The sequence below is a fragment of the Drosophila subpulchrella genome, unplaced genomic scaffold, assembly GCF_014743375.2.
Source record: "Drosophila subpulchrella strain 33 F10 #4 breed RU33 unplaced genomic scaffold, RU_Dsub_v1.1 Primary Assembly Seq384, whole genome shotgun sequence".
In the NCBI taxonomy this organism is placed as follows: Eukaryota; Metazoa; Arthropoda; class Insecta; order Diptera; family Drosophilidae; genus Drosophila; species Drosophila subpulchrella.
Genome location: NW_023665605.1, coordinates 121,357 through 409,714, shown reverse-complemented (window position 1 = coordinate 409,714; position 288,358 = coordinate 121,357). Strand labels below are relative to the sequence as shown.

Below are 288,358 nucleotides of genomic sequence, written 5' to 3'. Positions count from 1 at the left end.
TTTTTCTGGTAAATTTTCGATTTTCATATTTATACCCGTTACTCGTAGAGTAAAAGGGTATACTAGACTCGTCGGAAAGTATGTAAGAGGCAGAAGGAATCGTTTCCGACCCCATAAAGAATATATATTTTTGATCAGGATCACTAGCCGAGTGGATCTAGCCACGTCCCGAACCCGGGCTTTTTTTTTATGTTCCGCTAAACTAGCGGGATTTTCCAAAAGTCGTAGAAGAAACGTTTTCAATTTCAAGCTACTTTATACATCCATAGGGTTTCCAAAACCCTAAAACTAAGATGGGATGCATACAAACCCACAAACAAAGGGACAAACATTTTCATTTTGGGAAGAAGAAGAAAATCTTGTTTTTTGAATTACTTTTGAACGGGACATCGGATTTCAACAAATGAGGTGTCATTCGACGCGTATTCTCAGTAAAAATAAAACTAGCTTAACAGCCGGGGGTTTTTAGCCTCACCGTATCCAGCAGCTTCAGTTTTCTAAAATTTTACTTTTACACTTTCACCGTCTTTTCTCCCAAACAAATCTATAATTCGAAATTCTTGGTATGCAATCTTCTTGGTTTTTGCGATACCTTTCGATTGGTGTATAGCTCGTTACGATCGAACCATAATGACAGATTTCAATTCTGCGGCTATATATAGTAGTTGTCTTCGCACGCTCTCTTACGCGCTTCGCCACTATGTGTACTGCCGTCCGCAGTGATGATAAGACTAGGTGTTTTTAAAGACTTTTTCTTGGATTATAATTATTTCATATTTTTAATATACGTATTTAACTTATAAAATCGTATTAGGGTTATAAGATTCGTCTTTTAAATACTTACACTTATAGTTCTATTAACTTAGCTATTTAGTTAACTAATCCCTTTTTTATAGCTTAAAGCTATATTTTCCATTAGGTTTACTTTAATATTTTTATAAAAATGCCTCGACTAAATAGACCTAATTCATCTCAACGGGGTAGGAATCAATTAGTAAGAAATAGGGCAAATAGGGAATACATTGAGTATGCAGAGATAGGTTAGGTAAGGTAGGAGTGGTTGGAGATTAAATATTAGTCCCCTCACTTAGGCCACACTGGGCCCCTTGTGATACCACATGATCTCTGAAAGATCCGTTTCCCTAGCTCATGGGTTATCTGCTTTCGCGAAGTATTCTGTTTTTCTCAAGAAACATAGTAGTTTTTGAATGCTTACGTCCTGAATGGCCGCAAGGTTCGGAAGTGTGTAGCTACCTAGGGTTTGAAAGCGCTTTAGGTTATGCGCTGGGCAGAAGCATAGGAGGTGTTCGATGCTCTCCTCTTCGTCTATCTGTTTGCAGCTGCGGCTGAAGTCGTGGTTACTTAGACCCAGCCTTATCGCATGAGTCCCTATAAGACAGTGGCTCGTGAGGGCTTTTAGGAGAGTGGAGATGTTCTCCCTGCTACATTGTAGGAGAGTTTTTGTTCTTTTCGTGTTGTAGTTTGGCCATGTGAGTCTAGAATTGTGGCATGTTGAGATTGAGTTCCAACGGTTGTTGGAAAGAGTATACAATCTCTGCCTGAGATGGAGCTTGCAGGTAGCCATGGGCATCCCTACCGTGTCCTTATCGCGAAGGATATCGGCGGTTGTCCCCTGTCTTGCTAGCTCGTCTGCTATGCAGTTGCCCTAAATGTTGCGGTGTCCAGGCACCCAGATGAGGTTGATAATCAGATGAGTGGCCATCTCGTTAAGAGATTTGCGGCATTCAGAGATTGTTTTTGAGCTCGTTGTGTAGGAGTCGAGGGCCCTGAGGGCAGCTTGACTATCCGAGAAGATGAAGATATCTATGTCTTGATGTACAGACGTGTTCAGGTGGGTAGTGGCTTCCTGAATTGCTATCACTTCCGCTTGAAAAACACTACAGTGGTCTGGTAGGCGGAATGAGACTTTTATGTCTGATTCGGGGGAGAAGACTCCCCCACCTGTTTGGGAGTTAAGCTTGGAGCCGTCCGTGTATATGTTTACGGCGTTTACGAATTGATGTGGGAGGTTGTCCCAGTCTGAACGGGTGGGTATATAAATTTTGTATCTTCTTTCGAAGTCGACTATGGGTGGGACGTAGTCTGTATAACGTGGTAGGGGTGAATGCTTTGATAGGATATTGGAGTGACCCGTGGAGCCTGTTGTCCATGCCGCTGCTTCACGGAGCCTCAGCGCTGTTGCAGATGCCCAGCTTTTGGCAAGTAGGTCCAGGGGTTGGAGATCGAGAATTGTATTTAGTTCCTCAGTGGCGATAGTGCGCAGCGCCCCACTGATGCAGAGCTCTGCGCTTCTTTGGATATTGTGAAGGATCCGGAGGTTACAGTTTTTATCTAGAGAAGGCCACCAAACGATGTTTCCGTAGACTAGAATGGGCCTGACTATTGCAGTATATAGCCAGTGAACTTTCATGGGGGAGAAACCCCACTTCCTCCCTATGGCTTTTTTACAAGCGAAGAGGGCTATGGCCGCTTTGCGTGTGCGATCTAGGATGTTATCAGTCCAGAGGAGCTTTTTGTCAAGAATGACACCTAGGTACTTTGCTTGGTTGCTAAAGGTTAGGCGCGTTTGGTGTAGTTTTGGGGGAACTAGAATTGGTACCTTGTACTTCCTTGTAAAGAGAACTAGTTCGGTTTTTTCCGGGTTAACTCCCAGTCCACAGCCCGCTGTCCACCGGGAGAGGGTGGATAGGGCTGTCTCCATTAGATTGCAAAGGGTTTGCGGGAATTTACCCGGCAGTAGGATAACCACGTCATCCGCGTAGGCTACCACTTTTGTGCCCGCCTCTTCTAGGAGTGAAAGCAGTTTGTTGACCACTAAAACCCATAGAAGAGGTGAGAGTACGCCCCCTTGTGGGGTTCCTCTACTGACGTTCCTGGTCGAGTGGGCCGGTCCCATAGTGGAGTGCACTACCCTGCTGGTTAGCATGATGAGTCCCACTATGGGCCGCTCAATGCCCAGTTCAGTCAGATCACAAGTAATCGCCGTTGGGGTGACGTTGTTAAAGGCGCCTTCTATGTCTAGAAACGCTGCAAGAGAGTATTCCTTATTGCGGAAGCCTCGTTCTATACTGTACACTAGAGAGTGGAGGGCGGTGTCGGTTGACCTACCCTTACGGTACGCATGCTGTGCGTCAGAGAGTAGGCTATGGTCGATGGTTAGTCTGATATGGGTGTCGATTAGCCTTTCCATGGTCTTCAACAAGAAGGAAGACAGACTGATCGGGCGGAAGTCCTTTGCGTTGGTGTGGGAGGGCTTGCCGGCTTTCGGTATAAAAATTACCTTAACGTCCAGCCACCTTGTTGGAATATGGTTTAGAGCAAAGCAGCCGTGGAAGATGGCTGTCAGCCAGGGAAGGGACATATCTAGTGTCCGTTGTAACTGGGCCGGGAAGAACCCATCTGGGCCAGGTGATTTGAAGGGCTTGAAAGAGTTGATAGCCCACTGAATGCGGCCAGGGTTTGAAATGTTGTCAATACTCTGGTCGTCTAAATTCTCCTCTATGTGGTGGTCCTCCACTACATGGGTGTTCTTAATGAAGTGTGTGTCTAACAGTAGTTCAAGGGTTTCCTGACTGTTTTCCGTCCAGCTGTCAGCATTGGTTTTAAGATAGCCAATGGTTGCTGGAGCTTTAGCTAGAATTTTTCTGAGTCTGGATGCCTCCGCAGTAGATTCTATACTACTGCAGAAGTTAGCCCAGGCTCTTCGTTTTGATATTCTAATTTTCTTTTTGTATAGGCTTAGTTTTGTATGATATAAATTCCAGGTGGATTCGCTATTGTTGTATTTAGCTTTATTGAAGTAAGTTCTACACTCTCTTTTAAGGTTCGCTAGGGTTGGGTTCCACCATGGGGGTTTGTGCTTTGTCTTGACTGTTCTGCTTGGGCAAGCCCTTTTTAAGGCCTCACCGCAGATATCAGTAAAAGTGTTAACTAGGCTATCTAATTCTTGACGTAGGTTCCTGTTGAGGAGATTTTTATAGTATCCCCAGTTGGTTAATCTTAGATAAGTTATGTTCTCGGCGGGAGGATAGTCTAGACTTATTGTAAATTCTATGTATCGGTGGTCCGAGAATGAGTGTTCGATCCCCACCTTCCACGCGTCTAGCTGGTTAAGTAAGGGATCAGATATTAGAGTAATGTCTAGAACTTCCCTCCTATTTCTAGTGATGAAAGTTGGGTCATTACCTTTGTTGCAGATGAATAGATTTGATTGAAGGAGATAGTCGTAGAGTAACTCACCCCTTTCGTTGGTGTTTGTACTTCCCCATTGTGTGTGGTGTCCCCACCCAGGATGAGTTCCTAAGAGGAGTGCGTATGTATGAGTTCTTGTGTAGTGGTGTTTGGTACTGGCGCTTCGTAGTCGTGAGCCAGATAGAATGATGCTATGGTGTGATGGGTGTGTTCGTTTAGCTCCAGTCTGACCGTGGTAAGGTCGCCTTCGCTAAACTGTGGAATAAGAAATGTATTAAAGTGTGACTTTGTAAGAATGCAGGTTCTGGTTTTACCCTTGTCCTTGGTGTAAAAAAGCTTGTATAGGGGGGTTGATAAGCCACAGATGTTGTTACCAACAATCCATGGCTCTTGAATGAGGACTACGTCTATGTTGCCTGTTGCCAGGTGGGTGAAGAGGGCAGCGGATGCTGCCTTGCTGTGGTGCAGATTAATTTGCAGAAACTGCACCATCTTTGGGACTGGGAGACTGCAGAGATGGAAAGGGTGGAAAATTCCGAAGCTCATCGTAGGCGAAGGGAAAATGCATTAGTCAGGGATGCAGAGCAGGGCCTAAATACTGCGTCTCATAGGTCAAGGCGCTTGAGTCCGCCAGCTCGTGCAGTTAAGCAAGAAGCCGATACTCGGCTTCGATCTACAAGGCGACAAAATAGCCAAGTCCGAGCAATAGAGCAGGCTCTAAATACTGCAAAACACCCGGAATGGCGCTTAGATCCTGCTTTCCGTGCGGATGAGCAATCAGCCGATACTCGGCGTCGTTCAATTAGGCGGCGAAATAGCGAATTCCGAGCTACAGAGCAGGTTCAAAATACTGCTAACCACTCGAAAAGGCGCTTAGATGCTGCTTTCAGTGCGGATGAGTAAGCAGACAATACTCGGCGTCGTTCAATTAGGCGGTGAAATAGCCAAGTCCGAGCTACAGAGCAGGCGGTAAGGCGCCTAGATCCCGATTTCCATGCGGATGAGCAAGCAGCCGATACTCGGCGTCCTTTAATTAGGCGGCGAAATAGCCAAGTCCGAGCTACAGAGCAGGTTCAAAATACTGCTGACCACTCGGAAAAGCGCCTAGATCCCGGTTGCCGTGCGGATGAGCAAGCAGTCGATACTCGGCGTCGTTCAATTAGGCGGCGAAATAGCCAAGTCTGAGCTACAGAGCAGGCTGAAAATACTGCTGACCACTCGGTAAGGCGCCTAGATACTGCTTTCCGTGCGGATAGCCAGCAGCCGATACTCGGCGTCGTTCAATTAGGCGCTTGGATCCTACATATCGTGCGGGTGAGCAAATACCCTGCAACGAGCACAGGTTAGATCAACACAGGATCGCCTGTTGGAAAGAGCGCAGGATAGGGCTAGGAGAGCTACAGCTAGAAGTTTTAGGGATCGCAGGGTCGTCGAGCAGGCGAGAAATACACTGGCTCGACGAAGTGCACGTATAGCTGCTCTACAAGCAACCATCGATTTAATTCAAAATAGAAGTCCGAGCTACAGAGCAGGTTCAAAAACTGCTGACCACTCGGAAAGGCGCCTAGATCCCGATTTCCATGCGGCTGAGCAAGCAGCCGATACTCGGCGTCCTTCAATTAGGCGGCGAAATAGCCAAGTCCGAGCTACAGAGTAGGTTCAAAATACTGCTGACCACTCGGAAAAGCGCCTAGATCCCGATTGCCGTGCGGATGAGCAAGCAGCCGATACTCGGCGTCCTTCAATTAGGCGGCGAAATAGCCAAGTCCGAGCTACAGAGCATGCTGAAAACACTGCTGACCACTCGGTAAGGCGCTTAGATACTGTTTTCCGTGCGGATAGCAAGCAGCCGATACACGGCGTCGTTCAATTAGGCGCTTGGATCCTACATATCGTGCGGGTGAGCAAAAAGCAGGATAGGGCTACGAGAGCTACAGCTAGAAGTTTTAGGGATCGCAGGGTCGTCGAGCAGGCGAGAAATACACTGGCTCGACGAAGTGCACGTATAGCTGCTCTACAAGCAACCATCGATTTAATTCAAAATATAAGTCCGAGCTACAGAGCAGGTTCAAAAACTGCTGACCACTCGGAAAGGCGCCTAGATCCCGATTTCCATGCGGATGAGCAAGCAGCCGATACTCGGCGTCCTTCAATTAGGCGGCGAAATAGCCAAGTCCGAGCTACAGAGTAGGTTCAAAATACTGCTGACCACTCGGAAAAGCGCCTAGATCCCGATTGCCGTGCGGATGAGCAAGCAGCCGATACTCGGCGTCCTACAATTAGGCGGCGAAATAGCCAAGTCCGAGCTACAGAGCAGGCTGAAAATACTGCTGACCACTCGGTAAGGCGCTTAGATACTGTTTTCCGTGCGGATAGCAAGCAGCCGATACACGGCGTCGTTCAATTAGGCGCTTGGATCCTACATATCGTGCGGGTGAGCAAAAAGCAAATACCCTGCAACGAGCACAGGTTAGATCAACACAGGATCGCCTGTTGGAAAGAGCGCAGGATAGGGCTAGGAGAGCTACGTCAGGAGATACGGCTTATTATATCTTAGGAGCATAGGCCCAGTAGAAGACCTACTGAAATGGAAGTTCTTATAGCCACTTTTAATAGAAAAGTAAAGCTTTGTCCCGATCAGATTTGCCTTTGTTGTAAAGGATTGTGGTTCCCAAAGCAAATAAATAAGCTTTCTAGAGCCTTTTTAGAAGAACATTGCGAGTTCAAGGAAGAGATTTACCAAAATGCAAGCCAGCTTGCTTTCACTGTTGAATCTTTTAAGTTCTGTGCAACTTGTCACAGCAATATAAAAGCCGGCAGAAAACCCAACGGTGCCATTTCCAACGGCCTAGATTTCCCCGAAATTCCTCATTGCTTAAGGGGGCTTACTCCCTTGGGGGAACGACTGATTTCACTTCGCCTTCCATTTATGATTATTAAGTTGATAGGTCATGAGCGATAGAGTGCTATAAAAGGAGCTGTTGTAAATGTTCCAATTCCAGTAAGCAATATTTTGGCGTCCTTCCCACGAGCTTTCAATGAAGCTGAGGTTATACAGCTCCACCTAAAGCGATGAATGGAATACGGACATGATTTCATGGCAGAGACCATTAGGCCTTCTAAAATTGCTGACGCTATTAGATAATTAGTAAATACCGAGCTTTACAGAAAGTTGATTTGATTTTACATCCGAAACTGTTCCCTTCATAGCATGTCAATCAGACTTATCATTAGTAGATGAGCGATGGATGGCTACCAGCAGGAGGATGTAAATTCGAAGGCAACTAATTTCGATGAGAATAAGGAAGCCGAAGATCTAAATCCTGGAGGACAAGAAACGATGCTTGAGAATAACCAGTCACACAATGTAGGACTTCCGAGAACTACAATGGCTCCAGGTGAGGGCCAAAGACCTCTCGACGTGATTCTCGATGTTGACTCTGAAGAGTCAGCATATATGCTGGCGTCAAAAGATCATCTTCAGAGACTTATGCAACCGTAGTTAGGTCTGAACTTAGGAACGTAGATAGAAGAAGTTGTAGAACTGACAAATCATTCTTCAATTATAAGAAGTTGGAATTGATTAAAATTCGAAACAATATTTCAACTTGCTTACGTAAGCGCAGCGCCTCCAGCGCTATAACATCTGCTTACGTACCAAGTGAAGATTTTATGGGCAACTTAATTAGCCACGATGATGGATATCGAATTTTTAAGGATATTCGCACGTCTCCTGCTCACTGGGAAGATGAAAAGAAGGAAGTCATGGCTATGATTCGCCAGTTTGGTTTGCCAACTTTCTTTATAACTCTGTCGGCCGCTGAAACTAGGTGGCCAGAGCTGATAGTACTGCTTAAGCGCAATGTAGATAGGGTTGAAATAAATGAAGAAGAAGCTTTAAATTTACACCTTAGGGAAAAGGCGCGCCTGATTAGGACAGACCGTGTGACGTGTGCTAGATATTTTGATTATAGATATAGGGAAGTTCTTAAATTAATGAAGAAACCTGGGGGTATCCATTTTTTTTTTTCGTAGCGTTCTGAATACATAAATTTAATATAGTTTATTTATTTTATCGAATGTAACATCATTTTTCGTCACAATTGTTGATATAAATCATTTTTGTTAAAGGCGCGTTCGCCACTACTTTTTACCTCGTTAAGAGGTCTTTTTGTTTGATATCAGAAGTTTTTTTTGCTCAATAGTTTAAGTACCCCAATACCATGACTAGGAGTCGTCCCCAGATGGCTTGGCTATTAAAAAACCAAACACACAGATTCGACCCCTAATCTTAGCTGAACGCCACCTTAAATTAGGCACAACAAGTTTTATCGCTTCAATTACCTATTTAAATAGCACAAGTTTGGAATCTCAATGGCTATATAGTTTCAGATCCCAAGAGAATTCTGTCGTTTCTTACATTCCCCGCCGAACTAGCGGGTTTTTCCAAAGTGGTAGAACAAATAGATCAAGTTTTCTATTTCGATTAGCTTCATGCAAGTAAAGGACCCCAAAACCATAACAGATTTTCCGTTTGAAAAAATCTAATAAGAATATTTTCCATCAAATTGGTTTTTTTCTTGTTTACTCCAATAAGTATGAAATATTTCGTATACGGAGCTGAAACGAGTTGCACTTTTTATCGCTATATATCTTCCAAACTGTAGTTTTTAGGGCAAAAAGTGTTATACACCAAAAGTTGAGGAATATCAAGGGCTATATGACTTGAAATTTAAAAAGAAATCGTTTGACTCGATTTGGAGAAAATAGTCAAATGGTGGTTTTAAAAAATAAATTTTTGTCATAACTCTAAATCTATTATATTCAGACAATTTTACTATAAAAAGAGTACTTAGCAAATTAAATTATATTTTCAGAGATGTATAGCACGTTTCTGTAGCATTAGTTGTTTAGATACTATAAGCATTTCAAATCTGGCTTTTTTTGATGTTCCGCTAAACTAGCGGGATTTTCCAAAAGTCGTAGAAGAAACGTTTTCTATTTCAAGCTACTTTATACATCCATAGGGTTTCCAAAACCCTAAAACTAAGATGGGATGCATACAAACCCACAAACAAAGGGACAAACATTTTCATTTTGGGAAGAAGAAGAAAATCTTGTTTTTTGAATTACTTTTGAACGGGACATCGGATTTCAACAAATGAGGTGTCATTCGACGCGTATTCTCAGTAAAAATAAAACTAGCTTAACAGCCGGGGGTTTTTAGCCTCACCGTATCCAGCAGCTCCAATTTTCTGAAATTTTACTTTTACACTTTCACCGTCTTTTTTCCCAAACAAATCAATAATTCGAAATTCTTGGTATGCAATCTTCTTTTTGCGATACCTTTCGATTGGTGTATCACTCGTTACGATCGAACCATAATGGCAGATTTCAATTCTGCGGCTATATATAGTAGTTGTCTTCGCACGCTCTCTTGCGTGATAAGACTAGGTGTTTTTAAAGACTTTTTCTTGGATTATTATTATTTAATATTTTTAATATACGTATTGAACTTACAAAATCGTATTAGGGTTATAAGTTTCGTCTTTTAAATACTTACACTTATAGTTCTATTAATTTAGCTATTTAGTTAACTAATCCCTTTTTTATAGCTTAAAGCTATATTTTCCATTAGGTATACTTTAATATTTTTATAAAACTGCCTCGACTAAATAGACCTAATGCATCTCAACGGGGTAGGAATCAATTAGTAAGAAATAGGGCAAATAGGGAATACATTGAGTATGCAGAGATGGAAAGGGTGGAAAATTCCGAAGCTCATCGTAGGCGAAGGGAAAATGCATTAGTCAGGGATGCAGAGCAGGGCCTAAATACTGCGTCTCATAGGTCAAGGCGCTTGAGTCCGCCAGCTCGTGCAGTTAAGCAAGCAGCCGATACTCGGCTTCGATCTACAAGGCGACAAAATAGCCAAGTCCGAGCAATAGAGCAGGCTCTAATACTGCAGAACACTCGGAATGGCGCTTAGATCCTGCTTTCCGTGCGGATGAGCAATCAGGCGATACTCGGCGTCGTTCAATTAGGCGGCTAAATAGCGAATTCCGAGCTACAGAGCAGGTTCAAAATACTGCTAACCACTCGAAAAGGCGCTTAGATCCCGATTTACATACGGATGAGCAAGCAGCCGATACTCGGCGTCGTTCAATTAGGCGGCAAAATAGCCAACTCCGAGCTACAGAGCAGGTTCAAAAACTGCTGACCACTCGGAAAGGCGCCTAAATCCCGATTTACATGCGGATGAGCAAGCAGCCGATACTCGGCGTCCTTCAATTAGGCGGCGAAATAGCCAAGTCCGAGCTACAGAGCAGGTTCAAAATACTGCAGACCACTCGGAAAAGCGCCTAGATCCCGATTGCCGTGCGGATGAGCAAGCAGCCGATACTCGGCGTCGTTCAATTAGGCGGCGAAATAGCCAAGTCCGAGCTACAGAGCAGGCTGAAAATACTGCTGACCACTCGGTAAGGCGCCTAGATCCCGATTTCCATGCGGATGAGCAAGCAGCCGATACTCGGCGTCCTTCAATTAGGCGGCGAAATAGCCAAGTCCGAGCTACAGAGCAGGTTCAAAATACTGCTGACCACTCGGAAAAGCGTCTAGATCCCGATTGCCGTGCGGATGAGCAAGCAGCCGATACTCGGCGTCGTTCAATTAGGCGGCGAAATAGCCAAGTCCGAGCTACAGAGCAGGCTGAAAATACTGCTGACCACTCGGAAAAGCGCCTAGATCCCGATTTCCATGCGGATGAGCAAGCAGCCGATACTCGGCGTCGTTCAATTAGGCGCTTGGATCCTACATATCGTGCGGGTGAGCAAGATGCAAATACCCTGCAACGAGCACAGGTTAGATCAACACAGGATCGCCTGTTGGAAAGAGCGCAGGATAGGGCTAGGAGAGCTACAGCTAGAAGTTTTAGGTATCGCAGGGTCGTCGAGAAGGCGAGAAATACACTGGCTCGACGAAGTGCACGTATAGCTGCTCGACAAGCAACCATCGATGCATCTCAAAATATAAGTCAAAGAGTTAGTCAGTATAGAAGGACCCCAAAACCATAACAGATTTTCCGTTTGAAAAAATCTAATAAGAATATTTTCCATCAAATTGGTTTTTTTCTTGTTTACTCCAATAAGTATGAAATATTTCGTATACGGAGCTGAAACGAGTTGCACTTTTTATCGCTATATATCTTCCAAACTGTAGTTTTTAGGGCAAAAAGTGTTATACACCAAAAGTTGAGGAATATCAAGGGCTATATGACTTGAAATTTAAAAAGAAATCGTTCGACTCGATTTGGAGAAAATAGTCAAATGGTGGTTTTAAAAAATAAATTTTTGTCATAACTCTAAATCTATTATATTCAGACAATTTTACTATAAAAAGAGTACTTAGCAAATTAAATTATATTTTCAGAGATGTATAGCACGTTTCTGTAGCATTAGTTGTTTAGATACTATAAGCATTTCAAATCTGGCTTTTTTTTGATGTTCCGCTAAACTAGCGGGATTTTCCAAAAGTCGTAGAAGAAACGTTTTCTATTTCAAGCTACTTTATACATCCATAGGGTTTCCAAAACCCTAAAACTAAGATGGGATGCACAAACCCACAAACAAAGGGACAAACATTTTCATTTTGGGAAGAAGAAGAAAATCTTGTTTTTTGAATTACTTTTGAACGGGACATCGGATTTCAACAAATGAGGTGTCATTCGACGCGTATTCTCAGTAAAAATAAAACTAGCTTAACAGCCGGGGGTTTTTAGCCTCACCGTATCCAGCAGCTCCAATTTTCTAAAATTTTACTTTTACACTTTCACCGTCTTTCCTCCCAAACAAATCAATAATTCGAAATTCTTGGTATGCAATCTTCTTTTTGCGATACCTTTCGATTGGTGTATCACTCGTTACGATCGAACCATAATGGCAGATTTCAATTCTGCGGCTATATATAGTAGTTGTCTTCGCACGCTCTCTTGCGTGATAAGACTAGGTGTTTTTAAAGACTTTTTCTTGGATTATTATTATTTAATATTTTTAATATACGTATTGAACTTACAAAATCGTATTAGGGTTATAAGTTTCGTCTTTTAAATACTTACACTTATAGTTCTATTAATTTAGCTATTTAGTTAACTAATCCCTTTTTTATAGCTTAAAGCTATATTTTCCATTAGGTATACTTTAATATTTTTATAAAACTGCCTCGACTAAATAGACCTAATGCATCTCAACGGGGTAGGAATCAATTAGTAATAAATAGGGCAAATAGGGAATACATTGAGTATGCAGAGATGGAAAGGGTGGAAAATTCCGAAGCTCATCGTAGGCGAAGGGAAAATTCATTAGTCAGGGATGCAGAGCAGGGCCTAAATACTGCGTCTCATAGGTCAAGGCGCTTGAGTCCGCCAGCTCGTGCAGTTAAGCAAGCAGCCGATACTCGGCTTCGATCTACAAGGCGACAAAATAGCCAAGTCCGAGCAATAGAGCAGGCTCTAATACTGCAGAACACTCGGAATGGCGCTTAGATCCTGCTTTCCGTGCGGATGAGCAATCAGGCGATACTCGGCGTCGTTCAATTAGGCGGCTAAATAGCGAATTCCGAGCTACAGAGCAGGTTCAAAATACTGCTAACCACTCGAAAAGGCGCTTAGATCCCGATTTACATACGGATGAGCAAGCAGCCGATACTCGGCGTCGTTCAATTAGGCGGCAAAATAGCCAACTCCGAGCTACAGAGCAGGTTCAAAAACTGCTGACCACTCGGAAAGGCGCCTAAATCCCGATTTACATGCGGATGAGCAAGCAGCCGATACTCGGCGTCCTTCAATTAGGCGGCGAAATAGCCAAGTCCGAGCTACAGAGCAGGTTCAAAATACTGCTGACCACTCGGAAAAGCGCCTAGATCCCGATTGCCGTGCGGATGAGCAAGCAGCCGATACTCGGCGTCGTTCAATTAGGCGGCGAAATAGCCAAGTCCGAGCTACAGAGCAGGCTGAAAATACTGCTGACCACTCGGTAAGGCGCCTAGATCCCGATTTCCATGCGGATGAGCAAGCAGCCGATACTCGGCGTCCTTCAATTAGGCGGCGAAATAGCCAAGTCCGAGCTACAGAGCAGGCTGAAAATACTGCTGACCACTCGGAAAAGCGCCTAGATCCCGATTTCCATGCGGATGAGCAAGCAGCCGATACTCGGCGTCGTTCAATTAGGCGCTTGGATCCTACATATCGTGCGGGTGAGCAAGATGCAAATACCCTGCAACGAGCACAGGTTAGATCAACACAGGATCGCCTGTTGGAAAGAGCGCAGGATAGGGCTTGGAGAGCTACAGCTAGAAGTTTTAGGTATCGCAGGGTCGTCGAGAAGGCGAGAAATACACTGGCTCGACGAAGTGCACGTATAGCTGCTCGACAAGCAACCATCGATGCATCTCAAAATATAAGTCAAAGAGTTAGTCAGTATAGAAGGACCCCAAAACCATAACAGATTTTCCGTTTGAAAAAATCTAATAAGAATATTTTCCATCAAATTGGTTTTTTTCTTGTTTACTCCAATAAGTATGAAATATTTCGTATACGGAGCTGAAACGAGTTGCACTTTTTATCGCTATATATCTTCCAAACTGTAGTTTTTAGGGCAAAAAGTGTTATACACCAAAAGTTGAGGAATATCAAGGGCTATATGACTTGAAATTTAAAAAGAAATCGTTCGACTCGATTTGGAGAAAATAGTCAAATGGTGGTTTTAAAAAATAAATTTTTGTCATAACTCTAAATCTATTATATTCAGACAATTTTACTATAAAAAGAGTACTTAGCAAATTAAATTATATTTTCAGAGATGTATAGCACGTTTCTGTAGCATTAGTTGTTTAGATACTATAAGCATTTCAAATCTGGCTTTTTTTTGATGTTCCGCTAAACTAGCGGGATTTTCCAAAAGTCGTAGAATAAACGTTTTCTATTTCAAGCTACTTTATACATCCATAGGGTTTCCAAAACCCTAAAACTAAGATGGGATGCATACAAACCCACAAACAAAGGGACAAACATTTTCATTTTGGGAAGAAGAAGAAAATCTTGTTTTTTGAATTACTTTTGAACGGGACATCGGATTTCAACAAATGAGGTGTCATTCGACGCGTATTCTCAGTAAAAATAAAACTAGCTTAACAGCCGGGGGTTTTTAGCCTCACCGTATCCAGCAGCTCCAATTTTCTAAAATTTTACTTTTACACTTTCACCGTCTTTTCTCCCAAACAAATCAATAATTCGAAATTCTTGGTATGCAATCTTCTTTTTGCGATACCTTTCGATTGGTGTATCACTCGTTACGATCGAACCATAATGGCAGATTTCAATTCTGCGGCTATATATAGTAGTTGTCTTCGCACGCTCTCTTGCGTGATAAGACTAGGTGTTTTTAAAGACTTTTTCTTGGATTATTATTATTTAATATTTTTAATATACGTATTGAACTTACAAGATCGTATTAGGGTTATAAGTTTCGTCTTTTAAATACTTACACTTATAGTTCTATTAATTTAGCTATTTAGTTAACTAATCCCTTTTTTATAGCTTAAAGCTATATTTTCCATTAGGTATACTTTAATATTTTTATAAAACTGCCTCGACTAAATAGACCTAATGCATCTCAACGGGGTAGGAATCAATTAGTAATAAATAGGGCAAATAGGGAATACATTGAGTATGCAGAGATGGAAAGGGTGGAAAATTCCGAAGCTCATCGTAGGCGAAGGGAAAATTCATTAGTCAGGGATGCAGAGCAGGGCCTAAATACTGCGTCTCATAGGTCAAGGCGCTTGAGTCCGCCAGCTCGTGCAGTTAAGCAAGCAGCCGATACTCGGCTTCGATCTACAAGGCGACAAAATAGCCAAGTCCGAGCAATAGAGCAGGCTCTAATACTGCAGAACACTCGGAATGGCGCTTAGATCCTGCTTTCCGTGCGGATGAGCAATCAGGCGATACTCGGCGTCGTTCAATTAGGCGGCTAAATAGCGAATTCCGAGCTACAGAGCAGGTTCAAAATACTGCTAACCACTCGAAAAGGCGCTTAGATCCTGCTTTCAGTGCGGATGAGCAAGCAGCCGATACTCGGCGTCGTTCAATTAGGCGGAAAAATAGCCAACTCCGAGCTACAGAGCAGGTTCAGAAACTGCTGACCACTCGGAAAGGCGCCTAAATCCCGATTTACATGCGGATGAGCAAGCAGCCGATACTCGGCGTCCTTCAATTAGGCGGCGAAATAGCCAAGTCCGAGCTACAGAGCAGGTTCAAAATACTGCTTACCACTCGGAAAAGCGCCTAGATCCCGATTGCCGTGCGGATGAGCAAGCAGCCGATACTCGGCGTCGTTCAATTAGGCGGCGAAATAGCCAAGTCCGAGCTACAGAGCAGGCTGAAAATACTGCTGACCACTCGGTAAGGCGCCTAGATCCCGATTTCCATGCGGATGAGCAAGCAGCCGATACTCGGCGTCCTTCAATTAGGCGGCGAAATAGCCAAGTCCGAGCTACAGAGCAGGTTCAAAATACTGCTGACCACTCGGAAAAGCGCCTAGATCCCGATTGCCGTGCGGATGAGCAAGCAGCCGATACTCGGCGTCGTTCAATTAGGCGGCGAAATAGCCAAGTCCGAGCTACAGAGCAGGCTGAAAATACTGCTGACCACTCGGAAAAGCGCCTAGATCCCGATTTCCATGCGGATGAGCAAGCAGCCGATACTCGGCGTCGTTCAATTAGGCGCTTGGATCCTACATATCGTGCGGGTGAGCAAGATGCAAATACCCTGCAACGAGCACAGGTTAGATCAACACAGGATCGCCTGTTGGAAAGAGCGCAGGATAGGGCTAGGAGAGCTACAGCTAGAAGTTTTAGGTATCGCAGGGTCGTCGAGAAGGCGAGAAATACACTGGCTCGACGAAGTGCACGTATAGCTGCTCGACAAGCAACCATCGATGCATCTCAAAATATAAGTCAAAGAGTTAGTCAGTATAGAAGCCTTAGTGGAAACAGGGAAGCAGAAAACCTTCGGAACTCATTTCGAAGTCAGGAGATACGGCTTATTATATCTTAGGAGCATAGGACCAGTAGAAGACCTACTGAAATGGAAGTTCTTATAGCCACTTTTAATAGAAAAGTAAAGCTTGGTCCCGATCAGATTCGCCTTTGTTGTAAAGGATTGTGGTTCCCAAAGCAAATAAAAGGGCTTTCTAGAGCCTGTTTAGAAGAACATTGCGAGTTCAAGGAAGAGATTTACCAAAATTCAAGCCAGCTTGCTTTCACTGGTGAATCTTTTAAGTTCTGTGCAACTTGTCACAGCAATATAAAAGCCGGCAGATAACCCAAAGGTGCCATTTCCAACGGCCTAGGTTTCCCAGAAATTCCTCATTGCTTAAGGAAACTTACTCCCTTAGGGAACGACTGATTTCACCTCGCCTTCCATTTATGATTATTAAGTCGATAGGTCATGAGCGATAGAGTGCTATAAAAGGAGCTGTTGTAAATGTTCCAATTCCAATAAGCAATATTTTGACGTCCCTCCCACGAGCTTTCAATGAAGCTGAGGCTATACAGCTCCACCTCAAGCGATGAATGGAATACGGACATGATTTCATGGCAGAGACCATTAGGCCTTCTAAAATTGCTGACGCTATTAGATAATTAGTAAATACCGAGCTTTACAGAAAGTTGATTTGATTTTACATCCGAAACTGTTCCCTTCATAGCATGTCAATCAGACTTATCATTAGTAGATGAGAGATGGTTGGCTACCAGCAGGAGGATGTAAATTCGAAGGCAACTAATTTCGATGAGAATACGGAACCCGAAGATCTAAATCCTGGAGGACAAGAAACGATGCTTGAGAATAACCAGGCACACAATGTAGGACTTCCGAGAACTACAATGGCTCCAGGTGAGGGCCAAAGACCTCTCGACGTGATTTTCGATGCTGACTCTGAAGAACTAGCGTTCCGAAGCATATATGCTGGCGTCAAAAGACTATCTCCAGAGAGTTATGCAACCGTAGTTAGGTCTGAGCTTAGGAACGTAAATAGAAGAAGTTGTAGAACTGACAAATCATTCTTCAATTATAAGAAGTTGGAATTGATTAAAATTCGAAACAATATTTCAACTTGCTTACCAAAGCGCAGCGCCTCCAGCGCTATAACAGCTGCTAACGTACTTAATGAAGATTTTATGGGCAACTTAATTAGCCACGATGATGGATATCGAATTTTTAAGGATATTCGCACGTCTCCTGCTCACTGGGAAGATGAAAAGAAGAAAGTCATGGCTATGATTCGCCAGTTTGGTTTGCCAACTTTCTTTATAACTCTGTCGGCCGCTGAAACTAGGTGGCCAGAACTGATAGTACTGCTTAAGCGCAATGTAGATAGGGTTGAAATAAATTTTTTTTTTTTTTTTAATGCTTTGCTATTTATTTATTGAGTCTTCTCCCTTTGGATACTAACAATAAGTTTATCAAATCTTAGACTACTTAATCTATCTCTCAGTCATATGACTGCTGTTGTGCTAAAGGGGCCCGAAAGTTATCGCTGGCTTGGCAGGTCGTTGCGTTGTAGACGGGATCGGCTGGAAACCCAAGTCAAGCCTCTTGCGAGGCGATTGGGGTGCACAGAGAGTTTTTCGTTATAGGACGCTTTTTGTTTGTCTATTTTATCTTTTACGGTAGGAATGCTTAGGTCCCTGTGGATGTTTTGGTTGCGAATATACCATGGTGCCCCAGTGATAGTTCGCAGGATTTTCGATTAAACGCGCTGTATAATGTCTATGTTGCTTCTGCTGGCGTTCCCCCATAGCTGGGCGCCATATGTCCAGATGGGCTTGAGTGTGGAGTTGTAGAGCAAAACCTTGTAGTGCAGACGCAGGGGCGAACGAGCGTTAAGAATCCAGTGGAAGCTGCTGGCCTTTAGTTTTAGATGTAATTTCTTGCGTTCGATGAGTCTTCTCCAGGTTAGTCGTCTGTCAAGGTGGACGCCGAGATACGTTACATCGTTGACTTGGGGAATCTGCGTATTATTCAATAATAGTGGAGGGCATGTTTGCCTGTTGAGAGTGAACGTTATGTGTTTACATTTTTGTTCAATTATTTTAATCCGCCAATCAGATAGCCACCTCTCTACTACGAGGAGGTGGTTTGCTAGCTGTGTTGTGGCTCGGCCTGGGCACCTCGAGCGACTTAAAATTGCGGTGTCGTCAGCGAACTTAGATGTTGTTAGCTGCTCGTTCGTAGGAATATCCGCTGTGTATAGGAGGAACAGAATAGGCCCTAGCGCGCTTCCTTGCGGGACTCCGGCTTTGATAATGTAGTCGTCGGATGTTGTTGTATTGCACCTTACTGCGAAGGTCCTGTTGTATAGATACGACTCAAGAAGCTTGTGAGTGTAATCAGGCAAGTGTGTTTTGATTTTGTGCATGAGGCCATCTAGCCATACTCGATCGAAGGCTTGAGATACATTGAGGAATATTGCGCTGCAGTATTCCCGATGCTCAAATGCTGTGCGTATTTCTGATGTTATTCTGTTAACTTGTTCGATTGTTCCATGGTTTTGACGAAATCCAAATTGATGAGCATGGATAACATTGTGTGCTCCTAGATATGGTGTTATGCGAGTTAGAAGGCATTTTTCGAACAGCTTAGACAGACACGATAATAAACTAATTGGTCTGTAGGATGACGGAATTGTGTGGTCTTTTCCGGGCTTCGGTATCATAATGATGATAGATTTTTTCCATTTTTTCGGATAGTAGCCGAGAGTTATAATCCTATTGAAGAGCTTACAAATAACCTCAATGGCAGAGTTTGTAAGTTCTATTAACATTTTTGGGGTTATTTGGTCACCTCCAGGGGCCTTTTTCGGATTCAGTTCACCAATGACTTTCGCGATCTCCTTTGGCTGAAACAGTGGTGGTAGGGAAATAGATTCAGGTTCGATTTGTGGTAGGAAAAATGAACCAGTGGCAGGGTTCGGCTGGAAGACGTTTCTGAGATGTAAAGCAAAAGTTTCGGCTCTATCTTCGTCGCTGCGGACCCAGGTGCCAGATGAGTTTCTTATCGGAGTGACTGTTTCGATTGGAGAGCTCAGATTTGGGTGAGCCCTCCACAGAGGATGTTTTGTACTGGTTGGCGAAAGTTTTTTAATGTACTGCAGCTGTGCATTTTCTGTTTCTTGCTTTAGAGCTCGATTTAGTGTGCGAGTGGCTTTCTTGAGACGTTGTTTTGATGACGGCGATCTGTTGGTTTGCCAGGCACGTCGCAGGCGCCTCTTTTCTAGGACTAACCGTTCAATTTGCAGATTAGTTTTGAAGTGGTTGGTTTGCATGTCCCTGCCTTGTGGTGTTGAGATAGTGGCTGCCTCCACGAATACTTCTTCAAGACCATCGGTAGAGCAGTCGATGTCCGCTTCGATGTTGAAGTGAGGGGTTAATTTGATGTGTGAGCTTACATACTTTTTATATTTTAACCAGTTGGTTCTGTGCGACGTCAGCCTGAGGGGGTGGTCTGTGGTTTTTGTGCTTTGAAGAAGAGTTATTAGCACTGGCGAATGGTCTGACGACAGGTCCGAAAGCGCTTTGGCGCTTATTATATTGCGGGGAATGTTTTTTGTCACCGCAAAGTCTATTAGGTCTGGAACTTTCCTGGGGTCTGTTGGCCAGTATGTGGGGCTGCCAGGGGAAACATAGTCTAATTTGTTATTCGGTTTTATGATTGCATTGTATAATTGCCTTCCTTTGGGAGTCACAAGGCGTGATCCCCAGTGCGTGTGTTTGGCATTATAGTCCCCTGCAGCTATAAAGCGATCTCCAAGCAAGTTGTAGAAGTCCATGAATTGTCCTTCAGAAATTGTAAAGCGAGGCGGGCAGTAGACAGCGGCTATGGTTATGTTTCCGTTGCCTGACTGCACTTTGATGGACGTGGCTTGCAAGTAATTAGTTGAAAACCTTTGATGAAAGTGGTGCTTGATGCGTTCCCTGATTAGGATGCCGGTTCCGCCGTGGGCTTTACCATCTGGATGGTCTGTGCGGTAGAGAGTGTAGCCTCTTATTTGGAAGTTGTATTTGCTTGTGAGGTGCGTCTCTACCAGTAGCATTCAGGAACTGTGTTACTTCAAGGTTGTGCCGTGAAACCCCATTGGCGTTCCACATGGTTATTCGTAGATTTGCCATCTGATTATTTGGACTGCTTAGCTACAAGTAGCTGTATCACCATGTTCTGGTTTTGAACCAGTGTTTGCATGGTCGTTTTCATGAATGACATGAGTTCCATCATACTTTGTTGCATGGTGACCATCATAGTTTCCAGAGTGCTTTGCGACTGTACTTGGATCTGCTGAGCGTTTCCTAGATTAGACTGAAGTGGGTTTTCCGTCCCCGATCGAAGGGCATCGGCGTATGAGAATCCCTTCTGGGTATTTAGTTGACCAAATGATGATCTTGCAGCCGTGCCGAAAAATACTTCCGGCGTCGTACGCGAGTAAGTGTACGCATTTTGGGTATTCTGATGGCGCGTTGCTATCACTTTTCGCATGCGGTCCTTCATCTCCTTGTAGATCGGACAGCCCCTGTAGTTTGCCGTGTGGTTACCTTGGCAATTAACGCATTTTTTCTTTTTGGGGTCTTCTTTGTTGGCAGGGCATTTAGCCGAATTGTGAAAGTCTCCACAAGCTACACAGACTGTTCGAAGCGAACAGTATGATCTGATGTGTCCATACTCCTGATAATTTGTGCATTGCACTGGGCCGTTCCTTTTATGTGGCTCTTCCACGTTAATTCTTCGGTGCAATAAGTATTGCAGGTTATAAATGGGGTGCACTTCATTTTTCTTCAAGACTCTGCTGTCTGGCTCCAGCTCGACCCTGAAGAGTGGTTGCGGCTCCTTTTTCCTGTTTATAATGTTACTGACGTTCTTTGCAGAAAACCCTTTTTCCTTGAGAGCATCGATAACTTCCTTGGCGGTTACGTCGGGCTCGATTCCTTTTAGTACCACTTGCAGGCCCTTGCTGCTTTTTAGTTGGTACGTGTAGTAGCTTTTCCTAGCTTCCTCCAGGTATTTGGATACTGCTCGGAAATGTTCTTCAGATTTGGTCTGAAGCTTGGTTTCATGGATATCCCCTTTTGTGACCGGAACAACATGAAAGTTTCCGTACCCGGTCAGCGCAACAATTTTGTTGTCCAGGGCGTTCGAGATTTTCTCCCTAATGTAAATTGGTGGGGGCTTAGGTTTCGGTTGGGTCTCCTGAGCCCGTTCTGGTTCATTTTCCGCTAGAAGCGCAAATCTATTGCTGTTGGATCTCCCGGGTAATTTATCTTCTATTTGGACACGGTTTATTTTTGCCTTGTTACCTACCGCGGTGTTCTGCGGGCTAAGCTTACGCTTGATATGGATGTACCGATCTAGTCCGGTCTGTATGGCCGGACCCGCTTGCGGAATTTTGTTTTGGTTTTGATTTGTTGTCGTGGTTTTTGTTGCCGTTGTATTTAGAGCTGCGGTTGCAGTCGATTCCGAAATAATAGTCGTAGCTGTGGTTGTTGTTGGTTTTTTTTGCCGTAGCTGTAGTTGTTGCTGACAAATTTAGAGCGGATGCAGAAGTTTTACCGTTGCACGTTGTTGGTGTGCCAGGGGTCGAAACTGATGGTGGGGGGGTTTTGCATTGTTGACTCCACGCCGTCGGAGTAGGGGTAGCCGTAAGTAAGCATGGTGAGCAAGATCGTGCTCTTTGGCTATCGACCGACAGTAGGGTCGTTTTTTCCACTTCGCTATCACGCGTTGAGACAAACGAAAAGTAACCGTCTCTTCGGCTCGCGGAGCTGAGTCGCTCTTTATTCTGTTCGTAGCTCATTGAGCTTTTATTAGCGTGGCACTTATTTAATATTATAAGATGAGACAATGTATGTGCTAGTCAAAGTCATTACACCGATTTTGTGTGTTGAAACCTTAATTTCTTTGGGTTTTAGCGTCTTTTGGCTTATTCGAAATTAACCAGTTTAGTTTTTTGTGTTTTGTTTGCATTTAATTTATCAACTTTCTTGCACTTTTCGCGGAGCTCACACAAGACACGTCCGCTCTCTTCAGCGGTCGCGAATTGAAAAAAAGGGTTGAAATAAATGAAGAAGAAGCTTTAAATTTACACCTTAGGGAAAAGGCGCGCCTGATTAGGACAGACCCAGTGACGTGTGCTAGATATTTTGATTATAGATATAGAGAAGTTCTTAAATTAATAAAGAAACCTGGGGTTATCCTTGGAAGTAATTTTGTTATTACCTATTATTGGCGAGTTGATTTTCAACAGAGAGGTTCACCTCCGTATGTTAAATACCAAAAGCATAAGCACGGGCATTCGTGTCTTAATAAGGTGCGTGGACAATCTGTTTGTCGATTCGGAATTCCATATCCTCCAATGCCCCAAACGGAAATATTGAAGCCACTTCCTTAAGAAACTCATAGCTTTTCTCTTCACAACGAAAACTTTAAAAACATGAAAGGAAGTTAACTTCGGCAAGCCGAAGTTTGTATACCCTTGCAGTTGTAATTATTAAATGTAATTCGAAATTCTTAAAAAAACAAATAATGATATTCCCAAAAGTATAAGACAATATGTCAAAAAGCACCGAAGCTATAATTTGTTTCATATTATTTTACCACCAATTTTACGATCGTTCCTATGGCAGCTATATGATATAGTCGTCCGATTTTAATAACATTAAATTCGAAATTCAGAACTAATTATAAAATGTTATCTCCAAGCTTAGGAGGATATATGTTAAGAAACACCAGAGCTATAATTTGTTTCATATTATTTGCCCACCAATTATCCTATCGTTCCTATTGCAGCTATATGATATAGTCGTCCGATTTTAATAATATATAATTCGAAATTCAAAACTAATTCAAAGATGTAATTTCCAAGCTTAGAAGGTTATACGTTAAAAAACATTTTTATACCATTGCAGAGGGTATATTGATTTCAGTCAGGATTTTCCCTTGTTAGTGATTTTTTTGTTTGAAAAAACAAAAATAACAGTTATTTTCGAACCCTGCTATAAAGTACATAAATTCTTGATCAGCATGACTAGACAAGTCGATCTAGCCATGTCCGTCTGCCCGTCTGTCCGTCCGTTTCTACGCAAACTAGTCTCTCAGTTTTAAAGCTAACGGGCTGAAACTTTTCCAAAAGTCTTATATCTTTTGCAGGTAGTATATAAGTCGGAACCAGCCGGATCGGGCAACTATATCTTATAGCTCCCATAGGAGCTATCTCTTATGGTGGGATCGCGATACTCGGTGTTATTTATTGCCAGGAGTGACGACAGACTGTCAGTGCAGACAACAAACTCTCCGTTTTTACTGGTGGCAAAGCGGCAGGCTAGTAATATAGCCGTAGCTTCTGCCACGAATATTGAATTGTAGACGGGGAGCGTCCCTCCCGCTATGATGGTGTTGTTAGCGTCGATGACTGCGAAAGTGGTTGATTCCAAAGTTTTGGATCCGTCGGTAAACAGCCAATGTTTTTCACCGAGGAGTTCTTTTTCGTTTTGAAAGCGGCTGCGATGAACTGAGCTGGGAGTATGACTTTTTGTGGAGATACGCAGTTTGGTGTTGATGTTAGGTTGGTTTCGAGACCAGGGTGGAGATGGCCCGGACGATCTAAATCTGTTTGGTCCAATTTCTTGCTAAAGTTGGCGCATATCCGGAGAGTAGAAGGATATTTGTATCTCCTTCTTCCTTTAAATATGTTTTTGAAGTCGTCAGCTAATAACCGATTTGGAGTGGTATATAATTTAGGTATAAGTCGGGTTGTAGTTTCTTTTATCCTGTTGGTGATGCTGGGTAGTCCGGACTCCGCTAGAGTGCACTTGGTCGGAGAGGTCGGAAAGGCGTAGATAGATCTGCGTACAGCTGCGTGGTATGGTGGTTGAATACTCTTGATATTGGAGGCTGCAATCCAGCTGAATATCGGGAGCCCGTAATCTATTTTTGAGAGTATTAATGCCCTTGTTATGTTAATTAAAGTATTTATATGTACATGAGAGTATTTTGAGCTTAAAAATATAATTATATTGAGACGAGATTCTAACTGCTTTCTAAGTCTTAGGCAGTGTTCTTTAATGTAGGCCTAGAGTCGAAGGTGATTCCTAAGATTTTTAAATGATTAGTTTGTTGAATGACTTTGTTTTTAAATACAATCTCGGGAAAGTTGCAATTTTGTTTTCGGCAAATATGTAGGACCTGACATTTTCCAATGGAAAGAGATGCCCCAGATGAAGCGCCCCATTGCTCCAGTTCGTCCAGAACGTTTGAGAAGGTTTCTTTAACGGAATTGAGATCTTTCTTGTTGGAGTAAATAAATGCGTCATCAGCATACAATGAAATGGAAATGTCTTTGTGTCTGTTAAAAATTAAAGATATTTGCTCAAAAGCAATCATAAAGAGTACCACCGAAAGAGGGGAACCCTGAGGAATGCCATTGTGGAGCTTATGTAGATTTGATGTTGAGTTATTGACACGGACCCTAAAAGTTCTGTTGGTCATGAAGGCTTTTATAAGGTTATAAAGTTTTGGACCAACGCCCCAGAGTTCGAGTTGGTATAACACTGAGTGTAACCCCACGCGATCGAAAGCCTTTTCAAAATCCGTAGCCAGAATGGATACGTGATTTTTTGTAGAAAGGGCCTTCGACGCGAAGTGTTGGAATCTCAAGAGAGCATCCATAGTACTGTGACTCTTTTTGAATGCAACCTGGCAGTGAGAGATACGGTTATTTTGGGTGGTAAACCACATGAGCCTGCGTGCAATCATTTTCTCGACTGTTTTTCCTAGGCAAGAGAGAAGTGAAATGGGACGGAAGCTATTGATTTCTGGGTTAGTTTTGTTTGGTTTGGGTGGCTGACTTCCAGGTATGTGGATAGGATCCTGTTTGGAGCATTGCGTTAAAGACCTCTTAAAGTTTATCTTTAACAGCTGGTGGTAGGTTTTTAAGCATGGGATACGAAATTCTGTCAAAGCCGGGACTTTTTCCCTTTGCCGTTTGAATTGCGATTTCTAATTCCAGTTTTGTAAAATTTAAGTCAAGTTGCCTCGCGGAAAGAGATGTGGAAATGGGTTGGTAGGTGTGGTTTAAATAGGTTAGCTTAGATTGACAGTACTGCTGAGAGAAGTTGTGGTCGGCCGAGTACTCTGACCAACAATCTCCAAATTGCTCTGCAATTTTCTTCGGACAGGTAAGAAGACCAGTTTCCGTTTTTAAATATTTTATGGGGGTGGGGGTACCCCAGCTAGGGTCTTGACATCGGACCATATCTTTTTGGGGGTAGTGAAATGTGAGATTCGGGAAGTGAAGTTTTGAAAGCAGGTGCGTTTGGCAGCTAGTACAGCTTTTCTGAAACAAGCGTTGGCTCTTTTGTAGAGTAAAAGATTCGGAATTGTAAGGTCCGATTTGTACTTGTGAAAAAGATCCATTTGAGATTCAGAGTCAGAAAGGTTTTTTGCTTGGCTAAACTCGGAGTCTGTGGACATATTTTCATTTGTAGAATTACTGTGGTCCGAATCTAAAGTTATTAGAAACCGTTGCGCTTCGTTAATGATAGCGCGAGATTTTCTTAGTCGGTCTTTGATCATGGGGGTTTTATCTTGCGTTCGTGGTGACGGTGGTGATTTGTGGTAGTGGGGGGAAAGGGGGAAATGGGGGGAGCCCGGCAAGGGCGTTGGAGGAGAGGTGGGGGAGGGGATTACATTTGCTTTTTGTGTTACATTGGTTGTGCTTTGCTTGCTGGTTGATGGTTTGTTGTTGTCTTCTGCTTGCAGAGAGTCTTGCTTCGGTTTCGAAGCCGTTACCGAAGTCGGTTGAGAGGAAGCAACCTTCGCGAAGGAAGCCGAGTGATTGACTGTCGATGATGATTGTTGTAGTTGTTGTTTTTGAATAATTCTAGCTTCACGCATGCTGCATTTTTTTGTTGTTTTAATTTTTAGCAGGTCTCTTTGCTGTTGATACGCTGGGCAAGCAGGTGAGGAGGCGGGGTGTTGGCCTGAGCAGTTCGCGCACACGGTGCGTGAGCAGGGCGCGGGTGGGTGAGGGGCAAGATTGCAGGTGGAGCACATGGTTGGATCATCACAGTGTCTAACTGTATGTCCGATCTTCTGGCAGTTTTTGCACCGCATTGGGTTTGGTATGTATTCCCTTACTTTGACACTGTACCAAGAGATGTCCAGCTTACTGGGAAGATTGTAGAGATCAAAAGTGACCAGAATCACTCCCGAGGGTTTGGTGGCGTTGTCGATGGTTTTAGTAAACTTAAATACCGAATGCACGTTTTGGGCTCGTAGCTCTTTCACAATTTCTTCTTCTGGGATGTTGTTTAGGCATGGTGCGTATATTGTTCCCTTCACAAAGTTAAGAGATTCGTGGTAATTGAATTCGGTAAGTGGGTGGTACGGAGGAATTTGTCGGCCACTGGTTTGGTGGTAACTAGCATCAATAGATTTCCGTCTCTTAGCGTAGAAATGGAAATTATTTCCTTGCTGATGGTTTGTAGTGCCTTGTGTACAGCGAAGCAAGAGTAGTGTGAGATTGGTTTTTGGGAGTCTTTTGTTTTTACTATTATAAACTTTGGATTTTTTTGAACTGGAGTTGGAAGTTCAGGGAACTCTTCCGTAAGTTTTTGGTAAGGTCTTTTCTTTTTTGATTTGGGGCTCTCGCCTAGCACAGCAAAGCGATTACCCTACAGATTGGGGGGCTCGGGGCCCATGATCGCGAGTGTTTTTCGTCTCTTTTGGCAGACGTAGGTGCACTCGGAGGGGGGGGGGGGGAAGGTATACTGAGCATAGGTTCCGAAGATCAACGATGAGAAAGAATAAAGACGTCCGCACTCGATGACTGGTAGTCGATGACTTGAGTACATATATGCTATTAGGTCTAGTGTGAAAAATCCACAGATTTTTCTGAAGAGAACTTTTGAAGAAATTCAAGTTGATGCTTATAATAAACACGTTCTTTCTATGCATTGGGCAAATATGGATATCCAGTTAGCTTCGGACCCTTTTGCTTGCTGTAGCTACTTTATTAATTATATTAACAAATCCCAAAGGGGTATTTCGAAGCTAGTGCGAGAAGCAGCTAATGACAAAAAGAAAGACCAGATTCTCATGAAGGCCTGTGCTTAGCCAATTTTGCTGCAAACTATGAGTTTTCAAAAAGCCGAGGAAGAACTCGTCAAGGGACAAATAGTGACAATGAAGCTAAAGAAGAAGAAAATGATATTTTAGGAGAAGTTTTTTTTCGCGCTTCGCGACGGTAGTGGTTTTATTAGAGAAAGGAATAGGCCGAGTATTATTAGGTTTATCCTCTTCAATGTTAATATAGATAGACAGAATTATTTAAGAGCATTAGTTATGCTCTATTCTTCGTGGAGAGACGAACAGGCAGATTTAATGCAGAGAAATTGTGAGGAATTGTACCAAGGGAACGAAGAGGCAATTAAAGCCCAAATTTATAGATTTAATTCCATAGAAAGTTTGGAAGACGCGCTTAGGAGGGCTATGTAAGTAGAGGACAATAATTAGGAGAATATAGATGAGGAGGCCGCAGTTAATGAGGAGCTTAGGGCCTGTGCATTTCCGGAAATATCTTCTCAAATAAATGTTTTAGTCTTAAACAATCATGTTCAAGAAATTTATCCGGATAGCAATATCTGGATAATATTTACCCTAAAAACTTAGCAACTTTAGTTAGATCCCTCAACTTGAAGCAAAAAACCTTTTTAACGCATGTTTTGCATAATGCAAGAAGAAATGCTAGTTTCGGAATCGGAGGCTCCACTCTTCATTCCATGTTCTCTCTCCCTGTTAATCAGGCTGGGTCTGCACTTAGGAGCTTAAGCCCTGATTTGTTAAATACCCTGCGTTCTAGATTTATTGATCTTAAAGTACTTATAATAGACGAAATTTCTATGGTCAGCGCAACAATGTTTTCCCATTTGTACTCTCGCCTTAAGTTCCTTTCGGAGGTATTTCGGTCATCGTGTTAGACAATTGCGGTTAGTATGTGATCGTTGGATTTTTCAGCCGCCGTCGCATGATCCATACAATGCTATATTTGGATCTTACCTGTGGAGCCCTTTTAAGTTTTTCGAACTCACAGAGATAATGCGACAGCGAGATGACCAGCCGTTTGCAATTGTACTAAATAATATCGCGTCCTGATAATATAAGATTACTTAGAACGCGTATTTCCGATGAAAGTCAAGTACCAAATGACGCTACTCACCTTTTCTCAAGCAATCAGGACACAGATCTGTACAATAGGGAGAAGTTCAACTCGATTCCCACTGGTCAGCTTAACTCGGAAGCTATAGACTCAGTTAAGTCTACACAACTTAGCTAAGAGCAGAGGAACATATGTATGGAATAAGCAAGGGCATTAAAAAACTCTGAAACACAAGGTTTGTGTACCTCCCTGATTTTAAAAACCACTGCTAAATATATGATGACTGTCGATGTAGCTACACCAGATGGTCTCGTTAATGGAGCCACAGGTGTTCTTAGGGAGATATCATACAGTACGTCCAACACTCCCAACATTCTTTGGATACAATTTATAGATGAAGGTATTGGAGTTTGTGCACGATCATAGTGCAGTCACCGTCAAGAGCCTTCATGGACCCCAGTTGTTAAAATTATCAAGAGCTTTCAGATTAATTCTAGCCAGGCCTCTACCATTGACCGAAAGCAGTTTCCAGTGGTACCTGTAGAATCCATTACTATTCACAAGAGTCACGGAGCTACGTACAGCAAAGTAGTCGTTCACACTAGTCCAAGGATGGAGAGAGCTGCACTGCATGTAGCCTGTAGCAGAGCAACAAGTGCAGCAGGTCGTTATATCATTGGACCTTTCGTCCCTCCAAGATCCGCTCAGGACTCACCTTTAGAAGAAGAGCTCCGAGAATTCTGTTCGGACAAGTTATTGAATACCCATTTCGACTGCTTACTCAATAGTCCGAACCTTCATGTCTTTTTCCATAATACGGTAAGCTTGCACTGCCACATAAGGGATGTATGTTCCGATCAGCTAATGCTTAAGTCTTTACTTTTGTGCTTCGTTGAGGCTTCCACATACTTAAATTAAGCATTTGATATTCCTGGCTTTACCCCAACAGTGCGACTAGATTGCCAGTCAGTAGCTAGCGGAGCTCGGCCAAAAAGAGGCATTCTCGTATTCATTCGAAGCGAACTTTTTGAGAATGTTAGTGTTCAAGTGGTCGCTTTTTTGCTAATTCTACAAATTTAGCCTCCCAAGTGTTCGAGCTTGCCATCTTTAAGAACCGTTCCGTAGGGATTATTGTTATAAATAAAAGTCCGACTTATCCGTTGATAAAGTTTGAAACAGACTATAAGGATTTATTTCAGCGGCACACGATTTTAAATAGTTAATGTTTATTGTTAGGAAATTTTAATTTGTGCCTTCACTCCATCTCTGGCTGCTGTAGGAGAATTTTAGATTTTTTAGCAGATGCAAATGGCTTTAGTTCGTTGCTAGATGTGGATTCGTCTACAACCAATTGCAATACGCAATACGTTACTCGTAGAGTAAAAAGGTATACTAAATTCGTCCAAAAGTATGTAACAGGTAGAAGGAAGCGTTTCCGACCCCATAAAGTATATATATTCTTGATCAGGACCACTAGCCGATCTAGCCATGTCCGTCTGTCCGTCCGTCCGGATGAACGCTGATATCTCGGAAACTATAAGAGCTAGGCTATTGGGATTGGGCAGGCAGATTCCTGAGCTTCTTACGCAGCGCAAGTTTGTTTCGGCAGAGTGCCACGCCCACTTTAACGCCCACAAACCGTCCAAAACAGTGGTTCCTACAGTTTTGATGCTAGAATAAAAATTTTAACTGAAATGGTTTTCATCAGTACCTATCGATTGACCCAAAAAAAAGTTTGCCACGCCCACTTTGACGCGCACAAACCGCCCACAAACTTCAAAAAATCGTAACTATGGACGTAACGTGGATATCTCGGAAACTATCAAAGATAGAGTATTCGGATCTCAGATTTAGATTCCGTAGCCTTGTACGCAGCGCAAGTTTGTTACGCGAATATGCCACGCCCACTCTAACGCTCTGGCGCCAGCATTTTTCATGCTAGATACAAAATTTTAACTGAAATGTATTGGTCTCGTCAATACCTATCGATTCATCCAAAAATTTGCCACGCCCACTCTAACGCCCATAACGCTTAAATCTGTCTACCGCCGGTAGGTGGCGCATTTCAATCTCGCATATCTCCATTTCCTTTTGGTCCCTTTAGCTGAGTAACGAATATCTGATAGTCGAGATACTCGACTATAGCGTTCTTCCTTGTTGATAATAGGGCCACTGCGCGCACATTTGAGACCACATTTAGCATAAGGGAGGTACAGTAGGGAGTGTACACATGTATATACAAAAATATAATTTAAATAATATATATTTAAAAAAAAACAAACAATAAAAACAACAAAAATTTAGTAATAAAAATTTATTTAATTATTTATTAACAATATAATTACAAAAATAAACAAAAAAAAAATCAAATTATTAGTAATTTTAAGGTAACATTATTATTTACTAACAAAAAAAAACAAATATTAACTTATCTTAAGGTAAAATAAATATTTCTAAAAAAAACATAAGAAATAAAGTAGTTAGCTTACTGCTAACTATTTAATTGTTTGTGGTTTATACTTTTCTTATTAAAATAAAGCATAAGCCCATAAAATAATTTATTACACTTAAATTTATTTTATATAAAACAAAATAGGTAGTAATGTAGCAAATTATTGAAAAAAAGAAACAAAAACAAAAAAAAAGTATAAGTAGGCTGTAGTAACGTAAAATAAGTAATATATATTTAGTAATATATATTTAATTGGTACTGTTAATAAATATGCCTTCCAGCATTTTTGGGATACATGGAGTTTTCAAACTTGTACAAGTTAGACAACTCAAGTCGACTCGAAGGTCCCCAAAATTGAATTTGAAAGACCCCATTGCAAAGCAACGGCCTTCTCGTGGTGTTCCCAGGGTATCGATTTTAACATAATAATCGGGAGCTAATTCGAGCGGCGAAAAACATACATGAAGGCATATTTATTTTAAAGTTTCTTATCTGATTAACGAGTATCTGATAGTCGAGGTACTCGACTATAGCGTTCTCCCTTATTAATTTTTCAATTTATCATTTTAAATATTTAAATGATATATATAGTGACATATCCATAGCACCACATACTCCTATGTACATGTCCACACACTTACACATACATGCGCACATTATGCAGTCACCCTCGAGACACCCTCTAAGAAATAAGAACCCAAATTTAATTGTCAAAAAGCCAATGAAAAATTACTGAACTTTAAGACAAAGGAAATTTCCATGAAACAAAAAACCACAGTTTATAGACTAAACTATCGGCACGATCCCACAAATCAGGATGCCCACATTTCGGGACCCAAGTCTGGAGTCCAAAGTCCAAATCCAGAGAGTCCCACAATAGCAATAAGTCCCACTCACAAAAAGCTCTAAACCTTAAAACTGAGGTATGATCGTAAATGAAGTAGGAGTTAGAGAATGAGTTTAGTTTGAGATTTGTCAACAGCAAGTCGGTGTTCTTCCAAAATATTGTAACCAGTGTAAAATTAAATTAAATAAAGTTTTTTTTTTATAATACACTTATGGTACAGACATTTAATTGGCGCAGTCGGTAGGATCTCAAAAGTCCTTTTAAAAAGTCACCGGTACTGATCAACTAGAAGGATAATACTAAACGACTAGTTTATACCGATCAGCGAAAACATCCGTGAACAAACAAAAAACAATCATCGAGATCCGCATAAGAATCTATGTGTAAATTTCACACGAAGAACTTAAATCAATAAAATCCAATTCGGTCAATGTGCGCTTAAAAAACATAAAATAAAAAGTGCAAATATTGAGAAACAAAAAGTCTATGTGTAATTTCTATAACCAAAAGACTAAATTAAAATCCAAATCGGTCAATTCGCGCTAAAGAAAATTGAAAGTGCAAATATTGAAAAGAACAATAAACAAGAAAGGAAGTTAACTTCGGCATGCCGAAGATTGTATACCCTTGCAGCTATAATTATTAAATTTAAAAACACAAAAAATGATATTCCCAATAGTATAAGATAATATGTCAAAAAACACAGCTATAATTTGTTTCCTGCACTGCGCCCCCTGCTAAGCGCGCAAAGGTGGAGCACAAGTCGGAGCTTGTGGAGATAGCTCGAGAAAGGCTGGAGGAGCAGCGAGCGCAGACAGAAATATTGTCGAGAATGGCAGACAGCCAAGCTTAATTCCAATCGGATTTGTTGGAGCTGTTGAGAAAAACAACGAATTCCAAAAAATTTAGAATAAATAGACCAAAATAATAATTAATAAAAAACAAACAGATTTATAATTAATGAACTTTATTTGTTACCATTTAGACAATATTGGGAAATAGCTGCCCTTATTTTTTCTGCAGGTTGGCTAAAATTTGCAGACATATTAGTCCGATTTGGTTGTTCGCGTAGGTCACTTGCAGCCTGTTGCCAAGTTTCATTTATAGCGCTGTTGTGCTCATTTAAAATGTTGTGCGAAATGCAACAGGCTAAAATGACTGCATTATTATTCTTGTTGTGACTGTCAAGACCATTCCCAACAAACCGCTAATGATCCCAAGGCTATAGCGATCCGTTTTTCCAGAGGAATGGCATTTCGCCAGTTCTTCCTCAAAACCCCTAGTCGGTCCACCAAAAACGAAAAGGTCCGCTTCTTCATACGAAAGCTCTCTTTGAAGAACTCGTCGTTGTTTTCCGGTATATCCTTTACCAAAATGTCCCGTATCGCATCTGTTTAATATAAATCGCATTCTTTAATAGTATTTTTAATACTATTTTAGAGCACGTACCAGCATCCACACACTTCGTGGCATTTGCTCTTTTGCAAAAAAAATGCTTTCGTACAGATCCAATTCGTCGTCATTCCACTCCTCTGAATTGGCTGCCAATAAAAGCTGATTCAACTTAAGATTTTGCTGTGTACAACAGCCAAAATAGTTGGTAAATGTTTCATTTTGGTCTGGCAAAATCCACTTTCACAATTTTTGCTTGTGTTTCTATTAGCCACAGCTGACCGTTTCGAACGGATGGACTCTATGGGAAGGGGGTATTAGCAATTGTATGGGCCACCAAATATTTCCGGTCATATTTATTCGGCAGATCTTTGGAAATATTAAGCGATCACAAACCTTTAGTTTGGTTAAACAACATTATAGAACCGAATATGAAATTACAAAGATGGAAGATAAAACTAAACGAATACGATTATCAAATTAAATATTTGCCAGGAAAAGAGAATTATGTAGCCGACGCATTATCTAGAACTAAAATAGAAGAAACCATGTATACAGATAATTCTGAAGAAAACATACCAGAAGAATCTGCTAGTAACGCAGATGCAACAGCGCACAGTGCCCAAGAAGACAACCAAAACTACATTTCTATAGGTTAGGTTAGGTAGGAGTGGTTGGAGATAAGATACTAATCCCCTCACTTGGGCCACATTGGGCCCCTTGTGATACCACATGATCTCTGAACAGATCCGTTTCCCTAGCTCATGGGTTATCTGCTTTCGCGAAGTATTCTGTTCTTCTTAAGAAACATAAGAGTTTTTGGATGCTTACGCCCTGAATGGCCGCAAGGTTCGGAAGTGTGTAGCTACCTAGGGTTTGAAAGCGCTTTAGGTTATGCGCTGGGCAGAAGCATAGGAGGTGTTCGATGCTCTCCCCTTCGTCTATCTGTTTGCAGCTGCGGCAGAAGTCGTGGTTACTGAGTCCCAGCCTGAGCGCATGAGTCCCTATAAGACAGTGGCCCGTGAGGGCATTTAGGAGAGTGGAGATGTCCTCCCTGCTTCATTGTAGGAGAGTTTTTGTTCTTTTCAAGTTGTAGTTTGGCCATGTGAGTCTAGAATTGTGGCATGTTGAGATTAAGTTCCAACGGTTGTTGGAAAGTGTGTACAGTCTCTGCCTGAGATGGAGCTTGCAGGTAGCCATGGGCATACCCACCGTGTCCTTATCACGAAGGATGTCGGCGGTTGTCCCCTGTCTTGCTAGCTCGTCTGCTATGCAGTTGCCCTCAATATTGCGGTATCCAGGCACCCAGATGAGGTTGATTCTCAGAAGAGTGGCCATCTCGTTAAGAGATTTGCGGCATTCAGAGATTGTTTTTGAGTTCGTTGTGTAGGAGTCGAGTGCCCTGAGGGCTGCGTGACTATCCGAGAAGATGAAGATATCTATGTCATGATGTACTGACGTGTCCAGGTGGGTCATGGCTTCCTGAATTGCCATGACTTCCGCTTGGAAAACACTACAGTGGTCTGGTAGGCGGAATGAGACTTTTATGTCTAGTTCGGGGGAAAAGACTCCTCCACCTGTTTGGGAGTTAAGCTTGGAGCCGTCTGCGTATATGTTGACGGCGTTTTCGAATTGGTGTGGGAGGTTGTCCCAGTCTGTACGGGTGGGTATAAAGATCTTGTATCTTCTTTCGAAGTTGACTATGGGTGGAACGTAGTCTGTACTACGTGGTAAGGATGTATGTTTTGAAAGGATATTGGAGTGACCCGTCGAGCCTGTTGTCCATGCCGCTGCTTCGCGGAGCCTCAGCGCTGTTGCAGATGCCCAGCTTTTGGCAAGTAGGTCCAGGGGTTGGAGGTCGAGAATTCTGTTTAGTGCTTCAGTGGCGGTAGTGCGAAGCGCCCCACTGATGCAGAGCTCTGCGCTTCTTTGGATCTTGTGAAGGATCCGGAGGTTGCAATTCTTTCTTTCGCTCAATGCCCAGTTCAGACAGAGCACCAGTAATCGCCGTTGGGGTGACGTTGTTAAAGGCGCCTTCCATGTCTAGAAACGCTGCAACAGAGTATTCCTTATTGCGGAAAACTCTCTCTATACTGTACACTAGAGAGTGGAGGGCGGTATCTGTTGATCTACCCTTACGGTACGCATGCTATGCGTCAGAGAGTAGGCTTTGGTCGATGGTTAGCCTGATATGGGTGTCAATTAGCCTTTCCAGGGTCTTCAACAAGAAGGAAGAGAGACTAATCGGGCGGAAGTCCTTTGGATTGGTGTGGGAGGGTTTGCCGGCTTTCGGTATAAAAATTACCTTAACGTCCAGCCACCTTGTTGGAATATGGATTAGAGCAAGGCAGCCGTGGAAGATGGTTGTCAGCCAGGGTAGGGAAATATCTAGTATCCGTTGTAGCTGGGCCGGAAAGAACCCATCTGGGCCGGAAAGAACCCATCTGGGCCGGGTGATTTGAAGGGCTTAAAAGAGTTGACAGCCCACTGAATGCGGCCAGGGTTCGAGATGTTGTCAATACTCTGGTCGTCTAAGTTCTCCTCTTTGTAGAGGTCCTCCACTACATGGGTGTTCTTAGGGAAGTGGGTGTCTAACAGTAGTTCAAGGGTATCCTGACTGCTTTCCGTCCAGCTATCAACATTGGTTTTTAGATAGCCAATGGTTGCTGGAGATTTTGCTAAAATTCTTCTGAGTCTGGATGCTTCCGCAGTAGATTCTATGCTACTGCAGAAATTAGCCCAAGCTCTTCGTTTTGTTATTCTAATTTCCTTTTTGTATAGGCTTAGTTTTGTATGGTATAAATTCCAGGAAGATTCGCTATTGTTGTATTTAGCTCTATTAAAGTAAGTTCTACACTCTCTTTTAAGGTTCGCCAGGGTTGCGTTTCACCAAGGGGGTTTGTGCTTTGCTTTGACTGTTCTGCTTGGGCAAGCCCTTTTTAAGGCCTCACCGCAGATATCAGTAAAAGTGCTAACTAGGTTATCTAATTCTTGACCGTTGCGTATGTTCGTCGGTGGAGCGTGTAGGTTCCTGTTGAGGAGATTTTTGTAATATCCCCAGTTGGTTAATCTTAGATTAGTAATGTTCTCGGCGGGAGGACAGTCTAGAGTTATTGTAAATTCTATGTATCGGTGGTCTGAGAATGAGTGCTCGATCCCTACCTTCCACGCTTCTAGCTGGTTAAGTAGGGGATCAGATATTAGTGTAATGTCTAGTACTTCCCTCCTGTTTCTAGTGATGAAAGTTGGGTCATTGCCTTTGTTGCAGATGAATAGATTTGATTAAAGGAGATAGTCGTAGAGTAACTCACCCCTTTCGTTTGTATTTGTACTTCCCCATTGTGTGTGGTGTGAGTTAGCGTCCCCACCCAGGATGAGTTCCTTAGATGAGTGTGTATGTATGTGTTGTTGTGTAGTGGCTGGCGTCCTCCCAACCCTTATGCTCAGATCTCTTCGTTCATTTTCGAATCTCGGACAGACAAAAAACACGTGTTCTGCGTCTTCATTATCCGACTCGCAGAGTGGGCAGTGCGGATAACGTTCATGCTTAAACCTATTCAGATAGTATTTAAAGCATCCATGTCCCGTCAACAGTTGCGTTAAGTAGTAGTCCACATGTCCATGCTTCCCTCCCAGCCATCTCTGCAGTTCTGGGATAAGCTTATACGTCCATCGTCCTTTGCTACTATTTACCCACCTCTCTTGCCACTTAGCAATGGTGAGTTCTCTGCACCTTTTCCGTACGGATTCTGCAGTTGCGACCCCTGTGCTGCCCGCGCGGATGTTAGCTGATTCCACTGCCAGCAGATCAATCGGTATGCCTCCCGATATTACCAGCGCCGCGTCATGGGATACCGTGCGGAACGCACAGCATATCCGTAGTGCACACAATCTCTGCACGGAGTCGCCGTCTTGCATATAACTTCCATTTTTTGTGGCTCGAGCCCATATGGGAGCAGCGTACATCAGCGTCGATGTGACAGTGTGTCTTTGTAAGAATGCAGGTTCTGGTTTTACCCTTATCCTTGGTGTAAAATAGCTTGTATAGGGGGGTTGAGAGGCCACAGATGTTGTTACCAACAATCCATAGCTCTTGAATGAGGACTACGTCTATGTTGCCTGCTGCCTGGCGTGGGAGGAGGGCAGCGGATGCTGCCTTGCTGTGGTGCAGGGTATCTGCAGAAACTGCACCATCTTTGGGACCGAGGTCGGGCTGGGTACCCTCCTGGAGAACAGTGCGCCCTGGTCGGGTTATGTCCTGAGTGCACAGCTGCTTCAGGCCCTCTGTCAGCTCCGAGTCGGTTGACACGTAGCCGGTGAGGGTGGCCTCCTCATGTTCCAATTCGTCGTCGCTCGGGGGTTCGTACGACGCACAGGCAGCCAGGATGTCTGCCGCTAACTTATCTGTGTCATAGATGCGTAGCTGCACCACCTTGAGCACCTTCCAACCATCTGTTGGAAGCTTCGGGTTGAACCTGGTCAGCAGGCTGAGTATAGCCTCTGGTTTCGATGGACACACCCTCACTCTCGGTCGAGACGGGATGTCTACGGCCTCGAAACTGCCAGCTTGGCCCCGGGGTAGACCTCGCCGACCTTGTTAATGGCAGCCTTGTAAAGTCCTGCCGATCTCTCGTCTTCGCAGGCGATCAACTAATCATTGCCCTGGTACCACCCTGCATCTGTGCAATCGGGTGGCGGTCCTGGGTTTTCGTCCAGCACTTTCAAGGCCCATCTAACCAGACCCCATTGGTTCCTTGGGATCCTACCGCCTTCATCGCTCTGGTCGATGACTCCAATGATCTTCCGATCCTTTACCACTTCAGCAAAGGATCTCGAACATGTGCCGCGGTTGGTTACTCTGGCCTTCTTGCTCGCTGGTTGAGCTGTCTCCATCAACCTCTCTCGCTTGTTGCTGTTGCTGGTAGTCATAGCGATGTCGAACTAGAGGACAGTCTAGAGTTATTGTAAATTCTATGTATCGGTGGTCTGAGAATGAGTGCTCGACCCCTACCTTCCACGCTTCTAGCTGGTTAAGTAGGGGATCAGATATTAGTGTAATGTCTAGTACTTCCCTCCTGTTTCTAGTGATGAAAGTTGGGTCATTACCTTTGTTGCAGATGAATAGATTTGATTAAAGGAGATAGTCGTAGAGTAACTCACCCCTTTCGTTTGTATTTGTACTTCCCCATTGTGTGTGGTGTGAGTTAGCGTCCCCACCCAGGATGAGTTCCTTAGATGAGTGTGTATGTATGAGTTGTTGTGTAGTGGTGTTTGGTGGTGGCCCTTCGTAGTCGTGAGCCAGATAGAATGATGCTATTTTTTTTTTTTTTTTATATTCATTTATTTCATACAACTATATACAGTAGAAGTGAGTTCAAGAACAGGAGTAGGGGGCCGAGGTTGCGCGGTATCACCGCAAGGTATTGCTTCGCGCAATGGTAGCCACCTAGGCTGTTACTTCTCTCCTCTCGTTGTCGGTGCGACGCAGCGTTCGCAGTACGCTCGCTGCGTAGGCTGCCGTCGCTTCCCAATTCGCTTCCTTCAGCAGCATGAGGGGCACAAAAGTTTCTGGCCGAACTCTTGCCCCGGTGGTCTCCATGAGTATCTGGCGGTCATAGCCAAAGCGGCGACATTCAAACAGGACATGCTGAGCGTCCTCGACAATGCCGCTGCCGCACTCTGGGCAACCGTCCTCCGTGTCGTGCCCGAAGCGCTTAAGGAAGCTTCGGAAGCAGCCGTGTCCACTCAGCGCCTGCGTGAGGTAAAAATCCACCTGGCCGTGCTTCCTACTTAGCCATGGCTCTATGCTGGGGATGAGCTTGTGCGTCCAGCGACCCTTGCTGGAGATGTCCCAGGCTGCCTGCCAGTTGACGACGCTCTGCATCCTGGCTCTTCTCTTCACCTCGGTCTTGGTACTGCGGTCCGCCTGTTCGCCTGCTAGAGCCGCGCGAATCTCCTTGGCCTCCCGCACCAGTTCACACAGGGGAACTTGGCCTGCGATGACAAGGGCTGCGTCGTCCGAGATCGTCCTGAAGGCACTCGAAATTCTAACGGCGCACAGGCGGTACGTCGAGTTAACACCTCGCATGTAGCTGCTCACAGCAGTGGCATCAGCCCACACTGGAGCAGCGTACAGCAACTGCGACTTGACAACAGTCGCGAGGAGCCTGCGTCTGTCCTGCTTCGGTCCCCTGGTATTCAGCAGAATCCTGCAGAGCGATCCTGTGGTTTCGCTTGCCTTCTTATTTACGAACTCCAGGTGTTCGCGGTAGGAAAGGCGGGTGTCCAGCATGACTCCCAGGTACCTTATGGCACGCTGAGAAGTTATCGTTGACCCTCCGATCTGAATATGCGCGGACTCCACTGCTTTCCTGCTTGAAATCAGCACCGCCTCAGTTTTGTGAGAGGCCAGCTCTAGGCCCGCCACTGCGAGCCACTCCTCCACTGCTCGAATTGCGCAGTTTGCAGCTGCCTCCACGGCCGCAACTTCCTTGGCCACCACAACCAGCGCGACATCATCCGCAAAGCCCACAATGTCGGTGCTGCTCGGCAGTGGGAGCTTCAAAACACCGTCATACATCGTGTTCCAAAGCAGAGGGCCCAGTACCGAGCCTTGAGGAACACCGGCTGTCACCTCGTAAGTCCTGGGGCCCACAGAGGTATCTAGGACCAACTCCCTTTTGCTGAGGTAGCTGTGAACTACATTCAGCAGGTAATCCGGGATGTTGAAGGACCGTAGTGCCTCCAGTGTCCTCCCCCAATCGGCTGTGTTGAACGCGTTCCGTATGTCCAGCGTGACCACTAGACAATACTTTTTCGTCCCACCTTTCCATCTGGTACCCGCGATGGCTTTAGCAGCAATATTGGTGACCCTCTCTATCGCGTCCAGTGTAGATTTCCCTTTACGGAATCCGTACTGGTTTGAAGACAGTCCACCGGCATCCTCCATAGCAGCGTTGAGCCTTGTTGCAATGACCCTTTCGAAGACCTTGCCTATAGTGTCCAGCAGGCAGATGGGTCTATAGGAAGAAGCTTCGCCCGCAGGTTTCCCTGGCTTCGGCAGGAGCAGAAGTTTTTGGCGCTTCCACCTGTCGGGGAAGGTCCCTTCCAGCATGCACGTGTTGTAGAGCGATGCTACCACGCCCGGATGGAGGGATAGCAGGGTCTTCACTGCCCTGTTCGGGACCAAATCCGGCCCGGGTGCCTTCCTGCTCTTCAGGTTCCTTGCCGCAGACAATAGTTCCGTCTCCGTGACCGGACATATCTGGCTCCCAATTTGTCGCGTCCATCGGGGGATGCAGTGGCGGCGACCCTCTGGAAACAGCACTTGGACAATGCCTTCCAGGACCGCTGGGTCAGTAGGCGACCTGTTGCCGGCACTCACACGCTTGACCACCGTCTTGTAGGCTCTTCCCCATGGGTCGTTTTCCAGCTCGTCACAGAGCTTGAGGTAGCTCTCCCTCTTACTGTCCCGAATCGCCAGTTTGAGTGCCTTCTTTGCACTCTTAAAGCTAGTGTTGCAGGCAGAAAGGTTTGCGGTGCCTCTCGCCCTTTGAACTAACCTCCTGGCTCGAAGGCAGGTCCTGCGCAAGCTAGCGATTTCCTCGCTCCACCAGTACACTGGCGCGTGGTGCTTCCGAAAGGTCTTACGCTGCTGCATGCTTTGGTCACAGGCTTCCTCCAGTCTGGCTGCCAGTTTGTTCGCTGCTACATCTGCCGAGTCCAGCTCAGATACAGCCAATCCCTCTAGTGCGCTGACGAAGGTCTGTGTCCTAAAGGTGTCCTGGCGGTAGGCTTTTCTTGGCCCGGACATCGGCTGGCTTTGGCACGGTGGACCGCCAACTGTCAGCAGGATGGCCTCATGGTCGCTGGCCGTGAACACCTCGCCTATCCTCCAGCGTGTGCTACGGGATAGCGAGCTGCTCGCGAACGATAGGTCGATGATTGAACCGGCCCCAGCTCTGTTGAAGGTGTGCTGGGAGCCCTCGTTCAACAGGACGATGTCCAGAGACGCAATTGCTTCAAGGATGGTGCGCCCCCTGGCGTTGGTATAGAGGGAGCCCCATTCCTCGGCCCAGGCGTTAAAGTCGCCTCCGATCACCACGTTGCTCCTTCCTCTCAGGTCGCTGATCAGCTCGTCCATGATCCTGCTAAAGGACGTCAGTGATAGACTGGGGGCCAGGTAGCAGCTGTAGATCCATGTGCCGCCTACGTTCGCTCGGACAAATCCCTCTACTGCCCTCGTGTCCCGCAACGGTGGAACACTCACGCCGCAGAGCCACAGTGCCGCTTTGCCTGTGCGATCCGTGACCCAATCGCTGCTGTTTTCCACTCTGTAGGGCTCGCTGAGTATCGCCACCTCAGAGCCCAGCTCGCGCACCGTCTGCTTCAGGAGGTCTTGCGCGGCCCTGCAATGGTTCAGATTTAGCTGAATCAATTGCATAACGGCCGAGGTCTCCCTGTCCCGCTGGTTGTGGCTGGGCAGAGTCTGCTTCCTGCCTGGTGCCTGGTCTCCTTTCTTCCTGCCGCAGAGCAGAACAAGCATGAAGGCTCCTTGCTGCACTTGGCTGCCTTGTGCCCTTTTTCACCACATCTCATGCAGCAATCACTCCTGTCCACTAGGCTCTTGCAGTTAACTGCAATATGCCCGGATTCCAAGCATCTGAAACATCTTGGGGGGCCTGTTCTTTCCCGGATCCTGCAGATGGTCCATCCAATCCGTACCTCGCCTCGATGGAGGACGGCTTTCCCCAGGGAGTAGGGCAAGCTGATCACAGCTAACTGCGACTCCGCGTAGCCTCGACGCAGACTCCGAACTCTGATGCGCTCCGCGTCGATACCATACTGGCTCGCAATCGCAGCGCAGATTTCCTGCTCCGTCGCGATGGAGTCGATGTCTCTTATCTCCAGAACGAGCAGTTTGGTCTCGTCCGACATGGCTCGCACTGACGCTGCGTCGCCTAACACCCTCGCAATGCTCTCCTTCATGGCTTCTGCACTTTCTGCGCTGCCTTTGGCCACCTCGAGCAGTAGGTTGCCGTTAATGGTGCGGCGTACCTTGGATACACAGCTTCCCAAGTCCGATAGCTGTTTATCTCCCCTTCGAGTCACCATGGCTAACACCTCGCTGTACGATTTCCCGCTCGCCTGGACAACGACGGCGTCGGGTCTGGCGCGACGCGTGGCCCTCGGCTTTTTCTTGACCACCTCCCACTCAGCGACCGGAATTGCGGGGGTCACAGTCTTACTGGCGCCAGCGTGCGTCGCATCTCTCTCCTGTGGTAGAATGATGCTATGGTGTGATGAGTGTGTTCGTATAGCTCCAGTCTGACCGTGGTGAGGTCGCCTTCGCTGAACTGTGGAAGAAGAAATGTGTTAAGGTGTTTTTTTTTTTTTTTTTTTTTATGTGTTAGTGGTGGCTTAAAAGCATCGAAAGCCGACTCGGAGCTGAACTAGCTTGCCGAAGTCTGGGACTCTAACCCAGTAAAAATTCCACCCCCTCCCCGCTTCCCCGGCGGTACTGCCGTTAGGTATTACTTCGCCGGGGGGGGAATGCCCTTAGGGCTCTCTAGGATTCTATCCTATTGGAATTTCGCAGTCTTTCTGCGATGCGCAGTTTTTTGAGTACTATTGTGGCCATGTTGCATACCGCAGACCAATTTACTTCTGATTCAAGCATAATGTCCACCAGGTTACAAGCGGCTGGCGTCCTCCCAACCCTTATGCTCAGATCTCTTCGTTCATTTTCGAATCTCGGACAGACAAAAAACACGTGTTCTGCGTCTTCATTATCCGACTCGCAGAGTGGGCAGTGCGGATAACGTTCATGCTTAAACCTATTCAGATAGTATTTAAAGCATCCATGTCCCGTCAACAGTTGCGTTAAGTAGTAGTCCACATGTCCATGCTTCCGTCCCAGCCATCTCTGCAGTTCTGGGATAAGCTTATACGTCCATCGTCCTTTGCTACTATTTACCCACCTCTCTTGCCACTTAGCAATGGTGAGTTCTCTGCACCTTTTCCGTACGGATTCTGCAGTTGCGACCCCTGTGCTGCCCGCGCGGATGTTAGCTGATTCCACTGCCAGCAGATCAATCGGTATGCCTCCCGATATTACCAGCGCCGCGTCATGGGATACCGTGCGGAACGCACAGCATATCCGTAGTGCACACAATCTCTGCACGGAGTAGCCGTCTTGCATATAACTTCCATTTTTTGTGGCTCGAGCCAATATGGGAGCAGCGTACATCAGCGTCGATGTGACAGTGTGTCTTTGTAAGAATGCAGGTTCTGGTTTTACCCTTATCCTTGGTGTAAAATAGCTTGTATAGGGGGGTTGATAAGCCACAGATGTTGTTACCAACAATCCATAGCTCTTGAATGAGGACTATGTTGCCTGCTGCCTGGCGTGGGAGGAGGGCAGCGGATGCTGCCTTGCTGTGGTGCAGGGTATCTGCAGAAACTGCACCATCTTTGGGACCGAGGTCGGGCTGGGTACCCTCCTGGAGAACAGTGCGCCCTGGTCGGGTTATGTCCTGAGTGCACAGCTGCTTCAGGCCCTCTGTCAGCTCCGAGTCGGTTGACACGTAGCCGGTGAGGGTGGCCTCCTCATGTTCCAATTCGTCGTCGCTCGGGGGTTCGTACGACGCACAGGCAGCCAGGATGTCTGCCGCTAGCTTATCTGTGTCATAGATGCGTAGCTGCACCACCTTGAGCACCTTCCAACCATCTGTTGGAAGCTTCGGGTTGAACCTGGTCAGCAGGCTGAGTATAGCCTCTGGTTTCGATGGACACACCCTCGCTCTCGGTCGAGACGGGATGTCTGCGGCCTCGAAACTGCCAGCTTGGCCCCGGGGTAGACCTCGCCGACCTTGTTAATGGCAGCCTTGTAAAGTCCTGCCGATCTCTCGTCTTCGCAGGCGATCAACTAATCATTGCCCTGGTACCACCCTGCATCTGTGCAATCGGGTGGCGGACCTGGGGTTTCGTCCAGCACTTTCAAGGCCCATCTAACCAGACCCCATTGGTTCCTTGGGATCCTACCGCCTTCATCGCTCTGGTCGATGACTCCAATGATCTTCCGATCCTTTACCACTTCAGCAAAGGATCTCGAACATGTGCCGCGGTTGGTTACTCTGGCCTTCTTGCTCGCTGGTTGAGCTGTCTCCATCAACCTCTCTCGCTTGTTGCTGTTGCTGGTAGTCATAGCGATGTCGACCTCTGGGATTACCGCTTTTGCCCAGGCTATGTCCTCTTGGAGTTTTAGGTAATCCAATTTTGACGTCTGATCCTCACGTATCGGGGAGGATCGTATTTGAGGATCCGAAAAGCTTTCTTTCGTTCAAGAAGTCCTGCCTGGTTAGGTGGTGTCCTCTTGAACTCCTTTGCCCTGGTTCTCACCACGAGACCGGCGTTGGCGATCCCCTCAGGTTGGAGTAGCTGGTTAGCCACACCTACGCTGGTGGGAGGCTTGGGCTTGTCGTTGTGGTGAGCTGGGCTTAGCCGGCTGCGTTGTTCGCTGGCCTTGGCAGGGGTGGACGACACAGGGTAATCGGAGCCGTGATCTTGCTCTTCTTGTCGTCGTTGGTTACGACTTCCGACTTTTTAAGAGTGTCCCTTTTTTGTTGCTATTATTTGTTAATTTCTCCATATTTATTCCCACGAGCTGCGGAGAAGGGACAGGTACACCCGGGCAGAGATCCGCTGTACCCGGGTAAGGCTGACTTAGAACAGGCGGTCGCCACTTGCCTGAGCTCACCCAGCCAGATTGACTCTCGGCACGGTACGAGTGACACCTTAGTCCAGCCCGGGGTGAGAAGAGTTGTGTGGGTAGGGAAGAGGTAGGTTCAAAGAGTGTGGGAAGGGGGTATGTGTGAGCTATTTGTCGGAGGCGGCAGTACAAGCGCGACGTCGGTACTGCTACGGCGCAGATACCCGCTGACTGTCCGGGGCTACTTATTTACGCTTCGTGTTGGGGGCTTGGCGGTAGCCGAGCCGTGTCCAACTTCCACGCCTTTTCGTAGCTACGCTGGAGAGCCAGGGCGCTCGCTATCCGCAACCTGCGACCCGTTCGGTAGCCTTCAGCTCGGCGCCCTCCGAGCCATCCCACTAGCTCTTTGGCCGAAACCTACGTTTCTATAACTGAGAGACCATTTAACTACTTTTCCCGACAAATCGAATTAATTAAAGGAAACGAAGATACATCTGAAATAACACACTACTTTCACAAATTAAAAATTAAAATTATTTATAAAGAAATGACAGAAACTTCAGCAAAAGAAATAATTAAAGAATATTTATGCACTAAAAAGAGCACAATTTACTTCCATAATGACTTCCATAATTTCCTCACATTCCAAAAAGCCTATGTAGAAATTATAAATGCAAACCATTTAACAAAACTAGTAAGATGTACAGCCAGACTCGAAGACATATTGACATATACAGACTTTAAAGAAACAATTTTGAAAAGACATAAGGAACTTTTACATCCAGGAATTGAAAAAAGTATTAAATGGTTTAGAGAAAAATATTATTTCCCTGATTATCAAAAGTTAATTCAAAGCATAATAAATGAAGCTAAAAGAGCTATTATGAAAGTATTCAATGAAATGGGAAAACCACAAGAAATCAAAGCAGATAAAGACTCAGCATTTATGTGTGTAGCCTTACACAATTGGTTAAATTCAGAAGGAGTACAAATTCAAGTAACAACAAGTAAAAACGGTATTTCGAACATAGAAAGATTCCACAAAACAGTAAATGAAAAATTAAGAATTATAGGATTATAGTCAGGATAACGAAATAGATCCTAAATACAAACAAGCCCCTCTAGTGAAATCCAAGACTACAAATCCATTTAAAAAGACAGGAACCTTGAAGAAAGTAAATGAAAAACATGTTGAAGAAACGAATAGAGGAAGAAAGATTGTTCATTATAAATCAAAATTCAAAAAGAAGAAGAAAATTTATAAAAGTAAATATGATAATTCCAGGCAAACAGAAGGAAATGAACGGACTCAGGAACAACTCGGTGAAAACAATAATTTTCTTTATTATATTAGCAACTGTAATTCAACTGACAATTGGACAAAGTATTGAAATAAATCACATAAAGGCACAAAACGGATATCTTGTATTTAAAACAGGATCAATCGAAATCCCAACTAATTATGAATACCATTACTTAAGCGTAAATATAACAAAAACCGAACAAACATTTAAAGATCTTTTAAAAGAATGATGTTAAGTTAATGATGTTGTCCAAATCAGATATTTAGTAGAAAAACTTAAAAGAGAAATCAATGGAATTACAATATCAAAACGTAGTAAGAGAGGTCTATTCAATATCGTAGGAACATTTTACAAATATCTATTCGGAACTTTAGATCAAGATGATAACGATGAGATGGAACAGAAAATTAATAATTTGGTAGATACTAGCGTTCAAAACACGGACTTAAATATGAATATCGATGTCATAAATAAAGGAATCGAAATAATTAACAAATTTAAAGAAAAAGGAGAAAGAGATCAGCAAGTCTGCGTTTTATTATTTAACCTACAACTTTTTACAGAATATGTAGAAGATATCGAATTAGGAATGCAAATAACAAGATTGGGATCCAAAATCCAAAATAACTAAAACACGATTATTTGAAAAATATGAACCCTGAGAAATTGTTGAGAATTAAAACATCCACTTGGCTTAAGACAGACACAAATGAAATTTTGTTTACTTCCCATGTTCCTTCAGAGATAGTCAAATCTCCCGTTTTTGAAATTATTCCTTACCCCGATGAAAATAACAATATTTTAACAGAAAATATACTTGATAAATATTTCATATATGAAGATAAAGTATTTAATAAAGAAACAGGAAAAATTGTAATTGATGATTGTATAAATGGAATAATTAGACAGGAAAATACTGAATGCAAATATACTAAAACTTATTAAAATTTCCAAATTAATTTTGATGAACCCAATATTTTATTGACATGGAATATCCCTAAAACATTGCTTAATCAAAATTGCATTAATAAAGAAATTTCTATAGTCGGAAGTAACCTCATTAAAATCCTTAATTGTTCGATACAATTAGATGAATTCACTCTTTCAAATTCAATGTTAGATTACACACAGAGTGTTTACATAAAGAATAATTTAACAAAATTAGAACCATTGTCTTATATTCAAACAAAAGAGATAATAGAATCACATACAAAATATTATAATGTATTTCAAACAATTACTTTAAAAACCTTTGTAATTATTATTATAAGCATTTTATTGTATTTATGGTATACATTTAAGAGCATAACAAGAAAACTTATTGGAAAATATATAAAACCAAAGGAAGAAACACCAAAAAGTACAGAAACTGTAAACGATCTACCCAATCAAATTAACATAGAAGAAAATGTAATGTTATACCCAAGATTATCGACCTGAGGACAGGCCAAATTCAACGGATGGGGGAGTGACATATCCATAGCACCACATACTCCTATGTACATGTCCACACACCCACACATACATGCACACATTATGCAGTTACCCTCGAGACACCCTCTAAGAAATAAGAACCCAAATTTAATTGTCAACAAGCCAATGGAAAATTACCGAACTATAAGACAAAGAAAATTTCCATGAAACAAGAAACCACAGTTTATAGACTAAACAATTAGAACGAGCCGCTGTTCAGACTATCGGCACGTTCCCACAAATCAGGATGCTCAGATTTCGAGACCCAAATCTGGAGTCCAAAGTCCAAATCCAGAGAGTCACTCAATAGCAATAAGTCCCACTCACAAAAAGCTCTAAAGCTTAAAACCGAGGTATGATCGTAAATGAAGTAGGAGTTAGAGAATGAGTTCAGTTTGAGATTTGTCAACAGCAAGTCGGTGTTCTTCCAAAATATTGTAACCAGTGTAAAATTAAATTAAATAAAGTTATTTTTATAACACACTTATGGTACAGACATTTAATTATATATATAAAAAAAAAAATAATTTGATATTAATTTTTATCAATTTATAATAATTATTTCTTTTTTTAAAACTAATTTATTTTGTTAAACAATTTTTTGGTTTAGATATTTGTATACTGTGAGGAGTTGAATAACTCCCCACAAATCCCAGCAGCAGCAACAACAGATGGCCGGCCGCTTACCACATACGCGGCGAATTCGCGTAGTAACGGATCGGCGAGGAGAGGTTGGAGAGGAAGAGAGTTTGGAGACCAAGGTTGGAGAAGAAGAGAGCTTGGAGACCAATGATGGAGAATGAGAGAGCTTGGAGACCATGGTGCCGAGAATGAGAGAGTGAAGACTTGGCGGGCAGAGCGAGAGTGCCGTGTGCAAAAGGGAATAAGGGAACTCCACCGGACTTTGGAATCTGCCGTGAACTTTGGACCGGGAGAGGAAGTGCCACATCTCGGCAGCGGGACGGCAGCATTAGGCAGAACTTCGGTTGGAAGCGGTGCGTAAGGGACAAGTGAGTCAAACAGGAGCCACTGACTTTGGACCCGGAGTGGAAAGGTTCAGCGGGCCGTGCGCAAAAGGGAAATAAGGGTTCCCGGAGGCCCTATATAAGGCTGAAGGGCGCTCGATCACGAGGAGTCAAACCATCAAGATCAGTCAGAATACCAAAGTGAACTGTCAGTCAAACAAATAAACTACCAGGGAGCCACAACTAGTCGAGTCCTCGATAAGCAGCGCCGTGGGAGCCTACAAGAAGCAAGATCGCTTCGTCGAGTCGTTCGGGATTGGGATACCAGGAATCTCCGAATTGAGGTCCAGGGGGCATCACACGGCTAGGTAAAGGCGATCTGTTTATCAATGTCAACTAAAGGCCGGCGTTACGCCTGGAGAGTCGGTCAGAGTTTGAGCAGAGGTCCTGGCGCGATCAGCCAGAAAGGGAGAGCGGTTGATTCTGTACGGTCTCAAGCGAAGTAGTTCAGGAGAGCCCTACGGTTTTGATTCGTGAAGTCCCGGAATGGCGAAGGGCCAGGAGGGGGATAAGTCGATCGGTACAGCCTCGAGTGGAGTTGTCCAGGAGAGCCCTACGGTTTCGACTCGTGAAGTCCCGAATCGGATATGCCCGAAATCTCGAGTACCAGAAGCCACGCTACGTCCCGCCGCGCAGCCAGCACAGCCAGGAGCAATGCGCAGGACATTGTCAGCAGCAAGCCAGCCACCACATCACGAAAGCCATGCAAGACAGATCGAGCCACGCGGAAACGTCCCAGACAATAAGCAAAAGGGTGAGGCTAGGGTGGAACGTTCGTTTACACTAGTCGTAGAAGCGAAGTGAAGCGCTAGGCAGCTTCCTGGCATTTAGCCTTGCCTGTCCGCGCGATCTGAGCGGAAACCTCAGTGGGACCATTCGTTATAGGGCCAGGGACAGGCGGCGGTGTGTCGAAAGGAGTTATCCTAGAGAGCGCAGCATCTGTTCACCCTAGTCTGAGAACGGTGACTCTTCCCTAAGCCCGCACGGCTGACCCACCTCGCGAGTGCGAGTCGCTATAAGCAGTCGCCGAGTCAACGCGTCAGGGACCAGCATCGAGCGAGCATCTTCAGGGAGCATCAAGGATCCTCAGGGAAATACAGGACTGGAGCACCGAGTCAACGAGGCGAGAGGTCATCGAGACATCCAGGACCGTCGGAGATACCGAAGGCCACAAGTGGCGATATCAAGGCCATAGCTCGGATTCCAAGTCATTTGTAATAGTATACCCGCAATAAACCCGTGAATTCTGTGCTTTCTCACTGAGCTACTGGGCGGTCACGTTTGTATAAATTTGGTGGGCCGAACACACAATCTTCTGAGCTAGCCTCACGAATCTTGTAGCGTAGCGGCCTTCCGCCGGTCTGCTGGGTGTACGGGAGAGTAGGCGTCAGCCGTCGAATGCACAGGGGCAACCACAAGCTTTATAAGCAAAGAACTGCGGACAACCTGGCTGCCCTCGGGAAGATTATGAGGATACGAAGGCAAGTTATGTTGACAAACGGAAGATGCGGTGGAATCGATGAACAGCTGGAGGTGGAAGTCGCATTCGGAAACAAGCAACTGAACATGAGCCTGTTGGTACTACCAGGGGTAGTGGATTCATTGGTGTTGGGATGGAACTTTCTAAAACAAGTTGGAACCGAGATAAAGTGTGCTGGACACGAAATAATAATACCGGTTCGAGGAGAAGCTATCGGTGACAGTCGTGCATCAGGCAAGCGAAGATGACGAGACGACGAAATTCCTGGAGGCAGAGCTATCGAGCTTCAACACCAAGACGGGACCATCAAACATGGCAGAGCATCAGATCACGGTGATGGACGACAAACCAATAAAGCAACGATACTACCCTAAGAATCCGAAAGTTCAAGGGGAGATCAATGCGAAGGTGGACGAGCTTCTCCAAATGAGATATATGGAACCCTCAACAAGCCCAAACAGCTCTCCCATAGTGATGGTTAAAAATAATACGGGCAAGTGGAGACTGAGCGTTCGGCAAATCAACGCCAAGTTTATAGAGGATGCCTACCCGATGCCCCGAATAAATTATATTCTCGAACAACTGAGGAAAGCACGGTACATCAGCAGCTTGGACCTAAAGGATGGTTAATGGCAAATCCCACTGAAAGAAATCAGCATGCTGTACACGGCCTTTCCAGTGCCGGGGAAAGGCTTATTCCAGTGGAGAGTAATGCCATTCGGACTTCATTCAGCGTCTGCGACCTTTCAACGGGTGCTGGACCGTGTGATCGGTCCCGAACTGGATGACATCATAGTGATCGACCGCGAGCTAGAAGAACACAAAGCAAAGCAAAACTGAGGTTAAGCTCGGGAAAATGCCAATTTTTCAAGAAAGAGCTGTTGTATCTTGGTCATCGAGTGACTAGCGAAGGAATAGGCACCGATCCGGAAAAGGTAGAAGCATCGCCGAACTAGAACCACCTTCAACAGTAAGAGGGCTCCGACAGTTCCTGGGCGTAGCATCATGGCACCGCTGGTTTGTACCTCACTTCCTAAAAATAGTCAAACTTCTCAACGATGAGGGTGTGGACACAGGAACATCAGACGGCACTCGAAGAGGTAAAGGCAAGACTCGTTGCAGACTCCGTACTGGCGTGCCCGGATTTCGACAAACCTTATATCTTGCAAACGGACGCGAGCGACTACGGCATCGGCGCAATCTTGACCCAGGAAATTAAACGACTCGAAAAGGTAATCTCGTACTCAAGCCGAACGCTCAACGGCGCTGAGAAGAATTACTCAACGACCGAGACGGAGTGCTTGGCAATCGGCTGGGCGATCCAAAATCTCAAGCCGTATCTGGAAGGTTACCACTTTTTACCACTTTAAAGTAGAAACCTACCACATGGCGCTGAAGTGGCTCAACAGCATAGAAAGCCCTTCAGGGAGGACCGCCAAATGGGCCCTGGAGTTGCAGCAGTACGACTTCGAAACAGCGTACAGGAAACGACAACTCAACGTGGTGACAAACGCTTTGTCAAGGCAGTCACTACCAGAAACACGGCGGAAGCTTCTGCAGCATGCAGCTGGATTCAGAAAATGCGCGGAAAGATAAGGTCCCAACCGCAAAAGTACCCGGACTACGTAATGGATGGTAGCACCCTACACAATAATAAACCTCAGGGCGGGCAGCGAGGATGTCGCAACGTGAAAGATGTGCGTCCCGAAAGCTCTAAGAGAAACGGTGCTGAAGGAGAACCATGACTCACCGGCGGCTGGTCACGTAGGAGGTCGAAGGACAATAGCACGTCTGGTACGGAGACGACCGAGCCCATGTGCGAGGATGCGAAACATGCATGCAGGCTCCTCTTTTAAAAAAAGATAACGCTGACTTTAAACAGTATAATGATATGTTTTTCTCACATCCGACTTGTAAACTAAGGTTTTACAAAATATACGTGTGCTAAAGAACTGTACTTTGAGCGATTCTGGCAGCCAGTCAGTATGGCGATTCGTTGCCACTTTTCACTCACGTTGCAACTGGGTATCGAGTAAAACTTAGGAATATCGAGTATTACTTAGGAATATCGATTACAGAAAGGAAAAGATATTAGATCAGAAGGTGAGACTGCTTCTAGTGGTCCTTGTCTCTCCACTACCCCATCCCACAATCGGCCCTTAGGATTCGCAGGACTCGTCCCGAATGCCTTCATGTACTCTGCGACGGTTGATGTCTTATACGGCCCATCACCTTCTCCTACCCTTTCAACTTCGTATCTTCCATGATTTCCTACTTAACTACTTTATACGGTCACAGGTACTTTCCTTTCAATTTCAAACCAGTACCATACTGGGTGCGTTTAATGGCTGCCAAATCGTTTAACTGGAACTTCTTTTCTACCTATCTTTTTGCACCAAAAGCTTTATTATTTTCCGCTTGGATACTCTGAATGTTCTCCCTTGCTTCCTTCCTCAGTTTGTCGCGTTCATCATCTAACTCCGAAAATAAACAATCCTGTATCAATGACTTCAGCTCCACGATCTGACACTACGTACTTGGAAAAGGCATCTACAATCACGAAAATGTGATTATATCGTGTTTTGGTTAACTCCATCGGACCAACATGATCTACATGGTATGTGACGCGCGGCTTGTCTCCTTTGTCTATCGGTGTAAGGAACCATTCTTGCCTACCAGCCTTCGCATGCACAAGGATGCACTCTACGCAGCTATCAACCACTCGCGCTTCTATCTCTTTTAGCTTCGGAATGTAATACGACTTCTCAATCAAATCATGAGATTTCTTGGATGAGAAGTGTCCTTGCTTGTGACTGTTTTGGATAATCTCGGTTTCCATGAGTGAAGGAACTAGTATCAACTCTTTATTAGGATCTTTGAACAGAACTTCGTTCACTATGTAGAAGTCTTCATAGCCTTTGGTCTCAACGACACTTTTGAGCACCTTTGTCCAGTCATCTAATAGCCGTGCTTCCTGCAAACGATAAAACAAACTGTCATTCAACGTATAACATGACACCCTACTCAACGTTTCGACATGTCTCATCTTCGAACCTGACCTCTGTTCTATTTCGTGTCGAAATGTTGTACGTACATCGCCTATCTATTCACTCTGAGCGGAATCTCTTTCTTCTTCATGGTCATGGTAAAAGCGATACAGTCCGTAATAATTTTAAACTTCTTTCCTAGATCGTACGCCCGCCACTTTACTAAGGATCCAATAACTGCAAGTACTTCCAGTCATCATCATCACCATTCCTTATACTTTTTTTCACATGGCTTGGTTTTACGGCTCATGTAGAAAACTGAATGCCACAAGTTATCACAGGGATCTCGTTGAAGCAAAACGGCTCCAAATCCGAACTTGGATGCGTCGGCGAATGATTATGTGTCAAGCGAATGATTATAGAGATTCAGAACTGGTCCAGTGATCAACGCTTTTTTTACCTTTTAAATGCTGCTAATTGCTGGTCTTGAAACTCGAACCTCACCTCCTTGGGCAACATGTCAGACAACGGTTTGGTAATTACGGCGTATCTACTGCCTTAAAAAGGAGGACTTCGCCAATGTCGCACAGGGGCTTAATGTCGCCCTGGACGGCAGATTAGAAGACATGAGAAAGGCATTATCGGAGTATTATTCAGAAACGGAGAATGACCAACATCTCGTCGACATCTGGGCTGAGCTGGAAGCTACATTCCACGATAGAGCCGGCTCAAGCATCACGCTAACGAACTAACAACTTACAAAAAGAGGCCCACAGGAGAGAGTCAATCCAAGACAGGAAAACAACAGCGCTGATCTCGAGACCCAGTCAGACAGACTATGCAAGGGTCGCTAAACAGGTCCGCGAATGGTTGTTCAGGTTCGACCAGGCGGAAAAACCGTTCGAGTTCCTGGAGCAGGTGGAATTGCTTAAGGGGAGGGCTTTGAAGTGGCTAATCGCCAACAACAAACAATGGAAAACCTGAGCGGAGTTCATAGATAGCATCCACACATACTTTCTGCCGAGAGACTTCTTCACCAGGCTGGCGGATCAAGTCAGGCAACGGAAGCAAGGCTGCAACAAGTCGTTTAAAGACTACATGATCGACATGCAGACGATGGTGAGGCCACCAATTCTTCAAAAGCGACATTAAGGATCATCAAGGAAAACTGCACCATAAGTCTAAGGATCTTCCTAAGGGCGTATAAAGTGTCGGACCTGGATACGCTATTGATATTAGCCGATGAGTACGAAGAACTCGAAAAGGAACGGGAAGCTTTCGCGCAGGAAAACAAATTCTTGAAGACCAAGTCGGCATCACCAACGCAGGTCACATGCAGAATATGCGAAGACAAAGGCACCCAGGACACACCGGGAAATGACCAATGGTCGCCACCTTACCGAGTACCACGGCAGCAGGCAACAGGCGCACCACGCGGAGGCCAATGGACACCAGCACAACAGCAACAGATGCAGCCAAAAAACACTGTAAGGAGGCAACCAAGTACATCACAAAGTCCTCGTGAAACGACACATATCACAGACCTCCAGGAGGCCTGCCGAAAGCGCGCCGGTCACGGACACTGGGCGCTGGGATGTTGACACCAACGCCTGTTGTTCTGCTGGGTGTGCGGGAGAGTAGGCGTCATTGACGCACAGGGGCAACAGCAAGCTATATAAGCAAATAACCTGGCTGCCCTCGGGAAGAATTTTAGGATACGACGGCCAGCTATGTTGGCAAACGGAAGATGCGGCGGATTCGATGAACAGCTGGAGGTGGAAATCGCTTTCCCCGGCACTGTAAACGCCGTGCACTGCATTCTGCTTTCTTTCAGGATTTCCCCGTACCCATCCTTTAGGTCCAAGCTGCTGATGTACCGTGCTTCCCTCAGTTGGTCGAGAATATAATTTATTCGGGGCATCGGTTAGGCATCCTTTATAGACTTGGCGTTGATTTGCCTGAAGTCGACGCACAGTCTCCACTTGCCCGTCTTCTTTTTAACCATCACGATAGGAGAAGATCGTCAACCTTCGCATTGATCTCTCCTTGAACTTTCGGATTCTTAGGGTAGTATCGTTGCTTTATTGGTTTGTCGTCCCTCACCGTGATCTGATGCTCTGCCATGTTTGATGTTCCCGTCATGGTGTTGAAGCTGGATAGCTCTGCCTCCAGGAATTTCGTCGTCCCGTCATCTTCGCTTGCCTGTTGCACGACTGTCACCGATAGCTTCTCCTCGAGCCATCCATTGTGTCGATTCCTGGCCAGTATTATTATTTCGTGTCCAGCATACTTTATCTCGGTTCCGACTTGTGTTAGAAAGTTTCATCCCAACACCAATGAATCCACTACCCCTGGTAGTATCAGCAGGCTTATGTTCGGGACGAATCCTGCGTCAGGAGGGCCGATTGTGGGATGCGGTAGTGGAGAGACAAGGACCACTAGAAGCAGTCTCACCTACTGATCTAATATCTTTCCCTTTCTGTACTCGATATTCCTAAGTAATACTCGATATTCCTAAGTTTTACTCGATACCCAGTTGCAACGTGAGTGAAAAGTGGCAACGAATCGCCATACTGACTGGCTGCCAGAATCTCTCAAAGTACAGTTCTTTAGCACACGTATATTTTGTAAAACCTTAGTTAACAAGTCGGATGTGAGTAAAGCATATCATTATACTGTTTAAAGTCAGCGTTATCTTTTCTTAAAAGTTTCGCATCCTCGCACATGGGCTCGGTCGTCTCCGTACTAGACGTGCTATTGTCATTCGACCTTTTACGTGACCAGCCGCCGGTGAGGCATGGTTCTCCTTCAGCACCGTTTCTCTTAGAGCTTTCGGGACGCACATCTTTCATGTTGCGACATCCTCGCTGCCCGCTCTGGGGTATATTATTGTGTAGGGTGTCACCATCCATCACGTAGTCCGGGTCCTTTTGCGGTTGGGTCCTTATCTTTCCGCGCATTTCCTGAATCCAGCTGCATGCTGCAAAAGCTTCCGCCGCGTTTCTGGTAGTGACTGCCTTGACAAAGCGTCTGCCACCACGTTGAATTGTCCTTTCCTGTACGCTGTTTCGAAGTCGTACTGCTGCAACTCCAGGGCCCATTTGGCGGAAAGGCTTATTTCAGTGAAGAGTAATACCAATCGGACTTCATTCGGCGTCTGCAACCTTTCAACGGGTGCTGGACCGTGTGATCGGTCCCGAAATGTTGCCGCACACATTTGCTTACCAGGATGACATCATAGTGATCGGGCGTGAGCTAGAAGAACACAAGGCGAAGCAATCTGAGGTTAAGCCCGGGAAAATTCAAATTTTTCAAGAAAGAGCTGTTGTATCTTGGTCATCGAGTGACTAGAGAAAGAATAGGCACCGATCCGGAAAAGGTAGAAGCATCGCCGAACTAGAACCACCTTCAACAGTAAGAGGCCTCCGACAGTAACTGGGCGTAGCATCATAGTACCGCCGGTTTGTACCTAACTTCTCAAAAATAGTCAAACCTCTCAACGATCTGCTACGCAAGGGCAACAAAAGGGTGTGGACACAGGAACATCAGGCGGCACTCGAAGAGGTAAAGGTAAGACTCGTTGCAGACTCTGTACTGGCGTGCCCGGATTTCGACAAACCTTATATCCCTTATCTTAACCCAGGAAACTGAACGACGCGAAAAGGTAATCTCGTACTCAAGCCGAACGCTCAACGGCGCTGAGAAGAATTACTCAACGACCGAGACGGTGTGCTTGGCAATCGGCTGGGCGATTCAAAAACTCAAGCAGTATATGGAAGGTTACCACTTTAAAGTAGTAACCGACCACATGACGCTGAAGTGGCTCAACAGCATAGAAAGCTCTTCAGGGAGGACTGCCAAATGGGCCCTGGAGTTGCAGCAGTACGACTTCGAAACAGCGTACAGAAAAGGACAATTCAACGTGGTGGCAGACGCTTTGTCAAGGCAGTCACTACCAGAAACGCGGCGGAAGCTTTTGCAGCATGCAGCTGGATTCAGGAAATGCGCGGAAAGATAAGGACCCAACCGCAAAAGGACCCGGACTACGTGATGGATGGTGACACCCTACACAATAATATACCCCAGAGCGGGCAGCGAGGATGTCGCAACATGAAAGATGTGCGTCCCGAAAGCTCTAAGAGAAACGGTGCTGAAGGAGAACCATGACTCACCGGCGGCTGGTCACGTAAAAGGTCGAATGACAATAGCACGTCTGGTACGGAGACGACCGAGCCCATGTGCGAGGATGCGAAACATGCATGCAGGCTCCTCTTTTAAAAAAAGATAACGCTGGCTTTAAACAGTATAATGATATGCTTTTCTCACATCCGACTTGTAAACTAAGGTTTTACAAAATATACGTGTGCTAAAGAACTGTACTTTGAGCGATTCTGGCAGCCAGTCAGTATGGCGATTCGTTGCCACTTTTCACTCACGTTGCAACTGGGTATCGAGTACAACTTAGGAATATCGAGTATTACTTAGGAATATCGGGTACAGAAAGGGAAAGATATTAGATCAGTAGGTGAGACTGCTTCTAGTGGTCCTTGTCTCTCCACTACCGCATCCCACAATCGGCCCTCCTGACGCAGGATTCGTCCCGAATGTCTTCATGTACTCTGCGACGCTTGATGTCTTATATGGCCCATCACCTTCTCCTACCCTTTCAACTTCGTATCTTCCATGGTTTCCTACTTAACTACTTCATACGGTCACAGGAACTTTCCATTCAATTTCAAACCCGTACCATACCAGTGCGTACCAGTGCGTTTAATGGATACCCAATCGTTTAACTGGAACTTCTTTTCTACCTTTCTTTTTGCAACAAAAGCTTTCTTATTTTCCGCTTAGATACTCTGAATGTTCTCCCTTGCTTCCTTCCTCAGTCTGTCGCTTTCATCATCTAACTCCGAAAATAAACAATCCTGTATCAATGACTTCAGCTCCACGATCTGACACTATCCTATACAGATTTCCTATACAAAGAGCCTGTGCTTCGTGAAGGATACAACCATACGTACTTGGAAAAGGCATCCACAATCACGAAAATGTGATTATATCGTGTTTTAGTTAACTCCATCGGACCAACATTATCTACATTGTATGTGACGAGTGGTTTGTCTACCAGCCTTCGCATTCACAAGGATGCTCTCTACGCAGCTATCAACCACTCGCGCTTCCTTCTCTTTTAGCTTCGGAATGCAATACGACTTCTCAATCAAATCCTGAGATTTCTTGGATGAGAAGTCTCCTTGCTTGTGACTGTTTTGGATAATCTCGGTTTCCATGAGTGAAGGAACTACTAGCCACTCTTTATTAGGATCTTTGAACAGAACTTCGTTCACTATGTATAAGTATTCATAGCCTTTGGTCTTAACGACACTTTTGAGCACCTTTGTCCAGTCATCTAATAGCCGTGCTTCCCGCAAACGATGAAACAAACTGTCATTCAACGTATAACATGACACCCTACTCAACGCATCGACATGTCTCATCTTCGAACCTGACCTGTGTTCTATTTCGTGTCGAAATGTTGTACGTACATCGCCTATCTATTCACTCTGAGCGGAATCTCTTTCTTCTTCATGGTCATGGTAAAAGCGATACAGTCCGTAATAACTTTAAACTTCTTTCCTAGAACGTACGCCCGCCACTTTACCAAGGATCCAGTAACTGCAAGTACTTCCAGTCATCATCATCATCATCATCATTCCTAATACTTTTTTTCACATGGCTTGGTCTTACGGCTCATGTAGAAAACTGGATGCCACAAGTTATCACAGGGATCTCGTTGAAGCAAAACGGCTCCAAATCCGAGCTTGGATGCGTCGGCGAATGATTATGTGTCAAGCGAATGAATATAGAGCTTCAGAACTGGTCCACTGATCAACGCTTTTTTTACCTTTTAAATGCTGCTAATTGCTGGTCTTGAAACTCGAACCTCACCTCCTTGGGCAACATGTCGGACAACGGTTTGGCAATTACGTCGTATCTACTGCCTTAAAAAGGAGGACTTCGCCAATGTCGTACAGAGGCTTAATGTCGCCCTGGACGGCAGATTAGAAGACATGAGAAAGGCATTATCATAGTATTACTCAGAAACGGAGAATGACCCATAACTCGTCGACATCTGGGCCGAGCTGGAAGCTATATACCACGATAGAGCCGGCTCAAGCATCACACTAACGAACTAACAACTTACAAAAAGAGGCCCACAGGAGAAAGTCAATCCAAGACAGGAAAACAACAGCGCTGATCTCGAGACCCAGTCAGACAGACTATGCAAGGGTCGCTAAACAGGTCCGCGAATGGTTGTTCAGGTTCGACCAGGCGGAAAAACCGTTCGAGTTCCTGGAGCAGGTGGAATTGCTTAAGGGGAGGGCTTTGAAGTGGCTAATCGCCAACAACAAACAATGGAAAACCTGAGCGGAGTTCATAGATAGCATCCACACATACTTTCTGCCGAGAGACTTCTTCACCAGGCTGGCGGATCAAGTCAGGCAACGGAAGCAAGGCTGCAACAAGTCGTTTAAAGACTACATGATCGACATGCAGACGATGGTGAGGCCACCAATTCTTCAAAAGCGACATTAAGGATCATCAAGGAAAACTGCACCATAAGTCTAAGGATCTTCCTAAGGGCGTATAAAGTGTCGGACCTGGATACGCTATTGATATTAGCCGATGAGTACGAAGAACTCGAAAAGGAACGGGAAGCTTTCGCGCAGGAAAACAAATTCTTGAAGACCAAGTCGGCATCACCAACGCAGGTCACATGCAGAATATGCGAAGACAAAGGCACCCAGGACACACCGGGAAATGACCAATGGTCGCCACCTTACCGAGTACCACGGCAGCAGGCAACAGGCGCACCACGCGGAGGCCAATGGACACCAGCACAACAGCAACAGATGCAGCCAAAAAACACTGTAAGGAGGCAACCAAGTACATCACAAAGTCCTCGTGAAACGACACATATCACAGACCTCCAGGAGGCCTGCCGAAAGCGCGCCGGTCACGGACACTGGGCGCGGGGATATTGACACCAACGCCTGTTGTTCTGCGGGGTGTGCGGGAGGGTAGGCGTCATTGACGCACAGGGGCAACAGCAAGCTATATAAGCAAATAACCTGGCTGCTTTCGGGAAGATTGTTACAATACGACGGCAAGCTATGTTGGCAAACGGAAGATGCGGCGGATTCGATGAACAGCTGGAGGTGGAAATCGCTTTTGGGAACAAGCGACTGAACATAAGCCTGCTGATACTACCAGGGGTAGTGGATTCATTGGTGTTGGAATGGAACTTTCTAACACAAGTCGGAACCGAGATAAAGTGTGCTGGACACGAAATAATAATACTGGTCAGGAATCGACACAATGGATGGCTCGAGGAGAAGCTATCGGTGACAGTCGTGCAACAGGCAAGCAAAGATGACGGGACGACGAAATTCCTGGAGGCAGAGCTATCGAGCTTCAACACCATGACGGGAACATCAAACATGGCAGAGCATCAGATCACGGTGAAGGACGACAAACCAATAAAGCAACGATACTACCCTAAGAATCCGAAAGTTCAAGGGGAGATCAATGCGAAGGTGGACGATCTTCTCCCATCGTGATGGTTAAAAAGAAGACGGGCAAGTGGAGACTGTGCGTCGACTTCAGGCAAATCAACGCCAAGTCTATAAAGGATGCCTACCCGATGCCCCGAATAAATTATATTCTCGACCAACTGAGGGAAGCAGCTTGGACCTAAAGGATGGGTACTGCGAAATCATGAAAGAAAGCAGAATGCAGAGCACGGCGTTTACAGTGCCGGGAAAAGGCTTATTCCTGTGAAGAGTAATACCATTCGGACTTCATTCGGCGTCTGCAACCTTTCAACGGATGCTGGACCGTGTGATCGGTCCCGAAATGTGGCCGCACACATTTGCTTACCAGGATGACATCATAGTGATCGGGCGTGAGCTAGAAGAACACAAGGCGAAGCAAATCTGAGGTTAAGCCCGGTAAAATGCCAATTTTTCAAGAAAGAGCTGTTGTATCTTGGCCATCGAGTGACTAGCGAAGGAATAGGCACCGATCCGGAAAAGGTAGAAGCATCGCCGAACTAGAACTACCTTCAACCGGCCTCCGACAGTACCTGGTTGTGGTACCGCCGGTGTGTACCTGACTTCTCAAAAATTGTCAAACCTCTCAACGATTTGCTACGCAAGGGCAACAAGAGGGTGTGGACACAGGAACATCAGACGGCACTCGAAGAGGTAAGGGCAAGACTCTATGCAGACCCCGTACTGGCGTGCCCGGATTTCGACAACCCTTATATCTTGCAAACGGACGCGAGCGACTACGGCATCGGGGCAATCTTGACCGAGGAAACTGAACGACGCGAAAAAGTAATCTCTTACTCAAGCCGAACGCTCTACGGCGCTGAGAAGAATTACTCAACGACCGAGAAGGAGTGCTTGGCAATCGGCTGGGCGATCCGAAAACTCAAGCCGTATCTGGAAGGTTACCACTTTAAAGTAGTAACCGACCACATGGCGCTGAAGTGGCTCAACAGCATAGAAAGCCCTTCAGGGAGGACCGCCGAATGGGCCCTGGAAATGCAGCAGTACGACTTCGAAACAGCGTACAAGAAAGGACAACTCAACGTGGTCGCAGACGCTTTGTCAAGACAGTCACTACCAGAAACGCGGTGGAAGCTTCTGCAGCTGGATTCAGGTAATGCGCGGAAAGATAAGGAACCAACCGCAAAAGTACCCGGACTACGTGATGGATGGTGACACCCTACACAAGAATTTACCTCAGAGCGGGCAGCGAGGATGTCGCAACATGAAAGATGTGCGTCCCGAAAGCTCTAAGAAAAACGGTGCTGAAGGAGAACCATGATTCACCGGCAGCTGGTCACGTAGGAGGTCGAAGGATAAAAGCACGTCTGGTACGGAGTCGACCGAGCCCATGTGCGAGGATGCAAAACATGCATACAGGGTCCTCTTTTTAGAAAAGATAACGCTGACTTTAAAAAGTATGATGATATGCTTTACTCACATTCGGTTTTACAAAATATACGTGTGCTATAGAACTGTACTTTGAGAGATTCTGGCAGCCGATGGCGATGCGGTGCCACTTTTCACTCACCTTGCAACTGGGTATCGAGTACAACTTAGGAATATCGAGTATTACTTAGGAATATCGAGTACAGAAAGGGAAAGATATTAGATCAGTAGGTGAGACTGCTCTAGTGGTCCTTGTCTCTCCACTACCGCATCCCACAATCGGCCCTCCTGACGCAGGATTCGTCCCGAATGTCTTCATGTACTCTGCGACGGTTGATATCTTATACGGCCCATCACCTTCTCCTACCCTTTCAACTTCGTATCTTCCATGGTTTCCTTCTTTACTACTTTATACGGCCAAAAGGTAATTTCCTTTCAATTTCAAGCTAGAACCATACTGATTGCGTTAAATGCCTACCAAATCGTTTAACTGGAACTTCTTTTCTACCTTTCTCTTTGCATCAAAAGCTTTCTTGTTTTCCGCTTGGATACTCTGAATCTTCTCCCTTGCTTCCTTCCTCAGTTTGTCGCTTTCATCACCTAACTCCGAAATAAAACAATCCTGTAGCAATGACTTGAGCTGGACATCTCCTGAGATACGCATATCTAATCCTGTTAGCAGTTTAGATGGTGAAACTGGGGTACTCCTTGGATCAGTGTTGCTTATGATCTGCCGTACCTTACCTATATACTTATAGCAGCACCCTGGGCTTTCAGGGCTTAGTTTGGAGAGCATCGGAACAACTATTTTAGGCATGCGTTCTACTTGTCCGTTACCCCTTGGTACGCCTGTTGCAATCAGCAAATGTTGGATCTTCTCCCTATCGCAGTACTACAGTAGCACCACGATCTGACACTATCTTATACGGATTTCCAAAACAAAGAACCTGGCGCTCCAAAAAAGACACAACTTAGTCAACTTCTGTGCTCCGTGTAGGATACAACCATACGTACTTGGAAAAGGCATCTACAATCCCGAAAATGTGATTATATCGTGTTTTGGTTAACTCCATCGGACCAACATGGTCTACATGGTATGTGACGAGCGGCTTGTCTCCTCTGTCTATCGGTGTAAGGAACCATTCTTGCCTACCAGCCTTCGCATTCACAAGGATGCACTCTACGCAGCTATCAACCACTCGCGCTTCTTTCTCTTTTAGCTTCGGAATGCAATACGACTTCTCAATCAAATCCTGAGATTTCTTGGATGAGAAGTGTCCTTGCTTGTGACTGTTTCGGAAAATCTCGGTTTCCATGAGTGAAGGAACTAGTAGCAACTCTTTATTAGGATCTTTGAACAGAACTTCGTTCACTATGTAGAAGTCTTTATAGCCCTTGGTCTCAACGACACTTTTGAGCACCTTTGTCCAGTCATCTAATAGCCGTGCTTCCCGCAAGAGATAAAACAAACTGTCATTCAACGTATAACATGACACCCTACTCAACGCATTGACATGTCTCATTTTCGAACCTGTCCTCTGTTCTATTTCGTAGTCGACACTCTGAGCGGAATCTCTTTCTTCTTCATGGTCATGGTAAAAGCGTTACAGTCCGTAATAATTTTAAACTTCTTCCCTAGAACGTACACCCGCAACATTACCAAGGCTCTGCAAGTACTTCCAGTTCATAGGAATGATACTTTTCTTCACATGGCTTGGTTTTACGGCTCATGTAGAAAACTGGATGCCACAAGTTATCACAGGGATCTCGTTGAAGCAAAACGGCTCCAAATCCGAACTTGGATGCGTCGGCGAATGCTTATATGTCAAGCGAATGATTATAGAGCTTCAGAACTGGTCCGTGATCAACGCTTCTTTTAGCTTTTTAAATGCTGCTTATTGCTGGTCTTGAAACTCGGACCTCACCTCCTTGCGCAATATGTCCGACAACGGTTTGGCAATTACGGCGTATCCTTACAAAAACCTACGGAAGTATGTGTAAATCATAAGAATCTTTGGACTCCTTTCTCTTCGCGCGGAATCGGAAAATCAGCAACTGCTTGAGGTTTATCATTACCTGGCTTGTTGGTACCGTTTTCAACGACATAGCCTTAGAAGTTAACTCTGCGCTCCAACACCTGACATTTACTCCAATTTATGCGCTTCAACTTCTGCACGCCCTCTTCGATACTCTTGCTCGAAATGATAACATCGTCCATGCATACAACCGCATCCTCGTTCTTAATCGAATCACGCATAGCTGCCATGATAAACTTGCTAAACACTGCTACCGAAAGGTACAAACAGGAACTCAGGAACACTCTGAGTTACGATCGAAGTATACTTTTGGGATTCTGATGAAACAGGGATGTGAAAGAAACCATTAGTCAAATCTGGAGTTGTTAAACCTAGTCCACCTTGTAGCTTTTCGACCACACAGTTCATTTTAGCTGTTGGGAAGTTATATCGGAAAATCTTTTCATTTAACTTTCTATAATCGCAACACAAGCGCTTATTTCTGTTCTTCTTATCTACAAGCACCACTGGCGAAGCAAACTCGGATGTACTAGGCTTGATTATCCCTTCCTCTAGCCATTCTTGAACCTGGTCATCGACAATTTTCTGATCGCAATAAGATAATCGTCTCGGTTGTTGGTAAACAGGCAACTCGTCTGTCAACAAGATCTTTATCTCAACTGGGGAAGTGAGATTTATTTTTCGCTTGTAACTTTCGATTAATGACTGCACTTAAGAAGCTACCTCCTGACTCTAGTGCTCCAACTCTACTTCCGAAACTGTTTTAGAGTCTTTCGTGCTGATCATGCATAGATTTTCGAATTCGCTAATTAGCTGCATACAAGTACTTTGCCCTGCCTGGTTATCGTCTGATACTGTCGTTGGTCTTTGTTGAGCACTTCGATCTCCTGGCAAAAATATAGTGCCAGACTTGGTTATCATCATTTTTAAGATTGTTGTGTCTAAGATTCCGTCAAACTTCATATCATCATCAGGTATGACATGAAGCTCGTCCGACATGCCGATTCCATCGATTGCAACCTTTGTAACGAAGCTTCCGAATGTTAGGACCTGAAATTCACCGATACCTGTCTAAGTTCTCTGACGACCCACCAGACTGCCTACTCCAACGCGTAGCTTCAAGAACACACGCCTACGCATCAAACACAGTTCAGCACCACAATTCTGAATTCCTACAAGTCACAGACCTCAATTCCAAGCTCGAAGAAAAGGACTCACGCGATGGTTGTGAAACGACTTTATCGTCCTGAACGACATTAGTTGCTCTCTCTATTTTGACATGTACTTCTGCTTTACACTGCGCTGCTCGGTGTCCTGGTTGATCATATTTGAAACATTTCTCCTTCACAGGAGAGTCTTTCTTCATGTGCGACGAATCCCCGCACCGAAAACATTTCCAAACTGATCCAGCTACCGCATCTTGTTTTGTGTCGTGCACAGCCTTACTACCCTGTAAGCCATACTTGTTTACTGGCTTGGATGATCCACGTGATTTTTGATACGCGTCGATTTGAAGCTTTAGATCCTTGAGGTTTCTGGCCTGGTATAGCATTGCTTTATTTGATCTGGGATACCCTAAACGAAATACACGATCAAACTTTCTTCCCTCAAACAACTGGGCTTTGCAATTTCCATAGGTGCATAAAGGAACTCGTGCAAAGATTCACCCTTATGCTTCTGTCGTTTTCCCAACCTGCGATGAACTTCTGCTGAGGATAACTTGATTCCAAACTGCTCCAACGAAGCCGATATCAAACTTTCCCAGTATTCCTCTGGCTACGCACAAACATCTTTGCTGCTCCACTAAGCAGTTGTTTTGCATATACAATACAACTGTAAAGCTGCACCACTCAACTGTAGCTGCACAATCTTCCAACTCTCCTATCCATTGGTTTATATCTGGGGAACTCGACCCAGAAAACTGCGAAACACTGCCCTCGACATCTTTCAACGTGAACCATGATCTACGCTGTTTTTCATGTCCTAGTCCTTGATCCCAACCTGCTGCGTTTGGCCGATTTATAGTGGTTTATCCTCCGTTTCCGACTCACCCTCCTTATTAAGAACATAGTAGGTCAACAACCTCTCTTGCAGTTCCGCTTTCTATCTAGTCGTACCCAATTGCAACTCCGACAACTTCCGAGTTATTATTCAACTCGCATTGCCAAGATCTCGCATCTCTCCATTTTACAACTTTGTCCTGCAGATTATTAATATTAAACAATGTTTTCTCAAATGTAGTATCAAAAGCAAATTGTAAATAGATTAACCACCCTGTCTCTGGAACTGCTTGATTTCAATGTTACCCAACTACTTAACAAACGACTTGAAATAAACTTTCTGGCAACACTCCACCAAAAGTTCAGCCACTCGCTCAATGATGTCACACACACAATGAAGACGTCCAAACTCAACTGGAACATTTTGGATGCCTTCGTCTGCTGACAAAATCTGTGCACCAGCCTTTCACTTGCACAATCCTGCACGCTTGCTCCGATAACCACACCAGATCCAATGTCTTGCTCGCTGTATATCCACTGCTTCCAGCCCGTGTCTGCTGCTTCTCCTAGATCTCCAGCCACGATCCGCTGCCTCTTAATCCATTCAGCAATACGTCCTCTAGTTCTCCAAGTTCTTGCCTTTGCAAAAGCCACCAACTGTGTCTGCTTTCAACGCCAGCCTTCTTTGTCACACTCTAGCCAAATTGCTTATAACGATTGGAAGATATCTAGCCGATTTGCTCAATTTCGCCAGCTCTCTGCTTATGCACTCCACGTGTTTTTGCCAAATTGAAAGTTCTGTCGAATGATAGGCTATATCCCGGTTGAGCCCCCAAAAATACAGGGTCCTCTTTTTAGAAAAGATAACGTTGACTTTAAACAGTATGATATGCTTTATTCACATTCGACTGGTTAACTTAAGTTTTAAAAAATATACGTGTGCTAAAGGATTGTACTTTGCGAGATTCTGGCAGCGAGTCAGTATGGCAGTGCGTTGCCACTTTTCACTCACGTTGCGACTGGGTATCGAGTACAACTTAGGAATATCAAGTATTACTTAGGAATATTGAGTACAGAAAGGGAAATATTTTAGATCAGTAGGTGAGACCGCTTCCAGTCGTCCTTGTCTCTCCGAATCCCACATGCGTGAGATTCAAGCCGAATCAGATGCAGGCGGCTGGGAAAATGCTGACGCAGATGCCAGAGGAACCATAGGCCACGGTATGTGCGGACTTCGTCGGACCCCTGCCGCGTTCAAAGCACGGCAACCAAATTCTGCTGGTACTGATAGACAGGTTCCCCAAGTGGACTGAGTTGGTGCCACTGGAAAGCGCGACGGCCAAATTCCTAAAGAAAGCTTTCAGGGGACGCATAATCGCGAGATATGGGGTCCCGAAAGTAGTCATAACGGACAACGGAGTACAGTTTGCCAGCCGAATCTTTAAGAGTTTCCTGGCCGAAATGGGAACCAAGCAACAGTTCACAGCTCCATACACCCTGCATGAGAACCCGACTGAGAGAGCAAACAGGACGGTGAAGACAATGATAACGCAGTTCGCAGGGCAGGACCAAAGACACTGGGACGAAAAATGGCTTGAAATCATGCTGGCAGTAAACACGAGCGTTTCAGAATCCACAGGTTACACACCGTCGTTCATTACCCAAGGCAGAGAACCAAGACTACCGAGCATCCTATACGACAGAGAGACCTTAGAGACCGGACGACCGACTGATACCCCGGAGGAGAAAGCCAACAAAGTCAGGGAAATCTTCGAGATTGTGAGGCGGAATCTAGAGAGGGCCTCCCAGGATCAGGCTAGGCATTATAACCTAAGGAGGAGGCAATGGACGCCAGCAGTGGGTGACGTCGTCCCAAGATACGACGGACCTTACTAAGTCATGGATTTTGCGTCACCAGTAAACTACAAAATAAGACACGTAAACACAAAGAAAGAGCGGACCATCCACATAAGCGAAACAGCAACAAACGCAAAACACAAGCGAGCAGCTACAACAAGCAGACACAACAGACGCAAAACAGTATTGAAGCTCCCAGGATTCTGAAAGAATACTACGAAAAGAGTCCAAGGATAACTCCAAGGATTCTCAAGGGATACTACGAAAAGAATCCTAGGATAACTCCAAGGATTCTCAAAGGATACTACAAAAAGAGTCCAAGGATAACTCAAAGGATTCTCACGGGATACTACGAAGAGACTCCAAGGATAACTTCAAGGGTTCTCAAAGGACACAACGAAAAGAGTCCAAGGATATCTCCAAGAATTCTTAAAAGATACTACAAAAAGGATCCAAGGATAGCTCCAAGGATTCTCAAAGGATACTACGAACACACTATTAGGATAACTCCAAGGACTCGCAAGGGATACTACGAAGTGACTCCAAGGATAACTCCAGGGACTCTCCAAGGATACTACGAAATAACTACAAGGACACAATAAGATAAATCCAAGGAATCTCCAAAAATACTACATGCCAACTACAAAATACGTAAAGGACAACAGGATACCGACAATAACACAAAATGGAGCAGACCAGACCGTCCAATGACTCGATTGGGACTGATCGGAGAACACAAAAGAAAGAAGGAGAGGGTAGGAAGAAGAAGAGGCCGAAGGAAATTGCGGGACCTAGCAAGAAGGAGAGGCCGAAGGAAATAGCGGGACCGAGCAAAGAGGAAGGCTCGGAACCGAGGTGTCGTGAAGGGAGCCAGGCGTCAGACGAGCATCCTACGAAAACTATCAGGCAACATGAGATCTCGAGATGGCTGCCCACCAGCCGTCCGAAGAATCCAGCCCGGGGTAAGTATGGCCCGGCCTACCCGAACCTCGCGGTGGATCTCAGGGTCTCAGGGATCGACAACGCCGACGGCCGCATCCTGACTGGCGCGGCACAGGTCGAGTGGGCCAGTGAGAGAGGTAGCAGACTCCCCGTTGCCATGGCGAGGATGTGGCGGCAGCCACGCTGGATTACCGCCAGAAGTGCGAGGCGCGACAGCGGAGTGAGGAGCGGCGCCTTAAGGAGATTGAGGATACGCCGGAGTGGCAGGCCCAGTTGCGGAGGGCCGAGAAAGAGGAGCAACAGCTGTGGGAAACTCCGGGGTACCCAACCACGCAGAGGTACGCGCCCCAACCCTGGGTCCCGCCCCAAGAAGTGGCAGAAGAGCGGGCGGGCTCGCCCTCGCTCTGGCTGCTGGAGATACGCTGCGGTACGAGGGGTCCCCGCGATGGACGTCACCACGACCACCCACACCAGGATGCCAGCGCGGACGCCCACGCCAGAGGTTCGAGCGGCCACCGACGGAGCCAACGCGCAAGCAGCCGAGCCAGCAACAACTGGACACCAGGAACCGCGGCAGACCGGAGCAATGGGACCCGCCGACACCGAGAACCGGACCGACGACGCCAAGCACCGGGCCGGCGATGCCAGCGCCAGCAGAGACAGAGAGCGGGACGGCAGCCTCGGAACCAGACGAGCCGCTGGAACGGGGGCCCTGGGTGTGTCCCGAACCCGTGGAAGGCGAGCTACCTTCGCGGCAGCACTCTGCGACCGAAGTGTCCGACGTGGTGACACGTCCGATGTTGTCGCGGACGGTGTCGGAGCCGGAGGGCCAGCGAGGGGATCGCGGAGGTACCGGCGGTCAGAGAGGCCCGCTTCCTGGGCGGCAGGCGCAGCGTGCGCATAAGGAGAGATGGGCACGCGTTCAGGGTTAGGTTGGGGCTCATGGCAGCACCAGTTTAATGAAGGACCTGCTGTCCCAGTAGCGAAGCAAATGCGAAGTCCTCTCCGCACCCGCTCTCGAGTGTTGCCAGCGAGGAGCTAGGTTCAGCCGGCTGAGGACGACTGAAGGGCGAGAGAGAATGAAAGGAGAGAGAAAGGATGAGATAAAAAGGAGTGAAGAAATTCCGAAACTTACCCATGAAAGTTGCAAAATCACCATGAGCCAGGGAAGGGGGCACCTCGATAGGCGGTCGTTTAACACTGGACGATAGAGCGATCGATGAACACACGCAAAATGGAAACATCGTTCATGGTGAATATCGCAGCGAGCAAGTGGCAACGCCGCCCCAGCGATATCGGTAGTATCGATATCATGGGGAGCCCCGCTGGGTTATCGATAGCTGATGGGTATCGGTGCCCAGTTGGAACAGATGGAGGATCGGCGCGGAAGATATGAAGAAGCTACAAGGCGGACGACCGACGCTGTAGAAAATCAATGGAGTTAAGACCGTCGAGGTAGCATCGAGGGAGCGCCGGGGGAACGGCAGGATCATCGCAAGGGCTCGAAGGCTAAGATATGCAAGGAAACGCCAGAGAGTAGGAACGAGCTTTTAAATATTTCCCGAAGTAAGGGGGAATGTAAGGAGTTGAATAATTCCCCACAAATGCCAGCAGCAGCAACAACAGATGGCCGGCCGCTTACCAGATACGCGGCGAATTTGGCGCGGCAAAGAGCTGTTAGGGAGGAAGAGAGTTTGGAGACCAAGGTTGGAGAAAAAGAGAGTTTGGAGAAAAATGTGGGAGAATAGGAGAGTTTGGAGACCAAGGATGGAGAATGAGAGAGCTTGGACCGGGAGAAGAAGTGCCACATCTCGGCAGCGGAGCGGCACACACGCGTGCATCACGGGAACCAGCGGGACGGCTGCATTAGGCAGAACTTCAGTTGGAAGCGGTGCGTAAAGGACAAGTGAGTCAAACAGGAGCCACGGACTTTGGACTCGGAGTGGAGAGATCAGCGGACCGTGCGCAAAAGGGAAATAACGGTTCCCGGAGGCCCTATATAAGGCCGCAGGGCGCTGGCAGCAAGAAGATCAGTCGATAACGAGGTATCAAACCATCAAAATCAGTCAAGATAACAAAGTGAACTGTCAGTCAACCAAGTAAACTACAAGGGAGCCACAACAAGACAGTGGAAGCCTACAAGGAGCAAGATCGCAACGTCGAGTCGTTCGGTATTGCGATACCAGGAATCTCCAAATTGAGGCACAGGTAGCTGAGGTCAAGAGGGCATCACACGGCTAGGTAAAGGCGATCTGTTTATCCCTGTCAACTAAATCCCGGCGTTACGCCTGGAGAGTCGGTCAGAGTTTGAGCAGAGGTCCTGGCGCGATCAGCCAGAAAGGGAGAGCGGTCGATTCTGTACGGTCTCGAGTGGAGTTGTCCAGGAGAGCCCTACGGTTTCGACTCATGATGTCCCGGATCGGATATGCCCGAAACCTTGAGTACCAGAAGCCACGCTACGTCCAGCCGCGCAGCCAGCACAGCCAGGAGCAGTGCGCAGGACATTGTCAGCAGTAAGCCAGCCACCACATCACGACAGCCACGCAATACAGATCGAGCCACGCGGAAACGTCCCGGACAATAAGCAAAAGGGTGAGGCTAGGGTGGAACGTTCGTTTACACTAGGCGTTGAAGTGAAATGAAGCGCGAGGCAGCTTCCTGGCGTTTAGCCTTGACTGTCCTCGCGATCTGAGCGGAAACCCCAGTGGGACCATCCGGGACAGAGCAAGGGACAGGCGGCGGTGTGGCGAAAGGAGTGATCCTGGAGAGCGCAGCATTTGTTCACCCTAAGCCCGCACGGCTGACCCCCCTCGCGAGTCCGAGTCGCTATAAGCAGTCGCCGATTTAACGCATCAGGGACGAGCAGCGAGCGAGCATCTTCAGGGAGCTTCAAGGATCTTCAGGAGCTACAGGACTGGAGCATCGAGTCAACGAGACGAGGGGTCATCGAGACAACCAGGACCGTCGGAGATACCGAAGGCCACAAGTGGTGATATCAAGGCCATTCGAGCTACCAAGTCGTTTGTAATAATATATCCGCAATAAACCCACTACGAACCCGTGAATTCTGTGCTTTCTCACTGAGCTACTGGGCGGCCATGTTTATATAAATTTGGTGGGACGAACACACAATCTACTAAGCTAGCCGCACGAATCTCGTAGGGAGCAGACCCCAAAAATCAGTTTCTTACAATACTTTAAGTAAATTAAACCGCAATGGATGAAAAGCTTGGCAAAAAATATTAAAATAAAATATAAAATCCTTGGACTTACTACCTTTTTTTGTCAGTGTAGAAATTGCAAACTTTTGTTTTCGGTCACATGATTTATTTTATTTTGTTGTAAAAAATTATTAAGAAAATATACCACACTTTATTTGTTAAATTTTTTTTTTTTGTGGAACTTTGATGCACTAAGAGCAGTGGCCCAAACGACACCAAGCGCGTGCTTGTTACGCGCGGGCCCATTTTTATTTCGGGAAATTACGGTTCGTGAGGAAGGTACATAGAACAAAGACAGGACAAAAAAATAGCTCAACAAGACTAAATGAGCTAAGATTTTAGTTTTTAACACAGGGATAGAAGTTGAGGAAAGAATTAAATGATAAAGATTGTTATAATTATTAGAAAGAACGCGAAAGGGCTCGTGCTGACTAAAATTAGATGGACATCGTGGCAAGTTGATAGGAGAGTAGTTTCGCATTAGTCTAACAGGAACATTGAAAGTTATGCGGCTTACCAAATCTACAGAATCAATATCGCCTCCGATAAGATTATTCATAAAAATAGTACCAAGCATAGTTCAACGGTTTACTAGACTAGGCAAGTTAATTAACAGCAATCTACTCGAGTAAGAAGGCAACCTGACATTTTGATCCCAGTTCAAACCACGTAAGGCAAAAAGAAGAAATTGTTTCTGTACGGACTCTATACGGTCAATGTGCACTTGATACTGAGGACTCCAAACGGAAGAACAGAATTCAAAACAAGGGAGAACGCTATAGTCGAGTACCTCGACTATCAGATACCCGTTACTCAGCTTAACGGACCAAAGGGAAATGGATATATGCAAGCAGCAAAGGGAGATTTAAATGCGCCACCTACAGGTGGTAGACAGATTTAAGCGTTATGAGCGTTAGAGTGGGCGTGGCAAAATTTTTTTGCATCAATCGATAGGTATTGACGAGACCAATACATTTCAGTTAAAATATTTTATCTAGCATACTAATTGTGAGCGCCACAGGCTTGGGCGGTTTGTGGGCGTTATAGTGGGCGTGGCATATTCGCGTAACAAAATTGCGGTGCGTATAAAGCTACGGAATCTAAATTTGAGATCCCGATTCTCTATTTTTGATAGTTTCCGAGATATCCACGTTCATACTTACGATTTTTTGAAGTTTGTGGGCGGTTTGTGGGCGTTAAAGTGGGCGTGGCAAACTTTTTTTTTGGTCAATCGATAGGTATTGATGAGAACAATACATTTCAGTTAAAATTTGTATTCTAGCATCAAAACTGTAGGAGCCACAGTTTTGGGCGGTTTGTGGGCGTAAGAGTGGGCGTGGCACTCTGCTGAAACAAACTTGCGCTGCGCAGGAATCTCAGGAATGTGCATGCTTAGTCCCAGTATTGTAGCTCTTATAGTTTCCGAGATCTCAGCGTTCATACGGAAAGACGGACAGACGGACAGACAGACATGGCTAGATCGACTCGGCTAGTGATCCTGATCAAGAATATATATAAGTTAACATGGTCGCCCAGCAACGAGAAAACGCCCAGGCTAATTCCGCATAACCAGACGGGAATAATGCAAGGCCAGCGCCACCTGCGGACATTGCACAACGACGGTGCTACGGTCAGCACAATCAGCGGGCAATGCACTGCGACGGAAGCAGCGGTTGCCCAACCCAATGCACGAGTCGCCGGGTCAGCAGTTTCAGAGCAAAGGGCTAGCTTTCATTTTAAGAATTTGTGTACTTATGAGTTAGTTGAATTTTGGAAATAAATCGTGACGGTCATCGCCGCGCGAAACCAAACTCGTCTCAAATAATTAATTGGCACCCAACGCGTTCGTAAGACCCTCGATCCGTCGTTTAGCTAAAAAATTTAGAACGCGTTCGTAAGACTCTCGAAGAGTTATAAAATAAAATTTGTTATAAATAAATAAAAACAGTACCAACAAACCCTGAACCAACAGCAGCGGCAGCATTAATAACATAACATAATTAAATACGCCAGGAAGAAGGAAGAAGGAAGCTACAACAAGAAGCACAAACAGCGGCAAAAACATTTTAATTAAAAAAAAATTTTTTTAAGATCATGTAAGTAGAATGTTTATTGATATTTTTTCCCTTATCTGGCCCAAATAAAAAGTGGTTCAAAGATTTAAAAATAAATCAAAAATTTTCATAACTTATTCCAAGAGTCTCTGACAAAAAAAAAGGCGCAAGTTCAGACAAAATTTTGAAAAATTTTCGAGAAAAAATTAAATACAAAAGGAACAATAAGTCTTTGTTCTTTGTGTTAAAACATATGAGTGATAGTGAAATAGAAGATTTGTTAAACGAATTCCGAAAACTCAGAAGCGCGGAAGGTTGTCTGAAAAAATCAAAAATTTCAAATATGGCAATGACTAACGAGCAGTTAAAAGCCATTGTAGAAGGCGCAGTTGCAAGTGCCCTCGCCTTGCAGGAAAGAAGTTTTGAACAAAAGTTACTAGACGTTCAGAAGCGCTAAGGTGGTGTAAATATCAGCACACCAGAAGTAGAAACATATAGGGATGCTGAAATCAGAATAAGTGTTTCGTGCAGTGAGACCTTAGATATTATGAAGTCCTTGCCAGACTTTGAGGGAAAAAATGAAACATACATACGTCTCATGGAGAAAAGCGGCGCACACAGCATATAAAGTGTACGAAAAATACGACGTTAGTTCCAAACACTACCAGGCAGTAGGGATATTAAGAAATAAAATAAAAGGTTCAGCCGATATGGTTCTTTCGTCTTTCGACACACCTCTTAACTTTAAAGCCATAATAAACCGACTAGATTTTACATACGCTGACAAACAACCGGTATACTTAGTAGAACAGGAGATGTCAACGCTTCGCCAAGGAAACATCTCTCTTGCAATACTACGACGAAGTGGAGAAAAAGCTGACTCTGTTAATAAACAAGACAATTATGACCTACGACAATACCGTAGCAGCGTCAATGAACGAAAAATATAGAGCAGATGCGCTTCGCGTATTTATTTCGGGAACAAAAAAATCCCTAAGCGATGTTCTTTTTTCGGCTAGACCATCCGATCTTCCTTCCGCTCTAGCCTTAGCACAAGAAGTAGAGGCTAATCACGAGCGATATATGTTCGCAAGTAGTTTTGCCCGTAGCACGGAGGAAAAACTCCAAAGGTCCGAACAGAGACAACAGGACAGAGAAAGAAATACAATAACAGACTGTAGACCTAACCTGGAGGGTAAAAATCCCCATTTTAATAAAAAACCAAGACAGCCACTCAGACAGGATCCAGTCCAGCCAATGGACGTCGATAGTTCATCTCGTTTTAGACAACCAACTCAAAATCAACAAAGTAATGCGTTTCATAGACAAACCCAAAACAATCAGTGGCAGACCAATCAACAAAATAATCAACCCAACGCTTACAGTAACCATGGACTGGCGCATAAAAGACCCAATAATAGTAGCGCGAGGTACACGGGACCGAAACATCAAAGAATAAACCATTTGGCGTTAAACAATGACCAACCTATCGAAAACAATGACGAATACCCTACAGTAGCCGAAGAGGAAGTAGAAGACATAGATGATGACCTCGTAGATTATGACGAAATTAATTTTTTAGGCATGACTCCCTGCTCCCGTTCATAGAAAGGGATATCGCATGGAGAAAAATCAAACTTTTGATAGACACGGGGCTTCCAAAAATTATATTAAACCTATGAAAGAATTAAAAAACGTTATTTTCGTAAATTAGCCATTTTCTGTAAAATCAATCCATGGGTACAACACTGTAAACAAAAAATGCATCTTAAACCTATTCAACACAACTACAAGATTCTTCTTATTACCGAACTTAACAACGTTTGACGGAATAATTGGACTGGACTTGTTATAATACCTAAAATACAGAAAGTTAATAACTAACAGCAATTCGGAAGAAATTAAGTTTTTGAAATGTGAAAACGTTAATTTTACAAAAGTTAATGACATCGAGGTACCCCACGGGTGTATTTGCAGAGCCGAATGAGGCGCTGCCTTACAACACTAATATCATCGGTACTATCCGGACGGAGAATGAAGACCCAATATATTCAAAATTGTACCCATACCCGATGGGTGTGTCCGACTTTGTAAATACAGAAACACAGGCTATGTTACGGGACGGCATAATTCGACCATCTCGGCCTCCATATAACAACCCGGTTTGGGTTGTAGATAAGAAAGGGACTGATGAACAGGGAAACACAAAAAAACGCCTTGAAATAGACTTTAGAAAACTTAATTTAAAGACAGTAGACGACAAATATCCTATTCCGAATGTAGTTTTCATCTTGGCCAATTTGGGCAAGGCAAAGTACTTTACCACTTTGGATTTGAAGTCTGGTTTTCACCAGATATTACTCGCCGAAAGCGACAGGGAGAAAACGGCCTTCTCAGTAGGAAATGCGAAATACGAATTCTGTAGACTTCCCTTTGGATTGACGACGATGTTCTCAGAGAACAAATAGGGAAATCATGCTATGTCTACGTCGATGACGTAATTATTTTTTCAGAAAATATGCATGAACATGTGAAATACATAGCATGGGTCTTGGACAAGCTATATGAGGCCAATATGAGGGTTGCGCGTGAGAAATCAAATTTTTTTAAAGAAAGCGTAGAGTATTTAGGTTTCGTAGTTTCACGAGGAGGTATAAGAACATGCCCAAACAAAGTAGATGCAATTCGTAACTACGAGCAACCAACCACACTATTCAATGTCAGATCATTCCTTGGACTAGCAAGTTACTATAGGTGTTTTATTAAAGACTTCGCGTCTATTGCAAAACCTATAAGTGGCATCCTAAAAGGTGATAACGGCAAAGTGGGTGCTGGACAATCAAAGAAAATACCAATTAACTTTGATGAGAATCAGCGCCAGGCTTTCGAGAAGCTTAAAAATGTTCTCGCATCTGAAAATGTAATGTTATTATACCCAAATTACAAAAGAGCGTTCGACTTAACGACAGATGCTTCGTCTTTCGGTTTGGGAGCAGTCCTATCACAGGACGGAAAACCCATAACCATGATATCACGAACTTTAAAAGACAGGGAACTAAACTTTGCAACGAATGAAAGGGAGTTACTAGCAATTGTATGGGCCCTAAAGAGCCTCAGGAACTACCTATATGGCGTGAAAAATTTGAACATTTTTACTGACCATACACCACTCAATTTTGCCGTCTCGGATCGCAATCCAAACGCCAAAATTAAGCGGTGGAAAGCTTTTATTGACGAGCATAACGCCCAAATTTTTTACAAGCCAGGAAAAGAGAATTACGTCGCTGACGCGCTGTCCCGACAGCACATCCACTCACTGGAAGAGGATGCGCAGTCAGATATTGCCACAATACATAGCGAGTTATCACTCACCTACACTATCGAAAAAACAGACAAGCCGGTCAACTGCTTTCGGAACCAAATAATAATAGAGGAAAGCGGAACTGCTTCAGTTAGAACGGTCATTATGTTCGGTGAAAAGAGTCGACATCTCTTGTATTTCTCGGATAGAGAAACACTTATACAGAGGGTATGCGATGTGGTCAAGAAAGACGTAGTCAATGCAATTTTATGCGAACTTCCAGTACTGGCATTTATTCAGCATAAATTAGTAGAAACATTCCCGACAACCATATTCCGTTACACGAACCGCATGGTGACTGACATCTTAGACAAAAATGAACAAAAAGAAATTACGGTGTCAGAACATAACAGGGCTCATAGAGCCGCTCAGGAAAACGTGAAGAAGATTATGCAAGACTATTTTTTCCCCAAAATGACTCATATGGCAAATGAGGTCGTCGTTAATTGTAAAACCTGCCAAAAGGCAAAATATGATCGACACCCTCAGAAACAGATTCTCGGAGAAACACCGATTCCCTCATATACTGGGGAATTATTACATATTGACATATTTTCTCCAGATAAAAAATACTTTCTTACTTGTGTAGACAAATTATCAAAATTTTCAATTGTCCAACCAATCGCTTCCAGAACCATTGCAGACGTACAAACCGCGATTTTACAGCTTATTAATTTCTATCGACGAACAAAAACAATATATTGCGACAATGAGCCTTCTATTAAATCCGAAACAATTAAGACCCTTCTTAGTAACCAGTTTAACATACAAATTGTTAATGCACCGCCACATCATAGTACGTCAAACGGACAAGTGGAAAGATTCCACAGTGCACTGGCAGAAATTGCACGGTGCTTAAAAATCGAAAGAGGAATTAAAGACACGGTTGAACTAATACTTCTCGCGACTATAGAATATAATAAAACCATTCACTCAGTAACAAATAAACGACCCATCGACGTAATACACTCGTCGACCATAGAGCTTAACACAGAAATCAGGGATAAAGTTTTAAATGCACAAACTATTCAACTAGAAAGATTAAATAAAATAATAAATAAATTAAATAAGACAATTTTCAGGTAGGAGACAGGGTCCTTGTAAAATCAAACAAGAGATTGGGGAATAAACTCTCAAATTTATATTCTGAAGAAATTATAGAAGCGGACCACAGTCTTAATAAAAGGGAGGGTGGTCCATCAGGATAACTTGAGGTAAATTAAATAAATCTTATTTTCCTTTTTTTCTCCAACACACTATGTTTTGGACAATAGTACTTCTCGCCGTATCCATAATAGCAAAAATGACCAACTACACGACTTCAAATTACATACCAATCATCAAGGGGATGTAACTATTTGGAAAGACTTCCAATACCTTAAGCACTCAAGTAACCTAACCCTGTTCTCGGAATTAGTAAAGGAAACAGAAGAAATGAGAAACCATTTCCCTCATTCACATATGAGACAAATATTAGATTCAGATTTACGACACATTAGGACTCTCATAGGTACAGTAAATATTCATCATAGACACGCAAGAAGCATTAATTAATTAGGTACTGCATTAAAAATTGTAGCCGGTACTCCAGATTTCGATGACTTCAAGAACATAAAATTTACACAGAAAGAACTCATAGAATCAGAAAACAGGCAAATAAATATTAACACAAAGACCCAAGAACAAATAAACGGCATAACAAACGCGGTAAGCATTTTGGTAAAAAATGCAAAAACAAAACAGATAAATACAGAAAATTTATATGAAAATTTGCTATCAAGAAATAGAATAATTATTTCCGAACTCGAAGCCTTGATGCTGTCAGTTACACTTGCGAAAATTGGAATAATAACCCCGCGATTTTAGACTCAAACGATATACAAAATTTAATCAATGAACATTCTACAAATATTACTATTACTGACCTAATGGAAGTCGCTCAAATAAATGTTCTATTAGATAATAATTTTTTACACTTTATATTAAAATACCCTAAACCATACATAGCATGTAAAAAAATAATCTTGCACCCCGTTGAGCACAACGGCACTATTCTTAATTTTGCTGAAGGCGATACTATAGGTGACTGCGGTAACAAAATTATGCCGATTGGAAAGTGCACCGCTGCCTTTACAACAACATTCTGCAGAGAAATGCCCTACACAACATGCGCACAACCACTCCACTCAGGGGGCAACGCACCCTGTTCGACTCGCACGAGCCACCTCGAGCCGCTAACAATCATCGATGACGGCGTTATTATTCTCAACGACGGAACAGCTACGATCAACGGACAACTGGTAACTGGAACATTTCTCGTTACATTCGACGAAGAAGCAAAAGTAAACAACACCAAATACCGCAACCTAAAGAGCTACGTAAAGAAATACCCAGCGCCAGCCGCATTAACGGTCATTAACATTACGGGTCACCAAGAATTATTGAGCTTACCATACTTGCAAAAATTAAATATGGAAAACTTACGATACATTGGTGAAATGGAAAAGGGACTGGTAAAAAAGCCGATAGTATCTGGATTGGCCGCGATCGCCTTTTTGGCCATATGCTTTACTATTTCCAAGCTCTATCAGAGACGCCAGCGGGTCCGTCGCCAGCATGACCTTCAAGTTATTATTGACGGTTTCAAAAAGTCCGAGGACGTCCTTCATCTAAGTGAGGGAGGAGTTAACACGGTCGCCCAGCAACGAGAAAGTTCCCAGGCTAATTCCGCATAACCAGACGGGAATAATGCAAGGCCAGCGTCACCTGTGGACATTGCACAACGACGGTGCTACGGTCAGCACAATCAGCGGGCAATGCACTGCGACGGAAGCAGCGGTTGCCCAACCCAATGCACGAGTCGCCGGGTCAGCAGTTTCAGAGCATAGGGCTAGCTCACATTTTAAGAATTTGTGTACTTATGAGTTAGTTGAATTTTTGAAATAAATCGTGACGGTCATCGCCGCGCGAAACCAAACTCGTCTCAAATATTTAATTTATACTTTATGAGGTCGGAAACGATTTCTTCTGCCTGTTAGATACTTTTCGACGAATCTAGTATACCCTTTTACTCTACGAGTAACGGGTATAAAAATGAATGAGTCTGTGAAAGAGTTTAAAAATCTTATTGAGTGCAAAGTTCCAAGGGAAGCTATAATTTGTTTCATACTATTTTCCCACCAATTTTACGATCGTTCCTATGGCAGCTATATGATATAGTGGTCCGATTTTGATAAAATTAAATTCGAAACTCAGAACTAATTAAATAATGTTATTTCCAAGGAAAGGAGGTAATAAGTTAAAAAACACCATCGATATAATTTTTTAACATTTTTTTTGTCCGATCCGGCTGGTTCCGACTTATATACTACCTGCAAATAAGGCTTTTGGAAAATTTTCAACCCGATAGCTTTAAACTGAGAGACTAGTTTGCGTAGAAACGGACAGACAGACGGACAGACGGGCATGGCTAGATTGACTCGTCTAGTGATGCTGATCAAGAATATAAATACTGACTGAAATCATAATACCCTCTGTAAGGGTAATCATTCTATTCAAACCAAACATAAGGATCCTATTTATAAAAAACCTTAAAAATATCCTCAAACTTTCGACGAAGAAGTCGACAAATAAATGAATAAGATGATGCAACAGGGAATAATTCGTAAACCGAAATCTCCTTACTGTTCACCCACTTGGATGGTTCCTAAGAAAGCTAAATTAAGGGAATTTTCCAATACCTAGAATAGTCGAAATATTGGACAAATTAGAAAGATGTAAGTATTTCACAACAATTAATTTAGCCAAAGGATTTCATCTAATCCAAATGGACCCTGGACCAATTGCCAAATCAGGATTCTCAACAAAAAATTGTCATTACGAATATTCACGAAAGCCATTCGGACTGAAAAATGATTTGTTTAATCTCCTTACATTGTGAGTGTAATTTACACTCTCTAAACTTGCTAAAACTCTTTTATTCCGTCTCTCTCTTCCGCTCTATATTACAACTGTCATTTAAACTCTCTCTGAGCATGCCGTATTTCTGGTAGACTTTTGGTGTGCTATTCTCTTTCTCTAGCTTGCTTTGCATTGTAACTGTTCTTGCGTAAAGTTGTCAGTGTCCCACAAGGAATCTCTCAGGTGATTTTAAACAGCTCAATGAGGGGTTCAATTCCGTTTTTTCCGCAAACAAATCAACTTAGCGGCAGTTAATACGATCATGGTATACACTCCAAATCCGAACTTGGGAGCTGCAGCAGTTTCTGTTGACAACAGTGACAGTAAATCCGGTGGAGTCACTGTTTCTGGATGTCTGGCTGTAAAAAAATCTTCAGTGCTGGCTAGGTCAAACAATTCGGTGCCGACCGTACCTTCAGAATGATGCTGGGGGACGTATGAAACTGTCAGTTGTTCCACATAGGAAGCAATTATTTGTTTCTAGATTCACCCCAGATACCACATCTGAGGATGTTTTGGAATTTATACGTGAAAAAATTCCATCCGAATATATTGGAGCTTAGCAATTAAGATTTTCATACGCTCGTAGTATATCGTCTTTTAAAATATTTGCTCCGCCTGATGTGTTTAATGTACTACTTCCTGAAAGCTTTTGGCTTAATGATGATTTGGTAATAAAAGAATTTGTTCCCAATAAACCGAGAACAAATAACAGGCCTTCCACTGCGCCAAAAAACTAAAAAGTTTATTTTTGGCTTATCAAAATATTAGGGGACTAAATATGAAGCTACCCAAGCTTTATGCTGACTCCTCTGCATTTACTGACGATATTTGGGATTTTACGGAAACTTGGCTGAAACCAGAGATATCTGACTCTGAAGTTCTGTCAAACAACTTTAATACCTATAGGACCGATCGCTCTTCACGTAGGGGGGCGGTGTGCTGATTGCCGTTACCTCTAGCCTAACATCTCAGAGAATTCACTCTGATATCCCTAACGAAATTGAATTTGTTAGTGTGAAAGTTGCCTTGCAATCCTTACCTGTTTTTGTTATATGCATCTGGCTCTGATTTAATAATTTATGAGCACCATCTGTCTGCGATAAAATCTGTTCTATCCCTTCTTTCTTATAGAGACCTTTTGATTGTTTTGGGTGACTTTAATCTCCCTACTGACTCACTTGTCGCTATACCCGTATCCGTCCATAATTTTGTAGATGGCCTTTTAGAATTATCGGTACAGCAAGTAAGCTTTATACGGAATTCATTAAATAGACAATTAGATCTTGTGTTTGTTTCAGACCCGTCTGAAGTCACGGTATCTAGAATTGACGCTCCTGTTGAACCTGAAGACCGATATCATCCAACAATGGAATTGACAATCTGACTCCCTTGCGTTGATACTTTCTATCCTTTAGTTTCTCCAACTAAAATGAGATGTTTTCGAAAATGTGACTATAATAAACTTAACGACATGATTTTTGAATATAATTGGACAGACTGGAACAATTGTATGGATATTTAAAGTGCCACTGAACTATTCTATATGGTGTTAAATACTTTTTTTAATGAATGCGTTCCTGATAGGCTTCCTTCAAAGCTAAACAGGCCTACTTGGTTTACCAATACGCTTCAAAGACTTAAAAACCTTAAAGCAAACACTTATAAAAAGAATACAAAATCAGTTAAGCCATCTGATTTTTCGAAATATGTGGTGGCTCGATCGGATTTTAATGTTTTCAATAGTCATTGCTATTTAAGTCGATGTAAATTCGAATTTTCAAATGATCCGAAGCAGTTTTATAACTTTGTTAATGCCAAGCGTAAGTCGTCGGCATTGCCTTCATCTGTACGTTTTAACTCAATGGAGGCATCGACGGATTCTGAAATTGCTGATTTATTTGGCGAATTTTTCCAAACTTCTTGTAGTTTGGCTTCTTGGTAAAATTCTAAATACCCTAATCCCTTAAATAGGCCAAATTGTATATTTACCCCTGTAATTACCGAAAGTTCTCTCTTAAGAGATTTAGCAACAACAACGCCAACTTAGTATCCCGATGCAGATGGACTCTAAACTTTTTAATTTGTCTATTTCATCATCAGTTTTTCCTATTATCTGGAAGGACTCTTTTATCATTCCACTTCACAAAAAGGGTGCCCAGAATTATAGAGGTATTTCTAAATTGTCGCAATTCCTGAAGCATTCGAACGTATTATTACTTCTCATTTGGAACATTTATGTTCCTCGCTAATATCACCGTGTCAGCATGGTTTCGTTAAGCGAAGATCGACTACGACTAACCTTCTTTAATTGTCATCTATCGTAATAAATGGATTTAAGAAAAAAATGTATATGTCGGAGATGTATAAGAAGAAAGAAAATGTAAAGGAAACTGTAAAGCATTAAGAAAGAGAAAGAATAAAGAATAAAATAAACTAGTCATTAGGTTATTTGTGGTTCCTTTTAATTGCACAATTGCTGAGAGCGTGGACTGAGAACGAGAGAGAGTGTCGTCTCAGCCGAGTGTGGCGCGGTCATGGTCTAGGTCAAGGACTCTGAGAGAGAGAGAGAAGAACCAAAAAGGAATTGCATATGAGAGAGAAAAGAAAGGAATTTGCAATTGGATGAGGCAATACCTTTTGACGTGTGTCAGAAGAAGCCGGCAGAAGGAAGCCGACTTTCACTTTGCTTTTGATATCTAAACGGAGAAGACGTTGACCGCGACTCACTACGCAACTGCAGCAAAAATGCAAGAAGGAGACCAGCAAATGTCTCAGCCCCTGACATCAGAAGTGGGATCGGCTCAGGCCCAGCGTGATAGTGAATGGCGATCTCTGTTGGAAGCACAAAATCTACGATTCATCGAAATATTAAAAACAATGCAGCAGCCTGCTTCAACAACAACAAGTGAAAAATCATTGAGACTACCAAAGTTTAATCCAGACGCGGCTGAAGCTGACGCCAGCGCGTGGCGCAAAACAGCCGTCATGATTCTCACGGAGCATCCTCTGGAGGGCAGTGCGCTGGTTATGTCGCTGAGTGGAGCACTAGAAGGGAGCGCTTCCCAATGGCTTGCACAGATCAGCTATGCTGGTATTACCTGGCCACAATTCCAAGAGTTGTTTGTTCAGCGCTACGACGATTCTGAGACGCCGGCCGCCACCTTATTGAACATTCTCAACGGACGGCCGAAAACGGGCGAGTGTTTGTCAGCGTACGGTAGCCGATTAGTGACGTCACTTTTGACAAAATGGAAGTCGATGGACATCGAAGAAATAGCTGTTTCTTTCGTGCTGGCACACACGTCACAAATCGACACTAGACTGCAGCGTCTACTGTTCACCACCAATATAACGAACAGAAATGAACTACAGCAGCAGTTGAAGGCGTACGCATACAGCAAGCGAAGTGAGCATTTGGCTTCAGATCTTTCGATAGGCCCCGACAGGAAGAGATTCAAGGCACACACCCCAATGAAGTGCCATTACTGTGGAATTTCTGGACACAAAATGCTGGACTGCCGTAAATGGAAGGCAGAACAATCAAAACCAAATCAATCGTTTGGAAGACCACTGGCGGGACGAGACAGGACTGGCGTGACTTGCTTTAAATGTGGAATCGTCGGTCATATTGCATCGGCATGTATGAAGGGAACAGCAGCATCGAGTAGCAGTATGAACGAGAAGCGAGTAGATGTCTGTGCAGTGTTGGAGCCGAAAGGAATTTTATATCAATTTGGTGAGGCCTTTCCATTCTTTTTCGACTCGGGTGCCGAGTGCTCCTTAATAAAGGAAAAGTTAGCAGTCAAACTGGCCGGAAAAAGATTTAATAATTTAGTCATTCTAAAAGGAATTGGAACAAATGTTGTACACTGTAATTTACAAATACTGTCCACCATACAAATTTGTAAATTTAATTTGGAAATCATGTTTAATGTAGTTATGGACGAGCATTTGAAACATGACATAATGATTGGTCGTGAAATCTTGGCACTTGGCTTTGGCATAACGATGGATGCTGATAAATTTAATATTTTTAAAAGTAAACAAATTAATTCAATATCCGAAGAAACTATTACAAATTATGATAAGCTATTTGATGAAAATTATGATTTAAGTGATAATGATAAGTCTAAATTGAAGAACATTTTTGACCAATACACTGAGCATTTTATTATTGGAATACCGAGCCGACGTGTCACGACTGGAGAATTAGAAATTCGTTTATTAGATGCCAACAACACTGTGCAGAGACGTCCATATCGACTTGGCGTAGATGAAAAGGAATTAGTTAGAGATAAAATCAAAGAAATGTTGGCGGCAAATGTAATACGTCCAAGTAATTCTCCATTCGCGAGTCCAATCTTGTTAGTTAAGAAGAAAGATGGCAGTGATCGTTTGTGCATAGATTATAGAGAGATAAACGCAAATACAGTGGCTGACAAATATCCTTTGCCTCTAATATCAGATCAAGTAAACAGACTGCGTGGGGGTAAATACTTCTCTTGTTTAGATATGGCTAGTGGGTTTTATCAGATTCCAATAGATGTAGGATCTATAGAGCGAACTGCTTTTGTAACCCCTGAGGGCCAGTACGAGTTTCTATCTATGCCATTTGGGCTGAAGAATGCCTCTTCGATTTTTCAGCGAGCTATAGCGCGAGCACTGGGTGACCTGGCGTACTCTTATGCAATTGTTTACATTGATGATGTAGTGATAGTAGCAAGGTCAAAAGAGGAAGCATTTGAAAGATTGACAGTTGTGCTAAAGGCTCTATCGGAAGCAGGATTTTCATTTAATATTAAAAAATGCTCTTTTCTGAAAACTGAAATAGAATATCTTGGCTACTTGGTCAAGGATGGTAGTATTGAACCAAATCCGCGAAAAATACAAGCTCTGGCTGGACTATCTTAACCAAAGAATGTTTCACAATTACGACAATTTATAGGATTAGCGTCGTACTTCCGTAAATTTGTCCCACAGTTCTCTGAACAGATGAAACCGTTATATCAGTTGACTTCCAAAATTAGTAGTTTCGTTTGGAAAGCTGAGCATGAAGAAATACGGCAGAAGATCATCTCAGTACTAACACATGATCCGGTTTTAATTATTTTTGATCCACAATATCCCATAGAGCTGCATACAGATGCAAGTGCAAGTGGCTATGGTGCCATTCTCATGCACAAAATAGACGGTAAGCCTAGAGTGGTCGAATACTTTAGCAAGTGTACATCGCCCCCTGAATCGAGGTATCATTCATACGAATTAGAAACTCTGGCAGTATACAACGCTGTAAAAAGTTTCCGACATTACCTTCACGGTCGAAAGTTTGTAATATTCACAGATTGTAATTCATTGAAAGCAAGTCGTGCTAAAATAGAACTAACGCCGAGAGTTCACCGTTGGTGGGCATATTTGCAATCATTTGATTTCACTGTAGAGTACCGCAAGGGAAATCGCATGGCGCACGTGGACTTTTTATCCAGAAATCCGATTGTCACTGAATGTGAGACAACCAATAGAGTACCCGAAGTCCGCATCGACCTGACAGAGTTGACAGACAACTGGCTTGTAGCTGAGCAGCAGCGTGATTCGTGTGTAAGGGAAATTATAGTCCAGTTGAATGATGGAGAGTTGTTGGAGAGTTTAGCAAAGACGTATGAGCTAAGAGCAGGAATTCTGTATCGGAAAATTCAGAGAAATGGAAAAACACGCTGTCTACCTGTAATCCCAAGAGCCTTTAGGTGGTCTGTAGTAAATCACGTCCATGAAGCAATCATGCATTTGGGGTGGCAGAAAACGTTAGACAAGGTTTATGAGCAGTATTGGTTCGAGCATATGTCCAAGTATGTACGAAAATTTGTAGAAAACTGCATCAAATGCAAACTAGCAAAGCCTCCATCAGGGAAAATTCAAATGGAATTGCATCCAATTCCGAAAGTTGAGATACCTTGGCATACTGTGCACATTGATATTAGTGGAAAGCTGAGTGGTAAAAATGATACCAAGGAATATGTCATAGTACAAATAGACGCATTTACTAAATTTGTTCACCTATATCATACTTTGCATTTAGATGCAGAAAACTGTATTAAGGCTGTAAAATCAACAATATCACTTTTTGGGGTACCTAACCGTATCATAGCAGATCAAGGCAGGAGTTTCTCTTGTGGGAAATTTCGTGAGTTCTGTTCAATGCATAAAATAGAGTTACATTTGATAGCAACAGGTGCAAGTAGGGCCAATGGACAGGTTGAAAGAGTCATGAGCACGATGAAGAGTATGTTGACAGCGGTAGAGATAGGTGAACGTTCCTGGCAGGATGCACTCAGTGAAGTACAGTTAGCCATGAATTGTACAACGAACAGGGTAACAAAGTATAGCCCATTAGAAATATTGATTGGAAGAGAGGCCAGGCCAATGGGCTTATTGCCAATAAATGAAGAGACTAAAATAGATTGTAAGCAAGCGAGGGCTCAGGCCAAAGAAAATATTGAAATAAATGCGAAATATGAAAAGAATCGAGTTGATAAGAATAAGGCCAAAGTTGTAAAACACAAGGTTGGGGATCATGTCTTGCTTAGAAGTGAAGAGCGGCATCAGACCAAATTGGATCCTAAGTTCAAAGGACCTTTTGTGGTTGCCGAGTTGTTGGAAGGTGATCGATACCTGTTAAAATCGTTAACTAGCAAGCGAACCTACAAGTATTCGCACGAGAGTTTGAGAAGGCTGCCGGACGAGCAGATCTCTGATGAGACTATTGAGGAAAGTGACAGTGGTGAAAAAGACACTCGTCGTGAGACATCAAACACAGGGGCCAGATTTGATCAACAATAGTCATGCCTAGTATGGATGATATTGTGTGATGCAGTTTGGATCTTCGCAGATCGTGGCACTAAAGGTGCAAAGCGTCGCGTGGGACGGCAAGAGCCTGTAACTGTGGTTTGATAACAAGGATAGCCAAATGGTCGGGTTTGCGCAGAAGAGTACGAGCTACTGAGAGAAAGTTGAACCAGGTCAAGCCGAAGGCACAAGTGTGGAACCAGAAGTGTTCTGTCATGGCGTGTGGCGCGGTTGACTGGTGTGACAAGTTTGATTTGACTCACTGTATGATGTGAAAAAGGGAGATAGCCTGCGAAACCGACATTTGATGACGCAATTTACAAAGTTGTGTGTGTAGACTATTTGTTATGTTAAGAATGATGTTGAGAGATGTAAAAGAGGAAAAGAGAAATAAAGCAAGAATGATACCAACCTAGTGTTACAGTAAGCACACGAGGACGTGTGAAAGTCAGGATGGCCGTGTCGGAGATGTATAAGAAGAAAGAAAATGTAAAGGAAACTGTAAAGCATTAAGAAAGAGAAAGAATAAAGAATAAAATAAACTAGTCATTAGGTTATTTGTGGTTCCTTTTAATTGCACAATTGCTGAGAGCGTGGACTGAGAACAAGAGAGAGTGTCGTCTCAGCCGAGTGTGGCGCGGTCATGGTCTAGGTCAAGGACTCTGAGAGAGAGAGAGAAGAACCAAAAAGGAATTGCATATGAGAGAGAAAAGAAAGGAATTTGCAATTGGATGAGGCAATACCTTTTGACGTGTGTCAGAAGAAGCCGGCAGAAGGAAGCCGACTTTCACTTTGCTTTTGATATCTAAACGGAGAAGACGTTGACCGCGACTCACTACGCAACTGCAGCAAAAATGCAAGAAGGAGACCAGCAAATGTCTCAGCCCCTGACATATACACATTTTAGTAAGGTCTTTGACTCTGTCAACCATTATCTTCTCTTATTCAAATTAAACCAGCTTGGGTTTTCAAGTTATTTGAATGGTAGGACTCAGAGGGTTATATTCAAGAACGCTGCTCCAAAATTGACCTACGTGACATCTGGATTTCCTCAGGGTAGTCATTTGGGCCCTTTGCTGTTTAATTTGTTTATTAACGATCTCCCCTCAATCATAACACATTCTCGTGTACTAATTCATGCTGATGATGTAAGGCATTGTTTATCATATAATGATATAGCGTCGGGTTTCAACTCACAGTCAGATATTGATTGTTTTCAGGGATGGTGTGAGTACAAGCTTTTAAATTTAAACTGCCTTAAATGCAACGTTTTGGCTTTTAATGGGGGTACTCAAACTTTTGTTAGTTAGTCTCTTCAAAATACGGCACTCGACCGTACATATTTAGTTAACGATGTAGGTGTTCTTCTGGACCTTAAACTTAAATTTGACTGCCACATAATGTCCTCTGTCAACGAAGCCATGAGTGTCCTTAGGTTTATAAAGCGTTGGTCAAAAGAATTTGATGACCTCCCTTGTCCATCCACTTTTGGAAAATTGTTCTTCGGTTTGGAGTTCACAATATCAAGTGCATATTGACCATATTGAGTCGGTACAAAAAAAAAAAACTTTTGTTAGTTATTCTCTTCAAAATACGGCACTCGACCGTACATATTTAGTTAACGATGTAGGTGTTCTTCTGGACCTAAAACTTAAATTTGACTGCCACATAATGTCCTCTGTCAACGAAGCCATGAGTGTCCTTAGGTTTATAAAGCGTTGGTCAAAAGAATTTGATGACCTCCCTTGTCCGTCCACTTTTGGAAAATTGTTCTTCGGTTTGGAGTTCACAATATCAAGTGCATATTGAGTCGGTACAAAAAAAATTTATTATGCCCTTCGTAGTTTGAACTGGGATCAAAACGTAAGGCGTCCTTTTTACCAGAGTAATCTTACTATGGCTTAATTTATAATGGATAACTTGTATTCAAAACCGGATCCGTAGATATTCCAACAAATTTTGAGTATCATTAGTAAAGTATAAATATAACTAAAACAGCACATATTTTGGAAAATTTCTGGAAGAAGCCAATGAATTTATGAAAAGTATACAAATCCGTTATCTAGCAGAAAAACTCAAAAGAGAAATAAATGGAGTTAAAATAGACAAACGTAACACAAGAGGATTATTTATTTTCATTGGCTCCCGAACAAGTTGTGGTCGGTTTATATTTTGAGCCACTTCAGCCGCTTTTCTTATAGCAAAGACTTCTGCCTGCAATATTCTGCAGTTGCTAGGTAGCTTATGAGACAGCCATATTTCAGGGTCCGTACAGTTTAAGCCCGCTCGTACTCCCCCTTCCATCTTGGAGCCGTCTGTGTATATGATGAGGTGTTGAGTCTGGTCCCCACCCGTTTTCCAGTCGTCTGGGCCCATGAGCGAGGTTGTTTTAACCTCAAGTCACGTTCTGGGAATCATGTAGTCCGTTTTGTTGATCATGCTTCGGCCGATTAAACTATGCCCAAAACTTTGCGTCGTCATGTTACCAGATGCAACTAGACGTTGTGCTGCCTTTCCTGCAGTCAGTTGAGCTTGGATATCCATGGGGTCGATTCCGAGGATCGTTTCTAGAGCTTTGGTTGGGGTTGACCTCAGCGCCCCCGTTATGCAGACCAGTGCCTGTCGCTGAGTTCTCGACATAAGCTCGGTGTAGGTCGTCTTTTTAGTGGCTTGCCACCACTCTAAGGCTCCATACAGCAGAGTCGGACGCACCCCCGAGATGTAGATCCAGTGCATCAGAGCAGGTAACAGGCCCCATGTGCTGCTAAGCAACTTCTTTCCAACCTTTCCACTACATTGGGTCTCAATGCCAGCTTGCAGTCCAGTACTGTGCGTCAGCCTGGTTGCGCCAATTTTCGGGGGGTCCATTTCGGTACCTTGCATCTCTTAGTAAAGAGAATGAGGTCCATCTTGCCCGTATTGATACTGAGTCCCACCTTTTCCCACCTCACAAACCTCACTGAGTGTTGATTCAATTATGGAGCTAAGGGTCGATGGACAGACAACCGTAATAATTATGCCTATGTCGTCCGCATAGGCTGTTATTTTTGGGGCTCTCCTCTAGAATCCCTAATTAGGTCGTCGACCACCAAATTCCATAAAAGAGGCGAGAGGACTCCACCTTGTGGTGTGCCTCTGTTTGCCCCTTTACTATGGAAGCGGTGTCCCACTCTTAATGTACCCGCCTGCAGCTAAGCAGGTTTCCTATCCAGAGGCTTATTGCGAGGTGCGCGGTGGTCGCTTCTATGCGATCCATTAAAGCATCCGTTTTGACATTGTTGAATGTTACGGATCCTCTTCTTGGTCGCTGGAAAATTCCATCTATTCCTAGTGCCTTATAGCCCGCAAAGGAGTCTATGGCCCAGTTGATTTTCCTATGTGTTATTATTTGCTATGTCCTGAAGCGTGCTGTCGTCGATTTTGCGATTGCATAAGTGCTGTTAGGGTCTCTTCACTGCCCTCAGTTAACTGTCCGTCGTCGCATTTTAGCTGACTCTGTTTGGTAGGTTGCTTCGAAAGCAGCCTCCGGACGTTTTCGTTGCTGGAGCAGAAGTTTCTCCACGAGCCAAGTATGATTTTTTATTCCCCGTTGATTGTCTGTCTGTTTGGCGATTTTGAAGAATTCTCGGAGGATATTTCTTTTGAGCATCAGTTCCCGACTCCACCATGGTGGCTTGGTCTTCTTCCTTGTTCTTGATGTCGGGCTGATGCGTGATACGCATCCAGTATTTCCTTGGACAGGGTCTCTAGGGACTTTTCTATGTCTTTCATGGATTTTACTACGCCCGGACTAGACGCGAGTTTCGAGGTAACTTTCCTTGTTAACTTTTCCCAGTTCGCGTTCCGGGGGTTTCTGTAGACAGTTACATTTGGAGTACTTTTAAAAACATAAACAGAGACCGAATTACCTTGTCCCTTTACGAGCGTTATATCTAGCACGTTTGGCGAGGTAGGACCTACGAAGGTTTGTTCCTCCCCAAAGATTGCTTTATATAAGTTAGAAGATAGAATAATGTCTAGGAGTGACTCACCTCTGTAAGCCTCCCACCAGCGTAGGGGTGGCTAACCAGCTACTCCAACCTGAGGGGAGCGCCAGAGCAGGTCTTTTGGAGAGCACCAGGGCAAAGGAGTTCAAGAGGAAACCACCTAACCAGGCAGGACCTCTTGAACGAAAGAAAGCATTCCGTATCCGTAAACGGCTGGCCACCAACCCTATACGTGAGGATCAAACATCGAAATTGGATTACCAAAAAATCCAAGAAGACATAGCCTGGGCAAAAGCGATAATTCCAGACTTCGACATCGGTTTGACCACCAGCAACAGCAACAAGCGAGAGAGGTCGATGGAAGCAGCGCAACCAGCGAGCAAGAAGGCCAAGATAACCAACCGCGCCACATGGTCGAGATCCTTTGCGGAGGTAGTAAAGTATGGGAAGATCATTGGCGTCATCGACCAGAGCGATGAAGGCGGTAGGATCCCCAGGAACGGGGGGAACGGGACCTTGCGTCAATGGCCTTAAAAGTGCAAGACGAGAATCCAGGTCCGCCACCCGATTACACAGATGCAGGGTGGTACCAGGGCATCGTAAAGTTGATCGCCTGTGAAGACGAGAGATCGGCATCATTTTACAAGGCTGCCATCAACAAGGTCGGCGAGGTCTACCCCGGAGCAAAGCTGGCAGTTTGTGAGGCTGCGGACATCCCGTCTCGACCGAAAGCGAGGGTGTGGCTGCCGTCGGAACCCTCGGAGCAAGGGGCTATCCTCAGCCTGCTGACCAGGTTCAACCCGAAGCTTCCGACAGATGGTTGGAAGGCGGTTAAGGTGGAGAAGACCGAGCGCGTCACTATGAAAGTGGTAATGCTCCTGAACCCTGCTTGGAACCCCTTGCTTGAAACCCGGCAGACAACCTGGCTGCCTGTGCGTCGTATGAACCCCCCAGCGACGAAGAAATGGAGCACGAGGAGGCCACCCATACAGGGTACGTGTCAACCGACTCTGAGCTAAGCGAATCTACCTGGAACTTATACAATACAAAGCTACGCCTGTACAAAAAGGAAATAAGAATAGAAATTAGCATGGGCTAATTTGTGTAGTAGCATAGAATCTACTGCGGAGGCATCCAGACTCAGAAGAATTTTAGCAAAATCCCCAGCAACCATTAGCTACCTAAAAACCAATTCTGACAACTGGACGGAAAACAGTCAGGAAACCCTTGAACTCCTGTTAGTTAGTAGTGGAGGACCTCTACATAGAGGAGAACCTTGACAACCAGAGCATAGACAACATGTCGAAACCTGACCGTATTAAGTGGCCTATTAACTCTTTTAAGCCCTTCAAATCCCCCAGCCCGGACGGGTTCTTCCCGGCCCAGCTACAACGGACACTAGATATATCCCTACCCTGGCTGACAGCCATCTTCCACGGCTGCCTTGCTCTAAACCATATTCCAACAAGGTGGCTGGACGTTAAGGTAATTTTTATACCGAAACCAACCCAAAGGACTTCCGCCCGATAAGTCTCTCATCCTTCTTTTTGAAGACCCTGGAAAGGCTAATTGACACCCATATCAGACTAACCATCGACCAAAGCCTACCCTCTGAGGCACAGCGCGCGTATCGTAAGGGTAGATCAACAGATACCGTCCTCCACTCTCTAGTGTCCAGTATAGAGAGACGTTTCCGCAATAAGGAATACTCTCTGGCAGCGTTTCTAGACATAGAAGGCGCCTTCAACAACGTCACCCCAACGGCGATTACTGGCGCTCTGACTGAACTGGGCATTGAGCGGCCCATAGTGGGACTCATACACACCATGCTAACCAGCAGAGTAGTGTACTCTACCATGTGATCAGCCTACGCGGATGACGTGGTTATCCTACTGCAGGGTAAATTCCCGCAAACTCTTTGCAATCTAATGGAAATAACCCTATCCACCCTCTCAAGGTGGACGGCTGACTGTGGACTGGGAGTTAACCCAGAAAAGACCGAACTAGTTCTTTTTACAAGGAAGTATAAGATACCAAATCTAACTCTTCCAAAACTACACCAAGCGCGCCACACCCTTAGCAATCAAGCAAAGTACTTAGGTGTCATCCTTGACAAAAAGCTCTACTGGACAGACAACATCCTAAATCGCACACGCAAAGCGGCCATAGCTCTCTTCGCTTGTAAAACAGCCATAGGGAGGAAGTGGGATTTCTCCCCCATGATAGTTCACTGGCTATACACTGAAATAGTCAGGCCCATTCTCCTCTACGGTAACATCGTATGGTGGCCTTCCCTTGAAAAGAATTGTAACCTCAGGATCCTTCACAAGATCCAAAGAAGCGCAGAACTCTGCATCAGAGGGGCGCTCCGCACCACTGCCACTGAAGCACTAAACACAATTCTCGACATCCAACCCCTGAACCTACTTGCCAAAAACTGGGCATCCGTAACAGCGCTGAGGCTCCGCGAAGCAGCGGTATGGACAACAGGCTCAACGGGGCACTCCAGTAACCTTAAAAACCAGATGTCCCTACCACATATTACAGACTACGTTCCACTCATAGTCAACTTCGTAAGAAGACACAAGATCTTCATACCCACCCGTACAGATGGGATAACCTCCCACAACAATTCGAAAACGCCGTCAACATATACACAGACGGCTCCAAGCTTAACTCTCCAAACAGGTGGGGGAGTCTCATTCTGCCTACCAGACCACTGTAGTGCTTTCCAAGCGGAAGTCATGGCAATTCAGGCAGCCATGTCCCACTTGGACACATCATCGGATAGTCAAGCAGCCCTCAGGGCCCTCGACTCCTATACAACAAACTCAAAAACTATCTCTGAATGCCGCAAGTCTCTTAACGAGATGGCCACTCATCTGAGAATTTACCTCATCTGGGTGTTTGGACACCGAAATATTGAGAGCAACTGTATAGCAGACGAGCTAGCAAGACAAGGAACAACCGCCGACATCCTTCGCGATAAGGACAAGGCTACCTGTAAGCTCCATCTCAGGCATAGACTGTACATGCTCTGCCAAAACTGTTGGAACTCAATCTCAATGTAGTAGGGAAGACGTCTCCACTCTCCCAAATGCCCTTACGGGCCACTGTTTTATAGGGACTCTTGAGCACAGGCTGGGACTCAGTAACCACGACTTTTGTCGCAGCTGCAAACAGATAGACGAAGAGGAGAGCATCGAACACCTCCTATTCTTCTGCCCGCATAACCTTAAGCGCTTTCAAACCCTAGGAAGCTACACACTTCCGAACCTTGCGGCCATTCAAGGCGTAAACATTCAAAAACTCTTATGTTTCCTAAGAAGAACTAACTACTTCGCGAAAACAAATAACCCATGAGCTAGGGAAAAGGATCTGATGGGGCGGGGTGGCTTGATCGCTGAAATTGATGAAGTCCCAAGAACGAAGGGTACGCAAAAAACACGGGGGTACTTTGGGGTTTTTTGCGCGACGGGCATAGGTGTTTATTCGTACACTTTGAAATAAGAACTAGTTAAGCCTAACTTAACTTAAGCGCTCCAGTGCGGAGCGGAGACTTAGGGGAGAGATGGAGAGGGAGAGCGGACGGCAGTGCGAGCGCGCGAGATATAGACATCTGGATAAAACTGCCGCTCGACACTGTCTCCTGAAATTAAACGCCCTTTTGACGTAAACATTCTCCCCCCCTTGCGAGGACACCCGTAGCAAGAACCTCAGGATAGTAGGCTCAGGAATATGTTGGAAGTGAAGATCGGACGTCCGTTTGTAGGAAAGTGTGGTGGCACCTTCCACAATTGTGGCAGTGATAACCACTGCGGCCGGAGTCCTGGGAATGATTGTGAGCCAAGCAATTGGAGCAGTGCTTTTGGGTATGTACTTCCTGGAGCCGATTCTGGGGGCTTAGCCGTAGAAAGTGGTGGCACTTCCGTAGAGGATGGATATTTTGGCAGACTCGGCATTGGTAGGATTTAATACCTCGAGTACGTCTGCCATCCACGGCGGGTTATGGAACCCAATATTCGGATGAAGTATTTTTAGGAGGGACTTTTTGTACGGAAACTTGCGTTGAATAGGACGAAATGGTGTGTGGAACTGAGGCGGATACTGGCCTTGGAGGGTCGGATGCAATCGGCAGAGTAGTAGGACCGCTGTTTCGATGCAGCAATGTGTGATGCCGATCTTGGCAAGTGAGACAGTTATGAGCGCTTGTGCAATCCCGGAATTGATGGCTACTTGCAAAGCAATTGGAGCACAACTGCTTCCTTTGAATATAGGCTAGGCGATCGATTACCGTCATTTGTAGGAAGCGTGGACATATACGCACGGGATGGTTCTTCTTCGAACACAGATCGCAGCCTTTGGGTATCGGAACCCGCAATCGCTTATTTTCGAAACGCTCAGTTAGGTGTTTCCAGGCTGAGCGAAAGCCATCATTGGTGAGTGGGGATCTCGAAACTATGGAATGAGCTTCGCCACTTGTTTTTGAATTTAAGTGGAATAATTTTTCAACGGGCGTTAGACTCGGATTGTCTATGTGAAAAGGTCCCGGAAAGTTGGCCAGCGAAGATAGTCGCCAGAGAAAACCTCTGTGTCGATAGGAGGGAGTCGACAGCCATACGACGTGGAAGTTTGGGACGGAGTTACTGGGGCTTGAGGTATTTGGGAGGAGCCTTTTTGGATTTGTTCCATGAGCTGCGCGGCAAACATTTCATAGATGGAGTACGTTTGGTAATACTTGGATTTTAGTATGGATTTCGTGTCTGCGGCGCCCACGCCTGCAGCTATAATGCAGTCGGAGTATATGTCGTATGCTGCCTTTACCGGTTGCCACAAGGAATTGAAGTGATCGCGACGGATCTTACAGGCGGATAACGTTGGGGTAGGAGCACCTGGAGCGTTCACAGTGGCCTCAAAGTGGATCAGACAGTCAGCTGTGGCCATAAATCGGGTTAAAGCGGATTTTACTGATGTTGCCATGACGTAAAAATAATTTAAATTTTTTAATTCAGAAGTAAGGAAACGGGCTAGAATCCAATTGGAATTTAGGAACCAATTAAGATTGTAAATATATACGGTCACACTGTCGGATAGGCAGAGTCAATAAATATTTATTATATCGGATGGCCTTATGCAAAGAATTACGGACTTTAGTTTTGTTTGTTTGGAAGGAACATTTATTGTGAGCCCTTGACATATGTGGGGTGCGAATAGCGGAATAACGTTGCGGGAATTGTAGACTTCGCTTATGTTTGTTTGTCGGTGCGTTTGTTTGTCAACTGCAAAACTAAATTGCAGACGATTTGCTGGAGTAAATTTGTGGATATTGTAACTTTGTTTTCAATTTTAGAAATTATTTAGCCGTATTTGTAGGTCGAGAAAAGAAGTTGGAGTGGAATGTATTAGAAAGAGTAGTTAGAGTGGACTGTATTAGAATATTTATGTAAATATACACACGCAGCAGGAACACAGTAAAAAACAAGGAAGAATGCTATAGTCGAGTGCCTCGACTATCAGATACCCGTTACTCAGCTAAAGGGACCAAAGGGAAATGGAGATAAGCAAGCAGCAAAGCAAGACTGAAATGCGCCACCTACCGGCGGTAGACAGATTTAAGCGTTATGGGCGTTAGGGTGGGCGTGGCAAATTTTTTTTTTTTATCAATCGATAGGCATTGACAAGACCAATAAATTTCAGTTAAAATTTTTTATCTAGCATGAAAATTGTGGGCGCCACAGGCTTGGGCGGTTTGTGGGCGTTAGAGTGGGCGTGGCATATTCGCTTAACAAAATTGCGCTGCGTACTGTGAGGAGTTTAATAACTCCCCACAAATAGAAGCAGCAGCAGATGGCCGGCCGCTTACCAGATACGCGGCGAATTCACGTAGTAACGGCGCGGCGGGGAGAGCTTGGAGACTTGGATGGAAAGCAAGAGAGTTTTGGAGACTTGGATGGAGAGCGAGAGAGCTTGGAGACCAAGGATGGAGATCGAGAAAGTTTGGAGACTTGGATGGAGAGCGAGACAGTTTGGAGACCAATGAAGGAGAGCGAGAGAGTTTGGAGACCAAGGATGGAGATCGAGAGAGAATGGAGACTCGCGGGCAGAGCAAGAGTGCCGTGTGCAAAAGCGGATAACGGAACTCCACCGGACTTTGGACTCTCCCGTGAACTTTGGACCGGGAGAAGAAGTGCCACATCTCGGCAGTGGAGTGGCACACAGGCGTGCCACAAACATCATGGGAATCAGCGGGACGGCAGCTGTGGGCAGAGCATCGATTGTAAGCGGTACGTGAAGGACAAGTGGGTCAACCAGGAGGCACGGACTTTGGAACCGGAGTGGAGAGATCCAGCGGGCCTTGCGCAAAAGGGAATTAACGGTTCCCGGAGGCCCTATATAAGGCCGCAGAGCGCTGGCAGCTGAATCAGTGGATCACGAGGAGTCAAACCTTCAAGATCAGTTAAAGTACCAAGTGAACAGTCAGTCAAGCAAGTAACCTACGAGGGAGCTACAACCAAGCGTGTCGTCGGAAGCAGCGCCGTGGGAAGCACACAAGGAGCAGGATCGCCACGTCGAGACGTTCGGGATTGGGACATCAGGAATCTCCGAATTGAGACACAAGTGGCTGAGTTCCGGAAGGCATCACACGGCTTAGTCAAGGCGTTCGTTTTCCAACTTTGTCACGACCACACCCTGGCGAGTCGCCCGGCGGGTCTGTCAGAGACAAGCGGAAGAGTCCTACGACGAAGAACCGTCAGTTTGTGGAGGAAAGCTGCCTGAGACCCAGCGTACCTTGCCCGACCAAGCAGGACCTGGCGTGACGGACGAGCGGTAGATCGATTGGCGGTTTCAAGAGGCGGTCGCCTGGAGAGCCCTGCGATTACCGGCGAAGTTCCTGAACAGCAACCGCCCAACTCCCCGAGTGCCAGAAAGATAAGCTACTGGTCAGGAGACAACGCAGAGGACATCGGCAGCGACGCCAGCAGACATTTCCGGCAGCCACGTTACCATCGCCGCGCGAAGCTCATTGGGGAGCGCAGGCGCGTCACGGACGATAAGCATTAGGGTGAAGCCGGGTGGAACGTTCGTCTGCGCTAGGCGTAAAGCAAAGTGAACTGCTAGGCAGCTTCCTGGCGGCAGCCTGGACTGTCAGCGCGATCTGAGCAAGAACCTAGCGGGACCGTCCGGGACAGAGCAAGGGACAGGTATTGCCTCGAAAGGCGTCGGCCTGGAGAGCAAGGCTTGTTCAACCTAGTCTGAGAACGGGGACGCTTCCCTAAGCCCACAAGGCCGAACTCTCTGCGAGTCTAAGGCGCAAAAAACGACCCCGAGGCAGCGCGTCCGCGAGCGAGCAGAGGCGGCCACTACGAGCGTCTCGAGACCCAGGAGCCAAGCGGAAGCCGAGTCAACGCGTCAACAAGCCAGAAGGAGGAGCACCAGCAGCCGGCGGAACCAGAGCAAGGAGATACAGAAGCCAGCCCAGCCACACACCCGCTGTACCAATACCACGAGAATAAATCCCACTGTTACCATTTGAACCCTTTGTTTTCTAACTGATCTACGGGGCAGTCACGTCATATAAATTTGGTGGGACGAACACACAATCTTCTGAGCTAGCCGCACGAATCTCGTAGCGAGCAGACACACAAAATCAGTTCGTTACAGTACAAAGCCACGGAATCTAAATCTGAGATCCCGATTCTCTATCTTTGATAGTTTCCGAGAAATCCACGTTCATATTTACGATTGTTTGAAGTTTGGGGGCGGCTTGTGGGCGATAAAGTGGGCGTGGGAAACTTTTTTTTGGGTCAATCGATAGGTATTGATGAGAACAATACATTTCAGTTAAAATTTTTATTCTAGTATCAAAACTGTAGGAGCCACAGTTTTGGGCGGTTTGTGGGCGTAAAAGTGGGCGTGGTAGTCTACTGAAACCAAGTTGCGCTGCGTAAGAAGCTCAGGAATCTGCACGCCAAATCTCAATAGCCTAGCTCTCATAGTTTCCAAGATCTCAGCGTTCATCCAGACAGACGGACAGACGGACATGGCTAGATCGACTCGGCTAGTGATCCTGATCAAGAATATATATACTTTATGGGGTCGGAAACGCTTCCTTCTGCCTGCTACATACTTTCCGACGAATCAAGTATACCCTTTTACTCTACGAGTAACGGGTATGACAAGGAAGAACGCTATAGTCGAGTATCTCGACTATCAGATACCCGTTACTCAGCTAAAGGGACCAAAGGGAAATGGAGATATGCAAGCAACAAAGCGAGATTGAAATGCGCCAACTATCGGCTGTAGACATATTTAAGCGTTATGGGCGTTAGAGTGGGCGTGGAAAAATTTTTTTTGGGTCAATCGATAGGTATGGACGAGACCAATACAGTTCACTTAAAATGTTGTATCTAGCATGAAAATTGTGGGCGCCACAGGCTTGGGCGGCTTGTGGGCGTTAGAGTAAGCGTGGAATATTTGCGTAACAAACTTGCGCTGCGCACAAGGCTACGGAATCTAAATCTGAGATCCCAATTCTCTATCCTTGATAGTTTCCAAGATATCCACGTTTGTGGGCGGTTAGTGGGCGTAAAAGTGGGCGTGATGAGAACAATACAATTCAGTTAAAATTTTTATTCTAGCATCAAAACTGTAGAAGCCACAGTTTTGGGCGGTTTGTGGGCGTTAGAGTGGGCGTGGCACTCTACTGAAACAAACATGCGCTGCGTAAAAAGCTCAGAAATCTGCACGCCATATCTCGATAGCCTAGCTCTCATAGTTTCCGAGACCTCAGCGTTCATCCGGACAGACAAACGGACAGACGGACAGACGGACATGGCTAGATCGACTCGGCTAGTGATCCTGATCAAGAATATATATACTTTATGGGGTCGGAAACGCTTCCTTTTGCCTGTTACATACTTTTCGACGAATCTAGTATACCCTTTTACTCTACGAGTAACGGGTATAATAATAACAAGGAAGAACGCTATAGTCGAGTACCTCGACTATCATATACCCTAAAGGGACCAAAGGGAAATAGAGATATGCAAACAGCAAAGCGAGATTGAAATGCGCCACCTATCGGCGGTAGACAGATTTAAGCGTTATGGGCGTTAGAGTGGGCGTGGCAAATTTTTTTTTGGGTCAATCGATAGGTATTGACGAGACCAATACAGTTCAGTTAAAATTTTGTATCTAGCATGAAAATTGTGGGCGCCACAGGCTTGGGCGGTAAGTGGGCGTTAGAGTGGGCGTGATATATTTTCGTAACAAACTTGCGCTGCGCACAAGGCTACGGACTCTAAATCTGAGATCCCAATTCTCTATCCTTGATATTCATATTTTCGAAGTTTGTGGTCGGTTTGTGGGCATAAAAAAGGGCGTGGCAAACTTATTTTCTTATCAATCGATAGGTATTGATGGGAACAATACATTTCAGTTAAAATTTTTATTCTAGCATCAAAACTGTAGGAGCCACAGGTTTGGGCGGTTTGTGGGCGTTAGAGTGGGCGTGGCACTCTACTGAAACAAACTTGCGCTGCGTAAGAAGCTCAGAAATCTGCACGCCAAATCTTAATAGCCTAGCTCTCATAGTTTCCGAGATCTCAGCGTTTATCCGGACAGACAGACGGACAGACGGACAGACGGACATGGCTAGATCGACTCGGCTAGTGATTTTGATCAAGAATATATATACTTTATAGGGTCGGAAACGCTTCCTTCTGCCCGTTACATACTTTCCGACGAATCTAGTATACCCTTTTACTCTACGAGTAACGGGTATAATTAGGTGTTCAAATCTTAAGGAAAAATTTTATGATTGGAAATTTTTTACTGTGGCTGAGTTATATTTTACACACAATTGGAAATGAAAATGTATTTGAGAATTATTTTAGTTAAATAGTAGCACTGAAATATTTACTGGAATTCTTTTAAGTGTACAATTGTGGGCAAAGGAAACTGGAATATTGTCGGGATCAAATAAAGGAATTGAAATACATATATTTATTGCCGTAGCGTCGGATTAATCACTTTTGGACTTAGACAATATATCATACAGAAAGTTAGTCGAAGTAGGGTTCGAAAAACTGACTGTATAACCGGCAAAATATAGTAAGTGGAACTTATCTGGAGCGGTTTAAGCCTGCTGGGAAAAATCAAAGAAAACTCCAGGAGAGGAAAATCCAAAGCTTTTGAAATCCGGCTTCGACTGGACCAAAATGATGGGGCGGGGTGGCTTGATCGCTGAAATAGATGAAGTCCCAAGAACGAAGGGTACGCAAAAAACACGGGGGTACACTTTGAAATAAGAACTAGTTAAGCCTAAATTAGCTTAAGCGCTCGAGTGCGGAGCGGAGACTTAGGGAAGAGATGGAGAGGGAGAGCGGACGGCAATGCGAGCGCGCGAGATCTAGATAAAACTCCAGCTCGACACTGCCTCCTAAAATTAAACACCCTTTTGACGTAAACAGGATCTGCACAGAGATCACGTGATGTCACAAGGGGCCCAGTGTGGCCAAAGTATGGGGTCTAGTATCTACCAACCACTGACCTTGGCCTTCCTGATAGGCTTTCTTGCTACTTTGGGTGGCGGAGGGCCTGCCTCCTTGGGCCCGCGTTTCCGCTTGCTCACCGGAATGGCGGCACTCTCGTGTGAGCGTTGCCCTTTGTTGGCAAGCATCTCATCCACGTTGTTCGCAAATCCGCCCGTTGACGCCATCGCGGATTGGCTTGCGGAGTGCAGCCTTCCTTCCTCAATCCTTTTCTTTGCCCAGGATAGCTTTTCCTTCTCCTCCTGGGAGAGAGCCGCTTTGTCCTGGAGCCGACTCTTGATCTTGAGGGCTGCCTTGTATTGCGCCTTAGCCTTTATCCCCTCGCTTGTACGCTTCGGCCCTTCCCTACGGGGGGAGTTGGAACCTGGTTCAGGCAAGCGGGTATGGCTTGTTTCGGCTTCGTGTAGCACGCTCTCCGAGCCCGAGTCTACTTCAACAACGGCACCTGTGCGGCTTAACTTAGCTTAAGACGTCATGGCAGTAGCATTACCACTGAGATGACCTGCTCCCGTCATCCCAAGGGTTCGACCGCTGGCGACGCGCAGAGAGGATTGCTGCTCCCCGTGCCTGCCGATGGTAGCAGTCGTACTTCCCATCGACGTTTGGTCTGACATCCCAGCCGTGATTTTATCCTTCTCGCCGTCTATACTGGTTTGTTTTTTAGGGGAACCAAACACTTGCGTTTATGCCTACCTTGGGCTGTGTTTCGGCCATATTCCCTCCCCTTCCTCCCCCACACATATGCTATACTAGTTGGCGGTTCACTAAAACAGCATAAATATGTATGTATGTATGCACATTATTGGAGTTCCACTGCGGCACACGTCAGTTCCAATGGCTCGGGCTGGGGCTGGTCGGTGCAGCTCCAATTTCTTGTTCAATGTACTTCTTGGTGTTGTTTCACCTGCATTTAGAAATGTATGCTCTAGCAATTTGTTTTTAATTGTTTTGACGATTCACTTTTGTTTGTAATTAATTGAAATATATTCGAATTTTGTTAGCTTATTGTCTTTTTGGGCACTGCGACTGCTCTAGTAAGGCTCCCTTGTGGGTTATCACATTCACCAGAGCGTAATGTTGCTCACTGCGTCTCTGCACAAGTCGGATGTACATCTTAACGACTTTCAAGACTACAAGAACAAGGAGTAGTCCAACGACGAGCTTCAGAGTTTTGTTAACATCTTGGATATCGATCATATGGTCGATGATCCCCACTGTGTTAATAACATTTGCGGTACTGCCGGCCACTTTGGATATTTTGCTGCCCCTCTTAGGGTCCTTAGACCAGATACCAGATAAACCAGTAATTTCGTCCTTTGAGGTTTGCAGGTAAACTTCCTTAAGGATGCTTTCGATCACAGGACTGGTAATATGGATTTTTTCTGGATAAAGTTGATCTCAGGGAAATGGTCAAGACGTCCTTCGGGACACCAGACTTCTTCTAGTCGCGGTCCTCGCTGATGGCAGTTGCACTTCTAAACCAGTGCCAGGGAGATCAGAACAAATTCTGTCTGTCTTATCTATTTGGCTGGGGTCTTTTATACCGGACTAGAGCTATCGCTAGCCATATTGGATGAATTAACTAGGTGTTCCCACCTAGGAGTACTGTTTCGCTATTTCCCCTATCTTAGGAGTCAATGGCGGACTGGTGCACTTCGCCAGTTGCCGGGGAATGGTTAGCAGTAGGTCGATCGTGGCCGTTGTTCTGGCGACACACGTGAGTTGATGAATTTGCACTTTTCGTCTGCCCTTATCAGTCTGAGTTTGGTTAATCATTTGCTCCCCTACCCCCGACTCAAGATGTTGTTTCCCTGGGCGATCATTCCTATGGCAGCTACATGATAAAAACGTCCGATTAAAAAAAAATAGTTCAGAATTCAGATATATTTAAATAATGATAGCCCTAAGAGAAGAAAATAATATGTCAAAAAATATCGAAGATTTAATTTTACTTACAAAAAATTCCATTACTTATCTTATTATTCCTATGGGAGCCATTGGATATGGGGGTCCGACATTTCTAAAATTGTATTCGATATTCCGAAATATTACAAGAATGATATTTTCTATATATTATATGTTAATAAGTCAGAAACACTATGGTAGAATTTTTTTTACATTTTTTCAAAAATAATGTTTTGTTCATTGCTATGGGCTATACGATTGCTAAACGATATAGTTGTCCGATACGGCTCGTTCCGTCCTAAATACTACCTGAAATAGAAATAAGACTTTAGGGAAGGTTTCATACCGGTAGCTTTAAAACTGAGAGATTAGTTTTGCGTAGAAACGGCTAGACGGACATGGCAAGATCGAATCGTCTAGTGATGCTGATCAAGAATATAAAAGCTTTACGAGGTCGAAAACGTCTCCTCCACTGCGTTGCAAACTTATATCAGAAATCATTATACCGTCTGCAATGCACTATGGGGAATTTGACCACTTTTTGTGGCAATAATTAATAACTTAAGATCGAAGCAACATTTAAAAGTTTTGTTTTTTGAATTAAGTATATAATAATCGATTTAGCGTCGCTTGTGAACAGATGTGTTTACTTTTGTGCTCTGAGTTTTTGTCTTTTTCGGTGATTTTTTGCGAGTTTCTTGTGTTTGTTTTTTAACAAAGCTTAGCCTAATAGTTGTGTTAGTGTTTTTGACTTGATCCCCTATTAAACGGGTATGTGGTTATAGATATTTTAACATTTCTTTTAGATTTGTTTAATCTCCTAGCTTTGTTAGTGTAATTTTACACTCACTAATCTTGCTAAAACTCTTTTATTCCCACTCTCTCTCCCGCTCTATATTACAACTGTAATTTAAACTCTCTTGGAACCTGCCGATTTTCTGGTAGATTTTTGGAGTACTTTTCTCTTATTCTCTCTCTCTTGCTTGCTTTACATTGTAACTGTTCGTGCGTAAAGTTGTCAGTGTCCCACAAGCAACGCTCAGTCGATAGAAGATTTATTCTCTCGTGCTCTCTTACATTTAAACAAAAAGGCGATCTCGCGCTCTTATTTTTTTTTTTCGTGTTTTGTGCCTTTGTGGTTTTGGAATTTGATCCCAGTGCCAAATTTACTTAAGGTATTTTTCATATTTTATTTTATTTTTATTTCATCTCCTAAAATGGCTCTTGTCTGCTGTAAGAAAAATTGTACTCTTTCGGCTTCGACTAAAGACCCTTTTATTTTCTGCTGGCTCTGCGAATCGATGATGCACGTTAAATGCGCGGGATTTACTGGCAGAGTCAAAGACTTCATTGATCTGAATTCTGGTCTCATGTGGTCATGTGGATCCTGCAAGGAAATGGTTGTTGAGATGAGCGGCTTTATGAAGCAGACTCGAGACAGCCTTTTGAATCTCTCAGGTGCTTTTAAACAGCTCAATGAGGGGTTCAATTCCGTTTTGCCCAATTTAATAATAAAAAATTACTAACTGAGTCGCCTAAACGCAAAAAAGCCAGCTTAGCGGCAGTTAACATGGTCACGGTATCCTCCCCTAATCCGAACTTGGTAGCTGCAGCAGTTTCTGTCGACACTGGGGTAAGCGAACCAACTGCGCCTAGGGATACAGCTGATTCAGGTGGAGTCACTGTTTCTCGAAGTCTGGTGGTAAAAAAATCTTCAGTGCCGGCTACGGTGCCGACCGTACCTATAGGTACAGTAGGAACCGATTCTGGCTCTCAGCTTAGTGTGGTTCAATCTGCTGCTGGGGGACGTAAGAAACTGTCAGTTGTTCCTCATAGGAAGCAATTATTTGTTTCTAGGTTCACCCCAGATACTACATCTGAGGATGTTTTGGAATTTATACGTGAAAAATTCCCATCCGAGAATATTTCAGTTGAACAATTTCGATTTTCATACGCTCGTAGTATATCCTCTTTTAAAATATTTGCACCGCCTGATGTGTTTAAGGTACTACTTTCTGAAAGCTTTTGGCTTAATGATGATTTAGTAATAAAAGAATTTGTTCCCAATAAACCGAGAACAAATAACAGACCCTCCACTGCGCCAAAAAACTAAAAAGTTTATTTTTGGCTTATCAAAATGTTAGGGGACTAAATATGAAGCTACCCAAGCTTTATGTTGACTCCTCTGCATTTACTGCAGATATTTTGGCTTTTACGGAAACTTGGCTGAAACCAGAGATATCTGACTCTGAAGTTCTGTCAAATAACTTTAATGCCTATAGGACCGATCGCTCCTCACGTAGGGGAGGCGGTGTGCTGATTGCCGTTACCACTAGCCTCACATCTGAAAAAATTTACTTTGATACCCATAACGAAATTGAATTTGTTAGTGTGAAAGTTTCCTTGCAATCCATATCTATTTTTGTAACATGTTCCTATATTCCACCTGGCTCTGATTTAATAATTTATGAGCACCATCTGTCTGCCATAAAATCTGTTCTATCCCTTCTTTCTAACAGAGACCTTTTGATTGTTTTGGGTGACTTTAATCTCCCTGATATCTCTTGGTCTTCTCCTACTGACTCACTTGTCGCTATACCTCTATCCGCCCATGATTTTGTAGATGGTCTTCTAGAATTATCGTTACAGCAAGTAAGCTTTATACGGAATTCATTAAATAGACAACTAGATCTCGTGTTTGTTTCAGACCCGTCTGAAGTCACGGTATCTAGAATTGACGCTCTTGTTGTACCTGAAGACCGATATCATCCAACAATGGAATTGACAATCTGCCTCCCATGCGTTGATACCCTCTCTCCTTTAGTTCCTCAAACTAAAATGAGATGTTTTCGAAAATGTGACTATAAAAAACTTAACGATATGATTTCTCAATATAATTGGACAGACTTGTACAATTGTATGGATATTGAAAGTGCCACTGAACTCTTCTATATAGTGTTAAATACTTTTTTTAATGAATGCGTTCCTGATAGGCTTCCTTCAAGGCTAAACAGGCCTCCTTGGTTTACCAATGCGCTTCAAAGACTTAAAAACCTTAAAACAAACACCTATAAAAAGTATAAAAAATCGGGTAAGCCATCTGATTTTTCGAAATATGTGGTGGCTCAATCGGACTTTAATGTTCTCAATAGTCATTGCTATTCTATGTATTTAAGTCGATGTAAATTCGAATTTTCAAATGATCCGAAGCAGTTTTATAACTTTGTTAATGCCAAGCGTAAGTCGTCGGCATTGCCTTCATCTGTACGTTTTAACTCAATGGAGGCATCGACGGATTCTGAAATTGCTGATTTATTTGCCGAGTTTTTCCAAACTACTTATAGTTCGGTTGCTTGGTCAAATTCTAATTACCCTAATCCCTTAAATAGGGCAAACTGTAGTTTTACCCCTGAAATTACGGAAAGTTCTCTCATAAGAGACTTAGCACCAACAACGCCAACTTATTCTCCCGGTCCAGATGGACTCCCCGGGTGTGTGCTTAAGTTTTGTGCGTCAACCATATGTAAACCGATTCTTAAACTTTTTAATTTGTCTTTTTCATCATCAGTTTTTCCTACTATCTGGAAGGACTCTTTTATCATTCCACTTCACAAAAAGGGTGCGAAGGCGGATGCCCAGAATTATAGAGGTATTTCCAAATTGTCGGCAATTGCTAAAGCATTTGAACGTATTATTACTTCTCATTTGCAACATTTATGTTCCTCGCTAATATCACCGTGTCAGCATGGTTTTGTTAAGCGAAGATCGACCACCACCAACCTTCTTGAATTGTCATCTATTGTAATAAATGGATTTAAGAAAAAAATGCAGACTGACGTTATATATACAGATTTTAGTAAGGCCTTTGACTCTGTCAACCACTCTCTTCTATTATTCAAATTAAATCAGCTTGGGTTTCCATGTAAGCTATTAACTTGGATTTCAAGTTATTTGAATGGTAGGACTCAGAGGGTTATATTCAAGAACGCTGTTTCAAAATTGATCTACGTGACATCTGGAGTGCCTCAGGGTAGTCATTTGGGTCCTTTGCTGTTTACTTTGTTTATTAACGATCTTCCCTCTACCATAAAACATTCTCGTGTACTAATGTATGCTGATGATGTTAAGCTTTGTTTATCATATAACGATATAGCGTCGGGTTCCAACTTACAGTCAGATATTGATTGTTTTCAGGGATGGTGTGAGTATAACCTTTTAAATTTGAACTGCCTTAAATGCAACGTTATGACTTTTTATAGGGGTACTCCTACTTTTGTTAGTTACTCTCTTCAAAATACGTCACTCGATCGTATATATTCCGTTAATGACTTAGGCGTTCTTCTGGACCCAAAACTTAAATTTGACTGCCACATAATGTCCACTGTCAACAAGGCCATGAGTGTTCTTGGGTTTATAAAGCGTTGGTCAAAAGAATTTGATGACCCTTATACAACCAAATTATTATTTACCTCCCTTGTCCGTCCTATTTTGGAATATTGTTCTTCGGTTTGGAGTCCACAATATCAAGTGCACATTGACCGTATTGAGTCGGTACAAAAAAAATTTCTTCTTTTTGCCCTTCGTAGTTTGAACTGGGATCAAAACGTAAGGCTACCTTCCTATCAGAGTAGATTACTATTGCTTAATTTACCTACACTTGTAAATCGTAGAACAATGCTTGGTACTATTTTTATGCAAAATCTTATTAGAGGTGATATTGATTCTGTAGAACTTGTAAACCGCCTAACTTTCAATGTCCCTGCTAGACTAACACGAAATTATTATCCCCTAAATTTGCCACGATGTACATCAAATTTTTGTCTGCACGAGCCCTTTCGCGTTCTATGTAATAATTATAACAATCTTTACCATTTAATTTGCACATCATCTTCTATCCCGGTATTAAAAACTTATATTTTAACTCATTTGCTTCATTCTTAGTTGCTTCTTTTATTTTCATTTGTGTCCCGTCTCTATTTGTTTTTTGTATCTTCCTCGCGAACTCGCATTTTTGCCCAAATTTATAGAAGGGCTCCGCGCTTAACAAGCACGTGCTTGGTGTCGTTGGGCCACTTGTTTGTACTGCTCGTAGTGCATCAACGTCCATCATATATATAAAAGTTATAGAAATTTAAATAAAAAAGATGGGCGTGGTCCCGCCATTTTTTAAAGAAAAACATTTTTTTCTTGTCAATAATCAAAAAAAAATTTTTTTATACAAACACCAAACTTAATTAAAAAATATTGTATTTTATTTTCCATTTTTTAAGTGAAATTGTAATTTTATATGTTATTACCATTATAATTCTTAGCAAAAACACTATAATCCTTTATATCAACGTTAAATAATTGAAAAGATGATGTAAATAAATTTTAAAACAATCTTTATTTAATAACAAAGCTAACTGCACACTCTTTTTAAAATAGCATCGAAACTGGCATTTAACAGACAAAATTTGGGGGAAATATACAATATAAGGTAAAGGTCTTAAAAGCTAAGTCTTAGAGAAAGTATGCACATTTATAAAAACTGAGCTTAATTAGAATTAAATGGAAACAGGTGGAAACAGATGGAATCACTTTATAGCTCTATTTAAAAATACAAATTACCTTAATGATTTCGTTTTTTTAGAGGCTAGAACTTACACACGTATATACGAGCACCACAATCAATAAATACAATATCAAGGTCGCAAACACAAGTTACAAGCCCCCTGGATTTATGGTATTTCAAGAACTGCAGTGCTTTGTTTAGTTTTACACTTTTTAACAATTTAAACTATTAAGAACAACACCAGTTTAAAAAAAAAATTTATGAAATACGCCTTCAAGGAAACCTTTGTTTTCCGGAAAGGTACATCTCTCTGATTAAGAAATGGGCACTTAAAATTTTTTCTATGATACCAATTTTTTTTAAGTGTAAAAAACGTTTTTCCCTCTTTTTTATTTTCTAACTTGAGTTCTGATAAACCGAATTCGGTCATCAAAGACTCACTTTACAGGTAATAGAATGCCCTTTAACTTTCTTATACACAACATTGAGCTCCATTCATTAGCTTAGAAGCTACACTTCGTCAAAGTTGAAAAATTGGGAAAAAATGCAAAAACGCTGGCATAAATGGCTTCTTTAAAAATACACGCCTAAAAACCGAAATTAGTTTTACGTTGTTTTCTTGAAGGCTGAACGCTTACATAACGCTAATGCATAACGTCAGTTAGTGCTGGGCAAGTTAAAAAGTATGCGATTGCAGTTACGAGGAAATCATTTTCATATATTTTTAGCAAGGAAATAGCAAGGAAACTGACGCTGCACCCGAATACTGAACTTGGGTATATACGTTTAAAAATCTGACCGAATTCGGTTTATCAGAACTCGAGTTAGAAAATAAAAAAGAGCGAAAAACGTTTTTTACACTTTAAAAAAAGTTGGTACCATAGAAAAAATTTAAAGTTCCCTTTTCTTAATCAGGAAGATGTACCTTACCGGAAAACAAAGGTTTCCTTGAAGGCGTATTTCATCGATTTTTTTTTGTAAACTGAGTAATAGTTTATTTACCAGCGCTACCACCTCGTTGAAATAAAAATAGGCTTTCACAGCTGGTAACTTAACAGTGGTGCGCACTGCTTAACTTTTCTGTTAGTAATATAAGCTATTAATGTTATCCTTATACATTCTGATAAACAAAACCAATTTTTAACGACTTTTAAAACATGTTTTTTGGCCAATAAGAGTGGTCAAATTACCCATAGTGCTATGGTATAAAAAGGAGAAGAAAAAAGTACTGCAGTTAATGCAACTATAAGCCAAAATGTAATGGCGGTAAAAAAATTGTATTTACCATCGTTTTTGATAAACCTACTTTGTCGTCCATAAAATTCCAAGAAGCCGGGGCTTCGTATCCTCTCTTAAGAATTGGTCACTGTTTAGAAAAATTGGACAAAACGATCATATATAAATTCATCGCGAATTTTTTATAGGATGACTTTCTTTGTGAAAACTCGTTTTTGGTGTAAAAAAGAATAAGCATTAACCAACCGCGAATTCTTCAGAAAAAGAGGAAAAAAGGATCATCCCACTTTACCTATAAACAGTGAAATTCTTAAATTGTATAGCAAAACAAAATTTATTTATTATTTTAATGCAAAATTAATGCATACATATACATACTTATTAAGGTGTTTAAAATTGTAAGGAAAGACTCTTTGTAATTGCAGTTAAAAACATTGCTCACCTACTGAACGTAAGCTATTTTGACACTTTCATTTGTTTATATATGGTATACTAGATTCGTCGGAAAGTATGTAACAGGCAGAAGGAAGCGTTTCCGACCCCATAAAGTATATATATTCTTGATCAGGATCACTAGCCGAGTCGATCTAGCCATGTCCGTCTGTCCGTCTGTCTGTCCGTCCGGATGAACGCTGAGATCTCGGAAACTATAAAAGCTAGGCCATTGGAATTGGGCATGCAGATTCCTAAGCTCTTGCGCAGCGCAAGTTTATTTCAGCAGGGTGCCACGCCCACATTAACGCCCACAAGCTGCCCAAGACTGTGGCTCCTACAATTTTGATACTACACCCAGAAAAAAATCCGTTCGAACGTTCAAAAATCAAGCCCAAACATGGTCAAAAAGTGCGTAAGCCCGTTTGTTGACAATTCATGAACGGTCGTTCATAAAATTTGACCGAAACTTTAGGGTTGGGTTCCAAACGAATGGTGTCAGTTTAAGAACATTTCGGGCTTAACTTTAGAAATAAAAATCTAAAAAAACGAGGATTGTGTACATGCTAGACTTTCTTTCTGGACGCCTGGTAGAGATTAATTTAATTTCCTACCTTACGTTTTCTTATTTGCTAGAATTCAATGTATTTTGGTTATTTTGCTGATGACAAAGAATTTATTTATTAATAAAAGTACATATACTTGTAAACATTAGAAATAATATTTTAATAATACTTACAATTCACAACCGTCTTCTCGCGGACTCGAACCTGGGCTACCATGTGCCAAAGGCGGACGCTCTAGCAGCTGGACCAAGCGAGCGAATTTTTCAAGTACGGACAATCGGGACACCAGACTGACATACATGCTTTTATGAACGGTGTTCTCCCCATTTCTGTCAAAGCATTTTTCAGTGAAGCGTTCACAATTACACATAAATGTTCATGATTTGACCACGCGGCGTCATTTCTGTCAAAGCATTTTTCAGTGAAGCGTTCACAATTACACATAAATGTTCATGATTTGACCACGCGGCGTTCGTTTTTTATGAACGGAACTTAGCGAACGGATTGTCGTTCTTTTTTTCTGGGTGTAGAATAAAAATTTTAACTGAAATGTATTGTTCTCATCAATACCTAACGCCCACAAACCACCGAAGCCTGTGGCGCCCACAATTATCATTCTAGAAAAAAATTTTAACTGAAATGTTTTAGTCTCGTCACTCGCCCACTCCAACGCCCATAAGGCCTAAATGTGTCTACCGCCCAAATAACCATATATTGAGATCGCGGGTAGGTCGCGCATTTCAATCTCGCTTTATTGCTTGCATATCTCCATTTCCCTTTAGCTCCCTTTAGCTGAGTAACGTGTACCTCATAGTCGAGGTACTCGACTATAGCGTTCTTGTTGAATACATGTTTTACGGGATTTTATGAAAAACTGGACGGTTGATTTTGAAAATACCCTCAAAACGTGTAAGTATTTGATATTCCCCAAGTTTTGAAGCATTACACATTATCAAGATTATTCGCGTTTGGAAGTTAGGTTCATTCGAATGCTCCTAAAACTATTTAAATCCGTTTTGTGGAAGATAATATTTTTCTTAGTACAATCTCTTGTAGTTTTGATTTTAAATAACAGTAAATAACACTGTTAAAAAATGTTTAAGCTTTGAAATGTAACCACAATTTGGACTTCACAGGCGGAAAGTACACATCGAAATAAGCCAAAGTCCATTTAGGTTTCTTTGGCTTAGATCTCGTTTGGGTCTTATTATAGCCACTTAAAGTTTGAAGACAAATTTGATTTATATTTGCAAAATCTCTTCACACATTTCCCTTTCAAGTATATCAAACAAAAACACCTCTTAACGAGGTAAAAAGTAGTGGCGAACGCGCCTTTAACAAACATTTCTGATATCTACAATTGTGACGAAAAACGATATTACATTCGATAAAATAAAAAAACTTTATTAAATTTATGATTTCGGTTCGCAACAGTAAATATTTATTTACCTACACGTCAATTTTCTGTTGTAGCGTGCCGAATACATAAATTAAATATAGTTTTTTTTATTTTATGGAATGTAATATCATTTTTCGTCACAATTATAGATATCAGAAATTTTTGTTAAAGGCGCGATCACCACTACTTTTTACCTCGTTAAGAGGTGTTTTTGTTTGATATCAGAATTTAAACTTTTTAATAACAAGTTTTATAGCTTCAATTACCTATTTTAATAGCACAAGTTTGGAATCTCAAGGGCTGTATAGTTTCAGATTCCAAGAGAAATCTGTCGTTTCTTACATTTCCCGCCGAACTAGCGGTTTTTTCCAAAGTGGTAGAACAAATAGATCAAGTTTCATATTTCGATTAGCTTCATTCAAGTAAAGGACCCTAAAACCATAACAGATTTTCCGTTTGAAAAAATCTAACACGAATATTTTTCATCAAATTGGTTTTTTCTTGTTTATTCCAATAAGTATGAAATATTTCGTATACGGAGCTGAAACGAGTTGCACTTTTTATCGCTTAATATCTTCCAAACGGTAATTTTTAGGGCAAAAAGTGTTATAAATCACAAGTTGAGGAATCTCAAGGCTATATGATTTAAAATTTAAAAAGAATTCGTTCGACTCAATTTTGAGAAAATAGTCAAAAAGTGGTTTTAAAAAATAAATTTTTGTCATAACTTTAAATCTATTATATTCAGACAATTTTACCATATAAAGGGTATTTAGGAAATTAAATTATCTTTTCAGAGATATATTGCATTAGTTGTTTAGATACTATAAGCATTTTAAATCTTTCCTTTTTTTTCCGCTGAACTAGCGTGTTTTTCCAAAAGTCGTAGAACAAACGTTTTCTATTTCAAGCTACTTAATACACCCATAGGGTTTCCAAAACCCTAAAACTAAGATGGGATGCATACAAATCTATCTTTCGAAAGTCTTGGTATGCAATCTTCTTAGTTTTTGCAATACCTTACGATTGGTGTATCACTCGGACCATAATGACAGATTTTCAATTCTGCGGCTATATATAGTAGTTGTATTCGCACGCTCTCTTGCGCGCTTCGCCACTACGTGTACTGCCGTCCACAGTGATGGCTAAAAAAAGGCTAAAACACAATTTAATAAAGTTTCTAGGGCGTTAAAAATCAAAAAAATAAGTATTTTCATTAGCTGGCCAATCGAATCTTCAAAACGTGATTAGTCTTCTAATATTGGTACAATTCTTGAAATAATTTAAAATTTCTGTCTTCCTATTTATGGGTTTATGCACCTCTAATTTGCAGCCAATTTTGTCAACCAAAACTTAGAATTCTTTTAATGCTTAATGATTAATTAAATTTTTTATTAATTGATTAAGTGAAATTATCGATATAAGCCATACATGGGCAAAATTGTTTTATAAGGTTGCGTTTACACTGGGGTTTAGTTTCGTGTTTATCGACATGACTTCTGGTCATATTGTTGAGGTATGCTTACATGAAAACTAACACTAGGAAATTAGTTATTTCTTTAAAAAACATCTGATATCAAGCAAGAACACCTCTTAACGAGGTAAAAACAAGTGACGATCGCACCTTCAACATACCAAAAGTTCTGATATCAACTTTTGTGACGAGAATGTATTATACTAATGCGTTTATTTCACGCACTGTTCTGCTCATTCATTAGACCGATTTTTTCTCAAACTATAAAATTTTCCGAAAGTGCGAGCAAGACAGACATTTGTCAACTATATAATAAGCATAAATGTAAAAACCGATAGGCACATTTGGTATTTTTGTCTTTGGTAAGTGTACCAAGTGGTTAGTAAGCAAAATTGAATTAAAAAAGTATAATTTTGCTCATTCATTAGAGCTGCAGTAAAAATGTGGTCGAGCATGAAAATAAATATTATGATTTTTGCTTGACTTCTTAGCTATTGTGCTGTAAACAAAAAAATACAACAAAAGTAATATTTAAGAGTCTTAATTGTTGCGACCAAAAAATAATGCTGGTATTTATAAGACAAGACAAATTTTGCATGCTTGTTGTGCATGAAAAAATAAATCTCAAAGGTTTTTTTGAAAAGATTACCGCCGAAAATAATAAAATTAAAAAACTTCAGTACCAAATATTTTGAAGTCTTTTTGTGTCTGATTTTACGGAAAGCACAAAGAAACATTATAAAGGTGTATAAGAAAAAAATTCACTTACAAGATGTTTTATTCGAATACAATCTTAAGTGTCTTTATTCCTTATCAGGGTGCTTGACCTTAAAACCAAACTCTCGTACGTGGACTACTTTTACTGTTTAATTTTGGAAACTGGTGCTATTGCGCATGCGTTTTGCGCATGTATATTAGAACTGAAGTAACGCAACATTCCGCAAACTGCAAATATTACACATTATAATAGGATGTTTGACAAATAAAATCATTAAAATGAGATTTATTTCGGTCTTGCGGTTTTTCTTTTGCATTTGTAAGTATTTTTAAAATGAGTAGACAAAAAAATGTAATAATTTCTTTAGTAATTTTAAGGGAAACTTGCCCAAAAAACGCCAAAGAGAAAGTGACTATGGCAGATTTATATTTATTAAGTGAAGAAAATATTATACATACGGTCCTGAACAGAGGTCCTTACTTTGAAACTTCTGCTAGCAAAAATGTTACATCATTAGTTGGAAAAACTGGACATCTTAATTGTCGCATAAAGAATCTTGGAAATAAAACGGTAAGATAGTGATTTGTGGCCTGTCTATGGTAGAAAACAAACTGTATATACCTACCATATACCGTGCAACACGGAAAATGTAACGGTCAATTAACATTTTGGACTCAAAAAGTGCTCATCGAAGCTATTCAAAACTAGCTCTGACAGGACTTGGACTCTCTGATAAGTATTTTTAGCTCGATAAAATGACAGCTCATTTCGCCCAACAGGCTATGATAAGATTTTCTAATCTTGAACATAAACCATATTTTAACTTCTGTCGCAATGATGGTGATATTCATTGAAGAACTGAAAAAAAACTGATTTATTTTAATAAAAAGTATATCAGGTTTTAAACTTTTTTGGACATATCAGGCGATTTAATTATATTATCCTGCATAACAAATGTAGTGTACCGATGTAAAAATTATATTTAAGGTTTTCTTTTTCTGTATTAACAGAAATTTATTATTTAGTCTTGAATTCTATTACGCATTGTTTGTATGATAAAACAAGGAAGATCGCTAAAGTCGAGTTCCTTGACTACAAGATACCCGTTATTCAGCTAAAGGGACCAAAGAGAAATGGAGATATGCACGGAGCAAAGCGAGATTGAAATGCGACACCTACCAGATATCTCAATAAACGGTTATGTGGGCGGTAATATATTGAAGGGTTATGGGCGTTATAGTGAGCGTGGCAAAAAAATTATTTTTGAAGTTACTATTATTTTTCTTTGAAGAAACTTTTTGCATGAAAAAATTTAAGTTTTCAAGTCGAGGGAAAAAGTTAAAAAAAAAATTTTAAGTAGATTTACACAAATTCGTCCTTTTCAATAAATACTGAATGGGTTAAGAAATGTATTGTATCATTTAAACGGCATTTAAGTTACCTTTTCATTATTGCCAAAAGTTTACAAGAAGTAAATTCAAATTATGAGTATATTTAACTTTTGATTTGTCAAAATACATATGCCGACCGAAACTTATAGTTTCTGAGATCTCAGTGTTCATACGGACGGACGGAGAGACGGACAGACGGACATGGCTAGATCGACTCGGCTAGTGATCCTGATCAAGAATATATATACTTTATGGGTTCGGAAACGCTTCCTTCTGCCTGTTACATAATTTTCGACGAATCTAGTATATCCTTTTACTTTACGAGTAACGGGTAAAAAAGTTTAAGGACAAGGAAAAAAAATATCACTACATCTAGGATCTGGGAATATACGCTAGGTGGCGTGCTAGTGTGGTTTATTGACTATTATTGGCTATAGCTTTTTTAATTTATAGATTGATAATATGAACAAAATCAGATACCCCTTGCTTATAATGTTTCAATGAATGTCTCGAACAATTTTTGGCATGTTGTTTGACATTGATAATCAAAACTAAGTCTCATTAACATTTTTTCGAGAATATTAAAAAAATGTGTGTGCTAAACGGGCTTTAGCGTTATAAGCGTTTGCGGGCGTTAGAGTGCGCTGCGCATGAAGCTTAAAAATCTAAATGCCAAATCCCAACTTTCTAACTTTAATAGTTTCCGAGATCCCAGCGTTCATACGGACGGACAGACAAACGGACATGGCTAGATCGACTTGGCATGTGATCCTGATCAAGAATATGAATACTTTATAGGGTGTAAGCCAACTTGACTGTTGGTCAAGATATATTTCGGCCCAAGAGTAGGCAACTTGATTTGGCCGATTGGTTTTGGGATAGAAATATTGCTCTTGAGCCAGAATTTTGGGATCTCACCAGTTGGTTGGTTTTTGAAGCCGAGAGTTCAGACTTTGGGTCCCGACCCGAAGTCAAATTGTGGTGGGATCTTACGTAATCGACCAACAAAGACGAATATTTTCATGTGAAGTGCATTTAAAAGTTCTCATAAACCAGAACAATTTTGGCTATTGCCGTTGACCATTTTTAAAAATTACCTTTAGCAATGCCAAGGTTGAAAAAATGTAAACCATCTACATATTTAAATGCAAACGAACGCCGCAAGTAGCAAAGACAGCAGCAGCTTAGTTTAAGTAGATCTAAGGGGCTTGAATATTTTAGATAGCATTGAACTAAGAGAGTAGGTAATTCGCCTGTAACATCCAAATGAAATAGAGCAGTTCCCTTCCCTCAATTTCCATTCTTTTCCCCTTTTAGTACTTCCCCTTACCCTTATTCGTAGCCGCCAATTTTCGGCGTAAGCTAGGCAAAGAGGGAGAACAAATGAGATTGAGGCTTTATATCGCGTGAGAGGGACCGATAGGGAGGGAAACAAAGAGCTCTCTCTCTTGCCTCATGCAGGTTGTTTTACTATTTCACAGGCCCTGCCAGTGTAAGAGTATTGTTGCCAATATTGCTAATTTAATGAAATTCAACTACCCCTTGAAGTAATGCCAGGTCAACTAAAGCGATCAAAGAATTTGTTCAAGCCCCAGTACACAACAAATAAACAAGAAAAAATTAAAGGAAAAAAATCTTTTAAAATAAATGTTTGATAAATGCCGACAAAAAAAAACACGAATAAAGCTATCCCAAGACCTTATAAAAAATCGCCTAAATAAAGCAATACTCGCTTGCTCAAAGATAGCCCAAAGATAAGAATTGAAAAATTCAATTTTTAAAATATCTGATTTTTATCTAAAAATAGCTGCTGATATGGAAGCGCTACATCCTTGTCCTTGTCCGTCGTTTTATAGCACTATAGCCCGGTTCTTAGTCCTGTAGAGTTCCAGCTTTGTTTTAAAGCACGCAATTAAATATGTTTAGTTGGTAGGATCTAGAGCAACTTGCAGCGTTAATAATTATATCCCAGTCGCCATCAACCAAAATTTAATGCCGGAACCAGAGCATGCTTAACGTAGGCTACACTCCCAGCATATCTAATGCAAAGTACGTAGCTCACTACAGTATCCTAATATATACCTATATTATCAATAAACTTGATTGGCGCCCAGCGTGTGAGGCCCGATTCTGTGATGGCGCCAGATTGATCCGCCAAAACAAATCCTTAAAAAAAAATGATTCAAAACCCTCAGTAACATCAGGTGTTAATGTATTGAAGTTGATTAAAATATCAAACCCCTTGCATACTATTAGCAACCTGGAAAAATTCTAGCTAGGTGGCTATGAAGACGCTACCTAATCCAAACTTTTGAATAAGTCGTTGTTAATCATAATGTCTACGAGTAATAATCAAGAACAAACTCCTCGACTGAATGAATTTTTTTATAAAAAATCCGCAACACCATTTCAAGTCGAAATGCAACTCACTTTTTCTTCTATTTTAAGTCCTTTCCGTTCTTGCTTTAAGAACATTTTGAGATTATTGGGTTTCTGAGAACAAATTGAATTTGATTTAAGAATCACGTGAAAAATTTATAGCATTTCGTTCTTGTTTTGAGAACAATTTTGATTTAACCAAATTTTAAGTCAAACTCAACTTGATTCAATCACAAAGAGAACATTTTGAGCTAAAAATTGTCGTTTTCATTTTAAGAACATTTTCAACTCAGATGAGAACGTCAGAATTCTCTCTGTGTGGGTTTCCAAGCCCAAGCCGAAAATTTTTCTCAATATCAGATAGTGTTAGACCCTATGCTTAGCCAAGTTAATACCGAAACAGCCCCACCAAATATAGGTCGAAATCGCAGCAACAATTAACTGCTTGCGTCAGCAAGCAGCCCCATAAGGCCAGATAAGACCGCTCAAATCATGGTTGGTTGGAAGCTACGCTTCCGAGGAAAGGACTCAATGGCTGTCGAAGATTTTATATGCAGAGTCCAAGCTCTAGCGAGACAAAAATTGGAGGTAAATCTGGACTTAGTAGCTCAAAATGGTAGTATGGAATTGCAAGCAATTGGTACTGGCGGTTCCACTAAAGTGGTTATGTGGTGCGTTGGTACGAGTTGTGCGAAGCACTAATGGGCTAATTCAAAGATGATCGAACTTACAGAGATATTCGAGCGGAGTTAGATCAAGGAAAGCAACGAGTAATTGCATCCCTTGCTGATAGATTGTCGCAGCTAATGTTGGAGCAAGCAATGGTAGAAACTCTACGAGCCAACCTGTTAACAGAGGTCCAACAAGAATCTTTGTATGAGCGGGCCAGAACAGTCCAATAATTAAGAAGAAATGTTTATGCAAAGCGTAGGGAAAGCACAAGGAATCAGACAGCGCCACGGACAACCCAGGAGACCAATTTCTTAGGTACAGTGTCAGTTAAATCAAAGTCAGAGAGCGAAGAGTAAGAGGAAAACATGCATGGAAAAAAAAGGGAACAATACCAATTTGATATTGTCTTCTAAATTTTCACATAAAACTTTTTATACTTTTGCAGATTTATTTATGATTTCAGTCAGAAGTTTGCAACGCAGTGATGGAGACGTTTCCGACCCCATTCTTGATCAGCATCACTAGACGAGTCGATATAGCCATGTCCGTCTGTCCGTCCGTTTCTACGCAAACTAGTCTCTCAGTTTTAAAGGTATCGGGCTGAATCTTTCCCAAATCTTTTTTCTCTTGCAGGTAGTATATAAGTCGTCATCCTGATCAAGAATATATGTACTTTATGGGGTCGGAAACGCTTCCTTCTGCCTGTTACATACTTTCCGACCCATTTCCAATCGTTCCTTTGACAGCTATATGATATAGGCGTCCGATTTTGATAAAATTGAATTATAAATTCAGAACTAATTAAAAAATGTTATTTCCAAGCGTAGGTGGTTATATGTTAAAAAACACCAAGGATATAATTATACCCGTTACTCGTAGAGTAAAAGGGTATACTAGATTCGTCGGAAAGTATGTAACAGGCAAAAAGAAGCGTTTCCGACCCCATAAAGTATATATATTCTTGATCAGGATCACTAGCCGAGTCGATCTAGCCATGTCCGTCTGTCTGTCCGTCCGGTTAGAGATCTCGCAAACTATAAAAGCTAGGCTATTGGGATTGGGCATGCAGATTCCTGAGCTTCTGGCGCAGCGTAACTTTGTTTCAGCACGGTGCCACGCCCACTCGAACGCCCACAAGACGCCCAAAACTGTGGCTCCTACAGTTTTGATGCTAGAATAAAAATTTTAACTGAAATGTATTGTTTTCATCTATCGATTGACGAAAAAAAAAGCTTAGCATGCCCACTTTAATGCCCACAAGCCGTCCACAAACTTCAAGAAATCGTAAATATGAACGCGGATATCTCCATATCCATAATTTTCATTCTAGATACAAAATTTTGTTTGTCTCGTCAATACCTATCGATTGACCCAAAAAAAAATTTTGCCACGCCCACAAACCGCCCAAGAACCGTAAATAGGAACGCGGATATCAGATTTAGATTCCGTAGCCTTGTGCGAAAGCTTGTTACGTGAACATGCCACGCCCACTCGAACGCCCTCAAGCCGCCCAAACCTGTGGAGCCCGAAATTTTCATGCTAGATAAAAAATGTTACTGAAATGTATTAGTCTCGTCAATACTTATCGATTGATTCAAAAAAATGTTTGTTACGACCACTCTAACGACCACAAACCGCCCAAGCCTGTGGCGCCCACATTTTTCATGCTATATACGAAATTTTAACTGAAATGTATTAGTCTCGTCAATAGCTATCAATTGACCCAAAAAAAGTTTGCCACGCCCACTCTAACGCCCATAACGCATAAATCTGTCTACCGTAACCATATATTGAGATCGCGGGTAGGTGGCGCATTTCAATCTCGCTTTGCTGCTTGCATATCTCCATTTCCCTTTGGTCCCTTTAGCTGAGTAACAGGTATCTGATGGTCGAGGTACTCGACTAAAGCTTTCTTCCCTGTTTTTGACCGAATCGCCGCGGTCACTCTGACATTCAACGAACAGTGTTTATATAAAAGTGGAACATTTTGCGGTGTTTATTTGACTTTGAAAATGCTTAGTATCTCAAATTAAATGGTTTTTAGTTAAGGTTTGCCTAATTCCAATTTATTTACTTCTTTGACACCGCGACGTGCTTTTCGGTGGCTGGACTACACACACTGCACTACCACAAAGTCAAATGGCTGGCCAGGATGCCGAGCTGGGCGATTTAGCGTCCACCATTTCGATGGGAGACATCTATCGAGGACACGAGAAGGACTTCCTGGCGCTGTTGTAAGCCTACATAAGTGGTCCGAGTTCAGAGTGATTGGCCATGCATTTCTAAGTATATGTTTGTAATTGACCCGAAATATAAGGAATATATATATTATATTATAATATTCATTTTTAAAAAGAAGAAAAAATGTAAAATCAAAACTGGTTAATATTGATATTAAAATAATATCAGTCTGATATGAAAAAGAAGAGGAAGCGCTAAAGTCGATGGCTTCGACCATTAGATACCCGTTCCCTAACTTAAGGGAGTGCAAGAGGAGGTTTGTTTACAGGAACTCTGCTTATTTCACTAACACGCCTAGCAGATAGCGCCACCTAGCGCCACCTATCTTCTTCTTCTATAGCGCCTTCTAGCTTATAGCGCCAGCGAGCTCTTAGCACCACTAGCGTCTTGGTGGCGTATTAGTGAAAACAACTGGTTTTCCGCATGATTTTTGCAATATCCTTCTGAAACCAGAACAAAATAATAACCTTGCCATTGTATATGCCACTAATAATTGGAATCTTAGTTTCATAGGTCCCCAGAGGATGAGTTTATAACTAGTTTGGGTCATCAAAATGAGTTCTAACAGATTCCTCTAGATGCCAATTCGAAAAAAACGGCATTTACAGTACCTGGGAGACCTCTTTACCAATTTGTAGTTATACTTTTGGACTTTATAATTCCCCCAGACTATGTGCAGGCTAATGCATAAGGTGATCCCAGCATTTTTAACAAACGAGGTATTCGTATACTAAGACGACTTGCTTATAGTCTCAGACACATGTGAGCGACACAGAAGTTTTGCAAGAGGTGGCGTCACACCCACAAGAAGCCAAATTGACCATCAATGGGAAAAAAGCAATTTGTGCATAAAGGAGGAAAATGCCTGGGACATGTAATTGGCCGTGAAACTGTAGGTACAGACCCGGATAAAATTTCTGCAATCTTGGATTTCCTAAGCCTTCGTTCCATGAAACAAGTTCGCCGTGTCCTGGAGATGACGGGTTGGTACAACAAATTCATAAAGGATTTTCAAACTTTAGCTTCCCCGATTACCGACACGCCCGGGAACAGAAAGAAATTTGTTTGGACTAAGAAGCTCAACAAGCCTTTGAAATCCTAAAACAGCATATGTGCACCGCCCCTGAGTTGCATAGTCCGAGTTTTGACGCTCTTTTTTCCATCTATTGTGATGCAAGCAACATAGGGGTTGGCGCGGTCCTAATGCAGGAAGATACCGAAGGGAACGAGGTTCCAATCCCCTTTATGTCAAAGAAGTTGAATAAATGTCAATCAAATTATTCGGTGACAGAAAAAGAGTGTTTGTTTATCGTCGCGCTGAACACGCCGCAGACGAAAAGGTTGCAGATAATTCCTGTTGATAACTTTGGCTGCCTAGAGAACGGGTCCCAAGTTTGCTCAGAAAGGCCCATGAAGAGCCCTTGGCAGCACATTGTGGCATAGCAAAAATGTTAGAAAAACGTTGACGATATTTCTAATAGCCGAGTTTAGCGGTGGATGTCAAAGATTTTGTGAATAGATGTGTAAAGCGATTAAGCATCCCAGTCAGACCTTAAGACCAGCCTTGGGAAATACTGGACAGTCGGAAAGGTTTGTTCAAGGACTTTACGTCGATTTTTGAGGGCCATATCCGCGTAGCTCAGAAGTGCATATATGGCTGTTTATCGTTGTCGATCACGCTTCAAAGCTCCCGTTTTTTAAGGAATAAAAAGAATATATTCCACTATTTCGGCGTTCCGGAAACTATCATATCCGATAACGGAGTACAACAAGGCATTGCGCATTCTTATACTGCGACTTATGCTCCAAAAGCCAACGGCTCAGAATGGGTCAACCGATCTGTTTTAGAAGCTATCAATGCTTATATAGATCCAAGACGGAAAAACTGGGATAGCTAGGGACGGCATACTATGAAATCGAAGAACATCCGGGAAAATTTATTGGTAAATACCACGCAAAAGACCTAAGGCAGTAAGACGAATATACTCGACAAGGGTGTATCTCCCTTGTGATAATACCTCATTTCAAGTCATATTTTGGTGGGGGGAACTTTTAGGTAGCTTGTATGTTGGTCAAGATACGTTTCGGTCCAAAAGTAGGCAACATGAATTGGTCCATGGTTTTGGGATCTAAATGTTGCTCTTGAGCCGGAATTTTGGGAACTTACCAGTTGGTGGGTTTCTGAAGCCGACAGGTCGGACTTTGGATCCCGACCAAAAGTCTAATTGTGATGGCTATCTGTCCTAATCTGCCAGCCGACCGACAACGGCGTATATTTTCATGTGTAGTGCATTTTAAAGTCCAGTTCGCCAAAAGCCAGGCTTGCCCGAATAATCTTGAAGGAAGGTTGGCTATATTTAGGCTTAGCTCAGCTATCAGAAGAGGGGCAAAAGGCCACATACATTCCTTACATCAGCGCAGGCGCAACCGAGATGTCCCAGCAACAACAGTGGCAGCGCTAACATTTTAGACGTCATATAACGAATAGCTAGAGTAGATTTTGGTCGGAAAACCACACCGCTGCGGAATAGAAATATAAGATAAATTAACTTTAGCAAGGCCATGGTTGGAAAAATTTAACAAGGGAGAACGCTATAGTCTAGTACCTCGACTATCAGATACCCATTACTCAGCTTAAGGGACCAGAGGGAAATGGAGATATGCAAGCAACGAATCGAGATTTAAATGCGCCACCTACCGGCGGTAGACATATTTAAGCGTTATGGGCGTTAGACTGAGCGTGTCAAATATTTTTTTGAACCAATCGATAGGTATTGACGAGACCAATACATTTCAGTTAAAATTGTGTATCTAGCATAAAAATTGTGGGCGCCACAGGTTTTGGCGGTTTGTGGGCGTTATAGTGTGCGTGGCATATTCGCGTAACAAAATTGCGCTGCGTACAAAGCTACGAAATCTAAGTCTGAGATTCCGATTCTCGATAGTTTCCGAGATATCCACGTTCATACTTACGATTGTTTGAAGTTTGTGGGCGTTAAAGTGGGCGTGGAAACCTTTTTTAGGTCAGTCGATAGGTATTGATGAGAACAATGCATTTCAGTTAAAATTTGTATTTTAGCATCAAAACTGTAGGAGCCACAGTTTTGGGCGTTTTGTGGGCGTTGGAGTGGGCGTGACACTCTGCTGAATCAAACGTGCGCTGCGCAGGAATCTCAGGAATCTGCATGCCTAATCCCAGTATTGTAGCCCTAATTGTTTCCAAGATCTCAGCGTTCATACGGACAGACGGATAGACGGACATGGCTAGATCGAATTATAGTTTGACAAAAAAAGCTATCCCAAAACCTTACACAAAACCCCCTAAGTAAACCAATAGTCCCTTGCTTCATAATAGCCCAAAGACATAAATGGAAAAATTTAATTTGAAATGTACTAAAAATATAATGGTAATGATTATTTTCTATTAGAACTTACAATGTTATTAAAAATTGTATAATTAAAATAAAAAACAAGAAAGAACGCTATAGTTGAGTACCTCGACTATCAGATACCCGTTACTCAGCTAAAGGGACCAAAGGGAAATTGAGATATGCAAGAAGCAAAGCGAGATTGAAATGCGCCACCTACCGGCGGTAGACAGATTTAAGCGTTATGGGCGTTAGAGTGGATGTGGCAAATTTTTTTTTGGATTCATTGATAGGTATTGACGAGACCAATACATTTCAGTTAAAATTTTTCGTCTAGCATGAAAATTGTGGGCGCCACAGGCTTGGGCGGCTTGTGGGCGTTCGAGTGGGCGTGGCATATTCGCGTAACAAACTTGCGCTGCGCTTAAACCTACGGAATCTAAATCTGAAATCCCAATTCTCTATCTTTGATAGTTTCCGAGATATCCCCGTTCATATTTACGATTTTTTGAAGTTTGTGGGCGGTTTGTGGGCGTCAAAGTGGGCGTGGCAAACTTTTTTTTGGATCAATCGATAGGTATTGACAAGAGCAATACATTTCATTTTTTTATATTAGCATCAAAACTGTAGGAGCCACAGATTTGGGCGGTTTGTGGGCGTTAGAGTGAGCGTGGCACTCTTGCGCTGCGTAAGAAGCTCAGGAATCTGCACGCCAAATCTCAATAGTCTAGCTCTTATAGTTTCCGAGATCTCAGCGTTCATCCGGACAGACAGACAGACGGACAGACGGACATGGCTAGATCGACTCGGCTAGTGATCCTGATCAAGAATATATATACTTTATGGGGTCGGAAACGCTTCCTTCTGCCTGTTACATACTTTCCGGTTAGCGTACCTTTCTGTACAAATCAAATGGAATTCCACATAAAAAATCAACGTGGGGCCCACAACATTGGACAGAAAGATAATGATCACTAGAATAGACAGACTGTCAGTTTCTGTTTCAATACCGCTTGCAAGCTGAGCTTAAAAGCAAGCGAATCTAATCCCACTCTTTCGTTTTTTTGTTGACAAATGTTGTGAGCGCCACGTTGATTTTTTATTTGGAATTTCATGTGATTGGTACAGAAAGGTACGCTAACCGTTCATGTCACTTTCGAAATCAATATAATTTCCATGCGGAAACTATTAAACAGGAAATTACAGTGAAGAGAGGAAATGCCGGCAGAGCGATTAAGGGAGGACTTAAGTATGCCTAAAGGTATGCTGCATTTCTTGTACTTCCTTCGGATGAGAACTAAAATACACTATACAAAATTTTGTGATGACTACAGAATATGTCAGATTTACATTAAACAAATTAAAAACCCATATTTTACAAACAATTTTTTTCTAATAATTTGATTTTACAAATCTTAAGAGATAACAAGAAAAAAATTATAAAATTTTGTTTGGTCGTTTTTTCAATAATCGTTGAAGTGGAAGACTCCGAAAGTAGCAATTTTTAACGGTTCCTAAATCTTAAACGACATAATAATTTTAGTGGTATTTTTTTTTTAAATTTGTTTTCTCTCATACTTAATCATGTATTAAAATGAATTGGGTGCGTCTTCTAATTAATTTTTTAAAAATAAAAATCCGAAAATAACGTAATATTTTCCGATTTTGGTTTGGATTAGCTATATCATACAAAACTCTAATAAATTTTACTTTAAGTTCGTTGGAAATTACAACTTTTAAAAGAAAAACGCAAAAAACTGCATCCATCTAACTATCCTAGGGATGAAATTACAGATTCTTGGCCAAAAAAAATATTTGCATGCCGAACTGCTCGGCAAATAGATCTCTTTCAAACAAAGGACCACATATTTTACTGAATAACGAATGCAAATACTTAAACTTAGGTATATGTATATTATATGTTCCTCTTATTCGCTCTTTCAGTGAACGGTCGTGCTTTTGTCTTGCGCAACAAATTTTTGTCCTTTTGACCATAAACCATCGAGGTTTAGTTCATATTTTCTGACATTTATATAACTTTTTACGTCCCTAGCAACATCCGTTCGCTTCACGAGTGCATATTGATTGTTTTGTGTTTAAATTAACAAAATTACTTTGCACGTCTAATCACTGTGCAGTGTTTGTTGTTATTGTTTTTTCTAGTTGACTTCTCCTTTTCTTCCAAACGCTGTTTGAAGCGGTAAAAGTCTAAACGGTAGTTACCCACTCTCTCGCACTCTCTCATATAACTTTGTTTTTGGAATATCAAAAACTTACGCTGCCCCAGCTTACTCACTCACTCCCGCTCTCTAACTCTCTATTTTACTTGCGTAACTAAAAAAGATTCGGTATCCGAATGCGAAGGACGAGAAATTTTGCTGCATGAGACGCCCGAAAAATCTTTTGTAAATAATACAACAATGATCCCAACGCAGCATGTTGACTTAACGTCCGGAGTACCGACTGAAACTGGCAGAGCAGCCACACGGAGAAAAAAACGGAACAATACCCGTTTGATATTGTCTCCTCAATTTACACATATCACCTTTTACATATCAAATTAATACGAATTCATATCAGCATGATACGAATTCATATCAACATTTCTAATTGATATGATTTTGCATCATATTAATATATATTAATTTGATATGTTTTTCATATCAATCGTAACATCGAAAAGTCTTCGAAAAAAAAGTATGACTGTGCTTTCGTATTTTTTGTGTATTTATGGTATTAAGTATGGTACAAAAGATATTTTTTGACAGAATTGCCGCGGTCACTCTAACATTCGACGAAAAGTGAAAGTGTACAAAGTGAAACATTAACATATGTTGTGTCTTTATTTTTGCAAATGGTAAGTATCTCATTTTCATTTGTACTTGATGTTTGCCTAATTCTAAAATATTTATTTCTTGGACACTTTAACGTGCGCTTCGGTGGCTGACAACACATACTGCACTACACAAAGTCAAATGGCTGGCCAAGATGCTGAACTGGGCAAGTTGGCGTTCACCACTTCGCTGGGAAGCTTCTATCGAGGACAGAAGAAGGACTTCCTGGCGCTGATGCAAAGTTACAGGAGGCATCCGAGTACAGAGTGATCGGTCATTTACTAAAAGTCCTGTAATAATTTTTATAATTGATCCGAAATATATAAAAAATAAATATATACAGCGATCTTATGGGGTTTCAATATTTATTTGTTTAAAAGATTAAAAAAAGTAAAAACAAAACTGATTAATATTGATATTACAAACATATCAATCTGATATGAAAGTATATCAGTTTGAAATGAAAGCATATCAGTTTGATATGAAAGCATATCAGTTGGATATTACAAAATACCACAATTTGGTCACAACTTTGATATGTGCGCATATCAATCTGTTATGAAAAATACCAAATTGACATGTTCGAAAATATAAATTTCATATGTTCGGAAATATGAATATGATATGGCAACATAAGGGATCAAAATTGATATGCAAAAATACCCGATTGATGACCAGTTTTGGTATTTTATTTTCTCTGTGCATAAATGCTGAAGTACCAAAACCTGTCACATGCGTGGTACCTAAAACAGTCACCTGTGTACCTGACCTGACCTTATCCTGACCTTTCATCCCTGGAAATTACGGCCTTTATCCGTAACAAAGTTAAGATTGATGATCTGAGGGTTGAATGATTTAATTTTCCATATGCTAGGGTAGTATCATCATTTAAGATCGGTGTTCCTTGTGCTCATTTTGCAACTATGTGCTCATCTAAATTTTGGCCTGTAGGCAAATATTGCTGCTCTAGGAAGGATTACAAGGACGAGACGGCAAGTTAGGTTGGCAGACAGAAGATGCTACGGAATTAATGCAAATTTGGCAACAAACAAATGACCATGAGCCTGTTGTTTTACCCGGAGTAGTGGATTCCTTGGTGTTAGGATGGAACTTCCTGAAACAAGTTGGAATTGAGATAAGGTGTACTGGACACGAGATAATAATACCAGCCAGGAACCGACACAATGGATGGCTCGAGGAGAAGCTATCAGTAACAGTCGTTCAACAAGTAAACGAGTTGGACGATACTACAGCGTTCCTTGAAGCAGAGCTGGCAGACCTCAGCACTATGACGGGAACATCGAATATGGCAGAGCACCAGATCAAAATGAAGGATGACAAGCCAATCAAGTAGAGATACTACCCCGAGAACCCAAAAATCCAAGGGGAAATCAACGCAAATGTGGAGACTGTGTGTCGACTTCAGACAGATCAACGCGAAGTTCAGTAAAGGATGCCTACCCAATGCCCCGCATAAACTACATCCTAGATCAACTAAGGGAAGCGCGGTACATCAGCAGCTTGGACCTGAAGGATGGATACTGGCAGATCCCATTGGAAGAGAATAGCAGGCAATACACGGCGTTCACGGTACCAGGCAAAGGTCTATTTCAGTGGAGGGAAATGCCGTTCGGACTTCACTCGGCGTCGGCAACGTTTCAACGAGTGTTGGGCCAAGTAATTGGCCCCGAGATGTCACCTCACGCATTCTCATACCAGGATGACGTAATAGTTATCGGTCGCACTCTAGAGGAAGACAAGAGAAACCTTAGAGAAGTGTTCCGGCGTCTAAGTGAAGCGAACCTGAGGCTGAATCCAGAAAAATTCTTTAAGAAGGAACTGCTGTACCTCGGACATCGAGTGACCACCGAGGGAATAGGAACAGATCCAGAACAAGTAGCCGCCATCGCTGAACTGGAACCGCCATCGACCATCAAAGGGCTCCGGCAATATCCAGGAGTAGCGTCGTGGTACCGCCGGTTTGTACAAGATTTACCACCAACATACCACACCGAGCCGGCAGTGAAGACGTCGCGTCATGGAAGATGTGCGTCCCAAAGTCGCTACGGGAAACAGTGTTGAGGGAAAACCATGACGCACCGTCTGCGGGACACGTACTAAGCCGGAGGACAATTGTACGGTTGGCAGCCCGATACTACTGGCCAGGCATGCATAGAGACGCCCGAATCCACGTAAAAAAATGCGAGACTTGCATGCGGTTTAAGCCCAATCAGATGCAGGCGGCCGTGAAGATGTTGACCCAAGTGCCGGAGGAACCATGGGCCACGGTATGCGCAGACTTCGTTGGACCCCTACCAAGATCTAAGCACGGGAACCAAATGCTGCTAGTCATGATATACAGATTTTCCAAATGGACGGAACTGGTGCCCCTGCGCAGTGCGCCAGCAGAGTCGCTCAAGAAGGCGTTTAGGGAGCGCATAATCGCAAGGTACGGGGTCCCGAAGGTGGTCATAACGGACAACGGAGTACAGTTTGCGAGCCGTATCTTTAAAAGTTTCCTGGCTGATATGGGTATCAGTCAACAATTCACCGCACCATACATACCACAAGAGAATCCGACCGAACGAGCAAACAGAACAGTCAAGACCATGATTGCGCAATTCGCAGGGCAGTACCAGAGAAACTGGGACGAGAAGCGGCCGGAGATTATGCTAGCAGTGAACACGAGCACATCGGAATCCACCGGCCATACACCGGCGTTTGATAAGGAAACCCTAGGCACGGGACGAGCTACTGAGACCCCTGAGGAAAATGCCTACAAACTGAGGGAGGTATTCGAGATCGTACGGCGAAATATGGAAAAGGCGTCCCAGGACCAAGCCAGACACTATAATCTGAGAAGGAGGCAATGGTCACCAGCGGTGAGCGACATAGTATGGGCCAAGGAACATCACCTGTCCAAAGCGGCTGTAGGATTCGCTGCGAAACTAGCCCCGAGGTACGATGGCCCTTACCAGGTTGTAGATTTCGTCTCTCCGGTGATCTGCAAAATACGCCACACACATTCAAAGAAAGAACGAACCGTTCACTAAGCGAGAGTCATTCACACGCCACGCAGAAAGGACAATTACAAGGATAGGTCACAAGGACGTGGATAAGGATGGATGGTGATCCCGACCGCATGGCAACAGGATTAAGCGTCGGGCATTTGCTAGAGTCATCCGCGATTACATCAGGCGGAAAGGACACTTACGCGCACGACACAAAGACACGAGTAACGATAAGGGATCCACCCGCAAGGCAACAGCTTTCAGCGTCGGCCGCGAGCCAGAGTCAACCGATTACGCCACGTAGAAGGGAGTATGCGCGAAGGGAGACAAGCAACACAAGTCCCGCAGTCCAGACACACACCTTAGCATCCGGAGATTCCATACAGAATGCGCCGGACGAGCTCGTCCAGTTGTTACCCGAGGAAAGGGAGAGGACGGTGGAGAATCAGATCTACACCGTATGCAGCTGGTCACAAAAGATAGAAACACGCATTGCACAAACAGTTAGCAGGGGAAAAAAAAACACGGGCAAGCCCTGGAATGAAAGAGAAGTAAATGCCGGTTCAACCAAAAGTGCAACCCAACACGGGCAGAAAAGCTCTGCTGCAAACGAAGGCCAAACGTTATTCACAGCCGCTGGAGCCGTTGTACTTGGGGTTAAGGACAACGAAGGGCATAGGCTGGAAGGAGCTGAGAAAATAAAATGGAAAAGACAGGAGTAATACGCAGCAATGAGCAGCGAGCTGGGGATCGATAGCCCATGAGTATCGATGTCCCAGTGGAAACATGGGAAATATCGGCGCATGAGATTTCAAGTTGTTACGAGGAGGATGACCAGCGCTGTAGAAACTCAATGCAGTTAGGAGCGTCGCGGGAGCATCGGGGGACCAACGAGGGAGGGCCGCGGGAATCGGAACGAGTTTTAAATGTTTCCCGAGGTAGGGGGGGAATGTGAGGAGTTGAATAACTCCCCACAAATCTAAGCAGCAGCAGCTGTAACAGATGGCCGGCCGCTTACCAGATACGCGGCGAGTTCGCGTAGTAACACCGCGGCGAGGAGCTGTTGGATAAGAAGGGAGTTTGGATACCAAGGATGGAGAACAAGAGAGTTTGGAGACCAAGGATCGAGAACAAGAGAGTTTGGATACCAAGGATGGAGATCAACTGAGTTTGGAGACCAAGGAGCGGATAAGGAGAGAGTGGAGACTTGGCGGACAGAGCAAGAGTGCCATGTGGGTATAACGGAACTCCACCGGACTTTGGACTCTCCCGTGAACTTTGGACCGGGAGAAAAAGTGCCACATCTCGGCAGTGGAGCGGCACACAGGCGTGCCACAAGCATCACGGGAACTAGCGGGACGGCGGCAGTGGGCAGAACATCGGTTGCAAGCTGTGCGGCAAGGACAAGTGGGTCAAACAGGAGTCACGGACTTTGGACCCGGAGTGGAGAGATTCAGCGGGCCGTGCGCAAAAGGGGAACAACGGTTCTCGGAGGCCCTATATAAGGCCGCAGAGCGCTGGCAGCAGGATCAGTCGATCACGAGGAGTCAAACCATCAAGATCAGTTAAAGTACCAAAGTGAACAGTCAGTCAACGAGGGAGCCACAACAAGGAGAGTCGTCGGAAGCAGCGCCGTGGGAAGCATACAAGGAGCAAGATCGCCACGTCGAGACGTTCGGTATTGGGACATCAGGAATCTCCGAATTGAGACACAAGTGTCTGAGGTCCGGAAGGCATCACACGGCCAAGTCAAGGCGTTTGTTTTCCAACTTTGTTACGACCGCACTGGCGAATCGCCCGGCGGGTCTGTCAGAGTCAAGCGAAAGAAGCCTACGACGAAGAACCGTTAGCTCGGGGAGGAAAGTTGTCTAAGACCCAGCGTACCTTGCCCGACCAAGCTGGGCCTGGCGTGAAGGACGAGCGGTGGATCGATTTGCGGTTTCAAGAGGCGTTGGCCTGGAGAGCCCTGCGATTACCGGCGCAGTTCCCGAACAGGAACCGCTCAAATCCCCGAGTGCCAGAACGCCAAGCTACTAGTCAGGAAGGGCGAGCGAACGACCCGTTGAAGCAGTCAATAGGCGTTGTCCTGGAGAAGCCCAGCGACAAGACAGGAGACAGCGCAGAGGACATCGGCAGCTACGCCAGCAGACATCACCGGCAGCCACGCCACGCATTACCATCGCCGCGCGGAGCTCATTGGGGAGCGCAGGAGCGTCGCGGACGTCAAGCATTAGGGTAAAGCCGGGTGGAACGTTCGTCTGCGCTAGGCGTAAAGCAAAGTGATCTGCTAGGCAGCTTCCTGGCGATAGCCTTGACCGTCAGCGCGATCTGAGCAAGAACCTAGCGGGGCCGTCCGGGACAGAGCAAGGGACAGGTATTGCCTCGAATGGCGTTGGCCTGGAGAGCAAGTCTTGTTCACCCTAGTCTGAGATTGGTGACGCTTCCCCAAGCCTATAATGCCGAACTCTCTGCGAGTCCAAGGTGCGACAAGCGATCCCGAGGCAGTGCGTCGGAAAGAGAGCAGAGGCGGCCACTACGAGCGTCCCGAGACACAGGAGCCAGCTGACGTCGAGTCAACGCGTCGACAAGCCGAGACGAGGAGCTCCAGCAGCCGGCGGAACCAGAGCAAGGAGATACCAATACCATGAGAATAAATACCACTGTTACCATTCGAACCCTGTGTTTTCTCACTGATCTACGGGGCAGTCACGTCATATAAATTTGGTGGGACGAACAAACAATCTTCCGGGGGTAGCCGCACGAATCTCGTAGCGAGCAGACAACAAAATCAGTTCGTTACAGACTCCAGTGGCATTTGACTTAGTTGATTTAAGGACTAAACTACTATCACAGGTACCATTATCACAGCCGCAATTTATATTATCACAATTTCGATATATATTTCGAGGTAGGTGATCAAGATAGTCATCTTAAGTTGCATCAGGTACAGTGCAGTCTATAATTTTTTTGTTAAGTTCTTCAGGATTGGTATCGCATCGGGTAGTGTTGGATTAACCAATGCCTAGTTCTGAATATCAGCCCATTTCTGCTGACTTGATGTCGCCCTATTATATCTGGTAAAGAAATATTTGCGTATTTCTTGATTAATTAATTTTAAGAATTTTTATACCCTTGCAGAGGGTATAATGATTTCAGTCAGAAGCTTGCAACGCAGTGAAGGAGACGTTTCCGACCCCATAAAGTATATATATTCTTGATCAGCATCACTAGTCGAGTCGATCTAGCCATGTCCGTCTGTCCGTCCGTTTCTACGCAAACTAGTCTCTCAGTTTTAAAGCTATCGGGCTAAAACTTTCCCAAAAGTCTAATATCTTTTGCAGGTAGTATATAAGTCGGAACCAGCCGGATCGGACAACTATATCTTATAGCTCCCATAGGAATAATCGGAAAAAAAATGTTAAAAAATTATATCTTTGGTGTTTTTTAACTTATTACCTCCTTTCCTTGGAAATAACATTTTTTAATTAGTTTTGAATTTCGAATTAAATTTTATCAAAATCGGAAGACTATATCATATAGCTGCCATAGGAACGATCGTAAAATTGGTGGGAAAATAATATGAAACAAATTATAGCTTCGGTGTTCCTTAACATATAACCTCCTACGCTTGGAAATAACATTTTTTAATTCATTCTGAATTTCGAATTTAATTTTATCAAAATCGGACGACTATATCATATAGCTGCCAAAGGAACGATCGTAAAATTGGAAATAAATTTTTTAATTAGTTCTGAATTTAATTTTATTATAATCGGACGACTATATTATATAGCTGCCATAGGGACGATCGGAAAATTGGTGGGAAAATAGTATGAAACAAATTATAGTATCGGTGTTTCTTAACATATAACCTCCTACGCTCAGAAATAAATTTTTTTAATTAGTTCTGAATTTCGAATTAAATTTTATTAAAATCGGACGACTATATCATATAGCTGCCATAGGAACGATCGTAAAATCGGTGAGAAAATAATATGAAACAAATTATAACTTCGGTGTTTTTTAACATATAACCTCCTTCGCTTGGAAATAACATTTTTTAATTCATTCTGAATTTCGAATTTCATTTTATCAAAACCGGACGACTATATCATATAGCTGCCATAGGGACGATCGTAAAATTGGTGGGAAAATAATATGAAACAAATTATAGTATCGGTGTTCCTTAACATATAACCTCCTACGCTTGGAAATAAAATTGTTTAATTAGTTCTGAGTTTCGAATTAAATTTTATTAAAATCGGACGACTATATCATATAGCTGCCATAGGAACGATCGTAAAATCGGTGAGAAAATAATATGAAACAAATTATAACTTCGGTGTTTTTTAACATATAACCTCCTTCGCTTGGAAATATCAATTTTTAATTCATTCTGAATTTCGAATTTCATTTTATCAAAATCGGACGACTATATCATATAGCTGCCATAGGGACGATCGGAAAATTGGTGGGAAAATAATAAGAAACAAATTAAAGCTTCGGTGTTTTTTTTTAACATAAAACCTCTTAAGCTTGGAAATTACATTTTTTTAAATTAGTTTTGAATTTCGAATTAAGTCTTATCAAAATCGGACGACTACATCATATAGCTGCTATAGGAACGATCGGAAAATTGGTGGAAAAATAATAGGAAACATATTATAGATTCGGTGTTTTTCAACATATAACCTCCCACGCTTGGAAACAACATATTTTAGTTAGTTCTGAATTTCGAATTTAATTTTATGAAAATCGGACGACTATATCATATAGCTGCCATAGGAACGATCGGAAAATTGGTAGGAAAATAATATGAAACAAATTATAGCTTCGGTGTTTTTTGACATATTATCTTATACCATTGGGAATATCATTTTTTGTGTTTTTAAATTTAATAAATATAACTGCAAGGGTATATAAGCTTCGGCTTGCCGAAGCTAACTTCCTTTCTTGTTTTCTTTGAGTTTTCTATTGCGCTGCGTGCTGGCTTGTCTTGTATCGCTTCCATTTTTTAAAAGCAGTATCACGTTTGTGAATAAGTACTTTAATTGCTGACTTAAACCATGGATTTTCACTTGGCTTGGTCATTTTCGTCACTAATGATAATAATCGATTATATAAGTATATTATATTAACTTTTAGGATAGTCAATTGAGAATTAATATTTGTTTAGTCATAAATAGAGTTCCAGTCACATAAATTACAGTCGGTACTCAGCAAGGCGTAGTCAATATTTTTAAAGTCCCTATAAATAATATGGTTTTCAGTTAAGTCTGTATTAATATTATAAATTAAATAAATTAGATCGTGTTTTGAAAACATTGGCATTGAAAGTTGACGGAAAAGTTGATGGAAATTTAATCACAGTCAGTTGCAAAAAATAAGTCAAGTTGAGTATCACAGTGGTTTAGAGTTTACTAAATTTAAGCGAAGAGATTCGATGTCGTCCGGTAATTTATATTCCTTTAGAATATTGCTGTTGAAGTCCCCAGGGATAACATCCGAATAGGGTATAGATGTAGAGGACAATAAGTCTATTAAATTTTGGTAATCAAAAATCGTGTTGGTCTATAAACGCAGCCTATTAAAGTTTTTGATGAGTATAATGTATTTGTGATCTGAACAAATATCCATTCAACGGAGCTATCACTCGGATGTTTACAGACAAACTATGCATTAAGACGTTTACTTACATATATGACTACTCCCCCGGCGTGGCTAACTCGGTCGGAACGAAAGAGATCATAACAACTACACTCTACTAACGAATCACGAACATAAGACGTAAACCACGTTTCGGACAAACATATAACATCAATGTTAGAAATAACAAATAAATACTTAAATTCATCAATTTTATTCACTAAGCTTTGAGCGTTAATATGGCATGCACGAAGGCCAGTTCTCTGATTACCAAGTACTCTAAGCATCGTATAGCTGCTCGCACTCGGCGAGCATACATTGTCATCCATCATCAACAGACCAGACAACCAGAACCGCATACGCACCTATTGCTTTTGATATAATAATTAGTCTACGCACCACTACGAAACACAAAAAAGAGTCTTGAGAGAACGGGAGATACCTAATTAAGAGAGTCGTAATTTTAAGAGTTTGAAAAATCTTAAGTCTAATTTAGAGAGAATATATTAAATTAAAGTACTAAGTTAAAATTACATTATGATACAGGAACATATCAACGGAAAAATCCCTCTTAATTCGCTGCGACTCCGTCCATCGCAGATGACGAAGGTGCAGCTCGCGACGATGAAGAGAGCTGAGAAGAGAGAGGAGAGGCTGGCTTATCAGCGGCAAGGTCTTGCGAGAGCGCCAAAAGCTGATCCACACTCTCGATCCAGTAGAATTTATCACTGCACCGGACGTGGACTAGACCTCTGCGGGTAAACACAGCAGAGAGCAGTCTGCGCTTTTTAAGCTTCATTGCCTCTTTAAGTATTACATAGTGCTCCCTCTGGAGCTGGTCATTGACATAGAGAGCGGCTTGTGAGTCGAAGCCCACCACATGCAAACTCAGTTGTTGTTTTGCTGTGCGACGATAAGCTCCGATACAGCGCAGCAGCGTGACTGTTTCGTGCTGATTTCCATGCGTATTATGACCACCGGGTCTACAGAAGAGAGGAATAGTTTCTTGTGGCGGTGCTAGCTTAAGTGAAAACAAGAAAGGAAGTTAGCTTCGGCAAGCCGAAGCTTATATACCCTTGCAGCTATATTTATTAAATTTAACAAGGAAGAACGCTATAGTCGAGTACCTCGACTATGAGATACCCGTTACTCAGCTAAAGGGACCAAAGGAAAATGGAGATATGCAAGCAGCAAAGCGAGATTGAAATGCGCCACCTACCGGCGGTAGACAGATTTAAGCGTTGTGGGCGTTAGAGTGGGCGTGGCAAAGTTTTTTTTGAATCAATCGATAGGTATTGACAAGACCAATACATTTCAGTTAAAATTTTTTATCTAGCATGGAAATTGTGGGCGCCACAGGCTTGGGCGGTTTGTGGGCGTTAGAGTGGGCGTGGCATATTCGCGTGATAAATTTGCGCTGCGCTCAAGCCTACGGAATCTAAATCTGAAATCCCATTTACTTATCTTTGATATTTTCCGAGATATCCGCGTTCATATTTACGATTTTTTGAAGTTTGTGGGCGTAAAAGTGGGCGTGGCAAACTTTTTTTGGGTCAATCGATAGGTATTGATGAGAACAATACATTTCAGTTAAAATTTTTATTCTAGCATGAAAACTGCAGGAGCCACAGTTTTGGGCGGTTTGTGGGCGTTAGAGTGGGCGTGGCACTCTGCTGAAACAAACTTGCGCTGCGTAAGAAGCTCAGGAATCTGCACGCCTAATCTCAATAGCCTAGCTCTTATAGTTTCCAAGATCTCAGCGTTCATCCGGACGGACAGACAGACGGACAGACGGACAGACGGACAGACGGACATGGCTAGATCGACTCGGCTAGTGATCCTGATCAAGAATATATATACTTTATGGGGTCGGAAACGCTTCCTTCTGCCTGTTACATACTTTTCGACGAATCTAGTATACCCTTTTACTCTACGAGTAACGGGTATAAAAACACAAAATATGGCATTCCCAATGGTATAGGATAATATGTCAAAAAACACCGAAGCTATAATTTGTTTCATATTATTTTCCTACCAATTTTCCGATCGTTCCTATGGCAGCTATATGATATAGTCGTCCGATTTTGATAAAATTAAATTCGAAATTCAGAACTAACTAAAAAATGTTATTTCCAAGCGTTGGAGGTTATATGTTGAAAAACACCGAATCTATAATATGTTTCCTATTATTTTTCCACCAATTTTCCGATCGTTCCTATAGCAGCTATATGATGTAGTCGTCCGATTTTGATAAAAATTAATTCGAAATTCAAAACTAATTAAAAAAAATGTCATTTCCAAGATTAAGAGGTTTTATGTTAAAAAAAAACACCGAAGCTTAATTTGTTTCTTATTATTTTCCCACCAATTTTCCGATCGTCCCTATGGCAGCTATATGATATAGTCGTCCGATTTTGATAAAATTAAATTCGAAATTCACAATGAATTAAAAAATGTTATTTCCAAGCGTAGGAGGTTATATGTTAAACAACACCGAAGTTATAATTTGTTTCATATTATTTTCCCACCGATTTTACGATCGTTCCTATGGCAGCTATATGATATAGTCGTCCGATTTTAATAAAATTTAATTCGAAATTCAGAACTAATTAAAAAAATGTATTTCCAAGTGTGGAGGTTATATGTTAAGGAACACCGATACTATAATTTGTTTCATATTATTTTCCCACCAATTTTACGATCGTTCCTATAGCAGCTTTAACTTAATTCGACATTCAAAACTAATTAAAAAAAATGTCATGTCCAAGCCTAAGAGGTTTTATGTTAAAAAAAAACACCGAAGCTATAATTTGTTTCATATTATTTTCCCACCAATTTTCCGATCGTCCCTATGGCAGCTATATGATATAGTCGTCCGATTATGATAAAATTAAATTCAAAACTAATTAAAAAATTTATTTCCAATTTTACGATCGTTCCTTTGGCAGCTATATGATATAGTCGTCCGATTTTGATAAAATTTAATTCGAAATTCAGAATGAATTAAAAAATGTTATTTCCAAGCGTAGGAGGTTATATGTTAAGGAACACCGAAGCTATAATTTGTTTCATATTATTTTCCCACCAATTTTACGATCGTTCCTATGGCAGCTATATGATATAGTCTTCCGATTTTGATAAAATTTAATTCGAAATTCAGAACTAATTAAAAAATGTTATTTCCAAGCGTAGGAGGTTATATGTTAAGGAACACCGAAGCTATAATTTGTTTCATATTATTTTCCCACCAATTTTACGATCGTCCCTATGGCAGCTATATGACATAGTCGTCCGATTTTGATAAAATTAAATTCGAAATTCAGAATGAATTAAAAAATGTTATTTCCAAGCGCAGGAGGTTATATGTTAAAAAACACCGAAGTTATAATTTCTTTCATATTATTTTCCCATCGATTTTACGATCGTTCCTATGGCAGCTATATGATACAGTCGTCCGATTTTGATAAAATTTAATTCGAAATTCAGAACTAATTAAAAAATGTTATTTCCAAGCGTAGGAGGTTATATGTTAAGGAACACCGAAGCTATAATTTGTTTCATATTATTTTCCCACCAATTTTACGATCGTTCCTATAGCAGCTTTATGATGTAGTCGTCCGATTTTGATAAAACTTAATTCGAAATTCAAAACTAATTAAAATATTGTATTTCCAAGCGTAGGAGGTTATATGTTAAGGAACACCGATACTATAATTTGTTTCATATTATTTTCCCACCAATTTTACGATCGTTCCTATAGCAGCTTTATGATGTAGTCGTCCGATTTTGATAAAACTTAATTCGAAATTCAAAACTAATTAAAAAAAATGTCATGTCCAGGCCTAAGAGGTTTTATGTTAAAAAAAAACACCGAAGCTATAATTTGTTTCATATTATTTTCCCACCAATTTTCCGATCGTCCCTATGGCAGCTGTATAATATAGTCGTCCGATTATAATAAAATTAAATTCAGAACTAATTAGAAAATTTATTTCCAATTTTACGATCGTTCCTTTGGCAGCTATATGATATAGTCGTCCGATTTTGATAAAATTAAATTCGAAATTCAGAATGAATTAAAAAATGTTATTTCCAAGCGTAGGAGGTTATATGTTAAGGAACACCGAAGCTATAATTTGTTTCATATTATTTTCCCACCAATTTTACGATCGTTCCTATGGCAGCTATATGATATAGTCTTCCGATTTTGATAAAATTTAATTCGAAATTCAAAACTAATTAAAAAATGTTATTTCCAAGGAAAGGAGGTAATAAGTTAAAAAACACCAAAGATATAATTTTTTAACATTTTTTTTCCGATTATTCCTATGGGAGCTATAAGATATAGTTGTCCGATCCGGCTGGTTCCGACTTATATACTACCTGCAAAAGATATTAGACTTTTGGGAAAGTTTTAGCCCGATAGCTTTAAAACTGAGAGACTAGTTTGCGTAGAAACGGACGGACAGACGGACATGGCTAGATCGACTCGTCTAGTGATGCTAATCAAGAATATATATACTTTATGGGGTCGGAAACGTCTCCTTCACTGCGTTGCAAGCTTCTGACTGAAATCATTATACCCTCTGCAAGGGTATAAAAAACACCGAAGCTATAATTTGTTTCTTATTATTTTCCCACCAATTTTCCGATCGTCCCTATGGCAGCTATATGATATAGTCGTCCGATTTTGATAAAATTAAATTTGAAATTCAGAATGAATTAAAAAATGTTATTTCCAAGCGTAGGAGGTTATATGTTAAAAAACACCGAAGTTATAATTATTTTCCCACCGATTTTACGATCGTTCCTATGGCAGCTATATGATATAGTCGTCCGATTTTAATAAAATTTAATTCAAAATTCAGAACTAATTAAAAAATTGTATTTCCAAGCGTAGGAGGTTATATGTTAAGGAACACCGATACTATTATTTGTTTCATATTATTTTCCCACCAATTTTACGATCGTTCGTTAATGATGTAGTCGTCCGATTTTGATAAAACTTAATTCGAAATTCAAAACTAATTAAAAAAAATGTCATGTCCAGGCCTAAGAGGTTTTATGTTAAAAAAAAACACCGAAGCTATAATTTGGTTCATATTATTTTCCCACCAATTTTCCGATCGTCCCTATGGCAGCTGTATAATATAGTCGTCCGATTATAATAAAATTAAATTCAGAACTAATTAAAAAATTTATTTCCAATTTTACGATCGTTCCTTTGGCAGCTATATGATATAGTCGTCCGATTTTGATAAAATTAAATTCGAAATTCAGAATGAATTAAAAAATGTTATTTCCAAGCGTAGGAGGTTATATGTTCAAAAACACCGAAGTTATAATTTGTTTCATATTATTTTCCCACCGATTTTACCATCGTTCCTATGGCAGCTATATGATATAGTCGTCCGATTTTGATAAAATTAAATTCGAAATTCAGAACTAATTAAAAGATGTTATTTCCAGGCGTTGGAGGTTATATGTTGAAAAACACCGAAGCTATAATATGTTTCATATTATTTTCACACCAATTTTACGATCGTTCCTATGGCAGCTATATGATATAGTCTTCCGATTTTGATAAAATTTAATTCGAAATTCAAAACTAATTAAAAAATGTTATTTCCAAGGAAAGGAGGTAATAAGTTAAAAAACACCAAAGATATAATTTCTTAACATTTTTTTTTTCCGATTATTCCTATGGGAGCTATAAGATATAGTTGTCCGATCTGGCTGGTTCCGACTTATATACTACCTGCAAAAGATATAAGACTTTTGGGAAAGTTTCAGCCCGATAGCTTTAAAACTGAGAGACTAGTTTGCGTAGAAACGGACGGACAGACGGACAGACGGACATGGCTAGATCGACTCGTCTAGTGATGCTGATCAAGATTATATACACTTTATGGGGTCGGAAACGTCTCCTTCACTGCGTTGCAAACTTCTGACTGAAATCATTATACCCTCTGCAAGGGTATAAACATAGCTGGTTATACAGCACCTTCAAGTTTTCCCCCTTAATACGAACTTACCAGTTGGTGGGTTTCTGAAGCCGACAGGTCGGACTTTGGATCCCGAACCGAAGTCTAATTCTGATGGCTATCTGTCCTAATCTGCCAGCCGACCGACAACGGCGTATATTTTCATGTGTAGTGCATTTTAAAGTCCAGTTCGCCAAAAGCCAGGCTTGCCTGAATAATCTTGAAGGAAGGTTGGCTATTTTCAGGCTCAACTCAGCTATCAGAAGAGGGGCAAAAGGCCACATACATTCCTTACATCAGCGCAGGCGCAACCGAGAAGTCCCAGCAACAACAGTGGCAGCGCTAACACTTTAGACGCCATTCTACATTTTACCTTTATAGAGTAGGCACAGCAGCCGATATAACGAATAGCTAGAGTAGATTTTGGTCGGCAAATCACACCGCTGCGGAACAGAAATATAAGATAAATTAACTTAAGCAAGGCCATGGTTGGAAAAATTTAACAAGGGAGAACGCTATATACTAGTACGTCGACTATCAGATACCAGTTACTCAGCTTAATGGGCCCAGAGGGAAATGGAGATATGCAAGCAACGAATCGAGATTAAAATGCGCCACCTACCGGCGGTAGACATATTTAAGCGTTATGGGCGTTAGAGTGGCCGTGTCAAATATTTTTTTGAATCAATCGATAGGTATTGACGAGACCAATACATTTCAGTTAAAATTGTGTATCTAGCATAAAGATTGTGGGCGCCACAGGTTTTGGCGGTTTGTGGGCGTTATAGTGTTCGTGGCATATTCGCGTAACAAAATTGCGCTGCGTAAAATGCTACGGAATCTAAGTCTGAGATCCCGATTCTCTATCTTTGATAGTTTCCGAGATATCCACGTTCATACTTACGATTTTTTGAAGTTTGTGGGCAGTTTGTGGGCGTTGAAGTGGGCGTGGAAACCTTTTTTAGGTCAGTCGATAGGTATTGATGAGAACAATGCATTTCAGTTAAAATATTCTAGCATTAAAACTGTAGGAGCCACAGTTTTGGGCGTTTTGTGGGCGTTTGAGTGGGCGTGACACTCTGCTGAAACAAACGTGCGCTGCGCAGGAATCTCAGGAATATGCATGCCTAATCCCAGTATCGTAGCTCTGATAGTTTCCGAGATCTCAGCGTTCATACGGAGAGACGGATAGACGGACATGGCTAGATCGACTCGGCTGGTGATCCTGATCAAGAATATATGCACTTTATGGGGTCGGAAACGCTTCCTTCTGCCTGTTACATACCTTCCGACGAATCTAGTATACCCTTTTACTCTACGAGTAACGAGTATAAAAATACTACATATTTAAAAGCAACCGAATAATACGCCACAAGCAGCAGATGCAGCAGCAGTTTAGTTTAAGTAGATGTAAGAGACTTAATAGCAAAAAAAATGCATTTGGTGGCATTTATAATTTAAGCCAGTTTGTTTCAAGATGCTTTCTTTTTTTTGTGGCTCCTTATCAAAAAAATTTGTATCGATATTTTGCAATCGTGTAAAAACGAGGTTATTAGCGTGTTAAAAGGGGGATGGAACCAAATTTGTAACCGTGTAAGACCGAGTTCGTGCAAAAAGATTCAGTGTTAAGCGAGGGTGAAGTTTAGAGCAATTCCCTTCCCTCAATTTCCATTCCTTTTCCCTTTTATCTCTTCCAATCAGCCTTACTCGTAGCCACCAATTTTCGGCGTAAGCTAGGCAAATAGTTAGCACAAATGGGTTTGCAGCTTTAGGTCGCGTGAGAGGGACCGAGAGAGAACAAAACAAAGAGCTCTCCCTCTCTCTTACATTATGTAGTTAAAGTAAAGCCAGGTCAACTTAAGCGATCAAAGTATTTGTTTAGTCATCAGTACATAAAAATCAATACTTTAAATTATAGTTTGATAAAAAAAGCTATCCCAAAACCTTACACAAAACCCCCTAAGTAAACCAATAGTCCCTTGCTTCATAATAGCCCAAAGACATAAATGGAAAAATTTAATTTGAAATATAGTAAAAATATAATGGTAATGATTATTTTCTATTAGAACTTACAATTTAATTAAAAATTGTATAATTAAAAAAAAAAACAAGGAAGAACGCTATATGCGAGTACCTCGACTATCAGATACCCGTTACTCAGATAAAGGGACCAAAGGGAAATTGAGATATGCAAGCAGCAAAGCGAGATTGAAATGCGCCACCTACGCTATCTCAATATATGGTTTTGTGGGTGGTAGACAGATTTAAGCGTTATGGGCGTTAGAGTGGGCGTGGCAAACATTTTTTTTTGGTCAATCGATGGGTATTGACGAGACTAATACATTTCAGCAAAATTTTTTTTCTAGCATGAAAATTGTGGGCCTTACAGGCTTAGGCGGTTTGAGGGCGTTATAGTGGGAGTGGCAAACTTTTTCTTGGATCAGTCGATAGGTATTGACGAGACTAATACATTTCAGTCAGTCATTTGTGTCTAGCAATAAAATTATGGGCGCCACAGGATTGGGCGGCTTGTGGGCGTTCGAGTGGGCGTGGCACAAGCTTGCGCTGCGCAAGAAGCTCAGGAATCTGCATGCCTAATCCCAATAGCCTAGCTCTTATAGATTCCGAGATCTCAGCGTTCATCCAGACGGACAGACGGACAGACAGACGGACTTGGCTAGATCGACTCGGCTAGTGATCCTGGTCAAGAATATATATACTTCATGGGGTCGGAAACCCTTTTCAACACGAGTAACGGGTATAATTAATTGAACGAAGCTTGGGGATTAGTTAAATCTGAAGCTATGGCCAATTGAATCCAATCCAATTTAAATTAAATTGGTACCTTGGCTAACTTAAGAACTCGCGGATTTTTGTTAACCACCACTAAAGTGCCGGTTGTGAATTCATCGTGCTCTGTAATTTTGCAAATTTCCTAACTAATATCTGTGGTACTGGTGTTACTGTTTTTTAACAAAGCCTACCATAACCGCCGTGTTTATGTTTAAAGCTTCCTTTTACCTATTAAATATTTTCCGACGAATCTAATATACCCTATTATTTTACGAATAACGGGTTTAAGAAGCCATTTAAAAATGTATAATTCGGTTGTACTTATCGGATCAAGCAACCTTTTTATTGCAAGTTCGAATTATGTGTATCAGAATTTTTCCTTATGAATAACTTGGTAACCTGATCCCCAAAAGTGAGTCCACAGTGAACTCCCAGATACTGTGAGGAGTTGAATAACTCCCCACAAATCTTAACAGCAGCAGTTTGGAGTTTGGAGTCCAAGAATGGAGAACAAGGCAGTTTGAAGACCAAGGAGCGTATAATGAGAGAGTGGAGACTTGGCGGGCAGAGCAAGAGTGCCGTGTGCAAAAATAATAACGGAACTCCACCGGACTTTGGACTCTGCCGTGAACTTTGGACCGAGAGAAGAAGTGCCACATCTCGGCAGTGGAGCGGCACACAGGCGTGCCACAAGCATCACAGGAACCAGCGGGACGGAGGCAGTGGGCAGAACATCGTTTAGAAGCTGTGCGTTAAAATCAGTTAAAATACCAAAGTGAACAGTCAGTCAACCAAGTAATCTACGAGGGAGCCACAACAAGGCGAGTCGCCGGAAGCAGAGCCGTGGGAAGCATACAAGGAGCAAGATCGCCACGTCGAGACATTCGGGATTGGGACATAAGGAATCTCCGAATTAAGACAAAAGTGGCTGAGGTCCGGAAGGCATCACACAGCTAAGTTAAGGCGTTTGGTTTCCAACTTTGTCACGACCACACCCTGGCGAATCGCCCGGCGGGTCTCTCAGAGTCAAGCGAAAGAGGCCTACGACGAAGAACCGTGAGCACGTGGAGGAAAGTTGTGTAAGACCCAGCGAACCTTGCCCGACCAAGCAGGACCTGGCGTGAAAGACGAGCGGTGGATCGATTTGTGTTTTCAAGAGGCGTTGGCCTGGAGAGCCCTGCGATTACCGGTGAAGATCCCGAACAGCAACCGCCCAAATCCCCGAGTGCCAGAACGCCAAGCTACTAGTCAGGAAAGGCGAACGAACGATCCGTTGAAACATTCAAGTGGCGTTGTCCTGGAGAAGCCCAGCGGCAAGGCAGGAGACAGCGCAGAGGACATCGGCAGCGACGCCAGCCGGGTGGCCCGGAGAGCAAGGCTTGTTCACCCTTATCTGAGAACGGCGACGCTTCCCTAAGCCCGAAAGGCCGAACTCTCTGCGAGTCCATGGCACGACAAGCGACCCTGAGGCACCGCGTCGGCAAGCGAACAGAGGCGGCCACTACGAGCGTCCCGAGACACAGGAGCCAACGGACGTAGAGTCAACGCGTCGACAAGCCAGGACGAGGAGCACCAGCAGCCGGCGGAACCAGAGAAAGGAGATACCGAGGCAATCCCAGCCACACACCCGGTGTACTAACAACACGAGAATAAAACCCACTGTCATTACTCAAACCCTGTGTTTTCTCACTGATCCACGAGGCAGTCACGTAATATAAATTTGGTTGGACGAACACACTGTAACGAACTGATTTTGTATGTCTGCTCGCTACGAGATTCGTGCGGCTAGCTCAGAAGATTGTGTGTTCGTCCCATCAAAATTATATGACGTGACTGCCCCGTAGATCAGTGAGAAAACAAGGGGGTTCAAATGGTAACAGTGGGATTTATTCTCGTGGTATTGGTACAGCGGGTGTGTGGCTGGACTGGCTTCTGTATCTCCTTGCTCTGGTTCCGCCGGCTGCTGGTCTCCTCCTTCTGGCTTGTCGACGCGTTGACTCGGCTTCCGCTTGTCTCCTGGGTCTCGGGACGCTCGTAGTGGCGGCCAAAGTTGGAAAACGAACGCCTTGACTTAGCCGTGTGATGCCTTCCGGAACTCAGCCACTTGCGTCTCAATTCGGAGATTCCTGATGTCCCAATCCCGAACGTCTCGACGTGGCGATCTTGCTCCTTGTGTGCTTCCCACGGCGCTGCTTCCGACGACTCGCTTGGTTGTAGCTCCCTCGTAGATTACTTGCTTGACTGACTGTTCACTTGGTACTTGAACTGATCTTGAAGGTCTGACTTCTCGTGATCGACTGATCCAGCTACCAGCGCTCTGCGGCCTTATATAGGGCCTCCGGGAACCGTTATTTCCCTTTTGCGCACGGCCCGCTGGATCTCTCCACTCCGGGTCCAAAGTCCGTGCCTCCTGGTTGACCCACTTGTCCTTCACGTACCGCTTCCAACCGATGCTCTGCCCACAGCTGCCGTCCCGCTGATTCTCATGATGTTTGTGGCACGCCTGTGTGCCACTCCACTGCCGAGATGTGGCACTTCTTCTCCCGGTCCAAAGTTCACGGGAGAGTCCAAAGTCCGGTGGAGTTCCGTTATCCGCTTTTGCACACGGCACTCTTGCTCTGCCCGCCAAGTCTCCATTCTCTCATTCTCCGCTCCTTGGTCTCCAATCTCTCCTGATCTCCAACCTTGGTCTCCAAACTCTCTCGTTCTCCATCCAAGTCTCCAAACTCTCCTGTTCTCCATCCAAGTCTCCAAACTCTTTTGTTCTCCATCCAAGTCCCCAAACTCTCTTCGCCGCGCCGTTACTACGCGAATTCGCCGCGTATCTGGTAAGCGGCCGGCCCTCTGCTACTGCTTCTATTTGTGGGGAGTTATTCAACTCCTCACATTCTTCCCTTACTTCGGGAAACATTTAAAACTGGTTCCTACTCTCCGGCGTTTCCTTGCTTATCCTAGCCTTCGAGTCCTTGTGATTCCCGCGGCGCTCCCTCGTTGCTCCCTCGATGCTCCCTCGACGCTCTTAACTCCGTTGAGTTTCTACAGCGCTGGTCATCCTCCTCGTAGCAACTTGAATCTCCCGCGCCGATATTCTCCCTGGCTCCACTGGGACATCGATACTCATGGGCAATCGATCCCCAGCTCGCTGCTCATTGCTGCGTTCCACTCCTTTTATCGCTTCCTCCGCCTGGTCACACCATTCGTGCGTGATCGATGTTCATTCGCATATCGATATCGACGGTGCGGCGTTGCCACCTGCTCGTTGCGATATTTCCACCTTTGGCCGATATTACCATTTTCGTGTACCCATCGATCGCACTATCGTCTAGTGCCAATCGATCGCCTATCGAGGCGCCCCCTTCCCTGGCTCGTGGTGATTTTGCAATTTTTCATAGGTAAGTTTCTTTTGCATTTCCTTTACTCCTTCTCATCTTATCCTTCTCTCTCCTTTCGTCCTCTCTCGCCCTTCACTCGTCCTCTATCGGCTGCACCAGACTCCATATTGGCAGCTCTCGAGAGCGGGTGCGGAGAGGACTTCGCATTCACTTTGCCATCGGGACAGCAGGTAAGTACTTGACGTTCATTTCTTCTTCCTGTACTAAAACCATTTGACTTACAGGTTGCTGGAGTGGCCCATGCATGCCCCGTTCTTCTTCCAGCCACCCCCAATCAAACTCTTGGCCCCGTACCCCCTTCTCTTGCTACTGGGAAACCATTGTGTTTTTTTTTGTTTATTTATTGAGTGAACACCCGGATGCCCGCGACTCCGAGCCTCACCCGGTACCTCCTTCCGCCTTCGTTAACAAGGACGCAACGCCTGCCGCCTTTCCGCCGTGCCGTCGCGACCGCGGGTGCCTCCTCAATTCCCTCCGGCCACTCGCTCCTGGCAACCTCGCGCCAATCGCCTTCTTCCGGGGCCGATACTTGCCGCATGAACTGGGGCCGCGGGCGCGTCGATCCGGGCGTCGAAGTTTGACGCTGCAACGGAGGTCTTTGGGTGGCCGGTGGCTCGGGCCACACCCACGGTCCCTTCTCCAGCGACTCCGCCTCCCCCGTCGTTGCCGTCGTCGCCGGTGTTGGCGGACCCGTGCTTGGTGTCGGCGGGACCCACGCATCCTGTCGGCTTCTCGTCCGGGGGTCCCGAGGATTCACCCTGGGTACCCCCTCCTCCCATATCCTTGGCTCTTCCTTCGTCGGTCCTGTCGCGGGCCCCTCGGGCCATGTCCAGATCAGCGTCTGCTGCCGCCACCGCACGCCCTCGGCCACGAACGCCCGTGTGCTGTGGCTCACGTGCGCGCCCGGCACCTCCGTCCGCACCGCCGACGGCTCCTCCGCCCGTGCCTGGTGGACTTCCTCCTTCTGCGGTTGTGGCATCGGCTGCGCGGTCGACTCCTCGCTTGGCGTTCGCTCCTCCGGTCGCTGTGGCTCTATGTATCGCGGCGTGTGTGGCCGGACCGGCCTCCACGGCGGCGTGGCCAACCGTGCTCCTCCGTTGCCGTCTCGAGCGTCGTCTGTGAGCCACTCCCCCTCGTAGCGGGGAGTGGGTGGTACCTCGGGCAACCACCGCGGAGGGGATGGCGCGCATGGCTCGTCCCCATCCTCGCTCCTCGGACTGGGCTCCTCGGCCGCGTATCTGGGGGTGAGTGGCACTTCCCACGCGTCCTCCACCGGTGCCTCCCACAGCCGTCGCTCCTCTTCCTCCGCCTCTCGCAAGCGGGCATGCCATCGCGCCGCCTCCGCCTCGTGGTCCTGCCGCAGCCGCGCCTGCCATCTCGCCTCCGTCGACCGCTGCTGCTCCTCGTCCGACGGCTCCCGGTCTCGGAACCGTTTCTGAGTCTCCTCGGTGGCCCGACAGACATCCTCCGAGTGGCTCCTCGGGAGTTCCGCTCCTCCGATGTCCATCGTCCCGCGCGGTATGCGACCGCCCGCCGCCGCCTTCCGGAGTCGCCACTCTCTCTCCTCGACGACGGGATCGCCGACCACCTCCACGTCGCTGTCGGAGCTCACCGCGGGTTCTGGTGCGGAGTCCTCGTCTCGGGTCCGCTCCAGGGCCCGCCGCGGAGCTCGGGTAGCCCGGGTCTCCGACCATCCTTGCCCCGGGCGAGGTTCCTGGAGGGCCGCCATCCTCCTGCGTGCTTCGGCTCTGGTGACGCGTGTGCTCATCTTGGTGTTCTGATTTTTAGTGCTCGACCGTCGCCAGGCTCCCCATACATGAAACCTCGGTTGCGCGCCTTCCTTTTGCCCGATACCGTTATGTCCTTTCTTTGGGGCGCTCGCTCTCTTACGGTACAGCTCTCTTTGCTGTACCGTCTTCCCCCTTTCTTCGTAAGCCACAAGTTTTACTCCCTCAGATCACCGTGGAACTCTGGATGCTGCGGTTCGTTGTACCTCCCGGTTCCGTAACCAACTTGCTTGAGGCCCTACCTTGATCACCCTTGGTGAGTATTCTTGGAAGTTGTCCTTGGGCCTACACCTTGCTTCGGGACGTTCCTGGTTGGTATCCTTGGTATCCTTGGGGCTTTATTGGGGTATCCTTGAGGTGTCTTTCGAGTACTATTGGGGTATCCTTGGGTATCCTTGGGGTATCGTTGGGCTATCCCTAGGGTATCCTTCGGGTGTCCTTTGGGTACACTTAGAGGTATTGTTGGGGTGTCCTTCGGGTATCCTTTGGGCACACTTAGGGTATCCTTCGGGTGTCCTTTGGGTACACTTAGAGGTATTGTTGGGGTGTCCTTCGGGTATCCTTTGGGCACACTTAGGGTATCCTTCGGGTGTCCTTTGGGTACACTTAGAGGTATTGTTGGGGTGTCCTTCGGGTATCGTTGGGCTATCCCTAGGGTGTCCTTCGGGTGTTGTTGGGGTATCCTTGGTGACGTGATGTGCTTTAGCTACTGTTGTTGTCGACCTTGTCCGTGTCCTTCCCGCATGGCCTAACCACGGATGACTCTGGCAACTGCCCGACGCTGAATCCTGTTGCCATTGCGGGTGGATCCCTGTACGTTACCCGTATCCTTGTGATGTTTTTTAAGTGTCCCTTCCGCCTGGCGTAATCGCGGATGACTCTGGCAACTGCCCGACGCTGAATCCTGTTGCCTTGCGGGTGGATCCCTATATGTTATCCGTATCCTTGTGCTGTTTTGTAAATGTCCCTTCCGCCTGGCGTAATCGCGGATGACTCTGGCAACTGCCCGACGCTGAATCCTGCTGCCTTGCGGTTGGATCCCTTTATGTTACTCGTATCCTTGTGCTGTTTTGTGAGTGTCCCTTCCGCCTGGCGTGATCGCGGATTACTCTGGCACCTGCCCGAAGCTGAATCCTGCTGCCTTGCGGTTGGATCCCTATATGTTACCCGTATCCTTATGACCTATATTTATGGTTGATCTTCCTGCGTGGCGTTTGGATGACTCTCGCTTCGGCCTGACGCATAATCCTTTGGCCTCGCAGTCTAGATCAACGAGAAATCCTTATCCATGTCCTTGTGCTATCCTGATTGTCCTTTCCGTGTGACGTATGGATGACTCTCGCTTCGGCCTGACGCCTATTGTTAGACATCTGACGTTTCTGCTGTCTGCTCGTTTTGTTGTTGCTTGAGCTCGCCAACGTGAACCGTCCTTTATTTCTTCGACTGTGTGTGGCGAATTTTGCAGATCACTGGAGAGACGAAATCTACCACCTGGTAAGGGCCATCGTACCTCGGGGCTAGTTCTGCAGCGAATCCTTCAGCCGCTTTGGACAGGTGATGTCCCTTGGCCCACACTATGTCGCCCACCGCTGGTGACCATTGCCTTCTTCTCAGATTATAGTGTCTGGCTTGGTCCTGGGACGCCTTTTCCATATTTCGCCGTACGACCTCGAATACCTCCCTCAGTTTGTTGGCATTTTCCTCAGGGGTCTCCGTAGCTCGTCATGTGCCTAGGGTTTCCTTATCATATAGGCTGCTAGGTAGACGTGGTTCCCTGCCCTGGGTGAGAAACGCCGGTTTATGGCCGGTGGATTCCGATGTGCTCGTGTTCACTGCTAGCATGATCTCCGGCCACTTCTCGTCCCAGTTTCTCTGGTCCTGCCCTGCGAATTGCGCAATCATGGTCTTGACCGATCTGTTCGCTCGTTCGGTCGGATTTTCTTGTGGTGTGTATGGTGCGGTGAACTGTTGTCTGATACCCATCTCAGACTTAGACTCGCAGAGAGTTCGGCCTTGTGGGCTTAGGGAAGCGTCACCGTTCTCAGACTAGGGTGAACAAGCCTTGCTCTCCAGGCCGACGCCTTTCGATGCAATACCTGTCCCTTGCTCTGTCCCGGACGGTCCCGCTAGGTTCTTGCTCAGATCGCGCTGACAGTCCAGGCTGTCGCCAGGAAGCTGCCTAGCAGTTCACATTGCTTTACGCCTAGCGCAGACGAACGTTCCACCCGGCTTCACCCTAATGCTTATCGTCCGTGACGCGCCTGCGCTCCCCAATGAGCTTCGCGCGGCGACGGTAACGTGGCTACCGGAAAATGTCTGCTGGCGTCGCAGCCGATGTCCTCTGCGTTGTCTCCTGACCAGTAGCTTGTCGTTCTTGCACTCGGGGAGTTGGGCGGTTGCTGTTCAGGAACTTCGCCGGTAATCGCAGGGCCCTCCAGGCGATCGCCTCTTGAAACCGCAACTCGATCTACCGCTCGTCCGTCACGCCAGGTCCTGCTTGGTCGGGCAAGGTACGCTGGGTCCCAGACAACTTTCCTCCCCAAACTGACGGTTCTTCGTCGTAGGACTCTTCCGCTTGTCTTTGACAGACCCGCCGGGCGACTCGCTAGGGTGTGGTCGTGACAAAGTTGGAAAACGAACGCCTTGACTTAACCGTGTGATGCCTTCCGAAACTCAGCCACTTGCGTCTCAATTCGGAGATTCCTGATGTTTCAATCCCGAACGTCTCGACGTGGCGATCTTGCTCCTTGTGTGCTTCACACGGCGCTGCTTCCGACGACTCGCTTGGTTGTAGCTCCCTCGTAGATTACTTGCTTGACTGACTGTTCACTTGGTACTTGAGCTGATCTTGAAGGTCTGACTGCTCGTGATCGACTGATCCAGCTACCAGCGCTCTGCGGCCTTATATAGGGCTCCGGGAACCGTTATTTCCCTTTTGCGCACGGCCCGCTGGATCTCTCCACTCCGGGTCCAAAGTCCGTGCCTCCTGGTTGACCCACTTGTCCTTCACGTACCGCTTTCAACCGATGCTCTGCCCACAGCTGCCGTCCCGCTGATTCTCATGATGTTTGTGGCACGCCTGTGTGCCACTCCACTGCCGAGATGTGGCACTTCTTCTCCCGGTCCAAAGTTCACGGGAGAGTCCAAAGTCCGGTGGAGTTCCGTTATCCGCTTTTGCACACGGCACTCTTGCTCTGCCCGCCAAGTCGCCATTCTCTCATTCTCCGCTCCTTGGTCTCCAATCTCTCCTGATCTCCAACCTTGGTCTCCAAACTCTCTCGTTCTCCATCCAAGTCTCCAAACTCGCCTGTTCTCCATCCAAGTCTCCAAACTCTCTTGTTCTCCATCCAAGTCTCCAAACTCTATTCGCCGCGCCGTTACTACGCGAATTCGCCGCGTATCTGGTAAGCGGCTGGCCCTCTGCTACTGCTTATATTTATAGGGAGTTATTCAACTCCTCACAACACAATCTTCTGAGCTAGCCGCACGACTCTCGTAGCGAGCAGACCAACAAAATCAGTATGTTACAATACGTACTTCACGTCACGGTGTAGGCTTACACAATCGCTGTCGGTCGCAATGAGCATTACCGTGCGATGGCCCTCGTTTTGTACCCCAAGCTCGTGGTTAGTGTGGCCGTGCGTACTACCCCGCGTGTGTGTGACTTTCGGTAGCTTATGGCCAGTGTTACCCTTTATGCATCGCGCGCCCGCCTTCCCATTTGAATTTGAATTTGAATTTGGGTTCTTATTAACTTTTGACTATTTAAGTTCATGTTATCTTCTTGGCGTTCCTTCCCCTTCCTATGCTTATTTCCTATTTGTGCGCTTATTAAGCGTAACACCCCGTCACAGCTCGTTGATCATTATCTCCGGCTCAGTCTGCCTCGCTACTGGTGGACTTGGTGGATCGGTCGTTTGCCGGCACGACGAGGCGATCTCCTGGTCGACGTGTGTCTGGCTGTCCTGCATGGTCGACTCCAGGGTTTCTGGTGCGGTTATTTCCAGAATATCCCAAACTGGCAACGCTTCCTCCCTTCTGTTCTGGATCCTCTTGCCGCGTGGCTGATCCATCTCCTGCCGCCTCTCTTGCCTGCTGTCGTTGGTTGAGCTGGTCGTGTGATCGGGGCTTGTTCGACATCTCCTCCTCGGTCTCCACTTCCCTCTGTGGCCCTGCTTACTACCGGAGGCCTGATTCTGGTCGGTGCCGTCCGCACTCTTATAACATCACCCGGTGGTTGGGCGTGTATCAGCTTGCCGTCTTCTTGGCCCTCGCTGGCTTCTCGCTGCTGTGCCGAAACCTCTCTGTCGCTTGTCGGAATTTGTCCATGTTGTTTCCTGAAACAAGCAGAAAATCGCACGAATTATCCTCCAGTTCAGAATTTCTACTATCCTTAAGTGAATTGTTAGTATGACTATGGGGTTTTAGATCGCCAATGTACGCGCGTTTATTTCTCTTGTTCATCGGATATTACTATTAGCGGCGAGGGGAACTGGGCACTTTCCAGCGACCGTCGTATTTTGGTGCGAGCTTCGCGTTAAATTTTCCCGCTGCGTTGGATAAATAATGTGTTTTGCACCAAACTATCTGCCCACTCCTGGTTTACATTCCCTTTTCCGCAGATCATAATGGTGTTTCTGCGCTTTGGCTGCTTCTTCCATGTTTTCCGCAGCTTCTGTTCTGATCCTTTACAGTCGTTTCCGTGACTGTTTTTTCTGTTATACCTGAACCTTGGGAGACCTTGTCGAATAGCGCCTTAGGCAGCCGGAGTTCTCTCCCGTACGAGAATACCCCGTTGATTCGGACGTGCTGTTGTTATATGCGTGCTTGCGACAAAGCATCAGCTACTGCGTTCAGTTTTCCTTTCCGAGACCTCACTTCAAATTGGAACGGTTGTAATCCTTGCGCCCATCTCGCCACCCTTCCTGAGGGGCTTTCTATTGAGTTCATACATTTTAATGCTAGGTGGTCTGTTACTACTACAAAGTTGTAGCCCTCCAAGAACATTTTGTATTTATTTATACTCCAGTAAATTGCCAGGCATTCTTTCCCTATCGTACTGTAGTTTCGTCCCTCCTTGCTCAGTTTCCTGCTTGCGTACGGGATAACGTGTTCACCTTCCTCGTCTTCTTCGGTCAGTACTGCCCCTATTCCTAGTTCGCTTACATAAGTTTGTAGTTTGAACTGTTTTGTGAAGTCCAGACACGCTAGTACCGGTGCTATCGTCAGGCTTTTTTTTATTTGTTCAAATGCTTCTTGATGCCTAGCTTGCCATTCGAACTTGTTCCCTTTTTCACGAGGTCCCGTAGTGCGCTTGCTTTTTCAGTAAACCCTGGAATGTACATCCAAAAAGCTGTTTACTTGCTTCGTCGTCCTTGGTGTTGGTAGTTCCCTTATTGCTGTTACCTTTTCCGGATCTTTCCTGATGCCTCTATCGGTTACTATGTGTCCCAAGTACTTTAACTCCTTTTTAAAGATGTGGCATTTATCCGTGCTTATCTTGAGGTTCGCCTTCTGCATCCGCCTGAATACTTCTTTCAAGCTTTCAGCTTTCCAAGTGTTCTCTCTTGATTCTGCCAATGTACAGGTGCTCGAATGCGAATGGCTCCAATCCCGGTCCTATGACTGTATCCAAGACTCTCTGAAATATGGTTGGTGCTGTCGAGAGACCAAATGGCATCACTTTCCACTGCACACTGGGCCAGCCAATACATATTTTGGTCAAAAATACGTTTTTTAAAGAAAATGTATGCCAAAGTTTCAAAGAATTTGGGCAAGCAGTTTTCTTTTACCGTATTTCCAATGTGGGGAATTCATCAAATTTTAATGGAAATGAAAAAAAATCTAGAAGTCAAAGATGCTGTATAGCTGTTCGACTTCTTCACAAATCTTTTAGAATTTATTATTTTCAACAAGTACAAAATATAACAAAGCTTACAAACTATGTCTTACTTGTTTCCTAAAAAAAATTGATTCGTTGATTTTTAGTGCTTTTTTTTAGCAGTTGAGTACCTTGTTCTTTGAGTGCTTTTGAGTGCCATCCCCAAATGGAGTCATTACATCAAAAACAAGAAAGAACGCTATAGTTGAGTACCTCGACTATCAGATATCCGTTACTCAGCTAAAGGGACCAAAGGGAAATGGAGATATGCAAGAAGCAAAGCGAGATTGAAATGCGCCACCTACCGGCGGTAGACAGATTTAAGCGTTATGGGCGTTAGAGTGGATGTGGCAAATTTTTGGATCCATTGATAGGTATTGACGAGACCAATACATTTCAGTTAAAATTTTTCGTCTAGCATGAAAATTGTGGGCGCCACAGGCTTGGGCGGCTTGTGGGCGTTCGAGTGGGCGTGGCATATTTGCGTAACAAACTTGCGCTGCGCTTAAACCTACGGAATCTAAATCTGAAATCCCAATTCTCTATCTTCGATAGTTTCCGAGATATCCCCGTTCATATTTACGATTTCTTGAAGTTTGTGGGCGTCAAAGTGGGCGTGGCAAACTTTTTTTTGGATCAATCGATAGGTATTGACAAGAGCAATACATTTCATTTTTTTATATTAGCATCAAAACTGTAGGAGCCACAGATTATTATTATTATTATTATCAATAGTCTAGCTCTTATAGTTTCCGAGATCTCAGCGTTCATCCGGACAGACAGACAGACGGACAGACGGACATGGCTAGATCGACTCGGCTAGTGATCCTGATCAAGAATATATATACACTTTATGGGGTCGGAAACGCTTTCTTCTGCCTGTTACATACTTTCCGGTTAGCGTACCTTTCTGTACAAATCAAATGAAATTCCACATAAAAAATCAACGTGGCGCCCACAACATTGGACAGAAAGATAATGATCACTAGAATAGACAGACTGTCAGATTCTGTTTCAATACCGATTGCAAGCTGAGCTTAAAAGCAAGCGAATCTAATCCCACTCTTTCGTTTTTTTTTGTTGACAAATGTTGTGAGCGCCACGTTGATTTTTTATGTGGAATTTCATGTGATTGGTACAGAAAGGTACGCTAACCGTTCATGTCACTTTCGAAATCAATATAATTTCCATGCGGAAACTATTAAACAGGAAATTACAGTGTAGAGAGGAAATGCCGGCAGAGCGATTAAGGGAGGACTTAAGTATGCCTAAAGGTATGCTGCATTTCTTGTACTTCCTTCGGATGAGAACTAAAATACACTATACAAATATAAATGTAGCATACTTTTGTGATGACTACAGAATATGTCAGATTTACATTAAACAAACTAAAAACCCATATTTTACAAACAATTTTTTTCTAATAATTTGATTTTACAAATCTTAAGAGATAACAAGAAAAAAATTATAAAATTTTGTTTGGTCGATTTTTCAATAATCGTTGAAGTGGAAGACTCCGAAAGTAGCAATTTTTAACGGTTCCTAAATCTTAAACGACATAATAATTTTAGTGGTATTTTTTTTTTAAATTTGTTTTCTCTCATACTTAATCATGTATTAAAATGAATTGGGTGCGTCTTCTAATTATTTTTTTAAAAATAAAAATCCGAAAATAACGTAATATTTTCCGATTTTGGTTTGGATTATCTATATCATACAAAACTCTAATAAATTTTACTTTAAGTTCGTTGGAAAGTTCAACTTTTAAGAGAAAAACGCAAAAAACTGCATCCATCTAACTATCCTAGGGATGAAATTACAGATTCTTGGCCAAAAAAAATATTTGCAAGCCGAACTGCTCGGCAAATAGATCTCTTTCAAACAAAGGACCACATATTTAACTGAATAACGAATGCAAATACATAAACTTAGGTATATGAATATTATATGTTCCTCTTATTCGCTCTTTCAGTGAACGGTCGTGCTTTTGTCTTGCGCAACAAATTTTTGTCCTTTTGACCATAAACCATCGAGCTTTAGTTCATATTTTCTGACATTTATATAACTTTTTACGTCCCTAACAACATCCGTTCGCTTCCCGAGTGCATATTGATTGTTTTGTGTTTAAATTAACAAAATTAGTTTGCACGTCTAATCACTGTGCAGTGTTTGTTGTTATTGTTTTTTCTAGTTGACTTCTCCTTTTCTTCCAAACGCTGTTTGAAGCGGTAAAAGTCTAAACGGTAGTTACCCACTCTCTCGCACTCTCTCATATAACTTTGTTTTTGGAATATCAAAAACTTACGCTCCCCCAGCTTACTCACTCTCTCCCGCTCTCTAACTCTCTATTTTACTTGCGTAGCTAAAAAAGATTCGGTATCCGAATGCGAAGGACGCGAAAATCTGTTGTAAATAATACAACAATGATCCCAACGCAGCATGTTGACTTAACGTCCGGAGTACCGACTGAAACTGGCAGAGCAGCCACACGGAGAAAAAAACGGAACAATACCCGTTTGATATTGTCTCCTCAATTTACACATATCACCTTTTACATATCAAATTAATACGAATTCATATCAGCATGATACGAATTCATATCAACATTTCTAATTGATATGATTTTGCATCATATTAATATATATTCGTATTAATTTGATATGTTTTTCATATCAATCGTAACATCGAAAAGTCTTCGAAAAAAAAGTATGACTGTGCTTTCGTATTTTTTGTGTATTTATGGTATTAAGTATGGTACAAAAGATATTTTTTGACAGAATTGCCGCGGTCACTCTAACATTCGACGAAAAGTGAAAGTGTACAAAGTGAAACATTAACATATGTTGTGTCTTTATTTTTGCAAATGGTAAGTATCTCATTTTCATTTGTACTTGATGTTTGCCTAATTCTAAAATATTTATTTCTTGGACACTTTAACGTGCGCTTCGGTGGCTGACAACACATACTGCACTACACAAAGTCAAATGGCTGGCCAAGATGCTGAACTGGGCAAGTTGGCGTTCACCACTTCGCTGGGAAGCTTCTATCGAGGACAGAAGAAGGACTTCCTGGCGCTGATGCAAAGTTACAGGAGGCATCCGAGTACAGAGTGATCGGTCATTTACTAAAAGTCCTGTAATAATTTTTATAATTGATCCGAAATATATAAAAAATAAATATATACAGCGATCTTATGGGGTTTCAATATTTATTTGTTTAAAAGATTAAAAAAAGTAAAAACAAAACTGATTAATATTGATATTACAAACATATCAATCTGATATGAAAGTATATCAGTTTGAAATGAAAGCATATCAGTTTGATATGAAAGCATATCAGTTGGATATTACAAAATACCACAATTTGGTCACAACTTTGATATGTGCGCATATCAATCTGTTATGAAAAATACCAAATTGACATGTTCGAAAATATAAATTTCATATGTTCGGAAATATGAATATGATATGGCAACATAAGGGATCAAAATTGATATGCAAAAATACCCGATTGATGACCAGTTTTGGTATTTTATTTTCTCTGTGCATAAATGCTGAAGTACCAAAACCTGTCACATGCGTGGTACCTAAAACAGTCACCTGTGTACCTGACCTGACCTTATCCTGACCTTTCATCCCTGGAAATTACGGCCTTTATCCGTAACAAAGTTAAGATTGATGATCTGAGGGTTGAATGATTTAATTTTCCATATGCTAGGGTAGTATCATCATTTAAGATCGGTGTTCCTTGTGCTCATTTTGCAACTATGTGCTCATCTAAATTTTGGCCTGTAGGCAAATATTGCTGCTCTAGGAAGGATTACAAGGACGAGACGGCAAGTTAGGTTGGCAGACAGAAGATGCTACGGAATTAATGCAAATTTGGCAACAAACAAATGACCATGAGCCTGTTGTTTTACCCGGAGTAGTGGATTCCTTGGTGTTAGGATGGAACTTCCTGAAACAAGTTGGAATTGAGATAAGGTGTACTGGACACGAGATAATAATACCAGCCAGGAACCGACACAATGGATGGCTCGAGGAGAAGCTATCAGTAACAGTCGTTCAACAAGTAAACGAGTTAAACGATACTACAGCGTTCCTTGAAGCAGAGCTGGCAGACCTCAGCACTATGACGGGAACATCGAATATGGCAGAGCACCAGATCAAAATGAAGGATGACAAGCCAATCAAGTAGAGATACTACCCCAAGAACCCAAAAATCCAAGGGGAAATCAACGCAAATGTGGAGACTGTGTGTCGACTTCAGACAGATCAACGCGAAGTTCAGTAAAGGATGCCTACCCAATGCCCCGCATTAACTACAGCCTAGATCAACTAAGGGAAGCGCGGTACATCAGCAGCTTGGACCTGAAGGATGGATACTGGCAGATCGCACTAGAAGAGAATAGCAGGCAATACACGGCGTTCACGGTTTCAACGAGTGTTGGGCCAAGTAATTGGCCCCGAGATGTCACCTCACGCATTCTCATACCAGCATGACGTAATAGTTATCGGTCGCACGCTAGAGGAACACAAGAGAAACCTTAGAGAAGTGTTCCGGCGTCTAAGTGAAGCGAACCTGAGGCTGAATCCAGAAAAATTCTTTAAGAAGGAACTGCTGTACCTCGGACATCGAGTGACCACCGAGGGAATAGGAACAGATGCAGAACAAGTAGCCGCCATCGCTGAACTGGAACCGCCATCGACCATCAAAGGGCTCCGGCAATATCCAGGAGTAGCGTCGTGGTACCGCCGGTTTGTACAAGATTTACCACCAACATACCACACCGAGCCGGCAGTGAAGACGTCGCGTCATGGAAGATGTGCGTCCCAAAGTCGCTACGAGAAACGGTGTTGAGGGAAAACCATGACGCACCGTCTGCGGGACACGTAGGAAGCCGGAGGACAATTGCACGGCTTGCAGCCCGATACTACTGGCCAGGCATGCATAGAGACGCCCGAATCCACGTAAAAAAATGCGAGACTTGCATGCGATTTAAGCCCAATCAGATGCAGGCGGCCGTGAAGATGTTGACCCAAGTGCCGGAGGAACCATGGGCCACGGTATGCGGAGACTTCGTTGGACCCCTACCAAGATCTAAGCACGGGAACCAAATGCTGCTAGTCATGATAGACAGATTTTCGAAATGGACGGAACTGGTGCCCCTGCGCAGTGCGCCAGCAGAGTCGCTCAAGAAGGCGTTTAGGGAGCGCATAATCGCAAGGTACGGGGTCCCGAAGGTGGTCATAACGGACAAGGGAGTACAGTTTGCGAGCCGTATCTTTAAAAGTTTCCTGGCTGATATGGGTATCAGTCAACAATTCACCGCATCATACACACCACAAGAGAATCCGACCGAACGAGCAAACAGAACAGTCAAGACCATGATTGCGCAATTCGCAGGGCAGTACCAGAGAAACTGGGACGAGAAGCGGCCGGAGATTATGCTAGCAGTGAACACGAGCACATCGGAATCCACCGGCCATACACCGGCGTTTGATAAGGAAACCCTAGGCACGGGACGAGCTACTGAGACCCCTGAGGAAAATGCCAACAAACTGAGGGAGGTATTCGAGATCGTACGGCGAAGTATGGAAAAGGCGTCCCAGGACCAAGCCAGACACTTTAATCTGAGAAGGAGGCAATGGTCACCAGCGGTGGGCGACATAGTGTGGGCCAAGGAACATCACCTGTCCAAAGCGGCTGTAGGATTCGCTGCGAAACTAGCCCCGAGGTACGATGGCCCTTACCAGGTTGTAGATTTCGTCTCTCTGGTGATCTGCAAAATACGCCACACACATTCAAAGAAAGAACGAACCGTTCACTAAGCGAGAGTCATTCACACGCCACGCAGAAAGGACAATTACAAGGATAGGTCACAAGGACGTGGATAGGGATGGATGTTGATCCCGACCGCATGGCAACAGGATTAATCGTCGGGCATTTGCTAGAGTCATCCGCGATTACGTCAGGCGGAAAGGACACTTACGCGCACGACACAAAGACACGAGTAACGATAAGGGATCCACCCGCAAGGCAACAGCTTTCAGCGTCGGCCGCGAGCCAGAGTCAACCGATTACGCCACGTAGAAGGGAGTATGCGCGAAGGGAGACAAGCAACACAAGTCCCGTAGTCCAGACACACACCGTAGCATCCGGAAATTCCATACAGAATGCGCCGGACGAGCTCGTCCAGTTGTTACCCGAGGAAAGGGAGAGGACGGTGGAGAATCAGTTCTACACCGTATGCAGCTGGTCACAAAAGATAGAAACACGCATTGCACCAACAGTTAACAGGAATGAAAGAGAAGTAAATGCCGGTTCAACCAAAAGTGCAACTAAACACGGGCAGAAAAGCTCTGCTGCAAACGAAGGCCAAACGTTATTCAAAGCCGCTGGAGCCGTTGTACTTGGGGTTAAGGACAACGAACGGCATAGGCTGGAAGGAGCTGAGAAAATAAAATGGAAAAGACAGGAGTAAGACGCATCAATGAGCAGCGAGCTGGGGATCGATAGCCCATGAGTATCGATGTCCCAGTGGAAACTTGGGAAATATCGGCGCGGGAGATTTCAAGTTGTTACGAGGAGGATGACCAGCGCTGTGGAAACTCAATGCAGTTAAGAGCGTCGCGGGAGCATCGGAGGAGCAACGAGGGAGCGCCGCGGGAATCGGAACGAGTTTTAAATTTTTCCCGAGGTAGGGGGGGAATGTGAGGAGTTGAATAACTCCCCACAAATCTAAGCAGCAGCAGCTGTAACAGATGGCCGGCCGCTTACCAGATACGCGGCGAGTTCGCGTAGTAACACCGCGGCGAGGAGCTGTTGGATAAGAAGGCAGTTTGGATACCAAGGATGGAGAACAAGAGAGTTTGGAGACCAAGGATCGAGAACAAGAGAGTTTGGATACCAAGGATGGAGATCAAGGGAGTTTGGAGACCAAGGAGCGGATAAGGAGAGAGTGGAGACTTGGCGGACAGAGCAAGAGTGCCATGTGGGTATAACGGAACTCCACCGGACTTTGGACTCTCCCGTGAACTTTGGACCGGGAGAAAAAGTGCCACCTCGGCAGTGGAGCGGCACACAGGCGTGCCACAAGCATCACGGGAACTAGCGGGACGGCGGCAGTGGGCAGAACATCGGTTGCAAGCTGTGCGGCAAGGACAAGTGGGTCAAACAGGAGTCACGGACTTTGGACCCGGAGTGGAGAGATTCAGCGGGCCGTGCGCAAAAGGGGAACCACGATTCTCGGAGGCCCTATATAAGGCCGCAGAGCGCTGGCAGCAGGATCAGTCGATCACGAGGAGTCAAACCATCAAGATCAGTTAAATTACCAAAGTGAACAGTAAGTCAACGAGGGAGCCACAACAAGGAGAGTCGTCGGAAGCAGCGCCGTGGGAAGCATACAAGGAGCAAGATCGCCACGTCCAGACGTTCGGTATTGGGACATCAGGAATCTCCGAATTGAGACACAAGTGTCTGAGGTCCGGAAGGCATCACACGGCCAAGTCAAGGCGTTTGTTTTCCAACTTTGTCACGACCACACCATGGCGAATCGCCCGGCGGGTCTGTCAGAGTCAAGCGAAAGAAGCCTACGACGAAGAACCGTTAGCTCGGGGAGGAAAGTTGTCTAAGACCCAGCGTACCTTGCCCGACCAAGCAGGGCCTGGCGTGAAGGACGAGCGGTGGATCGATTTGCGGTTTCAAGAGGCGTTGGCCTGGAGAGCCCTGCCATTACCGGCGCAGTTCCCGAACAGCAACCGCTCAAATCCCCGAGTGCCAGAACGCCAAGCTACTAGTCAGGAAGGGCGAGCGAACGACCCGTTGAAGCAGTCAATAGGCGTTGTCCTGGAGAAGCCCAGCGACAAGACAGGAGACAGCGCAGAGGACATCGGCAGCTACGCCAGCAGACATCACCGGCAGCCACGCCACGCATTACCATCGCCGCGCGGAGCTCATTGGGGAGCGCAGGAGCGTCGCGGACGTCAAGCATTAGGGTAAAGCCGGGTGGAACGTTCGTCTGCGCTAGGCGTAAAGCAAAGTGATCTGCTAGGCAGCTTCCTGGCGATAGCCTTGACCGTCAGCGCGATCCGAGCAAGAACCTAGCGGGGCCGTCCGGGACAGAGCAAGGGACAGGTATTGCCTCGAATGGCGTTGGCCTGGAGAGCAAGGCTTGTTCACCCTAGTCTGAGATCTGTGACGCTTCCCCAAGCCTATAATGCCGAACTCTCTGCGAGTCCAAGGTGCGACAAGCGATCCCGAGGCAGTGCGTCGGAAAGAGAGCAGAGGTGGCCACTACGAGCGCCCCGAGACACAGGAGCCAGCTGACGTCGAGTCAACGCGTCGACAAGTCAGGACGAGGAGCTCCAGCAGCCGGCGGAACCAGAGCAAGGAGATACCGATACCATGAGAATAAATAGCACTGTTACCATTCGAACCCTGTGTTTTCTCACTGATCTACGGGGCAGTCACGTCATATAAATTTGGTGGGACGAACACACATTCTTCTGGGGTAGCCGCACGAATCTCGTAGCGAGCAGACAACAAAATCAGTTCGTTACAGACTCCAGTGGCATTTGACTTAATTAGTAACATTGATTTAAGGACTCCGGACTCAGTTACACACGCGAAACTAAAACTACTATCACAGGTACCATTATCACAGCCGCAATTTATATTATCACAATTTCGATATATATTTCTAGGTAGGTGATCAAGATTGTCATCTTTAGTTGCATCAGGTACTGTGCAGTCTAAAATTTTCTTGTTAAGTTCTTCAGGATTGGTATCACATCGGGTAGTGTTGGATTTTCCAATGCCTAGTTCTGAATATCAGCCCATTTCTGCTGACTTGATGTCGCCCTATTATATCTGGTAAAGAAATATTTGCGTTTTTCTTGATTAATTAATTGTAAGAATTTTTTTTCTTTGAGTTTTATATTGCGCTGCGTGCTGGCTTGTCTTGTATCGCTTCCATTTTTTAAAAGCAGTATCCCGTTTGTGAATAAGTACTTGTCGGATCTTAAATTATGGTAGTCAGTGTAAAAGCATTAAATCAAATGCGTGTTACCAAGTGGCAATTCTCGTCTCTGCACTCTAACGGTTGTTTGTTAGTACGCTTTGTTCCGTCTATTCGCCAGGTGGTCAGTATAGTTCGATGCGAACATAAGAAAGAAAGTTGTGAGAGGTTAGGGGTTTGAGAGAGAGATGCGCACTACGATTGTTGTGCTTGTATCCTTGAGCCACTGCGAGAGACAGAGACACAAGTATGCTCGTTGCAGCATTTTCGGGAGGACTTTTTCGGTATGCAAGAAGGCTGGCGCGCATTCTCAAATCGGCTGTGGTGTGCTCAAGGATATTCGCCGTATACAATCTGCGCAAAAATATGGAAAATCATACCAACAACCCGACATCAGAAGTGGGATCGGTGCCAACTCCTGCATTTTCTGAAGATCAGTGGCGTACTATTATGGAACTGCAGAATGGCAATTTCGTTGAAATGTGTAAAGCTATGCCAACTCCTGCATTTTCTGAAGATCAGTGGCGTACTATTATGGAACTGCAGAATGGCAATTTCGTTGAAATGTGTAAAGCTATGCAAGCGTCTGTGCGTCCACAAAATCAAGTGGTTTTGCCAAAATTTAACCCAGATTTAACTGAAGCCGATGCGACTCAATGGTGTGCAACGGCAAGCATTATTATGGACGAACAGCAGATTGATGGCAGCGCACTTATCATGATGTTGAGTAGTTGCATGCAGGGCAGTGCTTCAGCGTGGCTTGCACAGATCTGCTATCCCGGCATTAATTGGGAGCAGTTTAAAGAACTATTTATACAGCGTTTCGAGATTGAGGAAACGCCGGCAGCTATGTTCCTGAATCTGCTGAACAGCCGTCCAGCCCACAGTGTACGCAAGCCGTATGGTGACGTCATTGACCACAAAGTGGCGCAATATGAACGCCGAGGAAATAGCTGTATCCACGGTACTTGCGCATATGGCCAATTTTGACAACCGTTTACAGCGTATGGTGTTTTCGTCAAATGTACAAACTAGAAGTCAACTCCAGATGGAACTGAGAGCATTTACATTTGACAAAAAGCGGAGTGCTGGAAGTACTGATGGTAATAGCGGCGACTGCAAGCGAGCCAAAATCGTGTGCCACTTATGCAAGAAACCAGGACATAAAATGGGGAGTGTAAATTAAAGCGGTCTGGATCGGAGAATAAACAGCATCGTGACTTGCAGAATGTGACCTGTTACCGGTGTGGACAACTTGGGCATCTTGCGAATCGGTGCACGAACAATGCAGCTAAATCTGGAGCAGTTACTGAGAAGAAATGTAACCAATGTTTTGTGGCTGAGCCAAAATGAGTTATGACACACCAGGGTGAGATCTTTCCTATTTGCTTTTACTCTGGAGCAGAATGCTCGCTTATGCGAAGTAGTGTTGCCGATAAATTTGATGGCAAACTTATTAATAATATTGTCATAATACGAGGTATTGGCGACGCTGGCATTTCCAGTAAGCTACAAAAACTATCTAAATGCATTATTAAAGGAAATATTGTAGAAATACTGTTTCATGTCATAGCAGATAAGCATCTCACAAATGATATTGTAATTGGTAGGGAAATACTTAGTCAAGGATACGAAATCATCTTGAAACCTGATAAATTTGAATTTGTTAAGTCTAAATCGGTAAACGTCTGTAAAGTATCTGAGCCATCTGCTTTGTTACTTAATGTTGATACTGAAATGATTGGTAATGACAAGGAAAACTTAATTAAATTACTCAAAGACTATTCAGCTGCATTTATTGATGGAATCCCTTGCACAAAGGTTAATACGGGTGAGATGACTATTAGATTAATTGATTCAAACAAAACTGTGCAGCGGCGTCCATATCGTCTGAGTTCAAATGAAAAAGAAATTGTACGTGAAAGGATAACAGAATTGTTAAACTGTAACATTATTCGACCTAGTTGCTCTCCCTATGCTAGCCCTATACTCTTGGTTAAAAAGAAGAACGGATCCGATCGACTTTGCGTTGACTATCGTGAACTGAACAGCAATACTGTTTCTGACAGATATCCCTTACCACTTATCAATGACCAGATTGCTAGACTGGCGGGTGCAAAATATTTTACTTGTCTGGATATGGCTAGTGGATACCATCAGATACCCATTCATCCCGATTCTGTTGAATATACCGCGTTTGTTACACCTGATGGGCACTATGAGTATCTGACAATGCCATTTGGCCTCAAGAACGCCCCGTCTGTTTTCCAGCGAGCCATTATAAACGCATTGGGTAATCTTGCATATTCTTATGTAATAGTCTATATGGACGACATAATGGTGGTGTCATCTACCATAGAGTTAGGTATGGAAAGATTGAGGATTGTGTTGGATGTATTGACTGCAGCGGGATTCTCTTTTAACATAGCAAAATGTGGATTCTTAAAAACTACTGTACAATACTTGGGGTATGAGGTACAAGCTGGAGAGTTAAGGCCTAATCCGCGAAAAATTCTTGCGTTAAATTCCCTGCCACCACCGCAAACAGTTCGTAGCGTAAGACAGTTTATAGGATTAGCGTCTTATTTCCGAAAATTCGTGCCTCGGTTATCACAGATTATGAAACCGATATATTCTTTAACTTCGAGTAAAAGTGTGTTTAATTGGAATAACGAGTTGGAAGATATTAGAAAAAATATTATTGCTATCCTTATAAATGAGCCTGTACTTGTTATTTTTGATCCACAACATCCAATAGAGTTACACACAGATGCAAGCTCTTACGGTTATGGTGAAATGTTAATGCATCGAATCAATGGTAGTCCTCATGTAATAGAGTATTTTAGTAAAACTACTTCCCCTGCAGAGTCTAGATACCATTCATACGAATTAGAAACCTTGGCAGTGGTAGAATCCGTTAAACAGTTCCGTCATTATTTAGTTGGTCGTACGTTTGTAGTGTATACTGACTGTAATTCTCTTAAATCATCGCGGACAAAGATTGATCTGACACCAAGAGTGCATCGTTGGTGGGCGTATCTGCAGTCGTTTGATTTCAAAATCGAATATAGAGAAGGAAAGCGCATGGCGCATGTGGATTTTTTATCGAGAAATCAAATTCAGGAAGCCACAAAAGTTGAAAAGTCTTTAGTTCCTGAAAAGCGTGTAAACTTGGCAGAAATCTCAAGTGACTGGCTTTCTGCTGAACAGCGCCAGGATTCTGAAATTACTGATATCATTAACAAACTTAACTCTAAAGAGTTGACAGATGATGTTGCACAGACTTATGAGTTGAGAAAAGGTGTCTTGTTTCGTAAAGTCCAGAGAAATGGAAGAACCCGTTGTTTGCCAGTAGTGCCCCATGCATTTCGATGGTCAGTAATAAATCAAGTGCACGAGTCCATCATGCATTTGGGATGGAAAAAGACTCTTGACAAAACTTAGCAATATTATTGGTTTGCTAAGATGAATAAATATGTTAGGAAGTTTGTCGATAGCTGCATTACATGTAAAACTGTTAAGGGTTCATCTGGGAAGATACAAGCCGAGTTACATCCAATTCCAAAAGTGAATGTGCCATGGCACACGGTGCATATCGACATCACTGGGAAATTAAGTGGGAAGAATGATCTTAAGGAATACGTGATAGTACAAATTTATGCCTTAACAAAATTTGTTTATTTGTTTCATACTTTAAGATTAGATTCTGACAGTTGTATTCAGGCAATGAAATCATCTATCTCTTTGTTTGGAATACCGCAGCGTATAATAGCTGATCAGGGTAGATGTTTTACTAGTGGGAAATTTTCAGAATTTTGTACATCACAGAAGATTAAGCTTTATCTTATAGCTACAGGAGGAAGCCGTGCAAACGGTCAAGTTGAACGTGTGATGAGTACCCTTAAGAATCTACTGTCAGCGGTTGAATCAAGTCACCGATCTTGGCAAGATGCTTTAGCTGAGGTACAACTTGCCTTGAATTGCACAGTTAGTAGTACAACCAAAGCAAGTCCCCTAGAGTTACTTGTCGGCAAGGAGGCTCGTCCTTTAGGTTTGATTCCACCGTATGATACGGAGATGGAGGTAGATAAAGTTAATGCTAGAGATAGGGCAATTGAAAATATGAACAATCAAGCTAGTCACGACAAAATAAGATTCGATAAAAATAAAGCAGCAGTTGAACGACATAAAATTTGAGATTTTGTTTTACTGAAAAATGAAGAACGGCATCAAACTAAATTGGATGTAAAGTTTAAAGGACCATTTTTGGTTAGTGAAGTTCTAGAAGGAGATAGATATATCTTGAAGTCATTGCATAATAAGAGAACTTATAAATATTGTCATGAAGATTTGAGAAAGATGCCAGATGGTTATGTTCCGAGTGAATTGGAGTGCCCGCCCGAGACTTGTTGAAATGGATATAATATATCCGTGTGAGAGGATATGTTATATGAAAACAAAATGTTCATATAGAGTATGGAATGGTTGAAATGAAGTTTCAATAGACTTCGATAAGAACATGTTTGTGAATGGCGGATGTGTTTGAGAATTCGAATGGAAATAACCTGGCGGATGCAAAGTTTATGTATGGTTGATATATGACAATATTTGATTGAAATGTGTGAGTTAAAGGTATGGTTTTGAGATTTAAGCTATCTGCGTCATTGAGCAAGCACAAGTGAAAGACGAAAGTTGGAACATGGCGTGTGGCGTTCTTGACAGGACTAAGCTCTTAATCAAAAGGAAATCATAGTGACGATAACTAGAGTCGAATTTTGAAATGCTGAGAAGTAAATGAAATGAATTAAATGTTAAAATGAATTTGATTATACAATGAGAATAAAAATTGAAATTTGTTTATAACGTTGTGTAGAATGTAAAATAATGAAAGATTATGAAATAAGAGGCAAATGTTAAGTGTAAGATAATATATCGAATAAATAAATGATGTTCGAAATTGATGAGTAAAAGAAAACACAAGCTATAATCACGAATTTATAAGTCATATTTAAAATATTAAGATTACAGTACACGAGGACGTGTAATTGTCAGAATGGCCGTGTCGGATCTTAAATTATGATAGTCAGTGTAAAAGCATTAAATCAAATGCGTGTTACCAAGTGGTAATTCTCGTCTCTGCACTGTAACGATTGTTTGTTAGTACGCTTTGTTCCGTCTATTCGCCAGGTGGTCAGTATAGTTCAATGCGAACATGAGAAAGAAAGTTGTGAGAGGTTAGGGGTTTGAGAGGGAGATGCGCACTACGATTGTTGTGCGTGTATCCTTGAGCCACTGCGAGAGACAGAGACACAAGTATGCTCGTTGCAGCATTTTCGGGAGGACTTTTTCGGTATGCAAGAAGGCTGGCGCGCATTCTCAAATCGGCTGTGGTGTGCTCAAGGATATTCGCCGTATACAATCTGCGCAAAAATATGGAAAATCATACCAACAACCCGACATACTTTAATTGCTGACTTAAACCATGGCTTCAAGTGGCTTGGTCATTTTCGTCACTAATGATAATAATCGATTATATAAATATATTATATGTATTAACTTGTAGGACAGTCAATTGAGAATTAATATTTGTATAGTCATAAATAGAGTTCCAGTCACATAAATTACAGTCGGTACTCAGCAAGGCGTAGTCAATATTCTTAAAGTCCCTATAAAATATATGGTTTTTAGTTAAGTCTGTATTAATATTATAAATTAAATAAATTAGATCGTGTTTTGAAAACATTGGCATTGAAAGTTGACTATACATGGAAATTTAATCACAGTCAGTTACAAAAAATAAGTCAAGTTGAGTATCACAGTGGTTTAAAAAATGTGTAGGTACTGAAGAGTTTACTAAATTTAAGCCAAGAGATTCGATGTCGTCCGGTAATTTATTTTCCTTTAGAATATTGCTGTTGAAGTCCCCAGGGATAACATCCGAATAAGGTATAGATGTAGAGGACAATAAGTCTAATCAATTTTGGTAATCAAAAATCGGTTTGGTCTATAAACGCAGCCTATTAAAGTTATTGATGAGTATAATGTATTTGTGATCTGAACAAATATCCATTCAACGGAGCTATCACTCGGATGTTTACAGACAAACTATGCATTAAGTCGCTTACTTACATATATGGCTACTCCCCCGGCGTGGCTAACTAGGTCGGAACGAAAGAGATCATAACAACTACACTCTACTAACGAATCACTAACATAAGACGTAAACCACGTTTCGGACAAACATATAACATCAATGTTAGAATTAACAAATAAATACCTAAATTCTTCAATTTTATTCACTAAGCTTTGAGCGTTAATATGGCATACACGAAGGCCAGTCCTCTGATTACCAAGTACTCTAAGCATCGTATAGCTGCTCGCACTCGGCGAGCATACGTTGTCATCCATCATCAACAGACCAGACAACCAGAACCGCATACGCACCTATTGCTTTTGATATAATAATTAGTCTACGCACCACTACGAAACACAAAAAGGAGTCTTGAGAGAACGGGAGATACCTAATTAAGAGAGTCGTAATTTTAAGAGTTTGAAAAATCTTAAGTCTAATTTAGAGAGAATATATTAAATTAAAGTACTTAGTTAAAATTACATTAAGATACAGGAACATATCAACGGAAAAATCCCTCTTAATTCGCTGCGATTCCGTCCATCGCAGATGACGAAGGTGCAGCTCGCGACGATGAAGAGAGCTGAGAAGAGAGAGGAGAGGCTGGCTTATCAACAGCAAGGTCTTGCGAGAGCGCCAAAAGCTGATCCACACTCTCGATGCAGTAGAATTTATCACTGCACCGGACGTGGACTAGACCTCTGCCGGTAGAAACAGCAGAGAGCAGTCTGCGCTTTATAAGCTTCATTGCCTCTTTAAATATTACACTGGAGCTGGTCATTGACATAGAGAGCGGCTTGTGAGTCGAAGCCCATCATATGCAAACTTAGTTGTTGTTTTGCTGTGCGACGATAAGCTCCGATACAGCGCAGCAGCGTGATTTTTTCGTGCTGATTTCCATGCGTATTATGACCACCGGGTCTACAGAAGAGAGGAATAGTTCCTTGTGGCGGTGCTTGCTTAAGTGAAAAACATTGCTGGTTATACAGCACCTTCAAGTTTTCCCCCTCAATACGCGTAAGTCACACGCCTGATTTGCCATTTGCTGTGCTGCCAATTTTGCCTCGACCTCCCCCACTCTCTCTTTCAGGGTGGTCAGCTCGCCAACCTCCCGATACAGATGCTTGACGCGTTCACTCAGCTGATCCCTTCCAGCGCGTAACTGTGCCACCTCGCCCTCCACGATGGTGACATGCTCTCCAAACTGCTTCATCTCGGCTGCAATGCATTCTAAGCGGCTCGTAAGCCCATCTAGAATATGCTCCTCTGCGTCCCGCACATAGGATGCTATTTGCTGTTTGTTCTTTGAAGCGCGAGTTGAGCATTTCTAGGAGCCACGGCGGCGGAGCATCAGACATGCGCTCGGTGGGACTCACAATGTTCTTTGTGTTGCTGAGAAGTCGTTTGTTTGGTGGAGCCGAATTTAAAGACATAGCGACGTGAAGAGTGTAAAGAGTGTGGACAGATAAGTTCGACGGCTTTAATTGCTTGTATATTTATTTGAATCAGTATAAGTGGCAACCTGGCCGGTTCCAAAGAAGATTTACAGTATTCACAGTGAAAGCAAGATCTTTTAACTGGTGTCTACGCTTATTTTAGCTATAAGTTCAAAGTGAAAACTTTTTTTCTTTGGAGCTTAGAAAAATCACGTCCGTTCGTAAGCTTGATTATAGTTGTGTTATAAGTGGTTTTAGAAAAAATCTTCAGACTTATGTGGTGTACACTGATTTCAGTAAGGCGTTTGATTGTGTAAATCACCCGATTCTAGTCCGGAAATTGGACCTTTTAGGGTTTCCAGGTGATTTTCTTAGGTGGATTTTAAGTTATTTGAGTGACAGGGCTCAAAGGGTCATTTTTAAAAGCTCTGTTACGTCCGGTGTATCACAAGGAAGTCATCTTGGTCCGCTCCTGCTTACATTATTTATAAATGACCTTCCTCTAGTCCTAACGAAGTCACGTGTACTTATGTACGCAGAAGACGTTAAGTTGTGCCTGCAATATAATGATCCTGCACAAAGTTTAGCTTTACAATCTGATCTCAATGCATTTCAAACATGGTGCATGGATAATGAATTATATTTAAATGGTTCTAAGGGTAAACTAATGACCTTTTTTCGTGGCAGCCCTCACGATGCAACTTATACTTTGAGTGGTTGTGTGTTAGATAAGATAACGCATGCTGACGACCTTGGAGTCTATATGGATCCTTTTCTGATCACATTACTACTATGGCAAATAAAGCCAGGGGCGTGCTTGCATTTATAAAAAAGTGGTCGAAGGAATTCGATGATCCCTGTGTCACAAGGACCTTGTTTATTTCATTAGTCCGACTAATTCTTGAGTACTGCGCTCCTGTTTGGAGTCCCCAATATGGGGTGTATATAGACCGGATTGAGTCTTCTTAATACTTGCCTTACAGGGACTTAACTGGGATACAATACTATTCTACTACACTACTTCTAATTAACCTACCATCATTAGCTAAACGTAGAGCTATGCTTGGTATTACGATTACTAGAAATCTTATTCATGGTGATGTAGAGTCCCGAGTTACTGGGTCGCCTGCATTTTAGTGTGCCAAATAGATACACTAGAAACTGTATTCCTTTAGTATTAAATCATTGTATCTCTAATTATGCAATGCATGAATCTTTTAGAGTACTTTATTGTTATTTTATTGTTATATTGTCTTTTTCTTTTACCGCGATTTCGTTTACTCCCCCAAAACGGAGGAGTTTAATAACTCCCCACAAATTGCAGCGGAAATTATACATGGTGGACTGCCGGCTACCAGATACGCGGCGAATTAGCGCGTAAGAACGGCATGGCGAAGATGAGAGTTTGGAGAAAGAGAGTGTGGAAAAAGAGAGAGTTTGAAGAACTAGCGGTCGGAGAGAGAGGGTGAGAGTGGAGAATTTAATGGCAGAGTGATGGTGCCGTGTGCAAAAGAAAATAACGGAACGCACCAAACTTTGGACGCACCGTGGACTTTGGACCAGAAGAAGAAGTGCGACATCTCAGCAGCGGGATGGCACGCCTGCTTACCACATGCCACAGGAGGCTTAGCAGGATAGCGCCAAGACATCGGACTCCAGGTGGTAGCAGTGGGGCTAGGACAAAGAGGTTAAACTGGACATGGAGTGAAGAGTACCAGCGTGCGGTGCGCAAATGGGAAAAAGCGGTTCCCGGATGCCTTATATAAGGCGCAGGGCTCTGGGAGTTGGATCAGTCGATCACGAGGAGTCAAGCCGTCAAGATCAGTCAGTTATCAAAGTCAAAGAACCAAGTCAACCAGCAGCACGTGAACAACAAGTCCACAACAACAAGTCGTTAGAAGCAGCGCCGTGGGAAGCCTACAAGGAGTCAGACCGCTACTTCGAGACGTTCGGGAGTGGGACATCAGAACTTTCCCAATTGAGACACAGGTGGGTGAGGTCTAAGGGGCATCACACGGCTAAGTCAAGGCGATTTGTTTCATACTTTGTCACGACCACACCCTGGCACATCGCCCGGCAGGTCCGTCAGAATCGAGAAATAGAGTCCTGCGACGAAAAACCGTGATCTCGTAGGGAATGTTCTCAAAACACAGTGTGCCTTGCCCGACTGAGCAAGAACTGGGGCGACGGACGAGCGATCGACCGATTTGTAGTTTTAAGAGGCGTTGTCCTGGAAAACCCAGCGGTTACCGGCGAAGACCAAGAACAGCAACCGACCGAAATCCCGAGTGCCAGATAAACACACTACCATCCAGAAAGGGGGAGCAGTCGACCGGTTGAGGCATTTAAGAGACGTTGTCCTGGAGACGCCCAACGGATCAGCAAGTGCCGGAACAGCGATCGTCCAAGACCTCAAGGATCAGAGACCACGATACGTTCAGCCTCGCAGCAAGCATGATAAGGAGCAGATCTGAGGACATCAGCAGCGACCGCCACGGAAAACTTATTGAGTATCGCAGGAACGTCATGGTCGACAAGCAATAGGGTGAGGCCGTGGTGGAACGTTCGACTACGCTAGGCGTAAAGTGAAGTGAACTGATAGGCAGTTAGCCTTGACTGTCAGCGCGAACTAAGCGAAACTTAGTGGGACCGTCCGGGACAGAGCAAGGGGCAGGCAGTCATTGTCTCGAAAGGCGTTTCCTTGGAGAGCAAGGCACCTGTTCGCCAAGTCTGCGAGTCCAAGGCGCGACACGCGGCCTCGAGTCAACGCGTCGGCGAGCGAGCAGAGGCGAGGGACACCACAAGCATCTCGAGATACAGGTAAGATTCAGCGATCACCGAATCAACACGTTGACGAGCCCGGACGAGCATCATCAGCAGCCCTTGGAGCCAGCGCTCGGCGACACCTAGAGCAACCGAGCCACCCACCCGCTGTTATAATTAAAACGAAATTAAACTCGCTTTAATCCCTTGACTTTTGTGCTCTCTCACTGATCTACGGGGCAGTCACGTCATAAAAATTTGGTGGGACGAACACACAATCTACTGACCAAGCCGCACGATTCTCGTAGCGAGTAGACCAACAAAATCAGTTCGTTACATCTGGCGTCCAACGTGATTGTCCCAACAGTGAGAGCAACAAAAGCAGAATGGGAAAGAACTCTCACTGCTCTCCACCACCTCAAGAAGGAAGACTTTGTCCAAGTAGCACAGAGGCTCAAAATTACCCTGGATGGTAGATTAGACGACATGAGGAAGGCATTGTGGGATTATTATTCAGAGACGGAGGACGACCCACAGCTCGTCGATATCTGGGCCGAGCTGGAAGCAGCATACCACGACAGAGCCGGCCCAAGCATCGAGCTAACGAACGCCGAAGGGGAAAACCCAGTGGCAAGTCTGATCATCGACAACTTGTAAAAAGACGCCCATAGGAGAGAGTTAAGGAAAATAGCAGCGCTATACCCAGCCAGTAAGACTATGCAAAGGTCGCTAAACAAGTCCGCGAGTGGTCGTTCAGGTTTGACGGGCGAAAAAACCATTTGAGTTCCTGGAGCAGGTAGAATGGTCCGCCAACACACACAGCTTGATAGCTAGATAGCTTAGATAGCTATCCCCAAAGCAATGCCGGAGTTGCATAAAGGAAGGGCTGTGAAGTGGTTCATTGCCAACAACAAGCAATTAACCTGTGCGGAATTCATAGATAGCTTTCTCCTCCGTTGGCTCCTTCTCCTCCGTGATCTGCTTCCTTTCCTCATCTGGCTCCGTGATTTCCAATTCCAGGTTGCCGCACGGGAGTCTTGTCTGCGCTTTTGCTAGAAAGTCTATTCCTAGTAGCATTCCTCCTGTGTTTTGGCTTAGGATTAGCAAATTCAAATCCAATCTTTCCCCTGCGAGCCGTATCATGGCTGTAAATTCTCCCTCCGCCTTCTGTTTTGCCCCATTCGCCATCGTTATCTCCGTTCGTGCTTTTTTCCATCACCCTTGTTCTCTCATCTCATGATACCTACGTTTACTTATCACGCTTCGTGATACCCCTGTGTCCACTACTCCTTTTGCCTCTCTTTCCTCTACTCAAACTTCCGCCAATATCTGAAACCTGTCGTAACTTAGTCGCCCTTCTCTTGCTGGTATTTGTCTCTGGTCATGAGCCACCAGAGTTACCTGCTTAGGCCTCCTGTTGTCCTTGTTTCGTTTTTTCCACACACCCAACAGAAGAGCCTCGGTTGGCTACAGTATGTTCTTGCAGCATGCCTTATTTCCCTGCATCCCTTTCCACCGCATCTCATGCATATCTGTGCACTGAGCCTGTGGTTTCTGTTCCTGTGGGTGCCGCTGTTCTTTCCGTTGCTTCGATCTCCTCTGCCTCCTCGTCCAATTTTAGGAATTCCGTCAGTGTATTGAAACCTGATTGTCTGGTGTAGAGCTTTATTTTGCTCCTGCAGATCTTATATATTGGGTCTAACTTTGCCTCTTCCGAATGTTCTGTAAACCGCATAAGCTTCCTCAACCGCATTGCGTATTCCCTCGTTGGCTCCGTTTCTCGCTGCCGTAGTTGTGTGATTTGTGTTTCCAGTTTTGTACCAGTCTGGTACCTCGGCGGTAGGAAGTATTCCCGCAACACCTTTTTTAATTCTTCCCAGGTTTCTGGGAAGGGTATTTGGCTAGGTGTCGTGTTCCACCAGTCTACTGCGACTCCCTCCAGGATGAACGGTATTGCTTGTACCAGTGCATCCTTGTTTATGCCGTATCCCGTAGCCCATTCCTCCATTTTACTCAAGAATTCCAAAGGGTTGGTTGTACCCTGGTAGCGTATCCATTTGGCTTATGGCCAGTGTGACCCTTTATGGCTGGCGCGCCGCCTTCCCATTTGAATTTGGGTTTTTATTAACTTATGACTATTTAAATTTGTGTTAGCTTCTTGGCGGTCCTTCCGCTTCTTATTGAATTGTATGCTTATTTCCTATTTGTGCGCTGATTTAGCGCCTAACCGAAGTAGACACTCGCTGGACGATCGCGTCGCGGCAATGGTAACGATGGTTATCACAGGCGATGCGGGAACTGCGCTAAGGTTGAGCTGGTTATCTGCTAGTTGAGATAGTGTAGGATTACGAGCTCTATTCCCGAAGGTTGAAAGTAGAACCGCGGAGTTACAAGATGCGTTGATAACTGATTTATTCTTCATTTGATACATGCTTATATACGACTTGAAACAAGGAAGTTTAGTGTAATGGTTAGTGAAATAAGCTATTTTCTAAAGTAGGTCAGGGAATTTTGATTATGGTAGCAGTGCTGACTGCATTGGCAAGTCAGTGTACCGTTGAGTCGGTGAGACGGGGAAAGTGAGACATATAATAAGCCGATCAGCAATTCCCATCCGCAGTGGGTGCTACTGAGCGCCTGGTACTGTTTCCAACTTGGCTACTGCTTGATTTGTTGGGTGCTGGTCATGTTAAGCACCCATGGGTACGAAAATAATTTTTTTTGAAAAAGTATTGCCATCGAAAAAACTATTGATTGCTTTGAAAAAAGAAATGCTTATGGAATATCATTGTACCATTTTTCAAAAATATAAATATAATGGCATAGTATTGCATTTATTTTCAAAAAAAAAGGTCAATGGAGAAATAATTTATTACATTCGAAATCAATAAAAACAATGCAATACATTTGCCAAAACTAATGCTACTGAAAACAAGAAAGGAAGTTAACTTTGGCAAGCCGAAGTTTATATACCCTTGCAGTTAAAACTATTAAATATTATTCGAAATTGTTAAAAACACAAAAAATTATATTCCCAATAATATCACTGTGGACGGCAGTACACGTAGTGGCGAAACGCGCAAGAGAGCGTGCGAAGACAACTACTATATATAGCCGCAGAATTGAAAATCTGCAATTATGGTCCGATCGCAACGAGTGATACACAAACCGAAAGGTATTGCAAAAACTAAGAAGATTGCATACCAAGACTTTCGAAATATAGATTTGTTTGGGGAAAAAAGCGGTGAAAGTGTAAAAATAAAAATTTAGAAAATTGGAGCTGCTGGATACGGTGGGGATAAAAGCTCCCGGCTGTTTAGCTAGTTTTATTCTTAATGAGAATACGCGTCGAATGACATCTCATTTGTTGAAATCCGATGTTCCGTTCAAAAGTAATTCAAAAAACAAGATTTTCTTCTTCTTCCCAAAATGAAAATGTTTGTCCCTTTGTTTGTGGGTTTGTATGCATCCCATCTTAGTTTTAGGTCTTTGGAAACCCTATGGGTGTATAAAGCACCTTGAAATAGAAAATGTTTGTTCTACGACTTTTGGAAAAACCCGTTAGTTTAGCGGGAAATCAAAAAAAGCCAGATTTTAAATGCTTATAGTATTAGATTGTAATGGTCGTCATTCTGAACGGAATGCCCGCCTATCATTTTTCAGCCAGAAAAGCCAAAAACAATAGTTTTAGCAAACCCCTATTAAAGTATACTTTACGGCAGCGAGGGGTAATCTTAATCATTGTTCAGTGCCGCCAACTGGGTTCAAATTTCCATGACGTTCCAAGAAAGAAAGCTTGAGAGTCTGGAAATTTTCGGTATATAAACGCCCACGCGGATGCAATCAGTCTCTTTCACAACCCGCAAAAGTATTCTTCACCGACCGTCGTCTAATTGATCCCAAAAAATAAAACGCTACCAGGTTAAGTTCGACGCGCCATTGATAAAGTATAGCACGACAATTAAATTGCACAAAACCCAAACCATGGTCGTTTTTGCATAAGTGAAAGAGAATTTCCTATCGGATGTGGCAGATTGCAGTCCGTTCGGGAATGGCATAATCTCATGTGCCCCAAACACGTGCTGGGTAGTGGAAACATTTCCGGAAGATCTCTTCCGCTGCTGCTTTATTTTCACTTTCTGGAAAAACCTCTTAGATCACAGGTATGGGTCACCCTTTTGGTATATCCGTATTCTAAACTAAATCAGCTTTCTTGGCAGTTCGAGGGCTGCCCGAGCTCAAGCTCCAATACGCCAGCGGCTTGCTAATGCTAAAAGGCTAAAGCCAACCATCTCATGAGCCAGTATTAGTCGTCTGGAGTAGGGATTTTACGGGGCTGGGATGTCGTATCCGTCCCCACCAAATACCGGCAGTCAAGGCAGTCCCATCTATTAACGCCCCGGAGGAATACCGTAGCAGATTCGAAGCAGAACAGCGAGTCGATTGACTACCCCCCTAGGAATCGCGACTGACCCCGGAAGAACAGAGACTCTTCTAACTCTACGTAGCCTTCTAACAAAGAAAAATATTTTAAGAGTAGTGGTGGCGGAATTTAATAATTTGTGGAACCCGACCATCACTGAACCAAAATCATCGTTAGCCCATATAATCTTTATTAGTGCAGATGCCACAATAGAGTTTACAGCTAACAACAACACCGTCTCATCACTATCACGCTGGAAGGCCTTTCAACGCTGGAAGTTTAACCATGTGAGTCATACTTATGCGCCCTTGCACACCTATTTTGTGATCTATTTGTAAGTCGATCCAATCTCTCGTGTGTTTTCCCACAGCGCGTGGTGTAAGCTCCGATCGGGAGCTTTATTAGTTTTCTGTTTTGCGTATATATACTGAGAGCTTGGTGACCGCTTACAAGCTTATAAAGATTATTACCTAGAAAGTATTCTACCCTAAAGAAAGAAAAAAAACAAGTAAAGGTATCATTAATCTCGTGCGACTTAAAAACGAGATTCGCTCGGTTCCACAATATTAATAACTCCGACCCCCCCCCAAGAAAAATAATGACCCAAAAACGAATCGTAATGCTGGTTAGCCCCCATATCACTCAAATCTTCAAACCTTGATTTGTAAGCGCTTAATAATGAAGTTATAGAAATAAATACTTAGTTGTAAGTCCCAATAATGTTGCCGATATCCAATTCCATAAATTTAATCCGGCGAACAAATACTTTGTACATACCTAAGAAAACTTGTTAAATTTTCTGGTGTCGGTAGACACTAATGAATCAGATTCAACTAAAGATAATGGAATACTACCTATTTGAAAGAAAGAAAATGTTCAATCAACCAACGCCCCTTTGCAAATAAACTTGGATACTTCCTTGAAGAAAATCATGAGCGGCTAAAGGTGTGTTGTTTCCTGAATTGACATGGCAACTTAAATTATGAATCGGAAGTATCTCTCTGGTATCTTCGTCAAATAGCTGAAAAGATTATGGTTGGGTGGGTAGAGAGAGCAAGTGTCGAATATCAGCTAAGACCTTGTGAAACGTTAGCCTGTCAGTAGTATGTTTAAAGTTTGCCCTCTCTTTTTTTTTTTTTCTTTTCTTTTCCATGTTAAGTTCTATAAAGTAGTTTCTGTGGGAATCCTAAAAACTAAAGTATGTATGGACAGTTAGAGACGGCACACAGACCCACCCCATCGCCGAAAGAGCTAAGGCACTAGAGGATTCCACCCGCCGTTCTCATAACTGGGTAGAAGGAAGAGATCGCTAATCACAACTTATCTTGTGTATCGCGTACGGGCAACACTTTTATTTGTCGCGAAATACCAGCTCCTCATCCTGAGGCAACCATTACATGACTTTTGGCGCCCAACGTGGGGCCACTTTAAGAATAAAAACTTTTAGTGGTACGAACATAGATTAATTCAGTAGTGTTTAGATCATCCCAATGCCAGTATTAGTTGTGCTGAAGTAGTTGGACTTGATTGGTCTACCTATCGCATTATAAGGTACGGGAAGAGGTCGACCCTCTACAAGGCCTACGACGCTGTTATTTAGATATGGATAACAGACCGAGAAACCTACGAGGATTGACATACACCAATGGAAAAATATAGCGAAAACATCAGCTATAGGAAATCTTGTGTTACTCACAATTATTGCTCACATTTTTATGATTTAGGAGTTAGCTGTAGAATACCTTAATGAGAGCATAAAGTCAAGCTTGCATATTTATAGAATATTGAGAAGGGGCCTAAGATCACATCCCAATACTTAATTATCGCGAAGCTGGTGTATTTTTCTGTCAAGGTACTACTGCGGCAAACACAAATTTGTCTTATTGTCAGTAAATCGACGATGTATCTTTCCTGGAACTTGTCCGAATGCGATACAATGCGTTTACTTGCCGGATAAAGATCCGTAGATAGTTAAAATCTGACAGTTCGAGACCATCATAGTTAGTTTCAATAAGCGACATTTTTCATAAATGTACACTGCAGGCTAAGTCAGTATACCCGATTTTTTTTAGTTGCCAGTATATGTCAAATTCAGGAACAGTCAAAACATAGATCAAGAAAAAAAAATCAAAATGCCAGTTACAAATTCGCCTCCAAGCGCCTCTTCGGATAAAATGAAGAATAATTGCGCACTATGTGCAACTGTCATGGATAATACCAATCCTTGTTATTATCTAGCGTGCAAGGAATCCGGATTCACAAAAATTGTGTAGAAGCGTGGTTAACAGAGAATTCTTGTTGTTATACCTGTAGTGCCCCGATAACCAGAAAAGAAATTAAAGTAGTTGTAGGAAATTGCTCGCCCTCTCGTTCGCAACAAGTGCCTCCACCGCCCGACCCAGTGTCGCGGGGAGTAACCACCAGAAATTTAGTTAAAACCTTAGCACAGTTAGGAGAAGCTAGTACGGCCACCATACCCGACCCAGTCCCGTTAAACGCCAGTGGTGGTCAATCTTCGGCTTTGGATGCTAGCCAGAGTACAATCCAGTTGGAAGGTATTGCTAGTAGACCAATTCGCGGTAGGCCCCGCGCCGGTAGACCAGCTCGTACCACAAATACCCGTCGAAATCAGACTGTGGACTATAAAACTATCCAAGAAATGATAGAACAAACGGTTAATACCGTTATATCATCTTTATCTATACATAACCGTCCTCAATCTAATAATAGGCAGGTATCCGATATGAACCGGGAATCATCATCTCTCAGTTCAGCATCCATACATTCTAGGCAGACAGTCGACATCATGCAAAAGTGGGGTGTACATTTTGATGGGTCTACTGAAGGGTTAGGAGTGGACGAGTTTATTTATAGAATAAAAGTCCTAACCGACGAGACATTAGGTAGTGACTTTACAATCATGTGTAAGAACATGCATGTATTGTTCACTGGAAAAGCTAGATCTTGGTTTTGGAGATATCATAAGCAGGTGGATAGAATTGTTTGGTCAAACATTTGCGCCTCACTCCGTCAACAATATAAGGACTACCGATCGGACTTTATGAGCATGGAATTGATTAGAGCGCGCAAGCAAAAGCACGGAGAACCGTTTTCCTCTTTCTATGAGGCCGTGGCCTCATTAATTGACAAAGCCTCTATTAAAATTGAAGAAGAAAAGCTTTGTGAAATATTAAAAAACATTTTGCTACCCGATACGAGAGAAAAGTTGCTATACCAGCCAGTGCATTCTGTAGGACATTTACGTCGCTTAGTTCACATGAGCGAAAATTTGTTGCAGGAGATAAGTTGTCGCCCAGATCAGGGTAAGTCCAAACTAGGACCGAATCGCCGTCAAGTATATGCGCTAGAAGATGATAGTTCCGAAACCGAAGAAACTTCACAAGCAGAGGCGGAACTTGCTGCCTTACAAAGCTTTCATGATAAGCTAAAGTGTTGGAACTGCGAAGAATTAGGACATATCTGGCGGAACTGTTTAGCGGAGCGTCATATCTTTTGTTATACCTGTGGAAAGCTAAACGCCTACACGCCACAATGTCCAAATTGCCTCCAAAAGCAGTCGGAAAACCGACGAGTGGGTGCATTCGCTAAAAACCGAATGCCCCCGCAAATGTAAGTCAAAATACAGTAATGGATAAGCAAGCGAAAGGAAATCGAATTCCGATGCGATTTCGCCCATATGAAGAGAGAATGCAAAACTATTTAGAAGTAAGAAGCCGTATATTTCAGGATAAATATCCACAAATAAATAGGCGCACTAATAGATTAAAGTCATATTATGCTGAGGTTAAGAGAAATAAGAAAATACAGATTTCGACTATTTTTAACAACTCCACTGACTTGCGAAGTTATGCCGAAGTGTCGTTCCTACAGTATAAAGAACTTGGTATGTTGGACACGGGGGCAAACATTAGTTGCATTGGAGCAGAGCTGGCACTGCAAGATTTTTCAAATTTGTCGGAGTACAAGCCCTTAAAGTCGCGAGCGAAAACAGCAGGCGGGGAAAATCAAACTATAACAGGTTTCCTTGATACCGAAATTAGCTACAACAATATTAAAAAGCCTATGAGATTATATATTATTCCCAGCATTTAACAAAAACTAATTCTAGGCCATGACTTCTGGAGAATCTTCCAAATCGCTCCAATTATTATATCGTCGTTACAGGCGTCTAAGGAAATCAGTGAACTTTCAGGTGAAAACCTATATCCGTTAACTACCACGCAAACAACAGCTAGCAGTAGTTAAGCAATTATTTCCAAAAGCATCAGATGGATTAGGTCGTACGTCCCTAATAGAACATACAATCGAGGTGGGAAATGCATTACCAGTAAAACAACGTTTCTACCCTGTAAGTCCTGCAGTAGAAAAACTGCTGTATGCGGAAATTGACCGTATGCTACAGTTGGATGTTATTGAGCCTTCCGTGAGCCCGTGGAGCTCCCCGATGCGTCTGGTAGTCAAGCCTAACAAAATTCGACTTTGCCTTGACGCGCGCAGACTTAATGAGGCTACCAAAAAGGATGCTTATCCTTTGCCTAGCATTGACGGGATTTTTTCGAGGTTACCCAAAGCTAATATCATTTCCAAGCTAGACTTAAAAGATGCCTACTGGCAGATCCAGCTCAGCTCAGAATCAAAGCCTTTAACGGCATTCACGGTGCCTGGTCGACCGTTATACCAGTTCAAAGTTATGCCTTTCGGCCTATGTAACGCGCCGTCCACAATGTGTCGTTTAATGGATCAGATTATACCCCCAGATCTTCGCCATTGTGTCTTTGGTTACCTAGACGACCTTTGCGTTGTTACGGAAGATTTTGCATCCCATTTGTCAGTATTGGTTCGGCTTGCAGAGGAATTCCGCACGGCCAATCTTACTCTTAATATAGACAAAAGTGAATTTGGGGTAACAAGCATCAACTATTTAGGATATGTCATTGGTAGTGGAGGTATCTGCACCGACCCAGCCAAAATTTCGTGTATTATAAATTGGCCATCGCCAAAAAACCTAAAACAAGTTCGCGGATTTCTCGGAGTTTGTGGGTGGTATCGACGATTCATACATAATTTTGCTGATCTCACCTGCCCAATCACAGATGTTCTTTCTAAAAAGGTAAAGTTTTGCTGGCCTGCCGAAGCCCAAGTAGCAATGGATAAGTTAAAATCCATTTTGACCTCGGCTCCCGTGTTAACAAATCCGAACTTTGATAAAAAATTTTATCTTCACTGTGATGCTAGCGACTTTGGCATTGGTGCCGTGCTGGTTCAACTGTCAGAAGAGGATGCTGAAAAGCCCATCGCATTCATGTCGAAAAAACTGAGTCGTTCGCAACGCAACTATAGTGTAACCGAGCGCGAGTGTTTGGCTGTAGTATTAGCTATTGAAAAGTTTCGTTGCTATCTAGAATTACAAGAATTTGAAGTAGTTACTGACCATTCAAGCTTACTTTGGCTTATGAGGCAGCAAAACGTGTCTGGCAGACTTGCTCGGTGGATTTTTCGCTTGCAGCAATTTAAATTTACTTTTTCACATCGCAAAGGAAAAGACCATGTTGTTCCTGACGCTCTATCTAGGCTATGTGAAAACGAAATCTCGGCAATAGATATGGCCCCCATAATAGACCTAAGTTCCGAGGCTTTTCAGGAAGACACATACACGGCGTTAAAAACCAAGTTTACGAACAATTTAGATAAATTCCCAGACGTTAAAATAGTAGATCAATTTCTGTATATTCGTACCGAACATGCAGATGGAAACAAAATGCAAGATAAACAGGCATGGAAACTGTGGGTTCCCGAAACCTTAAGAGAAGAGGTTCTCCGACAACCCCCCAATGGCGTTACTTCCTCTCATGCGGGAATGCAAAAGACCATAGCAAAGATACGTCGAAATTTATTTTGGCCAGGCTTATCAAAAGATGTTAGAGACTATATTCGATCTTGTGACGCCTGTAAATAGAACAAGGCGCCTAACTATACCTTACGCCCCCCAATGGGTGAGCACTGTCCAACGTACAGACCATTTCAACGTCTGTATATCGATCTGCTAGGCCCTTACCCGCGTAGTAAACAGGGACATGTTGGTCTACTAATAGTACTGGACCATTTTAGCAAATATCCCTGGCTCCAACCATTGAAAAAATTTACGTCGTCGGCAATAATAGAGTTTCTACTAAAACAGGTGTTTCACAGTGTAGGCGTTCCCGAAACTATAGTAAGCGACAACGGTGCACAATTTAAGGCATCGGAATTTAACGCTTTTATTACCGAATTAGGCATAACCACGTTTATACCGCGCTTTACTCGCCACAAAGCAATGCGGCCGAGCGGGTAAACCGTTCCCTATTAGCTGCGGTCCGTTCGTACTTAAAAAACGATCAAACCGAGTGGGACATGCACATTACTAGTATAACCTGTTCCTTGAGATCATCTTTGCATCAATCGTTAGGATGTTCCCCATACCGTGCTTTATTCGGACTCCGATTATAAGTTACTCAAAGACTTATCGCTTTTGGAGGAACCTATAGTACCTATATCTCGATCAGATAACCTAGCTCTTTTGCGAAAAGAAATTCAAGCCAATATCCGTCGTGCCTATGATCGCAACGTCCGGCAATACAATTTGCGGGCAAAGCCGACGTCGTTCCGGGAAGGACAAGAAGTGTATCGTCGAAATTTTGCTCAGAGTAAATTCGTACAGAATTTTAACGCAAAGTTAGGTCCTCAATTTGTGAAATGTAGGATTAGAAAAAAACTTGGAAATTGTTATTACCAACTTGAAACCTTGCAAGGAAAAGAGGTAGGAACTTATCATGCCAAGGACATTCGAAGCTAATTCCCGCTAATATTGCATCTAAAGAAGAAATATTATCGGGTGGTGTAATGGTCGTCATTCTGAACGGAATGCCCGCCTATCATTTTTCAGCCAGAAAAACCAAAAACATTAGTTTTAGCAAACCCCTCTTAAAGTATACTTCACGGCAGCGAGGGGTAATCTTAGCTTAGCTTTTGCGTATCAGCTGCATTGTTCAGTGCCGCCAACTGGGTTCAAATTTCCATGACGTCCCAAGAAAGAAAGCTTGAGAGTCTGGAAATTTTCGGTATATAAACGCCCACGCGGATGCAATCAGTCTCTTTCACAACCCGCAAAAGTATTCTTCTCCGACCGTCGTCTAATTGATCTAAAAAAAAAACGCTACCAGGTTAAGTTCGACGCGCCATTGATAAAGTATAGCACGCCAATTAAATTGCACAAAATCCAAACCATGGTCGTTTTTGCATAAGTGAAAGAGAATGGCAGATTGCAGTCCGTTCGGGAATGGCATAATCTCATGTTCCCCAAACACGTGCTGGGTAGTGGAAAAATTATATATGATGGACGTTGATGCATACGAGCAGTACAAACAAGTGGCCCAACGACACCAAGCACGTGCTTGTTACGCGCGGGGCCCTTCTATAAATTTGGGCAAAAATGCGAGTTCGCGAGGAAGATACAAAAAACAAATAGAGACGGGACACAAATGAAAATAAAAGAAGCAACTAAGAATGAAGCAAATGAGTTAAATTATTAGTTTTTAATACCGGGATAGAAGATGATGTGCAAATTAAATGGTTAAGATTGTTATAATTATTACATAGAACGCGAAAGGGCTCGTGCAGACAAAAATTAGATGTACATCGTGGCAAATTTAGGGGATAATAATTTCGTGTAAGTCTAACAGGAACATTGAAAGTTAGGCGGTTTACAAGTTCTACAGAATCAATATCACCTCTTATAAGATTTTGCATAAAAATAGTACCAAGCATTGTTCTACGATTTGCAAGGGTAGGTAAATTAAGCAATAGTAATCTACTCTGATAGGAAGGTAGCCTTATGTTTTGATCCCAGTTCAAACTACGAAGGGCAAAAAGAAGAAATTTTTTTTGTACCGACTCAATACGGTCAATATGCACTTGATATTGTGGACTCCAAACCGAAGAACAATATTCCAAAATAGGACGGACAAGGGAGGTAAATAATAATTTGGTTGTATAAGGGACATCAAATTCTTTTGACCAACGCTTTATAAACCCAAGAACACTCATGGCCTTGCTGACAGTGGACATTATGTGGCAGTCAAATTTAAGTTTTGGGTCCAGAAGAACGCCTAAATCATTAACTGAATATATACGGTCGAGTGGCGTATTTTGAAGAGAGTAACTAACAAAAGTAGGAGTACCCCTATGAAAAGTCATAACGTTGCATTTAAGGCAGTTCAAATTTAAAAGGTTATACTCACACCATCCCTGAAAACAATCAATATCTGACTGTAAGTTGAAACCCGACGCTATATCATTATGTGATAAACAAAGCTTAACATCATCAGCATACATTAGTACACGAGAGTGTGTTATGATAGAGGGAAGATCGTTAATAAACAAAGTAAACAGCAAAGGGCCCAAATGACTACCCTGAGGCACTCCAGATGTCACATAGATCAGTTTTGAGGCAGAGTTCTTGAATATAACCCTCTGAGTCCTACCATTCAAATAACTTGAAATCCAAGTTAATAGCTTACATGGAAACCCAAGCTGATTTAATTTGAATAATAGAAGAGAGTGGTTGACAGAGTCAAAGGCCTCACTAAAATCTGTATATATAACGTCAGTCTGCATTTTTTTCTTAAAACCATTTATGGAAATACCTCTATAATTCTGGGCATCCGCCTTCGCACCCTTTTTGTGAAGTGGAATGATAAAAGAGTCCTTCCAGATAGTAGGAAAAACTGATGATGAAATAGACAAATTAAAAAGTTTAAGAATCGGTTTACATATGGTTGACGCACAAAACTTAAGCACACACCCGGGGAGTCCATCTGGACCGGGAGAATAAGTTGGCGTTGTTGTTGCTAAGTCTCTTATGAGAGAACTCTCCGTAATTTCAGGGGTAAAAATACAGTTTGCTCTATTTAAGGGATTAGGGTAGTTAGAATTTGACCAAGCAACCGAACTATAAGTAGTTTGGAAAAACTCGGCAAATAAATCAGCAATTTCAGAATCCGTCGATGCCTCCATTGAGTTAAAACGTACAGATGAAGGTAATGCCGACGACTTACGCTTGGCATTAACAAAGTTATAAAACTGCTTCGGATCATTTGAAAATTCGAATTTACATCGACTTAAATACATAGAATAGCAATGACTATTGAGAACATTAAAGTCCGATCGAGCCACCACATATTTCGAAAAATCAGATGGCTTACCCGATTTTTTACACTTTTTATAGGTGTTTGTTTTAAGGTTTTTAAGTCTTTGAAGCGCATTGGTAAACCAAGGAGGCCTGTTTCCGGAAGATCTCTTCCGCTGCTGCTTTATTTTCACTTTCTGGGAAAACCTCTTTGATCACAGGTATGGGCCACCCTTTTGGTATATCCGTATTCTAAACTAAATCAGCTTTCTTGGCAGTTCGAGGGCTGCCCGAGCTCAAGCTCCAATACGCCAGCGGCTTGCTAATGCTAAAAGGCTAAAGCCAACCATCTCATGAGCCAGTATTAGTCGTCTGGCGTAGGGATTTTACGGGGCTGGGAGGTCGTATCCGTCCCCACCAAATACCGGCAGTCAAGGCAGTCCCATCTATTAACGCCCCGGAGGAATACCGTAGCAGATTCGAAGCAGAACAGCGAGTCGATTGACTACCCCCCTAGGAATCGCGACTGACCCCGGAAGAACAGAGACTCTTCTAACTCTACGTAGCCTTCTAACAAAGAAAAATATTTTAAGAGTAGTGGTGGCGGAATTTAATAATTTGTGGAACCCGACCAACACTGAACCGAAATCATCGTTGGCCCATATAATCTTTATTAGTGCAGATGCCAAAATAGAGTTTGCAGCTAACAACAACACCGTCTCATCACTATCACGCTGGAAGGCCTTTCAACGCTGGAAGTTTAACCATGTGAGTCATACTTATGCGCCCTTGCACACCTATTTTGTGATCTATTTGTAAGTCGATCCAATCTCTCGTGTGTTTTCCCACAGCGCGTGGTGTAAGCTCCGATCGGGAGCTTTATTAGTTTTCTGTTTTGCGTATATATACTGAGAGCTTGGTGACCGCTTACAAGCTTATAAAGATTATTACCTAGAAAGTATTCTACCCTAAAGAAAGAAAAAAAACAAGTAAAGGTATCATTAATCTCGTGCGACTTAAAAACGAGATTCGCTCGGTTCCACAATATTAATAACTCCGACCCCCCCCCCCCAAGGAAAATAATGACCCAAAAACGAATCGTAATGCTGGTTAGCCCCCATATTACTCAAATCTTCAAACCTTGATTTGTAAGCGCTTAATAATGAAGTTATAGAAATAAATACTTAGTTGTAAGTCCCAATAATGTTGCCGATATCCAATTCCATAAATTTAATCCGGCGAACAAATACTTTGTACATACCTAAGAAAACTTGTTAAATTTTCTGGTGTCGGTAGACACTAATGAATCAGATTCAACTAAAGATAATGGAATACTACCTATTTGAAAGAAAGAAAATGTTCAATCAACCAACGCCCCTTTGCAAATAAACTTGGATACTTCCTTGAAGAACATCATGAGCGGCTAAAGGTGTGTTGTTTCCTGAATTGACATGGCAACTTAAATTATGAATCGGAAGTATCTCTCTGGTATCTTCGTCAAATAGCCGAAAAGATTATGGTTGGGTGGGTAGAGAGAGCAAGTGTCGAATATCAGCTAAGACCTTGTGAAACGTTAGCCTGTCAGTAGTATGCTTAAAGTTTGCCCCCTCTTTTTTTTTTTTTTTTCTTTTCTTTTCCATGTTAAGTTCTATAAAGTAGTTTCTGTGGGAATCCTAAAGCTAAAGTATGTATGGACAGTTAGAGACGGCACACAGACCCACCCCATCGCCGAAAGAGCTAAGGCACTAGAGGATTCCACCCGCCGTTCTCATAACTGGGTAGAAGGAAGAGATCGCTAATCACAACTTATCTTGTGTATCGCGTACGGGCAACACTTTTATTTGTCGCGAAATAGCAGCTCCTCATCCTGAGGCAACCATTACAAGATACTATAACTATAACTATATTAGATACCAACTAATGCTACAGAAACGTGTTATATATCTCTGAAAAGATAATTAAATCTGTCTGAATATAATAGATTTTGAGTTACGATAAAAAGTTATTTTTTAAAACCACTTGTTGACTGTTTTCTCAAAATTAAGTCGAACGATTTCTTTTTAAATTTTAAATCATACAGCCCTTGAGATTCCTCAACTTTTGATCTACAACATTTTATGCCCTAAAAATTACCGTTTGGAAGATATTAAGCGATAAAAAGTGCAACTCGTTTCAGCTCCGTATACGTAATATTTCATACTTATTCGAGTAAACAAGAAAAAAACCAATTTGATGAAAAAAATTCTTATTAGATTTTTTCAAACGGAAAATCTGTTATGGTTTTAGGGTACTTTACTTGCATGAAGCTAATCGAAATAGGAAACTTGATATATTTGTTCTACCACTTTGGAAAAACCCGCTAGTTCGGCGGAAAATGTAAGAAACGACAGATTTCTCTTGGAATCTGAAACTATACAGCCCTTGATATTCCAAACTTGTGCTATTAAAATAGGTAATTGAAGCAATAAAACTTGTTGTGCCTAATTTAAGGTGGCGTTCAGCTAAGATTAGGGGTCGAATCTGCGTGTTTGGTTTTTCAATAGCCAAGCCATATGGGGACGACTCCTAGTCATGGTATTGGGGTACTTAAACTCTTGAGCAAACAAAAACTTCGGATATCAAACAAAAACACCTCTTAACGAGGTAGAAAGTAGTGGCGAACGCGCCTTCAACAAAAATTTCTGATATCAACAATTGTGACGAAAAATGATATTACATTCGATAAAATAAATAAACTTTATTAAATTTATGTATTCCGCACGCTACAACAGAAAATTTACATGTAGGTAAATAAATATGTACTGTTGCGGGCCGAAATCATAAATTTAATATAGTTTATTTATTTTATCGAATGTAATATCATTTTTCGTCACAATTGTTGATATCAGAAATTTTTGTTAAAGGCGCGTTCGCCACTACTTTCTACCTCGTTAAGAGGTGTTTTTGTTTGATATGTTAAACAAGAAAGGAAGTTAACTTCGGCAAGCCGAAGTTTGTATACCCTTGCAGTTAAATTTATTAAATTTAAAAGTACCAAAAGTGATTTTCCCAATAGTGTAAGAAAATATGTCAAGAAACACCGAAGCTATAATTTGGTTCATATTATTTTCCTACCAATTTGGCGATCTTTCCTATGGCAGCTATATGATATAGTCGGCCGATTTCGATAAAATTAAATTCGAAATTCAGAACTAATTAAAAAATGTTATTTCCAAGCGCAGGAGGTTATGTGTTAATAAACACCGAAGCTATAATTTGTTTCATATTATTTTCCCACCAATTTTCCGATTGTTCCTATGGCAGCTATATGATATAGTCGTCCGATTTTGATAAAATTAAATTCGAAACTCAGAACTAATTAAAAAATGTTACTTCCAAGCGTTGGAGGTTATATGTTAAAAAACACCGAAGCTATAATTTGTTTCATATTATTTTCCCACCAATTTTCCTTTCGTTCCAATGGCAGCTATATGATATAGTTGTCCGATTTTGATAAAATTTAATTCGAAACTCAAAACTAATTTAAAAATGTTATTTCCAAGCCTAGGAGGGTATATGTAAAAAAAACACCAATGATATAATTTAAAAAAAATTTTTTTCCGATTATTCCTATGGGAGCTTTATATAGTGTTTCGATCCGGCTGGTTCCGACTTATATACTACCTGCAAGAGAAAGAAGACTTTTGGGAAAGTTTCAGCTTTAAAACTGAGAGACTAGCTTGCGTAGAAACGGACGGACAGACGGACATGGTTAGATCGACTCGTCTAGTCATGCTGATCAAGAATATATATACCTTATGGGGTCGGAAACGTCTCCTTCACTGCGTTGCAAACTTCTGACTGAAATCAATACACCCTCTGCAAGGGTATAAAAACACCTAAGATTTAATTTTGCTTAGTTTTTTTTTCCGATTATTCCTATGGGAGCTATAAAATATAGCTGACCGATCCGGCTGGTTCCGACTTATATACTACTTGCAAAATAAATAAGACTTTTGGGAAAGTTTCAGCCCGATAGATTTAAAACTGAGAGACTAGCTTGCGTAGAAACGGACGGACAGACGGACAGACGGACATGGCTAGATCGACTCCTCTAGTCGTGCTGATCAAGAATATATATACCTTATGGGGTCGGAAACGTCTCCTTCACTGCATTGCAAACTTCTGACTGAAATCAATATACCCTCTGCAAGGGTATAAAAACACCTAAGATTTAATTTTGCTTAGTTTTTTTTCCGATTATTCCAATGGGAGCTATAAAATATAGTTGACCGATTCGGCTGGTTCCGACTTATATACTACCTGCAAAAGAAATAAGACTTTAAGGAAAGTTTCAGCCCGATAGTATTAAAACTGAGAGACAAGTTTGCGTAGAAACGGACATTCCTATACTAAATGCAAGGGTATAACAGTTATTTTATTATTTCTCTGACCGTTTCTTTGACAGCTATATGTTAGAGACGTCAGATTTGTATTAAATTTAATTCGAAATTCTTTAAAATACACAAAATGTTATTCCCAATAGTATAAAATAATATGTCAAAAAACACCGAAGCTTTGATTTGTTTCATATTACTTTCCCACCAATTTTCCGATCGTTCCCATGGCAGCTATATGATATAGTCGTCCGATTTTGATAAAATTAAATCCGAAATTCAGAACTAATTACAAAATGTTATTTCCAAGCGAAGGAGGTTATATGCTAAAAAAACATCAAAGACTTATATACTACCTGCAAAAGATATACGACTTTTGGGAAAGTTTCAGCCCGATAGCTTTAAAACTGAGAGACTAGTTTGCGTAGAACCGGATGAACAGACGGACAGACGGACATGGCTAGATCGACTCGTCTAGTCATGCTGATCAAGAATATATATTCTTTATTGGGTCGGAAACGTCTCCTTCACTGCGTTGCAAACTTCTGACTGAAATCATAATACCCCCTGCAAGGGTATAAGAATACCAAAGTTATAATTTTTAATAATACTATACTAATAAGACTGCGAGATGGATGGAGATATCCCTAACAAATCTAGCCTATAGCGCCAACTATATTCTTCTTCTAGCCTGTAGCGCCTCTAGCGGCTTGGTGGCGTATTAGTGAAATCATCTTATTTGCTGCATGTGGTGCGCAATCTCGAATAAATTTTAAAATTTTGATTATTATTTGGCTATACCTTTTTAATGACTGGTTCGATTCTAATTTGAGGATTGGTATTGATAATAAGAACAAACTCTCATTTAAACTATTCCAAAATGCTAAAAAATGCTACACCAGATTTTGTGTTATAGTTGTCTGTAATTATTATTTTATTATTATTAATAGTTCGGCTTCTTGGTCTAATTCTAAACACTCTAATCACTTGAGTAGGACAATTGTATTTTAATACCCGTTACTCGTAGAGTAACTTTCGTCGGAAAGTCTGTAACATATAGAAGTATCCGTTTTTCGACACCATAAAGAATATATATTCTTGATCAGGATCAATAGCCGGGTCGATCTAGCCATGCCCGCCTGTCCGTATGAACGGTGTGATTTTGGAAACTATAAAAACTGCAACACAGGGACTAGGAAATCAGATTCTAACGAGTACTTCGCAGCGCAAAGCGCTCAAAACTGTGGCACCTACAGTTTTAATGCGAGAATACAAATTTTAACAGCTCTCTTATAGCTCTCGTCAATACCAATCAATTGATCCAATGTTGCCACAACCACAAACTTCTAACGCCCACACACCTCCCAAGAAGAAAATCAATGACGTCAGAGCCAGACAACGGCTAGGTGCAAGCCGAACTGCGCGGCAAATAGTCTCTTTCAAACAAAACTGTTGGACCAAATATTTAACTGAATAACGAATGCAAGTATTTCAGCTTAAGTATATGTATATAATACGTTCTAGGATTGTTCATCCTGTCAGGAGTATAATAACTCCCCACAAATTGGAGCGGAAATTATACATGGTGGCCTGCCGGCTAGGAACGGCATGGCGAAGATGAGAGTTTGGAGAAAGAGAATGTGGAAAAAGAGAGAGTTTGAAGAACTAGAGGTCGGAGAGAGAGGGAGAGAGAGGGGAGACTTCAATGGCAGAGTGATGGTGCCGTGTGCAAAAGAAAATAACGGAACGCACCGGACTTTGGACTTTGGACCAGGAGAAGAAGTGGCACATCTCAGCAGCGGGACAGCACGCCTCCGTGCCACATGCCACATGAGCCGTGGGTCTAGGACAAAGTGGTCAAACTAGATCCGTGGATCTTGAACATGGAGTGGAGAGTACCAGCGGACGGTGCGCAAATGGGAACTAACGGTTCCCGGATGCCCTACATAAGGCCGCAGAGCTCTGGGAGCTAAATCAGTCGATACGAGATTCTAACGATTACCTCGCGGCGCAAACCGCTCAAAACTGTGGCACCTACAGTTTTAATGCGAGAATACAAATTTTACATCTCTCTTATAGCTCTCGTCAATACCAATCAATTGATCCAATGTTGCCAAAACCACAAACTTCTAACGCCCACACACCTCCCAAGAAGAAAATCAATGACGTCAGAGCCAGGCAATGGCTAGGTGCAAGCCGAACTGCGCGGCAAGTATATCTCTTTCAAACAAAACTATTGGACCAAATATTTAACTGAATAACGAATCCAAGTATTTGAACTTAAGTATATGCATATAATACGCTCTAAGATTGTTCATCCTGTCAGGAGTCTAATAACTCCCCACAAATTGGAGCGGAAATTATACATGGTGGCCTGCCGGCTAGGAACGGCATGGCGAAGATGAGAGAATGTGGAAAAAGAGAGAGTTTGAAGAACTAGAGGTCGGAGAGAGAGGGAGAGAGTGGAGACTTTAATGGCAGAGTGATGGTGCCGTGTGCAAAAGGAAATAACGGAACGCACCGGACTTTGGACTTTGGACCAGGAGAAGAAGTGCCACATCTCAGCAGCGGGACAGCCCGCCTCCGTGCCACATGCCACATGAGGTTCAGCAGGATAGCGCCAAGACATCGGACTTCAGGTGGTAGCCGTGGGTCTAGGACAATGAGGCCAAACTGGATCCGTGAATCTTGAACATGGAGTGGAGAGTACCAGCGGACGGTGCGCAAATGGGAAATAACGGTAACAAGCCGTCAAGATCAGTCAGTTATCAAAGTCAATGGACCAAGTCAACCAGCAGCACGTGAAAAATAAGTCCACAAATACAAGTCGTCAGAAGCAGCGCCATGGGATGAGACGTTCGGGATTGGGACATCAGGAATCTCCGAATTGAGACACAGGTAGCTGAGGTCTAAAGGGCATCACACAGCTCATTCAAGGCGGTTTGTTTCATACTTTGTCAGTCAGAATCGAGAAATAGAGTCCTGCGATGAACAACCGTGATCTCGTGGGGAATGTTCTCAAAACCCAGTGTGCCTTGCCCGACTGTTATTTTTGTTTTTTCAAACAAAAAAATCACTAACAAGGGAAAGTCCTGAAAAAAATCCAACTACACCACTGACGTTATTAAACATTGTATTTTACATAACCGCAATGATTTTTATTTTTCAGAGTTTTATTTAAAACTCATGAAATAATCGTTATATTGTGAGTTTTATATAAAACTTGACAAATAAAACTTATTTTCTGAGTTTTACTTTTCGCTTGAAAAATAACAGTTATTCTTTGAGTTTTATATAAAAATCAAATAATAAAACTTATTCTCTGAGTTTTATTATTTAAATCAAACATAAAACTCAAAATCATATTGTGGCGGTTCCGTGGCTCGTAGAAATGTGATTAAAAATTTAAAAAATAAATGCGCGGTTGGCTATTTCTTAAAATTTATTTTAGATACAATAGACCACCGTTAGTATGTATATTTTTATTAATTTATGTCGCACAAAGGTGGAATGTCTTTACTAGCAGAGTGGACCAGTGATAGGTCTGAAAACGAAAACAAAAAAAAACAATTGCGACGTGTAGGTCTCCGTTTTTACGTCAACATTTAAATTAGATTCGCTTCTGTTGATAGTCAGTTCAATTAGTAACAACCATCTGAAAAAGGGACGAAAACCTTATAACTTACCGCGAAGCTATTTCGAATTTAATTCAATAGAAAATAAATCGTTCTTAGTGTTGGATTCAAAAGCCTTTACCACATTGACAAAGCAAAACTTTGATGAGCTCAATATGAGCCCTGTTTCATCGAGAAACATAATGATGTTAGTTGAAAGGAAATATAATGAAATCAAAGCGTCTTTAAAACTGTTGTTCAAAAACAATATAGTATGCATAAAAATGGATACAGCAACAAGATGCAACCGTGGCATTTTAGGAATCAACGCCCAGATTTATCACAATAACCGGATTTGTGTAAAAACTCTCGGTCTCGTCGAACTGCACCAAAGACATTCAGGAAGCGATCTATGCTCGGAAATCGAGAACATTTTAAAAGAGTTTAATATTTCGAAGAAACAAATATACAGTATTACCACAGATAACGGCAAGAATATGATCAAAGCAGTGTCTCTCCTAAGCGACGACGAAGCCACTTCCTTGGACGATGATGAATTTGATGACGATGAAGAACTTACCAAGAACCTTAAAGTGTTTTCAATAACATCTGTAAAATGTGCGGCCCATACCTTGCAATTAAGTGTGAAGGACTTTTTAATCAACTCAGAATGTACAAAAATAATAGAAAAAGTGCGTTCAGTAGTCAAAATGTTAAGGACTCCGTCTTCTAGGTTTGTGTTAATAATATTATATTATTAATATGTACTTAGGTCTTTTAAATTTATAAGGTATAAGTCTTGCGTCCAGGGATTACCTCTTCCCGTCATAGATGTCCCAACTCGGTGGGGCTCAACGTATTTGATGTTCCAAAGGCTGCTGGATTATGAAAACTTTTGCAAGACTGAACATAATATTGAATCCAAGTTAACGGCTTCCGACTGGACTATGATCAGAACTACACCCAGAAAAAAATCCTTTCGACACGTTCAAAAATCAAGACCAAACGTTGTCAAAAAGTGCGTAAGCCCGTTTGTTGACGGTTCATGAACAGTCGTTCGTAAAATGTGACCGAAATTTCGGGAGTGGTTTCCGAACGAATGTGGTCAGTTTATGAACACTTTCGTATTGAATTATTAACATAAGGGTCTTAATTAGGTAACGAACTGGTATTTTTCTCTAAACGTTTAGGGCACAATTTTGGAACGCCTCTGGCACAATGTGTGAACAGAACGTTCTTGAAAACAGAACGGTTGGTAAATAATCCTAATCGCTGTAATAAAAAACGTTTATATATTTTTGTTTTTTTATATTTTTATTGATCATTGGGTACACATTTAATTCTAAAGAACACTTTGTTATTGTTAAGGGGATAAATGTGAAAAGGAAGGGAAAATATTTCATCGAATGTCTTAATACTAATAGAATCCTTTCCAGAACCAACTTCATAGGCCTGAAAATGGTCATCGAAACGTTTTACATTAATTTCTTTACATACTATATATACAAGACTACCCTGAATTATAAAATATTTTATTCTATACAATTCTAGTTTATTATTTACATTAGCAGCTAAGTGATAATTACATTTATAGCGCGTTCCTTTAAAAACTATATCATCCGCAATTTCACAGCTTATGAAATTAATATTATATACAGTTTTGATATTTTTAAAATATGTCTCTTGCGTTAAATCTAAAGTTTTTGAAAACTCAAAGTGAAATGGTGGTTCAAAACCATTTTCGCGATTTAAAAGAAATGTTGAAAATTGAAGACCAGCTTTTTTTGCAACTGAGAGGGATGGATTTACTCTCGACATGGCATTGTTGAAATACATTTTCGCTGTACTGTGATTTCCCTCAAAGCGCATACACCACAAATTCCGCAGAGGACCACATTTCCTAATGGCTGTCGCGTAGTGCACCAAGAAATAATGCTTAGGTTTCAGGGCTCCGTACAGTTTTGTATACATTGTATGATGTTTCTTAATTAACAATTGCAAATCACTTAAATCTTCTTCTGAGAAACTTGGTTTTAAAATAACATCAATAATTTGCAACAAAGATGTGAAAACTAACCAATGCTTGTTGTTTACAGGTATCAAATCTCCTATAATGAAGCTTAAAAAATGTACAAAACACATTGATTCGCTTGCGGACATGCTTAAATTAAAATTAAGCCTATGAGATTCCAAGTCACCGAAAATATTTCCAATTTCTATTTCTCCAAACTGGAAAAGAGATTTTCTACTATTTATGGTACTTAAAGAAATAACATTATCTTTAATCAGCGATTGCAATACGTTGCATAAGTCATATTGGCAAACGCCTTCAAATATATCATGCATGACATCGAACGTTATATTATCGGTAACACTGAAGCCAGGTAATCTTTCAAATATGCAACTATTTTGAACTCCTGTTTCCTTAAAATTATTCAATTGTAAATCGGTTTTATAATTTTCTTTGTTTCTTAATGCTTCTGTTGACTGTTCTGTATCGAATTGCATTTCGGAACGAGATCTAGTGCAAGCTCTACAGTATTTAAAAGCATTGAATGACTGCACGTAGCCTAAAACGCTATTGAGACCTAAATTGTCACCTACAATCAAGCCTTACACGAAATGGACCGTGCGTGTTTTACCTCCTGTATCTATTGCTATACCTTCTTGTAACTCTTTCAGCAGTTCTACCAAAGAAAAAAATGACTTATCATAACCAAGGTGTTTTAAATCCTTTGTCTGCATGTAAGCAGCGGGTAAAATATATTCTAATTTAGATAGTAAATAATCTGGCATAGTCGGAAAGCTGATATAAACACCACATATGGAAGTTTTGTGGCTTCCTAGAGGATTGTTGATTTGAAAATCGTCTAGATAAAGAATGAACGGTATTATCAATTCGGACGTAAACTCTTTTTTTTTCTTTTTAAACAACTCTCCACTAGCAAAGTTACTTATGGTTCTGCTTTTTAAGTACATTTCGGTATTTTTCAAAGTTGTGTTTAAAAGTTCTGGGATTTCAAATATTGATTTAAAAATAAACTCAAGTGGTATTATGCAAATATTTGCCGACTTGGAAGATAAGGTGGGGTTTCCCCTTATGACTTTTTCAGCAATTGTTGTTAAAATAGTCTTGTCGGTTGGTTCCTCGTACAAATGGAGTTCTTTTGACATTTTGAATAGCCTATATTCCGTTTTTAAGTCAATAAAAGGATGTTTGCAAAAATTTAGAATGCAATTTAAATCTTCATTAATTTAATTATGGTTTAATGTTTTTTCAATTGCAGTGGATGCTGATAAAAATAAACTCGAAATCAAATTTTTGAACTTTTAGAACTTGATTTCTGGGCATGAAACTTTCTTGGTACAGGTTTAGAGATAAATCTAACGCTTGTTTTTTTAAATGTTGGATAGTATTGGAAATATTTATGCTTTTAAAATCAATATCTGGCAAGTTATTTTGATTTATGTGGGCTGATGTAGCTTGTTCCAACATAAATGTTTGAAATGAACAACCGGTAATTTCATCGGATTTTAAAGTAACGCTTTTAAATTTGTGAATTTTTTCAAGGTGCACTCTAAAGTTTTTTAAAGTTGTAAAGTTTTGATTACATCTTTCTTGCTTACATTCTAACTTTAAAAAAGTAGTGGGTAATACATGGTCATCTTTTAAGTGGCGTATTAATAATGTAGGAGATACAAAGTCTTTATGACGCTTAAAACAAAAATACATTTTGCTAGTTACATCTGAATGTCGTTGAAAGTATTTACAAGGCTGATTAGACTGACAGATTTTTTTTCGTGTTCAGAGGTTATTTCATAAAAAAAGGTTTGAAAAAACCAACAAACATTGTAACAAGTTTGAGGATATTGTAGCCCTAAGACTTGAAAGATTTTAAAGCATACGTCTAGACACTCAATGAAAGACCCACATTTTAGCAGGACCTTGTTAAAGCTGATGTAGAATCCACGGATTTCATCTGGAGATAGTCCTTCGACGATAATGAATGGTTGCAGACTTTGACCAGCGTTATAATATTTGTTGATCACTGCCTCCATTTGCCTCTGGTAGTCGTTTATTGTTGGCAAACATAAAACCAGACTTTCTTGAGCGTCGAGTATGGTTGCTTTCTTCGTCCTTTTTCCAGATTCGGATGGAAATCTAGTTGTCGAAGGCAATATGGCTACTAAAAGAATGGCGTAAATGTAGTCCTGAGCATCTGTAACATTAATTTTTAATATACCTCAGGGAAATATACAAAGGCAATTTACAAACCTATATTTTCAGTTGATGAGCCACAAAGGAAAAGATTTTTGCAGTAAGCATTCGAAATTTTTTTTTAATGAGCTTCGATATGCTTCTTGAAAAATGACCACTTTGCAAAAAGTAGGTTTCCCTTCGAAGGGTAGAGAATATAAAAATCAATTTTGATCTGCAATTTTAATATATAAAAATAAAAATGCAATTATAGGACAATATAAAATTACCAGTTCGTCAGCTTTCGGATGAGCAAATTTTGACCATTCTTTTAAAAACTCCAAGCTGCCCTTTGTCTTTAAATCCTTCTGACGAGAGTGATAAGTCTTTCGCCATTTATCAATGACTCTAGCCCAATCGTCTCCGTCTCGATTAAGAGCGGCCTTGTAAGCAGTACAAATTATTGGATCTACTTCAATAAGTGAATCCAAAACAGGAAAGCACGGCGTTGAAGGCCTCGACGGAGACAAAGATGCTTGGAGCTTACGTTTTTTGTAGCACTTGCTTTTGTACCGGGAAAACAACCGCCCCGCAGCATTATTTCTGCGCTGTCTGAAAATAACGAAAGTGTGTCGTTTGCAGACAGCTTTTTAAGCGTATTATTAAATATGTACGTACCGTCTCCCTTTTCCATTCAGAAAGCCTTGCTCTGAAAATAGCCCTAAGACCTATCGGCCCGATAGATGACTTGATGTCGTCCTCGGTAAGGTACTGCAGGCTTTCATAGGTCACTTGCGATTCTGATAAAAACAAGCATATTCTTAATTAATATGTATTAACACTTTTTTTAAGGTGGCGCTTTGCTTTGCTTTGCTATAGAAGACTCTAACATATACATTTTATATACTTTTTTAACAACTACTCACCTTTTAAATACGTGAACGCTGGAAGAATCTCTCTTTTCTCCAAAAACTCCAGCAGCTTAGAGTCGTCGTCAGTCAAGATTGTGTGGGCTTCGCTTTCTTGTTCGCTATCGCGAACGCTATCGGCGTTCGCTATCTGAGAACAGTTTTCGCAACTTGGAACCAATTTGTTCGTCGGTAGAAATTGTTACCAACACCGTTCGATTTTCGTGAACAAACGTTCGAAAAGTGAGAACTAAAAATGGAGAACGGATTGTTCGCAAATCATGAAAAATGTTCTTGATTTTTTTCGTTCTTTTTTTTCTGGGTGTATGTGCACTACTTTGGAACCATTATTCGTGGCCACCAAAAAATTTCAGTCTGAACAACTGTATATGGGCGATTTTTATAAAATATGGCTAGAGCTAAAGCTAGCTGTTACTGCAATGGGTGCCAGTAGTAAGGCATTAGTGGACTGCCTCCAAAAAAGAGAAGAAATCCTTTTGGAAAATAATATTGTAATTTGTGCTGTTTATTTGGATCCTCGCATTCGACGAGTGCTAAGCAAAAACCCTGAGTGCATAATCAGAGCAAGACGTTATCTAAACCATCTTTATTTACAGATACATGCTTTTCCAGTTTTAAAGTTCGGTACGATTTAACTTAGACTTTAATTTCATTTATTCAGACCGATTCCCGACAAACTATTCAAAACGATGAACCTATACCATCAACGTCAATCCAATCAAGTACTCTTTTAAGTCAATTCCTAAATTCATTTGAAGAATTTCAGAGCGGAGAGACCTCAGACGCCTATGATAACGACATAAAGAAGGCGTATAGTGAAATTGAAAATTATTCTCCCAAGCCGATTGATTTGAATGTTCAAATCATGACTTATTGGGAGGAGAAAAGATTTGTCTACCCTTACCTCTTCGAAATGACTAAAGTGGTCCATGCTGTTCCCGCTACCCAAGTCAGCGTAGAAAGGTCCTTTTCCGCCCTAAAACTTATTCTAACGGACCTCAGATGCAAAATTTCGTCAGAGTCAATAAAAAAACTTTTATTTGTTAAACTAAATAAACAATTTAAATAAAACACAACTTTAAATTAATGAGTTTATATCAGTCGATTATTACCCGTTTTCCCGTTTTCGGAACTAACACTGATGCACTAGGCCAGTATAGGCAATTTATTTAAAGTGTTAAGGTGTACTCTTATATATAACTAGTTGGATATGTATGACTGTAAAGTCTGCTTACTATTAAAGCATTGATTTTTCCCATGTGCGACATAAATTAATAAAAATAAACATACTAACGGTGGTCTATAGTATCTGAAATTTTTTTTTTAAATAGCAAACCGCGCATTTAGCATTCTTAATTTTGAATTACATTTCTATGAACTACGGAACCGCCACAATATGATATTGAGTTTTATTTTTGATCGAAATAATAAAACTCAGAGAATAAGTTTTATTATTTGATTCTTATAAAAGAATAACTGTTATTTTTCAAGCGGAAAATAAAACTCGGAGAATAAGTTATATTTGTCAAGTTTAATATAAAACTGAGAGAATAACAATTATTTAATGAGTTTTAAATAAAAATCATGACATAACTATTATAAAAAGATTTTAAAAATAAAACTTATAACAGTTACGAACCCTGGGTTTTTCAATAGCCAAGCCATATGGGGACGACTCCTAGTCATGGTATTGGGCTACTTAAACTCTTGAGCAAACAAAAACTTCGGATATCAAACAAAAACACCTCTTAACGAGGTAGAAAGTAGTGGCGAAGGCCCCTTTAACAAAAATTTCTGATATCAACAATTGTGACGAAAAATGATATTACATTCGATAAAATAAATAAACTATATTAAATTTATGTGTTCGGCACGCAGAAAATTTACATGTAGGTAAATAAATATGTACTGTTGCGGGCCGAAATCATAAATTTAATATAGTTTATTTATTTTATCGAATGTAATATTATTTTTCGTCACAATTGTTGATATCAGAAATTTTTGTTAAAGGCGCGTTCGCCACTACTTTCTACCTCGTTAAGAGATGTTTTTGTTTGATATGTTAAACAAGAAAGGAAGTTAACTTCGGCAAGCCGAAGTTTGTATACCCTTGCAGTTAAATTTATTAAATTTAAAAGTACCAAAAGTGATTTTCCCAATAGTGTAAGAAAATATGTCAAGAAACACCGAAGCTATAATTTGGTTCATATTATTTTCCTACCAATTTGGCGATCTTTCCTATGGCAGCTATATGATATAGTCGTCCGATTTCGATAAAATTAAATTCGAAATTCAGAACTAATTAAAAAATGTTATTTCCAAGCGCAGGAGGTTATGTGTTAATAAACACCGAAGCTATAATTTGTTTCATATTATTTTCCCACCAATTTTCCGATTGTTCCTATGGCAGCTATATGATATAGTCGTCCGATTTTGATAAAATTAAATTCGAAACTCACTGCGTTGCAAACTTCTGACTGAAATCAATACACCCTCTGCAAGGGTATAAAAACACCTAAGATTTAATTTTGCTTAGTTTTTTTTTCCGATTATTCCTATGGGAGCTATAAAATATAGCTGACCGATCCGGCTGGTTCCGACTTATATACTACTTGCAAAATAAATAAGACTTTTGGGAAAGTTTCAGCCCGATAGATTTAAAACTGAGAGACTAGCTTGCGTAGAAACGGACGGACAGACGGACAGACGGACATGGCTAGATCGACTCCTCTAGTCGTGCTGATCAAGAATATATATACCTTATGGGGTCGGAAACGTCTCCTTCACTGCATTGCAAACTTCTGACTGAAATCAATATACCCTCTGCAAGGGTATAAAAACACCTAAGATTTAATTTTGCTTAGTTTTTTTTCCGATTATTCCAATGGGAGCTATAAAATATAGTTGACCGATTCGGCTGGTTCCGACTTATATACTACCTGCAAAAGAAATAAGACTTTAAGGAAAGTTTCAGCCCGATAGCATTAAAACTGAGAGACAAGTTTGCGTAGAAACGGACATTCCTATACTAAATGCAAGGGTATAACAGTTATTTTATTATTTCTCTGACCGTTTCTTTGACAGCTATATGTTAGAGACGTCCGATTTGTATTAAATTTAATTCGAAATTCTTTAAAATACACAAAATGTTATTCCCAATAGTATAAAATAATATGTCAAAAAACACCGAAGCTTTGATTTGTTTCATATTACTTTCCCACCAATTTTCCGATCGTTCCCATGGCAGCTATATGATATAGTCGTCCGATTTTAATAAAATTAAATCCGAAATTCAGAACTAATTACAAAATGTTATTTCCAAGCGAAGGAGGTTATATGCTAAAAAAACATCAAAGACTTATATACTACCTGCAAAAGATATACGACTTTTGGGAAAGTTTCAGCCCGATAGCTTTAAAACTGAGAGACTAGTTTGCGTAGAACCGGATGAACAGACGGACAGACAGACCAAAATGCTAAAAAATGCTACACCAGATTTTGTGTTATAGTTGTCTGTAATTATTATTTTATTACTATTAATAGTTCGGCTTCTTGGTCTAATTCTAAACACTCTAATCACTTGAGTAGGACAATTGTATTTTAATACCCGTTACTCGTAGAGTAACTTTCGTCGGAAAGTCTGTAACATATAGAAGTATCCGTTTTTCGACACCATAAAGAATATATATTCTTGATCAGGATCAATAGCCGGGTCGATCTAGCCATGCCCGCCTGTCCGTATGAACGGTGTGATTTTGGAAACTATAAAAACTACAACACAGGGACTAGGAAATCAGATTCTAACGAGTACTTCGCAGCGCAAAGCGCTCAAAATTGTGGCACCTACAGTTTTAATGCGAGAATACACATTTTAACAGCTCTCTTATAGCTCTCGTCAATACCAATCAATTGATCCAATGTTGCCACAACCACAAACTTCTAACGCCCACACACCTCCCAAGAAGAAAATCAATGACGTCAGAGCTAGACAACGGCTAGGTGCAAGCCGAACTGCGCGGCAAATAGTCTCTTTCAAACAAAACTGTTGGACCAAATATTTAACTGAATAACGAATGCAAGTATTTCAGCTTAAGTATATGTATATAATACGCTCTAGGATTGTTCATCCTGTCAGGAGTATAATAACTCCCCACAAATTGGAGCGGAAATTATACATGGTGGCCTGCCGGCTAGGAACGGCATGGCGAAGATGAGAGTTTGGAGAAAGAGAATGTGGAAAAAGAGATAGTTTGAAGAACTAGAGGTCGGAGAGAGAGGGAGAGAGAGGGGAGACTTCAATGGCAGAGTGATGGTGCCGTGTGCAAAAGAAAATAACGGAACGCACCGGACTTTGGACTTTGGACCAGGAGAAGAAGTGGCACATCTCAGCAGCGGGACAGCACGCCTCCGTGCCACATGCCACATGAGCCGTGGGTCTAGGACAAAGAGGTCAAACTAGATCCGTGGATCTTGAACATGGAGTGGAGAGTACCAGCGGACGGTGCGCAAATGGGAACTAACGGTTCCCGGATGCCCTATATAAGGCCGCAGAGCTCTGGGAGCTAAATCAGTCGATACGAGATTCTAACGATTACCTCGCGGCGCAAACCGCTCAAAACTGTGGCACCTACAGTTTTAATGCGAGAATACAAATTTTACATCTCTCTTATAGCTCTCGTCAATACCAATCAATTGATCCAATGTTGCCACAACCACAAACTTCTAACGCCCACACACCTCCCAAGAAGAAAATCAATGACGTCAGAGCCAGGCAATGGCTAGGTGCAAGCCGAACTGCGCGGCAAGTATATCTCTTTCAAACAAAACTGTTGGACCAAATATTTAACTGAATAACGAATGCAAGTATTTGAACTTAAGTATATGCATATAATACGCTCTAAGATTGTTCATCCTGTCAGGAGTTTAATAACTCCCCACAAATTGGAGCGGAAATTATACATGGTGGCCTGCCAGCTAGGAACGGCATGGCGAAGATGAGAGAATGTGGAAAAAGAGAGAGTTTGAAGAACTAGAGGTCGGAGAGAGAGGGAGAGAGTGGAGACTTTAATGGCAGAGTGATGGTGCCGTGTGCAAAAGGAAATAACGGAACGCACCGGACTTTGGACTTTGGACCAGGAGAAGAAGTGCCACATCTCAGCAGCGGGACAGCCCGCCTCCGTGCCACATGCCACATGAGGTTCAGCAGGATAGCGCCAAGACATCGGACTTCAGGTGGTAGCCGTGGGTCTAGGACAATGAGGCCAAACTGGATCCGTGGATCTTGAACTTGGAGTGGAGAGTACCAGCGGACGGTGCGCAAATGGGAAATAACGGTTCCCGGATGCCCTATACACGAGGAGTCAAGCCGTCAAGATCAGTCAGTTATCAAAGTCAATGGACCAAGTCAACCAGCAGCACGTGAAAAATAAGTCCACAAATACAAGTCGTCAGAAGCAGCGCCATGGGATGAGACGTTCGGGATTGGGACATCAGGAATCTCCGAATTGAGGCACAGGTAGCTGAGGTCTAAAGGGCATCACACAGCTCATTCAAGGCGGTTTGTTTCATACTTTGTCAGTCAGAATCGAGAAATAGAGTCCTGCGATGAACAACCGTGATCTCGTGGGGAATGTTCTCAAAACCCAGTGTGCCTTGCCCGACTGAGCAAGACCTGGGGCGACGGACGAGAGATCGACCCTTGTCCTGGAAAACCCAGCGGTTACCGGCGAAGACCAAGAACAGCAACCGACCGAAATCCCGAGTGCCAGATAAACACACTACCAGCCAGAAAGGGGGAGCAGTCGACCGGTTGAGGCATTTAAGAGGCGTTGCCCTGGAGACGCCCAACGGATCAGCAAGTCCCGGAACAGCGATCGTCCAAGACCTCAAGGATCAGAGACCACGATACATCCAGCCTCGCAGCAAGATCATGCTTGCAGAGCAGATCAGAGGACATCAGCAGCGACTGCCACGGAAAACTCATTGAGTAGCGCAGGAACGTCACGGACGACAAGCAATAAGGTGAGGCTGGGGTGGAACGTTCGACTGCGCTAGGTGTAAAGTGAAGAGTACTGCTAGACAGTTAGCCTTGACTGTCTGCGCAAGCTAAGCGAAACTCAGTGGGACCGTCCGGGACAGAGAAAGGTGCAGGTGGTCATTGTCTCGAAAGGCGTTTCTCTGGAGAGCAAGGCACCTGTTCGCCCTAGTCTGAGAACGGTGACGCTTTCCTAAGCCCGCAAGGCCGATCTCTCTGCGAGTCCAAGGCGCGACATGCGGCCTGGAGTCAACGCGTCGGCGAGCGAGCAGAGGCGAGAGACACCACAAGCATCTCGAGATACAGGAAAGATTCAGCGATCACCGAGGCAACACGTCGACAACCCAGGACGAGCATCATCAGCAGCACTTGGAGCCAGCGCTCTGCGACACCTAGACCAACCGAGCCACCCACCTGCTGTTATAAGTAAAACGAAAATAAACTCACTTTAATCCCTTGAATTTTGTGCTTTCTCACTGATCTACAGAGCTGTCACGTCATACAAATTTGGTGGGACGAACATATAATCTACTGACCTAGCCGCACGATTCTCGTAGCGAGCAGACCAACAAAATCAGCTCGTTACATCTGGCGCTCAACGTGATTGTCCCAACAGTGAGAGCAACAAAAGCAGAATGGGAAAGAAGTAGATCTACCGCCTCAAGAAAGCGGACTTTGTCCAAGTCGCACGGAGGCTCAATATTACCCTGGGTGGAAGATTAGACGACATGAGGAAGGCATTGTCGGAGTATTATTCAGAGACGGAGAACGACCCACAACTCGTCGATATCTGGGCCGAGCTGGAAGCAGCATACCACGACAGAGCCGGCCCAAGCATCACGCTAACGGACGCCGAAGGGGACAACCTAGTGGCGAGTCTGATCATCGACAACTTGTAAAAAGAGGCACATAGGAGAGAGTTAAGGCAAATGGAAGCGCTGACGTTGAGACCCAGCCAGTAAGACTATGCAAGGGTCGCTAAACAAGTCCGCGAGTGGTCGTTTAGGTTTGACGGGCGGAAAAACCATTCGAGTTCCTGGGGCAAGTAGAATGGTCCGCCAACACATACAGCTTGGACTTAGATAGCTATCCCCAAAGCAATGACGGAATTTCTTAATTAAAGGGCTTTGAAGTGGTTCATTGCCAACAACAAGCAATTAACCTGGGCGAAATTCATAGAAAGCTTTTACACCTATTTTCTGCCTATTTTTACCAGGCTGCCGTATCAAGGCAGGCAATGGAAGCAAGGCTACAGCGAGTCGTTCAATGAATACATGATCGACATGCAGACAATGGTGAGGCCACTTAGTTATTCTACGAGAGAGACCTTAGCACGAGGAACTTGAAAAAGAGCGGGAAGCGTTCGCACAGGAGATCAACTTCTCCAAGACCAAGTCGGCAGCCCCAACGCAGATCACATTCAGAAGATGCAAAGAAAAAGACAACCAGAAGAAACGGAGAAATGACCAATGGTCACCACCACACCGAGTTTTACGGCAGCAGGTAACGAACGTAGGAAGCCGAAGGACAATTGCACGGTTGGCAGCCCGGTACTACTGGCCAGGTATGCATAGAGACGCTCAAGCCTATGTGAGGAAATGCGAGACATGCATGAGACTTAAAATGCTTACCCAAGTGCCAGACAAACCGTGGGCCTGCTGCTGTTGGTCCTGATAGACAATTCTCTAAATGGACGGAATCAGTGCCGCTGCGCAGTGCGACAGCTGAGTCGATCAAAAAGCGTTTAGGGAGCGCATATTCGCAAGCTATGGGGTGGTCAGAACGGACAACGGAGTGCATTTTCAAAAGTTTTCTGGATGAGATGGTTATCAGACAGCACTACACCGCAACCTGCACACCACAAGAGAACGGTCATCATAAGGATACGGCACAAGTACACGATAAAGAGTGTATGCTGACCCCGACGACGAGGCAACGGTTTCAGAGTCGGTCGCAATCAAGAGTCAACTGATTACACCACGTAAAAGGTAGTATGCGCGGAGGCAAGAAAGCAACAAAAGTTGCTCTGTCCAGACACACACCGCACCGAAGCATCCGGAGATTCTCTGCGGAATGCGCTAGAAGAGCTCGACTATTTGTTACCCGAGAAAAGGTTGGTCAGAATCAGATCTACACCGTATCCAGTTGGTCAACCCAGACTGCAAACACTTATCGCACCAACAATAAACAGGACGAAAACGCGGGAAAACCCTGTATTGAAAGAGAAGTAAATGCCGGTCCAACCAAAATTGCAACTCACCACAGGCACAAAAGCCCTGCTGCAAACGAAGGTCAAACGGTATCTAAAACCGCTGGGGCTGTTGTCCTTAAGCTTAAAAACAACGAACGGAATAGTTTGGTAGGAGCTGGAAAAAAAACAAAGGAAAGACAAGAAAAAATCAACCGAAAGCTGTACTGGCAGAAGCAATCTTGCCAATTCACCATTGACTAGGGAAGGGGGCGCCTCGATAAGAAGGCGGTCGATTGTGACTGGTCGATAGGGGCGATCGATGGGCACATGGGTATCGATAGCCGATGAACTATCGATCACACACGGATGGTGTGACCGGACGGAGGAACGACGATAAGGAGGAGAACGCAGTAACGAGCAGCTATCTGGGGTTCGATAGTCGATGAGTATCGATATCCCAATGGGAACATATGAAGTATTGTCGCGGGAGAGTTTAAGTTCGTCGAGGCAGGCGCAGATGAAAAGAATGCTAACTTGACCGAGAACCGGAGCTGTGGAACTCTGGATAGAGCTGTGAGCATCAAAGGAGCATCAATAAAGCAACGAGGGAGCGTCGACGGAGTCATCGAGATCATCACAAAAACTTAATGGCTACTGGATACACGAGGATTAATGCCGGAGAGGAGGAAAGAGTTTATTTTGTTTTCCGAAGTAAGGGGGGAATATGAGAAGAAATTGCAGCGGCAATTATACATGGTGGCCTGCCGGCTACTAGATACGCGGCGAATTAGCACGTAGGAACGGCATGGCTAAGATGGTAATTAGGAGAAAGAGAGTTTGGAGAACGAGAGGTTGGAGAGAGAGAGAGCGGAGACTTCAATTGCAAAGTGAGGTTACCGTGTGCAAAAGGAAATAACGGAACGCACCGGACCTTGGACTCTGCCGTGGACCTTGGACCAGGTGAAGAAGTGCCACATCTCAGCAGCTGGATGGCGCCCCTGCGTGCCACATGCCACTGAAGGTTCAGCAGGATAGCGCCAAGACATCGGACTTCAGGTGGTAGCCGTGGGTCTAGAACAAACAGGCCAAGCTGGATCCGTGGATCTTGGACCTGGAGTGGAGAATACCAGCGGGCGGTGCGCAAATGGGAAATAGCGGTTCCTGGATGACCTATATAAGGCCGCAGAGCTCTGGAAGCTGGATAAGTCGATCACGAGGAGTCAAACCGTCAAATTCAGTCAGTTATCAAAGTCAACCAGAAGTACGTGAACTACAAGTCAACAACAACAAGTCGTCAGAAGCTGCGCCGTGGGAAGCCTACAAGGAGCAAGATTGAGACATGAGGAATCTCCGAGTTTAGACACAGATAGCTGAGGTCCAGAGGGCATCACACGGCTAAGTCAAGGCGGTTTGGTTACCGGCGAACTCCCGGAACAGCAACCGACCGAAACCCCGAGTGCCAGAAAACCACACTACCAGCCAGAAAGGGGGAGCAGTCGACAGGTTGAGGCATTTAAGAGGCGTTGGAGGGCCCAACGGTTCAGCAAGTCCCGGAACAGCGATCGTCCAAGGCCTCAAGGGACAAAGACCACGATACATCCAGCCTCGCAGCAAGCATGAAGGAGCACAGCAGAGGACATCGGCAACGTCATGAACTACAAGCAACAGGGTGCGGCTGGTGTGGAACGTTCGTCTGCGCTAGGCGTAAAGCGAAGTGAACTGCTAGGCAGCTTCCTGACGTTAGCCTTGACTGTCAACGCGAACTGAGCGAAACCCTAGTGGCACCGTCCGCAACAGAGCAAGGGATGGGCGGTTATTGTCTAGAAGGGCGTTGCCCTGGAGAGCGAGGCATGTGTTCAGCCTAGTCTGAGAACGGTGACGCTTCCCTAAGCACGCAAGGCCGATCTGTCTGCGATCCCAAGGCCCGACAAGCGGCCTCGAGTCCACGAGTCGGCGATCAAGCAGAGGCGAGGGACACTAAGAGCATCCCGAGATACAGGAAGGAGTCAGCGATCATCGAGTCAACGCGTCGACCAGCCAAGACAGCAGTATCATCAGACATTTGAATAAGCGCGAGACGACACCGAAACCAACCGATCCACCCGCCCGCTGTAATAATTAGAACGAAAATAAACCCACTGTAATCCTTTAAATTCTGTGCTTTCTCACTGATTTACGGGGCAGTCACGTCATTTAAATTTGGTGGGACGAGCACACAATCTACTGAGCTAGCCGCACGATTCTCGTAGCGAGCAGACCCACAAAATCAGCTCGTTACAGGAGACGGCCAATAGCCTAAAGGAATTCGGTCCATCGCACGTGGAGGTTAAGCGAAAAATAGAAAATATAAAGAAGTACATGTTTGAAACTTTAAATAGGGATATACATAACATTAACATTTTTTTCCTTCGACCTGTTTTTTGAGCCGAACTAGCGATGGTGGGACCTTCGGGGGAAACCCCCCTCCACATGATAGTATTTTTGATACAAGGGTCAAGCGCATTTGACATGCACCCAACAGACTGCACATGTAACGCCTAACGCAGTAAACATAAGAATATCTCAATGATACTAATATATTGACATTTTTGCAGTTTTCTCATGCTTGACCAGCGATGGGCACGACGACGACCTGGACGATACCAATACCACTGGGGAACCCACAGGATCCCAGGCAAATCATCGCAAGGTAGATAGGGACGATCGGTATCTTCAAATAGTACTGCGAAAGTTGGAGGTGATGGCTCAAGGTGCAAGATATATGGCAGACACATGCCACGAACCTAAAATAATACAAATAAGCAAATACATACTTATTTATAGCTAGAAATAAATACCATTAAATAGTATGTGTTTTAGTAATTCTTTATTTATTCAACCATAAAGCTCTTAGGCATGTTATAATTCTTTAGTTTACAGTCCTAGCCCCCGATTTTCACGAAAAAATGATCCTCGACGGACTCTTAAGAATTTTCATAAAGTTTCCTTCTCTACTACAGGGTGGCTGATGAATTTTGCTACATTTTTCAGTGTATGGAATTCATTTTTCTTTTGTTCATGTTAAAGCTCATTCAATTTTATTAAATATAGCTTAATTAGTTTTAAAAATAATGGAATTTAAATGCCCCCCCTGCTCGTTGATGCATGTGCGGCATCTTACCAAAAAGTTGTTCATTACTGCTTGGAGAGTTGAGACAGGAATAGCCGCAATTGTTTCTCGAATGGATTGCCTTAGTTTATTTAAGTTTGTTGGTTTTGCCAGGAATCTGTTTGCAATAACCCCACAAGAAAAAGACAGGTGCAGTAAGGTCAGGCGACCTGGGTGGCCAACGGAATGTGGAATGTTGGGAAATTTTCGTCGCAATTCTGTCATAACAGGTTGAGCTATGTGAGGAACTGCACCATCTTGCTGAAACCACACAGAGTTGAAAGAAATTCTCATTCGGCGTAATTCTGGATAGAAAAACTTTCTCAACATGCTCAAGTAACGGTCTCCAGTAACCGTAACGGTGTGACCGTTTTCTTCCAAGAAGTAGGGCCCGACAATGCAGCGTGATGAAACTGCACACCACACTGTGACACGAAGTGGATGCAATTCCGTGTCATGGAGTATCTGTGGGTTGGAAGCATTCCATGTTCGGCAATTTTGTTTGTTTATGTTGCCGTTTAAATCGAAGTGGGCCTCGTCAGACATGAAAAGACAGTTCAACATGTTCCCATCCTCTTCCACCATTTGAAGCATCTTCTGGCAAAATTCCAAGCGAATCGGCAATGAATTTTATATGGGAATAAGTCCAAATCTTTGTGCATAATTGACTGTAATGACTGTCTATTTACACCCATTTGAGCAGATAAGCTTCTTGTCGAAACACGTGGATTGTTTTGTATGGCAGCAGCTACAGCAGCGATTGTTTCCTCCGTTCGAACTGAAGGGTTTCGATGGTAAGGTCTTCTGTTGACTGTCCCATGCTCGGCAAAATTGTTTACAAGTCTCATTATGGTCCATCTGTTCGGAGGATTGGCGCCAAACGTGCGCCTATACTCTCTTTGAACCGAAACTACGGACTCCAGTGCGTGATAGCGGCGGACAATCCAAATTTTTGTTTCAGTGTCCCAGTTATCCGTTTTTGTTAAATGTAAAAGTCAATCAGCAAAATAAAAAAAAATTAACCAGATTCATTAAATAGAAAAAAAGTTATTTAATTTTTTTTTGGTAGCGGCTTTCATCAGCCACCCTGTATTTTGACCTATGGGCTTTTTATTCCTCGTCAAAATAATAAGCTTTCTAAAAAATTCGACAAAAATATGTAATTGTTTTTATAGCTGTCCTTACAAAAGTAAATATTCTTAATGGACCGCGATTCCTTAAAAACTCGCGAACCAACATTTTTTTTTTCAAAGAAAATCTGAAGAAATCGGGTTTTTTGACTGGCAGGAGCAAACATAGACATCAATGGACCACTTGTGAAAGCCACTTGCTATTCTAGCATCAAAACTGTAAGAGCCACCGTTTTGGGCGGCTTGTGGGCGTTAAAGTGGGCGTGGCACGCTGCTGAGACAAACTTCCGCTGCGTAAGAAGCTCAGGAACCTGCATGCCAAGTCCCAATAGCCTAGCTCTTATAATTTCCGAGATCTTAGCATTCATCCGGACGGACAGGCAGACGGACATGGCTAGATCGACTCGGCTAGTGATCCTGACCAAGAATATATATACTTTATGGTGTCGGAAACGCTTCCTTCCGTCGAATCTAGTATACCCTTTTACTCTACGAGTAACGGGTATAATTAATTTAAATCTGTAAAGCATGATGTAAGAGGCCAGTGACAAACTCGTCAAATCTCATATGTGACGTCACATCAAAAATTCCAAAAATTTCTAGTCAATTTCTCTTATCGTACCGACAATGTATTTACGATAATATTATTAAGAGTTATCCAGTTTCAGAGCAATGATTTGTGGAAAACCAAGTCAGATAAATATATACAAGTATTAATAAGATCTTTATCAACAGTCCTTTGTATTTGTGTTTTTACTCTTGAGCTTTAAGAAAGTGGCACCATCTTATTTCCAACAGTACCTTGTAGAGTATCGTCACGAACATTTCGAAGGTTATAAAGATTTAACTTTTATCCCGTATTTGCTGACTTTATATCGTTACTTGCTTCTTCTCTACAACCGATAACTAAAAAAAACCATGATTTTTTGTTAATTTTTGTGAACTCGAATATGAACAACTTGATTTGTTTATTTTAAACCGAGAACTGGAGTAGACATTTTTTAGGGGTACAGTTAAATCAAACAAAAACACCTCTTAACGAGGTAGAAAGTAGTGGCGAAATTGGTGTATCACTCGTTGCGATCGGACCATAATTGCAGATTTTCAATTCTGCGGCTATACAGTGGTCGGCATAAGTATTTTGACAAAATAAAAGTTAAGTATACTCATAACTTGAATATACTTCTTGTAAACTATAGGCATCAATGGAAAGGTAATTTCAATGCCGTTTGAATGATACAATACATTTCTTTACCCATTCAGTACTTATTGAAAAGGACGAATTTGTGTAAATCAACTTTGAAAAAAAAAAAAAAAACTTTTTTCCTCGTCTTGAAAACTTAAATTTTTTGATGCAAAAAGTTTCTTCAAACAAAAACAATAGTAACTGCAAAAAGAATTTTTCAAATATCATTTTTCTTATATTTTTTATGAATTTTTGAAAATGCTTAAAAACAGGCATTTGAGCCATATTTTTGTCTTTTTCATACAAATTTTTTCCGACATTGTCACCTTCAAAAAATCATAAAAAATATAAGCAAAATGATATTTGAAAAATTCTTTTTGCAGTTACTATTATTTTTGTTTGAAGAAACTTTTTGCATCAAAAAATTTAAGTTTTCAAGACGAGGAAAAAAGTTTTTTTTTTTTTTTTTCAAAGTTGATTTACACAAATTCGTCCTTTTCAATAAGTACTGAATGGGTAAAGAAATGTATTGTATCATTCAAACGGCATTGAAATTACCTTTCCATTGATGCCTATAGTTTACAAGAAGTATATTCAAGTTATGAGTATACTTAACTTTTATTTTGTCAAAATACATATGCCGACCAGTGTATATAGTAGTTGTCTTCGCAGGCTCTCTTGCGAGATTCGCCACTACGTGTACTGCCGTCCAAAGTAATTTGTATTTCATTATTGTAAATTTTTAACCTCTCTTGAAGAAAAAATTTATAATTTTTACATCTGCATAGAGTTTAAGTGTGTATTTATCAGTTTTTCACCTTACTCTACAACTTTAGGGAGTGAAAGTTATATTGGTTTACGGTAACAGCTGTAGTATTTAACATCGCTGGATTCCTTAAATTAGGCACTGTAGCGTAGAAAAGTTTTTCTTTCATAAGTTTTAAGTAAGTAAATATATAATTCTAAAAAATGTATAAAGACTCTAATAAACTTTCACGTTCCACTTCGGCTTAACCTTATTCTAACAAGGTATGGATTGTTTACATTCACATTCTAATAAGAATGAAACATCTAATACGAATATTAAACATTTTAATAACAAGTTTTATCGCTTCAATTACCTATTTTAATAGCACAAGTTTGGAATCTCAAGGGCTGTATAGTTTCAGATTTCAAGAGAAATCTGTCGTTTCTTACATTTCCCGCCGAACTAGCGGGTTTTTCCAAAGTGGTAGAACAAATAGATCAAGTTTCCTATTTCGATTAACTTCATGCAAGTAAGGGACCCTAAAACCATAACAGGTTTTCCGTTTGAAAAAATCTAATAAGAATATTTTTCATCAAATTGGTTTTTTTCTTGCTTATTCCAGTAAGTACGAAATATTTCGTATACGGAGCCGAAACGAGTTGCACATTTTATCGCTTAATATCTTCCAAACGGTAATTTTTAGGGAAAAAGTGTTATAAATCACAAGTTGAGGAATCTCAAGGCTATATGATTTGAAACTAGAAAAATTAGAGAAAATAGTCAAAAAGTGGTTTCAAAAAATAACTTTTTGTCATAGCTCTAAATCTATTATATTCAGGCAATTTTACTATATGAAGAGTATTTAGCAAATTAAATTATCTTTTCAGAGATATAGCATCTGTAGCATTAGTTGTTTAGATACTATAAGCATCTTAAATCTGGCCTTTTTTTTGATTTTCCGCTAAACACGCGGGTATTTCCAAAAGTCGTAGAACAAACTTTTTCTATTTCAAGCTACTTTATACACTCATAGGGTTTCCCAAACCCTAAAACTAAGATGGGATGCATACAAACCCACAACAAAGGGACAAACATTTTCATTTTGGGAAGAAGAAAATCTTGTTTTTTGAATTACTTTTGAACGGGACATCGGACTTCAACAAATGAGGTGTCATTCGACGCGTATTCTCAGTAAGAATAAAACTAGCTAAACAGCCGGGGGCTTTCATCCCCACCGTATCCAGCAACTTCAATTTTCTAAATTTTTACTTTTACACTTTCATCGTCTTTTCTCTTAAACAAATCTATATTTCGAAAGTCTTGGTATGCAATCTTCTTAGTTTTTGAGATACCTTTCGATTGGTGTCTCACTCGTTACGATCGGACCACAATGGCAGATTTTCAGTTCTGCGACTATATATAGTAGTTGTCTTCGCACGCTCTCTTGCGCGCTTCGCCACTACGTGTACTGCCGTCCACAGTAATAATATGTCAAAAAAACCGAAGCTATAATTTGTTTCATATTATTTTCCTACCAATTTTCCAATCGTTTCTATGGCAGCTATATGATATAGTCGTCCGATTTCGATAAAATTAAATTCAAACAAGAAAGAACGCTATATTCGAGTACCTCGACTATCAGATACCCGTTACTCAGCGAAAGGGACCAGAGGGAAATGAAGATATGCTAGCAGCAAAGCGAGATTAAAATGCGCCACCTACCGGCGGTAGACATATTTTAGCGTTATGGGCGTTAGAGTGGGAGTGGCAAACTTTTTTTTGGATCAAACGATAGGTAATAAAGAGACCAATACATTTCAGTTAAAATTTGTTATCTAGCAGAGTGGGCGTGGCATATTCGCGTAACAAGCTTGCGCTGTGTACAAAGCTACGGAATCTTTATCTGAGATCACAATTTTCTATCTGTGATAGTTTCCAAGATATCCACGTTCATATGTACGATTTTTTTAAGTTTGTGGGCGGTTTGTTAGCGTTAAAGTGGGCGTGGCACTCTGCTGAAACAAACTTGCGCTGAGTAAGAAGCTCAGGAATCTGCATGCCAAATCTCAGTAGCCTAGCTCTTATAGTTTCCGAGATCTCAGCGTTCATCCGGACAGACGGACAGACGGACATGGCTAGATCGACTCGGCTAGTGATCCTGATCAAGGATATATATACTTTATGGGGTCGGAAACGCTTCCTTCTGCCTGTTACATACTTTCCGACGAATCTAGTATACCCTTTTACTCCATGCGTAACGGGTATAAATACAGAACTAATTAAAAAATCTTATTTCCAAGCGTAGGAGCTATATGCTAAAAAACACCGAAGCTTTAATATGTTTTAAATTATTTTCCCACCAATTTTCCGATCGATCTAATGGCAGCTATATATATATAGTCGTCCGATTTTGATAAAATCAAATTCGAAATTCAGAGCTAATTAAAAAATGTTATTTCCAAGCGTAGGAGGTTATATGTTGAAAAACACCGAAGCTATAATTTGTTTCATATTATTTTTCCACCAATTTTCCGATCGTTCCTATGGCAGCTATATGATATAGTCGTCCGATTTTGATAAAATTTAATTCGAAATTCAAAACTAATTAAAAAATATTATATCCAAGCTTAGGAGGTTATATGCTAAAAACAAGAAAGAACGCTATAGTCGAGTACCTCGACTATCAGATACCCGTTACTTAGCTAAAGGGACCAAGGGAAAATGGAGATATGCAAGCAGCAAAGCGAGATTGAATTGCGCTATCTACCGGCGGTAGACAGATTTAAGCGTTGTGGGCGTTAGAGTGAGCGTGGCAAACTGTTGGGTCAATCGATAGGTATTGACGAGACCAATACATTTCAGTTAAGGTTTTTTATCTAGCATGAAAATTGTGGGCGTCACAGGCTTGGGCGGTTTGTGGGCGTTAGAGAGGGCGTGGCATATTCGCGTAACAAACTTGCGCTGCGCTCAAGCCTACGGAATCTAAATCCATTTCTCTATCTTTGATATTTTCCGAGATATCCGCGTTCATACCCACGATTTTTTGATGTTTGTGGGCGTTAAAGTGGGCGTGGCGAACTTTTTTTTGGGTCAATCGATAGGTATTGATTAGAACAATACATTCTAGCATCAAAACTGTAGGAGCCACAGTTTTGGGCGGTTTGTGGGCGTTAGAGTGGGCGTGGCACTCTGCTGAAACAAACTTGCGCTGCGTAAGAAGCTCAGGAATCTGCACGCCAAATCTCAGAAGGAAGCCTTTCCGACCCCATAAAGTTTATATATTCATGATAATGATCACTAGCCCAGTCGATCTATCCATGTCCGTCCGTCCGGCCGACCGTATGAACGCTGAGATCTCGGAAACCATAGGAGCTTGGCTATTGGGATTTGGCATTCAGATTCCTGAGCTTCTTGCGCAGCGCAAGTTTGTTTCAGCAGGGTGCCACGCCCACTCTAACGCCCACTAACTGCCCAAACCGGTGGCTGCTAAGGTTTTGATGCTAGAATACAAATCTTGGTGTATCACGCGTTGCGATCGGACCATAATTGCAGATTTCCAGTTCTGCGGCTATATATAGTAGTTGTCTTCGCACGCTCTCTTGCGCGCTTCGCCACTACGTGTACTGCCGTCCACAGTGATTTGTATTTCATTAGTGTAAGTTTTTAAGCTCTCTTGAAGAAAAAATTTATAATTTTTACATCTGCATAGAGTTTTAGTGTGAATTTATCAGTTTTTCACCTTACCCTACAACTTTTGGGAGTGAAAGTAATATTGGTTTACGGCAACAGCTGTAGTATTTAACATCGCTGGATTCTTAACATCGAACTTTATAGGGATGTGCTCAATAGATGTCAGCTTCTGCTTTTAAACTTTTAAAAAATATGGATTTTTGGAAATGTGACATTAAACAAGAAAGGAAGTCAACTTCGGCAAGCCGAAGCTTGTATACCCTTGCAGCTATAATTATTAAATTTATAAATACAAAAAATGATATTCCAAATAGTATAAGATCAAACAAAAACACCTCTTAACGAGGTAAAAAGTGGTGGCGAACACGCCTTTAACAAAAATTTCTGAAATCAAAAATTGTGACGAAAAACTATATTACATTCGATAAAATAAATAAACTATATTAAATTTATGATTTCGGCCCGCAACAGTAAATATTTATTAACCTACACGTAAATTTTCTGTTGTAGCGTGCCGAATACATAAATTTAATATAGTTTATTTATGATTTCGGCCCGCAACAGTAAATATTTATTAACCTACACGTAAATTTTCTGTTGTAGCGTGCCGAATACATAAATTTAATATAGTTTATTTATTTTATCGAAAGTAATATCATTTTTCGTCACAATTGTTGATATCAGAAATTTTTGTTAAAGGCGCGTTCGCCACTACTTTTTACCTCGTTAAGAGGTGTTTTTGTTTGATATCAGTAGTTTTTTTTGCGCAAGAGCTTAAGTACCCCAATACAATGACCAGGAGTCGTCCCCATATGGCTTGGCTATTAAAAAACCAAGCACACAGATTCGACCCCTAATCTTAGCTAAACGCCACCTTAAATTAGGCACTGTAGCGTAGAAAAGTTTTTCTTTCATAAGTTTTAAGTAAGTAAATATATAATTCTAAAAAATGTATAAAGACTTTAATAAACTTTCACGTTCCACTTCGGCTTAACCTTATTCTAACAAGGTATGGATTGTTTACATTCACATTCTAATAAGAATGAAACATCTAATACGAATATTAAACATTTTAATAACAAGTTTTATCGCTTCAATTACCTATTTTAATAGCACAAGTTTGGAATCTCAAGGGCTGTATAGTTTCAGATTTCAAGAGAAATCTGTCGTTTCTTACATTTCCCGCCGAACTAGCGGGTTTTTCCAAAGTGGTAGAACAAATAGATCAAGTTTCCTATTTCGATTAACTTCATGCAAGTAAGGGACCCTAAAACCATAACAGGTTTTCCGTTTGAAAAAATCTAATAAGAATATTTTTCATCAAATTGGTTTTTTTCTTGCTTATTCCAGTAAGTACGAAATATTTCGTATACGGAGCTGAAACGAGTTGCACATTTTATCGCTTAATATCTTCCAAACGGTAATTTTTAGGGCAAAATGTGTTATAAATCACAAGTTGAGGAATCTCAAGGCTATATGATTTGAAATTAGAAAAATTAGAGAAAATAGTCAAAAAGTGGTTTCAAAAAATAACTTTTTGTCATAGCTCTAAATCTATTATATTCAGGCAATTTTACTATATGAAGAGTATTTAGCAAATTAAATTATCTTTTCAGAGATATAGCATCTGTAGCATTAGTTGTTTAGATACTATAAGCATCTTAAATCTGGCCTTTTTTTTGATTTTCCGCTAAACACGCGGGTTTTTCCAAAAGTCGTAGAACAAACTTTTTTTATTTCAAGCTACTTTATACACTCATAGGGTTTCCCAAACCCTAAAACTAAGATGGGATGCATACAAACCCACAACAAAGGGACAAACATTTTCATTTTGGGAAGAAGAAAATCTTGTTTTTTGAATTACTTTTGAACGGGACATCGAACTTCAACAAATGAGGTGTCATTCGACGCGTATTCTCAGTAAGAATAAAACTAGCTAAACAGCCGGGGGCTTTCATCCCCACCGTATCCAGCAACTTCAATTTTCTAAATTTTTACTTTTACACTTTCATCGTCTTTTCTCTTAAACAAATCTATATTTCGAAAGTCTTAGTATGCAATCTTCTTAGTTTTTGAAATACCTTTCGATTGGTGTCTCACTCGTTACGATCGGACCACAATGGCAGATTTTCAATTCTGCGACTATATATAGTAGTTGTCTTCGCACGCTCTCTTGCGCGCTTCGCCACTACGTGTACTGCCGTCCACAGTGATAATATGTCAAAAAAACCGAAGCTATAATTTGTTTCATATTATTTTCCTACCAATTTTCCAATCGTTTCTATGGCAGCTATATGATATAGTCGTCCGATTTCGATAAAATTAAATTCAAACAAGAAAGAACGCTATATTCGAGTACCTCGACTATCAGATACCCGTTACTCAGCGAAAGGGACCAGAGGGAAATGAAGATATGCTAGCAGCAAAGCGAGATTAAAATGCGCCACCTACCGGCGGTAGACATATTTTAGCGTTATGGGCGTTAGAGTGGGAGTGGCAAACTTTTTTTTGGATCAATCGATAGGTAATAAAGAGACCAATACATTTCAGTTAAAATTTGTTATCTAGCAGAGTGGGCGTGGCATATTCGCGTAACAAGCTTGCGCTGTGTACAAAGCTACGGAATCTTTATCTGAGATCACAATTTTCTATCTGTGATAGTTTCCAAGATATCCACGTTCATATGTACGATTTTTTTAAGTTTGTGGGCGGTTTGTTAGCGTTAAAGTGGGCGTGGCACTCTTCTGAAACAAACTTGCGCTGAGTAAGAAGCTCAGGAATCTGCATGCCAAATCTCAGTAGCCTAGCTCTTATAGTTTCCGAGATCTCAGCGTTCATCCGGACAGACGGACAGACGGACATGGCTAGATCGACTCGGCTAGTGATCCTGATCAAGGATATATATACTTTATGGGGTCGGAAACGCTTCCTTCTGCCTGTTACATACTTTCCGACGAATCTAGTATACCCTTTTACTCCATGCGTAACGGGTATAAATACAGAACTAATTAAAAAATCTTATTTCCAAGCGTAGGAGCTATATGCTAAAAAACACCGAAGCTTTAATATGTTTTAAATTATTTTCCCACCAATTTTCCGATCGATCTAATGGCAGCTATATATATATAGTCGTCCGATTTTGATAAAATCAAATTCGAAATTCAGAGCTAATTAAAAAATGTTATTTCCAAGCGTAGGAGGTTATATGTTGAAAAACACCGAAGCTATAATTTGTTTCATATTATTTTGATAAAATTTAATTCGAAATTCAAAACTAATTAAAAAATATTATATCCAAGCTTAGGAGGTTATATGCTAAAAACAAGAAAGAACGCTATAGTCGAGTACCTCGACTATCAGATACCCGTTACTCAGCTAAAGGGACCAAGGGAAAATGGAGATATGCAAGCAGCAAAGCGAGATTGAATTGCGCTATCTACCGGCGGTAGACAGATTTAAGCGTTGTGGGCGTTAGAGTGAGCGTGGCAAACTGTTTTTTGGGTCAATCGATAGGTATTGACGAGACCAATACATTTCAGTTAAGGTTTTTGATCTAGCATGAAAATTGTGGGCGTCACAGGCTTGGGCGGTTTGTGGGCGTTAGAGAGGGCGTGGCATATTCGCGTAACAAACTTGCGCTGCGCTCAAGCCTACGGAATCTAAATCCATTTCTCTATCTTTGATATTTTCCGAGATATCCGCGTTCATACCCACGATTTTTTGATGTTTGTGGGCGTTAAAGTGGGCGTGGCGAACTTTTTTTTGGGTCAATCGATAGGTATTGATTAGAACAATACATTTCAGCTAAAATGTTTATTCTAGCATCAAAACTGTAGGAGCCACAGTTTTGGGCGGTTTGTGGGCGTTAGAGTGGGCGTGGCACTCTGCTGAAACAAACTTGCGCTGCGTAAGAAGCTCAGGAATCTGCACGCCAAATCTCAGAAGGAAGCCTTTCCGACCCCATAAAGTTTATATATTCATGATAATGATCACTAGCCCAGTCGATCTATCCATGTCCGTCCGTCCGGCCGACCGTATGAACGCTGAGATCTCGGAAACCATAGGAGCTTGGCTATTGGGATTTGGCATTCAGATTCCTGAGCTTCTTGCGCAGCGCAAGTTTGTTTCAGCAGGGTGCCACGCCCACTCTAACGCCCACTAACTGCCCAAAACTCTGGCTGCTAAGGTTTTGATGCTAGAATACAAATCTTGGTGTATCACTCGTTGCGATCGGACCATAATTGCAGATTTCCAGTTCTGCGGCTATATATAGTAGTTGTCTTCGCACGCTCTCTTGCGCGCTTCGCCACTACGTGTACTGCCGTCCACAGTGATTTGTATTTCATTAGTGTAAGTTTTTAAGCTCTCTTGAAGAAAAAATTTATAATTTTTACATCTGCATAGAGTTTTAGTGTGTATTTATCAGTTTTTCACCTTACCCTACAACTTTTGGGAGTGAAAGTAATATTGGTTTACGGCAACAGCTGTAGTATTTAACATCGCTGGATTCTTAACATCGAACTTTATAGGGATGTGCTCAATAGATGTCAGCTTCTGCTTTTAAACTTTTAAAAAATATGGATTTTTGGAAATGTGACATTAAACAAGAAAGGAAGTCAACTTCGGCAAGCCGAAGCTTGTATACCCTTGCAGCTATAATTATTAAATTTATAAATACAAAAAATGATATTCCAAATAGTATAAGATCAAACAAAAACACCTCTTAACGAGGTAAAAAGTGGTGGCGAACACGCCTTTAACAAAAATTTCTGAAATCAAAAATTGTGACGAAAAATTATATTACATTCGATAAAATAAATAAACTATATTAAATTTATGATTTCGGCCCGCAACAGTAAATATTTATTAACCTACACGTAAATTTTCTGTTGTAGCGTACCGAATACATAAATTTAATATAGTTATGAAGAGTAGTATATGAAGAGTATTTAGCAAATTAAATTATCTTTTCACAGATATATAGCACGTTTCTGTAGCATTAGTTGTTTAGATACTATAAGCATCTTAAATCTGGCCTCTTTTTTTATTTTCCGCTAAACACGCGGGTTTTTCCAAAAGTCGTAGAACAAACGTTTTCTATTTCAAGCTACGTTATACACCCATAGTGTTTCCAAAACCCTAAAACTAAGATGGGATGCATACAAACCCACAACAAAGGGACAAACATTTTCATTTCAGTTAAGATTTGTAGCATCAAAACCTTAGCAGCCAGAGTTTTGGGCAGTTAGTGGGCGTTAGAGTGGGCGTGGCACTCTGCTGAAACAAACTTGCGCTACGTAAGAAGCTCAGGAATCTGCAATCCAAATCTCAGAAGGAAGCGTTTCCGACCCCATAAAGTTTATATATTTATGATAATGAACACTACCGACCGTATGAACGCTGAGATCTCGGAAGCCATAGGAGCTAGGCTATTGGGATTTGGCATGCAGATTCCTGAGCTTCTTGCGCAGCGCAAGTTTGTTTCAGCAGGGTGCCACGCCCACTCTAACGCCCACTAACTTCCCAAAACTCTGGCTGCTAAGGTTTTGATGCTAGAATACAAATCTTAACTGAAATGTTTTGTTCCCATTAATACCTAGGTTAGGTTAGGTTAGGCGGCTGTCGGACTGTAGTCCGACACACTTAGACCTCTATGGGTCCATTGTGATACCGCATGATCTCGTTCTTTTCCTTCTCTTGGGTCCCATAACTTATATGTTTCAACCTGTGTTCAGCTGATCAGCAAGTCTTCCACCCGGAAGATTTAATAAAAGCACTTACGTTTTTCAGATTAATCCCCGATATTTCGGTAAGATCGTCGATGAAGGGGTCTCCTAAGTGTTTTATTCTGAGTCTGCATAGGGCTGGGCAGAAGCAGAGAAGGTGTTCTACCGTTTTTTCTTCTTCTTCATCCCTACAGCTTCTACAGAAGTCATTCTTTGGGGCTTTTAGCCCCACACTGTGCGGCTGAACTTAGGTAATTCCGAGGTTCTTTGTTGTTTATCACAGACCATGTCTGGTGAGAGATACGACACTGTGGTACGTTTTTCCAATGGGCGTTGGCTAGTTTGTTAAAATAGTTTTTTATATTTAGCTTGCAACTTGCCATGGGCATACCGACATTCTCCTTTCCTGGGAGGAGAGGCTTGCTGGGGCCCTGCCTGGCTAACTCGTCCGCTATGCAGTTGCCTACGATATCCCGGTGACCCGGAACCCATATTAGGCTGATAGTAAACTGTACGTGGAGAGATCTGCTACAGTTTGCTATTGTACAGGAGTTGGTGTTTGTCGAGTAGATCGATTTAATAGCCGCTTGGCTCACTATATATATTTAGGTGTCCTCTTTGGAGGCTTATGTTCCCTGAACAGGTTAGTGCTTCTTTTATAGCGTGGACCTCCGCTTGGAAGACGCTACAGTGGTCCGGGAGCCTGAATGACTTCCTGATATCTAATTGTTCGGAGTATACACCTCCGCCAACTTGTCCTTCTAATTTGGAGCCATTTGTGTAGAAGCAGATTGCGTCCGTCGTGCCAGGTCCGCCCTGCTCCCATTCCTCTCTATCTGGAATCAGGGCTTCAAAGGATGTGTGACTATATTCAATGGATTTGCATAGATCCGTTATCTTCGGAATCGATTTATCATGCTGGAGAATTTTAGCATGGCCATAAAATTGGGCTTTCCACTACCCGGTTTCCCTCAGTCGAATAGCTGCCGATTTGGCCCTTTCCATGCCTGCTAAGTCCAGGCTAGGGAGGTTCAAGATCGCATTCAGCGCTTCATTCGCGGTGGTTCGAAGGGCTCCACTAATACACAAAGCCGCCATTCGCTGTACTTTTTTTAGAGGAGTCAGTATGCATTGTTTGTGCAAGGCGGTCCACCACAGAGCCACTCCGTATAGTAGGATTGGCTTAACTACCGCTGTGTATATCCAGTTGACTATTCTAGGGGACATGCCCCATCTTAGCCCAATTGCTTTTTTACAGGAGTAAAGTGCAGTGGTCGCTTTCTTGGTTCTCTCTTGGGTCTTTAAGCCCCATTTGAGGCGCGTATCTAAAACTAACCCCAATTATCTGCCGTGATCGCTAAAAGAGAGATTACAATTGTTTACAATGGGTGGGTTGAGTTGTGGAATTTTGTATCTATTTGTAAATAGAACAATTTCCGTTTTCGAGGGATTTACCCCAAGTCCGTTCTCTATCGTCCATTCCGATAGTACTTTAAGTTTCGCGGTCATAAGATCGCAATTCATTAAAGATGATGGCGACGTCGTCTGCGTATGCCACAACCTTACAGCCTCCTCCTTCCAGAATCCGCAGTAGTTTATTTACTGCGATATTCTACAGGAGGGGTGATAGTACACCTCCTTGCCTCTGTTCACTTGTCTAGTCTGGGTAGAGGTCCCTAGTGTGGCTGTGACCATTCTGCTTATCAGCAATTTATGGATGAACCCCACATTTGGCGGCTCAACCCCTAGTTCTGTGAGAGATTCTGTTATTGCAGTGGGAAGCACGTTATAGAAGGTTCCCTCTATATCCAGGAAGGCGATCAGTGTGTATTCCTTGATGCTGAGTGATTTCTCGATGCTGCTTACCACCAAGTGTAGCGCCGATTCGATTGACTTACCTTTGGTGTAAGCATGCTGTGCCTCTGATATTTGTGTCGGGTCTATGGTGGCTCTTATGTGAAGGCGTATCATTCTTTCAAAGCTCTTTAGCAGGAATGATGTTAGGCGTATTGGCCTAAAATCCTTTGCTGTGGTGTGGGTGGCCTTCCCTGCCTTAGGAATGAAAACCACCTTCGTTTTTTGCCATGCTGTTGGTAGTTCTCCTACCGCCAGGATGGAGTGGAAGATTTTTTTCAACCAGTTTATGGCTATTTGTCCTGCTTGTTGGATGTGTGCCGGTATTATCCCGCCCGGTCCCGGCGATTTGTATGGTTTGAAACTATGAATAGACCATTTCATGTTGCGGTCTGATAGGAGGGGATCTAATTCGATTCCCTCTCCTACTCTTCTTTCTGGAGGATGACCTGTTTGTTGGCTCCCCGGGAAGTGAGCGTCTAGGAGCAGGTCCAAGGACTCTTTACTGGAGTCTGACCTTGATCCATTTGCTTTCTGAAGATAGCCCAAAGGAGCGGCTGTCTTAGAGAGTACTTTCCTGAGCCTTGCGGCATCATTTTCTGTGTCAGAGCAGAAGGTCTGCCATGCAGTTCGTTTCTTCTAATGGCCTTTTCGTAAGAGGCTAGTTCATACTTGTAGTTCTGCCAGTTAATGTCCTCATTTCCCGCCTTTGATCTGTTAAACAGGCATCTGCAGCTGAGGATTGATAGTTGTTTGGTCCTCCAGGGGGGTTTTTTCCTTCCCCTTGGTTTCCCTGTGGACTTTAAAGGCAGTGTTGCATGCTTCTGTGAATTTATTTACTCTTTTGTCCAGCTCCTGTGGATTTGTGATGCTTTCTGACGGTTCCATAGGGATGATATTCGTCAGAACTTCTTTGTACCTGTGCCAGTCGGCTCGTCTATCAATACCTATCGATTGACCCAAAAAAAGTTTGCCACGCCCACTTCAACGCACACAAACCGCCCACAAAAACTAACTAATCGTAAATATGAACGCGAATATCTGGGAAACTATCAAAGATAAAGAATTGGGATTCCAGATTTAGATTCCGTAGCCTTGTACCACGCCCCTTTTAACGCCTAAAAACCGCCAAAGCCCGTGGGGCCCACAATTTTCTTGCCAGAAAAAAATTGTTTAACAAAAATGTATGAGTCTTGTCAATACCTATTGATTAACCCAAATAAAATTAGGTCACGCCCACTCTAACGCCCACAAACCGACCAAGCCTGCGGCGCCCACAGTTTTCATGCTAGTAAAAATATGTTAACTTAAATGTATTGGTCTCGTCAATACCTATCGATTGACCCAAAAAAAAGGGTGCCACGCCCACTCTTACGCCCATAACGCTTAAATCTGTATACCGCCCATTCTAACGCCCATGTGTATATTCAGATCGCGGGTAGGTAGCGCATTACAATCTTGCTTTGCTGCTTACGTATCTAAATCTCCTTTTGTCCCTTTAGCTGAGTAACTGGTATCTGATAGTCGAGGACCTCGACTGTAGCGTTCTTCCTTGTTTTAACTAAAAAAGTGGAGCAAATATTTAAAAAATCTCTTCAATTTATAGGGGTTTCAGCAGTGCCATATCAAAGATTTGTGGAAAACATAGTCAGACATATGTATACACAGTTCTTGGTACTTTGTGTTCTTTGAAAAAGGCACCATCTAATTTCCAACAGTACCTTGTAGGGTCTCGTAACAAACATTTTGTAGGGTATGAAGTTTAGATTTTTAAAAAATTTTTTTTTGACATTTTATGGTTATTTGTTACTACAGCCAATAACTAAACAAAATTTTTTTATTTTTTGTTTGTTTTTGTAAACTTCAAATTGATCAATTTTTAGATGTTCAATTTAAGCCCAGAACATTTTTTTAAGAGTACAGTAAAACTTGTATTGATGATTTTTAATTTTTCTTGAAGAAACAATAATTAATTTTCACGTCTGCACACAGTTTAAGTGTCTATTTATCATTTCGTCCCTTACCCTGCAACTTTAAAAAATAAAAAAAATATTGGTTTACGCCAAGACTGTAGTACACAACTCCTCTGGAATTGTATCATCGAACTTTTACAGAAATATGCTCAATAGATGTCACCAACTTTCTGCTTTCAAGCGTTTGAAATATATTAATTTTTAGAAATGTCACATTCAAAAAACGAATCGTTCGTCACTACAATATACCAAAGACCATAGAATAACAAGATGCGTAACAGCCATACAACGGAATGTACGGCAAAATTTTTGGTGTGGATTTTCGATGTGGATTTTCGATTTTGCTTGTGTGCGTTGTCCGTATAAAGCTCTTTGGTTGTGTTGGTGAACCATTTCGAGTGGTCTGCTGCAATAAGGGCTCAATGTCGCTTTTGACTAACGTGAGGTGTCAATGGCCTGTAGGCCAGGGGTCTAGCCGCTCAACCGCGGGAATTGCAGGTCGGAGTTCAACTTCTACTGGGAACAACTTTTGAAATCATGACAACTAACGAAAATCATGAGCATTCACATAAAATGCTAATGTTAGATAAATTGATAGAGATTGTTAGTGGCTAGACTCCCCAGACAAATGTAAAAGTAGCAATAAGCTAAATATACTTTGTCAAAAATAAATAAATATCTGGGGATCTTTGAACAGTAAAGCATTAATCTATTTATCAAAAATTTGCATTTTGCACTCACCATATTCAACAAAATATAATGAAAAATCGTTTTCTCGAGTACACATTACGCTTTTATTCAAAGTGAATTACTTATTGTGTTCATGTTTTTATTATTATTAGATATTTTTCTAAAGCCTTTGATATGTAATTTACACAAAAGAGAATGAGCAGGAGAAAGTGAACGTGCGTACCCACGAACCCGAATCTCACCCCCTACCCTCGAGTCTTTGCTCATGACTGCTTGTGCGCGAAGGTGTGAAATTTTAATTTTGTGAGTTTTGTTCAAAATGTGCAGTTTTTATTTTAGAACACAGAAAATTAAACTTTTAATTAAATTAAAAGGCAAAAACGACGATGACCGCCGATACCGTAATTAGTATACCCCCTCAATAAAAAAAAAAAAAAAAAAAAATTGTTGTGTCATTTCAAAGCATTTTTCAAGCCCTTTCCAATGGTATAATTTCTGTTCTAAAATAAAAACTGCACATTTTAAACAAAACTTACAAAATTAAAATTTCACACCTTCGCGCACAAGCAGTCATGAGCAAGGACTCGAGGGTAGGGGGTGAGATTCGGGTTCGTCGCTACCTGGAACTACCATCCACGCAAGATTTTGATCTTAAAATAATTGAAAACTCGGATCTGGACCTTGTGCAGGTTTCCGAATCAGAATATTCGGTTGATCGCCTTCTACAAAGCGTATTTCAACCGGATGCATCATCGACCCAAAATAGGGACCGAGGACTGGAGTCTCTTGAATGGAGCCAGTTTCCATTAGGGACTACTACGCAGGCTTTTTTGGAATCCCTTATCACACACGATGAAAGCGAGGGTGAATATCAGTGTGCACAGGAATTTCAATTTGACGACGGCCTATCCAGGCCAGAAGAAGATGTTTTCCCTAACGACGACCACATCTTTGAAGAACTTATGGGACCTCAACCGCCACCGACTAACCATTACTTAACTTTGCTGGATGATGGAGAAGACAACGCATTACTAGATGTTTTATTTGATCTAGATTCTTAACTTTTTAATTATAAATACACATTACATAAAGGAAAATAAAGTAAAAACTATTTTTTAAATTGAGATCTTTTAATTGTTTTTTATTTATTGGACAATTTTTCTTTGGCGTAAAAACACTTTTTACTAAATGATGTGAAGCCTGTGATTGGCCACACAAAAATTGAAAATCTATGTATTGGATTTGAGTATAAAATCACTGGATGTAAGCTGAAAAAGACACCATATGGAACTAAAATAGGTGTGTATTTAACTGATTAGGACGACAAAGATGTTTGGATATTTCTACCTAAAAGTTATGTGAACAAATTTTCTACAAGGACACCATTTAGGAAATTAAATGAGAATGGAATAACTCATATAATATATAAAGGAAAAGATCTGAACAGATATAGTTGTGCTCAAATTGAATTCTTATCAGTAATTAAGTAAAGTAAATAAAATTCTTCAATATAAAGAGCTGAGTTTTTAGGTCCAACAACAGTCTTAAATCAGTCTGAAAAAGAAATAGTTTTCTTTAAAAATGTACGCTCAACAGATTGAACTATTCTTGATGCAATTTGACGGCATGCTTTTCGAGCAACACCTACAAAGGATCGAGTTCCTAAAAGCTAATTTTGGAGGATTTAGAGGAAAAAGAGTTGATCCATTCGAAGTTTGGATTCCATTATAAACTTTGTCCCTGGAGCGAAGATGATGCCTCATCTGGACCAGACACATGTCAGTGTCATATGCTGCCTGCTTTAAAAGAGCAAGCCCTTAGTCAATTGATTAAATATTAAAAGTTAAACAAACGTATTGCTTCAAAACCATAAATAAAACGAATTAATTTTACTTAAATATATATGTTTTTTATTTTTTAAAATGGTTCTTAAACATTTTTATTATTAATTTATCATTAAATGAATAGTCGTTTTTCTCGAATTTTCTTTAAAAAAAAATTTAGTGTTTTCCTTTTACTTTTAAAAAGACCGTTCAGCATACATCTGAAGTGTCGGTATTTGCAATTATTAGTGCGGGATACTTTAAAATAGTTTTTGGTTACCTATCCGAAGGAAAAACTCCTTTAAAAATACATTTTGTCATTGAATGCTTAGAAAGAAAATGTTCAATTTGTAAAGTATTCATTTTAAAAGAGCGTACGAATATTTCTATGCTTATCAATATCAATCATTGAATCGTATTCACAGTATACCAAGCAAGTAACTGCTTCAGCAAGTGGTTCCGAAAATCTTCCTTCGATTCCTATTGTACCTTGAGAGATTAAATTTGAACATGTAGTTGAATTTGATTGATCAGCAGTTAAGTCAAAGGCTAATATAAAACTGTTTGAATCAAACATTTCCTTGGGAATTTGTAGTCCACGATCGTAATGTTTAATTCCACATGATCTAAAAAGCATATTATAACCTCTTGAGCTTTGAACCTTTTCAGCGTTCGAGTAATCGAACTCCAGAGCCTGGGAAGGAACTTGAACTCCATTAACCAATAGGTTAAAGCGTTGAATTTTAAAATGTTTAAATTGAAATGGGTCTAAGGCTCGGTTTCCTGAGTATGAGCGGTTTTTAACCATACAAAAGGCCAGAAAATTTGGTATTTGACCAATAACTGCGTTGTCTATCGACAGTGTATTGTTTCCTGGATATATTGTAAATGATTTGACTTCAACCTTGCTGAATGGGTACAGAGCATTTTTGTTTGTAAAACATGATGATGAGCCAATAAAATGCTTGGGTTAACTGTTATATGGTTCATGAAAAGTTGTGCTTCTAGTATCTTTAAATTTGATTCAGTACCAGTTTCCATTAAATAAAACGCTGTTTTTTCAATATTGAAATTAATTCTTAAATCAACATTGTTAACAAGCAGTTTGGTTTGATTAAATATATCTCCTTGAACTTTTCCGAATAACTCAACCTTGTTACCATTTTGAAACATATTTTTAAGGGTCTCATTCGAGTCCGGATAAACATATTTTCCTGCTGTTATTCTCCCACTTTCGGAGGCGTCACTCCCATAGTTTAAAATTGTTTGCAAATACGCTCTATAGTGATAATTATTATCACTTTGCGATACCAGTATATTATTTATATAAACTGATGAACTTCTAAATATTGAATGTAGAATATTGTTTACGACACCAACAGCATTTCCTTCAATGCTGTTGTTATCATTTTTTTTAAGTTGCACAACAAGTCGTAAATAAACCCTTGATAAATCTCGATACGTTTCACCATTTCCCAAGCAAACAAATTCAATTGAAGAGGCGCCGTCCAAAGAAGCAATTGGATTGTATGAGACTTCTTCAGTTCTTAGAATAGAACTTTGCGTGGGGTGTGCCGCAAACAAATCTAGTTAACTTTTCATACATTCGATATGCGTACTCATTTTGCTTTAGAAAAAATATCTTTAATATTTAATTTTCTTGTAGTGTATTGTTTCCTGGATATATTGTAAATGATTTGACTTCAACCTTGCTGAATGGGTACAGAGCATTTTTGTTTGTAAAACATGATGATGAGCCAATAAAATGCTTGGGTTAACTGTTATGTGGTTCATGAAAAGTTGTGCTTCTAGTATCTTTAAATTTGATTCAGTACCAGTTTCCATTAAATAAAACGCTGTTTTTTCAATATTGAAATTAATTCTTAAATCAACATTGTTGACAAGCAGTTTGGTTTGATTAAAAATATCTCCATGAACTTTTCCGAATAACTCAACCTTGTTACCATTTTGAAACATATTTTTAAGGGTCTCATTCGAGTCCGGATAAACATATTTTCCTGCTGTTATTCTCCCACTTTCGGAGGCGTCACTCCCATAGCTTAAAATTGTTTGCAAATACGCTCTATAGTGATATTTAATTAATTATAATTGCGATACCAGTATATTATTTATATAAACTGATGAACTTCTAAATATTGAATGTAGAATATTGTTTACGACACCAACAGCATTTCCTTCAATGCTGTTGTTATCATTTATTTTAAGTTGCACAACAAGTCGTAAATAAACACTTGATAAATCTCGATACGTTTCACCATTTCCCAAGCAAACAAATTCGATTGAAGAGGCGCCGTCCAAAGAAGCAATTGGATTGTATGAGACTTCTTCAGTTCTTAGAATAGAACTTTGCGTGGGGTGTGCCGCAAACAAATCTAATTAACTTTTCATACATTCGATATGCGTACCCATTTTGCTTTAGAAAAAATATCTTTAATATTTAATTTTCTTGTAGATTTTTTTTATGTTGCGTTTGGGTATTTTTAAGTTGTCGTTTAGATGTATAATGAAGTCGTTTTTTCCTATTATCTAGTTTTTTATTTCTTTTTCCACTTCCACTTTGAAAACGGGTAATTTTATCAATTGCTTTATTTGAAAGATTTGTTAAAGCAATTTTACTTTGATCTTAATTTATATTTCTTAAAGGCTTTCTCCCAAATTCATTGATTACAGCCTTACCAGTCTCAGCAGCCTGATTTTTTATAGCAGTTATGCCCGAAAGAAAAAGAGGCTTTATGTAATTAAAAAGACCGCTAAAAAATTTCCGATTCCTCGTCCTTGTTGCACTATATGCGGGGATATGTAAAGACTTCCGATGTTGCTTAAGCCCCCACCACACTGATTTACATAATAATCCTGATAAGATTTCACCATGAGGACTATTTTAGTTCTAAATAAATAATATTTGGATATGCATTATTTATAGTCCTGACCTTCTCCTTCTTCTAAAGTGAAGAGTAACGAAAATCGGAACAGCTGAAGTTTCAAATGGTACCTTATATCCATTGGAATCAGTAATTAGTATTGAGATTTCATTTGGTGACCATATGTCCAAAAGATAATATTCAATATTATTAAATTGAATATTTTGTTCCTTTCCATTATAATGCAATACACTGACCTTGGTTTTTTTTATGTCAGTGTAAATAAAAATCAATCCATTTTCAGGTATATTCGTTTGAATGGATACATTTTTATATCTAAATGTTTCAGCACTTGCAAGACTAACAAATTCGGTTTCTTCAACGACATTTTTATCTTGGTTAGGTGTATTTTTAATGTAATTATTCAAATATATATCTGTAATACCGACTTCCCAATCATCGTTCATGTCTTCTGGAATGTTTACAATGTTTGTAAATGCATACTTTACGTAGTCAGGAAAAACATTCATTGAGTCATTACTTAACAATGTGATAAAAATCTCATTTAAATTACCCATTTTTGATTTTTTATGAAAGTTAATGATACGAAATCCAATTTATATTTATTTATACCGGTTTGTACTGGGTTTTTTGTTCTAACCGATCGCATTAACCTTTCATATTTAAAATTTACATATTTAAAATTTTGATAAGGTAAAGTTTCCTTTTTCAATTTTTGTAGTTTTGCTTTTAATTTACGTTGTCGTTCATTAAGCTTCACTTTGAGCACTGGTTTCTCTAATCCAATTTTCTTTTTATCTGTTTGACTATCTAAAAATAGATATTACTCACTTTTCGTTTATCTGATTCTACATCTTCTTTTTTATTTGAACTAAAATCCTCATCATCACATTCAGGCGGAAAATCGGGGAACTCAAATTTTTCCTGACGTGAGGGTTCGTACTTTGATGTTGATTTTGATGTGCTGGGTTTTATATCCATCCAATCAGTGGTTTGGGATTCACTTGTTCTGTTTGTAATAGGATTCGCTTTTTGTTCAGTTTGAAGATTCCATGATTTATTACGTTTTTTATTTTGATAGTAACTAAATTCTTGACGAATTTTGAGCCATTTATCGAAATAACTTATTTTGGTATTATTCAAAATTGGTAAAAATTTTATATTTATTAATTCATTTCCTCTATCATTGTTTAACAATTTCTGATAGCTGTTAGGATGGATTAAAATTATTTTGCTTAAATTATGTTTATTTTTAATAATTTTTTAAAAGTTTTCGAAAAATTCCAGAAAGTAGTGAAGTTATTAGAATCGGTAGAAATCCCCCTTTCTGAATAAGGTCTTTTCTCTTAGAGTTTAATGTACGCTTTGGGCACGAAAGGTAGCGCAATGCATTTTTATACTTTTTTAGAGCATTAAGATGGGATTTGGCAACTTTATGGTTTCCCTGTAATGCGTTCAATACAAAACAACCATTGTTTTTATCAGGTCACTATTACTATTGCTTATAAGTTTTAAAAGTCAAGTCTACATACCCCGTTACATATGAAATACAAGATTATATGGGTACCCCTATTAATGGGTCATTTTATGAAGAGGAACTTAAAAAAGTGAAAGACAAAAATGCTTTCCTAGTAGAGAAAATACTAAAAAGGAAAATTAATCAAGTGCTTGTAAAATGGAGCGGTTTCGATTCCAGCCACAACTCATGGATATCTGTAAATGACCTGCTAAAGTAATAAAACGCAACAATAACAAGTTTAATTTTGTATCTATTTATTTACAAATTTTTATTCTTATAATATAAATATATAAACATTTATTTAATAATGGGTTTAATTTAGGATACTACTTAATATATGTTCAATATTATAATGACCATGAGCCAATGTATTACAATTATCTGGTAAAATATATCTCTTATCATCCTTATAATTAAGACTTATTTTGTTCATAATTTCAGTATAGAGGATGTGCGACCTACTTCGAATAACTCGCTGGGATGCATAAAATGTTGTTTTATATTTTATACATTCTATATAATCTTCATGATTCAGTTTTTTAATAACTGATTTCTTAACTCCTTTAATTTTTTTTATACATTCGTTTTCGTTTCCTTCCTTATCAACTAAACAAGAGTATGCCTTAGCAAAAGAAGTCATAACCCTACCTGCATGTTCATCCTTCATTTTTCCAGGTTCCCTATTATTAGCTTGAACCTGATTTTCTTTTATAGTTTCGTAAAAGTCTTCCTCTGAAGATAAAATAAATGAATCTATATCCATATAAATTATTTTCGAAGAAGGACTTTTAAGTAATAGAAAATTATAATAAAATTCATACATTAACCATTTAGATAATTCTAAAACAGCAACTCCTATGTATATTGGTTTATCATACATAATTTTTGATGGTGTTGATTCAATCGCTGCAAGATCTGTCCCGAATATCTCAACGCTATGGAAATCATGTCTAGCTATGCGTTGCCTGGCGAATTTTGCCTTGATTTATAATGTTTTACTAATACTATATTTCTTCGCTTGGCGACATTTTCCATTGTTTTGCCGTATACTGCATTATTCATTAACTTAAAAAATTTTTTTTCAAAATCATTTTCGGCTAGTTTTTTTTGATCAGTGTTTAAATCAATATAAGGCTTTAACCAGCATGATTGTGTAAAAGACAAAACCCTATGTATTTTTTTTACAATTAAACCATGCTGTATACAAAGTTGAAGCTGTTTTAAGTGGATAATGTATTGGCTTTTATTCGTTAAATCAGCTATAAGTTTTTTCTGCTTACCTCCTGGAGAAACTTTGTTTTCTGGACAGAAAGGCAAGTAGTTATGTGAGTCATGCCGATCAGTAGGATATTCTAAGTCAACTTCTAATATATATCTAACATTTCCCTCAACAGAAATATTTTTATAATCGAACGATTCTAATTGATCATTACTTAAAAATTTAAATCCTGAAAGCGGTAAGGGTTGACTCATTGCTCAACCATATAAATTATTTGCATCAATATAGCTCAGATAGTTATTTGGTTTACTTGAATCAAAGTTAGTTATATATTTATTATTAGCTATAGAAATTCTTTGGGTACATTGAGTTAACCCACCCCTTATCGCTGTTTTTAAAAAATTGTACATGTCTCCGTCGCTAATAAGTTCTAAATTTAGATTAGTATACTGGAGCATAGCATCCCAAGATATTGACGGTGCTGTAACATAGTTAATAGGGTCTAGCTTATAAATTTTCTGACCAATTTTTCTAAAATTTTCGAAAACATCGGTCAAAATTAAAACATCACTTTCTAAATAAAGTTTTATATAATCTTTTATAGTATTACAATTGAAAGTTTTCCAAACCTTTTGGGCAAAATTGTAATCATCTATATTACAATTTTCTTCGCTGAGAGAATTGTAAAAACTATCAATGTCAGGAAGCTGGGTATCCTCAAATTTTTCAAAACTATCTAAATAGTCGTAAGGGAAAACACCCTTCCTACGCACTTGCTTAAATTTTTCTCCCTGAAATGTAGTATTTAGAATTTTAAAATCTTTGTCCTCCATGTAGCTCGATAGTTTTTCTAAGCTCGAATTTAAAAATCTAATCGAATCGATGAATCTTATTTTGAATCTATTTGAGGCATTTATTTTAATTGTCTGCGTTAGCGCTATATAAAGCCCTTTATTACATGGTATGGGGCTTAAGTCTCCTTCTAATTCAGTAATGAATAAAGGTATGTCATGTTTAGATAAGTTATGAAATACTACAGGAAAGAAGGGATCACTTAATTTGTACTTTGGCTTACAATTTTTATGAATGGGACCCATGCATTTTCCAGAAAATTGATCAAAATATTTGTCCAGGTCGTCAGCGTTGATTTCCTTTTCACAGGCACAGCAGTTGCCTTCCTGTTCATGGATTGTGCTAGCAATCGGGTTTTTGGGGGTCGACCAGTACATGTAAAACAAGCTCGTAGTTATTTCCTTGAGTGATTTGTAGAATTTTTGTATGCAGTAAGCGCCTATAAAATTATACAAAATTTGAATTAGTTTTTAAAATAGTAATAAATTAATTTTTTACATACCTTCATATGTCCACAATTCGTTAAGATCAGGATAATATTTATGTGCTATATAAAATAATACGGCACATGCAGTATGCTTCTGCACTTTTGTTGTTGACGAAGTTGAAGACGAATTTAGGCATGTTCTATAGTTTTCAAGAACAGCCTGAATATCAGCATATATCACCACCGGAGAAAATAATTTTTTGTGAAAGCCCTTGAATGAAGATGTAGTATTTGGTTCAGGGTAAAACGAGGCCACTTTTCCGCATTCAAATTTTTAGTGAGTAGTATTATTAACCGTAAAAAATTGTAGACAGTTATCACAAAAATATCCTCCTGATTTGGCCTTGGAATGCTGTGAGTAGCATAATCTTTTTACACTTGTAATGTAAGCGTAATGCATACTTTCTTGGTTTACGTTATTTATTCCCAATATATTTATGTGGTTTCTTCGAATACATTTAGTTCTAAACGTTGGACCGATAATTTTGTCACCATCAGCATCGATCTCATAAATATTTATACTAAAATCTTTATTATTTTTCTCGAAATGAATAATTCCTTTATTCGTGATTGGAAACTCGATTCCTGAAAAATCCAATCGTATACCGTCATATACAATTATTTCGTTATTAATATTAATGTGGTAAGTTGTGGGCTTTGTCATTTTCTCTCGTGAATACTTTTTTTGCTTTGCTGTTGTAAAGGTAGCACTCTCATGAGTTTTATTAGCTATGAATGCCAGTATGCACCATTTGAAACAAAATACGTCAGTATTCTGTACGTTTATAAGTGCATTTCGGGCTATTATATTCCTCGGGGTCAGTATGTATCCGCTAGCAAGAATGTTTTCTAGTTTGATTATAGTAATTTCAAAATAATTGAAATTTTTTGTTGCCCAACCAGAGTCTTTTCTAAAAAGTTCTAATTTTAAATCATTTTTATTTTCGCTAATCTTAGCTTTTTTTTCTTGATTGAGTACTTCCTTACCCTCATCCGTTCTCATCCGTTTGAGAGCATTTGATGATGTTGTGGGATGATCGTCCAGATGATTTTGCCTTATGTTTTGGGGTTGCCGTTTTTCAACATTCATTAAAATATTGAATGCATTTTTTGGTCCATTACAATTTTAATAGTGCTCGAAAAATTCATAATTATGAACTAAGGTAGAGCATAAGTCACACCTTATTTTTGATTTACACATTAAAACCTCGAAGGCATTCCGAGGCTTTGAGCACTGAGCATAATGAGCTTCAAACTCACTCATCTCCACATTTTTGGTGCACAAATCACAAGCAATGAATGACTCCATTTTTAGGGTTTTAGTTTTAATTTCTTTATTCAAAAAATATATTGTTATATGTTGTAATGTTGTTAACAATTTTCACCCACTCGTTAACAAGGTAAAAAGCACGATTTGAATTGTTAGGCGCGATTACAAGGACCGATGTGGATGTAATTATTTTATTAGAATACAGTACTGAGGCATTTGAAAAACTGATCCTGAGCAATTTGAGTGGTGTCATTTTTATAGTCTAGAAAGTTCACTTAACAGGTTGACATCTACAGGGAGTGCATACAGGCATTTTAATTGCAAGCGTATACTCATCCCATAATCAGTGTGTTTGGTATTCCACGGAACCCTCCCGATTTATTGCATTTCAAATATTGTGACCCCTCTTTATCTTCTGAGAATGAGCAGGAGAAAGTGAACGTGCGTACCCACGAACCCGAATCTCACCCCCTACACTCGAGTCCTTTGCTCATGACTGCTTGTGCGCGAAGGTGAGAAATTTTAATTTTGTGAGTTTTGTTCAAAATATGCAGTTTTTATTTTATAACAGAGAAAATTATACTATTGGAAAGGGCTTGAAAAATGCTTTCCAATGACACCAAAATTTTTTTTTTTTTGTTTTTTTTTTTTTTTTTTGGTTAGTGAGGGGGTATACTAATTACGGTATCGGCGGTCATCGTCGTTTTTGCCTTTTCTCGTTCGTGTCGATCTCGTTCCACGATTACTCGCCAACTGGCTTCGGAGTTTCCACACAGTTGCTGTTCAATGCTTCTTCATCAGAAGTGGATCGTGACACCATACACTCTCCTACATAATGTGATTTACATCGTTTTTTTATTTAATCATAAACAGTTTTCCGCACCTTCACATCATATCGGGAATAAAGAATTGGAGTTATTATTTTCAACGTCAGCATCGGTTGGATCCTAAACAAATAAATTTTTATGAAAACGTAAGTAATAAACGTAAAATAATAAAAAAATAAAGCTAAATATCGTAAACGTATAAATTAGTAAGAATTGTCCGGGGAAAATTAGGCATTACATTTAAAAAAATCTCTGCGATTGTATAATAGTAAATAAATAGTAAATAATGAACAAATAACAAATAAGTCTTTGGATTGTATAAATTGACAATCGCAGTGGTATGGAATTTGTGTTTCTTCAGGAAGGATAAACTCGCCAGGTAGCGCTCATTATGGTTTCTTGTCCATACCAGGAAACTCCCGAAAGTCACGGGAATGCTACTCCCTTATGATTAACAAAACACTCAATGTCGTAGAAAAGGCATCAAAAGTATGGAAACACGGAATCTGGGCCAATTAGCATATTTATGGCACCCGCCCCCCTCCACCCCTTCATTAACGTATGCAGGTTCTAGGACAATTAGCATAATCCAATAAATTAACTGATTTTACTGATTTGAAGTCATAAAAATGTCACGATCATGTCCATAAAGAGTATACTTAATTGCCCCCCATCGCCCCCACATCCCCATGTGACAATATTGATCATGTATCCTTCCCCTCATTGTGAGCAATTAATAGTCACGTGAGGAACACGTCCGATCATGTTGGAGAATAATGTTTCCTATGATTGTAAAACCAATTTAGAAATTAAAAGAACCCCAATAAAATAAATCTCACAAGTTAATGATTCTCATATGTGGAATATTTTCCATTCTCCGTACCTGTAATTTTAACTCAAAATAAAAAGTCGGAAGTTTATTTTGTAGCATAATAATTTATTTGTTCATTTATTTTGGTATTGCGAACATGTTTTATTATATTATTAAATCTTTTTCACTCTTTTTTCTAGATTGTAGTATATACTCATAATATTGAGTGCTTCCTTTTTATAATCCGAAATTCGATGGCATACACAAGTATCAACTCCCTCGGTGGCTGCATCATTGCTCCACTCGCAGGTGTTCATATGATTTCCATGAATAGATGTTTTCATATTACCTCCATCACATTCAAAGAGTTTTGATTGTATGAACTGGAGCCGTACATAGTGTGCATTGAACTGTCAAATACATTCAGAAAATTATTTATTTTAACTGAATGCATGCTGTCTATCTAAGTCAACAATTTCGTCTTACACTTTTAAATACTCTTATACAATTTACAAAGAAATATTATTTAATTTTTCATCTTCTTCTTTTACACAAAGATGTACATTCTCGAAATTCAAGAAATAAAAATCTTTGATTTTTCACAAAGTCGAAATGATTTTTTCCAAACTGTCCCCTATTGGCTACCTGAGTATGATGGTGTGTATAAAAAATAATCTTCCCTTTACCGCCTGCAAGCAAAGAATGTGTGAACTCTTCTAACCAACACTCTCCTTTATTCTATGATTTGGAGTCTCCTTTATCGATTTGATGGTGTCCTATTGGTTACAGTTGTATCAAATATTTTTCAAAATAAATACTTCTCATCTCTTCTAACCAATGAATAGTCGATGTAACCTATAAGAATTACCTATATTGTTTTCGAATTTACAAAAATCTTAAATATGCACCTCTCTTATTCAATATTATCGTACACGCCCACTTCAAACACTATAAATGATCGAGGATTGAAGTGGGATACTCTGCTACGTCAAACACAACTTAAGTAAAAGTGAAAAGGTGATCGTGAAAAAATAATTTTAACAAAAATAGTAAAATTAAATGAATAACCAAAATCAGTTTTGTCAATCCTGCAAGTGTTTCTTGCAAAAGAATAAGTGCAAAAGCGAAATGCAATACAACCCCTTGAGGGATTCTGAGGGGTTCAAGGGAAGAACACTGCATCACAAGTATGTAAATGATGGATCGGACTTGATCTTACCTAATGGTTTCATGAGTGAAGCTGGATTTTCACAGCCACCTCATCTCAGCATTCTATTAGAAAGTCAGTGGATGGTCTCTTATAAAATTGCTTCGCTTGGAAATGAATGTGAGTCATTATACACCGATGGTTGGTTCGTCTTTCATACCACTACCTCGTTTCCTTTTAACAAACAAAGCAATAGTTAACGTTTGTAACAAAAATGATCAATATTGTTTTAAATGGGCGTTTATTTCTGCCTTAAAAATTGTTAACAGGCCGCAAAGAGATAATTCGTTTAGGTGATGAAATAAAATTAGATTTCACATTCTTGACTTTCCCCCTTGAAATAAAATGTATAAACCATTTTTAAAAAAAAGTCTCATATGAGTTTATATATAATGAAGAGATGACGGAAATAATTGGACCACTTTTTCAATCGGAAGTGAAAAAAACCTCTTCATATCAATATCATGTTTTTGGAATGCGGTGGAAATGGACATTATATGTACATTAAAAATATTTCAAGTTAAATTCTTTTATTAGTTTTTATCTCTTTTAAGCAATTATATAATTTTTATACATTTCTGTTTCAAAGACTTATGACTGCTCAAAGAGGAAATCAGAGGAGGGCGCAATTTTTCTGCAATGACTGTTTAAATTTTTCCGGAACCCAAGAATCTGCATAGAAACACAAGACGCTCTGTAGTAAGAAGGTCTCAAAGATGCCGCACCCCCAGAATAACACACTGGAATTTACCCAAGTTCAACATCAGCTTTAAAATCCATTCGTTGTCTACGCTGATTTTGAATGCATTCTGGAACCAAATAATCATGAAATAAGCCCCAAATTATTTAATATTAATGAATATATTCCAATATCATATGCTTGTTATATAAAGTGTGCTTTTGATTCTAGACTAGATATATTTGCTTGAAGCAGGAACAAATTCAGGAATAAGTTTTGTAAATTCGTTGATAAAAAATTTATCTAAATTGAGTGATGAGTACTTACTTAAAATAGTTCCTATGAGAATGACTTTGGATGACCAGCAAATATTTGATAATTCATTAAATTGTTCTATTTGTCAGAAAGTTTTAGGGACTGATAGGGCCAGAGATCATTGTCATTTCACATGTCGCTTTAGAGGTACAGCCCACTATAAATGTAACTTAGATTATAAAGTTAACAAATTCATACCAGTATTTTTTCAAATTTTTCGAAATACGACTGTCATTTAAAAACTGTCCCGGTAAAATTTCCGTAATACCAACAAATAAGGAAACCTATATTTCTGTTAAAAACAAGAAAGGAAGTTAGCTTCGGCAAGCCGAAGCTTATATACCCTTGCAGCTATATTTATTAAATTTAAAAACACAAAAAATGATATTCCCAATGGTATAAGATAATATGTCAAAAAACACCGAAGCTATAATTTGTTATACCCGTTACTCGTAGAGTAAAAGGGTATACTAGATTCGTCGGAAAGTATGTAACAGGCAGAAGGAAGCGTTTCCGACCCCATAAAGTATATATATTCTTGATCAGGATCACTAGCCGAGTCGATCTAGCCATGTCCGTCTGTCCGTCTGTCCGTCTGTCCGTCTGTCCGTCTGTCCGTATGAACGCTGAGATCTCGGAAACTATAAGAGCTACAATACTGAGATTAGGCATGCAGATTCCTGAGATTCCTGCGCAGCGCAAGTTTGTTTCAGAAGAGTGCCACGCCCACTCTAACGCCCACAAACCGCCCAAAACTGTGGCTCCTACAGTTTTGATGCTAGAACAAAAATTTTAACTGAAATGTATTGTTCTCATCAATACCTACCGATTGACCCAAAAAAAAAGTTTGCCACGCCCACTTTAACGCCCACAAACCGCCCACAAACTTCAAAAAATCGTAAATATGAACGCGGATATCTCGGAAAATATCAAAGATAGAGAAACGGGATTTCAGATTTAGATTCCGTGGGCTTGAGCGCAGCGCAAGTATGTTACGCGAATATGCCACGCCCACTCCAACGCCCACAAACCGCCCAAATCTGTGGCGCCCACAATTTTCATGCTAGATAAAAAATTTTAACTGAAATGTATTGGTCTCGTCAATACCTATCGATTGATTAAAAAAAAAGTTTGCCACGCCCACTCTAACGCCCACAACGCTTAAGTCTGTATACCGCCGGTAGGTGGCGCATTTGCTGCTTGCATATCTCCACTTTCATTTGGTCCCTTAAGCTGAGTAACGGGTATCTGATAGTCGAGGTACTCGACTATAGCGTTCTTCCTTGTTTCATATTATATTCCTACCAATTTTCCGATCGTTTCTATGGCAGCTATATGATATAGTCGACCGATTTCGATAAAATTAAATTCGAAGTTCAGAACTAACTAAAAAATGTTCTTTCCAAGCGTTGGAGGTTATATGTTGAAAAACACCGAATCTATAATATGTTTCCAATTATTTTTCCACCAATTTTCCGATCGTTCCAATAGCAGCTATATGATGTAGTCGTCCGATTTTGATGAAACTTAATTCGAAATTCAAAACTAATTCAAAAAAATGTCATTTCCAAGCTTAAGAGGTTTTATGTTAAAAAAAAAACACCGCAGCTATAATTCGTTTCTTATTATTTTCCCACCAATTTTCCGATCGTCCCTATGGCAGCTATATGATACAGTCGTCCGATTTTGATAAAATTAAATTCGAAATTCAGAATAAATTAAAAAATGTTATTTCCAAGCGTGGGAGGTTATATGTTAAAAAACACCGAAGTTATAATTTGTTTCATAATATTTTCCCACCGCTTTTACGATCGTTCCTATGGCAGCTATATGATATAGTTGTCCGATTTTGATAAAATTAAATCCGAAATTCAGAACTAATTACAAAATGTTATTTCCAAGCGAAGGAGGTTATTTGGGAGGTTATGTGTTAAAAACAAGGAAGAACGCTATAGTCGAGTACCTCGACTATCAGATACCCGTTACTCAGCTTAAGGGACCAAAGGGTAATGGAGATATGCAAGCAGCAAAGCGAGATTTAAGTGCGCCACCTACGTTAAGCGTTATGGTCGTTAGAGTGGGCGTGGAAATATTTTTTTTGGATCAATCGATAGGTATTGACGAGACCAATACATTTCAGTTAAAATTTTGTATCTATCATAAAAATTGTGGGCGCCACAGGATTGGGCGGTTTGTGGGCGTTAGAGTGGGCGTGGCATATTCGCGTAACAAACTTGCGCTGCGTACAAAGCTACGGAATCTGAATATGATATCCCAATTCTCTATCTTTGATAGTTTCCGAGATATCCGCGTTCATACTAACGATTTTTTGAAGTTTGTGGGCGGTTTGTGGGCGTTAAAGTGGGCGTGGCAAACTTTTTTTAGGTCAATCGATAGGTGTTGATGAGAACAATACATTTCAGCTAAAATTTTAATTCTATCATCAAAACTGTAGGAGCCACAGTTTTGGGCGGTTTGTGGGCGTGGCACTCTGCTGAAACAAACTTGCGCTGCGCAGGAATCTCAGGAATCTTCATGCCTAATACCAGTATTATAGCTCTTATAGTTTCCGAGATCTCAGCGTTCATACGGACAGACGGACATGGCTAGATCGACTCGGCTAGTGATCCTGATCAAAAATATATATACCTTATGGGGTCGAAAACGTTTCCTTCTGCCTGTTACATACTTTCCGACGAATCTAGTATACCCTTTTACTCTACGAGGTATAAACACCAAAGATATAATTTAAAAAAAAATTTTTTTCAGATTATTCCTATGGGAGCTATAATATATAGTTATCCGATCCGGCTGGTTCCGACTTATATACTACCTGCAAAAGATATACGACTTTTGGGAAAGTTTCAGCCCGATAGCTTTAAAACTGAGATACTAGTTTGCGTAGAAACGGACGGACTGACGGACATGGCTAGATCGACTCGTCTAGTGATGCTGATCAATAATATATATACTTTATGTGGTCGGAAACGTCTCCTTCACTGCGTTGCAAACTTCTGACTGAAATCAATATACCCTCTGCAAGGGTATAATGAAAGGGTCGGGACTAAGTATCATCCATTGATGTGTCGGAGTCTATTGGACTATTTACTGATTGTGGGCTTGGGGTGTGTGAAGCGATTGATTCGTTTGAGCTTGATCTTGAGGTCGTTGTTGTGTTATCGTCATTTGTCTGTCTAAGAAGATTATCTACTTCTAATCTATAACAGCGAATTTTTTCTTAGTGTTTATACCCGTTACTCGTAGAGTAAAAGGGTATACTAGATTCGTCGGAAAGTATGTAACAGGCAGAAGGAAGCGTTTCCGACCCCATAAAGTATATATATTCTTGATCAGGATCACTAGCCGAGTCGATCTAGCCATGTCCGTCTGTCCGTCTGTCCGTCTGTCCGTCTGTCTGTCTGTCCGGATGAACGTGAGATCTCGGAAACTATGAGAGCTAGGCTATTGAGATTAGGCATGCAGATTCCTGAGCTTCTTACGCAGCGCAAGTTTGTTTCAGTAGACTGCCACGCCCACTCTAACGCCCACAAACCGCCCAAAACTGTGGCTCCTACAGTTTTGATGCTAGAATAAAAATTTGTAATTTGTAATTTGAAATGTAATGTTCTCATCAATACCTATCGATTGACACAAAAAAAGTTTGCCAGGCCCACCCTAACGCCCATAAACCGCCCACAAACTTCAAAAAATCGTAAGTATGAACGTGGATATCTCGGAAACTATCAAAGATAGAAAATCGGGATCTCAGATTTAGATTTTGTAGCTTTGTACGCAGCGCAATTTTGTCACGCGAATATGCCACGCCCACTATAACGCCCACAAACCTCCCAAGCCTGTGGCGCCCACAATTGTTAAGCTAGATAAAAAATTTTAACTGAAATGTATTGATCTCGTCAATACCTATCGATTGATCCAAAAACAAATTTGCCACGCCCACTCTAACGCCCAGAACGCTTAAATCAGTCTACCGCCAGTAGGTGGCGTATTTAAATCTCGCTTTGCTGCTTGCATATCTCCATTTCCCTTTGGTCCCTTAAGCTGAGTAACGGGTATCTGATAGTCGAGGTACTCGACTATAGCGTTCTTCCTTGTTTTTGAATCGATTTCCTGGGTTTAAGTAAGTGAATTCCGGTTCGGAAGAATTAGGTGTCGATAAAACTTTTTCCTTGGGATTCAAGGTGCTGGTATGAGGAGGAAGATGGGATGGTAAGTGAGAAGTTGGGGCTTTTGTCGAGCAAGGAAAATCAGCATTCGTGGTACCGAGGAGCTCGGTCGTCTAATCGCGTTTTGGTGCTTTTGTGTTTTCTGACTTGCCGGGAGCGGCTGTTAAATATTGGCTTGCGACGGTCGAGTACGTGGAATTTGTTGTGGTGTTTTGTTGTTGTTTTAAGATCATGCGAGCTTCACGGAAACTGCATTACTTGCTCGTTTTTATGTGCAGAAGACTTTTTTGTGTTTGATATTGTGGGCATGAGGGTGAGGAAGCGGGGTGGTCGCCGTTACAGTTTGCACAAAAAATGCGAGTGTAGGGGACGGGAAGGTGGGGAGCGAGATTGCATGATACGCAGGCGACTGGGTTCTTGCAGTGCCTTAATGTGTGTCCCAGTAATTGGCATGACTTACACCTTATAGGGCTTGGAATATATTCCGTAACCCTAACTGTGTGCCAGGAAACGTCTAGTTTGGTCGGGAGAGTGTAGCGGTCAAATGTTACGAGAATTTTGCCAAATGGTTTGGGAGTGCCGTTGATCATTTTTGTAAACTTAAAAACACTGTGAACGTTTTGAGATTTTAATTCCTCAACAACTTCATTTTGTGGTATGTTAATAAGGCAGGGTGCGTAAATAGAGAGAGTGGAGATCGATGTGATGTCTTTACTGATGTGCTTAAGACCTCTATGGATTGCAAACCAGGAAAACTCTGATATGGTTTTGGGGGAGTTTTTTGATGAGACGACTAAGAATCTCGGGTTTTTAAGCTGCGTTTCAGGGAGGTCTGGGAATTCTACTGGAAGTTTCTGGTATTGTCTTTTTTTCTTGGCTTTGGGGCTAACACTAAGGCTGGCAAAGCGGCTATCTCCTAAGTTAGGTGGCCCGGGGGCTATGGTTCAAGGGTAGTTAACTTTGAAAAATATGATCTTTCTATTTACACGTGCGCGTTAAGAAGAACAATGGTATGGGTGATAGCCGGGCGAAGGGATTTCGCGATAAGCAAAGCACTGACAATTGGATAGGCACAGACGTCCGCACTCGAAGAGAGAAAGTCGGTGACTTAAGAAGGGTATATTTCCCTATGAATATTTAGATTCCGCTAGTAGACTCGAGGAAACTTCCCTCCCACCAAGGGAAGCATTCTATAGGAAAGGGAATGCTCTCCGGAAGATTATGATCACGCATGTTCCACTCTTAAAGATTATTATTATATTTTAAAACTGATGTATTCCTTTTAACTGACATTTTTGAAAACTTCCGAAAAATTTGTATGCAAATTTATTCCCTTGACCCAGCTCAGTATTTTACGACACCAGGTCTATCTTGGGAAGCAATGTTGAAAACTACAAATATTCAACTTGAATTCCTGACAGATATAGATATGTATAGATCTATTCAAAGTAGCATTCAAGGTGGTTACAAAAGGAAATAATAAATATTTGTCAGACTATGATTCCTCGAAGGAGTATTCATTTTAATATAAAGACTTTAAGTGGATGTCTACCACAGACATAGATAATTTTAATATTCATAATATTCCATTAGATAGCAAATACCGTTATTTTATTGGAAGTGTCCGTCAAATTGTGTGGCCTCAAAAGAGAATAAGGTAAACAAATGAATTGCTGACCTGGAAAATAAAAAAAATTATGTAATACATTATCGGAATTTGCAACAAAGTATACAAATGGGTTAGTACTGAAAAAGATCCATAGAGGATCATAGAGATCAGTATTTACAAAAGCCATGCTTAAAGAATTACGTTGATCCAAATACTTTACATAGGCAAAGAGCAAAAATAAAATTTGTAAAAGATTTTTTTAAATTAATGAATAATTCTGTATACGGAAAAACGATGGAAGATCCCGAGCGCAGGGTCGATATTAAACTTATTAGTACATGGGAAGCTCCGGATAGCACGAAGACTGGACGAAAAGCACATTGCAACTAAAATTAATGACAATTTCTATGCAATAATAAGCCAATGTATTTAGGATTTGCAGTATAAGACATCGAAATGGAAAATGTATGATTTTCACTATTAATATATGAAGCCAAAGTTTCAGGAAAAGTTACTCTTAAGTTATATGGATACTAATTCATTTATCTATACAATACAAACTGAGGATTTTTATAAAGATATTCGTAATGATCTTGAATCAAAATTTGATACATCGGACTATTCACTTGAAAGAATTAATCTACATAACTTCAAAAGAGTTGACAAAAAACAAGGAAGAACGCTATAGAGGCTTGGGCGGTTTGTGGGCGTTAGAGTGGGCGTGGCATATTCGCGTAACAAACATGCGCTGCGCTCAAGTCTACGGAATCTAAATCTGATATGCCATTTCTCTATCTTTAATATTTTCCGAGATATCCGCGTTCATATTTAGAATTTTTTGAAGAATGTGGTCGGTTTGTGGGCGTGGCAAACTTTTTTTGGTTCAATCGGTAGGTATTGATGAGAACAATACATTTCAGTTAAAATTTTCTATCTACCATCAAAACTGTAGGAGCCACAGTTTTGGGCGGTTTGTGGGCGTTAGAGTGGGCGTGGCACTCTACTGAAACAAACTTGCGCTGCCTAAGAAGCTCAGGAATCTGCACGCCAAATCTTAATAGCCTAGCTCTCATAGTTTCCGAGATCTCAGCGTTCATCCGGACAGACGGACATAGATACTCGGCTAGTGATCCTGATCAAGAATATATATACTTTATGGGGTCGGAAACGCTTCCTTCTGCCTGTTACATACTTTCCGACGAATCTAGTTTACCCTTTTACTCTTCGAGTAACGGGTATAAAGATTATGGTTTTTTAAAGATGAGCTTAACGGTAAACTCATAACAGCATTTGTAGGCCTGTGCTCAAAGGCTTATTGATATAGAATAGATCAAGTTGAATCTTCACATAATAAAGCAAAGGGAGTGAGTTCAAGCACACAAAATAACTACAATTAAAGTTAATAAAAAAATTATTTGTGGCAAAGATAACAAAAGAAAACGTAATGTTAACGAAACACAATTTTTAGAGTTATGTAATGAAGACCATGGTACGACATAAATAAATCATCAGAGATTAATCGAAAAAGATATTTTAAAAAATGTTGAATGGCTAGAATCAAATTCATTTTGCTTGGGTGAGATGATACAAAATATTTATGTGACCGATGGAGAATCATTAGACAGCCATTAATTTTAAAAGGAACATATTCAAAAATAACTATTTTATAAATCAGTTATATTGGAGATGTTTTAATATGATCGAGACTTTGGAAAATACAAATAAAAATTATTTTGAGTTTGAAAAAGGTATTATTATTGTTTTTATTTTTACTTAAAGACATTGTAGTATTATTAAACTTAACATAAGATAAAATAAATATATAAATGAAAATTAAATAAGTAAATCATTTGTTATACCTCAAAATGTCTTCCTTATTTATCCAGCTTATCCCTGAAAACCCCAACCACTTAACCAAAACTTTATTTCCTTTTCGCCTTACAACTTTGTCAACTAGGTATGTGTGGGGGAATCGTGTTTTATGAGTTCTTCTTTATAGAATACGCCCTGAATCGGGCTGCCATCTAAATCTTCAAGTAAGTATTTTTTAGGGTATGTATTTTTCACCTTTCTAATTCTACAGATTTTAGTTGTATAGTTTGGTGTATACCCTTTCTCAAAGACATGTTTATATGTACTTATACGAACGTGGTCCCCCTTACGGAATTTACTTGCAACAAATATTTTCAGATGATTATACGATGTTTGTAATATTTGTTTTTCATGGGAAGAATTGACATTACTTGGACTTATTTTTATTGATCTTGCCCTCTATTATTATATTTATTAATTAATTGCTTATACATATCTATCCACTTATATTTTCCATTGCAACTTAACTCAGGCCACATTAATTGTTTAAGAGTTCTATTAAAACGTTCAACTATAGGTGCTTTTAGAGTACTGAAGGTTGAATATTTATCCTATAACTTTTCATTAATACCTTACATTTCGAATTAAAGAATTCAGTGTCATCATCAGTTTGCAGGTTTTTTGGTGTTCCATGACCCGATTTAAATATTCTCTATATGGCTTGGGAGACATCATTTGCATTTTTTGATTTGAATGCCTCACCCCAAGCATATTTCGAAAATGTGTCTATAACAGTCAACAAGTATTTGTACCCATCATTATATTTTGAAAAGGCTCCCATTTCAACCAAATCTGCTTGCCACAGATCGTTTATACCCCTTGAAATCACTCGACTTCGTTGAAAGTTATTTCGAGATGGTCCCTGCAAGTCATTTACGATTTCTCGCTTATTCATATTCTTATAATAGGCTGAAAAGCGACACTTTCTAACTCAATTGTGTTTTTTTTCGGTAATGATATCGGTTTTGTTATGTACTTAAAAAAAAAAAGTCCTCAATGGTTTTAATCTTTTACAGAATTTTGGCAAAAATTTGGTCAGCGCTGTCTGCACTCTTATTATACAATTCAATTTTATTTTCTAAGCTTGAAATTTTTTTGAGTCGACGATTAATATTTTGAGTTATAATATTTCTTAAATCTTGTCCCAACTTTCTGAGGATCTCATCAGTATATTGTTTCGTTGCTAGATCATCGTTTTCTAAAGGTTCAGGTCCGACTTAGATACGTTTATTTTGAGCATTTAGATTACCGTCCTCATCGATTAATAATCCCTCAGTAGAATTAACACGTCTTTTCAAATTTTCTGATCGTTCCTTGTCAACAGAAAAATGTCCAAACTTGTCGACAGACATGATGTTTATAAATGTAAAACATATTTGTCCTTCCTATTTATACCCATTAAAATAAAATCCTTTCCTCACGCAATTCCTCTAATATTGAAAAGTATTGAAATACCCGCTCATTCCAATGTACATAGTTTTAATTTGATTTCTGAAGAGTCATGTAACCAAAACCTGTTTTTGAGCGAAGTGGAGTATACGTTGTAGGACTGAAATCTTTGTCTATCAACATCTTAATAATATTGATTCTGTTATTAGGTTTTAAACCTACTCTATGTATATTCGATTCTAAAATAATTTTTTTATACATTTTCAAATCTTGATCAGTTTTCAGGTTTGCTAAGAAAAATTTGAGAGTACAGACCAGGAGTCAGATCTCAACTAATTCCACTAGAAAATGTTGTTTTATTATCTTTAATTATACCCGTTACTCGTAGAGTAAAAGGGTATACTAGATTCGTCGTAAAGTATGTAACAGGCAGAAGGAAGCGTTTTCGACCCCATAAAGTATATATATTCTTGATCAGGATCACTAGCCGAGTCGATCTAGCCATGTCCGCCTGTCCGGTTGTCTGTCTGTCCGGATGAACGCTGAGATCTCGGAAACTATAAGAGCTAGGCTATTGAGATTTGGCATGCAGATTCCTGAGCTTCTAACGCAGCGCAAGTTTGTTTCAGCAGAGTGCCACGCCCACTCCAACGCCCACAAGCCGCCCAAAACTGTGGCTTTTTTGATGCTAGAATACAAATTTTAACTGAAATGTGTTGTTCCCATCAGTACCTATCAATTGACCCAAAAAAAGGTTGCCACGCCCACTTTAACGCCCACAAACCGCCCACAAACTTCAAAAAATCGTAAATATGAACGTGGATATCTTGAAAACTATCAATGATAGAGAATTGGGATCTCAGATTAAGATTCCGTAGCTTTGTACGCAGCGCAAGCTTGTTACTCGAATATGCCACGCCCACTCTTACGCACACAAGCCGCCCAAGCCTATGACGCCCACAATTTTCATGCTAGATAAAATACTTTAACTGAAATATATTGGTCTCGTTAATTCCTATCGATTGATCCAAAAAAAAGTTTGCCACGCCCATAACGCTAAAATCTGTCTACCGCCGGTAGGTGGCGCATTTTAATCTCGCCTTGCTGCTAGCATATCTTAATTTTCCTTTGGTCCCTTTCGCTAAGTAAGGGGTATCTGATAGTCGAGGCACTCGAATATAGCGTTCTTCCTTGTTTTTAGTTTTTTATCTCCCAATGTTCATGAATTGTTTGCAGTTTTTTTAGGTCCATACCCTCTGGTCAAATTACTGATATTTTATTTATTTATTTATATTCTGGTTTTGAGCCAATTGCAAATTGCCACCAACCACTTATTCTAGCTATAGCTACTGGGCCTTAGGCTAGGAGAGTGTTATTTACATATTTTCAGCAAACGTGTATTTTTTTATAGTGATTAACAAATTATATGTTATTATACAAGCGTATGGCCTTGGTAAAATTGTTGGCGCGGACGATGTTGATGGATTTTGGGGATAGGTCATCAGGTGACTTTATGGAGAGGGTGTTGCTTCTTATATTTTCATGGACTGGACACTCTAGGAAAAAGTGCCGCACGCTGTTTCGAGTACCGCTGTGCTCGCACTGGGGTGGGGGTTGTTTACTGAGAACATGCTCATGGGTGTATCTTGTATGTCCAAAACGTAGTCTTAAGAATTTTGTGAGATCTCTGCGGTTGATGTTGTCTTCGGATGAGATGATGTAATCTTTGATAGATATTTTTTTTTCGTTGAAATATTTGTAGTGGTCAGATGCGTTTTGCCAGATCGATTCCATTTGTTTTTTGAAAGTCCTTTTAATGAATGACTGTGTCTCTGAAAAGCTATAGTTGTATTCCATAACCTGTGGGAATTTGTGAGCTTCTTTTGCTGCTAGGTCTGCAGTGTCGTTATCAGGAATATTGTTATGGCCTGGAATCCACAGTACTATAATTTTTGGTTGGTGGCGGTTGAGGATGTCCCGAATGCGAACGCTATAGAAAGATTGGTTATTGGTGTTGCTAACTGAAGTTGAAGCAGACAGGGAATCAGAGCAGATAAGGGTATACTAGATTCTTCGGAAAGTATGTAACAGGCAGAAGGAAGCGTTTCCGACCCCATAAAGTATATATATTCTTGATCAGGATCACTAGCCGAGTCGATCTAGCCATGTCCGTCTATCCGTCTGTCAGTCTGTCTGTCCGGATGAACGCTGAGATCTCGGAAACTATGAGAGCTAGGCTATTGAGATTTGGCGTGCAGATTCCTGAGCTTCTTACGCAGCGTAAGTTTGTTTCAGTAGACTGCTACGCCTACTCTAACGCCCACAAACCTCCCAAGAAAAAAAGGTATGACCTCAGAGCCAGACAATGCGAAATGTTTTTACGCGTGTATGTGTGTGTATGTAAATAGTGGCCGGCCGAACTTAGCGGCAAAGAAAAAAGCACTGCCGGCGCTCAGGGAGAGCAAAGTGCGCGGCAAACTTATTATTGAATAATGCATTTTTCACGCCTACCCTAACACCCACAACGTTTAAATCTGTCTTCCGCCAGTAGATGGCGCATTTAAATCTCGCTTGGCTGCTTGCATATCTCCATTTCCCTTTGGTCCCTTAAGCTGAGTAACGGGTATCTGATAGTCGAGGTACTCGACTATAGCGTTCTCCCTTGTTTCTTTTGTTTTTCCGCATATTTACATGCAGCATAGATGGCTGCTACTTCTGCCGTATAGATTGAGCTGAGTGTCGGAAGAATGGCTGTTTTAATTACAGTTGTTTCTGTCGTGATGCTATAGGATACTCCTTGGGCGGATTTGGAACCGTCCGTGTAGATAAATCTGTAGTTATTATAGTATTCCTTGAGAGATACAAATTTTTTTTGGTATACTGTTGGCAAAGTGATTACCTTTGTTGTACGGTGTAGAGAAAGGTTCACCGTGTCTTTTGAGAAGAACCATGGTCGTGTCTTTTGTTTGTATGGTTTTATAGAGGGCGTAAATGTGCCATGTGCTTTACGTAAGACTGATTGGAGTATGGGTCTTCGTTTAGACTTCTTTAATTTTTGTAGGATGGTTTGGATTGGGGTGTTTGCTGCGATCAGTAATGCCTTGCACATCTTTGCTATGCTCATCTCAAACCTTAGCTCTATTGGCATCAATTGGGCTTTAGAAAGGAGATTGTTGATGGGGGTGGTGCGAAATGCTCCAAACGCCAGCCTTAAGGCTGAATGGTAATTGGCTTTTAGTTTTCTTAAGTATGAAGCAGGGAAATTTACATAGAATGGTAGACGGTAGTCAATTTTGGTCATTATAAGGGCAATTGTAAGGCTTATAAGAGTCCTTGTATCACAGTTGTATCTCTGGCTTGCCAACCATTTTATGATGTTGGGACGCTTGAAGATTTGGACTGTCAGTGAGTCAATGTGTTCCTTCCATCTGTATCTCTTGGTTATGGTTAATCCAAGAACCTTTATGTGGTTGCTTGAGCTTAGAGGGTAAGCGGTCGAGTTGATCTTGAAATTGTATTTGGTTTTTCTGCATATGTGTGAGTGCTTGCATTTAGAGATGGAAAGCTTCGCACCAGAATAACTACACCAATTTAGAATGTCAGTAAGAAGTGGATTTATGTTTGCGTTGATGGTCCTCTTGCTGATCTGTCTTACTATAGTGAAGTCGTCGGCGTAGGAAAAGAAGTTTAACTCCTAGTGAATAGCAATCGTGCGGCACAATTTATTGTATGCAATAAGGAAGAGTATCACTGATAGAGGCGATCCTTGTGGTATGCCATTATGAAAAGGCTTGCTTTCTAAATATATGTTTTTTTTTTATATTTTTATTCTTCTGTTGCTGAGAAAGTTAATAACATATCTCAGAATTCTAGAACCTGTTCGCCATCTGATCAGTTCATCTACTACCTTATGGATTCTAATTTTGTCGTATGCTTTTTCGAAGTCCAAGCTTATTATTGACAAATGTCTTCTTGTCGATAGGGCAGCGTTAGTCTGATTATCTAGCAGTGCTAGACACTCAGATATCGACATACCTCTTCGAAAGCCAAGTTGACGGCTATCGCGAAGTGTGCAATTTATAGCAAACCACCACAGCCTGTTCGCAACGATTTTATCCATGACCTTTGCCATGCATGAGGTTAAGGATATGGGGCGGTATGAACTTACTGCTGTCTTTACGGAGTTCGGTTTGTGAATAGGTATGACTGTGCTGTTTTTAAATTGTTGTGGTATGTGGCTGTTAAGGATATTGTTGCATAGGTTTATGAGTCTTTGAGTAACAAGATATGCTAGGTTCTTTAACATTGGGTATGATATTCTATCGCGGCCAGGAGTTTTATCTTTGAGGGAATTTAACGCACTGGAGAACTCTATAAAATTGATGTTATCGTCTATCATCAATGCATCTGCGCACGGTACTAGGAGGGTAGTTGACGATTCTATTTGGAATTTTTTCTGTTGAAAAACTGTGCTAAAATTCTCGTCGGCTGTTTGTTCTCACCAGTAGTTTGTAAAGGTTTGAGCGATTTCCGATTTGCCAGTTATGTTTCGGGATAAATCATTTAAAGAGGAAATGCAGTGGATGTCATGTTTTAGCTTCCTGCTACAAAAAGTATGAATGTTCGACCACACTCTAGTAGTCGTAGAGTTTGGGCTAATTTCCGATGTTAAGGTTTGTAGTGCTATCTTTTATGATTCTTTTAAATGTCGTCTAAAAATGGCCTTGGTTTTCTTGAAGCGTATTATATATAGCGTTTTAGCTGATTCCCAGAACTGTTTTTTTTGGTTTTGAGTATATGATGGACGTTGATGCACTACGAGCAGTACAAACAAGTGGCCCAACGACACCAAGCACGTGCTTGTTACGCGCGGGGCCCTTCTATCAATTTGGGCAAAAACGGGAGTTCGCGAGGAAGATACAAAAAACAAATAGAGACGGGACACAAATGAAAATAAAAGAGGCAACTATAAATGAAGCAAATGAGTTAAAATATTAGTTTTTAATACCGGGATAGAAGTTGATGTGCAAATTAAATGGTAAAGATTGTTATAATTATTACATAGAACGCGAAAGGGCTCGTGCAGACAAAAATTTTATGTACATCTTGGTAAATTTAGGGGATAAAAATTTCGTGTTAGTCTAGCAGGGACATTGAAAGTTAGGCGGTTTACAAGTTCTACAGAATCAATATCACCTCTAAAAAGATTTTGCATAAAAATAGTACCAAGCATTGTTCTACGATTTACAAGTGTAGGTAAATTAAGCAATAGTAATCTACTCTGATAGGAAGGTAGCCTTTGTTTTGATCCCAGTTTAAACTACGAAGGGCAAAAAGAAGAAATTTTTATTTGTGCCGACTCAATACGGTCAATGTGCACTTGATATTGTGGACTCCAAACGGAAGAACAATATTCCAAAATAGGACGGACAAGGGAGGTAAATAATAATTGGTTGTATAAGGGTCATCAAATTCTTTTGACCAACGCTTTATAAACCCAAGAACACTTATGGCCTTGTTGACAGTGGACATTATGTGGCAGTCAAATTTAAGTTTTGGGTCCAGAAGAACGCCTAAGTCATTAACGGAATTTATACGGTCGACTGACGTATTTTGAAGGGAGTAACTAACAAAAGTAGGAGTACCCCTATAAAAAGTCATAACGTTGCATTTAAGGCAGTTCAAATTTAAAAGATTATACTCACACCATCCCTGAAAACAATCAATATCTGACTGTAAGTTGAAACCCGACTCTATATCGTTATATGATAAACAAAGCTTAACATCATCAGCATATATTAGTACACGAGAATGTGTTATGGTCGAGGGAAGATCGTTAATAAACAAAGTAAACAGCAAAGGACCCAAATGACTACCCTGAGGCACTCCAGATGTCACGTAGATAAATTTTGAAACAGCGTTCTTGAATATAACCCTCTGAGTCCTACCATTCAAATAACTTGAAATCCAAGTTAATAGCTTACATGGAAACCCAAGCTGATTTAATTTGAATAATAGAAGAGAGTGGTTGACAGAGTCAAAGGCCTTACTAAAATCTGTATATATAACGTCAGTCTGCATTTTTTTTTTTAAATCCATTAAGTACAATAGATGACAATTCAAGAAGGTTGGTGGTGGTCGATCTTCGCTTAACAAAACCATGCTGACACGGTGATATCAGCGAGGAACATAAATGTTGCAAATGAGAAGTAATAATACGTTCAAATGCTTTAGGAATTGCCGACAATTTGGAAAACGTACAGATGAAGGCAATGCCGACGACTTACGCTTGGCATTAACAAAGTTATAAAACTGCTTCGGATCATTTAAAAATTCGAATTTACATCGACTTAAATAGCAATGACTATTGAGAACATTAAAGTCCGATCGAGCCACCACATATTTCGAAAAATCAGATGGCTTGGCCGATTTTTTATACTTTTTATAGGTGTTTGTCTTAAGGTTTTTAAGTCTTTGAAGCGCAATGGTAAACCAAGGAGGCCTGTTTAGCTTTGAAGGAAGCCTATCAGGAACGCATTCATTAAAAAAAGTATTTAACACTATATAGAATAGTTCAGTGGCACTTTCAATATCCATACAATTGTACAAGTCTGTCCAATTATATTGAAAAATCATATCGTTAAGTTTTTTATAGTCACATTTTCGAAAACATCTCATTTTAGTTTGAGGAACTAAAGGAGAGAGGGTATTAACGCATGGGAGGCAGATTGTCAATTCCATTGTTGGATGATATCGGTCTTCAGGTACAACAAGAGCGTCAATTCTAGATACCGTGACTTCAGACGGGTCTAAATCAAACACAAGATCTAGTTGTCTATTTAATGAATTCCGTATAAAGCTTACTTGCTGACGGATAAGGGTATAGCGACAAGTGAGTCAGGAGGAGACCAAGAAATATCAGGGAGATTAAAGTCACCCAAAACAATCAAAAGGTCTCTCTTAGAAAGAAGGGATGGAATAGATTTTATCGCAGACAGATGGTGCTCATAAATTATTAGATCAGAGCCAGGTGGAATATAGGAACATGTAACAAAAATAGATAAGGATTGCAAGGAAACTTTCACACTAACAAATTCAATTTCGTTAGGGGTATCATAGTGAATTTTTTCGAATGTTAGGCTAGTGGTAACGGCAATCAGCACACCGCCTCCCCTACGTGAGGAGCGATCGGTCCTGTAGGCATTAAAGTTATTTGACAGAACTTCAGAGTCAGATATCTCTGGTATCAGCCAAGTTTCCGTAAAAGCCAAAATATCTGCAGTAAATGCAGAGGAGTCAGCATAAAGCTTGGGTAGCTTCATATTTAGTCCCCTTACATTTTGATAAGCCAAAAATAAACTTTTTAGTTTTTTGGCGCAGTGGAAGGTCTGTTTTTTGTTCTCGGTTTATTGGGAACAAATTCTTTTATTACTAAATCATTATTAAGCCAAAAGCTTTCAGAAAGTAGTACCTTAAACACATCACACGGTGCAAATATTTTAAAAGACGATATACTACGAGCGTATGAAAATCAAAATTGTTCAACTGAAATATTCTCGGATGGTAATTTTTCACGTATAAATTCCAAAACATCCTCCGATGTAGTATCTGGGGTGAATCTAGAAACAAATAATTCAAATAGTTCTTCAAGGTTTTTACTCCACCAAGGGACTGTTTTCTTTCTGTTAAAGCTGGGGTTTGATTGTAGAATAGAGATGTTCGCACTTTGTCCTATAATTATACCCGTTACTCGTAGAGTAAAAGGGTATACTAGATTCGTCGGAAAGTATGTAACAGGCAGAAGGAAGCTTTTCCGACCCCATAAAGTATATATATTCTTGATCAGGATCACTAGCCGAGTCGATCTAGCCATGTCCGTCTGTCCGTCTGTTCGTCTGTCTGTCCGTCCGGATGAACGCTGAGATCTCGGAAACTATAATAGCTAGGCTATTCAGATTTGGCTAGCAGATTCCTGAGCTTCTTACGCAGCGCAAGTTTGTTTTAGTAGAATGCCACGCCCACTCTAACGCCCACAAACCGCCCAAAACTGTGGCTCCTACAGTTTTTTTGCTAGAATTAAAATTTTAACTGAAATGTATTGTTCTTATCCATACCTATCGATTGACCCAAAAAAAAGTTTGCCACGCCCACTTTAACGCCCAAAAACCACCCACAAACTTCAAAAAATCGTAAATATGAACGCGAATATCTCGGAAAATATATAAAATATAAGATAGAGAAATGGGATTTCAGATTAAGATTCCGTAGGCTTGAGTGTAGCGCAAGTTTGTTACGCGAATATGCCACGCCCACTCTAACGCCCACAAACCGCGAAAGCCTGCTGCGCACACAATTTGTATGCTAGATACAAAATTTTAACTGAAATGTATTGGCCTCGTCAATACCTATCGATTGATCCAAAAGAAACTTTGCCACGCCCACTCTAACGCCCACAACACTTAAGTCTGTCTACCGCCGATAGGTGGCGCATTTCAATCTCGCTTTGCTGCTTTCATATCTCCATTTTCCTTTGGTCCCTTTAGCTGAGTAACGTGTATCTGTTTTAATTATATTTACTGCTTCTTGATTTACATCGATGCTACTTGTTCTTAGAATGCGGTATTTCTCCGTAATGGCCGTAAAAACTGGCCAGTCAGCTGCGCCTAGTTTAAATCTTGGCTGTCCATATCCTTCTTTTCCATTACATCCTCAGACAGAGATATATGTATGGGAAATGATCGCTTCCAAAGAGGTCTTCGTCCGTTTTCCACTTTGAGTGGGTGACAAGACTTAGTGTACTAATTAGGAGATCAACGTGCGTCAGCGAATTATGTGTTATATATTTGAATATAATATTTCCTTTTCTATTGTTTGTTGGCGACCCCCAGCTTTGATGCCAACTGTTGAAGTCCCCAGTTATTATCGTGTTTTCGTTAAGGTTTCTAAAAATGTTAACCAAGTTATTAAGCTGAAAACTTTTACCAGGTGGGATATAGGTTGTTATCAGGCGAATTTTCATTTTAGAATGTATGACTATGCCTACTGCAACGAAATCGTGGTTCAATGTAAGACGGCCGTATTGCATAGAGCTGTGGACTAGCATTGCTACTCCACCATGTGAGTTGTTGGCTGTGTTTTTTCCTATTATTGTGAAGTTCGGGGGTATAGGGATGTTATGGAGGGAGTGGATGTGGGTTTCTTGAAGGCAAATTACTTTAGGCATGTAGGATTTTAAAATAAGTTGTAAATGTATATAGTTGTTCATGTAGCCGTTGCAGTTCCATTGGATTATAAGCAGGGTCATATAAAGGATGTGGAGTAAATATTTTAACTTAAGAACTACTAGTGTTTTAAATTCTTAGTGTTAATGGTGGATTTTTCGGTCTTGTCTTTGGCTTTAAGGGGTTTAGAAACTATTGATTTTTCTTTATTTTGGCTTCTCAGCTCACGGTCTGAATGTGGGACGTCTTTCTTGGTGATCTTTTGGATGTAGGCATCAACTCGGTCGACCTCCATGTCTTCGTCGCCACTTTCACATTCGGTTACGGGCCGGCGGTGTGTCGCTGTCTTGGATGTAGAGGGTTCCAATTCGTTGCTTAAGATGTCATCGTAGTTCCGTATAGGTCGTTGTTGGTGTTGGGGTTTATGGTTTGCGGAGTTTTCATTGTTTTTGTCCTGAGTACTGGTTGTTTTTTGATTAGCAGCAATCTTTGCATATGATGTGGGTTTGTGGATATGCCTGGAATGGTATATTTTTATTGCTGCCTTGAAGTCGACTTTCTCAGTGACTTTTACTGCAGTAATTTCTTTTTGCTTTATAAAGGCTGGACATGATTTGTCTATTGGGCTGTGGATGTGTTCGTCGTTTACGTCATTTCTACAATTGATGCAGAATTTGTTGTTGGAACATTCCTCTTTGTCGGTAGAATGGAGCATAATTTTGGGCTTTTGCATGCTTTTGTTATGTGTCCCAGTCTTTGACAGTTGCGGCATTTGAGGGGTAAGGGGATGTAGGGTCGCACCTTAACACTCTCGTAGCCAATTTTCAAAGAAGGTGGTAGGTTTGTTGTTGCGAAGGTGAATTTAATTAGGCCGGTTTCAGTTGGTTTATTATCAATAAACTTCAGGATTTTTTCGACTTTTATTACTTTTTGGGTTGAAAGCTCTCGTAGAATTTCGTCTTCCTGGATGCCTCGCAAGTCGTTTGAATAAACTACTCCTTGGGTGGAGTTGAGACTGCTGTGTTCGAATACTGTTACAGGAAAATCATGAAATGTTTTTAGATTTAATAATCTCTGTGCCTGATACAATCCCTTCGTTCTAACAAGCAGTGTTCCAGCTCGAGTTTTTTGGCAAGATATTACTTCGCTTCCACAAGTGAAATCTATCACTTTCTTTATAACAAACGGTGACACTTTTTAAACATTTTTTTCATCGGATCTAGTTATACCAATAAATTTCGGCATTTCAGCTGCTTTGGGCTGGCTGCGGCCCTCCGTGGTCTGATGTTGATGTAACGGTTTCTGTGCAGAAATTGTTTTTGTTTTTTTTTTTGGATTTTGTTTCTTGAAAAAGAACTTGGGTATTGCGATCACTTGCTCTGCGATGGCAAAAGTACGTCTAATCTCCTCGGAGTCAAAACGTCGACTAATGTACTGATATTAAAATCATAATTATTTCTAGTGTTAATATCTTCTAGCTCTGCATCCACACCCATATTGGCCTCTCCTGTATACATTGGTAAGGGTGTTGTCCCTTCTTCCTCACTCTTTTTCGTCTCCTTTTTCTCATCTTCTATATCTTCCTCTATATTCGTCTGTGGAAAGAATTCATTATAGGAACCACTATCATCGAAAGACCTTGGTGGAGCTTTATTTCGATTAGACTGCAGATCTTTCTCATTAGTTGTAAAGTAGAAATCGTCAAGCTCTCTCTCATCATCATCGTATTTTTTAATTTGCTTCATTTCACGCTTTACTTTTATACTATCTTTTACATTAGAAATCTTTTGTTTTTTATTTTTCTTAACAAGTTCATGTAAGGGTTCAGTAATAGGTTTAAAAGATTCCTCCAATTGTAAATTCGTATGATTTTTGACTTGTTTAGATCATCGAATTTTCGCTTCAAAGCAAATCTAGCTTTGGTTAACTGTGACAAAATATTCATTGTAGTATATTTTACAAACTTTATAGGTGAAAGATTTTAAATTTCCGAAATTCATGTAGTCACTCCTCAGTTACTAAACAAATACTGTTTAGGGAACGCCATAATCTGTAATATTTATATACAATTTCCGAATAAAAAAGATTCGATACATTTTCTTCATTATATTTAAAAAAGTGTATTTGTTGTTATATTCTTAAAATCTCAATATTTTTAATGATTACTGACTTATTTCTAAATTCAAATTGTCATTACTTTTATAAATATTAAATTTTCCATCAACCATTTCATTGATGATATCATCTTGAAGAGAGGTGTAACTTTCCGGCATATACAGGATGTGCTCCTCCAACTCGAGAGCAATAGATTCTCCTTTGTTGTTTTGCGCTCCACTTTGAGGATCGGGAATCTTACATTTTCAGGCACCCTGTGTTCGATAGCAGTGTTTTTTTTATTAAATTTATTGAACTTTTTAATTAGAATGTTCATCTGGTTTTCCTGATTTATGGTGGTTGTTGAGGTTCTTGGACTTGGTACAGTTGTTCCACGTTGTATTTAGCTGTATTTTGATGTTTACTACCTGTTTAGCAGTTGTTTAGTACTTGTTTCGTACTTGCTTACTACTTGTTTTAGCTGGTTAATAGCTGTTATTAGATGGTTGTTATCTGTTTAGTAGCTGTTAACTGGTTGTTTACTAGTTGTTATAAGCTGGTCACCAGCTGTTTTGAGCTGTTATAGTTTTTTGTTAAGAATGATCAAAAGTTCTTGTCCTCTGGATGACGTTCGATGTGAAGTAAAAACTTAGACTGTGAATTTGAACGCGTGCAGGTCCATACATACACGTACCCATACATTGATTTTCAACCCCCAAATGTAAATTAACCATTTAAATATAACGGTTTTGACTCCACATCTTCTACGAAAGAAAGTAGAAAAGCGAGGCACAGGTGTCCACAGTTGTATGTATCAAAGTCTTGAACTCTATCGTAATTGTATTGTATTCTATGACCCAAGTATTTCACAACTTCTCTAGGTGGCCTGGTATGGGTTTGAATAAAACGGAAAAGAAAGGGAGGAAAAAGATAATGAAGAACAAAATGAAGAAGACAAACCTTTCCACGGTTATTAATGTTGCTACTAACACATTAAAAAAACAAAAGCCATTAGACATTTTGAGTGCAATTAAAATTTTAAAATCTACAGCCACCTAGAGAAGTTGTGAAATACTTGGCATATAGAATGCAATGCAGTTACGATAGAGCTTAAGACTTTGATACATACAACTGTGGACACCTGTGCCTCGCTTTTCTACTTTCTTTCGTAGAAGATGTGGAGTCAAAACCGGTATATTTAAATGGTTAATTTACATTTGGGGGGTTGAAAACAAAAAAAAGATCTAGTAAGCAACTACTAAACAAGTACTGAACAACTGCTAAACAGGTAGTAAGCATCAAAATACAGCTAAATACAACGTGTAACAACTGTACCAAGTCCAAAAACCTCAACCACCATCATGACTCAGGAAACCCAGATTAATATAGTAATTAAAGAGTTCCATAAATTTAATAAAAAGAAACTGCTATCGAAGACATGGATGCCTGAAAATGTAAGATTTCTGATCCTCAAGGCGGAGTTCAAAGCGACAAAGGTTGGAGAATCTATTGCTCTCAAGATGGAGGAGCACATTCTGTACATGCCGGAAAGGTACACCTCTCTTCAGGATGATATCATCAATGAAATAGTTGATGGAAAATTTAATATTCGTAAAAGTAATGACAATTTATATCTAGAAATAAGTCAATGATCATTAAAAAGATTAAGATTTTAATTAAGAAAATGTATCGAATCTTTTTAATTCGGAAATGGTATATAAATATTACTGATTATGGCGTTCCCTAAACAGTATGTGTTTAGTAACTGAGGAGTGACTACATGAATTTCGAAAATTGTAAATCTTTCACCTTTAAAGTTTGTAAAATATGCTACAATGAATATTTTGTAACAGTTAACCAAAGCTAGATTTGCTTTGAAGCGAAAATTCGATGATCTCAAACAAGTCAAAAATCATACTTTTAAGCCCATTACTGAACCCTTACATGAACTTGTTAAGGAAAATAAAAAACAATAGATTTATAATGTAAAATATAGTAGAAAAGTAAAGCTTGAATTAAAGCAAATTAAAAAATACGATGATGATGAGAGAGAGCTTGACGATTTCTACTTTACAACTAATGAGAAAGATCTGCAGTCTAATCGAAATTAAGCTCCACCAAGGTCTTTCGATGATAGTGGTTCCTGTAATGAGTTCTTTCCACAGGCGAATATAGAGGAAGATATAGAAGATGAGAAAAAGGAGACGAAAAAGAGTGAGGAAGAAGGGACAACACCTTTACCAATGTATACAGGAGAGGCCAATATGGGTGTGGATGCAGAGCTAGAAGATATTAACACTAGAAGTAGTTATGATTTTAATATCAGTACATTAGTCGACGTTTTGACTCCGAGGAGATTAGACGTACTTTTGCCATCGCAGAGCAAGTGATCGCAATACACAAGTTCTTTTTCAAGAAACAAAATCCAAAAAAAAACAAAAACAATTTCTGCACAGAAACCGTTACATTAACATCAGACCACGGAGGGCCGCAGCCAGCCCAAAGCAGCTGAAATGCCGAAATTTATTGGTATAACTAGATCCGATGAAAAAATTTTTAAAAAGTGTCACCGTTTGTTGTAAGGAAAGTGATAGATTTCACTTGTGGAAGCGAAGTAATATCTTGCCAAAAAACTCGAGCTGGAACACTACTTGTTAAAACGAAGGGATTATATCAGGCACAGAGATTATTAAATCTAAAAACATTTCATGATTTTCCTGTAACAGTATTCGAACACAGCAGTCTCAACTCCACCCGAGGATTAGTTTATTCAAACGACTTGCGAGGCATCCAGGAAGACGAAATTCTACGAGACCTTTCAACCCAAAAAGTAATAAAAGTCGAAAAAATCCTGAAGTTTATTGATAATAAACCAACTGAAACCGGCCTAATTAAATTCACCTTCGTAACAAGAAACCTACCACCTACTTTGAAAATTGGCTACGAGAGTGTTAAGGTGCGACCCTACATCCCCTTACCCCTCAAATGCCGCAACTGTCAAAGACTGGGACACATAACAAAAGCATGCAAAAGCCCAAAATTATGCTCCAATTGCTCGTCTGTTGAACATTCTACCGACAAAGAGGAAAGTTCCAACAACAAATTCTGCATCAATTGTAGAAATGACGTAAACGACGAACACATCCACAGCCCAATAGACAAATCATGTCCAGCCTTTATAAAGCAAAAAGAAATTACTGCAGTTAAAGTCACTGAGAAAGTCGACTTCAAGGCAGCAATAAAAATATACCATTCCAGGCACATCCACAAACCCACATCATATGCAAAGATTGCTGCTAATCAAAAAACAACAAGTACTCAGGACAAAAACAATGAAAACTCCGCAAACCATTAACCCCAACACCAACAACGACCTATACGGAACTACGATGACATCTTAAGCAACGAATTGGAACCCTCTACATCCAAGACAGCGACACACCGCCGGCCCGTAAGCGAATGTGAAAGTGGCGACGAAGACATGGAGGTCGACCGAATTGATGCCTACATCCAAAAGATCACCAAGAAAGACGTCCCACATTCAGACCGTAAGCTGAGAAGCCAAAATAAAGAAAAATCAATAGTTTCTTGGCCCATTAGGGCCAAAGACAAGACCGAAAAATCCACTATTAAATGTAGATTTGTTTGGGAGAAAAAGCGGTGAAAGTGTAAAAGTAAGAATTTAGAAAATTGGATCTGCTGGATACGGTGGGGATAAAAGCCCACGGCTGTTTAGCTAGTTTTATTCTTACTGAGAATACGCGTCGAATGACACCTCATTTGTTGAAATCCGATGTCCCGTTCAAGAGTAATTCAAAAAACAAGATTTTCTTCTTCTTCCCAAAATGAAAATGTTTGTCCCTTTGGTTGTGGGTTTGTATGCATCCCATCTTTGTTTTAGGTTTTGGGAAACCCTATGAGTGTATAAAGTAGCTTGAATTAGAAAACGTTTGTTCTAGTACTTTTGGAAATCCCCGCTAGTTTACGGGAAAATCCAAAAAAAAAGACAGATTTAAAATGCTTATAGTATCTAAACAACTACAGTGGTCGGCATATGTATTTTGACAAAATAAAAGTTAAGTATACTCATAACTTGAATTTACTTCTTGTAAACTTTAGGCATCAATGGAAAGGTAATTTCAATGCCGTTTGAATGATACAATACATTTCTTTACCCATTCAGTACTTATTGAAAAGGACAAATTTGTGTAAATCAACTTTTAAATTTTTTTTAAAAACTTTTTTCTTCGTCTTGAAAACTTAAATTTTTTGATGCAAAAAGTTTCTTCAAACAAAAACAATAGTAACTGCAAAAAGAATTTTTCAAAAATCATTTTTCTTATATTTTTTATGAATTTTTGAAAATGCTTAAAAACAGGCATTTGAGCCATATTTTTCTCTTTTTCATACAAATTTTTTCCGACATTGTCACCTTCAAAAAATCATAAAAAATATAAGGAAAATGATTTTTGAAAAATTCTTTTTGCAGTTACTATTATTTTTGTTTGAAGAAACTTTTTGCATCAAAAAGTTTAAGTTTTCAAGTCGAGGAAAAAAATTTGAAAAAAAAAATTAAAAGTTGATTTACACAAATTTGTCCTTTTCAATAAGTACTGAATGGGTAAAGAAATGTATTGTATCATTCAAACGGCATTGAAATTACCTTTCCATTGATGCCTATAGTTTACAAGAAGTAAATTCAAGTTATGAGTATACTTAACTTTTATTTTGTCAAAATACATATGCCGACCAGTGTAATGCTACAGAAGCGTGCTATATATCTTTAAAAAGATAATTTAATTTGCTAAATACCCTTCATATATTAAACTTGTCTGAATATAATAGATTAAGAGTTAAGACAAAAAGTTATTTTTTAAAACCACTTTTTGACTATTTTCTCAAAATTGAGTCGAACGATTTCTTTTTAAATTTCAAATCATATAGCCCTTGAAATTCCTTAACTTTTGATCCCTAACATTTTTTGCTCTAAAAATTACCGTTTGGAAGATATTAAGCGATAAAAAGTGCAACTCGTTTCAGCTCCGTATACGAAATATTTCGTACTTTCTGGAATAAGCAAGAAAAAAACCAATTTGATGAAAAATATTCTTATTCGATTTTTTCAAACGGAAAATCTGTTATGGTTTAAGGGTCCTTTTCTTGCATTAAGCTAATCGAAATAGGAAAATTTATCTATTTGTTTTACCACTTTGGGAAAACCCGCTAGTTCGGCGGGAAATGTAAGAAACGACAGACTTCTCTTGGAATCTGAAACTATACAGCCCTTGAGATTCCAAACTTGTGCTATTAAAATAGGTAATTGAAGCGATAAAACTTGTTATTAAAAAGTTTAATATTCATGGGGACGACTCCTAGTCATGGTATTGGGGTACTTAAACTCTTATGCAAAAAAAAAAACTTCTGATATCAAACAAAAACACCTCTTAACGAGGTAAAAAGTAGTGGCGAACGCGCCTTTAACAAAAATTTCTGATATCAACAATTGTGACGAAAAATGATATTACATTCGATAAAATAAATGAATTATATTAAATTTATGAACTCTTTTACTAAGGAAGTTGATAATAAAATAAATATGATTGTGGTCAAATCCCGTACTAACTAATTTGCTACCCAAAATAGGAATATTGACAGCATCAAAGGCTTTGCTTAGGTCTAAAACAGCTGCGGTTACGTGGAAACCACGAGCTTTTAAATTGGCTTTATTATTTATCACATCGCTGCATTGGGCAGCAGAATGATTTTTTCTTAACGCATAGGATCTTTATGGCAGAATTTCGTTTTTATTGATGTGCTCTTCCATACGTAATTTTATCAAACCTCCTAAGCACTTAAAAGTCATACTTAGAAGGCAGAAAGGTCTGTTGTTAGTGAAAATTGAAGAGTCAAAATTTTATTGAGAACAGGTATTACCTTTATTTTCCTCCACATATCTGGAATAACACCATTGTGTAAAATATCGTTTAGCAGGTATACCAGTTTTTCTATTTATTCTAAGGGTAGAGCTTAAAGCATTCTGTATGAAATATTGTCAAGACCCTTAGCCGAGTCTGGGTTACGTGAGTTAAGAAAGTCAAGAAGTTCACGAGCTGAGAAATTTGAGTTGCTATATCTATAAAGCAGGTCATCAGAGAAAGATACGTCAGAGCACATCGCAGTGTTGGCTATTTGATTAAGAAAATCGCTATGTTCTGATTCAGAAATTGCACTATTGGACGGCTTGATTTGCTTATAAAGTTTAAGAGAATGGATTTTGTTCCACATGTCTTTCAGTGAAGAGGGGTTGGAAATATCTTCTATAAGCTTATTACGGTTTTCTTTTCTCATTTATAAAAGTAAATGTTAAGTTTTTTATTACTGTTAATATAGGCAAAATCATCAGAATGTAATTTGGACTTAAAATACTTTTGTCCACACACGTTTCTTAATCTAAACAATTTTTTATAGACCTCGTCCCAATTCTTTTTTGGAACATATCTATTGTTTGCATTTATTTTAATTGAATTGTACATGCACTCTATGGTTTGGGATGAGTTGGAAATGCTGTTTAACGTTGTAATTTGAATTTTGGAAAAGTCTTTGTCTTATTCTTTGATGGTTATATTTAATAATATTAGTCGGAGCAAAAATTTGTTTTATTTCAATGAAAATTATCAAATGATTGCTATTTGATATTTTAGAACTTATTGAGGACCGTTAGAACTAAGAGTACTATTATTAATGAAAGTGACATCAAGTGTTGAACTAAAGGATGGGTTATGAGAGTAGGTTGGAGATCAGCTGTTAAGACAACCTGAGTGTAAGACGGAATTTTCTAAAATGCCGCCTCTGGCATCTTGAGTATTATTACCCCATATGCTGGATTTGGCATTAATGTCACCACTTATGACAGCTAGAACACTCGATTGAGCAGCAATAGTAAAAATCGCAATCAACCAATCAATTTTCAATCATCGCAACCTTGTTGAAAAGAAAATTAGTTGTACAGATACCAATGACTTACAAGCTAATATCACAGATAATTTGTCTAAAACGTATATGTTTTTTTAGATAAATTCCGACGACAAAATTACAATTTGCAAAGCTACACATGGAATTATTGAAAATTCATATCTCTGATAAAATTGCTATGTCTATATTGTTATTCGAAAAATTCTTATAATTGTTTGTTATTATTGGCAGTTAAGCTCTGAATATTATATTGTAGGATTTTTTAAGACATTTCAACATTAGAATTTTAAGTTTTATTTTTAAATTAAAACTGATTGACAAATACACAAAAAAAAACCAATAGAATAATAACATCAATTAATAAATAAAAAATTGAACAAAAAAAAAAAATAATGGATTAAGAAAAAAAATTAATAAGAAAAAAAGGTTATTTTTATACCCGTTACTCGTAGAGTAAAAGGGTATACTAGATTCGTCGGAAAGTATGTAACAGGCAGAAGGAAGCGTTTCCGACCCCATAAAGTATATATATTCTTGATCAGGATCACTAGCCGAGTCGATCTAGCCATGTCCGTCTGTCCGTCTGTCCGTCTGTCCGTATGAACGCTGAGATCTTGGAAACTATCAGAGCTACAATACTGGGATTAGGCATGCAGATTCCTGAGATTCCTGCGCAGCGCAAGTTTGTTTCAAAAGAGTGCCACGCCCACTCTAACGCCCACAAACCGCCCAAAACTGTGGCTCCTACAGTTTTGATGCTAGAACAAAAATTTTAACTGAAGTGTATTGTTCTCATCAATACCTACCGACTGACCTAAAAAAAAGTTTGCCACGCCCACTTTAACGCCCACAAACCGCCCACAAACTTCAAAAAATCGTAAATATGAACGCGGATATCTCGGAAAATATCAAAGATAGAAAAACGAGATTTCAGATTTAGATTCCGTAGGCTTGAGCGCAGCGCAAGTTTATTACGCGAATATGCCACGCCCACTCCAACGCCCACAAACCGCCCAAGTCTGTGGCGCCCACAATTTTCATGGTAGATAACAAATTTAAACTGAAATGTATTGGTCTCGTCAATACCTATCGATTGATTTAAAAAAAAGTTTGCCACGCCCACTCTAACGCCCACAAACCGCCCAAGCCTGTGGCGCCCACAATTTTCGTGCTAGATAAAAAATTTTAACTTAAATGTATTGGTCTCGTCAATACCTATCGATTGATTTAAAAAAAACTTTGCCACGCCCACTCTAATGCCCACAACGCTTAAATCTGTCTACCGCCGGTAGGTGGCGCATTTGCTGCTTGCATATCTCCATTTTCCTTTGGTCCCTTTAGCTGATAACGGGTATCTGATAGTCGAGGTACACGACTATAGCGTTCTTCCTTGTTATTGATGGATTAATTGAGATCCTAAGCAATTAACTTTTTTGGTGACGAAAATTTCATCGCCGGTGTGCTCGGGATTTGTTGATCTCTAACTATTGCTTTTTTTGTTGACGAATATTTCTACATCAGCGTGTTTAGGATTTGTTAGTCCATAAACAATTTATTTTTTTGTTGGTGAATATTTCTGCGTCGAAGTGTTCAGGATTTGTTAATCCCAAACTTTTCTCGCTATTTTCTACAAATATCGAATCTGTATTTTCGCAACTTTTTAAATCGAAATATTTTTTTCTAATAAATTCTTTCACTTGAAGAGTATTATTAACTCAATTAAACTTATTTGGTTTTTTCTTCATTGTCATTGTATATTAACTTGTCTGTCTTCCCTTTATATTCCTAAACTCCCTTTTCTATATTTATTATAGCTCCTATATATACCCGTTACTCGTAGAGTAAAAGGGTATACTAGATTCGTCGGAAAGTATGTAACAGGCAGAAGGAAGCGTTTCCGACCCCATAAAGTATATATATTCTTGATCAGGATCACTAGCCGAGTCGATCTAGCCATGTCCGTCTGTCCGTCTGTCCGTATGAACGCTGAGATCTCGGAAACTATAAGAGCTACAATACTGGGATTAGGCATGCAGATTCCTGAGATTCCTGCGCAGCGCAAGTTTGTTTCAGAAGAGTGCCACGCCCACTCTAACGCCCAAAAACCGCCCAAAACTGTGGCTCCTACAGTTTTGATGCTAGAATACAAATTTTAACCGAAATGTGTTGTTCTCATCAATACCTACCGATTGACCCAAAAAAAAAGTTTGCCACGCCCACTTCAACGCCCACAAACCGCCCACAAACTTCAAAAAATCGTAAATATGAACGCGGATATCTCGGAAAATATCAAAGATAGAGAAACGGGATTTCAGATTTAGATTCCGTAGGCTTGAGCGCAGCGCAAGTTTGTTACGCGAATATGCCACGCCCACTCTAACGCCCACAAACCGCCCAAATCTGTGGCGCCCACAATTTTTATGCTAGATAAAAAATTTTAACTGAAATGTATTGGTCTTGTCAATACCTATCGAATGATTTAAAAAAAAGTTTGCCACGCCCACTCTAACGCCCACAAACCGCCCAAGCCTGTGGCGCCCACAATTTTCGTGCTAGTTAAAAAATTTTAACTTAAATGTATTGGTCTCGTCAATACCTATCGACTGATTAAAAAAAAACTTTGCCACGCCCACTTTAACGCCCACAACGCTTAAATCTGTCTACCGCCGGTAGGTGGCGCATTTGCTGCTTGCATATCTCCATTTTCCTTTGGTCCCTTTACCTGAGTAACGGGTATCTGATAGTCGAGGTACTCGACTATAGCGTTCTTCCTTGTTTAAAATTAAACAAGTTGATTTATATTAAATAAATCAATTTTGGAATTTGTAAGCGCAATTCGGTTTTTTAAATTCTCCAAAAAGTTTCCCGATTCAGGTACTAAATTGGTTGTTTGACTAGAAATGAGGATATTTCAAAAGCTAATTGACTTAAACTATTTTCCGCAGCTTCAAGAGCTGAATTGTCTGTAGTAGGTTGACTAGAGGGTGAGCAACTAGGTGGATTATAATGAATGTGAGAAAACTTTTCGTTTAGAGTGTACTCATGTTCATGAAGAGCAGCTTTCCAGCTGAGCATAGTGCCGCGGGAATTTAGCTCTTCATTTTTCTTTTTAAGAGAGCTCTTAACAACTTTGTAAAAAGGGTTCTGCGCAAATATATGTTGGGAAGCTATTTTGGTATTATTTTGTAACAGTGGAATGGCGAATTTTCTTTGCCATGTTAACTGGGGGAAATGGGTTAAATCGTTGAAGTCGACTTCGTCTAAAATTTGGAAAAGATAAGGGTACCTAATCTTTGTTTCATTTCGTGGTAAATTTAAAAGAGTCATACATTTCTGAGTAGCTTACGCTCTCTTGAGAGCAGGGCAATCCAGAGAGGTGGCTGGGTGGTTTTGCTTGCAGTTAGCACAAACTAGTTGACTGCATTGTTGTTCTCTTGAATGTAAAAGAGAACATTTACTACATTTTTGTTCAGCTTGCTTACAATGCTGAGCGAAATAATGAAATCTAAAGCAACGAAAACATTGACTAAAAGGAACAAATGGACTAACATTAATTTTGGTGTACAAAAAAAAAATCTCATTGGAAATTTGAGTACCTTTAAACAGAATCTTAGCCCTAGGAGTGTTGACAAAAATACCTTTATTATCTCGGTCCTTAGTCTTCACACGAATTATTTCTTGTAAAGGTACTGGGGAAGAAATGTACTCCTTAAGTTCAGAGTCGGAAAACTTTGTCGGATTATTAAAAATAATACCCATTTTATAAATTAAATGCTTGATCATTTAAGGTTCGTAACCATTATTTTTAAGATTAGAGGACAGGATGCTATTAGCTGCCTTGCTGACTTGCACTCAGCCTTGCAGCGCTCATAACCAATCTTGTTTACTGAAATAATATCTTTAATATTTAGCTTTAACAGGATAGCATTTAATTCAATGGAATTATACTAACTCTTCTAGGCCGATTCTCGCCATTGTTTTCACCAACTTTGTCTATGTAGACCACAAAGGGTCCCTTGTGAGCGCTGCTGTATGAGTATCCGTTGTTTTCCAAATTTCTTTGCTAGCAGGATCCATTATAATACTACCACACTTGACTGCTTGAACTTGGATGACTTACAGGGTCACTAACCTCTTTCAACTCCACATCTTCACTTTCCGATTCCACTAAATTTATATCTGTAGATTATTTCTTTTTATTTAAGGGCGATAATTTCGGCCTTTTACAGTTTTACAGTTCTCAAAATTGGAGAGGGCTTTTACCCTTGGCCTCAGAGGAGGCCATTTTTCTTGGGGTAATTTTATCCGTGATTGATTTTTATTTTTAACCAATAACAAGAAAGAAATTTTAAGTATTAGTATTTAAACAAATATTTTTCATTATAATTTTGTTTTGAAAAAAAAAAGTTAAGATGGGGGCTCAAACACCTCCGTTGCATGCAACAGGTCACACGCGAATGAGCACCCACTGCACCTATACCCTTTCAAAAGCTAATAATATCCGACTACATAAGTTTTACTTCTTGAGTAAAAACAAGGAATAACGCTATAGACGAGTACCCCGACTATCAGATACCCGTTACTCAGCTAAAGGGACACAAGCGAAATGGTGATATGCAAGCAGCAAAGCGAGACTGAAAGCGCCACCTACCCTTGATCACAATATATGGTTATGTGGGCGGTAGAGAGATTTAAGCGTTATGGGCGTTAGATTTGGGTCAATCTATAGGTATTGACGAGACTAATACATTTCAATTAAAATTTCTTATCTGGCATGAAAATTGTGAGCGCCACAGGCTTGGGCGGTTTGTGGGGGTTAGAAAAAATGGGGGTGGCATATTCGCGTAACAAACTTGCGCTGCGTACAAGGTTACGGAATCTAAATTTGAAATCCCAATTCTCTATTTTTGATAGTTTCCGAGATATCCGCGTTCATAAACGGAAACGCTTTCTTCTGCCTGTTACATACTTTCCGACGAATCTAGTATACCCTTTTACTCTACAAGCCACAGGCTTGGGCGGTTTGTGGGCGTTATAGAGGGCGTAAATCTGAGATCCCGATTCTCTATTTATGATAGTTTCCGAGATATCCACGTTCATACTTACGATTTTTTGAAGTTTGTGGGCGGCTTGTGGGCGTTAAAGTGGGTCCTGATCAATAATATATATACTTTATGGGGTCGGAAACGCTTCCTTCTGCCTGTTACATACTTTCCGACGAATCTAGATTACCCTGTTACTCTACGAGTAACGGTAGTATAGTCACAGTCGGCGGCTTAACAGTGGAATTAATAAATAGATTGATAAATGTTCAATTAAACGAAGTGAGCAGGAAAATAGAAGGCTGAGAAGGAAGGTTAGCCACAGATGCAAACACTGTGGAGGATTATAAAATACAAACAATCGACACAACTATAAAATGCGATAAAACACTTGAAGTGGTAAAATCTTTACCAAAATTAACCGGGGAACTTACACAATATGTAGGTTTGGGTGAAGCATCAGAAACTGTAATGATTCTTTATAAAATTCAAAGTGAACAATATTTAATCGCGTTAACAATTTTCCGAAATAAAATTATGGTAGCTGCCCATGATGCTCTTACCAATCATGGCACCGTTTTAAACTTTCGAGCAATCTTATCCAGACTGGACTTTATATATAGCGATAAGCGACCAATACATATTCTCGAGTCAGAACTAAGTATCCTCAGGCAGGGACGAATGACAGTTACTGAATACTATAATGAAGTCAAAAAAAAATTAATATACTAATAAACAAAACCAGCCGCACAGAGTGTGGAATGTTGATTCGAGCTCTTACAGGCCACTGCAGTGGCCAGTGCACTGGTTTGTTGGCGCACATGCCGGCAGGCTAAAAGCCCCGCAAAATGATTTCTGCAGAAGCTGTTGGGATGAGGAAGAAGTGGAAGTGGAAGTGCCCAGCCCTATGCAGACTCAGACTGAAACACTTAGGAAGCCCCTTCATCGACGATCTTACCAAAATATCGGAGATTAATCTCAAAAGCATAAGTGCCTTTATTAAATCTTCCGGGTGGAAGACATGCTGATCAGCTTAACACAAGCTGAAACTACTAGAAACGGGACCCTCAAGAAGGAAGAAACGAGATCATGCGGTATCACAACGGACCCATTGAGGTCTAAGTGTGTCGGACTAACCTAAAACCATAATGACATACGGGAAGGACAGCGTTATTACCAAGGAAACAAACAAAACAATAAGGAGCAATGCTCTACGAATATTTATATCCGGGCTAAATGGATCTGCCTCAGAAACTCTTTTCTCATTAAATCCACCAGATTTGACCAATGCTTTGGCAAAGGTCCAAGAATTAGAATCAAATAATTTCCGTGCTCAAATTGCAAAAAGGTTTAATGGATTTAAAAATGAAAACAAGGAAGAACGCTATAGTCGAGTACTTCGACTATCAGATACCCGTTACTCAACTAATGAGACCAAAGGGAAATGGAGATATGAAAGCAGCAAGGCGAGATTGAAATGCGCCACTTATCCGTGATCTCAATATATGGTTATATGGGCGGTAGACAGATTTAAGCGTTATGCGCGTTAAAGTGGGCGTTGCAAACTTTTTTCAGATCTTTTATTGGATTGACGAGACCAATACATTTCAGTTAAAATTTTGTATCTAGCATGAAAATTGTGGGTGCCACAGGTTTGGTCGGTTTGTGGGCGTTAGAGTGGGCCTGGCAATATTTTTTTTTGATCATTCGATAGCTATTGACAAGACTAATACATTTCAGTTAAAATTTTTTATTTAGCACGAAAATTGTGGGCGCCACAGGCTTGGGCGGCTTGTAGGCGTTTGAGTAGGCGTGGCATATTCGAGTAACAAGCTTGCGCTGCGTACAAGGCTACGCAATCTAAATTTGAGATCCCAATTCTCTATCTTTGATAGTTTCCGAGATATCCGCGTTCAAATGTACGATTTTTGGAGGTTTGTGGGCGGTTTGTGGGCGTTAAAGTGGGCGTGGCGAACTTTTTTTTGAGTCAATCGATAGGTATTGATAAGAACAATACATATCAATTAAAATTTGTATTCTAGCATAAAAACTGTCGGAGCCACAGTTTTGGGAGGATTGTGGGCGTTAGAGTGGGCGTGGCAATCTGCTGAAACAAACTTGCGCTGCGTAAGAAGCTCAGGAATCTGCACGCCAAATCTCAATAGCCTTGTTCTCAGCGAGAACAAGATCTCAGCGAGATCTCAGCGTTCATCCGGACAGACGGACAGACGGACATGGCTAGATCGACACGGCTAGTGATCCTCATCAAGAATATATATACTTTATGGGGTCGGAAACGCTTCCTTCTGCCTGTTACATACTTTCCGACGAATCTAGTATACCCTTTTACTCTACGAGTAACGGGTATAATGAGTTATCAATATACAGAAAGGTAACCACAGTTCATGGGTATTTAATTATTAGGTATTACCATATTATAAATATATTTGAAACAAGACAATTATTTTATGAAATCGATCTTCTAATTGGATTCAATTTATAAAGAAAAATTTGATCTATAATAAATATAGAAAAGGGAGTCTTGGAATATAAAGGGAAAACAGAAAAGTTAAAATGTTATGATAATGAGGAAAAAAATGAAATAAGTTTAATTGAAGAAAATAATATTCTTCCGTTAAAAGAATTTATAATAAAAAATTATTTTGATGATAAAAATAGCGAAAACACAGATTCATTATTTGTGGAAAACAGTAAGAAAAACTTGGGAATTAAAAATCCTGAGAGCGCCAACGTAGAAATATCCGTAAATAAAAATAAAAATATCTTGGGAACGAAAAATCCTGAGAGCGCCGACGAAGATATATCCGTTTATAAAAATACAAACATCTTGGGAATTAAAAATCCTGAAAGTGCCGACGAAGTAAATACCGTCAAAAATGGAATAAATAAAAATCATTTGAAAAGTAAAAATTTCAACAACCGACAAACAACAGATAAATAATATAGGTACTGATCAATTAGTCGTACTAAAGGAAAAAATAGTTCAGTATATTGAAAAAGAGCACTCAAAGATAAATATGCAAAATCCCTTTAGAACAGACGTAAAGGGGGAAATAAATCTTATTCACGACAGGCCAATATACGGAAAACCATATCCGTATGCCTTACCTTCTTACCTACTTCGTGAATAGCGAAATCAGTAGAATGTTTGCAGAAATAATTATAAGGCCTGGCCGAAGCCCTTATAATTCACCAGTTCTGGTAGTCCCACAGAAAGGAGAAAATCAAGACGGAAGCCGTAAATTAAGACTCGTCATTGACTATAAAAAATTAAATGAAAGTACCATACCTGACAGGTCCCCAATGCAAAACCCATCAGTAACTCTATCTAATTTGGGAAAAGCAAGATATTTTTCAACAATAGATTAAGAATCAGGTTTTCATCGGATATTAATGAGAGAATCTGATGTGGAAAAAACATATTTTTTAATAAATACTGGAAAATACGAATTTTTAAGAATGCCATTCCGACTAACAAATCAACCAAGAATCTTCCAGAGAGCAATGGACGACATCCTAAGAGAACAAATAGGGAAAACATGTCCTTTTTACATGGACGACATTATAATATTCTCAAATTCGATTGAACAACATTATATAAATTTAAACAAAACAAGAAAGAACGCTATAGTCGAGTACCTCGACTATCAGATACCCGTTACTCAGGTAAAGGGACCAAAGGGAAATGGAGATATGCAAGCAGCACAGCGAGATTGTAATGCGCCACCTACCCGCTATTTCAATTTATGGTTATGTGGGCGGCTGACAGACTTAAGCGAGCGGGCGTGCCAAACTTTTTTTGGGTAAATCGATAGGTATTGCCGAGACTTATACATTACATTGTTTTAGCATTCTAGCATTTTTTCTAGCATTATTGTAACCTATTTTATGATCAATTGAAAATTCAATAAAATTACCGCAGGACTTTTTTGACAACCTATGGGTACTTTATGGGGTCGGAAACGCTTCCTTCTATCTATTACATAGTTTCCGACGAATCTAGTATACCCTTTTACTTTACGAGGAACGGGTATAACAATAATTAATATTTTGCAAATTCAATTGATATGACACCACAAGCAGCAAATCAACAGCATTCACTAATACGCCACTAGGGGCGCCGATTGTTAGTGGTCTAAGTTTAGTGGCGGTATGTGGCGCCATAGGTGTGCTAGTAAAAATAAAGATTTTCTGCAAGCATTTCTCCATCCCTCTCGCACTCTTTTTAGCTGGGTAACGGGTATTTAATAGTCGAGACCATCGTTTTCCCTTGATTTTCCGATTGGACGTCTATATCCTATAGGCTGGCGAAAATCCTCCAGCTGAACCCTCTACGAGGGTGCCGGCTAGGCGATGGATACTGCATTACCCCGAGGTTCAACCCTTTGAATCAATGGCCGTAGTTGGAGGTGCCTGGCGATAGGCATAAAACGCAAGTGGGTGGTTCCCCGGGAAAACAAAACAGTGTGGAAGGAGAAAAGGAAAAAATCAGGGCTGGGATGTCAGCCAGGTTCCAACTTCCCACGTAGGGAGGGGCCGAGGCGTACAAGCGAGGGGATGAAGGCAAAGGCGCAACACAAGGCAGCCCTCAAGATCAGAAGCCGGCTCCAGGACAAAGTGACCCTCTTCCAGGAGGAGAAGGAAAAGCTAGCCTGGGCTGAGCAAAGGATCGAGGAAGGAAGGCTGCACTTCGCAAGCAAGCCCGCAATGTCGTCGACGGGCGGACTTGCGAACAAGGTGGAGGAGATGCTTGCCAATAAAAAGCAACGCCAAGGATATTCCGGTGAGCAAGCGGAATCGCGGGCTATAAGAGGCCGGTCATCCGCCACCGACAGTAGCAAGGCATCCCAACAAAAAGGTCAAGGTCAGTGATGTAGTTAACCGACACAGAATCGTGGCACTCATTGATAGGAACGACGAGAATGGGAAGATGCCGGAGGCGCGCTGGAAGATCGACAATGCGAAGCCATCGTGGAAGCCGCCCAGGACCTTGCGCTAAACAACTCGCAGGACGGTGACCTGACTGTCATAGCCAACCCGTCGAGCGGAGATGAGCCAGCCACCCTTGACACTGAGAGTGCTGCAGCTCAGTCTCCATAAAAGCAGACTCGCGTCGGCGGAGCTAGTGATTGCCCTGGAGCGAGGGCCCGTCGACATAGCCTTGGTTCAAGAGCCACGGATTGCATCGGGCAATATCGTGGTCGGACTACACCACGCTGCACACCACAGCGTTTGTCGGAGCTTCCGTCAACGACAGAGGTGAGTTAGCCTTAGACTTTATTCTATCTACTAACTTATATATAGCAAACGTGGGGGAGAAACACACCTTCGTAGGTCCTACCTCGTCAAACGTGCTAGGTATAACGCTTGTAAAGGGGCAGAGTACTTTGGTCTCTGAATGGAGAGTCCTAAAAACCCCATCCTTCTCAGACCATAGGTATATTCAGTTTAGATATGATTTTAAAGGTGCTCCAAAGGTTTCTATAGAAACCCCCGGAACACGAACTGGGAAAAGTTTACAAGGACAGTTACCTCGAAACTCGCGACAAGCCCGGGCGTAGTAAAATCCGTGAAAGACATAGAAACGTCCCTAGAGACCCAGTCCAAGGAATTACCGGAATTACTTACATGCCCGACATCAAGAACAAGGAAGAAGGCCAAGCCACCATGGTGGAATTGGGAACTGACACTCAAAAGAAATAACCTCCGAGAATTCTTTAGAATCGCCAAAAAGGCAGACAATGAGTTCATCAACGGGGAGTACAAAATCCTAAATCACACAGGGCACAAAGAAACTAGTGGAGAAACTTCTGCACCAACATCGAGAACGTCCCGGAAACAGCCAGACTCCGGAGGCTGATTCGAAGCAACCTTACATACAGAGTCAGCAAAAACGCGACGACGGACAGTGCACGTGAGAAGTGGGAAGTGAAGAAGCCCTAACAACACTTATGCAATCGCACTTCCCAGGATGCCCGAATGTCCTAGACGCCAGCACGGATCAGGACATAGCAACTGGCAACTAATAACACGTAGGAAAATCAACTGTGCCTTGGACTCCTTTGGGGGTTATAAGGAACCACGACTAGATGGAATATTTCCAGCCATGTTACAGGTGACCAAGGAAAGGATCACCCCATGGCTATATAAAATATACTCGGAATGTCTAAGCACGGGCTATATCCCAATCCAATAGAGGACCTCTCGGATTGTCTTCCTCCCAAAAGCGGGAAAGTGCAGTCACGCAAGCCGAAAGGATTAGGACTGAGTTTTAATACTCAAAACATTGGAAAAGCTGCTGGATCTACACATCAGGGACGATGTAGGAAGACGCATGACATCCAACCAGCACGCCTACACCAAAGAGAACTCTGTGGAAACGGCACTACACTCGATAGTAGTAACCATTAAGGAATATGCGCTTGGAGTATTCGTAGATATATCCGGGCAGTCAACAATGTCAAAACGGATGCTATAATGGATGGCCTAGAAGCGACTATCACGCACCCCGCAATAAGGCTCTGGATAAGAAACCTGCTTAGCTGCAGGCGGGTACATTCTGAGAGGCACCATTCAGAGGCACACCACAAGGTGGGGTCCTCACGCCTCTCCAATGGAATTTGGTAGTCGACGACCTAATTAAGAGATTCGAGAGGAGAGCCCCAAAATAACAGCCTATGCGGAGGACATAGGCATAATAATTACGGGAGTCTGTCCATCGACCCTCAGCTCCATAATGGAATCAACACTCAGGGAGGTATGTGAGTGGGCGGAAAAGGTTGGACTCAGTATTAATGCGAACAAGACGGACCTCATTCTCTTTCTTCTCATTCTCCTCGGAATCGACCCCATAGATATCCACGCTCAACTGACTGCAGGAAAGGCAGCACAACTTCTAGTTGCATCAGGTAACATGACGACGCAAAGTTTCGGGCATAGTTTAATCGGCCAAAGCATGATCAACAAAACGGACAACATGATCCCCAGAACGTGCCCGGAGGTTAAAACCACCTCACTTATGAGCCCAGACGTCTGAAAACGGGTCGCACATTCCAGGCAGAAATCTTTGCCATAAAAAAAGCAGCAGAAGTGGCTAAAAATATAAATCGACCACATGATGTAGTTAACTTGTTCGTGGACAGCCAAGCGGCGATAAGATCCATGCAGTCGTCAACGGTCAGTTCTAAAAATGTAATGGCGAGCAGGGGGGCACTTGCCGAATCTCAAGAACTATGTGCAAAGAACGCAACGATAAACTCAGCCACTATATGCTGCATCTACCATTGAAGGCCTGCAGACTGGAATCCTCACAGGCCACTGTCCACATAGACCAAACTCGGAATACTCAACAGCCGCACCTGCAGAAAAAGCGATTTATCGGGGGCTATCGAAACCCTGGAACATCTTATCTGCAATTGCCCGGCTCTCTCACGAGCAAGAAGAAGATACCCCGGTGCCCCAGTACTGGCATCACTAGGAGACGCCGCACTATAGGGAATTTGACCACTTTTCTTGGCCAAAACCCATTTTTAAAAAATCCTTAAAAATTGGTTTTGCTTATCACAATGCATCAGGATAACATCAATATCTAATGTTACTAACAGAAAAGTTTAACAGTGCGCCCCACTGTTAAGTTATCAGCTTTAAAAGCCTGTTTTTATTTCAACGAAGTGGCAGCGCTGGTAAAACGCCTATTATTCTTAATAGTTTAAATTGTCAAAAAGTGTAAAACTAAACATAGCACTGAAGTTTTTGAAATACCATCCAATAAGAGGAACTTGTATCTTGTGTTTGTGACATTGATATTGTATTTATTGATTTTGGTGCTCGTATATTCGTGTTCTAGTTCTAACCTCAAAAAAAAACAAAATCTTTAATTAATTTATATTTTTTAATGGAGCTACAAAGTGATTCCAGCTGTTTCCATTTCTGAAACCTTTTTTATCTTGTAGAGTATTTAATTCTCATTGAGCTCGGTTAGTATAAAAGTGCACTTTTGCGCACTTTCTCTAAAATTTAGTTTTAAAGACCTCTACCTAATTTAGTATATATCTCGCATTTTTGTCTGGTAAATGCCAGTTTCGATGATATCTTAAGAGAAACAGTGTGAAATTATATTGCTTATTAAATAACGATTATTTTAAAATTATTTTACAACATCATTACACTTACTAACCGTTGATATAAAGGATTTTAGTATTTTTGTTAAGAATTATAGTGATAACAAAACAAAAAATTACAATTTCATAAGGAAAATAAAAAATAAAACACGTCAACATTTTCTTTTAAATTCAGTTTGCTCTTCTATAAAAAAAAAATTAAGAAACAATTTTTTTTTATTTGATTAAAAGGCGGGACCACGCCCATTTTTTTTAATTTACTTCCTTTGAATTTTATATACTTAATTCAAAAAAGAAACCTTTAAAATGTTTCTTCGTTTTTAAGTTATTAATTAATGCTACAAAAAGTGTGCAAATTCCCCATAGTGCGCCGCCAGCAGGAAATCAGGCGAACTTCTTGCCTTCGCCAAAAACACCTCGATCCTTGTGGACATAAAAACCTCTTACCTCATCTCAAATCAACCGGACAACTAAGGGCCATATTGGCCTATGCGTGGCCCCGTGAGGGCCGTCCAGGTTAACCTAACTTAACCTAACCTATATCCTGTAGCTCGCATAGAGACATACAAATTTCAAAATTAAGCTGTTTGTGAAGATTTTTCCATCTGGGATATTCTCCTCCTTACTTTGGGCATTTGCTCCACTTGAGTGATTTCAGCCAAGTCTGCAAGGGTATTAAATCTTCGGCTTGTCAAAGTTAGCTTCGTTTATTTTTACATTATTTAGTCGAAGAGTAAAAGGGTATATTAGATTCGTCCGAAATTCTATAACAGCTAGGTGGAAGCGTTTCCGACCACATATATATAAACACCGAAATCAGAAATGGGTGACCTAGGCTGTAAGCGGAAATACCGTGCAGCTGATGTTTAAAATTTGCAGCATGCACCTGGCTAGTCGCCGGAGGTGAGCTCACAGCATCCGTCAGATAAAGCATACATTTAGGCTGAACTAAATAAAACGTTCTTCACGTGCAGCTACTAATTTTGCCTTTCCTAAATTAGCTAATATTTCAACGTGTCTTACAATGGGTATCTATCCGGTGTAGTGCTATCGTTTAGTTTTTGTAATCTATTACCAGTATATGTTTAGGACTGAAACTGATATGGCACAAGGATATTGCTTACTATAAAGTGCCCTGTCATTGTCGGTATTTATTTCACTTCCAATATCGGTTCGAATTGAAATTTGTTAAATTATTTTTGAGTGTTCCCCTTCGATTACTTAAATTTTTTTTAATTATCTTTTCAAGAACTTCTTTTCGATCAGTACAAGACATTTAAATGTTATTCATTTTATTTTACTTGGACTCTTTAGTTCCAAATCCTAAGCAATTAACTTTTTTGGTGACGAAAATTTCATCGCCGGTGTGCTCGGGATTTGTTGCTTTTTTTGTTGACGAATATTTCTACATCAGCGTGTTTAGGATTTGTTAGTCCATAAACAATTTATTTTTTTGTTGGTGAATATTTCTGCGTCGAAGTGTTCAGGATTTGTTAATCCCAAACTTTTCTCGCTATTTTCCACAAATATCGAATCTGTATTTTCGCAACTTTTTAAATCGAAATATTTTTTTCTAATAAATTCTTTCACTTGAAGAGTATTATTAACTCAATTAAACTTATTTGGTTTTTTCTTTATTGTCATTGTATATTAACTTGTCTGTCTTCCCTTTATATTCCTAAACTCCCTTTTCTATATTTATTATAGCTCCTATTTTTATACCCGTTGCTCGTAGAGTAAAAGGGTATACTAGATTCGTCGGAAAGTATGTAAAAGGCAGAAGGAAGCGTTTCCGACCCCATAAAGTATAAATATTCCTGATCAGGATCACTAGCCGAGTCGATCTACCCATGTCCGTCTGTCCGT

At 41.5% G+C, this 288,358-nt stretch overlaps 1 protein-coding gene across 10 annotated transcripts; it reads left to right on the top strand.

Annotated features, from left to right (window-relative positions):
• The first annotated feature begins 116,402 nt into the window (after window positions 1–116,402).
• Window positions 116,403–246,387, top strand: LOC119561890. Of its 10 annotated transcripts, none has more exons than XR_005221497.1 (5): window positions 116,403–116,553; window positions 116,603–116,805; window positions 190,669–190,790; window positions 190,848–191,337; window positions 245,564–246,387. XR_005221497.1 is itself a non-coding variant. In XM_037875360.1 (2 exons), the coding sequence occupies exons 1-2, from the start codon at window positions 116,514–116,516 to the stop codon at window positions 214,736–214,738; spliced, it is 273 nt and encodes a 90-aa protein (XP_037731288.1). In that variant the 5' UTR covers window positions 116,443–116,513; the 3' UTR covers window positions 214,739–214,760. The 10 variants fall into 10 exon arrangements, 2 of the variants coding, with proteins under 2 accessions (XP_037731288.1, XP_037731287.1); XR_005221496.1 differs by lacking the exon at window positions 245,564–246,387 and adding an exon at window positions 214,506–214,760 and having other exon boundaries at window positions 116,404–116,553; XR_005221499.1 differs by lacking the exons at window positions 190,669–190,790; window positions 190,848–191,337; window positions 245,564–246,387 and adding exons at window positions 200,656–200,816; window positions 214,506–214,760 and having other exon boundaries at window positions 116,404–116,553.
• Window positions 246,388–288,358: the final 41,971 nt, after the last annotated feature.

Excerpts from the sequence above, each read along its gene's own strand:
- LOC119561890 (XM_037875359.1), top strand. The coding sequence starts at position 200,814 with ATGGTACTTAAAGAAATAACATTATCTTTAATCAGCGATTGCAATACG. Across the intron at positions 200,944-214,505 it reads ATCGGTAACACTGAAGCCAG|TTTTCTCATGCTTGACCAGC; the intron begins GTAATCTTTCAA and ends ACATTTTTGCAG.